Genomic DNA, 219,755 nt, shown 5'->3' with positions numbered 1-219,755 from the left:
TCTCTACTCAATTGTGATTTTCTTCACAAATGAGAGATCTATTTATAGGAAATCTTTACAAATAATCCAAAAATAAAATACATCATTACCTACATCATCACACACTAATTTTCAATATTTACAACTCTTATTTTCAACATTCAAATATTCAACATTCAAATATTCAATACTCACATTTTAAATATATTTTTCAACACTCCCCCTTGTGATGATGATCATAATGATTGTCTTCATTACGTGTTTTTATACTGCCTCGTTAAAAACCTTACTAGGAAAAACCCATTGGGATAAAAACCATAGTAAGGGAAAAAGAGTGCAGTCACGTAAACTCCCCCTCATGTTGACACGAACAATTCTTCACAAATTTCGTAGATTGCGCATCCCAATATTATATATGTGCTTTCTGAATATTGACGTAGGAAGTGCCTTTGTGAAGAGATCTGATGAGTTTTCACTTGATTGAATGTGACGAACATCAATACATCTATTCTTCTCAAGCTCCTTGGTGAATGCGAAGAACTTAGGAGGAATATGTTTAGTTCTGTCGCTTTTTATGTATCCTTCTTTCATTTGAGCAACACATGCAGCATTATCTTCATATAGTATCACAGGCTTCTCATCAGATGATAATCCGCATGAAATTTGGATATGTTGGGTCATTGATTTTAACCACACACATTCACGACTTGCTTCATGTAGTGCAATAATCTCGGCATGATTTGATGAAGTTGTTACGAGCGTTTGTTTCTGAGAACGCCAAGATATTGCAGTGCCTCCACGAGTAAATACATATCCAGTTTGGGAACGTGCCTTGTGTGGATCAGATAAGTATCCAGCATCAGCATAACCAATTATACTTGGATTAGCATCTTTTGAATACAAAAGTCCCAAGTCTGTCGTTCCTCGTAGATAACGGAATATATGTTTAATTCCGTTCCAGTGTCTCTTTGTTGGATATGTGCTAAATCTTGCCAACAGATTCACGGCAAAAGATATATCAGGCCTTGTACAATTTGTAAGGTACATAAGGGCACCGATGGCACTTAGATATGGTACTTCTGGACCAAGAATATCTTCATCATCTTCACATGGACGGAATGGATCCTTTTCTATGTTTAATGATCTAACAACCATTGGAGTACTTAAAGGATTTGCTTTATCCATATTAAAACGTTTAAGGATCTTTTCTGTATAATTTGTCTGGTGAACAAACATTCCACATTCTTTTTGTTCAATTTGTAAACCCAGACAATACTTGGTTTTTCCAAGATCCTTCATTTCAAATTCTTCCTTCAAGTATGACACAACTTCTTGAATTTCTTTATTCGTTCCAATGATGTTTAAATCATCAACATATACAGCAATAATTACGCATCCGGATGTTGTTTTCTTAATGAAAACACAAGGGCATATTGAATTATTTACATATCCCTTTTTCATCAAGTGATCACTTAGTCGATTATACCACATTCGACCTGATTGCTTTAACCCATATAATGATCTTTGTAATTTCACAGAATAACATTCCCTGGGTTTTGAACTTTGTGCTTCAGGCATCTTAAATCCTTCAGGGATTTTCATATATATATTACTATCAAGTGATCCATATAAGTAAGCTGTAACAACATCCATAAGACGCATTTCTAAATTTTCAGATACCGCCAAGCTAATCAAATACCGAAACGTAATTGCATCCATCACAGGAGAATACGTTTCTTCATAATCAATTCCAGGCCTTTGAGAAAAACCTTGTGCAACAAGTCGAGCTTTATATCTTACTATTTCATTTTTCTCATTTCGCTTTCGAATAAAAACCCATTTGTAACCAACAGGTTTTACACCTTCAGGTGTAAGGACTATAGGTCCAAAAACATTACGTTTATTTAGCGAATTTAATTCAACCTGGATGGCATCTTTCCATTTTATCCAATCCTGTTGATTTTTACATTCACCAAAAGATTTTGGCTCATGATCTTCGTTATCATTTATGATGTCGATTGCCACATTATAAGAAAATATATCATCAATTTCATCTATATCTTTTCGGTTCCATATTTTTCCAGTATTAATATAATTGATAGAGATTTCATGATTCTCGTCAGTTTGTGGTTCTGACAGAACATTTTCATCATCATGTGTTTCTTCAGGAACACCATTCTCTATTTTGTGATCATCATGTGTTTCTTCAGAAACGTCATTCTTTATTTTGTGATCATCGTGTTTCTCTATGAATTTTCTTTTTCGAGGATTTTTATCCTTGGAACCGACTGGTCTTCCACGCTTTAGGCGTTTAATGACATCATGAGTATCTTCCATTTGTTTCTTTGGAATTTCAATTCGAGCAGGGGCATTTGCAGCATGTATATATGATTTAGTTACCCCTTTTGTGTCTGCAAATGCATCTGGTATTTGATTTGCTATTCTTTGCAAGTGTACAATTTGTTGTACATCTTTTTCACATTGTTTTGTTCTTGGATCCAGATGTAACAATGATGATACATGCCATGTAATTTCCTTTTCGGTATGTTTCTGTTCTCCCCCTAACATTGGGAAGATTTCCTCATTAAAATGACAATCAGCAAAACGTGCTGTGAACACGTCGCCTGTCTGAGGTTCAAGATATCGAATGATTGATGGACTATCATAACCGATATAAATTCCAACCTTTCTTTGAGGTCCCATTTTCTTTCGTTGCGGTGGTGCAATAGGCACATACACCATACATCCAAAAATTCTCAGATGAGAAATGTCTGGTTCTTTACCAAATGCAAGCTGCAATGGGGAGTATTTATGATATGCACTTGGTCTGATGCGAATTAATGAAGCAGCGTGTAAAATTGCATGTCCCCATATAGAAATAGGGAGCTTTGTTTTAATAATCATTGGTCTAGCAATCATTTGCAGACGTTTAATCAATGATTCAGCCAATCCATTCTGTGTATGTACATGAGCAACAGGATGCTCAACAATGATTCCCATAGACATACAATAATCATTGAAAGTTTGGGAAGTAAATTCACCAGCATTATCAAGTCTAATTTTCTTGATTGTATAATCGGGAAATTGATTCCTCAATTTTATTATTTGAGCAAGTAATCTTGCAAATGCAACATTTCGAGTTGATAATAAACATACATGTGACCATCTGCTGGAGGCATCAATCAATACCATAAAGTATCTGAATGGTCCACATGGTGGATGGATTGGTCCACAAATATCACCCTGAATACGTTCAAGAAACATTGGTGATTCAGTTTGGATTTTGACTGGTGATGGTCTTATAATAAGTTTTCCAAGAGAACATGCTTTACATTGAAACTTATTATTCTGAAAGATCTTCTGGTCTTTCAGTGGATGACCATGTGTATTTTCTATAATTCTTCGCATCATTGTTGAACCAGGATGTCCCAATCGATCATGCCAATTGGTTAATATCGAAGAATTATCAACTACCATGTTTGATTCAATGGGACTTATATGTGTATAATGCAATCCAGTAGGGAGCATTGGTAGTTTTTCAATCACATATTTCTTTCCTGATTTATATGTGATAAGACACATATATTTCTCATTCCTTTCATTCATTGTTTGAGTATCATACCCATGGGAATATATATCATTAAAACTCAACAAATTTTTTTTCGATTGTGGTGAATATAAAGCATCATTGATCAAAAATTTTGTACCATTAGGTAACAAAAATTGTGCTTTACCACATCCTTTAATCAAGTCTACAGGACCTGATATTGTATTCACCGTTGTTTTTGTTGGTTTTAGTTCCAAGAAATATCTTTTATCTCGGAGGATAGTGTGCGTTGTACCACTATCGGGTATGCAAACTTCACCTTTGCTCATAGCATTTTCCATATTTCAATTTCAAAAAATATATGCAATGAAATAAAATTACTGACAATAAAATGCAAAAATATAGCACACAATAAAACATTATCATATGGGCACATAAAATATTTTACATATTTATTCCACCAGCAAATTGATCATTGTCTGAGAAATCAATCAGAAAATCTCCAGCATCAAAATGAGTTGAATCACTCAAAGATTCACTTTGTTCAGTGAAGTTGGTCTCCTTTTCTTTCCCCTTTAATGATTCTTTATAAAGTTTACAAAGATGCTCAGGGGCTCGACAAATACGGGACTAATGTCCTGAAGTACCACATCTGAAACAAGAACTTTCATATCTTTTTGAGTGATTCTCATTAACACTCATATTTTCATGATGCCTTTTCTGTGGATGGTTTGGGACGTTCTTTTGAGATGAGTTATAAAAGTAACTATCTCGATTATTTTCAAAACCACGGCCGCGTCCACGACCACAACCACGACCACTTCCACGTCCACATCCACGACCACGACCACGACCTCGATTTCGTCCACGACCAAAATCTTGTTTATAACTTTGATTTTGGTTTCCTGATTTAAATTCATTTTTGCTTACGACATTTACTTCAGGAAATGCCGTTGAACCAGTGGGTCGTGCCTGATGATTTCTCACTAAATTCATTTGTTCGAATCTTTCTTTTAATCCCTTCCACAAAGCCATGGGATGCCAACGCAAAAATATCATGGCTTTTGCCTTTTCTTGGGATGTCGATATGCCATTTTCTTTTATGGTCTCATTTAGACTCAATGACTCAAGATGCATTTATACATCGAGAGTCCATGGCATATAATTTTTTTCCGTGATATCAAGAGCAATGAATTCGAGTTTTGCCAAGTTTGACATGGTGGTACTAAAAAAATTACGATGCATTTTATTAGTTAATGAATATTGCAATACAAAGTAATGGATAAACAACAAGTACAAGTATTTGTAAAAATAAAAAAAACACACGAGGAGGATATTCTCCGATAAATAAAAGACTCGTGAATATGATAACCAAAATAATTAAAAATAACTTTGAGAAAGTCATCTTCTTTTTTCTTCGAAAAATTTGATGAAGAATAATTTTTAGAGAAGAAGAGAAAGTTGGAGTGATTGAATGTGTTTGTGAGATGATATTTATAGGGCAAAAACTAGCCGTTTTGTTACCGTTTATGACCGTTGGTGTACAAAAAATAAATGTATGTATTTGTATAATTTTATGGTAATAATATGGTGAATATAATATTAATCATGTTTAAATAATTATGTATATCACATTATTATAATGAGGTGTCGTAAGTTATTTTGTTTAAAAACCTTATAGGCTTTTATACTTGTCGTATCCCTTACCGGGAGTGTGGGATGTCGTCTTAACATCCTCCCAGGATTTATAACAAGTTTTTGAAAAATTTATTTTTATTATTTCTAATAATAACATTATATTATATATTAAATATATACACAATAAATAAATAACAGTAAAATAAATATTATTATTTTTGTTACCTTTTTCTTCTGTTTGGAGCTTGGAAAAATATGGAGGACTTTTAGAGCTTCGTGCTGATAACGTGTTGTGAAAAAGTAAAAATTTATGGTAAAAAGTAAAAATCTCAAACTCTCAAAATTTACCAAACTACACACTTTATAATATTTTTCTCTCTACTCAATTGTGATTTTCTTCACAAATGAGAGATCTATTTATAGGAAATCTTTACAAATAATCCAAAAATAAAATACATCATTACCTACATCATCACACACTAATTTTCAATATTTACAACTCTTATTTTCAACATTCAAATATTCAACATTCAAATATTCAATACTCACATTTTAAATATATTTTTCAACAGATTTTGATATATTTTTGACGCATTAGATATTCATATTAATACCATCTGTTCGGTTTCGGTTTCGGTTTCGGTTTCGGATTCGCCCCAATGTTCAAAGTGTTGGAAATCACTAAAAAAATTGATTATTTGTTTTTTAAATACTTTTTTCACTATTTATGTCTTGATTATTTGAAAGATTATATTAGTCGTGTGTCGGACATCACTCGAAAATGTTCTATTTATATGAAATATCCATGATATATTGTCCTAACATTAATAATTATATATGAAATAGTATTTTTTGCTTTACCAAAAGTTGTACTTAGTGATAATGATGCTACTCAAATCTTTTTAAATAGTATAGTAACTTAAGCACCACATTTCGATTTCTCTGCCTAGCAGAGACAATTATTGTATCAAACAATCTCTCACAATAATTACACTCATTGTAAATAATGAGAATCGAAGCTGTGACATTAGCTCTGATACCAATTGTACGGTCGAACATTTTCCGTCTCATCAAAAGCTATAGCCACTGGCAAGAGTGCAACTCCAAATTTTTTTAAAAACCGTACAACAACTCAAACATTATTTTTTATATTATTATTCTGCATGAACAAATTATTGTATCCAATAAATAATCAAGAGATAGAATAAATCAATTTCATATAAAAGTATGTATGTTAAATAGTTAAGAATAGATTTTAAAATATAAAGATGTGAATAGGTTCATAAGATTATACTAAATAATTTTAAATAAAAATATATAATTGATATATCTTAATCATCACGTTTGTATGATATGATGTAAAATTACATTTGGAACAAGTCTACCTTGATGATTTCTACGTTCACACTCTTTGACTTTTGACTTTCATCTCGCCTGTTTCGATCAATTTTCATTCCTTCCATTTATTACGAACTAGGACGTAGACCGATTCCAATAAAACTTGATCTGAAACAATCTTCCCAGACCCTCCATTTCTTCTCAAAATCCAAGAAATTTGATCAGTGGATGAATATACTTCTCCCATTGAATAAACAGGTCTCAAGTTCAGGATTGAATCGTATTGGTGTGGCGTGCACATGGGGATTTGTTTGAGCCGCAGTGGCAGTAGATCGGCCATTGTTAACAGCTACGCTAACCAGGGCCAGCCCTCCGCCACCAGCAGCCAATGGAGTTCAGGTTATCCGATAATGTTTTCCGATTAATCCGATATATATATTTATATATGTTCGCGTGTGTATATGTATGTATTATGTGTGAATTAATTTGTGAGTGGAAATTGATGATGATGGTGTGTGTGTGATGTGATGCAGTGGCGACTACAACGATGTCTACGTCGAGCAAGAGCGCTAATGTTTCTGGGAACAGCAGCATATTTTCCGGGAGCGATCATGATATGAGCTCCCCTGCTTCCGCCGCTGGACAGATGTTATCCCAACCTAACTTGAGAGTCTTCTCTTTCTCAGAGCTCAAGGCCGCCACCAGAAATTTCAGAAGTGATACGCTGCTGGGAGAAGGTGGATTCGGCAAAGTGTACAAGGGATGGCTCATGGGAACTAATGGGGAAAGAACAGTTATTGCTGTAAAGAAGTTGAATTCGGAAAGCACTCAGGGATTTCAAGAATGGCAGGTCTCTTCCAATCCTAGTTTAACCAGTGTTTTTTTAGTTTTATGGATTTCTGATCATTAAATCTAATCAATATGAATTCTTCAGTCCGAGATAAATTTCCTTGGAAGACTTTCTCATCCCAATCTGGTGAAGCTGCTGGGCTACTGTTGGGAGGGCGTAGAGCTATTGTTGGTCTATGAGTTCATGGCAAAAGGGAGCTTAGAGAACCATCTGTTCGGAAGTAAGTGTGTCGATGGTTTGAATTGGAGGACCGCTAATTTGTATATGGATTTTTGATGATTTAGATTCTTGGGTTTAGGGGGTTCCGCTGTTCAGCCACTTCCATGGGACGTTAGGCTTAAGATATTGATCGGAGCAGCTCGTGGTCTTGCATTCTTGCATGCTTCGGATAGAAAAGTTATCTACAGAGACTTCAAGGCGTCCAACATATTGCTTGATGGGGTAAGCTACTGTTTCACACTTCGTATCACTATAGCTCTCTTGTTTTGTAACATTTATATCTTTTCGTTAATGTTTTCAAGATATATATAATTATGATAGGCTTTCATTGCTGTTCTTTATATCATTTGTTCTGTGCCACATGCATTGTATATTTATTTATACATGGACAACCACTCTTGTTGTGGTGAATTTTCTTGCAAGAAATGAAATATTCCTATGGTTCAAATTTTTTTGATAATCTGATCTTTGTGACGTTGGTTTACTTTTTCGTCTGCTCTCAGTCATACCACGCCAAGTTATCAGATTTCGGTCTAGCGAAAATGGGTCCAACAGCAAGTAAATCCCATGTAACGACGCAGGTAATGGGGACCAACGGTTATGCTGCTCCTGAATATGTCGCCACAGGTAATCACTACGCTACTTCATATTCGTGAGCTAATTTCTTCCACAATAGCTCCGGAAAGCAAACAACAGAATAAAGAGTGCAAAATGTGGTTACACACATTAACGGCATTTCTATTTTCTTGTCTATGATCTACGTTCCTGGGGCAGGGCACTTGTACGTCAAGAGTGATGTATACGGTTTCGGTGTCGTCTTAGCAGAGATGCTAACAGGGTTACGGACACTTGACGGAAATCGTCCAAACGGGAAAGAAAAACTGGTTGAATGGATCAAGCCACATCTAACTGACAGGAGGAAGTTGAAGAACGTTATGGACTCTCGGTTGGAAGGAAAATATCCCTCGAGATGTGCATTGCAAATAGCTGAGCTTTCACTATATTGTCTCGAGAATGAACCAAAGAACAGACCATCAATGCAAGAAATTGTGGAGACCTTGGAAAGAATCGATGGCGCTACCGAGACATTACCTAGAGATCAGCTAAGGGTAAGATCTACTCATAAGCCAATCAATCTACGTGGTGGCGGCCAGCAATCTCTTCAGCTGCGGTCCCCACTTCATCCGAGGCAAGACGTAAATCAAACGTATCCACTGCCCCAACGTATGTAGCCACTGCTAGCGAGTGCAAGTTAAAAGAACCAAGTCTTCCTTTTCAGCTGCAACGAAGAGCTGCTGCTTCTTGTAATATTATACTCCATAGTTTTGATATTGTAATCCATATTTATTTAATTGTGAACTCATTGTAGTACAATATATGTTTTATATTTCTCAAGGGATGATATTTAAACTTAAAATGGAAAGAAATATATAGAATGAAAGGTGAAAAAAAAAATAAGAAAAAGAGAACTGTTTAAATAAAAATCAAACCACACTATACAGTTTGGTTCATTTGCATGCTTGGGTTGGCTCTAGTTTAGAAATTACATACATAAACCAAATTCACAACTTCTTTTCTCTAACTTGAAATCATGAAGTCTCCAGCTAACTAACACAGACCTCCACTGATTACAACTTAAGTTTCAACTATTAATCGTAAGTTCGTAACATAATCTATGGTCGCAACAAAAATTGATTCAACTCCTCATCAGGAACTAAGGACTCACGGATGATCCCTGAGAAAACAAGAGATGGAATAACAATGAAAATTTAAAAAATATGACGTTGATAACGACGATATCATATGCAATCTATAGAGCATGGAGGGACTCCTTGCACCTATAATTTCATTCAACACAAATATACAGAGAAAAGATGTAATGACACTTATAAAACATTGAGTGCCAATGTTTTTATTTGGCTTTTTTCCTACATATTGTCTCAGTCACACAAGTTTAATAGATCAATTAACACACTAGTTTTGTATCTCACCACCAATGGTCTAATAAAACTAAGACTCTATGGTTGTGGAACAATCCCCAAAGGCCAAATCCCACTGCTTGGAAAAAAGGATAGTTTGTGTAAAAGCCACTATTTATTGCTACCAAATGAACTTCCAAGACTTTGGTTATAAGCTTTATTAATGACTGTAATTTTTATGGTTCTGATATTGGATGATCTGTGTATGTCGACACATTCATCAAGATCAGCGTCGCATGTCAAAAGCACCCATTCAGCATCGTCATCCAGGTATTTTATATCAACTTTACCCACATTATTTTCTACATTGAAACGCCTGAAAACCTCTTCTTTTAAGTCATTGAAACTCCAGTGTGGATGCAGACTGAATCGTATCTTTTCTTCCCCGAAAGTGGCTTTTATCCTGTAAGGGACTATGTCGTCCTTTGCCCGCCTGCTGCTATTCTGTGGCAACGGTGGGGCCTCTAGGTGAAGCAATTCTGCATCACACCTTGCTCTCTTTAGCATCCCTTGATCAATCATTTGTTCCGGGGATAAAGCATCTCCGCTGAGAGTGAGAGATGAATGTTTCACCCCAGTAGACAGACAGTAACTTGAACTGGTGCTATGACTGCTGGAGGAAGAAGGTGACTTTGAAGCAGTCTGGATGTTCATGTTTGAAGTGTTTACGGGTAGTTTGGGAGTGGAATCGGGAGAGACAAATTCCGGGAAGTTTCTATAGAAAGAACCGAGTTTAATAGGACCCTCGGCACCCTGGACGGAATCCATCACAAGTTGGAGTTTCTTCAATGAATGGTCTACTTTTTTTATCTTCCTTGAAGGCCATCGGGTGATCCCATGCTGCCTGCATATTCTTTTCAGAGTAGTAGGACAAACTGCAAATAGAAATAAAGAAAACGGATTAGTAATTCTCAGAAACTAAAGCTATTGCCTCAAGTCTATCAGTCAGCCATACCCCCAATGCTCTTGGCAGCATCTTTTAGGCTCCCAGAAAAATGTTGCCTAAGTACTTGCAAACTAATTGCCTTCTCAGTCTTTGTCCGTCGCTTTTCATTTGCTTTCCCATCTAAGGAAAGATACCCACCGGAATGGGAAAAGTCTTCGGGATTATCCCACTGAGTTGTCACCCTGAACTCTCCTCCAGGTTCCTTGTTGATATCATCATCAAAAGAAACAGAAACTCCTTTACCTTTATGCTGGGAATCCGTTATATTCATGATCCAGGATGGAGCATTTTGAGAAGGTTCTTCTGAACGAGAAGCAATAAAGTTTGGCCAATTTTCCTCGTATGACCTGCCTGCTGAAGTGCTACCCGTTTCTTTGTCTGAAGTTTCTTGAGCCAACTCTTGGTGGGACAGAACCCTTAGACTCTGGCAAGTTTGTTGTAAAACAAACAATAAAGAGTACAATAAAGAGTCGAGCAACATCTTCTGATCATTGGAGTCTTTGCATTTTAGAGGCAAGAAGAACTCCAGAACAAAATCAGCCTTTCCCGTGTAGGTACTTCTGAGTCGTATCGCGACAGCAGCGCACAAGTTAAACACCCTAGCATGATGTGAGAGAGGATAATCTGTCTTGCTGAAAGACGTCACATCCTCAGAAAAACACGGTTTATTACTCATGAAGGCTTTCCCAGGAATACCTTCACCTTTGAGCAAGTGGTGTTCAGAGCACGCCTCATGAAAGCCAGAAACTTGGGGATCAGCAACAAAGCTGGCCGAGTCGATAGTCGAAACACAATGTGCATAGTTCTCATCAGAATGTCGGCACCCTTGTTTATTATGTTCAGTACAGGGCGCCCATGTCTGTGCCAAAGGCAGTTCATGCACACTGCACACATGTTTCACAATATTTCTGATCTCTGCCAGAGCAGACTGGTAAGATTCATCACAACCCTGAGATCAAATATTGTGTTTGTGCATCAAAATTTCTTTCCAATGATATCAAGCATGACAAGGAAACTTGAAAGTTTTTATTCAATACCTCTATACTGGGGGGACTTGGAACATCAAAAATCTTCAAATCAACAGCCTGTATGAAAAATCATTTTACATATATATCCTTTGATAATCTCTTAGGCTGTAATGGAAGTGAGTGAAAAGCAATTAAGGAAACTTAGACTTAGAGCAAGAGCTTATTTTAAGTTTCAAAGTTATGTGTGCAATTTTCAAATATTTCATTGACTAGAAACTTGTAAGCACTCAAAATGAGCTTTTGAAAATATTACGTAACGAGAGCGACGAGAAAACACGAGAAAACACCTGTAGAGCTCTGCAGATATTTTCAAGTTCAGGGCGGTAATTGAGTTTCTGAGTGGTTGTCACAATTTCAACCACCCCCAAGCAACGACGACTCCCCAGTTCAAAAACAGGAAGTGCGAGTGATCCTCTAACATTGTACTGCTGTGCGTAAATAACACGAGAATACTCCTCTCTTTTGAAAAACCGAACATCGGGAGTCCACTCCGGCAACTTCTTCAAGAAAACTCTGCCCGGCAGCCCAACAGTCTCTTTAGACTCCTCATCTGCTGCGAACTGATAGTTTTTAGATACATCTCTGTAATCCGCAAGATTTTTGCAGTTTAAATCCAGTGAAAATGGCTGGTTGTTTGTTATAAGCACTTGTCTGCCATCTTTCTTTACAGGAAACCAGATTTGGATAAGAACATTTTTATCTCTTACAGAGTCTTTAAGGAGTTTAATAGCCTCGTCTAATCTCTTCCTCACTGAAATCGGAGCACGAGCATTGATTGGGTTTCGGTTCATTCCAACACACAACCTCGTGTTCATTTCCATGTTGAGATTATCTGAAGAACCTGATGGAACAGTGGGTTCATTGCTATGAGAAAGATGATGGTCCATTTGCGGATTATTAAAAAACAAATCTGATGTTTGTGTTTGTTTTAAGATATAGTCCGGACTCGGATTCGTATTCCAGCTGCCTATGTTGTCTGAAGCAGGAAAAATAAATGAAGGAGAAGTTAAATGATGAGTTGAAATAGGCTGCCAAAAGTTGGATCCATCAGCAGTCTGAGTCTCTAACCAGAATCCATCATAAAAGAGTTGATCCATAAGATTGAAATCAACAGTGGTGAATCCAAAATCTTCCATTATCAATAACAGCACACGTGCTACTGCTTCAAATTTCCATTTCAGAATATATCATAAACCTGGATCATCATACAAACATAAATGCAAAGAAACTCAAATACACTCAAAACACACACACTGAGAGATACAAGGAATTGTATAAATATAAGCGTTTTAAGAATGCTTGACACTGAATTCAAACAGATCATTTTATAAAACAAACCAGCGGTTGATCAGCTCAGACATACCTGAAAAGACGGCACGATCTCTTCTTATGATACACTTATTCTACATGGAATTATCTGCACGCCTGAAATCTAGAAAAACACAAAGGGCTCAACATCATCGTACATAAAGGGAAAGGAAATATGATGCATGATATTATGATATGAAATCAAAATTTAAGAACACAAAGTGAAAAGAAGATCTCACTTGGACATGTAATTAATCAATTCTCATGAATCAACAATATATCTTCTCCACGCAGCTATCTGTAAAAGTAGAGATTTTCCAGTTTCCTGCCTGTTCCCTCTCGATTAACTCCAATCTGTAATCTTTCAAGCAAATTTTTGGTCCACGTTTATATATTCTCCTTCATGCATGTCCTCTTCTTCCCATAAAAATTTCAGGTTTCTTCTGGGCAGTGACTTATTCAGTTCTTTTTCTTTTGGTGGGCGTGTGTCACAGTGTGAAGAATCTATCAGTCTTGTTTATGCCACATTTTGGTGGCAGTGAATCGTATAAAAACCAAGAGAATCTTACCCTTTGATAAATATATACTTACATATATGCTGACTTTTTTATGTTTTATTCTTATCATGAAAAGCAGATCAAAATCTTGGTTGTCTGCCCAAAAAAAATAAAGTTTTAGGTAATTAACTGCTACTGATCATCATCATTTTCTTTAAATTATTTCTAGTTTAAATACTGCCCAATGGCGATGATATCCATTCCAATTATTCATTGTCAAGCCTCATTTCTATCATCTTTTAATTTATGTACACTAAAAATTTCGGAGTCGTTCTTATTACCACAAACTATATATTTTTCAGTAAAACGACGAGTCTATAAGAGATTGAGTTAAATAAATTAACTAATATTTTCATGTAATCGGTGTTTAAGAAATTAAAACTTAGCAATATAAAGATATACACACACATATGTGTATCTATTTATATATATAAATATAAATGGATGGCTCTCAAAATCCTCATAGGGACATGCATTTGCTGCCTCTATTTAATAATCAGCTTCGGCTCACCGCATCTCAACTATGTTGCCCCCTCTGACGTACAAAACGATAAATATATATATATATATATATATATATATATATATATATATATATATATATATATATATATATATATTATAAGTGTGTCGATAATTACTATATTATATACTTTAATCACTAGTGCTTACGCACAACCAACAAGCTTCTTTGCTTAATCCAAAGTTAGTTCACTTGTAATAAGCTACTAATTATCTAGAATTAAATTTATATTGAGTGGAAGAAGAATATCTCACGTAAGTTTTATTTTTTTTCCAAATACTCACAACTATTAGCACAATAAAAAATTTAAGGTCTTCTTTTCAAATTTTTTTTAAAAAAAATTGAATTTAGGTTGTACTAGAGGAGGTATTTAAAATTAAACATAGTATAATTATAATTCTGTTTTGAAAAAATTATTTATTAATTTACTATATGTACGCATATATATTGTTATTACTATTATATTTATGACGTCAGATTTTGGGCTATTTCAATAGGATTAATCCAGTTGGTGCATCCTTGTCAGTTATCAATGACTCCCAGCCAATGGGATTTGCTTCTGACGTCATAAATATAATAATAACAACAATACAAAGTTTGACTAAGTATTGTTTTTTTTTTATATTTATATTGGTAATTAATAATATGGGATTTGAATATACACACTACTACTGCTCCGTATTGGAAATCTGGAATCAGTTATCAACAAATATTTCCAGCCGCCTTACTTTCTTTTTGAGAATATTTTGAAAGGAAAAATAATTTTGAATTTTAAAATATAATGAATAGGTTTTTTGTGAGATCGTTTCATAAATTTTTATCTGTGGGACGGTCAACCTTATCGATATTCACAATAAAAAGTAATATTCATAGCATAAAAAGAATAATTTTTTCATGGATGACCCAAATAAGATATTCGTCTCACAAAATACGACTCGTGAGACCGTCTCACACAAGTTTTTGTCAGATATAATATATTCCTGAAAATAATATATTCCTTAAATTTATTTTCTTATTGATATGATTTTGGAATATTTAAATATTATTTTTTCTTTCTAGATATTGTGAAAATTATTAAGATATTTATGCTAAGATTTTTGTGATATGGTATCCTTGTTTAAAAAGAGTTTGTTCCTAATTAAACTCTTGCTTTCCTTTGTAATAATTTTTCTTCTTGCTTTTCTTGTGTAATAAGTTTTCTTATGAAGATAAACTCTTGGAGAGATGAAGACTATAAATAAGATAATTTATATCATGCAAAAGGGGACATAGATTTAAAAGTGGAAAAAGTTTTTTCGTGGAGGAGTTTTTCGTGTGAGAGTTTTCTTGGAGGTGATTTACGTGAGATGATTTTCGTGTGGGTTCGAGGATTGATCATACGCGCACTTTGTACGACACAAACGTTTCAGATAACAATAATTCACAACGTCGCTGCTGATCGAAGAAGTGCTGATACCGTGTGTTGCCTTGAGTGTTGGAGACATCTACAGACAACATATGTGACGAAGTTGGCTGAAGATCGTTTTTGTTGCTCCAGTTTTTGCATCACGTTTTTGTTTTCTTGAATAAGTTTTATTTTTGTTATTAGAAAGCATTTATTTTCTCAATGTGTTGAGAAAATTGATTTTAATAGTAATCATTATTGGTATTGTTTTCATGTAAACTCATTGATTTTATAGTGATTAATTTTTGTCCTGATGCACACTTGCGCAAATTTAATTTTGTCCATCTTATTTATATAAAGTCAATTTGTGTTACAAACTTTAATATTCCGCTGCATGTTGTCTTAAATGTTGTAACATTTAGCACAACACTTAATTCTGATAAAACACAAATTTACAATCTTACACTGCTATTATTATATAAACTCACATCTGTCAAGCAATAACCCCTACCATATTCCATTCATTTCTTGGTTATGGATAATGGACCGGGCTACAATCTTGTGTTGAAAGAAAAAATATAATTTTAGTCATATATGTATATTTTCCATAAGATTGCTAACATGACATATGCCCACGTCTCGTCTCGTGACAAAATAACAATAACAAAAATTGGAATTTTCCAAAATTACAATATATGTGTTTGTTTTTTTTTTCTTTTAATTGTTGCTGTTGTCATATGATGTATATTAAAATAAAGTACGAGGAGTCAAACCTCAATTATTGTTGTTTGATGACGCAGTTATGTGTCGGTTTCAGATAGATTATACAAGTAATATATTTGCGGCAGAAGCCAAATTTTCCGTATTACTAGAATGAAAGGGATCGAATGGAATATTCATTGTTTGGGAAAACTAATATATTGGGTTTAGCGTAGGTTAAAGATTCAAACTTGTCTGCCACAATCTTTATCTCTGATGATGAAATCAATAAATTATAATTTTGTGCCTGTATTTTAATGTTACTATATTGATTTAATCATGAATTTTCTAAGCATCTGATGTGGCGACAACTAATCATCCATCTTCTTCATTACAACTCTATCAATATAAATCAAATTTTATATAGATCCATTTGCACAAAAACTTACACAAATATACACACGTATTGTTGTACAATGAAAGTCAGATATCTCCACAACTCGATTCACTAGGCCTCGGGGAATGGTATGGGGTTGAGGTGGTTGACTTTCATTAAGATCGAAGGTTTTATATGCTATAATAATTTTTTAAATTATTAACGATAAAAAAGTGTTAATTGTGTGGAAAATGTACTCATTAAAGTCATTTGCACAAGTGAAATAAAATATCCCTTAAATTATAGAGTTCTATTAACAATTTAAATAGCATGCTATTGGTTATAAATATACAAACTAATGTAAATCATATTAGATAATGAAGAGGTATCTTATGAGATTTTACGTGTCAATCCTATTTATTTTTATAATAAAAAGTAATATTTTTTTTGCATAATTCTCATGGATGACCCAAATAAAATATATGTATCACAAATTGACTCGTGAAGCCATCTCACATGAGTTTTTGTGATGTATACTGTCGGGATATATGTGTGGGTGTTGATGTTATTTTATCCGCAAGTGTATATGGATCAGAATCTAATCTATACCATAAAATTTATTACTTATTTTGGAATCAATCTCTTCCAACCATATGCTTAGTTTGGTGTAGTATATCAAACATTAGTTGTGTACACTACACCAGGGTCTTTTCTCTTCCCACCAAATTGATGAAACATCAACTGTCCAGCCATGTACATACTGATAAGACAGATATGATGCATGCAGCTCATATAGAAGTTGTATAATGCAGAAACTAATGAAACCCGATAATCGCCTTGGATGACCATATATGGAACGAGATTATTAGTTTGTATTAACTATAACAATATAGTTTTGCATGTACATTACACTTGTATAATATATGAGTTGTGTGTGCAATACACTCATAAAATGAGTGAGTACTTTGATAATGGCGTTTGGTATAGGATGGTCTGAAATTTCTGTAGACACAAGTCCAAGAGCAACTAACAGAATTCAATAAAAGATAAAATTTTAAAAAATTCCTTCTGGCACCTGGATTCTATGAAGCTAAAAATTTAGAGATGTGTATAATCAGAAGCTGATTCTGCATGCATGATTTTACATATCATACAAACAGTGGGAAAAAGAAAAAGCTCTTTCCTTTTTCGCCCCCATGTCACCACACGGAGAGACATGAGGACGTAACAAAAGGGATCCTATCAACTTATTCCGACCTAGGATAATAAGCTTATAAGTTTGGTCTTACTTCACCGTCGAGAAACTAAAGAAGACTTCCATCATAAACTACACTAATTCACGAAGTTCTCCCGTATTTAGAGCAAATTTCCGGTGTTGTGATAGTACAGAAGGGACAATGATTTCCTGAATTCTTGAGGTTAAGTCATTTGCATCAGTTCTTCTGGTCTGCACAGCTGCATTGATTATTGTCTGCAGAATCTGCAAGGGATCTCCATGACTGACAACTAACACCGTGCACCTACAAAACAGAATGGACATCATCCTCATAAAAATCATCCAACGACATTGAACCAAGCACATGCATAAAACCACCGAATTATGTGAATGACAAAGTGTTATCAAAAACTAAATGGCATATGCATATCAACTGGTTTATAAGATGGCAAGTTGAATTAACTGCAGAGGAATTTGTTTGCTAATAGGATCTGTGTGATTAAGATTGTATATGCTTCCCCAAATGACTCAAATGTATGGTATGAAATATTTCCACTTGAATAGCACCAGCAAGGTAGAAAATTTGTTAGATTTTCACATGATATGTGAAACTTTATATTATTGGGTGGAACAAACACTCTGAAGGAAAACCCCCATTTCGTATAGCCTATTTAACTAGGAGAATAAACTTGTGATGGCTGCTTCAACGCTAAATATGTTTTCCCTGGTATTAAAAAAGGAAAAGAAGCAGAAATAAGATGCCAAAACAGGTAAGGATGCACTAACAATTTCTTAACTGATCCAACATCACTTGCTAAACATGTCACAAGCATTGAAAACAAAAGCGGAAAAAAGAATAATGTCAATTGTTACTCTTCAAATGCTGATTCCATTTTAGTCAAAGCCCTTGTCAGCCTTGCGACAACATCAGCAACACTTTCTCCTCCTTCAGGCCGTGTGAAGGGATCTTTCTCATCCATCGCCCAAATCTCAGGGTACTGTGAGAAGAAAACAAAATTACAATGAATTAATTGAGGATTAACTGTAAATAAATGTGAGCTTCTATACTCATAAGCTCCATGATAACCACAAAAGGAGACTTAAGGAGCATATTGATAATCAAATTGGATCTGAGATGATATCTGCTAGTATTTCCTCGAGCCATTTACTTTATCATGGGACATCAGCTCAAATGAACAGCCAAAGAACCGCTCCCGAAGATCCTCCATAGCCTGTTAAACAAATATTACTGGGATAAGAACAAAGCATCTATTAACCTCAAAATATAAAATGGAAACAATTATCACTCATCACTTCTCCACGAGACTATACTTTCACCATTAAGTACTGAGTTTTCAGGTGAGTGGTTGAAGACAAATAAATGCTCTCTTAAATCATAAATTATCACACATCCACGTATGGCCTGAGATGGACTATTACTAATATTTAATTCAACATAAGGAATAATTCTATAGTCAGAGTCCAACAGTTCAACAACAAAACGACATTCTTTTACCGGGTATCCGATAAACATGTAACACAAGCCTGGTTCTTTCTCAGATTTTGCATGTACACTCTCAAACATTATTGAACAGGTAGCTTCAATATGTAAAAATAAATTACCTTGCACTGTGGACCATTAAATGGAACATTTAGAACAGAAGAAACCACTTTTGCAGTATGACTGGTCCTTGAAAATGGTGAGAAACATATACGAATGTGCTCTATTCCAATGTTCCTTTTCTTTATTTCCTGCACGGAGAATTCAACGTTTGAAAACAAATAACTGATTGACCTTTGTGAAATTTCTGAAATTTAGGAGAATTAAATAAAAACACCAATGCTAGCTATAAAAAGTAGTACTGCTACTACTACAACAACTATGCCAAGTTCATTATATTAAAAACAATTCCTTTAACTCCTCAATTCTCAAAAGAGAAGGTTTTTAAGAATTTAAATTAATTCTCGACAAAAAAACATTGACTCCATGGTATATTTTTGTTCTTTTATCGTATAAATTATCAACAAAGTCGTTGATCTGAAACTTATAAGAAAGAGAGGAGCACCTAAACCCATCATCTAGCTTATTAGATGGGATGTCTCAAACTTGTTACTCCTTCCACAATAATTTGTCGAGCCCCTGACATATAGCAAATAAAGCAACTCACTTTCAGCTAATCTATAACCCAAGTGACGGCGTTTGGCTTGAAACTGGAAGTGGGTGCTGTAAATGTGCATGAGATCTCAATGCAACACTAGGAATAGCATTATCATCAAAATATGATCACGATTATTGTACACATAAGCCACGCAATTTTAATTCTACAACGAAACAAAATGAAAATTAGTATAATAATCGACGAATGGGAGTGAAGGGTGCCTCGAGGAAGGATTCTCCAGCCAAACGAGCCTGATGAACCCCATCAGGACACAAACGATATTCTTCAAGGATTCCATTTTCCTATCACAAAAAAAATTGGAAATTTAACAAGAAATGGCAGAAAACAGAGAGCATGGTGGTGTTCGTGGATAAATGGCGATTGAGGATATGATTACCAGAGATGAAACGATAATTCCCTTCTCGTTTGGGATGCTTCTTCCATGCCTGAGCACCCAGAATTTGTTCTTCAGAAACGACGAACACTCAACCGCCATCAAAACAAGTCAGCAGCCACTCTCAAACACACACGCACACACACTCAACCACAGCAAATGTTTTTATATCAGGTGAATGAAACTCATTTTCACTTTTTTTCCAAATTATTATTATTATTTAATTAAAAACAACTCATTATTTTTCCCACACAAAAATACAGCTAAATATTAATTTTTTGAACAAATATTAAAAATTTTAATTTATTAAATAAAATTTTGCTTATTTAAATTTTTACAATAAGTTACTTTTAATATATATATATATATAATTAGAATTTTCCTAATAAATAAATATTTATTTTCATTTTCTAAAATAACTTTTATAAATAAATAATAATTTTTGTTGTTATTTTATTTTTATTATTATAAATAAATTGATCTGATTTATATTTTTTAAAAAAATTTGTCAGCTACTGTATTATTATGGTAGCTGATCTGATGAGCCATCGCCCCCTTCGATTTCGTATTCCCTCTTTCTCAACCCTAAATTCATTGTTTCATTGAATTAATTTACGCAATACGAAACCCTAGTCACTTGAATTTCCTTTTCCTAACAAAGTAATAATATGTCCAGACGAATCCTCAGCCGCCTCCTCTCCATCCGATCAGTCACCTACATGCCCCGCCCCGGCGACGGGACCCCTCGGGCTGTCACCCTAATTCCCGGCGACGGGATTGGACCCCTCGTTACAGGCGCTGTAGAGCAGGTCATGGAGGCCATGCACGCTCCCGTCTACTTCGAGAAGTACGACATCCACGGCGACATGAAGAGTGCACCCCCGGAGGTGATCGAATCGATTAAGAAGAATAAGGTTTGCCTTAAGGGTGGACTTAGGACTCCGGTGGGCGGAGGAGTCAGCTCACTCAATATGCTCTTGAGGAAGGAGCTGGATCTCTACGCCTCACTCGTACATTGCTTCAATCTGCAGGGGCTTCCCACGCGCCACCATGGTGTAGATATTGTCGTCATTAGGGAGAATACTGAGGGTGAATACTCGGGCCTCGAGCATGAGGTTGTTCCTGGTGTTGTCGAAAGCCTCAAGGTGGTTTTGTACTGTATTTTTAGTGTACGGATACTTTTTATTATTTAATTTGGTTGAGCACATGGTAAACTCCGGATATTTAGTAGCATGTAAGTCACACTAAAACCTAAGAAGCTACAGACAAGCTTTAGCAGATATGGCTTTTATGTGATTCGAACTTGACCTCAAACTTCACATACTCGACCAAATAAACTATTCTGATGTAGTGCTGGCCAACTATTCTTGTATTATTAAGAGCTTTTGTCCCATTTATAAGAGACAATATACGAGACATAAATCAACATGAAAATTAGAGGTTGGGTTTAAACTGATTGTCGAATTTCCATGCTTTTTTCTTGTTTCCTTTTTTTATGGTTGTTTATAGAGGTTGGATAGAAAATTAGACTAATCTGCGTTTTCAACTTCTGATAATACCAATCAGGATCTAGTTCCACTCATAGTGTTGATAATTTTTCGGATTACTTATCCCATGATAAATTAAGGACAAAGTAGCAACGGAAATGGAAAAAAGGAATGAGAGGTTAAAGATAGCAAGAATTCAACTTGATTTGTTAAAAGCAAGGTGCCTTAACAAAGAAACAGAAGCTCTAACTGTTAACCTTCACGAAATGTACTGGATGAAGATTGGCTTGTCAGATCTCCGGCTTTAGAACTCAATTCAGACCGAATCTTTGGCTGAAATTGAATGAATAAAGATTTGCGCTTTTATTTGATAAAATATTCCTGATATATCAATACTTACCAACTTTGATGAATTAATTTTGCAACCTTCTAATTGTCGAAATTGGAGGATTTGGGAGAAGTTTGTTATGTTGACTTGTTTTATTATATTGATAAAGATAGAGGCTTTTTTCAATTGGCGAGATTCCTAAATGGCTTAATCTATAAGGTAACAAGTGGATCTAAAATTTGAACAAGGTTAAGAAGCTATTAATTGAGTCCAACTAAATGAGAACGATGTATTTATATTCCAGGGCTGTAAACAAAATTTATCCAAGATAGAAGTTCGATCTAAATCATAAACACGGACATCGATCAGTCAGTAGCTGCGCTTGAGATGGTTAACATGCCAACGTGGCTTTTTTTGTAATTTTTTGCAGACTTCTAGAAGCCTAGAAAGAATGAGAATTGAGGTTGAGCCTTAGAGTTATTATAATTCATATTCAATTTCATTGGGTTACTAGTGAATGTGTCTATGTGACTTGTTATTTGAAATTCTTATGTTTATTTGTGCATCATTGCATGGTTTTTCCTTTTTAACACTCGCCTTAACTCCATGCTGCCAATGGCATCTCTCCTTGTATTGATACTAAACGATAAGATAATGTTGCAGAACAGTCTCCATGCCACCTCCTGTTGGTTGTGTGTTTTAAATTTTACATGACTTGGAATTTGTGTGATTTGCTCCTCATTTTACTTTTAGAGTCCCTCTGTTTTTTCTTAGTTCATTGATGTTTAGTGTCATTATCCTGCTTCCATGGAACCTCTCTGTTCCCTTTTTAGTTGTCTCTGTGTAGCGTACTTATCCTGCTGGCCTGGAAAGGCTGCAGATGACCTTCTTGTAGATGTAGGTTTTGTTTTATGTATCTTTCTGATATATACCATGCTTTTAGAAATCAAAACATCCAATAACTTTTAAGAAGTTTTGATGGCTTTGTTGTAGAATGTAATATTTTCATATTTCTTTCTGGTATGTGTTTACCAACATGCTTTAGAACCTTTTAAAATTTTCATATAGTTTTGTTCCTCATTTAGCTCAAATGCTAGGTAATAACTAAGTTCTGCTCAGAGAGAATTGCTAAATATGCCTTTGAATATGCCTATCTCAACAACCGGAAGAAAGTGACCGCTGTGCACAAAGCAAATATTATGAAACTCGCAGATGGTTTATTTCTAGAATCCTGCCGTGAAATTGCTAGCAAGTACCCTAGCATTCAGTACAATGAGATGATAGTGGATAACTGCTCTATGCAACTTGTTTCCAAGCCGGAGCAATTTGATGTCATGGTAAGGGAATTACGATTTATTCATCCTGACAGTGTTCTTCTGTCGTTTTTAAATAATTAGCTGCATTATCAACCGGTTGAAGAGTTGCAACCATTTTATCGATTTATTGTTGAGCTCGCAAGTCGATCTGGCTCGAAGATTCTCTTGTTAATATGCCGTTCTGTTTTAATAAATTAAATTATGATTTGGATGAGGTCCCTAGTGGTATTTTATCATGTTGTCTCGCATCATCCAATTGTTAGTAATATTTTAGGAATGGTGAGAGGCAGGGGAAGGTGGTTATCGGGCCTTTTCTTCTTCATCTTCACCTACTCCTTCCCCTCATTCATGGGTGTCTTGTTTTTGTTCTTTGGTTTTTTGCATGCCTTGTAAGCGAGTAATGTTGCACTTTGCAGGTAACTCCTAATCTTTATGGGAATCTGGTAGCAAACATAGCTGCTGGAATTGCTGGAGGTACTGGTGTCATGCCCGGAGGTATGCATCATGAGTTCTTTTGAGAGCTTTACTTCCTTTCAACGTGGACAAGACGTATGTTACTTGATCCCAAGACAATGCATGATGCAGCTATTTTAAACTCAAGTTCATAATTTCCAGTTGCCCATATTTGTGAAATTGAGACCCTCTAGCACCGACCACCAAAAATCTAGAATTAAAGAACGTGGTTATACTCCACCTCATCTATTAAAACGATGTTTGCTTACGGATCTGCATCAGCTGTATTGTTTTGATTTAATATGAATGAATGATATCTTCTTGATTTAAAGAGAAATTCAATGGTTTGCTCTTTCAGGGAATGTCGGTGCCGATCATGCCATATTCGAGCAAGGTGCCTCTGCAGGAAATGTAGGAGATGAGAAAGCTGTAGAACAAAAAAAAGCAAACCCTGTAGCTTTACTGCTTTCGTCGGCTATGATGCTGAGACATCTGCAGTTTCCTTCATTTGCTGACAGACTAGAGACAGCTGTGAAGCGCGTAATATCTGAAGGTGAATACCGTACAAAAGATCTTGGCGGAAACAGTACCACTCAAGAAGTTGTCGACGCTGTCATAGCAAATCTCGACTGACTTGCTCCATGTTTTTACACTTCATTATTGTAAAATTTGATTATATATATATCAATTTTTGTGTTCTATCAAATAATGATGCGCAAATTGCAGAAATTTTTGAAATTGCAAACAAATGGAATTTGAACCATGGCGGATAGCAATTTATTGAGATTTTTCATGTTATGGTTTTAACATGATGTTTGAATTCATAATTTGTTGATAGTACACCATTATATCTTCTTATGTGGTGCAAATATAAATTACGATGAATGGTATTGTTCAGTCAAAATCTTAAAACATCAGGCTAACACTTGGTCTCTAAGTATTAACAAGTTAAGGTGATATCTTGTCCTACATCAAAATTTGATGTGAGGAAGATCCACATGACGCCAGTGACGGTGGTGGTTCAATATTATCCACATCTTAAACTAACTGCACATCTGTCTCAAATGAGAGAACCAAATACTCCATTTCTTCAGGTGCTGCAGACGGTCTTGAATCTAAAATTTTTTAAGTTCTCCACGGGCTACCTGCTTCCTAGCAAGTCTGTTTTTTTTTTTTTTATCAGTTGTTCCTAGAGCTTGGCTCATATGCATACATTCCTACATCTCAATTTCTCACCCGGTGACCTGAAAGACAAAACAATAGAAGATAAATAGTATTATTTTGATGAAGGTAATAAAAAAATCCATCCGATACGACTTGAACAACTCGGAATGAACCTTGGCTTCGTTAACGTGCAGGAACCACCACGGACCCCTACGTGACAATAACCTGAAAGTAGAAGAAATATAGTTTAGAAATGGTTGTGCCGAATTTTTTATCTTCTCTTCTTCAAGCCAATGAAGTTACTCGTATAAAGAAAAATTTACTACGCATGATTAACCTATTCACGTGACTGACAAAAACCAGTATAAAACTTAAAAGAACGAAAGAGCAGCATTTCAAGAACTTTAATAGATAATAAACGATGATACATTTCACCTGATAAATCCAGCAACCATTCTCAGTCCCATGAAAAGTGTCAAGCCTGACCAAACACCCTGAAGTCCGAAGATGGTTGGAGCACTTAGCAGATATGCAGAAGACACGGCCCCAATCACCATCTGCATTTTACAACCATGTATGTGTATGTGAGAGCTTTTTTCCATTTATCAAGCTTGATCACATAGTGTAAAGATTATCACCATTGAACGTGCTGCGTAAGGGAAATCCGAAACACCGTAATGGAGTCCATCAAAGATAAAAGCTAGAGCATTAATAGGTTGGCTGGCACTCACAAACTGCACCATTTGCAGCAATATCATGTTAGGAGAAGTTTCTGCCTTGACGGAATTCTTCCAGAAAGATATGGATTTATCACACTTACCAAAGCAACAGTTCTAACAATACCTAGTACTTGTGTCTCCTTTGTAAAAAATTCTCCCAAAGAACTAAAAGAAACACCCAGAACCAGAGCTAAGAAAACACCTACGGCAAAACCTATCTAGAAACACAAAAATAAAGCTTAATCAGCCAAAAAAAATGGAATCAGCAATACAAGGAAACTTAAGCTGACCTCAGAACCTACTGAATGACAAGACAAGTACCTTTAACGCAAATTGTGTGAGATCCCTCACAGTCCTGTAATCATCTCTTGATATATAACTAGCAATCAAGGCCTGGATAGATGGCTCAACTTAATGAGTCGGGAAAAGGATTAAAGCAATCTAGAAAAACAAAAGACGGAAAAGGGGGTAAAACCACAAAAATAACCTGAAGCGAAGTAGCAAGTGCATCTGTGAGAAGCGATACAGCAAGCCATACTTGTAAGCATATCTGATGAGCAGCCATCACTATAGGGCCCTGGCGTGCAGCCATCGATGTAGCAAGCGTCATAGTCAGCAGAACAGCAAGTGTTCTCCCAATAAGAAAACCACCTGATGTTCCCAGAAACATTCAAATAACATATATCCTTGATATTTGAATGAGCCAAATAAATCAAAACTAGATATAGGAGATTGTGTCTAGCAAATGAGATCTTTATTTGGCATTCCAAACACAGATAAACACAGTCAATACCAGATTGAAAGTCATGGTGGCGTCAAAATTATAGTAATTGAACGTGACCAGCATGCACGATGTGTTCAAAGCTGTCATATTCCTCATATCGGTGACTTGAACAGAATATCCAATTTCAAGACATGTCAGTTACGTATTATTATATTATTTCTTAAATATGCTTATTATTTCCAAAAGACAAACTAGCATACAAGGTATTTCAAATACACATACAATAACAAGAGAGTGAAAGAGAGACTAATATTCACAAGTAGTTAAAGTTTACGCACCTTACTACGACAATGCAGAAACTTGTAATATTGATATCTCAATTTTAACTGCAGTTCTATTCTAGTACCGGTATCTTGTTAACGTCTGCGTAGAATGGTCATACTGAGTCATAGAATTAGTCACGTGATTTTCTAATACATTCCAGCTACATGTGTTTAAAATCATATAATCACACTAAGTGGCAAATGAACTCAAATGGTAAAAACATTAAAGACGATGAACAAGTCTTGAGTGATTTACATTGAGTATTTCCAAGTGTGTAGGTCAGCCATTATTACAAAACTAACTAAAATTAAAAGGAAAGGACAAAATTATGGACCATGACCTTCATGGTAAGCTTTAAAAGTTTAGAACTTTTTAACTGAATAAAATTAGAGGAAACATCTGAGGCGGGGGGAAGACTTCAGTCGACCAACTTCTGATGAAGTATGTGTGGAAAGAGAATCTTAAAGTTTGAGAGTAGAGAAGTTTGTACAGAACACACAATTATATGATCCAATTTTAAGTATGTTAAGCAATCAGATGACAAGTGGTAATACAGGTCTAAAATGGTAGCATGCTACATTTTAGAGAATCAATACAATTAGAAACCTTAAAACAGATTATCTACGGTCGCTAGTTGGTATTATACAGCTAAGTTTGAGCATCAGTAGCTGCTTGGCCATAGGCACCCCCCTCCAGAAGGAAGTCAAAAGAACAACCTCACATCAACCAAATATAGCTTACATTTAAAAATTTAGTTAAAATTGCAGGAGAAAATGCTTACCTGATTTCAGATAATCACCAAACTGCAGCTCTCCAAGTTTTGGAGGCAACAAGACAGCTCTCTTATTCAGATTCCAAATCATCGAAAAAGAAACAAGGTATCTAGACACAAGCAACGTGAATATCAAATCTAGATATTCAAATGAAGCAAATACCGAGGGACTCAGAAATAACTTGAGTTAAAAAAACTGAGCCCAGAAATGGAAAATGACCACATACTGTGATATAACGGTAGAAATGGCAGCTCCATAAACACCCATCTGACAATAATAAATAAAAAATGGGAAGAGAAACACAGCTGTAAAATTTCCAAAACCTGCAGCAAAAGAGAAAGTCGTTTATGAAAAATAATTTTAAAAGATTGTCTTTGAAATGAATTTGCTAAATCATAACGACAATATAGTTGTCTAATCACAAAGCGTTTGATTTCCTAAGGCAAAGTTCACACCAAAGAACACAAGAATTGTTAAAAGCAAGTTTAACAAAGTCTTTTGCATATAAGTAAATGGAAAAAACTGATTTTTTTTTAAAATTGATGTAATAATTGTATACTCGGCATTATGGTTCTTAAACAATGTATTTCATATACATGTGACATATTAACTTTAGAAGTCGCTCAAAGTACCGATTAGGAAATTCATTACAAACATTTCACACTAACAATGGCGTCCTGAGATACTTTATCACGCAGCATTATAAACCTATTTAATCATTCATAGTAAGAAAATATTTTCATCACTTCTCATTTAAGAAAAAACTAGCTATAATATCTACCTGTTTGAATACAGTTAAACTAAAAAAGTAAAGGAACACTTGCCTAAACAAATCACAGGGGTTTTTGTATCCTTGAAACCACGAAAAATGCCTTGAAGAGCCAAAGAGACGACAAAAGCAGGAGCACCAAGAGCCCTGAGAAGAAGGAATCGTTGCGCTGGGATACGCATAGAAGAGACCTGAAATGGCAGTCAAACTAAAAAAAATTATTACATGTAAACTCAAATGCCAAATGTGGCTGATGTGTTCAGTGGAACATCACATGGTGATTAGTTAGAGCACAATGATGGCATGCCTTCCCTCCAAATAATCATTAATTTAATCAAATTCAAACTTTTGTAGCACAAGAACAAATTGATCATCGAGTCCTACTAAACATTATGCATAAAAAATAATGAATGGTAAATATGTTATCCTTCTTACGAGGATTCCTTCCTTCAAAGCCGCGAACCACTGTAGGTTTGGGAGTAATACAAAATGTAAATCAATATTACTAGTCTTTTGATATCCACGTCACCAATCATGATTTCAGATTAAAAACAGGATGATGTTAAAGTTATATTCAGCAAAGTTTAGAAGACTACATATTTTGACCTCCAGGGCTTAGCTACAAATAAATAGTGGAATGATCTCCCCCATTTCCAGGGGCAAAGGTAGAGAGATGAAATAGAAGCAAACAAATTAATACAATCAAACCTTATGTAGTTAGAATTTGGCCAATGACGACTACAAGACCAAAATAAGTCAACTTCTCAGGATAAGCAATGAAATGTAAGCAACAATTAGTCAAGATGGTCGAGTAAACATGAAAAATACAATACAGCCAGGAAAAAAGTTAACAAAAGGTGAAGACTTGAGAGCCATAGAATTTCTAGAACTTTAGAACAGGAAATGCATACCGGTGCTATGCCCATCAAACTTAACAAAGGTCCGGATCCCAGAGACAAGGCAACAGCTTCAAAGACGCCAATGCCAACAGCTAAAAGCAAAGCTGTCGACACAGAAGAAAGCTGAAGCTTTTTTCCTGCATCGATGAAGAAAAGAAAAGTTAAAGTTAAATTAGAAGAGCACTGTCATCAAGAGAAACTTACATTTGTTATTCAAAACAAAGGGTTTATCCAACAATTCCAAATCTACCGGATGTGTTAAATCTGCTTGCATTCTTAGAAATATCTTCAGCCACAAAAGAAGTAGCAACGCTGAGGAGAGGGATATTGAAAAGCTTTGAGACTATATTAAAGAGAGATATGGAGACACCAGCAGAGGCCAACTCCACGGAACCTAAATAAGAAACATGCTAGTAAAACATGAGAGCAATGAAATGCCATAACCTGATGGATAATAACCATGTGAGAAGTAGCAAGGCAAACTAAACCTTCAAGCAAACTCAAAATATTCAAAGTTATGCCATGTAAACAAAATAGAAAAATCGTAAAGATCATGTGAAAAAATTACATGATAATGCAACCCAGAAGTCAGGTTGAATACCTAAGCATCAACCTTACCCAAATTTCCTATGAATGCCGTCTCCATCAATTGTACCAGAGGTTCAATGGCCTGTCCCCCCATTGCTGGTAAAGACAGCATTACAAGCTCATGCTTAACATCTTTTGACAAAGATGTGCCGATGGGAAGTTCTCCCGAGTCATCCTCGGTGTTAATGATCCCAGAAGAAGCAGTGCCGTTCAACTCACTGGAAACAAAAAATGAGAATAAAGATTAACAGAAAGATATGTCATGCATATCGTCAATCATCTGGCTTATAGGTTCTTTTATTGACAAAATAATCAATGACATTTAGGTTACATATTTAGCCCAAAATCATCAATAGGTGCCACAGACTTCAGTCTTCGTAGGAACAAAGAAGTTCTGCATTATCTTCACAACAATAAATATCACAGCACCAAAAAATGGACTGAAGTTCAATCATGTGCTCACTTGCATCGGTTCCTACTTTTAGATGGACTTACAATGTTAGATTTGACTAAAGTTAGAAATTACCATCATCATATTTGATGTGTATTGAAAGCTACACAGGTAGAAGTTTCGGAGAAACTGAATTCTACCTTAAGCTCCATTTCAAAATGAATCCAGGTTTTTTAAACAATTTTTCCACTTTCGTCCACCCTAAAAGACTGCCGCGCCAGGTGCATCAAAATGATCTTTTTTTTACTTCTATGTGTTTTGCATGGTGCAAAGCTTGTAAAAGCATTAAAGATGGGGCCTTTTAGTTTGTAAGATGTGGTAGAGACTTTGTATCCGACTCTTAGAAGATACACGTTCGAGCAATTTCTCTATACACAATATGAGGATCCTTTGGTCCCAGAAGCATGTACCAGCCCATTAGACTGAGACTGGGACCAGCCTGAGGTAATGAAAAACACCGGGGATGCCTAGGGATGTAATCGAGTCGAGCCGAGCCGAACTCTTGAATGTTTGAGCTTGGTTCGTTTATAATCGAGCCGAGCTCGAGCTTTATTTAACGAATATATGCATGGCTCACGAGCTTATTCAAGTCTTTATTGAGCCTAACAAGCTTAATAAATATGAATTATACATTTAAATTTTCATTAAATTAATTAAAAAGTAAATTATATATTTAAAGAAAAATATATTATTCTTATTAAAATTTGTAAATTTATTAATAATAAATAAATTTAATAGATTTTTCTATATATTTCATAAATAATATGCAAAATCAATAAATCAAATATCAAAACTATTATTTTTTCATCTAAAAAATTACTAATGAACTTAACAACGAACATGTTCACGAGCTAACGAGCCGAATACTGTAAAACTTGAGTTTGGTTTGTTTATGTTAACGAACAACGAGCTCAAACGAGCTTTTATCGAATCGAGCTTCGAATAGCTTACAAACGGTTTGGTTCGTTTACATCCCAGGGATGCCTATATTTAAAACAAAAAAACACTTCGATGATCAGGGGACTTTTGTTCAAAATCATCCGAAGTAAAAGGTTATCATACTTGTGTCCTCCATTTGAATTAGAGAGAAAGTCTTCTTCTCGTATTGCAGAGCTTTCATCTACATCAGGAAACTGCACCCCACAATCGGAACTCCGGTGGTTACCGAACCTCGACAACAGGTGCCTCCTATGACGAACAAGCGGGTAACTCAGATACCCTTTTGCGTTGTCCAAAGACGGAGAACAAGCCTCAAAATGTCTACCATCGATAATTTTCTGTTTCCCCAAGTTCTCTCCACTAAGGTGAACTCGAAGCCCTGTTGACTGGTGTGATGAAATATCCCTTCTACGGTTCCAACATGTCAATCGACTCCACGCCGACGCACCAGCACTGAATTGTGCAGCCACCGCCATTTTTTTTGGTGATTCTCGAAATATGTATACGAAAATTTATCCTAACAGCAGAAAAAAAGGAAACCGCAAAATGAATATACCAAAATTCAGCCCCGAAATGAACTTAAAAGGGTACAAATTCCAGTTAAATTTTGAAGTAGTAGAGGAAGACGAAAGGATAATCTCCAAGTTTCTGAGCCTTTGGTCTTGATAGGAAATGTTCCAAACACAGAAACAACATAAGAACATCCAGAAGAGAAGAGAGTGGCTATGGAAGATGGCCGTTCACGTGAGTCGTGATTGAGGCGGTTAGGATTGTCCGTCGTTCATGCTACCAAATCCTTGGACATATATATATATACATATATATATATATATATATGTATATATTACACACACACGTTGAGTGTTTTTTTACTCTCAAACCGCGAACGCTTGTATAAAATATTGATTATTATATATATGAATGATGATCGTAAATATATTGAATTAATTTATAAAATTTTGTTAAAATTTTTATTTATTATATATGGATACTGATAATATAATTAAATTAAGGGGATGTATTCAATGTAGAGATTTAATGATTTTCAATTATTTTTTTTAAATCAAAGATTTCAGTGGATTTGATATATTTTTATTGACTGTTATGGAATCTTACAGATTTGTAAACAGAATTTCATGGACTTTTGTAGATTTTTTGCAAGGTTTTGATAGATGTTTGCAAAAATTTTGATTGATGATGCAAATTTTGTACTTTTATAAACTAATAAAATTATTTTTATTAATCAATACAATTTTAATTTATAAGCATATATAAAAATTTAATCAATATAGATAAATAACTAATCAAAACATTATAAAATTTGATAAATTTTAAGCAGTTTTTTTCTTCAGTGTCAAATATTTGATCAAAGTTATTATCCTCGTAAATTTGTTCTGATGAAGGTTGTGGAACCAGAAATATTTGAGTGTTTCTTTTCAATGGTTATTATTTTCACATATAAAATTAATGGTTATTCTTTTCACATATACATAAATTTCCATGAGTGTTTCTTTTTATTTTTCTAAACAAAGAATTTATTTGATTTACGAATTAATTATCCAAAAACGAAAATTTCAATCCGTCTTCATAAAAAAACAAATAAAATAAATAATAGAGTAAAAAATCAACAAATTTCAAGTTTTATTTTATTGAGTTGGGATTTGGGCATAGAGACGAGGGGAATTGGCTTTTTAAATTATGAATATAAATATATCGAGTTTATAGAATATATCAAACAAACTTTCGACAAAATTGAAAACAAACTACAATACAAATGTATCAAAATCTGTTTGAAAACAAATTTCAATATAAAAACAGATTTATAAATGTTTTTTCGAGAAAATTTGAAAACAAAACTCAATACAAAACAAATGCTTGTATTCATCTATACAAACTCAATACATCAGATTTTGAAAACAAACTTCAATACAAATGTATCTGATAAATTATGAAAACAACTGTGAATTTGGAACTATTATTTTTTTAGTCTTCTAACATTATAAGAACAATCTAGTAAAAAAATTATTTATCTATCACACATCGTTTGATTCAAACGATAAACATCTATGCAAAAATTTGGTGCACACACATAAACAGATATAAACAAACAACGAACGAAACACAGAAAGAAATACATATAAATCATAATATTTTTTTTATCAAATCAATAATGATTCAAGAGAGGAATCATACCTCTGAAATTCGAGGAACCCTCGACTTATCTTTAGAGAGGAGAAAAGCGTCGTATTTGAATGAAGAAGAGAGATATATGGGTGATAAAGATATTTTATTTGATTAAAAGTCTACCAAAATCTTTAGGGTGAATAGAAGACAATTTTTGAGTTTTTATAGTTGTACCTAGAGTTTTAAGGTTTGTACATAAAGAATTATATTAGAATCATTATGAATCTATGGAAATATTGGATACGTATAGATTTTTATAGATTTTAAAAAAGTTAAGATTGGATACCACTAGATTTTTTAAGACTCTAGAAAAATCTAATTTGAATACCACTAAACTTTTATAGAGTTTATAAAAGTCTATGTTCAATACCTCTATACTTTTAAACTCTATAAAAGTCAATAAAAGTAATTAAATTTCCAAGATTGAATATACCCAAATATGAAATTTGTAAAGAGAATGCATGAATTTTAGATTTTTAAAGTATATTAGATATTGTATTTATGAGTAAATTATATGAAAAAATTATTTGTGTAAATAGATAAAATATTTTGTAAAAATTAATTGGTTTTATAAAGTCACACTACCGCAAACATCAACATTTATATATTAGTAAAGATATAGATAAGCAAATATATATGCTTTCGTTGAAAATTTTATATATACACATTCAATCGTCGAAGTCTTAACGTTCGTCTGTCTGCGCCTTCTGGTGGTGGTGTAGAACTCTAAAATCCTTTATGCATTCTCCAAATGAAATTCGAAGGGACAAAGAAAATGCTCTGATGGCCAGCAGACAACTCCTGAGATGTGGAAAAGAGGAAGTTATTAAAGAATTTGAACACTTACATTTCATGAGGTTTTGTGGTTTACCTGCTGGTATTGTTATTTTTTGGCCTTAGGTTAGATGTTGATTTCAAATTTTGATTTCATAAGTTTGAATTGAAGGTGTTTTTTTATTCATCCATTTTTTTCCGTGGGTTTTGATTTTTTGATTTGATGTAATGGAACAACGTTATTTATTTCATTGCGACTTGTTTACAGATCGGACACATCCGATTTTATTATTTTATATTACAGTTTAGTCTATTTGTTTTTTATTCTATTTAAGTATAATAATTTCGAATTGCAACATATCACTTCATCATCTTTTATCATTACGATACTACAGTGATTTAAATATAAATCAAATAAGGGTCGACCCGATGGTTCAAACCCACCGAGTTGATCAGCGACCATTTGATCATGATCGTTGGAGAACGACCAATTGATATGATAATCATGGGCGTCCATTTTTTTAAAAAATAATAATCAAATATCGTCAACCGTCTGGATTCGATCTGTTCGAACCGGCAGGTCGTGGGATTTTAGTACCTAAAACCGTAGTTAGTGCCTTTGGTCGGTAAGTATTGATATTAATATAATTGTTACAATTTTATACCTCAAAATTTATCTTTTGTACCAGATCTAAAACAATTTGTTCCACAATATCATATATATGTTATAAATTTTCAACGTTCTGTACCGAATTTCATCCGAAAAATAATTATGACCCGAGAGTGCAAAAAAACATTTTTGTTGTAAATCAAAGACTGCAAAAAAACTTTTGATAGAATAGAGACTGAATACATGTTTAATTATGATATTGATCTCCCATGAAATAAAGAGTAGAAAGGGGTCACGTGAGGCCAATGAATAATTTTAAGTACTTTTTTAACAAAAATTATCCCGCAAAAAAGATACACACACACAGAGGAAAAGTAAATTTTAAAAGAAAAAAAGGAAACTCGAAGAGAGCCGGAAACTTCAGCATTAGGGCAAGAAAATTCATTTGCGTCTATCCTCCACACCAGAGCCTCCTCCTCTTCTGCCGAGTTTGAAACACAATACACTACACAAAACCCTAAGAATTTGGTTTCTTTCTGCATTTTTCTACATAACAATTTACGAGGGAAGAAGGAAAATCCCCGGGTGGGTCAGATGGCTAGCAGGAAACTCCTTAGAGATTTCTTGATCAACAAGCATATACTTCTTCGACCACAATTAATACCATCTAAGCAGGTACACGCTTCCTGGTCTCACCTACTCCTCTCTCCAAATGTGCGTGTGCGTGTGCGTGTGCGTGTGCGTGTGCGTGTGCTTTCTTGTTGGGGGGGTATGCATGAAATATGGCAACTTGATCTGGTGATAGCTTGTGCGGTTGTTTCTGTGTAGGCCTCGAGTAGACGGGGAAGGCCGCAGTTCGTTTATTCCAATGGGAATATGCTTAGACGTGAGTTCAGCGTGTTCAACGAGTTCTCTAAGAAGATCAAAGGTGAAGTCGACAGGTAATATTAAAAAAAAAACACTGGGCATCTTCTTTTCTTCTTGATTTAATGAATACATGCTATTCTCCTTGATGCTTCAATTTTATTGCAGTCTTTATGTTCAGTTATTTTGATTCTTTTCCATTCGTGTTTTATGCTGGAATAGGTTGGAATGCGAAATATAAGTTCAATTTTTGGTAAAGACTAGTCATCTTTTCTTTGCGTGCCTTACTTTACTTTATTTTAATCCTACTAATTCTACGAAGCCTTTTTTTTTTTTTTGGCATAAACTGAGAGAAAAAGGAGGTCAGTCAGCGATGGGTTTTTGTTTTTGCTTTCATGTATATTTTGTGTATATACATGACCACATAGTTTCGAGCTTATCACAACTTAAGTTGTGACTATTGATGCTCTATTACAGTTATCTTTTCATTTGGGCTCAAGCCTCCTTTGCTTAACTTGTGGCCATTGACAGACTTGCAATGTGCCCAATCAATACCATGCTCATTTTTTTTGTTTTTGTTTTCAATTGAGACGAGAGACTCGTTTGTTTGGTGTAGGAACCAGGAATTTCAACAGTCCATTAAGGATTTTAAGGAGAAGGCACATGAACTAAAGAGCGTGAAAGAGGATCTGAAAGCTAGGTAATATAATTACAATTTGTTTAGCGAGCACTTGTATCGTGGAGGCTGAGACATACTGTTGTATGTCAAGGCTGGCAGACACTTCCAATGGGAGCTCTGAGCTGGTGAAATGGCGAAATGCAGAACGAAGCAGACTACTGAGCAGCTCTACAAGAATGTCGATGGTGTTTGGACAGAGGCTGAAGCCAAGGCAAAAAAGGTATAAATTTCTCTTATTGGTTTTGTAATGGCGTTGAGAGGTGATCGGAAAGATATAGATGCGGAATTTTCACTATAAATGCATTTTGTTTTTCACTACTTCCTGCGGAATATTGGAAAATTTGGGGGTTTTTCTCTATCAAGGCTAGAGTACTGTTGCTAGCACTCCATTTCTTCAAATTTTTTGCTTGCCTTTCTGGTTGTATTTCCATGTTGGAAAGCTTTTTTACCTTGAGCACACAATACTTGAGACTCAACTTTGTTGTCTATTGTTTTGCTGTGATATAAAATTTGTTTGAATAGACTTTGCCGAACTTTTTGTGGCTGTGATGAATTTCTTGTTATGTGAAATCTGGATAATATTGCCATGAATGCAATTCTAATTTGCTAAGGAGCTTGCAAAGTCGATTGATGGGATGATGGCTGAATTAACAGAATTTAATTTAAGCTTGAACAAATGACTGATTAGGTGAAAAAATGGACTGGTTTTAGTTTTTATCTATCAATTTGCACATGTTACTGACTTTTGGGTTACTTTGTTTTCATGAAGGTTTATGCTGACATGGAAGAAAAGATTGCTGCTGCTAAAATTGAGGTGTGAAGTTTTGGTTCAAGATAGAACACATGTCTGTTCCATTTTGTGTGACATTATTCAGTTCTAGAAAACTTGCTAATCACGAACTGTCTAAATCTTTGTTCAGGTTAAAGAAAGTTTTGGTGCTGGAAAGCAAGAGCCAACAGGATCCAAAGGAACTTCATCAAGTCATTGCTCAAATGGCCACGGTGGAGACAAGTCTTCCTGTGGAGGAGAAAAGCAACAGGGGCAGCAACAGCGACCTGAATCTGATGATAATGTCAAAACTCTATTTGGCAAGTTGAAAGATGGTTTTTATTTTATTTCTCCCAAGGTGTCTTTAGCTTTCCACAAAGTGAAGGAAGTGAAGCCCATTGACTTGGTGAAGAAGAGCTATGGGATCGTGAAAGATGAGTTGAAAGGCAATCCGATAGGAGAAAGCGCCTCGAATATGATGCTTCATCTGGTCCATCATCCGTCAAACTTTGAAAGAAGCACCCGAACTGAGATTGTGGTGTTACCTTCAAAGCAATCCCCATGGAGTAAGAAATGGGAGGCATTCAAGAATAAGGTGATATGACATGAGAATCCATATCTGCTCTTTTGTATGCTGGATTAGTTATGTTTTGTGTTCCCTTTTTGACTTAACGTTTTTTTACTGATGTCTCAGATGCGAGGCCATCCTATGTTCAAGCGTGTTAGTGGAATAAGTGAACCCGTACTTGAAAAGAGCCAGGAGGTTTGAAACGTGAAATATGATATTTTAGTTTTCTCTGTTGTGCCCTCTGTTTACACTTTTATCCACACTACTGAAATCCACAATTTCTTCAGTCAGGTGTCTGCCCCTCGAGCATCGAAATAGGAGTTTATATATGAACACTACTTTTTGTGAATACTTATCAGTCATCTATCTTTAATCTTTAAATGAAGAAATTAGCACATATGACGTTAGAAAGGCCTGTTGTTTTTTCTGTTTTGCTTGTGTGATTAAATAATATATTGCTAGAGAGAAGCTAATTTGTTAATTTGTTTTGTTCTGTGTTTCTCTTAGATGCTACTGTTTAACGGATATTTATATTGTGAAATGGAATTGCAGCGTGTAATGTTTCTCCTAGATGCTACTGTGCAGTTTAACGGATATTATTGAGAGAACTTGGTCGCATTAAGTTGTCAAAATTGTTGATTACTAAGGTTATTTAATAGCTGTCACAGTAGTTGGATTTTCATGTGCCATTTAATTTTCTCCACTTTCTTATTATACACAACCATCCCCAAATTCATACCATGAATCACAAATACATAAACTGTTTATAGATGTGCATGGGAGAGAACAGATATGCGGTGACAGGTTAAAGCGAGGTGACTCTTTCTGCTTAAGTTTCTTGGTTTTATCTTGGACATGATTAAAGTGAGATGAATCTCAATTTATATATTTCGTGATTTTCCAGCATATTTCTGTTTCAGCATCAGTTTCTCATCCTCATTGATAAAATGCAGATTGCTGAAGATATGCGGGAGAGATGGGAGACTAGTGATCATCCAGTTGTTCACAAAATCCAAGAGTATTTTACCCACCTTTCTCCTAAATTTTAATTTTTACTTTCTAAAGCATTAACATGACTATAAATTGTTTATTTGTTTGCCAGTATTAGTGAGACTGTTCTGGGAGAATCAGATGCTGCCATGTCATTTAAAGAGATTCGCCGCAGAGACCCGTAGGATAACTTGTCCTTGTTTTAAGTTTTATTAAAAATAACTGCGCTATTCAGAAATATTATATCGCTCACTTGACTTTGTGGCAGGACTTTTTCTTTACCAGATTTTGTAGCTGAGGTTCAAGAAGTGGTCAAACCAGTTCTTAATGCTTATTTTAAAGTAAGTCTTCAAGTCCATTAGGGCATAGGGTTGAACTTGATATCTAATTTGGTGTTCCATGGGTCTGATATTGCTACGGAAATTGGATTATCTATGATATTCACTAGTTTGGACACAAAAGGCATAACTTTAAAAAGCACATTGTTGAGTTAACTTGATGGATGCTTTTATGTGCTTTGCTGTCTATAGGGGGATGCGGATGTTTTGAAGAAGTACTGTACTTCTCACGTCATTGAGCGGTGTGTAGCAGAGCGCAAAGCTTTTGAAAGCCAAGGGATCTTTTTTGATAACAAGGTGAGAATACATCATACCACGTTTTGTGCTTCTCATTCATAGCTTAGGGATGTCAACCATGTCCATATTTTTTTTTCTCTGTGTCTTCCTTGCAGATTTTGCACATATCAGAAGTTGAGATTCGAGAGACTAAAATGATGGGAGACACTCCCATTATAATTGTGGCAGTAAGAACTCACTTGTCTGCTCTCTCTTTGCCTTTATGAGGAGAATCATGGGAATACATCCTATATTCCTAGTGACATAAACACATCACCTCCTGAAAAAGGAGGAAAAATCATTGCATTTTTTATTCCTGGATTTAAATTGACATATTGCAGAATTTCAAGTGGGGTAAACTATATCTACTTCTTTAGTATATGTCCAAATTAGTAAATCATTTAACAGCCATAATTTCAACTATGTGCCTTGAAACCAACATCCATTAATAACCTATTGAATAATGTAAACTTGAAATAATCATGAATAATAACTCATTTTTTTAGTATATCAAAAAATAATTATAAAAATTACAAATTTCAAGTTTCAGCAAGTTTTGTGAAATTTACATTGAGGGAAAAAAATATATTGATCAAGGATTAAAATATAATACTAATGTTGCTAGAGTAGGAGTTGAAGTTTCTGTATGTTTTTGCAATATGATACAACAAGACAAATAATTTTAAAAAATGCCTAATTTTTAACTCGTATTTACTTGACAACAGTTCGCTGCATCTAGGCTTTCATTTATATCACTTTGCTTGTAATCAATTCTCCTTGGTATTTTTGGCTATGTTGGTGAGATAAATTTTGAAATAGTGTGTATAAATATGATTTTCTTTTATTATTCTGGAACATGATATCAATCACCCAAATTATAAAGTCCTTGAGTGTGTAAATGTAAAATTTCATAGACCTTTACGGAGGTGAACATGATCAAGATTTTCGGAAGGAATGATGTGGACAAGCATCATACAAGTGGATGTAATTTACCCTGTTGAGCAACTATTTCCCCTTCCCTATTTTGGTACTTGAGTTGAGATCAAAATAACCATGAAGGGTATTTGCTGGTCTCTGTTGAATCATCATTTTGATCTTCCATGAAGAACTCGTCTGTCATGATGCATACTTTTTCTATGTTCCATGCGGAAAAAGCTCAATAGTTGACATGTACTACTCTTTTGGTTCGACATTGTCACAGTTCCAAACGCAGCAAGTCTACTGTGTACGCGATGGACTGGGTTCAGTAACAGAAGGTAGTCAGGTAAAGCTGAGACCTTTATTGCATTGAACCTCTAAAAATAAATGAAGAAGCATTTATAAATGGTCTTGTTTTGTCTAGTTTGTGGGTTCTCTGCTCAGCTTCTCATTGTTGAAGTTATATTATACGAGCCATCAATTTAACTTCATGTGCTTGTGGATCATCAGATATCATATAACATATGGTGTATATATTCAAAAACAAGAAGTTTGGAGCCTTCCTAAATCAGGAAACTCGGATTCTGCTTTAGATAGTCACCAATATTTGCCTTTGGTGGAATGGTTGCCTAATAGTAGTTGACATGCACACGAACAACCTACGTGCACTCTATTCTGACAATATGATTGTTTGTTAATTTTCAGCAATATCATTGATGAATTCAAGTCTTATAATTGTTGGGCTCCGAGTTCCATTGAAATCAGAACATGTAGTGTGTTGATTTTTTTTGATTGAGGTGTATATTTGAAAAACAGGACACAATTCAGACGGTGTATTATGCATGGGCTATGCAGCAGTTGGATGCTGAACTTGGAGATGGCTATGCTGCTCCTTACTCTATTTGGAAGCTTAGAGAAATGCAGCAGCTTGGTGTTAGGGCCCTCATTTAAATCTCATTCATTTGATTATAAATAATGTTGGAGTGGATGAGGATCTTGTCGTCGCATCTCATTCAATCAAAATTTTGAGCCCCTTTTGATTTTGTTAGCAATTTCAACTGTGTAAAAGGTGAGTTGAGGCTAATTTAAACGAATTTACTCGAAGTAAGCGAAAAATAATGCCTTGAATTTATGATATAATTTCACTTTTTTTGAGTTAAATAATGGTGGTTAGTATAACATAACAAATTTAAGAATAAATATTTTAATTTCATAATGGGAGGAAAATGGTTGGGCCATAATATCTTTATGGAAGAATTTTAGATTGTTTAAATTTTAAAAATATTTTTTTATTATAATATTAATATTGAAGCTAAAATATTCATAATATCATCATATTTTTTTAAAAAAAAATTTATAACAGAGAATGCATTTATTCATATCATCAAATAACTAAGCAATTATTGATTTACAAGCTATTGTGTTATTTTGAGAATTTATGTTACGTGTAGGGATGTAAATGAACCAAACTGTTTGTGAGCTATTCGAAGCTCGGTTCGATAAGAAGCTCGTTTGAGTTCATTTGTTAATCATATCAGATCTAGCTCAAGCTCGATTTTGAGCTCGAAAATTTAATCAAACAAGCTCAAGCCTAAAAATATTCGGCTCGTGAGCTCGCATGCGTCAACTTTCGTTCAATGTTATTTGATCACATTAATCGTTATCATTTATGTAATCTTCCTAGATTTAAAAAGGAAAAAAAACAATCGCGCGCGTAAAACAGTAAAGCAACCTCTTTTTTCCCTCCCACCTCCCATATCCTAATACCATTGAAGTTTGAAGCAGCAGAGTTCATAATACATAAGATAGTAGCCACGTTCCAGAGAAGAATAAAGCAGAGGATACAAAAACCTATGTTTTGCTCGAGAATTCCAGCCCAGCCCCAAGAAAAAAACCATTTCTTTCCACTTAAGTAACATAAAAAAATCTATAAAAGCCAAACAACGAAGTAGTGAATTAACATATCAATAGAGAACATACCATAAATTTAACAATCAATCAGATTTTTTTCCTGAAACAATCTTTTTTTTCCTGAAACAATCAATCATACATTTCCATACTTTCAAAAGTCCCACTCAAATGCAAGTCGGAGCTCAAAACATCGAAAGGAAAAGAAAGAAAAAAAGATCCCAACTCTAAACGGAGTATGATTACCATACCATCCATTTAAAATTTCAATCTTTACGAAGATCACAGGCACATAATTTAACAAATAAAAAAGGCCCCATTCCTCAAATCTTACAACCCATCCAGATCTAATAAAACGGGGGGGGGGGGGGGGGGGGGGGGGGGGGGACACACACACAGAGAAAACACAAGGAAGTAGAAACCACGACTATCTTATGTGCATGGACCATTCATCAATCAAGTAGTAAAAAATATGAACCTCAAACGAACGAAACAAACCATCGACGGCCCGGAAAATGGATTCTTCACGAGAACAAAAGTAGCAAAGAAACAGAAGGAAAAAAAAAACCCACCAAAAATACCAAAGTACAAGACTCAATCATATGAGCAAATGATGATCGAACATAACAGATTAAGGCAGTTGAGTCTTAGACCATCTCCAACCCTACATTGCACTATATTCTACACTACAATAGTGTAACACTAAATTCATCTCCAACCTATCTACACTACATTCTACACTACAAAAGAATATTCTCAGAATATTCTTATAATATTAATTTTAATTCAATAATAACTATTTATAATTCCATTACACAATTATACATAATAGATATAATTATATTATTTCATTATTTATTACAAAATTGATTAATTATTTTATATAAATAAAATAATTATTTAATGATACAAATATTTTATTTCAATATAATCATTGAAAACGATATAAATATTTATTTCAAGAATAAAATACAATACAAGCATAACATTATATATAAGATAAAAAACATTGAAAATGATACAAATATTTATTTTAAGAAATAAATACGATACAAGCACAATATTAAATATTAGAATTACTATATTCTTCCCATAAGTGCTCAATTAACGCATTTCGTAGTTCATAGCGAGCATCTCTGTTTTTTATTTTCTTATACCGAGAGAGAAATTCTTCGAATCTTGTACTTTCGTCATTGACCACCATTTCCACATCGGCAAGCGGTGCTTCCCTTGCATCTTCAATTGGTGCACTGAGGTCACGTTCATCTTCAATAATCATGTTGTGCATGATAATGCATGCTGTCATTATATCATGCAAATTGTTTTTACGCCACGAACGTGCTGGATTTGCCACGATTGCAAATCGAGATTGTAGAACACCAAATGCTCGCTCCACATCTTTCCTACACGACTCTTGTTTCATAGCAAAATATCTTTTTTTCGGTCCAAGTGGGTTACTGATAGTTTGCACAATAGTTGACCACTTTGGGTAGATACCATCTGCTAGGTAATAGCCAGTATTATATTCTTTGCCATAAATAGTATAATTGGCAGGAGGAGCAATGCCTTGAGCCAAATTTGAAAATATATTGGATGCCTCTAAAACATTGATGTCATTATTTTTTCGATTCAATAATTGGACAACAATATAATCGCAGACAATTTAAACATACGTTGTCTAATGACTTATTACGTATATTTTTTACTCAATTCAATTCTTAATTAGGTATTTTTTTATTAATTTTTTTTTTCTATTTATTTTTTTAATCCATATATAAAAAATAGAGTGAAGTATCTCAATATTTCTTATAATTATATTTTGATCTTCATTTAAATATAAACCTAATAAATTATACAAATATTGTACAAACACGCAACGCGTGCGTCGATACACTAGTTATTATTATTATATTATTAGGTATGAGACTCTTAGACTAACTACCTTAGAGGATACCAAAATATATAACTCCATAATTATCATTCTTACTATACTAAAAACCTCATCAAGTCACTACATATTTTACATAAAAAAAATCAAAACAAAACTTCCATTTTAAATTGAAGAACTCTTCTAAATTGAAAATAATTTTGTGTTAATTGTTTAGTATATATATATATATATATATATATATATATATATATATAAAATTTGATTTATTTGATATTTAAACTTTTTTATATTTTGTGTTATATTCTGAATTTTTTGTTCTTATATTTATTGTTTTTTGGTGTCTTACATTTGATATAAATAATATACTCAATTAAAACTTATCGACACCTAAAACTCTTAAATTTATGTCACGATTTCAATGATTTGTATATATTGTTGATAACAGGCTCGCGAGCTCGCGCTCGACTCGTTTAGGTGCTCGTAAGCTTGAGCTTGACTCATTTGTTGAGTTGACAAATAAAAATATTCGTATTAATGTCAATGGAAAGAATTGAACACAAGACAAATTAAAATATTAGTATTAGTGTTATTATGAACTTTGTAAGATACTTGACTAGTTGTTATTGGAGATGATTTTATAATTCCTGATTTTAATGGATTATTTGACGTCATCCCTACTTTTTCACCAGACTTAATTGAAGTATTAAAGAGGTGAAATTATTTCATTGTTATTTATATGGTGATATCAGTGTATGATGAATATTCTAGATGTATTATTTTGGAATGTTCAATAATATATTGATTTATGTGTTTTTAGCTTTAATTATGTCGTTTTGGTTATTCACTGAATGAATTTACATTTTTATGTCTGATTTAAAATTAGTTTACAGATATATTTAATTTTTAACAAGCTCGAATCAAACTCAAACTCGAACTCAATTCTATGCTTTACGAGCTCAAGCCAAGTTTGTTAAACATGCTAAACGAGCTATTAATGAATCAAGATCGAGTCTGACTTGATTAACATGCTAAACGAGCTTTTAACAAGCCGAGCCCGAGCTTTTAACAAGCCTTGGTAATTTCAAGACAAACCAAGTTCGAGCCTGATAATAAAAACTCGAATCGAGCTCGAGCTCGAAGTCTCGAACAATCTTAAACGAATCAAAGCTCAAACATAATACTGTTTGGTTTAATTTGGATCCTTTACATCTACAGTTACGCGCATCAAAATATTGTTGTCGCGATTTCATTAGGATCAAAAAAATTAAATTTGTTGAATTTTAGTATTTTAAAATTTAATAATTAAAAAATGATGTGGTTCGTGGAGAGTAAAGTGGCCTAATCCAGAGGTTGCAGACGTGGCATCTTCCGCGTCTGTTGTTCCGCTCTCACGGACAGTAAAGGTCGCACAGTCCCTGCAAGCTGCTTGATTATTATTTATGGCCGCTTCAACTCTCCACCCCCAATTCCCCACCCTCACTCTCCGCCGTCCGCAGCCGGCCTCCCTTTCCTGGCGGCGTACTTTGGCACCGGACTCCGTTGCATCCACCTCCCCTCACTCCTCTTCCTCTGCTACGATTATTACTTCTAAGGGTGATCCTTTGACTTCTTTTGACGCGCCATTTTGTACCATTGCTCTTTATTGTTGATAGAGTTTGTGACTCTTTAGCTTTGATTTAGGCAGGGGCAATGCAGCTTTGATCAAATGCGCCGCTGTAAATTTGGCCCCGGGGACTCCTGTGAGGCCTACCAGCATACTGGTGGTAGGCGCCACGGGCACATTGGGCAGGCAGATTGTGAGGCGGGCGTTGGATGAAGGATATGACGTTAGGTGCCTTGTCAGGCCTCGCCCTGCTCCTGCTGATTTCCTACGTGACTGGGGCGCCACTGTTGTCAATGTAAAACTCACTGCTTAATATGTGAGCTTGATGTTAGTACAGTAATCATTGAGTGAAGTGAGTTGTGTGCAAATCACGGCCCTACTAAACTTGTCCTAGGCATTCATGTGTTTTTTAAGCGGTTTTTGGAATTTGGAGTGTCTGTTTTTTTCTTTTGCCTAAATGATGTCTATAACCCTGATGTTATAACTGTGATTTCTTGCACAGGGTAGATTTGGCGTTGCATACTTTCCCCAAAATGGAAGAATTTATGTCCTATACTTTTTATTGCTTTATTAAGGGTTAATTGTGTGTTTAGCTTGTCAGTGTACTCATTTTTAACGTATAATCTGAAATTTAGGCATCTATGAAAATAATTACTGTCACCGTACGATAATGTACTGAATCAAAGTGTTTCTGTGCAGGCAGACTTGAGCAAACCTGAGACGATACCGGCGACATTGGTTGGTATCCATACAGTTATTGACTGTGCTACAGGACGACCGGAGGAACCTATAAAAACTGTGAGGATACTTGCCAACAATCTCATTATATTACCAATTACACAGTAGGATTGATGTAGGAGGGTTTTTGAGTTTCTACAATAATTTCCATTTAATATTTTACATAAATCTGTCATACTTAGTTAAACTTCACTTTAGGTAGACTGGAAAGGAAAGGTTGCTCTCATTCAATGCGCAAAGGCCATGGGAATCCAAAAATTTGTCTTCTTTTCAATCCATAATTGTGATAAGCATCCTGAAGTTCCACTTATGGAGATCAAACACTGCACTGAGAAATTTATCCGCGATTCAGGCCTGAATCACATCACTATCCGGCTATGTGGTTTCATGCAGGTGAATGCCTTCTTTTTGTTTAATGTTTGGTGTTTTTTAATTTTTTTTCCAATTTCTTTGGTACTATTTCCTTCCACATTGACGTGAATGCAATTGATAAATATAAGGCCTGATCAACTGAACAACAATGAAAAATTACATCCAATCTGTTTGTTTACCCTAGAGTTTGTTACTACCTTGCTCTTTGACACGTTCTAGTTTGCGATTCTTCTCTCCGTACCACTTTTCTTCATCCTTTTGTTCTGTTTAATTACAACTCTTTGACATCTGAATTAGTTTTTTCATTTCCTTTTGGTGTTAATATTTCCAGGGTCTGATTGGACAGTATGCGGTGCCCATATTGGAAGAGAAATCTGTTTGGGGTACTGATGCTCCCACACGAATAGCATATATGGATACCCAAGTAAACTATTATAGCTTAATCTGCTAATTTAGCATGTAATTAAAGTCCTCAAACAACTACCCTATATTTCCAGGATATTGCTCGATTAACATTTATAGCTATACGAAATGAGAATATCAACGGAAAACTCCTTACTTTTGCCGGGCCTCGTGCATGGACAACTCAAGAGGTAAAGAAGAATGACATGCCCTAAATTTGAGAAAACGTTGTTTGTGGAGATGTGATAGTGGCTTTTTTCAACACTCTGTTCTTGTGGCTTGAGAATACATTATTCATTCTTTCTCGTCCCAGCCATGCCACCGTTCACTAACTGTAAAATCAACTTTATGATTTGAAATCATCCTGGTGTTTTACAGGTGATAACCTTGTGCGAGAGACTCGCTGGTCAAGATGCAAACGTTACCACAGTTCCTGTCTCAATTTTAAGATTCACACGCCAGTTGACTCGTTTGTTTGAGTGGACCAACGACGTCGCTGATAGATTGGCGTTTTCTGAGGTATTAATTGATTACTTGTTCCAGATTCTGCACTGCAACTACAAGTATCCATGCAGTTTCTTTATTAGTTTAACTGAGACTGAGGCATGCCAATTTCGATACTTGATCAAATTGGAATTATCGAATTTCCTGAATAATCGTTGATGGATTTGCTTCATAAACAGTGGACTGATGATATGTAGTTGAAATTTTGTTGGAATTGACACAAAACCCCAAATGATTTACTTTTTTTTTTGTAGGTTCTTAGTAGTGATACTGTTTTCTCCAACCCAATGGCTGAGACATACAATCTTCTTGGAGTTGATGCCAAAGATATTAGCACGCTAGAGAAATATCTGCAGGATTATTTCACAAACATATTGAAGAAGCTGAAAGGCCTCAAAGCACAGTCCAAGCAAACTGACATTTACTTTTGATCACAATTTCTTCATACGGCAAGGTTTTTATTCTTTCTTGCATCATATAAAATTGTGTATGTATTGGGTTATTATTGTTTTTTAAAAACTCTTTTGAGAATGGATTGTCGTTGTTATTACCAAATTTTCTTATATCACTGAGAACTTTGATAGTGAAGTTTGTATTACAAAATGTCTGTTTCTATTTAGCTATCAAATTCCACATTATTGCTACTTTAAAGTAAGCTGCCAAATGATTTTGAAATTGTGTTTTGATTTGTTTAATTATGGGAGTTATATGTTTTTTTTTTTAAACCTGAAGTTATTGAAAGTTAAATGCTATCAAAAGGGATTTTTATGATTAAAAAAAAAGAAGAAGAAATTATTCCCTCAAAATTGTGTGTGGTGGTCCCAGAGTTATGTGATCCTGCTCAATCAAATAAGACAATATTTGGACAGCGAATTCATAATTGCTGGCGTTACAAAATAATCTCTTTTTAACTTAGGAGTCTTGGACCACCAATCAATTCATCCACACAATGATGATGAAGTCTTTTAAAGCTTAGAATAAGAGATAATGTTACTAATCTTTATCCGTTTCTATCCGTGAAACGAGTTAACTTTATCGATATTTACAATAAAAAGTAATACTTTTAGTATAAAAAATAATATTTTTTAATGGATGAGTCAAATAAAAGATACGTCTCACAAAATATTATTCGTGAGATCGTTTCACACAAGTTTTTGTCATGTTATTATTTCGTATTTAATATAGCAGCTAACAATTTTTATGGGGTTTTATTAAAACTAATTAAGTTATTTATATATTATTTTTACCTAAAAAATTAAGTTTAATTCTGTATACGTGTATTCTAAAATAAATGCATGCAGGGAATTGTGCAAGAAAAATACCCACGATTAGATACTTGCTTGAGATGATGATGATTCCATGTTTACAGGGGACTGATTGGCAAGAAGGAATTAGTTCCACAATCATCTGTAATGATCCATCCATCCTTAGTCTGCCACGTGTCCTCTTGGGATAAGAACTTCTCCCAAACCCAATATGTTTGAGATATATATTATTATGAACATGACGACAAGAATTTAAGCAATATTATTAGATGGTGTAGTAGATGAACAATTGATCAATAATTAGGAAGTTCGATTTTTTATCAGTATTTTTTCCGGTGATTTTGTCACACAGTGCTTAGTATGGTTGGCTAGCGTGATTGCAAGTTATTAAGTGTTAAAATTGGAACTTGACCTAACTCAATCTCAAAAGCTAGCTCAAGAAGGAATGATTGTCCAAGCTAATATATACAACTCTCAGATTATTTATCCAACCGATATAGGACAATTAATATTAAGTTACTGTGAAGTTGTATCGATTATTAAAAAAATGTATGTATTCATATAAAAATAGCATACAATTCATTATAATAATTAACTCACTCAGAAGAAGAAAAGAATGGACTAATCACGTCACCGAGAATCCTTTGCCATTTATTTAATGTGTAAAGTTCGATATTCCACAGCTAAACCATCCTGAAACTCCTCCGAATCAAATCATCGATTCTTCCACAATTAATAAATACATACCGACAACCTTCAACATGTATGTATATATTAATAGATATATGATCCCTCGTACTGTTTGTTCGAGTGATTTAAGTTGACAACTGCGACAATGTACGCACGCGGCTCAACAATCCATTTAACTGCATGTAACAAAGTTAAATGTTGATGAAAAAGTGTGAAGATTAAGTTTTTGATCATTTGTTACCAAGTATTATACTACATTTCAAGAACAAACAGGGAAAGAAAGATACCTTTTTTATTTATATATATATAGCTGTTCCAAATTATTCTCAAAACTGTATGTATTGTTGGGCTCTTTTCTTTTATAATCATAGTCTTGAGACCTGAAAGGGAGAGGGCGATTGATTATACATCGAGCAGAGAAGTAGAAGAGGGTATTTGAATAGTGTTGCGGAGTGTTTGTGCAATGGGCTGCCTAGCTTCAAAGTTTTCTCAAGATGAGGCGCAGCTGGGGAACGATAAGGTCAAGGCGCACGGCCCAGCTCCAACTTCTACCGGTCCACACCAGCCCGCGGGACCCGACTCGGGGGTAGCTGCCACTGGGGTTCCATCCTTTTCCGAGTTCTCCTTTGCGGACCTCAAGTCTGCAACAAATAACTTCAGCCCCGATTTTATTGTCTCAGAAAGTGGTGAAAAAGCCCCGAATATTGTTTACAAAGGCCGCCTCCAGAACGGCCGGTTGATCGCCGTCAAGAAGTTTCCTAAGATGGCTTGGTTGGATCCGAAACAGTTTGCGGTATTGTGATTTTATGATACTCTGTGTGTGTATCTAATTTGGTGGAATTCTATGCGCTACTGTAACAACGGAGGGATGTTGAAATAGTTGAGTTATGCCATGGATTGTTTTGTGTTGTAGGAGGAAGCATGGAGAGTCGGCATATTGAGGAACCAAAGGCTGGCGAATTTAATAGGATATTGCTGTGATGGTGATGAGAGGTTGCTGGTTGCAGAATACATGCCCAATGATACACTTGCTAAGCATTTATTTCATTGTATGTTATCCTTGTTTCTTGCATTTCTGAGATTTTTGCTTTAAGCATCGCTAAATTTGTTATCATGCCCTCTCGATGAGTTCATATTATTCTACGCAATCTTGTCCTGAAGTGATAATTATCAATTGGGACCTAAAGTTGATATTTAGAAGAATATGATTTTTGGTAGGTGGTGGTTGTGATAATCGAGATTGCGGGCTAGCTGCATTACCTATAAATATATACCTATCCATCGTGACAATTTTGAGTCATGTTATTATCCCATTAAATTTTATAGGGGAGAGTCAGACCATTGAATGGACCATGCGCTTGAGAGTAGCACTCTATATAGCTGAAGCATTGGGATACTGTAGCAATGAAGGTCATCCGTTGTATCACGACCTCAATGCATACAGGGTTCTCTTCGATGGGGTATTGTCTTATCTCTGGTTTGTTATTATTGTTTGTACTAGTGTATTCTTGTGCTATCATTGTTTTCTTTAGACCTTGAAGGATGGAAATATGAGTGGACTTTGCAGGATGGTGATCCTAGGCTTTCATGTTTTGGCTTGATGAAAAACAGTCAGGATGGAAAAAGTTATAGCACAAATCTTGCCTACACTCCCCCGGAATACCTGAAAAATGGTAATTTCAGTTGCATAAATTTGTGCTTGATGTGCTATTGCGGGAAACTCTTAATTTTGTGTGGGAACATTTGTAGGTCTGAATCTATTAGTCCTTCTCGTACCACTTGAGCATCTTCCAACCTGTATTATATTATTGTGTTTGATCTTCCATTTCTTTAGCTCAATGATTTAATTTGGCACTTGAATCTATTAATCCTTCTCGTACCACTTGAGCATCTTCCGACCTGTATTATAACCGACGTAATAGCATATTTGATTCTAATGGACGTTGATTTATGTTTCCTGTTATATATAGCTTCTGCAATGACAACTTACTTTTTAAAACTCTATGAAAAGACATCATATATCCCAAAAGAGAGAGAAAATTAAAACTTGTGATATTTCCATTCTCATGACTCATTATTACTATGGTTTCGTTAATATTATTGTTGATGTGTCAGGCTGTTAGTCATGAGCAAGCAACTGCTAGCTTCCATTTTCCATGCATAACTCTATTTGTTTGTATCATAGGAAGGGTAACACCACAAAGTGTCATATACAGCTTTGGCACTGTACTCTTGGATCTGCTAAGTGGAAAGCACATTCCTCCAAGTCACGTGAGTAGCTTTTATTTTAAATGGGCGACATGGTACATTAAATTACTTTGTCACACATAAAAATCTAACTGAATCACATTATAAAAGGTGATGTTAATGGCTGGTCCCTCCATATGTATGAATTATGATATTTCTGGATTGGTTTGTTAAACACGAATTATGTGCAGGCTCTTGATATGATACGGGGTAAAAACATCATTCTACTGATGGATTCTCATTTGGAGGGAAGGTTTTCTACAGAAGAAGCTACGATAGTTGTTGGTCTTGCTTCTCGTTGTTTGCAATATGAACCTAGGGAAAGGCCTAATGTAAAGGATCTTGTTTCTACTCTTTCTCCACTACAGACAAAATCGGACGTATGAATCTTAATTCTATTCCTTATCTTTCCATTTGGTACTACTATTATTATTATACTTGAGGGAATCTTTTTTTATTTTTAAATTACGAATCAGGCACCTCTAAAATAAAAGACATCAAGAATCCGTCATATAGTTATCGCTTTGTAGCCTTTTGTATGCTGAAAAAATTTCTTCCTTTCAACCTCACAGAGTTTAGTACAATTTAAGTCATCTCAATGACTAGCCATCCTTGCTTAAGGTTTAAGAGCAATAAAATGTTTCTCGTATACAAATAGCATGCCTCTTTTCCCTATGAATACTTTGTTTCAGATGTTGCATGAAGCTACGCTCGTTAGACATTGTCTCAGAAATTTGAAAGTGACTTGATGCAATTTAATGGCTTCAGGTTCCCTCTTATGTCATGCTTGGAATTTCGAAGCACATAGAAGCACCCGCAACACCTCAACGACCTCTTTCACCAATGGGTGAGGCCTGTTCTCGGATGGACCTCACAGCAATACACCAGATACTGGTGACCACCCACTATCGGGATGATGAAGGAACAAACGAGGTATCATGTCTCATAATTGTTGATGCTCGTGCACATCCCTCTAATTTTAGTTTCTATGTTTAAATGCCATTTTTCCATAATCCTGCAGTTGTCTTTTCAAGAATGGACCCAGCAGATGAGAGATATGTTGGATGCTAGAAAGCACGGAGATTATGCATTCCGTGACAAGGACTTTAAGACTGCTATTGATTGTTATTCACAGGTTTGGGCTTTCATTATTTCCTGCTGTTATGGGATGTGAATGAGTAATTGCTTGCATATATAATTTAACTTAACGCAATTCATTTAACATCCCGGATTAATGGAGAGAAAATGTAAAGAAATGAAAACCATGTGGTGCTCCTTCTCATTTGTTGCTCAAGTCCCTCTTACTGCCTTAACTAGAGAGGCAAAGCAAAATTTGACAAGTGAAAACAAGTTTAAAAAGAAAAATTTCAGATGTCGCCCTCTTTTGCATCTATGATAAGAGAGGTTCCAGCATCTCAGAAATCAAGCAATTGATACTTTTCTGAGTGGTTTGTTCGAGGGTAAACAAAGTGTTGTTTCTTTACATCACATGCCCTCATCATGGTTTATTTTCTTATCGAATACGCAGTTTATCGTCGTAGGAACTATGGTTTCACCAACAGTGTATGCACGGCGTAGTTTATGTTATCTGATGTGTGATCAAGCTGATGTGGCCCTTCGAGATGCAATGCAAGCACAGATTGTGCATCCAGACTGGGCTACAGCTTTCTACATGCAGTCGGTTGCCCTTGCCAAACTGGATATGCACCAGGATGCTGCCGACATGTTAAAGGAGGCTGCTGGACTCGAAGAAAAGAGGCAAAAAGCAGGTGGTAGAGGATGATCATCATTCTTCCATTAAAGTATGTATATTTTTTGGGGGTTAGAAGGTAGCTTTTGTATTTTTGGCACAATTATAAAAGTACTTAAGTCGCCCCATATGTTGTTGCAGTAATTCTTCGCATATTTGAACTGCAGAGCACTTGCAAATGCCAGGAATTAGTTGTATATCTTGTGATAATGTATGTTTTTGTTTATGAATGGATTATTCATTTTATTTATGAACGAATTCTGCATATAGAGAGGACTTGTGGAGTGTTGCTAAGCGTTTAGTAAAGCTCAAGTTTCTTGGAGAATTGTAAGTTTTATAAGTTGAAAATTACTTTTTTTTAATACCATTTAATAACAAATTAATAGAATTGTTTTAGATATTAATTTCAAGTAATTAATTTATTGGAAAATAATTATTTTAATTAAGTTATCACACAAATAATTAAGTAAAGCAATTATTTCAATAATTATAAATTAATTAACCAAATTTTCTAAATTAAAATTTAAATACTAAATAAGACATTATGCCAACATTTTCTTATTATTATTATTTCAATGGGTCGGGTTTTGTTTTAATATGTATTTGAACTTTCATGTCTCTCTTTTATTGAGGGGTTTATGTACCGTTGTGTCTTTACGCCAATAATCTGGTGTTAGAAAGAAAAATTAAAAAAAAACTGGCACTTGAGCATTAATTTTTTCCTACAAAAAGTCAAAATAAATTGAATGACTCGTTGAATGAACTTCATCAGTTACAAGAACGAGATTAATTTGTTTAATGTGGGAACCATAAATCTAGATCATGTTTTATCTTTGCAGAGGCAAACCGGTGATCGGATTGGGCTCGGATTTGACGAAAACACCTCCGCCTCAAGGATATTATTCTTGAAAGAAAGCACCAAAGAGCAATCATTGACTCAAAAATTTGCAGCCAAGTGTACTAAATTATTCAAGAATGTAAATTTTCAAATATCTAGATCAACTCATAAAAATAGAAATTATCTGTGTCAGTCGATCATTTGAAAAATATGAGATAAAAAATATGATCTAAACGAGTATATGGCTAGTTCATCTTTAAAAGCTTATTCAACATTTGACTGGAAAAACGGTCGTTCTAGAGCATATCACGATAGAAAAGCAAATTGTTGATGTTTTCAGCAAGGCACTTGATTCTATAAGATTTGAAATACTTCGTGCCGTGTAAAAATTCTTTTTCTTGAGATAAAAATAATACATTTTAAATGTTTGAGCTTTGAAGTTTAGAAAATTGATTTCTGACTTTGTTGTGAGATGAATATATTCTGATGAGAATTTTGAATGCTCTTCCTTGACGTTGATAAATTATATGAATCTCTTGACTCAAGAATTAGTTTAGATAAGTCTTTTATGACAATATTTTATATTTAGTGGATTTATTTTATGATATCTGAATATGATCTGTTGATGTAAGTTTTTTGACTGAACAACACAAATCTTTGTGTTCTTTTTTATTATTATTCGCAACACACTTAATAAATAATGATAAAGAACGAGTCATTGACACTGCCAAAAAAAAAAAAACACAAATAACTCAAAGTACTCCCTCCACTATTATTTTGCATGTTAGCAGGTCATATATATTGTTCTTTACATCATGATAGTAAGGGCCTCTACTCAATATTCTCAGATTATAAAACACAAAAATCGTGCCGACATCCGAACTCGATTACTTACTGTCCAGACCCGAATTGAAGCCTAAGATATGAATATACACATAATATTATATATGTATTGATATATATACATATAATGGTAGTTTACGATTAGCACAGTGGCAAGAAATTTGCGAAGTTATCAAGCCAAGGACTTCTCAATTGTGCCCAGAAAGAGTCTTGAGTCCAGTCCATGTCCAGTTTAGGCAACTGCAGATCCACCAAATTCTCAAGCCCATTAGGTAAATTCAACTTGCTACAAGCTCTCCCTGATCCTGCTGTATAATCCATACTTGCCGCCTCCTCTACTAGAAATGTTGTGTCATGTCCATATTCTTTCTTGAATCCCATGTCAATACTTTGGTTCTTGACCTGCTCATCGATTTGGTCGCAGGACGAGATGGAGTCCATGGCTGGTTCTTCCATTGCAGCCATCTGCTCCAGCGCCTTCAGGGAGGTCGCCTTTCTGTATACTTTACACAATACTATGTCCTGCATTAGAAACATCGAGCAAGAAAACCAACTCAGAATATTAACCAAATTCATAAGATATAGCACTATTAATCAAGGAGAGAGATGTCTTTTCTTACCTTTTGTGGAAGTGGGGACTGATGAGAGAATGTATCCGGTAACCGATATTCGTTCATGATCCAATCAGTCTTTCTTCCTCGCGGAGCTCTGCCCTCATAGAACACCAGGGTTTTCCTGAATCCCAGTATCTTCTTGGGATCCGATAGGCTCAGTATTTTGCGGTCCGACCCGGTTGCCTTCCAGAAGCCAAACTCGGTGGTACGGTTAGGCCTGCCTCCACTCCCGTGTTTCTTGTCCCTAGGCACGAAGAAGTACCATTCTCTCTCACCAATTTTCGCTAGCCCTGTCCATATTTCATCGATCAAATAATTTCTTGTTCTTCTTCTGTGTTAAAACTTAAAAGAAACAGGTTGTTTAATTTATATACATATATAACCTGGCAACTCCCGGGGATGATGATTGTAGATGTTCAAGATTCCGATGATATCCCCCCGCAGTTTCTTGCCAATCACCCTGGTTTTGAGGTAAAAATTGAGCAACTCTTCCTCAGTGGGGTGAAACCTGAACCCCGGCAACTCCAGCTCGAATCTTGATTCATCCATTCTTATGTTTTCATGTATATATATATTGCTACTACTACTTGCGCAGGATATTTTTCTGTGAAGTATGGCTTCTTCCTAGTGTGTGTGTGTGTGTCTATATATATATATATAAATAACGATGAGTGTTGTGAAACCGAAAGAGACTCACGTGAAGACTAAATTCACGCGGTTTTTAGACTACTGTTCCTCGTTCTTGACCCCTAGCACTTTAGTTTCTGAATCAATAAAAGCTCTCAATTAAATTCGATATATCTGAACACATTTTTTTGTTAATGTGGGTCGTCTTTTCCTGGTTTTTTCGGTTCGGTTATATCGATTAATTCGATTCGGTTACCATTTTCAAAATTTTGAAATCGGTTAATTCGTTAAACGATATAATAAACACTATTATTTGATAAATTTTTATAATTTATCAATTTTTATATATATTTAAATTTTTAATTTTAAAATCAACCGTGATTCTAATCGTCTTAGTTTTTTTGTTCTAACTTCTCAATTCTCCACTCTTGAATTCATCCGCCGTCCACCCATATCTCGCCACCGGTAGAGACGATGTCCGCTCATGTTATGTTATTTAATAAAAAAAATATGTATTAATTGTATTCAAACAAAATTTATACATTTGTGATTTATGTTATTTTATATTTTTATGCATTTGTGTAGACTGTAGTGTTCAAGAAAAATTACATGTATTATTAAAGTTAAATCACAATTTTTTTAAAGCTAATCAGTTAATTCGGTCACCGACCGAATTAACCAATTTTAGTTCGGTTCGTTTTTCATCGGTTATTAAAATTAATTCGGTCGGTTCGGTTATGAATAAATATTTCGGTTCAGTTATGAATAATTCGATTCGGACGGTAACCGAACTGACCGAATGATCACCCCTAAGTGAAACAGGGGCATAAGCATTTCACCAATAATGATGAGTTTGATTATCTTTCAATACATTTTTGAACGAATTTGTTACAGACGTTTTAAAAAAACAAATATATATAATCAGTGAATGTAATTAGAAAGACCTGTGGATATTTCGGAACTGCGTCAATCTTTGAATTAGTCATGCAAGAAAATCCCTTGCTCTTATAATTATCACTTTCTTAATGGAAATTGAACTTTACATATGTCGAATGACTTGGAAACAACTTATTGAATTTCGTTATCACTCTTAATGAAAAATAGCCAAAAATAACAATACCCTTGGATTATTTTTCTGATAAGAAAATAGTGTGGAAAAATAATTAAAGTGGTAGATTTGTAAAATTCAACCCTAAACAATGGATGTCAAATTCATCTCCATTTTTTCTTGAATTGAATAATTTGATTCGAGCGAGAAATTTAAAAGAATAAATGCAAATGACTTCATTTCAAATCCACTTTAACAAAAAAAAAAAAAAAATCTCAAATACACAGACAGAGCGGTGGTATGAGGTGTTCATCTGGAAAGTTCCTAGTCAAAAAAGTTTGTGGTTTGAATTAAGGTGTAGAGGTGAGAAAGACAAGTTTCACAAGCAATCTTATATTTATAGTTATCACGGAACATGATTAGGGGTGGGTACCGTACCGAAAATATCGGTATGAAATTTTTCCATACCGATACCGAAAATTCGGTATACCTCTTGTGAAACGATCTCACGAATCATTATATGTGAGACGGGTCAACCATACCGATATTCACAATAAAAAGTAATATTCTTAGCATAAAAAGTAATATTTTTTCATGTATGACCACAATAAGATATCTGTCTCACAAAATACGACTCGTGAGACCGTTTCAGACAAGTTTTTGTCCCAAATATATGGAATATATCTATATAATATGCTCTTCTCACAATGATGTATCATATAAATGAATTATTAATTAATATTATTAAGAGATTTATAGTAATTAATTTTGGTGTCGGGTAAAGAAAATTATACATACAGATGGAAAATTAAAATTTAAAAAGGCATGTTTTATTTAATAATAATCAAATAAAAAGAATTAATTTTTTGTTCCTGGTTCAATGGTAAAACCGCGTATTCTGCGCATCATTGTGTTTGGAATTGGAATGAAAACAGCAGAGTCAGGAGAATTCGAGTGACTTGACTTGGAAGTCTTCCTTCTCCCACACAAAGTCCCACACACACACACCTGTTTCTTTCCTTTGAATTTCTTCACAGCTTCCCTTTTAGACATATTTCCAAAACTAATATTAAATTTTTATTTTATTTAGATTTACGATACTATAATATATTTTAGTTTCCCCTTACGTGCATGCATATTATAATTTTAATATAAATTTAATTAAATATTTTTTTCATGTATTTTATTCTCTGAGTTGATAAAACAATCATACGGTGTTCACTCATGTCTGTATCTTGTATGTAGCATGGAAGTAAAACTATAATTATGATCATGTAATTTACGTTTTTTGTGTTGTTGTCGAATAATTTACTGTCCTTATCTACTAATTTATGTTTTTTTTTTCTATTTTAGTCGTTTTTCATTAGATTGTTACCGTGACAGACATTGTTGACGTGTTCGATATCACGTTATCATTATGTTGAAACGGAATTAAAATTACAAGAAAAAAAAGTGCAATATAATACAATAAGATTATGAATTGATTGAGAACAAAATAAAAAATATTCATATTATATAATAAAATCATGATTTCGTTGTAACTTAACAATGAAAAAATCACACCAACTTAAAGTCAAATATCTAAAAGATTTCTTATTGGAAAAAAAAAATTATCTAAAAGATTTTTACGTAAGATTAATTTTCGAAGCATTTTCATATTATATTATAGGAAAAGTTAAGATTTTGATCATGTAACTTATTTGTTTTTTTCTTTATGCAACTTCTCAGTATTTGGTTTTCAACTAATAATTTAGATTGTATTTTGATTTCAATCATTTTATTGTTCGAAATCACTAACAAATATTATTTATCTCATATTGATTCTCTCTTATATAACTTATATGATCGAAATAAAATTCAGTTTACACACAAAAATAAAAGAAAAAAATATTACAAAACAACCCTCCAATTTTTTTTATTTTTCTTAAGTAGATTTTAATATATGCAACATACTTTTTATTATATTCATATGAGTCACATAAGAGAATATGGATGTCAAATAAGTAATAATAGTTGGCTTTATTGATTTCGAAAAAAAATATCAAAATCAAAAAACAACTTAAGATTATGGATAAAAACCAAACTCAGACAAATCATATAAATGAAAAAAAAATTCATAATCAAAACCTTATTTGTTTTCCTTATATTATATCTAAAGAAATCTAGAAATAACTACTCCATCAACTTATATCTATTTGCGTGATTTTCTAGTCTATTTAATTTTCTCTTTAGTGATGCCATCTATTTCAATTTTCTTTTACTTTGAAACTACGTGCCAGCGACCTTGAAATATACTTGGAAGTTGGATGGAAGATTCTAATTTTCAGATTTTTAGGAATTGGAATGACATATATTTCCTCGTGTTGGACTGGAACATTAAATGTAGCAAACCTCGTGTTTTTTTTTTTTTTTCCAATTTTTAAATATTTGCCAAAGTCTCATGTGTAATCATTAGGGATGTAAATGAACCAGACCGTTTGTGAGCTATTCGAAGCTCGATTCGATAAAAGCTCGTTTAATGAGGCTCGTTAAGATAAACGAACAAAGTTCAAGCTCTACAATATTCGGCTCGTTAGCTTGTGAACATGTTCGTTAGTAAATTCATAAGTAATATCTTATATGAAAAAAAAAATTTTGATATTTAATTTATTGATTTAACACATTAATTATGAAATATATTGAAAAATCTATTAAATTTATTTATTATAATAAATTGACAAATTTTAATAAAAATATTATATTTTTTTCTAAATGTATAAATTATTTTTTTAATGAATTTAGTGAATTGTTAAATGTACAATTCATATGTATTGAGTTTGTTTAAACTTGATAAAAACTTGAATAAGCTCGTGAACCATGAATATATTCATTAAATAAAACTCGCGTTCGGCTCGATTATAAACAAACCAAGCTCAAACATTTAAAAATTCGGTTCGACTCGATTACATCCCTAATAATAATCATTAGATTAATAACCCTGGATTATATCATATGTATGTGAAAATTTTAAATTTTAAAAGACATAAAACCTTGTGAAATATGTAAATAGGTTAATATATCCTCTATTTTTTTATATAAATCGCACACAAATATCCCCGATGTAAAAAAAATCATATTTGTCTCATTTTTACAAATCATTGTAATTAACATCTAATCTTTAATTTAATCAATTAAATCAAAAATATTGTTATTTTAAATATTTTAACAATCACAATATTTTTTTTATTTAAACAATCTTTTTTCAACCAAACTAAACAAAATCTAATAATCGTCGATCTCTATTTAGCCATTTCGCTGAATTTTTTTTTAATTTTAACAAGTTTTACATTATTTATTTATTTATTTTTTATTTCATTATTTAGATTCTAATAACTTGGAAGAATTCCTATTTCATTTAATTTGAAAAATTGCTTCAGTACTTGTAACATATCACACATACCATGAACAAAAGTCAAGGGGACACTATGGAAAATTGAAATAATGGATTTCAATTTGTATCGTTTCTTTAACAATTATGATGTTATACTACGCAATATTAACTAAAAACATGGTACTCAAAATAAATAAATGATTTATTTGGTTTTCAATATCCATTTTTAAATTCTGTTAAATCCTATTGCTGACATACACACAAATTTTAACAACGAATCTCGTAAAATATTCCATCAAAAACCTTTGTCAATATCGAATAAACAGTAGAAGACAGAACATATGAGAAACATTGCATAAACCAGGCCCATTCATCATATTTATTCATGCATGGAGTGTATTATATATACACCATGAGACCTGATATTCATATTCAACCAAGCCGCACAACTGGTGGGCTATGCGGCTATTCATGGTACATTGAATGTAATATGTATACGGATACGATGATACGACGAAACGACACGTGGAAAGGGTAGAATGGGTGTCATGAGATGTTGTCACTAGCATGTGAGTATGTTGACAAGTTTATACAATCAGTCGGGAGGTTAGGAACTAGCATGTGAGAGGAACATGTTAGGATGGGAAAACTGGAATTTTCCCATATCTCACCAAACTAAGTAAGGGAGATATACACCACAAACAATTAGTTACCTTGGAGAAATTGGCTGAAATCCAAGGCAAGCAAAGCCAGACAGACCTGGCAGATGATCATTCGCGTAGATAATCATGAATTTTAAAGGAAGTTGTATCCAATAATCAGGTAAAACATAATATTATATATTCAGAGGTAAAAACCACATTGAATACAACACAAAAGATGCAATAAGAAGCGATTCCTTCCGCTAAGAAAAACATGGTTGGATGAGTAATCATATAGAGTACGCAGCTGTATATATTTTTTTTCAGATAAAAAGAACATTAAAATTCTTAATTTTGCCCCCTTCTGGACTTCCGATATTTTTTCACACCAGAGAGATTCCAGGGTGTTGCAATGCAACGAGCCCCACTTGCGGTGACTGTTCGAGCTCCCAATTTAACCTCATCACCACTTCATCTTCAACAGCCACGTACTCCTACACACATGTCCATTCAGAAACAGCAATTTAAATTTCAAAACCCCTTTCTGATCTTTGCCTTGTTTGGTTGAAAAATTTAAGGTTCTGGTGCTGAAACTATTACATATTACAAGCATGTGAGCAAAGAAAAGCTAGAAGTAATTATCAACCGACCTCCAGTTTCTGAATGAGGCTTTTGGCGTCTGGTGCAGACACAAAGATGTGACGCTGAGAAGGCTTTATGAAGCCATCATCCACTGCTTTGTCGATGAAAGTGAGAAGATAGTTGTAGTAGCCATCAACATTAAGCAAACCCACCTGACCATGAAATTACCAAATTGTGTTTGATTAATAGCGTGATTTCACATTCCAAGAAAAAATCAAGAAATAAAACCTACAGGCTTATCATGGATGCCTAGCTGAGCCCATGTAATGACCTCCAACAACTCCTCCAAAGTCCCATAGCCACCTGCACACAGCAGGCCCACATGAGATTGGACTAAAAAAGAACCATTCCCAGGAGATCATTGAGGTGAAATCTTGCCAAATTCAGTCATCATGCATGTAAGGACAGTACAAGACAAATGAACGAGCTAATGTTGTTCACCAGAACCTGGCAAAGCAATAAAGCAATCAGAATGGCGGGCCATCTCGGCCTTCCTTTGGTGCATATCAGCCACCATTCTCACTTCCCCTACAGTCTCACCTGCTTTCTGCATCACCATAACCCAGGATATCTCAAAATTTCGCCCACCCTCAAAATATTATTTTGCATATAAATCATAACTACTAATTGACCAAAACTTATTTACCTCTTTGCCAACCAATGGTTTCGGTATAATCCTGCATTTTGGTAACAAACTCCCAAGATTAGGGAGGCACGATGGATAAACAGTTAAGAAATCAACTGAATAGTAAATGCATGAGCAAGTACCCAAGAACATGACCTCCACCGCGGTGAACAGCTTGGGAAACCAAACCCATTAGCCCAATACTTCCTCCGCCATACACAAGATCCAACCTTTTAGCCACCTTCACGCCAAAAAAAATTTAACTTTCTTGGTAATCACAATTCATCCAGAGATATATATCAGCAGCCAAGTATAGAGCTAAAAATAAACATGTGAAGTAATTATTCTAGTACCAGCTGTTGCCCTAGCTCCAGCGCTGCTTCGGTGTAGCACTCCCGCTTCCCGGAACTACTTCCACAAAATACACAAACCCTTTTGAATCGTGATTTTGCATGGTTCTCTTCCATCGCTTATTTCTTGTTTAGCGTTGAAAACGTTGTCTTTAGCTAATTTTTGTTTCTCCTCAGCGTTAATAATTGACTATATTTTTGACATTGAGCGTTGGGTTGAACATTTGGCCTAGTTCTTGTACGAACACACCAGCAACTATATATATATAGTCATTTCTTGGAAATAACATTTAGAAAACAAAATAGTTATAATTACAATTACAAATATGCATATATAGTATAATATAATTTATTAATAATAATAATAATAATAAAATAAAAATAATAATACGAAATGAAAAATAACAGCCCATTAGTATATATTCCCAAATTACTAATTCAAGCATCTTTTTCACTTCATAAATAATTAATAAGACGAAAAGACTTGGGAAAATTATATTTTTTTGGTTGGTGTCTGTTAATTTATGATTTCTGTCTATTGATTAATATTTCTTCTATTTTTGTTTTTCCTATAAGAATTTTGATAGTACATCATGACGTTTCATAAAAAAAATGGATAAAGTTGTGACGACAAATATTATTGACATAATCTTATGAAAAATATATTAAAATTTGAAAAAAATATATAATTAATAAAGTAAAACGGTAAATTAACCAGTAAATAAGATTACAAAATATGGTCAATGGTAATTTCTAAAATTATATTTTGTCATGTAAAAATACTAAAATGAACACAACTCGAGCTCAATCAAATTGTAAAATACTGTTTGCTCTGGTATTATTTTTGAAATTCAATTAGAAGAATAGACACCTTTAATTAATGGGATGAGACTTGAGAATGATATTATTTTTGAAATTCAATTAGAAGAATAGACACCTTTAATTAATGGGATGAGACTTGAGAATGACCGAAAAATTAAATATACATCTGTTCAGGAATATATAGTAATTGCCACAAAATCAGGAAAGTGGGACGAGATTGGCAAATGAATTAAAAAATATATATATTATATTAAAAAAGGTATAAAATTCTTCGTTTTATTTAAAATTATAACTAATAATAAGAATTCAATTTTAATAATTTAAACCTTATGTTACATATCTGATGCCATATTTTGATTGTTATTATTATACGATTGACGCTGCGCAAAATCATTTTTTTTTCTAAATTCCGATGTCGCTCTCAACCTCCATGCATACATCTGAATCAAAAGGAATAGTACATCCCCGCAACAGAGAAGATAAGACTAGAATCAAGTCTCGCATTTATATATATATATATATATATATATATATATATACAGGTACGGATCCAGGAATAAAAGTTGGGGGAGGCTTGAAGTCAATATGATAAGTTATATATTATTAAAAAAAATTACATTATATCGTTCAACGAAGTTGTGCCCTACGAGATTTTAAAACATAAAATTCATCAATAATAGAATTTAAATCAATATGTTTAGCTAAATCTCGTTCAATATAGAGTGTCAAACAATCGGCAAGAAAGTCATCCTCCATTTTATTGCGAAGTGCCGTCTTCACATGCTTCATTGCTGAAAAAGTCCGCTCAGTAGTGGCAGTAGACACAGGTAATGTCAAAACAAGATGAATCAATCTAGTCAACATAACATAAACACTTGACCGTCCACTCTCGGTCAATTGCTGACACAACTCAACAAGTGTAGAAACCTTTAAATTCTGCATCACATCAAGTTTATAATGTATCAATTCATACTCCAAAGCAACAATTTCTTGATCTATGAAATCTCCAGGATAAAACTTCTTCGCAAGCTTGCAAATATTATCACTGTTAAATGAGTCAAATGAATTTTTAGGATCTAAAGCTGTACTAAGAGAAAGAAGTTCCACCGATGACTCATTGAACCGAGTATTTAACTCCATCAAAATGAAATCTATTGCTGCATTAAAAACATTCAAAGTGGTAATGATGTGCTATTGTAGTTTGCCGACAGGAACGTCCAATCTTATATAGACAATCAAGGTCAGGTACATCAATTTCATTTCTTGAGCAAAAAACTTTAACTTCCTGGAGAAATTCATTCCACCCACATTCTCTAAATTCTTGAAGGAAAGTTTTGGTAGTAGTGACAAATGTGATAGCAGTCAAAATGTCTTGAGATTTTCTTTGAAGAATTTGACAAAGAGTATCTGTTGTTCTCATTATTTTATGCATTAAGTGCAAAATAAACATAAATTCAAAGCTTGCCATGTTTCTGTAAATCCTCCGAATTTCAGCCTTAACTCTTCCATTTCGAGAATAATCACTGAGAACTTCAAAAACTTTGCAAGTTGCAGTGTACATACCTATCAAGCTTTTTACCGAATCATAGTGAGAACTCCAACGAGTAGCTCCTGCTCGTTGCAAATTACCAATCTGGTTTGCACCACTTCCAGAATCACGTTCTCCAATTGACAACATATACTCAATTTCATTTCTCTGTGCAGTATGTAATTCAGCAATGCGCTTAGTAGAAGAAGTGACAATATTAACAATATTGTCCAAATGATAAAAGAATTCCCAAATAACACTAACATCCTTAGCTGCAGAAACCAATGTCAGTTGTAAACGATGTGCAAAACAGTGGACATGGTATGCATAGGGACAATCTTTGAGAAATAATGCTTGAAGTCCATTCCACGCTCCACGCATATTGCCAGCACCATCATATCCTTGGCCTCTGATTTTCTTAATATGGAGATCATGATGAACAAGAACATTTGATATCTCATTTTTCAAATTCATTGAGGTTGTGTCACTAACACTTTTGATGGCAAAAAATCTTTATGTCAAAATCCCATGATTGTTCACAAACCTCAATATAATGGCCATTTGCTCTCGTTTAGATATATCTCGGGCTTCATCAACAAGAATACAGAAGTATTTATCTCCAACTTCTTCACGAACCATCTGTCGTACTCTATTGGCCATAATATGTAAAATCTCTTTCTGAATTTCTGGAGCGATATATTGGGCATTTTTTGGAACATTCTCAAGCACAACTTCATCAATTTCTATATTTATTTTTGCCAAAGCCTTCACCAATTCAAGAAAATTTCCACGATTAGATGAAGATAGAGATTCATCGTTACCTCTAAAAGCACAACCTTGAAGTGCTAGCCAACGAACAGCTACAATTGATGTGCTCAAACGTAGACGATTTTTCTCTTTTTCCTCTTTAGATTGTGCATGCATCACTTTATCAATATGTTGTGAGGGCCTCATCAAATTTTCAGCCCTTCTCTCACACATAGTATGAGGTGAAGAAGCTGCAGAACCAATATGTGCAAGAAAAACACATGTTTTTCCTTGGTTTACCCTTTTCCAATTGTCAAATCCTTCACTGACCAATGCCGAGATATTAGATGAATTAACATCATTCATAAAAAAGAAAACAATAGAAACAATATGCCTTATTTGTTGAAGGCGAATACTCCAACCAATAAAATTTCTGAAACCATTTTTTCTGAAAACGACGATTCTGGCTTCCAAATTTTGTACCTGGATACTCCAACATATCTGGTTGATAAGGTCCCATATTTAGATATGAACGTCTTATCTCATCTCGTACATTAACATGATATTCACATATCTGTTTTCTTTTTCCTGGATCTCGTTCAATAAAAGTAGACGAAGAATGATGATCGTCTCTAGCAGAGGAACATGAAGGAATTTGGATATTGGGAAATAGAAGACTTTCACTGGATTGATGTTGCATTGTAAGGACCGTAGGAATTGAAGTATCTTCAGTAGCTTGACGATCTCTCTTCTTAAAGAAAGAGGATATCAATGTTTTTCCTTTCTTTGCAGCAGATTGATATTCCATTATGAAATAGTTCAATTTATTATCCTAAACAAGAATAAAATAATTACTAACCAAATAAACAAGTAATAGTCACTCAACAACTCAACAACAAACAATCAAGAAACCACAAATCACACACAGAGAAGCTATAAAAAACAAAATAAAAAATGTATAGCCGATTCTTACCTGGATTGTTGCCTTGCCGATGAGCAATTCGATTTCTTCGGGAGTCCGCAATTCTATTCTGTCGCTAAAGGGCTTGGGATTTGGGAGAGAAATTTTGTAGAATTGAGGTGGGGCGGATCAGAGGATAAATTTGGTCTCATCCTTGTAAATGGACGAGACTTGATTGGACTAAGACATTGATGTACGATGGTTTTTGAAACAATAGCGACGGTTTTTCAAAAAACAGTCGCTATTAGCGACTGTTTGAATAAACCGTCACTAGTAGCGACGGTGCAATTAAAACCGTCGCCGATCCAGATCAGCGGCGGTTTTACTAAAACCGTCGCAAATATTAGCGACGGTTCCGTCGCTAAATTATTAAAAAAGTGGGCTGGGCTACAGCCCAGTACAGCCCTAGAATACATCCGTCTCTGTATATATATATATACTCAAAAAAATTTGTGTGAAAAATTTTGTTTGAGACGGTCTCACGGATCGTATTTTATGAGACGAATCTCTTATTTGGATCGTCCATGAAAAAATATTAATTTTTGTACTAAGAGTATTATTTTTTATTGTGAATATCGGTATGGTCGACATGTCTCACAGATAAAAATTCGTGATATCATCTCACAAGATACCTATATATATATATATATATATATATATATATATATATAAATTAAAATGAAATCGTCTCATAAAAAATTTTTTGACAAAAAATTTCTATTTAACTTGATTTATTTATGACAAAATATTAATTTTTACGTAAAAATATTATTATCGGATGGACCTATATTATATTATATATAAAATTATATTTGATCGTGATCTACTAAAAAAACTACCTTACCCCAACATTCACATTAAATCGAAATCTAATACCCGATGCCTAATAAGAAAGTGTGAATTTTTTTTATTAACTTGTTTATTTTACAAATTTCACGTAATCATTTTTAAAATTTAATATTTATAAATTTCTTCAAATTTTATAAATGAAACGCGGAGGGAACGGCATGCAAAAAGTTTAAAATTTATTTAGGAGAGGCTATCGAATTATAATCTACGATTATTCGATGAACGTGTTACGTGTTTGAATCGTTTATTTTTTTTAAAAAAATAAAAGTTTGATAAATATTTACAATTATTTTGATTTATATTATGAAATCATTATTACAATTTATAAAGATAAATTTGGTATCGGTTTTTTTTAATATCTGTTTGACCGAATTATATACATTTTTTTAAAAAATACATAGATATAAAATAAATTAATTTAGAGGTGGAGAGTGAGTCAAATTTCAAACGCAGAGGCTCTGATACAAAATTTAATGCAAACGCAATCATTTTGATCATACGCCGACACTCCCCTCATCTACGTGTAACTTTATTCTTCACACAGTTTATTTATTTTTTTATTATATCAAACCATTCGGGTCGGTTTACTTTTACGGATGAATTGGTGATTTTATTGAAGTTTTTGTGCGGTTTGATTGTTTAAATTTAGATAAGATTGTATATTATAATTTTATTTTTAAAAAAATTAAAAACTTATTGAGAAAAGTATTTCATTGAATGATACGAGGTAAAAATAATTTATTTAGTTGATCTATGATAAATATGTATATATATATCTAAAAATTTGCCTAAAAACTTGTGTGATGATCTGTTATTTGGGTCATCCACGAAAAAATATTATTTTTATGCTAAGAGTATTACTTTTTATTGTGAATATCGGCATGGTTGACTAGTCTCACAGATAGAGATTCGCAAGACCGTCTCACAAAAGACCTAATTTAAAAACTTATGTGATACGATCTCATGAGTCAATTTTTTGAGACATATTTTATATTTGAGTCACTCATGAAAAAATATTAATTTTTATGTCAAAATTATTACTTTTTATTGTAAAAATAAACAAAATTGAATGTTGCTCCCATTTTTTGTATTTGTCTTCCTTGAATTTATTATATTTGACTATTACATATCTTATAAAATACAAAAATAATAACATACAGAAAAATTAAATTTCAATTTCATTAAATATAAGAAAATACGTATATATGCGAAACTCATTCTTCTCACTCATGTATGTGTGTATCTATTCTATCATACAAAAGATGTGATTCTCACTATTTTGGTCACACTAAAATATATTTTTTAATCAAGTGTCCTAATAAAAACTTTTTCTCAATTTACTTAATGTTTTATGTAGAAAAAAACTATTATTTTACATTGGATAAAACTCTTCTTAATTGAAAACTATTTTGTATTGAATTTTTTCTATCGTCGTATCAATTTAAAATATACTGTCAAATTCATATTCATATTATCATTTGATTTATATATATCGTGATTATTATTTCACAAACGATGTATCTTCTACTAGTATATATTATATTACTACATTTTTATAATCTAAACTATAATTTTCTTATTATTTTCTGAAACTTCATGTTTTAGACTAGATTTTATGTCAATATTATGCGATTACTGTCAAATAGTGAATCTATGTTATACAAAAATTTCATTATGTTTTTACAAGATAATCGATTACTTGAAAATAAAAAATACAAATTAATTTAAAAAGTATTAATAAATTTATATTTTTTTATTTTCAAGTAAATTAATGACTTACCTACTACTTGTCTACCACTCATGACGTTACATTTTCATGTGTGTGCATTTATTTATTATGAGAGTAGATTTTTTTTGAGACGGTTTCACGAATTTTTATTTATGAGACGATCAATCCTATCGATATTTACAATAAAAAAATAATACTATTAGCATAAAAATAATATTTTTTCATGGATAATCCAAATAAAAGATTCGTCTCATAAAATACTACTCATGAAATCATCTCACACATATTTTTTGTTTACTATTATTAATTATTTAAATGTGCATCACTTATCACATCGTCCAGCTACTTGCTATTACGTTTTTTAAGCTTAATATACATATATATTTTGTATATATAATATAATGATGATTTACATATCATATCATATCATAATAAATGCAGCAGACTTATTACATACTAGCACCTACAATAGGCATAATCATAAATAACTTCATTTAATTTCCATGCCATAAATTGAATAGATGCGTCCCACTTTTCCAATTTCCAATTTGTCACTTGGAACTCAGAGCATCTACGATAGAGTGTGAAACACTCCTTTTCCATTGTGAGTGGACGTGAAGAAGATGAGCGTTCAATTGTTTGAACGTCTCTCTGTCAGATTATTTTTTTAAAATAATTGGACAATTAGCGACGGTTTTGAAAAACCCATCGCTAAAAATCTGTCGCTGATTTGCTGACACGCGGGCTCCACTGGGGTATTTTGAATTATTTTAATTTTGTTTTCAAATTTTGAATTTTCGGTTTTTTTACAAAAAAAAAATTTAAAATTTCATTCAAATTTTGTTTTTAAATTTTGACTTTCCGATTTTTTTAAAAAAAATATTTTTTTTTGATTTTCATCTGTAAATCGTTGTATATATTTTATTTTTTTATTTTTTATTTTAAATATTTAATTAATGAATTTGAATGTTAAAAAAAATGTTGGTAAAAGAAATATGTTGTTATAATGAGTATGTGGCAGTGAGACCCATAAATAATGAGTTCGAATGTTAAAAGGAACGTGGGTAAAAGAGATATGTTGTTATAATGAGTATGTGGCAGTGGACCCCATGCTTTTTGATGAGTTGGTGAGTATTATAACACCCTTGCATTGTGGATGCTCTTATCAGGGATTTTTGTTCATGCTGTTGTGGAGGGTTTCAAAAAAATTTCAGTCGACTTTTGGAATGTTTGAGATTAATTTATATATAATTCAAGAGTAAGTTTTTTGTAATATGATTTCACGAATTTTTATTTGTGAGACAAATAAATCCTACTGATATTCACAATAAAAATTAATACTATTAACATAAAAAGTAATATTTTTTCATGAATGACCCAAATAAGATACTCGTATCACAAAATACGAACGGTAAGACCGTCTCTCATAAGATTTTGCCATGATTCAATTGAGCTTGAATTTTATCGGAGAGATGATTCATAATCCTGAAGATAAATATATTTACAAGCTAACGAACTAAATATTATAAAGTTTTAGCTTTTATCAAATCGATTTGATTAATTTACGATCTTATTTTTATGGTAGTCTAATCAACCTTAGTTAAGTTGTAAATATATAAAAAAAAAAAAAATTGGATGCAACGTAGTCAAATGTTATTACAAATTTGTCTGGATAAATAAATTAAATATACTTGCAATTATCAAGACTTGCAAATATATGATATGAAAAGAAAGTAGAATATGCAATGCTAGAAGATTAGAATTTTGGTAATGATATAAATCACATTTAAAGTGGATTTTTTGTTTAGGGGATGAATTTAGTGGCATTAAATTAATTAAATTAAATTAAATTAAATTTATTTATGAAAAAGAAGAAAGAGAGATGACTGAAGGTACAACAAATCATTGCGGTTCACGGCAAGGGGATACACGATTTGATGATTTTCTTTTTCCTCTTAACGCCGCCAGCCGTGTTTCGTGGCCGTTTCGACTCCTCCCTGTCCTCCAATTTACTGCACCTTTCATTAATTTCAGATGGCCAAAGACTAATTTTGTGATATGAACTGCGATTTGATTCGTAATAGATTTTGTAAATTTTCAAATTAAAACAAATCATGAATTATTTAAAATCAATTTAAATCTTGAATTTTGGTTTGATCTGATTTAGATTATCAATTTTATGTTTTGAATTTTTATAATGATTTTCTAAGGAAAATAAATAATCCAACTCCTTATAAAGATCAGTTAATGGAGATGAGTAAACATTTTATTTGATTGATAAATAATAAAAAGCCTACATGTTAACTATATATTAACATAAATATTCTCTTACAAATCATAATCTTCAGTTGTACGGTCGAGATTTGTGACATATGTCTCATATGAAGATAAAAATATTTTTTTAGAAAAAAATTATATAATACACTAGTTATAAATCTAAATCATATAACAAGATATGTTAAACGGTTTAGTAGATCTTTTGTGAAACGATCTCATGAATATTTATCTGTGAGACGGATCAACCCTACCTATATTCACAATAAAAAGTAATAATCTTAATATAAAAGTAATATTTTTTCATGAATTACCCAAATAAAATATACATATCACATAATACGACCAGTGAAACCGTCTCATACAAGTTTTTACTTAAACCATTTGCAAGTGCAGAAATTTTTCTGCTAGAACATGTGTTATTATCGAGGTCAGATTTAGATTGTTGGCATTCAATCCCGTTTTGTGAATTGTGTACAATCTGCTGTTTATTATGATTTTATAAAAATAATAATAATAAAAATTTCATTTCATCTTACTTCAGAATCTAATCGGTTGAGACAACATAAATGAAGTGTGATTTTTTTAAAGAAACTGTACATAAATTGAATTGATTGAATTAGTCAATTTAACTTGATGCCCAAAATATTAGACAATATTATGACAAATTTTTTTTCCTGAATTTGACATATATCTGGGAATCTGGTTGATAAGATATTACTTTTAGAATAGTACATCAACCATGTATTTAAGAGTTCATATCTCAGTACATGATAGATAATGTAACAACACTATAATCATCGGATCGACTGTCAAGATAATATCATTCCAACAGCTAAACTCAAACACCGCGACTCTCAAGAAAGACTAAATCATTCAGGCATCATACACAAAGTAAAACTCTATATATAATAAAGTCAAATGTAGAGTTCAACAACCATTATGATATATCCAAATAGAAATAGTTTAACATTTATGCGACTTACATAGGATGGACATTCTTATTTGAACTTACTAAAACCAAGCTAAACTGCACATCGCGCACTGAGGCTGATATTTCGCCGAATAAAGCATATTTTGCAAGTCTCGAGAAACTAACACGTTTCTCTGTCATCAGTCCCGCTCGGCAATCTATACATACAAATTAAAGAAAATATAATATCTCGGTTGAGAGTCCATCCCAAGAATGAATTTTGACCAAATGCAACCAGAAAACTCTCTGTGTAGCTAAAAGTATATCAAGCGTGAAAAAAATTGTAATGTAGAAGACAACAATAAACTCAAACCAGCCATCTTATTGAATTGTACTGCATTTTCTTTACTAATGATTAGGTGTTTGTTGTCAAACCAGGTCTTTTGCCCCCAATTACTTGGTAAATAATTAATCGCCGCTTCAGAGTCTCGAGTGCACCGGATCATTTAGGTTTGATACCATTCAAAAGCGTATGGTTCAGACACCTCTTGTTAAAGGTTTCCAAAAGTGACGGGCAGCATGCATACATTAGCGTGAAAAATATAGCAAACTCGGACTAATGGAAATGAAGTTTTTGTTTTTAATCGTTTAGTTGTCTCATTAGTTACAGATACATTATTCCATCAGATTTTATCACTGATGCTAAGTGTGTAACCTCTCAAACTCACCTCAAGATTTATCATTGAATCAGAACATTGATCTAACTGCTCTTTGTTTGAAAAAATGTTTTTTCTAATATGATGTTTCTTGGAGCTTAAAAGTCAAAGGGGATATTATCTCAAGTCAATAAACCATCTTTCACCTGGTTAAGGGGGTTGTCTGGAGACTTTTTCCATAGTTTCCAGATCATGTCTTTGTATTGAGTGTGTGTTAAACCCGGTTTCTCTTCCTTCAACCCTGGAAGCTCAGCTTCTTCAAAAGCCTAAAACCATAAAAATTCACAAAAGAATTATACATATATAAACATGTCAACAAGAAACGCCGAAGGATGAACGCTTATATTATTATGTAGAAAGAAATTATAAAAAAACAAAAGAAATCAGCAAAAAAGTAAATCAGGAATTGTTTGTGGAGTTAAACATACACGGTTACAACAAAAATAAAAAATAAGCCTCTGTTAAAATAAAACTTTCCCTTCCTTCCAAATTTCCAAATAACCTTTACCAATTGAAGGAAAATTTCAAAAAAAAAGAGGCAAAAGGAAAAACTTCCACATGAGAATGACTAAGACCACAATAGAAAAGAAAAGGAGGTTTTGAGTCAATCACTCCTTGCTCGAGGAAGGAATATCATATTCTCAAATCAGTTTAAACTAAATAAGTTGGTTTATATAAGTCACACATGATCTCCCATGAACTGGCAATTTGGAACTTTTCATTTCTAATATGATATGAGGAGCACCCAATTCCCTAGTGTACAATACCTTGTATGATCGGCCAATACTCAAATCAATTTGAACTCGTACATCTTGGACATTAATGCTAAATCTGGGCGTGTGAATCATAAAATTAACTCTTATCTTTTGGAAAAATTTGATTCTAACATCATGCAAATGAAAAATATTGCTATAGTTCCACATACAAAAAGGTCAAAAGGTGTCGCGAAACAATTCAAAATGAATTAACAGGTAGAGACACTATCCAACCCGTCTGAGTGGCTTCAGCATAGAAATCAATAGCTACTAAACTACATAAGACCTCAAATCAAGCAATTAAACCACCGAACAATCTTAATCGAAACCAACAAAGATTTTAAAATGGTACCTTAAAAGAAGCTTTGAGCCTCTTCTCAGGATGCTTATCCACAGGTAAGCTTTCCGCCAGAGTCATCTGGGCAATCGCATCTTCCACAGTCCTAGCCTCTATGATTGTATCATCACGATTGGTGTTGGCAACAAGTACCATCCTCTCGTACTCCTCCTCATCGGCTAAGCGGCTCTGCTTTTTCTTTTCCTCCTCTGCACGCCGCTGGATAGCCGCCTGCTCCTCTTCCCTACGCTTGCTCAACTCCAACTCCGTCACTTTAGGGACGGGGATGGAAACACGATTGGCCTTCTTATCCGGCTTCCTCAGGCTTTTATCGAGTTCCTTCTCCTCCTGCTCGGCCAATCGGCGAGCCTCCGCTTTCTTAGCGACTGCCTCCGCTTTCTTCTCGGCTTCCTCTTCACGCTTCTTAGCGGCTCGCGACTTGGCTCCCTCGGCTTCACGCCAGTACTGATCTTCTTTCTCACGGGTTTCACGATCTTTGCGTTCGGATTCGATTACGCTTTTTCGTGCCCTGGACGCCTCTGATTTGCTGTTAATTCCCATTTTCTTCGGCATTTTCCCCCCTTCCTTCCTTCGATCAAATCTTAGCTCGTGAAAAATCTGCTTTCGAGAAGCTCAAATGGGGGGTTTGGGAAATTGATTTGCAATGTATGTGCGAACCGATGGGATGCGTAGCGGAGAAAATAACTGGTAAAATTATTATTTTTTTGGTTTCTCTGTAGTTGGAATTTCAATTTGTATTTTATTTTAACAAAGTTTATATGAACTCGTCACGAGACTGATGCGTTGTACTATATCAATATTTTTCGATTAAAAAAATCTATTAAAATTATAAAAATAATTTAAAAATATAAAATTACAACTAAAATTTAATAACATAAAAAAACAAATATTAAAAATACATGCTATCCAAAAATTTAATTTTCTCTAAATTTCTTACCGCAATTTCACGGAACTCAAAAGTTAAATCAAATAGTGAAGATTGTCCAAATTAATGTATACAACTCTAAAAAACTTAAAGCAGTCGATTTAAAGCATCTAACGTACCTCTTCACTCTCAAAATTGAACAATTGAAGTATGAAGTTTAAAAGATTGTAGAAGTTGAGCCTCAAGGACATCCAAACTCATAACGATGAGTTTAAGCTCTGAGATCATTTTAAGTTCATAAACTTGAGTCTAACCACAAGTTCAAAACCTAACTCTAACATATAGCTATGTGTTTGGTATAAGATACCATAATCTTGGACCAAATATAGCAACAAAGTAATCTACCAAACATCATTTTATTTTAAAAAATAACTTACTGTAAAAAGCATGATCTTGAGCATAAAACATAGATTGTATCAATTAAGAAAAACTTTGTAGTTTCGAATGATTCATCACATTTTTATGAAAGACGAGCGCTGGCTGCGCAAGGCGCACCTGTTGCGCCTAGGTTATGACCTAGGCGAACGACATTAATCAAGCGCGCGTCTGAGGTGCGCCTCGGCCCAAGAGCACCGTTGCAGAAAGGCGAGCACCTGTGCGTTTTGGTATTACACGCTTCACTATATATAACTCAAGCCCGATAAAATTTAAAGCCCGATAACAAACAAAAGCCTTTTTTAATGTTTTAAAAAAAGCCTTACAATCTGCATGTGAGTTCTTTTTCTTACCATTCCTTGAAATTCTTTCTGGAGTAGTGCAGAGGCCTTTTTTCACGTTTGAAACTCTCTGGTTCTGTTCGTCTCTCTCTGTTCTAGTGTTTTTCATCTTCTATGCTAGTTTGCTTCTTCAAAAACTGTGAGTATTTAAGAGTTGGTTTTGTGCCATGTGAATTACGATATATCATTTATTGTATATGGATCAATGATCATCCGTCTGTGCTAGCCCTACAATCTGCATGGCTTTGCTTGGTGTCTTAATGTGTTGCTGAGGCCTGTGATTAGAAAAAGAATTCTTGTCTTATAATGTTGTTGCAGTTTATTTTTATTAGTAGGATTTAGAATCAAGTCTGTTATTATAATCTTGTTGTTTGATTATTATAATCTTGTTGCTTGATGATGAATTTGATGATTTAGATTTTTGAAGTTTTTTGGTTAATATATTATGATGCACTTACGATTTATTAATGAATTTTAGATGATTGGAGTTTTTTTTCATGATTTATGTTACATTATCTGCTAATGAATTTTTATTTATATTATTTTTTTTATATTTATGAAAGTATTTAATTTAAATCGTATAAAATATTTTATATATATTGAATTTTAAAATTTGTATCAAATGTGCTTTACTTCGATAAAGCGTTCACTTCGCCTCGCGCCTCATGCCCCAAGACACCCTCGCGCCCCAAATGACTATGATTCATCACAATAAAAAAAAAGTATCAATTGTTTGAACAATCTAGCGACGTTGTATCGATTGTTGTAATTGCATATATGCGTCTAGGATTAGATATGATACGATCGTCTAAGGCATAATAAGCTCGTATAATCACGACACACACAATACATGTGACACATGATATCGACATATAAGCGTTGTGTGTGTATGATAATTTTGTTTTTTAGTATTATTTTTGATAAAAATATACTAATAAATAGCTACTTCAATTTCATATATGGATTCATCATCCCAAGTTCTAAATAGCTAGCAAGTTGATTATTTTTAAGTTGAGAGTCTCTGATTTTAAGAAAATGAACATGAGTCATATTATATTTGCATCGTTGCAAACATCCAAAGAGATTAAGACAAGATGATTGAATATTATGTTTCAAGGTTATCAAATAAATTGCATCAACAAAGTTCAAGAGCACACTTTACAAATTACAACCTGCAATAATAATGTTACTAATATGCTAAATCTTACACAAAGAACCAACAATATTCATCTTTTGAATCATCAATTTTTTTTGACAAAAACTTGTGTGAGACGGTCTCACGGGTCGTATTTTGTGAGATATATATCTTATTTGGGCCATCAATGAAAAAGTATTAATTTTTATGCTAAGACTATTACTTTTTATTGTGAATATCGGTAGGATTGACCCGTCTCACAGATAAAGATTCGTGAGATCGTCTCACAAAAGACATACTCATTTTTTTTTACGGTTTTTGAAACAGTAAAATGCAGTGTAAGAGTATCCAACGACTATTCATTTAGTTCAAGACAAACCATAATCAAATTGAAAAGTATCAATCAAATTTTAGTAATATTTAATCCTACTCCTAAACAAATTTTTTGAAAGAAGTGAAGATTTATTTTTATTACATGTACTAAACTTTTGGTGATGAATTCCACAGTCATCTTTAATTTTCAATATTTCAGAGTTATTTAATGAATATATACACATTAACAAAAAAATTAACACATATAATCATTAAAAATCTCATAAAGTTGATGTATTAATATCATAGAAAAAGTAAAATAAATTAATTATCAAAATTATCGTACGAGAAAAAAAAAATCAAATCATCTTTAGAAATAATCTATATAAAAATAAACGAAATTAATGTAAACAAATTACTCCAAATCAAACTCAAAAAATTAGTACAAAAATTACTTTATGCTAAACTTTGCACAAATGTAGGATCATTGAATCATGGTACGTGTGAAATTAAAATGACCATAAGAATTGTTTTCATTTTTCTATTACTATTTATTTTTACTTTTTTTATATCTAAAATAATATTAATTTATTAAAAAATATATTACATTTTATATTTATTTGAAATCTAATTTATATAAACAGCCACAGTGTAATATAGGTTTTTACATTTGTACTATTTATTATAAACGTATTTTCCGTATATGATGAATTTAATTTCTAAATGAATTTTACTCCAAGGATTGATTTTAAAGAATAATATTATTAATATCAAATTAAAAGTATTTTCCATATATGATGAATTTAATTTCTAACTGAATTTTACTCCACGAATTGATGATTTTAAAGAATTATATTGATTATAAAAATAATAATATATAATTTTTTTCAATAAACTCGTAGGTAATAAAATGCAAATAAATCTTCGATAAATAATGAGCGATGACCATCGTGATCCTCGACTATCCACTCTCCCGGTTGAAAAGCAAACGTGGGTTGGGTAAGATAAAGAAGGGAAATGGCGAGCCCGACCCAGGATCCGGAATCAATGAATCCGGGTTTGGAACAACTGCCCTCTGCCCTTCTCGCCACCATCATGACGAAGCTCGACGTTCCATCGATCCAATCACTCGCCTCCACCTGCAACACCTTCCGGTCATGCGCCGCCCATATCCTGTCCTTCCTCCCCAACTTCCACCTTCTCGTATGACCATCAGATTTTGATTGCTCTCAAAGATTAGTTTTTTTTGGTTGGTGTCTAAATAAATATCTAATTTTTTTTGTTCTGATGTTTCAGGACATTGCTCCGTCGATGGATTTACTGAGCCCATTGCTGCGTCTCAACAATCCATACTTGAGGAGCCTGAAGGTGGACTGCACGCGCCTTGATGATTCTTCCCTGAACTTTTTGGCTCGCCCTTCTTTGCAAGAGCTGTGCCTCCGTAATTGCGCTGATTTCAGTGGAAAGCTTCTTTCTGAGCTTGGCCGGCATTGCAAAGACCTGAGGTTCGTATTTGACCGCCATTTCATCACCAGTTTTTTCTGTCCACGGAGGTTCACTTGTTGATTTCTAGTGATCCATTGGGTTCTTTGTTCTTGGTTTGGTATGCATTATTAGGTGTGAATACAATTTATTGTTAGCAGCGTAAATCTGAATTCATTCATTATTAAGATTTGTCCCACTCTTTTTTGGTAACTTTGTTTTTATGGTTCATGGTTTGTGCAGAGTGTTGGATTTGAAGTAGGTTTGGTTTTGTTAGCATCATTGTCTTAATTTGTGTTTCAGGTTTCTGTACTTGAGTTCTGTAGCAGAGAAAAGGGGTCGATCAGTCGATGTATCACATCTGGAGGAATTGCTGAGTGGTTGCGCTCAATTGGAAGTAAAAGTTCACTCCATGAGTTATCAGGATAAATATTTGCATTTAGTGTGGAATATTTTTATTCATAATATGGAAGACATGAGGATGTTCTTCATTTAAAGTTGGGTTTGCTGTATGAATGTTAATCATTTGAAGCGGTATAAGATAAGCATGCAAGCATGCCATACGTGTTTGAGGTTTCTGGTTATTTCGGAATTAGGTAGTGAGAAAGGTGCGTCATTTACTGACTAATCACACTTCAAAGGGTCTAAGTATTTACTGTTCTCTTGTTTCTGAATTTGGCGAATAAAATCTATCACAGCATGAGCTTATGTGCTTTTAATTTGCATTTCACTCAACACGATGGTGATGTTTATAAACGAGATTCACTATCATATGTGATTTTTGATAAACTATGATTACCCTTGAGTTTTATTCCTGCTTCCAGATAGATGCTAACATCGCCCCTAGTCCCCTACTCAATTTCGATGGAGATTTATGTTAATGTATGATATATCTTCTGTATACACATTTGCAACAGAAGTATCATATTTGTCTTCTGCTATGATGGTATGATTCTGTCTCATGGAACTTGGTAAGCTTCTGAAGGAGTTTGCATTGAAAAGTCTAGTTAATGTTTTTTATTTGAAATTTATTTATTTTATTTTTGCATTTCACTTATGAGATGCTATGTTGAAAAATCTATGAGAGGAAGGATGTGAAAACACTAGCATGCTGACACATTCAAGAATAGCTAAAAGTTGAGTTGTATTCTCATGCTTCAGATTTTAGTGTCTTCTCTTTTTAAAAGTAATTTAATTGTTTTTTCGATTAGGACGTGGTTATTATGAATGCTAATAAATTTTCTTTCTTGAATGAGTTATTATGATATCACTGGTTCTGATAGTGTTGTTCTTACTATTGTTTGCTGTCCCATTATAGCTTTGCGCTACTCACACGCCGCTAAAACCTCAATTCCAACTGATATCTGTCTCTCATTATTTTCTGAAGTCGACAATTTTCCCTATTTCATTCATAGTAGAGTTTGTTCAACATTATTCCATTGAAGATAGTCTGTATTGGCTTTGCATATTATATCTTTTCAGTAAATAATGCAGCCACAATTTTCATGTTGTCTTTGCATATAATAAATATTGACAAATTGGTGTTCTTTATGCAATATCCGCGAGGTATTTTATTAGGGGAGTAAAAAAGCACTTGGTTGCATATGGTGATGTTAATATTTGAATAATTATCATCGGGGCAGAAATATGAGCCTGGAGTTTTTTTTTATTTAGTTGCAAATTTGTTAGAGCGTTCAAATTTGGGATCAGAATGTAGTTATAGTTGGGATTTGTGTGCCAAATTTAATTATAAAGGTGAGAAACATGCTTGCCAATTGTTCCTAATTTAAGCTGATTCAATTAAATCTCAATATTCTATATCAATCATTTTGCTAATCCAAATTTGCTAATTGTTCTTTGTAGGCTCTGATCCTGATGTTCGATGTCTCTATATTTCTGCGTTATAATTTTGCTCGTGTCTGGATCCTAGCCTCTGAAAAGCTTATTTCGCTTGAAATTGGTTACATTTCTTCAGTAATGGTGACAGAACTGCTTAGCCCTACTGTGGGCCTCCATCAATCAGCTAATCAGATTCAGCCCTCCATATTGCCAAATGTACAGAAGCTATGTCTTGGTGTGGACTATATAACCGACACCATGATCAACACAATATCTAGATATCTTACTTCATTGACCTATCTAGACCTTCGAGATTCACCTATAATGGAACCAAGGATGGCGTTTGATCTTACAAACTCTGGCCTTCAACAAATTAATGAACGTGGAAGGTTGAAACACCTTTCTTTGGTAAGAAGCCAGGAGATTGCTCCTACATACTTCAAGCGAGTCAATGATCTTGGGATCCTTCTCATGGCTGACAAATGCTCGGCCATGGAAAGTATCTGTCTGGGTGGGTTCTGCCAGGTGACTGATTCAGGATATAAGACAATTTTACACTCGTGCTCTAAGTTATACAACCTCAAGGTTTTTCATGGGACCCATCTGACCGACCTGGTTTTTCATGACATAAGGGCAACTTCCCTTTCACTGAAGTATGTTAGCCTAAGGTGGTGTAATCTCATAACAAATTTGGCTGTTGCATGCTTGACTACTAATAAAGATCTCTGTGTGCTTGATATGAGAGATTGTAGAAACCTCGGAGATGAATCCCTTCGAGCTATCAATGAACTTCCTAAGTTGAAAACACTTCTGCTGGATGGCTGTAACATAAGTGACGTGGGAATTTCCCACCTAAGTAGGGGGGTGATTAATAGTCTCATCTCGTTGTCTGTAAGAGGTTGTAAGAAACTTACAGACCGATGTGTTTCGTACTTATTCGACAGTAATTCAAACCAGGAACTAAGAGAATTGGACCTTTCGAATCTTCCCAACCTGTCTGATACTGCTGTACTTATTCTGGCAAAATCTCGAATTCCAATATCCCAACTACGAATGAGACAATGCCCCCTCATTGGAGACACTTCTGTCATGGCATTAGCCTCAATGCAAGTTGATGAAAACGTGTGGCGTGGGAGTACCTTGAAGCTATTGGATCTCTATAACTGTGGGGGAATCACTCAACTCGCATTTCGTTGGTTTAAGAAACCATATTTTCCAAGATTAAGATGGTTGGGTGTGACTGGCTCTGTGAACAGGGATTTGGTGGATGCTCTAGCAAGAAGCAGACCATATCTGGCCATTTCTTGTCGTGGGGAGGAGCTAGGTGCGGACCAATGGGATGACTTGGACGACACATTTTTTCAAGACATGGAAGAAGTTGATGAACTGGAGCAGTGGCTTCTGGGAAGAGAAAACATGAGCGATGATGAGATGGAAGATGACGAGTTATTCGAGTGAGATTGGTGTATCAAATCTTGAGTGCTCATGTCATGTAAATGTATTTGATGTTCCTGACTCTGTTATGTGCATAATTATGTAAAAGTCAAAGACGAGTTCTCGATTTCGATTTCGTCGAGCCATGTAGCAAGTAGTATGATATGTAAGTGTGTCTGCTTAAGAGAAATTGCTTCTGTTGTTTGATTTATCAAAGGTTGTTTGTGCGTTATTTTGTTGCATGCATTAAATTAATTTTGCTTCATTGGCTTAATTTATCATTCGATAAATAAATCGTAAGTCGACCCATTCATTCCTTAACAGTAATACCTGGGATAGAATCATCAAACAAATTGCAATAGAACAATAATTCAAGTAAAGCTCAAGTCTCAGTCGGTTCCAATTTTGAGTTTGGAATAAATCAATTCAAAATAATTAATAACAAAAATATACATAAAAAACTAAAGATAATATTCAATTCTTCGATTTTATTCTCACATTCATATACTAGACAAAAACCTATACGAGACGGTCTCACGAGTCGTATTTTGTGAGACGAGTCTCTTATTTGGGTCATCCATGCAAAAGTATTATTTTTTATGCTAAGAGTATTACTTTTTATTGTGAATATCGGTGTGATTGACTCATCTCACAGATAAAGATTCGTGAAATCATCAGACCTACTTCATATACAAATAACGTTGTAACATCGATGATTTATAACTAATCTGACATGAATGAAAACAAATCAATCGGATAACGGGATGTGTTGTCGATGCCAGTCGCTCATTAGATTTCTATACTTATCCAAATACTTTAATTAATTACATTTATAATTTATTCAAATATCTTGATTAGTACATTAACCAGTACTCATGGACTAATTAATTAGCTATTAATGTAATTTAAATAACGAGACCTATATTTCTGTACTATATTACAATTTTCAATGTTTTGTGGATAAGATTTACACGACACGTACTTGCGTTACAAGGCATTGCATTTGCAGTACAATAATCGATTGTACATGTACTCGTCTTAAAAATGTATGTCTTAATTAACCATAATTTTCTCTTCAAAAAGACAATTAATAATTTAATCATTTAAAAAATTTTGATAAATTTTTAATAATTTATAAATAATAAAGGCAATAATTTATGTAAGACGGTCTCACGGGTCGTATTTTGTAAGACATATATCTTATTTAAGTCATCCATTAAAAAATATTATTTTTTATGCTAATAATATTACTTTTGATTGTGAATATCGGTAGGATTGACATGTCTCACAAATAAAGATTCGTGAGACCGTCTCACAAGTGACCTACTCAATAATAAAAGCTCTCGTTAGATTGTGCTTTATATTAATTTTATGAGACATATATCTAATTCGTTGTAATTCGTAATAAATATTAGATTTTATAATTAAAAGACTAATTTTTATTTTAAATATGATTCTTATAAATAAACTATGTTATATATGTTAGTAGAGATAGACAGAAGGTTGTAGAATTAATTATGCGAGTGTCCTTTAGAGATTCGAAAAGGCGTTTTCTAAAGTCTTTTGTCACTTTGCCACGTGGACGGTATCCAACTCATATTCCAAGATACGAGGATTTTTAAATGAAAAAGGATAAAGTCAAATGCCAATGAAGAATATCGTCGGTTTATCCATTTTTCCGCATGCGACTCGTTACATTTATTATTATTTATTATTTTTTTCAAACGTGCTAATTCTGTTTTAAAATATTAATGTTTCGCGATTTTTATTTTTTTCTATGAGACGAGAAAAGATAAAAATCGAAATATATGAATGATACAATCATTTAGATCATAAATGTTTTTAGTATTTGATTCAAGTTTTTACTGAAATAATTATGTTTTATATTATTTTTCATTTCAAATAGATATGTTTATACCGACATCAATCTTAATTTGTTTAGATTCATTCGAGGTGTGGGACCCTTCAAATACATTAAAGTTGGTAACTATAGGATTTTGGATCTTGTAAGATGTCCAGGTTCATACATACCTTTGGTAATGTTAGTACCAATTTATTTTTTACAAGTAAGTTTTGAATAGGGATTTGAAAATCAGACACGATGTATCAATCCGATATGATTTAATCCGGAAAAAAAAATCAAGTTTGGGTTTGGGATTTTAGGGTTCGGATCAGATCGGGTTGGACCCGATAGCTGACCCGAAAAAAATAATCAGATTGGGTTGGGTTCGGATCAACTTAATTTTATTTTTTTTAAAAAAATATAATTAATAAATATTACCAACGTTTTTATATATTGTATGTCTGAAAAAATATTTATTGTACATTTATATCATAAATTTTCATAATGTGATATTTATTTTGAATAAATTTTTTTTATTTTTAAACAATTGTTTATTTGATTTAGTAAAAATATTTTATTTTCTACCATTAAAGTTTCAAATTTAAATCATATATATGAAGGAGATTTTGTTATTAGGTGTTTAAATTAACATATTATTTTTTTGAATTTTATTTAATTTTCTTTAAAAAATTAAAAAAATTAAAAATCGAGTTGATCGGGTTGATTCATGTTCGGGTTCGAGCTGAGAGATTTTGGGTTGACTCGTGTCCGGTTTGAACAATTTTTGAATAGTACTATTGTTCAACCAGACCCAACCAATCTGAATTACACCCCTGGTTTTGACCATAAAATTTTATCTCAAATTTAAGATATGGATACGATATATTACAAGTTATCGATGCATATCAAATATTTCGTTATGGTTGTGTAAATTCTAAGATTTTTGTATAGGTGCTTGCAAAACTCGAGATCCCGAAAGAAAAAAAATTATTTTGAGATATTTATTTTTTAATTTATGATTAAAAACATTAAACTTGTTTTATGCTTCCACACACGAAATTATTTTAAGCTTTTAAAGACGAGATTTCATTCAAACTAGTAATCCACGAACGCAAATTTCAAATGCATAAATAATATATATTATAGCTAAATATAAATTAATATTTAATTATTTTAAAATTTATAAATTAATTTGAAAATGATAATAGTAAGTGGTAAATAATAAATACATTGAAATAAGAAAGAAGTAATATTTTTCGATAAATAGTAATTACTCTAAATAGTTGATGAATTATTATATAATAATATAGATTACTACTAATTTAACTTGTCATATATAATTTCCCAAAACAAAAATTGTATGTTTTTTTCCGGTTATTTTAAGGGACAATTTTGATTGTGTTCTTTTATGTTTGTCTCTTTATAATTTCTATCATCTATATTATCAAATTTCAGTCTTAATTCTATATCTTCTTGTTTTGTCAATTTTACGCAGAAGTTCTAATGTAAATGTAATGCTTGGTACCATTCGATGTCACATCAATGGCACGTGAAAAAATGAATAATTTTTTTAAAATAATAATAAATTAATATAGGAAAAAAAATCATAACATCATCCTGATCACTATTATTTCTTTATAATAAAATAATAATAATGTGATTTTCACATGCGGATTTACCAACAACCCATTCTATTTTATAATGAAAATTTGGTACGATAATTATATATATTTTTGTTTTTCTTTAAAAAAAATTTGATGGGTACAGGATTGTGCCATTCACCTGGCGGCCCCCATGAGACACGTGAAGACCACAAGCTAGTAGTTGAGTTACGTTTTCACGTACACTTGTACGCGCATATACGCAATATTATTAATTATTAATAAAAAAACATGATTGCTCTTGATTATGTTATCATATATAAATATAATTCATGTAAAATCTTACTAGTCGATTTTGTGAAATATAATTTTATTTGAGTCATACATGAAAAAATATTTTTTTATTTCAAAAATTTACTTATTATTGTAAATATCTTTGACTTGTCTTATAAAAGACATATTAAATATAGAGTTAAATCGGATTTTTAGAAACTAAACTTACGACATATATTGACTCGATTATGAGAACAAGTAACTATTTAGTGACATAGTTTACCGAATGTATACCTAAAAAATGTTATATATATATATATATATATATATATATATATATATATATATATATTATTTCATGAAAATCATCATAAGGAAAACTTTTAAATTATAGTTGAAATGATATTTGAAGGTATCACAACATTTGGGGAGGAGAGACAGCAAACATGTAGTATCTTGAAGCTAAATTTTTTTAATCCATTTTTTAGATTTAGACATGAGACGATGAACTCACTCGCCTCGACTTATATAAGATGTTAATAAAAAAGAAAATGATTATTTCAGTAATTGTTGAGATTGTCAATCTCGTTTTTAAGCTAGTCATTTTATTTAGTCGAAAACACCGATATGTATTGGTGATCTTTTGAGTCTATATTATGCTGCTTATGATTATGGATGAATAGATTTTTATGTTTACAAAAAGAGAGGATTAGCTCTATGATAATTTATATGGAATACTTGTGAAAAATGACAATTAAAATGATATATATTAAGTTAATATAATTATTCATTTGATTTTCTGTCTTTATGAACGTGAGTTTGTACGTCAATATATATTTTTATTAGATTGCTAAAAACTCACGTGGTTAGTAGCACCGTCCACATGCTTTGAAAAAACTATAAATAGTGAGCAACTTATATTATTGTTTTGATAATTTATTGCAAACTGTAATTATTTTAAAGCAAAAACTTGTGTGAGACAGTCTCACGAGACATATTTTGTGGGACAGATATCTTATTTGGGTCATCCACGAAAAATTATTATTTTTTATGCTAAGAGTATTACTTTTTATTGTGAATATCGGTAGAGTTGACCGTTTCACAGATGAAGATTCGTGAGACCGTCTCACGAGAGACTTACTCTTACTTTAATTATATATTAATATGATAAAAAAATTTGTTGGGCGTAGTTAATGTGTTTAATGATGAGGTAAATTGAAAAAAAAGAAGATAAAATTGTATTAAATATAAAAATTAGAATATATATTTTAGGACGGGTGGAAAAAGAAACGAGGAAAAACAGTATGAAGCATACATATATCTCTCGGTAATTAGTTAAAATGGAAAATTTTTAGTTAGTCGAATATTTGATAACTTTACATATTATTTAAGATCTCTGTGCTAAGATATTTACTATTCTAGTATCTAATTTCTCAATTTTTTAAAATGAATCAACCACAGCTATCATTCAATTTATACCGAGTAAATACTAGGTTAACACGATAATTACAAACCATGTTAGTCATGTAAAATATAAAAGAAAAACGACAGACTCGTACGAAAAAAATATAAATAAAAAATCGAAGTTTTAGTCATTAATCAAACATTCATCTAATCCACGACTTATATACCATTTGAAAAATTCTCACTCTTTTTTCTCTCCCTCGCCTTTTGGATTATGTACTGGATATGGCCCCAGCTAATTGATGACAACTCATCTGATCACAATTTCTCTTCCACTTATAGCAAAGAGAATTCATGTTCCCCTTGTGGAAATTGTAATAACTTTTTCTCTCTTTCAATCAACATTTCTATCATGAAATATGGTATTAAATTTATAATAAAATTTCGATAAATAAAATTTTTATATTGAAGTGAATCTGTCACATGACTCATGCTATAATGAACTATATTAGTACACACAGCTATACTGGACAATTAAATTGTTATTTTGTTATTATATGGAAACGAATTTAGGTGAAAAAACAAATAAATTTATATATTTGGGACGCTAAAAAATATTTTTATCTTATTATATAATCGAATATAAAACATTTCAACAAAAAAGTAAAATTTCGAAAACAATATTTTATTCCAGGGGACTTTGATATATTAAAGCAGCAAAAGCATACCTTTTCAATATAATATAATATAATATAATATATGAATGAAATGGATAGAGCAGAAAGAAATGGAAGGAAGGATGATTGAATGAATTCAAAAACCCAAGTCCAACTCCCCTTAAATCAACGCAGAAATCCCTTTCCGCCTCCCAATTATTCATTATTTAATTCATCTCCGCCATTAATATTTTATTTCACAACTTGTTGCGAATAATTCTGGGTATAAACCTCCTCAAATCTGCATCTGCTACGTGATTAACATGAAGATTTCACTGCACGTAACGCTGAGGTGAATTACGCCACCCTGGAGCGTGTTTCCTGAAGATTTGAGGATTGTTGTAACGGACACTTAAATGGTGATGGAACTTAACGACAGCTGCGGCAGTAAGGTGGTGGAATCGGCTCCAAGGAAGACCGGGCCACAGCAGAAGAAGTTGGAGGTGTACAATAATGTCCTGCGCCGGCTTAAAGAAGTCGACCACCCGGAGGCTCAGGAGCCAGCTTTCGATGATCATATATGGGAGCATTTCAACCGCCTTCCCGCCAGGTTAACTTTGCATTCCATATGATTCGCGTCGATCTTTTTGTAGGCAGAGATTTTCGAGTTATATCTTTCTCGTTACCGGGTTCTTGTGGACTCGCGGGTTCCGCTTCTAGAAATCGTTTCTGTTTATTTATATATTAAATCTCGATGATAAAGGCACTTCGCGATCTACTGTCGTTGTAGGTAGCGAATCCATTAAAGTGTCATGTTTTTTAAACCATGCAAGTTGAAAAGAACAGCTCTTTCTCTTTCTCTGTGCATAACACGTAATGACTGCTGATCGACGATTCCGATACTTGAAGGTATGCGATGGATGTGAATGTGGAAAGGGCAGAAGATGTTCTCACTCACAAGAGGTTACTGGATCTGGCTCGTGATCCTGCTAATAGGCCCGCATTTGAAGTACGACTTGTGCAGGTGAATAGTTGTTAATATTAGATGATACCCGGCCTCGAGCCTTAGTTAGACTAATTATTTGACCTTCCTCTTCTTATTTCTGGATTTATTCTGCGGTATATCTTGATATTTTTATGCGAAACCCTACATGATCTGGATGGGTTTACATGATAATTGATGGGTTTGGTGTCTCCTAGCTGTCACCAGCTTATAAAGGTACTGGTAGTTCAGACCTTTAGCGATAAGCCATTACAAATTAACGTAACAGCTGAGCTTGCTCGTATATAAGGCTACTTAGCCCTTAGGTCTCGGTAAGTATTACTTCAGCTGTAGGTGAGATGGGTTCTGGAAGGAAAAGGATACTCAGATTTTTCACATCTCTGATTTGCATTAATGTATGCAAAACACTAGCAACTTATTCTAATGACTAATGTGTTCTTTTCCTTTTTTTCAACCAAGATTCTAAGAAATCAGTTATCTTTTTCTGAAGCATTCAGATCAGTTGAAATTCTATTTTACTTCATTCAGTACGTTAAATTATGAATCTTCCTACAAATCATGTACTTATCTTGTTTCCTAATTGTTTGTCTGAAAAGAGCGTGTGACATTTTAATTCTTGCTTTTCACTTTCTCTTCCAGCGATCGGTCTACTGGTAAAACTTTATTTTGTTATTTGAAGGTTCATAAATGGATGTTATCAGGAGTATATCAATTGTAACTGTTATATCACTCTCATTAAATATCTCTCTCTTGGTTTTACTTTATTTTTATTGCCATAACTGATTGTCAATATAGGTTTTACCAGTCTCTGACGGGAATTCAGAAGATTCGATCCTTTCACGCCAGCCACAGTACGGAAGGTATTGAAGCACTTAACTATTCCAAGGTTACTAGTAAATTAATAGTTGCAACATTATGATGCTTTCCTTAAACATCTTGGCTCTTAATAATTTTGAAATTATCAAAATACCGGCGTTTGTATCCCCTAAATGTTTTGTTTTTCATTAGATATGATGAAACCTGTGCTCCATTTTTTTGTCAGCATCCATCCGCCACCTGCTTTTGGCTCTTGTCCTAATCTTGAATTACTTGCACTGGAAGCAAGCAGTTCAGAAGATCAAGATGGGAACAGAGCTGTAAATACTAGTGTGAAGTGTCTAAGGTATAATCTAATGGATGGTAAGCTTTTGATTTAGTTTTTTTGATATGCTCAACCCTTTAACTTCTTACAACAAAATGTTTCAAGTACTGGGACACCTGAACTTCTCATGTTTGTGCCACAAAAAATAATCAATTTTCTCAAATTCGTTCCAGTAAATTTAAGTCTCTGGAAATTATAGTCGATTTAAAGGGGATTCTTACCTCATTCTTTTGATGCATACTTTCTGTGTTTTAAAAGCGAAAAAGTTAACATTTTTCAAACCTCTGAAGTCTTCTGATACAATGATACATGAACCTATGTAATGTTCTTAACCTGACGATTATTGAATGGAAGAGGTTTTACGTACGGTTCTTTTTTTCTTTTTCTTTTTTTTTTTTGGTGGTGGGGGCAAGAGCTTTTACTGTTTCAATTAACTGTTGTGCATACTTTGCATTATGTGACATAATTCTCACATCTTCTGATAATTGATGATCATGCAGTTCCATGCATGATTTTCTGTTTCACAAAATTGTCATATACACTGTGCTTTATGTTATATAATCCTCACATCTTCTGATGATCGAATATTATGCAGGCCCATGCATGAAATTACTTTCTCAACAGTTGACAAGCCAAAACTCCTCAGTCAGGTTATTTATGTGCTGGCACACCGATACACCAGTCTCGTGAACACCTACTACTGATTTATTTCTTGCAGAATCCTGCTTCTCCGCTTGATTGTTATAGAATTATGGAAATCTTGCCTTCTATCTTCGTGGACAAATTTAGATGGATTTTGAAATGGATTTATTGGTGCATTTTTTTTAAATGAAAAATTCATGCGGTGGAAATTTTTCAACATCCCATTTCAGTCTATGAAGACATAAGCCTTATGATTTTCGGTAAACATGGTAGAAGGACAAGTTTTTGCTATGTACCGAACCTTTGAGATTTTACCTTGCAGTTGACTTCCTTATTAGCTGAAGTCGGGTTGAACATCCAGGAAGCACATGCTTTTTCAACCGTGGATGGCTACTCTCTAGATGTTTTTGTTGTCGATGGTTGGCCATTTGAGGTATATCAATCTTTTTTCTAAACTATCATTTGTGTTGTCTAGAGTGGCTTCATTTTTGGTGAATGTAACTTCAAGAATGACCTGAAGTTTTATGTCATGCCGCATCACAATACTGTCGTGCATTCTAGCAACTGTATGAAAATATATGAGGTTCTCGTTCTTCATTTAATTCCATTGGGATTAAATTATCTTTAAAAAAATTTCAGGAGGTTGAGCAACTCCAAACTGCACTGGAGGAAGAATTTCTGAAAATTGAGGTATTTTTTTTTATCTTCGGATGACCGACTTTCTTGAATTCACGTGGATTGCATTTTGCAAGGCTAAATCTGCATGATTTATTATTGGATTACTTTACTTGGTTATTCACTCACGCGTCATTTTTATTTGGGACTGTTATTCACAATTGTCACAATATAATGCTGAGGCAACTAGCTATAGCTTGTGGTTTTGAAAATATCACTGTCGTGTTCCTCATTTCTGACTATGGTTCCTTTGAAGACATCTGTTGATATTTTTGATTCAGAAATCAAGGTGTCACTATTGGGAAACAATTTTGATAATAGTTTGTCATGCAGAAAACTTCCCGGCCAAGTCCACATCCACGTTCTTTGTCTCCTCTTAGTGAGCATGAGCATGTAGACATAAAGTGCGAATCCGATCGTTTGGAAATACCCAGTGATGGCACTGATGTTTGGGAAATGGACCCAAATTTTTTGAAATTCGAGTACAAAGTAGCATCGGGATCATACGGTGATTTGTATGTGTAATGGATGATGCCTTGAAGTTTATGCTTGGTGTTAAGTGTTCTTTGTGTAAAAGAGTTCATTGTTTCAGATATAAAGGTACATACTGTAGTCAGGAAGTAGCAATCAAAATTCTCAAGGCAGAGCGCTTGAATGCAGAACTGCAGAAAGAGTTTGCCCAAGAAGTATACATAATGAGGTTTGTTGCATCACTTCTATGAATTCATTGATCATCCACCTATAGTGGGATAATTTTCTTTTTTCAGCTTTTATCCCCGCTGTTGACATCTGTTGAAGGGATTATTCTATCTAAAAACCTAATTGTATCTGTGCAAATGCAAAACCCTATGATCAGAAACGTGTTACTTGCAGAAAGGTTCGACACAAAAATGTTGTTCAGTTCCTAGGAGCGTGCACTAGACCTCCAAACCTCTGTATCGTGACAGGTATAACTCGTAGTGCCTATGCATTTTGAAATGCGCATCTCGGATTACTTTAGCACGTGAATAAATTTGAACTGCAGAATTTTTTCCCGGTCACTGTTTCAGTAAGCTTGGTTTTAAGTTTTGCACTTCTTGAATTGCAGAATTCATGTCTGGGGGAAGCGTGTATGATTATTTACACAAGCAAAAGGGTACCTTTAAGCTTCCATCTTTGCTCAAAGTGGCTGTTGATGTATCAAGGGGAATGAACTATTTGCATCAAAACAATATAATCCACAGGGACTTAAAGGCTGCCAATCTTTTGATGGATGAAAATGAGGTAAAAATTAAGTGCATCAAATGCATGAGTAGCTTCATGTTGTTAAATCTTTGTAGTTACTTCATCGCATTGCATGACATCTGATATTTCAAATTGCGGACTCATCCTAACTTGTGATAAACTTGCAGCTGACATCCCTCTCTTATATTAAGTATACGAATTTAGCATCTGTTTTCTGTTGATGTACTTACATTGATAAGCTAAAATAACTTAAACTTGATATTAGTTGCATGGATAAGAGTGCATATAAACGTTTTGCTTCTTTGGTTGGAACTACAAAGTTGTTTGGGTGTGCGGCATCTCATGGTGAATTTCTGGATATTTGGGTGTTCCGTATTTTCGAACAAGAAACCATGTGTGCATCATCATGCATTATCCAAATTATGAGTTTGCTTTGAAGGGTCTCAAGATGAACTTTGTTTGCAGGTAGTTAAGGTTGGTGATTTTGGCGTGGCCAGAGTGAAAGCAGAAACTGGTGTGATGACTGCTGAAACTGGGACATATCGGTGGATGGCTCCTGAGGTGTGCCCTTTTATAATCACTCAGAACTTGGGCTTCATACGGTTCTATTTGAAGATAGCGAGAGTCTTGCAGTTATCTCCACTTGAAGTGGATTTGATACTTTATAGTGGCGTAATTAATTTTCAATTGCTAGATCTTTATATGTAGGCTAGTGTTAAACTTGTAGTTATTCTTAAATGCGATTCATTTTTGGCTCATCATATGCCCTACTACTTATCGTGCTGGTTCTAATCGTGAACTTTTGCACTTTCTATTTGCACTTGCTCACCAAGTTGGTTCTCTTTGAAGGTCATAGAACACAAACCCTATGATCATAAAGTCGACGTCTTCAGTTTTGGGGTGGTTTTATGGGAGCTGCTGACAGGAAAGGTTTGGTTTTGCCATACATAATGTTGAAAGCAGCATTTCTTGCTTTTAGTTAAGCATATTCGTTGTTGACTTGTCAGCTTCCATACGAGCACTTGACCCCTTTGCAAGCGGCGGTTGGAGTGGTGCAAAAGGTATATCTTTTTACATCCTGTCTGATCTGAAGCTAGGGAGAATATTGTTGAGAATGTTTTTATTCTAAATCAAGCCTTTTCTCCCCCGTGATTTAAGTAACATGATCAATTCCATTCTTTTTCTAGGGTCTTCGTCCGACTATTCCTACACACACTCATCCAAAGCTTGCTGAACTGCTGGAGAGATGTTGGCAGCAAGACCCTACTTTGAGACCTGACTTTACTGAAATAACGGAAATCTTACGGAAAATTTCAGAGGAGGTATCATATATTTCATCGAATCCAATTGAATGATCTTGCTGCATGTACCTCTTTTTTTCCATCCTCAAATGATGCATGATTGGTATCCAGTACTTGACAAATCACGCTTTGAATTGCTTAAAGCATCATTTCGTCTGGTGCAACCGCTGATCTCTACTTAAACATTATGTTCATATTTTTACCAGAGGAAAATGATGTGCATGGTCGCCATTATCATGCATCATCACATTGCGCACCTCTTTTGTAAACTTTTTGACTGCCTTTAATCTTGGGGGTGCCCGATTTTCTGAGTTGATTGGTGTAGATGACGGCGATGTGTTTGGTGCAGGTTGGAGGCGATGGAACCGACAAACGTCGAGGATTTTTTTCCAGCTTGAGGCATGGACGACATCAATAGATTACGGAGAGAAATATCTGCATGCTTTGACATATAATACTCAACTCACTTCACTCCCAATTTTGAGCAATAATTCTTCTTCTTCTTCTTTTTTCAAGTTCATGTCATTTATTAATAATAATGGTGATTATTATTGTTATCTATACTATTTTATTAAGTCTGAGACACTTAGAGTAACTAACTTTGGTGTCATGGTCTGTTTTAATAATTATATATATTAATAAAATGTTAAAATTTTATTGCAAGTTATATGTAATTCAGCGGATAGAATCATTGTTTATTGAGGTTTAGATTATATGTTCAATTTTTATTGAGGTTATTTTTTTATTTTTTAATTTTTCAATTTATTTTATTTATATATCAAAATTACAGTTTAGTCCCTCATTATTTCTTATAATTATATTTTGACCCTCATTTAAATATAAATCAAATCAATTATAAAAAATATTATACAAGCACGCAACGCGTGCATCGATGTACTAGTTATTAATAATCAATAAATATAGAAGATACTTTTGTATTTTAATCAGGGCTGATTAATTGGCTAACCCATTTAAAAATGGTTAGTCCATAGAGGACGATTTTAGTGCTTAAATTAAATGATTAACTAATTTATCCAAATAAAAAAATTCATATATGCAAATATTACAATTATAATTCAAATAAATTATACAAAATAAAAGGAATTCTATCATTACTTTCTCTACTTTAGCTTAAACATATAATAGTGAAGAGATTAATACATTCTTACGGTCGAAAAGAAATCACGTCTCATGAATATTGACCGATGCCAAACAGTTTTTATTTATAAAAAATATTATTTATTTATGATTTTTATATTTAATCATAAAATATTATCAGTAAATAAATATAAATTGTAAACATTATTCAACCAAGGGAATACATATTGATACCAAATATAATGGAGCTTGGGAAAATTATGTGGTGGTTTAATGAGACAATGATTTGATATACTAATTTTTGTTTTGAATTTGTTTGGATTAATCAAGAAGTTGTTTTATTTTATTTGCAATATATCGGGAAGATTATTTAAGTTTTAATAATTATGTACATTTTTTGTTGTGCTCGTCAAAACTTAAAAATACTTATAATTTTCTTATCGATTTTTTCTAGGGTGAATCATCAATCCATGGTAAAAATTTGTATGAAAAGATCTCACGAATCATATTTTATGAGACATATATCTTATTTAGTCATATCTATATTATTCTATACTATATTATTAAGTGTGAGGACATGATAATAACTACCTAGCGATGAGACCATCTTTTTCATCCAATTTTACCCTTACATGATACTAATATTATACTTTTGTTTTTTGTTTTTTATTTCAATTTCAACACACAATCTTCCAATTTTACACTTCTATAATATTAATATTACACTTTTGTTTTAATTTTTTTCAATTTCAACGCACTATTATTTTTATTTTTTTATTTCAACAATTCAAATATCAATTTAATCTTTTCATGATTTGTCAAATTCCACTTTGTCCTTTCGACAACGATAATAAATTATATTCGCAGAGAATCCATAAAACACCTGCTCTCAATCCATTAATTAAAAAAATTGAAATATACAACAAAAAGTTTCACGACAAGGACATGGAAATGGGAGGGAAAACAGTTGCGAAACGCAGGAGTGTTTGAGTGTTTGTTCGGGGTGATGAATGGCGAATCTGTCAAGCCTCGTGCACGAGCTTCGAGAACGTATCGCTGCATCCTCTTCGGCTACTTCCACCACCCAGAACGATGACGTTTTGGAGTCCAGATTCCGGGCTGTTCTCCCCAATCTCCTCCAAGCTTACGTCGTCCCTTCCGCTTCTGGTCCGTGTATGCCTGTAATTGATTCTTTGCTTATCCTGTTGTTTTTTTAACTGATTAGATTTGCTGCAGCGAAAGAGAGAGAGGTGATTGCAGTGCTTAAACTCCTGGCGCACACTGCCAAGAACTTTCCCGGAGTTTTCTACCACGGAAAGGCCAGCACCGTGCTTCCTGTTATTGGTCGCATCATACCATTCTTTGCAGAACCTGCTTTTCTGTTAGTCACTTTGTTTTATATTTGTATGATATCCTGGGTGTGGTTGATCAATGTCCTTGCTTTTATAACCAATCGATTAAGTACCTGCTGTACATATTGTAATGTTTAGTCTGGCCAAATTGATTGCTTTTTAGCAAGTTCAAGGGGGATTTATTTGTTTCTTTGGGTGCATTTGCTGCTAGCGTTTCATAAATTTAAGTTTATGGGTTTAATAGACTTTTCTGTTAGTTGTTCTGTAAGATTTAATGTTCGAGTTACCCATGTTTTTGCTTCTATTCAGCTCTCGACATGGAACTATTGTTGAAACTGTTGGATCCCTGTTATCCTTGCTCCGTACTGGTGACCGAGACGCATTCCGCCAATTTTTTATGGACATAATGTTGTTGGTTAAAGGTATGCTTTCTTATAGAAATAATTAAATGTTATTTCTTGATCTGAAAAGTTTCTTATTTTCTTCCTTGCAATTTCTTGGTTTGAAAAGTGCCTATTTTCTTTCTTCTTGGATTGAGGAGCTTTATTACCATCACCTGCATAAACTTGTACATGTCTCAAATCCATGTTCCGATCATTGAAATGGGCTTATAAAATATCTTATAGATCTTGCGTACGTCGCCTCAATTTGCAATAAGACAAACTCTTCAGAAGGAAATAAAGTGTCCATGACTTCTTTTTGCGAATCTGTTGCGGCAATCAGCAATGAAACTGCTCTTCTCAGCGATATTCCGACATCTAACAGACCTGTCAATGGTTATGGAATATCAATAGATCTCACGGGGAAGGAAAGGTTTCTACCATTTGCCACTTCAGTCATCAAACTTCTTTATAAATCCTTAACCGAAGGAACTTTAAATGTCGAAGGACTAGTGGATGTGCCGTGTGTTTTGGCTGTCTGCAATCTTTTATGTTACGGAGACGATGATCTGCACATGGTGGGCACACTTAACTGCAAGTTGAATCTACTTCTTCAAACTTACTATAGCACTGTGGTTGGTTTTTTCTAACTGTTTGATACAGGTTGGCTAACTTTTCAAATTTCCTGAAGGCATGTTTTGACTTTGCACGCCTTGTTGGAGCAGGAAGAAATAGTGAGATTATTCCTTCTGAAATCTTCATACAGTCAATGACAATTATATTGAATGAAGATGTTGAAGGAGTTTCAGTTTTCAGGTATCTTTATTTACATCCACTCAATGTGACTAGTTGCTTGTAATTACGGATTATCCCATGTCATGTTTGATTGCTCATTGTTTATCAGTTTTGCTTTATGGTTACTCAAATGCCTTTTTTACATCATCGTCGAGCTTGAGCAATGTTATTATGCTTTCTGGATTGTGCACCAGTCACATCCCGGCTGCTGCATTTCTACCACCCATTCCAGCTTTGGTGATGTCTGCTACTTCATGCATTGCTTACCTCATAGTGTTGAATATGTTACTTATGACCAAGCACACTTGTTAGGAACACAACAATTTGAAAAACACTGTTTCCAATAATGCATCTATGAGCTAGATGCAAAGTAGGCAGGCCATCACAAGACAAGGTTGATAAAGATTTATCACTGGCTTTGAGTTTCAGAACATGATCCCATGTTGCTGAATCTTAAATTCATATCCAAAAATTATGCCACCCCATTTACTTAATTTTTAGGGTGGTTATTAGAAGTTGGTTGGTTTAAAACTGGCTTTGCTGTTTTTCTTTTCATTATCAACTTGGGATTTGATTACTTCTCTCAAACACTCTACTTTTGATGCAGAAGTGCAGTTTATGATTCTTCTCTGGGTGGATGTCTTCATGCATTGCACTCTGGTTCTCCTGATGAAATTGTAAGGTCTACAGCGGCTGATTTTGTACGCATATTTCCCGAGTCTCTGTTGAAGACTAGGAGCATGGAGCTCAAGGTTATAGTTGACAATGTTATTTTTATGGTTATATGTATGTAACAAATGTATACCTATCTGTGATTGCATTATATTTTAATATGTGGTTAAGGATATCCGTTGTTTTTTGTTTTTTTTTGCAATATGTCAGGCTGCCTTATGTAGTGCATATGTGAGGATTGCAAAAATGTGTCCCCCTCAATTTTGGAAGCCAGAGTGTCTTATTTATTTACTTTGCTCATCCGATCCCATGTTTCAATTGATAGACTGCTTCAAAGTGGCAGTTTCCAGGCTTTCTCCTTACCTTGTTGGCAGGATTATTACCGATGATCGCGATATCAGTATGTTGGCTTTTAGAGATACTGCTAATGAGATATCAACAATTGGGGGGAAGAGACGCAATCAGTGCACAGACACTTCAGAGACAAAGCGACAAAAGAGGGAATATAAATGTACGGATTCTGGTAACAAAAGAGAGGAAGCTTACAAACTATGTGGGTTTTCAGGAATTAGAGAAAAAGAATATGCTGATTTTCTGTTTAGTTCATTGACTCTATTGGTTGAATTTTTAAAACCTCCTGGGGAGAACTCTAATTCAATGAGTACAGAAACTGCCCTAACTGCTATTAGCATACTTTGTGTTGTTTTTTCTGAACATCCTCACACGGACCTTTCTATTTGCATATATCGTCAAATGTGCAAGTGGATTTTTTGGATGTTTGAGCAGGTTCGTCTTTTTTTATTCGCTTTTCCCCGTGAATTGGAATTATCCTTTAATAATGTTGAATAGCTCCAGCAGGCAAAGCTAGGACATCCATTTGCCATGGATATATCCATCTTTCTGGAAGCTGTTGACAGCCTGTTGTTCATGCAAGGTAATGGAACTGCTGTCATAAACTTTATTTATGATGCCTGCACAATATATGTGTGAGATCTCCCCCTTATTTTTTTTTTAATCATGTCTTGTGCTTTCTGGTTAAATGCTGCTTTTGAATAAAACATTGCCTCTCAATTGTATTTGAGCACCATGTAGTTGATTTCTGGCTGATAAATCTCTTAGCAATCTATCATGTCTTACATCAGGTACCTCACCAACCTGTGCATTTTCATTTTAGGGTCCCTTTCTGAAGAGAATAAGAATGAACTCTTTGAAAGCACGGGTGACATTGGAACTCTATTGCTCCCCGTGCTAAAGCTTTCATGGAATCATTCTTCTTCAATAATCGATTACTGCCCTCCTTGGAAGGCAAAGTGTCTGTCAATTCGAATTTTGTCTAAGATTGGGTTTATAGCTCAGAGTGGAGTGGATCTTGATGTTTTGGACTTGGGGCTTCGTGATGAAGCAGAAGAAGTTAGAATTAAAGCTGTTATTCTATGCCATTGATTCTTCGAAGCTGTGATGTTAATTTTCTGATGCATATGTTCAACAAACTGGAGTAAGTGAAGAATGCTGCTCTATATTCATGTTGAATTAATTGAATCACAGTTGTTTATTCCTTTGTTGATTTATCATTTTATGTGGGAGGATGATAACTTGAGCGTGATTCTTTGCTCTTATGGTTTATCCCTTGTTTGAAGGACTAAACTTTTTAAATGACAATTTATGCAGCAGCTATATTTGTCAGAATGTGTTTATAAAATCTTTCATGGCCACCAGTAACCTTTCAATATTGCCGCCAGTGCATCCATATTAGTGTGCATTATCTTTTCAATTCCTTTTTATCATATTATTTATATATATGTCATGCTCCATCCAAAACTTGTGTAGATCGAAATGGATATAAATTTCATTCATGAGTTCGCTAGCCTTTTTTCCCCTTCCAGTTTGATAGCTAATCTTGAAGAAGGGGTTCTCATTACTGAATTCATAGAATTAATGCAGTTTTATTCCTGCTAGCTCTTTTAGCGAAACCATTTTTAATGGCAGTGTATCAATATAGGCATGCATTTAATCATTAATCAAGTGCTAGTGCGTCAGAGTGTACGGTTTGCGTGCTTCTTAAACATATAATCATGTGATTAATGTGCCACCTATAACTCTGCTGCAGGATCCTGGTGAAAGAAAAAAATAAGCAAGTCAAGAAAATCATTCCCCTTTTTCTGGGTCATCTGGCATGTCTCTTTGGATGTTATGAGGAAGCATCACTTGGTGATAGTAGATACAAACTATACTTGATGAATGACCAGGAGAAACAGGAATCTAAATTTGATAATCTCTTAAAAGGATTTTGGTGTTCAAAGTGTGATGGTACTATAGCAGTCAATCACAGAGCATGCTCGAAAGTTCTGTGGCCTAATGTGCAGAACACTAAATTTCTTTTGAATTGTGATTACACAGATTTGCAGTCTCTCTTTTTTGACCTCCTTTATGATGAATCATCAGAAGAAGTTCAAGTTGCTTGTGTGAGAATGCTTAAGAGAATCCTTTTGCATGGACCTGTAGATATTTTGCTTAAAACAAAAACAAAATGGCTTCAGTGTCTTGATTTTTTACTACTACACAGGAATAAAATTGTGAGGGAAACATTTTGTTCACAGATTGGTTTCTTCCTCGAGGATTCTATTTTAAATTATTTATTTATCAGTGGGGATTCTGCTAAATATATCTAGGGAACAGGTGTTTATGGACAAGATAAAACATGCTTTTGCAGCTGCTGAAGATCCTCTTGTTTTGGAAACTCTAATAGAAACTGGAGCAACAATAATGCAGGCTGTTGATATTCATAGTCAACTGTTTCTCTTCTCCCTTATTCTGTTAATAGATCAGCTTGGCAATCCTTACGTGACAGTGAGGCTAACTGCATCAAAGTTCATAAACAGATCTTGCTGTTTCCATCATAGCGGGGGACTTGAACAACTCGTTTCTAAAGTTGTGCAGGTTCGAAATGAATTGTATTATTTTTTATCCACGAAGCTTGCCAATCAATCAAAATTGGTAGAAGAGTTCTCTGCAGCTGTTCTTGGTGTGGAAACTGAAGAACTTGTCAAGAGAATTATTCCCATTGTTCTTCCAAGGCTTGTTGTTCTCCAACACAATAACGACCAAGCAATATCCACTTTATGTGAGTTGGCCAAGTATTCGAACACAGATATGGTACAACTGATTGTTAATTGGCTGCCTAAGTGCTTGCCTTTGCTCTTCACCAAGCTGATGGGAAAGAACTAAAATCTGCTCTGCAGTTCTACCATGAATATACTGGGTCTGATAACAAAGAAATCTTTGCAGCTGCTTTACCTGCACTTTTAGATGAACTTATATGCTTTACAGACGTGGATGATCTAGAAGAAATAAGTAAAAGGTAATTACTCGAGACATTTTCACTGGGGTCCATTTGATGGCTTTGAAATGTGACTTGTAACTGCTAATACCCGTTACAAACATATAACCTGATGGAAAATTAATTAGCCTTCTCATTTTCGTGTGGAACTCTTTTGGAATTCATTATGATTTTGTTGATGTAATCAAACATTTTGTTGTTAAATTATTTAATTCTCATTAGCCTGCATGATACTTTAATAAGGAAGAGATATTTGACCATGTCCATCCTCTTTTCTACAGATTAGCCAGGGTTCCTCGAATGATAAAGGATGTGGCAGAAATTCTTACAGGAAGTGAAGATCTGTCAGGATTTTTGAGGAACCATTATGTTGGTCTGTTGAACAGCATTGACAGAAAGATGCTTCACGCAGAGGATATATCCTTGCAAAAACAAGCCGTCAGGCGGATAGAGATGCTGATTAAATTAATGGGCTCCCATCTTAGCACCTATGTACCAAAAATTATGGTCCTTCTCATGCATGCCATCAATAAGGATTGGCTCCAGGGTGAGGGTCTCTCGGTTTTGCATTTCTTCATAAAGCAATTAGCATTATTGTCACCATCTAGCATTAAACATGTGATTTCCCAAGTTTTTGCTGCTCTAGTCCCTTTTCTGGAGAGAGAGACTGAAAATTCATTTTCCCACTTGCAAAAAATTGTGGAGATATTGGAAGAGCTTGTGCTTCAGAATAAGGTAATCTTAAAGCAAAATATCCACGAGTTCCCTCCTGTACCCGACATTCCTGTTCTGATAAAAGTAAACAAAATGATTCAAGAAGCATGTGGATTGAAGACTCTGAAAGACCAGTTACGTGATGTTGTGGATGGGTTAAATCACGATAACTTAAATGTGAGATACATGGTAGCATCTAAGCTAAGGAAATTGCTGGACCTGAATAGGGAAGAATTTATAACTTTGCTCACTAAGGAGGGGGATCTAATGATGGATCTCGTGAGCTCTTTGATAACTTCACTGCTTAAAGGTTGTGCAGAGGAATCAAGAACTTCAGTTGGACAACGGCTGAAGTTGATATGTGCCGATTGCCTTGGAGCACTTGGTGCTGTTGATCCTGCCAAAGTCAAGGGATTTGCCATCACTCGTTTTAAGATTGCATGTGCTGATGATGATTTAATATTCGAGTTGATCCATAAACATCTGGCCAGGGCTTTCAGAGCTGCACCTGACACCATTGTTCAAGATTCGTCTGCATTGGCTATTCAGGAGCTGCTAAAGCTCGCTGGTTGCCAGGCATCACTTGATGAGAACATTTCAGAGCAAAGAAAAGACATACCCCGCAAGGTGGGAAAATCTTCTACCAAGGACATAAATGAGTGCACAGAAATGGTCGGTAGGGGCCAGAGATTGTGGGACCGTTTTTCTGATTATGTCAAAGAGATTATAGCCCCTTGCTTAACCTCAAGATTCCAGCTCCCTAATGTGTCAGATTCCGCTGCTTCTGGTCCAATTTACCGACCTTCAATGTCGTTCAGAAGATGGATTTATTTTTGGATTAAAAAATTAACTGTACATGCCACTGGCTCCCGGTTTACAATTTTTAATGCTTGCCGAGGTATAGTGCGTCACGATATGCAAATTGCAATGTATCTTCTGCCTTATTTAGTCTTGAATGCTGTATGTGATGGTACTCAGGAGGCACGCCGTGGAGTAACTGAGGAAATTCTATCAGTTCTTGATGCGGCAGCCTCCGATAATGGTAACTATTTCTGTGCATGGTAGTAATTCTGGACAAAGTGAAGTGTGCATTCAAGCTGTGTTTACCCTTCTTGATAATCTAGGCCAATGGGTGGATGATGTTGAGCAAGAACTTACCCTATCCCAACCTGTTCAGTTATGTATCTCCAAGGAACTAGCTGTCAAGTCCAAGGATAGGAACATATCACTTCCAAAGGAATCACAACAAGCATTTGTGCAATGTAAGCATGTATCCGAACTCCTGGACGCAATTCCCAAGGTATATCTTGCTAAGGCCTCTTTCAGGTGTCAGGCTTATGCCAGATCTTTATTATACTTTGAATCTTACGTGCGGGAGAAGTCAGGAGCTTTCAACCCTGCTTCTGAAAGGAGTGGTGTCTTTGACGATGAAGACATCTCTTATCTAATGGAAATATACAGTGGATTAGATGAGCCAGATGGGTTGTCTGGTCTGGCATCTTTGCGCAAGTCAAAGAGCTTGCAAGACCATCTCCTGATTAATAAAAAGGCAGGAAACTGGGCTGAAGCTCTGACTTCTTGTGAGCAAGCTTTGCAGATGGATCCCACTTCTGTTCAGAGACATTCTGATGTCCTTGACTGTTTGTTGAACATGTGTCATTTACAGGCCATGGTAACTCATGTCGATGGATTACTTTCTAGGGTTCCTCTATACAAGAAAACATGGTGTACACAAGGCGTTCAGGCTGCATGGAGGCTTGGGAGGTGGGACTTGATGAATGAATACCTTAGTGGAGCTGATGAAGAAGGTTTACTTTGTAGCAGCTCTGAGAGTAATGCTCTTTTTGACTTGGATGTTTCAAAAATTCTTCATGCAATGATGAAAAAGGATCAATTTTCTGTTGCTGAGAAAATTGCATTGTCTAAACAAGCTCTTATTGCTCCTCTTGCTGCTGCTGGGATGGATTCTTATGCACGAGCATACCCATTCGTCGTCAAGCTTCACTTGCTTCGGGAGCTGGAGGACTTTAATTCTCTTCTAAATGGTCAGTCTTTTTTGAATAGAAGATTCCATCTTGGTGAACCAGAGTTCTCAAGAGTTTTGGAAAACTGGGAGAGTCGATTAAAACTTACACAACCATCTCTTTGGACTAGAGAACCGCTTTTGGCATTTCGAAGACTTGTTTTTGGTGCCAGTGGTCTTGATTCTCAAGTTGGTAACTGCTGGTTACAGTATGCAAAGCTATGTCGGTCAGCTGGTCATTATGAAGTTGCAAATAGAGCAATTTTAGAAGCCAAGGCAGCAGGTGCTTCCAATTTTTATATTGAGAAAGCGAAGCTCTTGTGGAGCAATAAGCGGGCTGATGGTGCCATAGCTGAGTTGCAACAATCACTTCTCAACATGCCTGTGGAAGTTGTTGGCTCTGCTGCTATTTCGTCAATTACTAGCCTCTCTGTTGTTCCTCTTAACCCTCCGCCTTTACTGGTAGATACTCAATCTATGAATAAAAATGAAGATGTGGCGAAGACCCTCCTTTTATACTCAAGGTGGATTCACTACACTGGGCAGAAGCAGAAGGAAGATGTAATAAGTCTGTATTCTAGGGTGAAGGAACTCCAGCCCAAGTGGGAGAAAGGATACTTTTATATGGCAAAATATTGCGATGAATTGCTTGTTGATGCTAGAAAGCGCCAGGAGGACCATACCGAACAGTCTCCTAGACAGAGACCATCCAATTCAGCTATTGTCTCATCGACCAATGTGAATACTGAGAGAAGGTGGTGGACTTACCTTCCTGATGTTCTTTTGTTTTATGCAAAGGGACTACATAGGGGGCACAAGAATCTCTTTCAAGCCCTACCAAGGTTGTTAACATTATGGTTTGACTTTGGAAGTGTTTATCACAGAAATAATTTGTCATCCAATAAAGATTTGGCGAATGTTCACGGGAAGGTAATAATTTTACAGGTTCAAAAAAACTATGTTATTGTAATTTACTAGATGAAAAACTATCTCAATCTTGTCCAAGGTTAAATGGTCATATCTGTCCTCATCCAAACATTATTAAAACCATCATAAATTTTTATAAAAGATCTTATACAAAATGATCTATATATTTTTTAATTTTATTATAAACTTTAAACTTTGAACACAAAAATTACTTAAACCCAACAGAAATTTAATGTATGTCATTATTGCGTGTCAAAGGGTATTGGTATATATACACACACAAACACATATGTATATATGCTACCTTATGTTCTTAGTATCTTTCTCATTGCCAAGGTTATGAGCATCATGAGAGGGTGTTTAAAGGACTTGCCCACCTACCAGTGGTTAACTGTCTTGCCTCAGTTAGTTTCAAGAATTTGCCACCAAAATGAAGAAACTGTCCGCTTAGTGAAACACATTATTACTTCCGTGCTCCGTCAATATCCACAGCAAGCTCTGTGGACCATTGCAGCCGTTACAAAATCCACAGTTTCTTCAAGAAGGGAGGCTGCGGCTGAGATTATACAAGCTGCAAGAAGGGGATCCAATCAGGGAGGTTCTAACTCTATGTTTGTGCAGTTTGCCACCCTAGTTGATCATCTCATAAAGCTGTGTTTTCATCCAGGCCAAGCAAAGGCAAGGACAATTAACATTTTGACTGAATTTAGCGCCCTTAAGAGGCTGATGCCCGTGGATATCATAATGCCGACCCAGGAATCTCTTACTGTTAATTTACCTCCATGTGACATGAATCTGACTGATTCTGGTACATCTGATATCTTTTCGCATTCGGATCTTCCGACGATATCAGGAATAGCTGATGAGGCCGAGATTCTTTCCTCTCTTCAACGTCCAAAGAAAGTAAGATCTGAAGGATTTTTTTTTCGCCCTTAATTATGAGAGTTTTTTTTCCTTTTATTCCTTCTGGATGAGGCAGTGAAACACTTTCTGCATCCTCCCATTCAATCTGTTCCCCAAATCCAATTCTGTCGTGGCCAGTCTATTGGCTCCAAGTTGGATGTCTGAAGTTGAATTCTTTTGGTTGGTTGTGTCAATCTCTATATAGAGGTTTTTTAATCATGGCTACTAAAGGTAGAAGATATTTCTCATTTCATAGTACTATATTATAATAAATCTTATTTTTGCAGATAATTCTCATGGGCAGTGATGGAATTGAACGCCCATTTCTTTGCAAACCAAAAGATGACCTAAGAAAAGATGCACGCATGATGGAGTTCAATGCAATGATAAATCGTCTGCTATGCAAGTGTCCTGAAAGTCGTCGGAGGAAGCTTTATATTCGTACTTTTTCAGTGATTCCATTGACAGAAGATTGTGGTATGGTTGAGTGGGTCCCTTACACTCGTGGACTCCGACATATTCTCCAGGACATCTACATAAGCTGTGGAAAGTTTGACAGACAGAAAACAAATCCTCAAATTAAGCGTGTTTATGATCAATTCCAAGGTAAAATGCCAGAAGATGAAATGCTGAAGACCAAAGTTTTGCCAATGTTCCCTCCAGTCTTCCATAAATGGTTCCGGAACACATTTTCAGAACCAGCTGCATGGTTTAGGGCTCGGATAGCGTATGCACATACTGCAGCAGTTTGGTCTATGGTTGGTCATATCGTTGGCCTTGGGGATAGGCATGGTGAAAACATTCTCTTTGATTCTACCACAGGCGATTGTGTGCATGTGGACTTTAGTTGCTTGTTTGACAAAGGCCTTCAGTTGGAGAAACCAGAGTTGGTGCCTTTCAGATTGACACAGGTATGGCAAGGAAAAAAATTTAAATAGTCCAGGAATTAAACTAAGACTCTCTTTCATGTCTGGCCTAGGTTAGTCTTGGATAAAAATTGTATGCTCAAGCATACTGAAAAATTTCAAGTTCCACCAAAAACTTTATAATTTTTTGTATTTGTGCTATAGACCTTGGGATTTTCTGCTAATCCTGTCGGGAAAAGTTGAATCTAAAAAAGTTTTGCATTTTGCAAAAGAAAAAAAAATTATTTTTAATTATCAAAGAAGCCAAGGAAAGGTCATGCAGTTGCTTACGAGTTCTTATGTTCTACACTGAAGGTTGCTTTTGATAATTTTCAGTTGATGTAATATCATTTCCTAGAGGGAGATAATAATACACTATTCATCTGATTTTTTGTTTTTGTTTTTGTTTATGTATGTTTTTGTTTTTGGTTTAGAACATGATTGATGGGCTAGGGATAACTGGATATGAGGGCATTTACCTCCGTGTTTGCGAGATCACCCTTTCAACACTACGTGGTCACAAGGAGACGCTCATGAGCGTCTTGGAAACCTTCATCCACGATCCCCTTGTGGAATGGACAAAATCCCACAAGTCCAGTGGGGTAGAAGTTCAAAACCCCCACGCGCAGGTTCGAAAGTGCTATTTCCTTGTGCAATTTCAGTTTGTGATTGATTTTATGAATATGTGATGTCGTTTAGGGAAATGTGGGATAATTAACTCATGGTTTGGCAAAATGCTGATAGTATATAAAAGCTAATATAGCTGGTCTAAATTTGTAGCGAGCCATCAATAACATTGAAGCACGTCTGCAAGGAGTTGTAGTTGGTGTTGGCGCAGCGCCGTCTTTGCCTCTTGCAGTTGAAGGACAAGCTCGGCGTCTGATCGCAGAGGCGGTTTCACTTAAAAACCTGGGAAAGATGTACATATGGTGGATGCCTTGGTTTTAGGAGTTGCCATGTAAAGTAGGCAATTTGTCCAAATTTTACTTGTCATCTGGCAAGTTTATTCGGCATATATGGATGGCTTCCACAAGCAGAGGAGGAGCTACGACTTTTACATTGTAGAGCTAAATTGAATATTTATATAATTATATATATTAAAAAAATTAAAATATAAATATAATACTTAACAATAGAAACCAATAATTTTTTACTCATGTGGTAAATAAGGTTGTTTCTAATTAAAAAAAAAAGTTTGATTTCGGATAATGAAAATTTAAAAATTTATACATGTTTCAATTTAAATTACTTATAAATTAAAAGCAACTGTGTCAAATTTTTTTTACTATTTAGAATAATAAAATAAAACTTTAATGATTGCAAAGAAAATATTAACATAGAGAATTAAATTTTAAAAATATATGAATAAGACATTTTCATCTTATATATATTTACTACATTTAGATTAGATATTTTTATATTATACTGGAGTATTTTTTAATACAATTTCAATTAACTTATGAGACGAATTTCTTATTCGGGTCATCCATAAAAAAATATTAATTTTATGGTAAGAGTATTATTTTTTATTGTGAATATCAATAGGGTTGATCCGTCTCACAGATAAATATTCGTGAGACCATCTCACAAAAGACTCTCTCTTAAATCAATGCCAAAAGTTTGAACAAAATATGTATCAACGTCATTAAAAAATAACTATTGAAACATCAATCTTCTATTTTATTCCGTAATCTCGTATTTACAATTAAGGGTTAAAAATTAACGCTTTATCATTATAATGAACACCGAAATAATTAAATAAATCTAGTTAATATATCTATAACATAATAATTTATTATATTTCCATTTTTCTAGAAGAGTTGTTACAATTTTAATAGTTTTAATACATTCAAATTTTGATGATTGCGTGAATATCTATCTATTCAAAAACTCTAAATGATGCTTTATTAATAACTATTTTTTGTTAATAAAAAAATATTTGCAAATACAATTAATATCATGTGCGTTTATGTATAAAATTTATATTTACATCATTAATGATAAATATGCACCAATCTCATAAATATATTTAATGCTTATATTTTTAAATAAAATTAAGGGTTATATAATTTCTTTTTAAAAAAAATCAAAATCGAGAGGAGCTAAATTACATCAAAATTATATATATAGGAAAAATTGAGGGTATCCTCCTCCCCTCTATCTCCTTCTATCCAAAATAACGTGTCCGGGGCATACTTACAAGTTACACCAACATTGGCGTCATTTAGGTAAAGAAGATTATCCTTAATTCTAACAATTTATTTACCTCCAATTGTAGTTATCTTTTGTTTTTTGTTTTGTTCTTTTTATCCCCATATGTTTGCTATTATTTCATGTTTGCTTTTATTATATTAATTTCAACTTCCATATTCTCAAATTTCCTTTCTATTATTTTATTTTATGAAAGTGAAACGGATTTGTAATATGGAACTTAGGGGGGAGATTCCTCAAAATAATTTAAAACTTTTATTTGACACATAAATATTGTGGTGGAGGAGACTACCAGGTCGTTGTTGGAACATAGATCTAAAATTTGAGTTTATATGTAAATAATTATGGTATCGTGAATTGTCAAATAAAGTAAGTCCATTAATAATGATCCGACTAAGAGTTCAGTTTTTGAACTTTAATGTATCTAGTAGAATGCAAATTTTTAATGTGTAGACAATGGTAAACTTTCTATTTGTATCATGTTATTAAGTTAGAGAGTTCTCAAGGCCAAACAGTTCTCCAATGTGCATTCAACAATCCATATAAAAGAATAATGCTAAAATTACATTAATTATATCGCGATATTTATATTAAATATATCGTGATATTGTGATTAAAAGAATTATTTTTCTTTATTTTTCAATTTGAATAAAAGAATTTGATATTTCTTTTGAGAAAAAATAAAATCATAACCACGGACTTATCCTCTCGATGAATGATAACAACTTGGAAAGTCCGATGGAGGGTAGTTCGGTATAATCATCATATGACTACCCATCTGCATGTTTGGACATCTCTATGCCCTTACCAAGAAACGCGGTACACAACATCACAGATGCTAATCTCGAGCTCAAGCGACCTTAATCCATGTTTTAGGCGGCTGAATCGACTAGAAACGAATTTAGAATATGCAGTGTTTACAATAATCTCGAGCTCAAACGACCTTAATCCATGTTTTAGGCGGCTGAATCGACTAGAAACGAATTTAGAATATGCAGTGTTTACAAATGAATTTCAACATCGAATTACGATTCATTTGTATTAAAGCATAATCAATGACTTTATCTATGCTGATTGCATGTATATACAAATAAAGTAAAACAAAACCATAAAAAACTAAATTATATTAAAATAAAGATTGTTTATTTCACTTGAGTCAAAAACACAAAAAGTTATATAAATTATAACGGGAAGAAGCTGTCGGCCTTTATAAATATATCGACAACTATTGTTTGGTTCAACGAACAAAATCTATCATACATCTGAAATCCTCTTCCCAACCAATTTTCCATGTGTTATTTATACATGTCGTCTAGACATAATTTATTTTATTTACATCTTTAAAATGAACGTTAAATTTTATCGGCAACAGTAACGTTCTTGCCGACAAAATATCACCACGATCGGGTGATTTTATCGAGTAAATAAATTAGAAACAGTTTTCACTTAGAAATTATTACTATTGTTTGTTGCATTAGATTTGTAACAAATCGATTCCATTTTGTTCATGATCGACATCAGACCATCGAAGAATATTAATATCATCGGGCTACAATATTTTTTTAAATCGAATCATATGATTATTTGGTATTTATACGTGATTAATGTTATTTTTCCGTCGATAACAAACAAATCGCGTATGCCAGAATTCATCAAACTGAAATAAGTTTATTTTAAATTCTCACCAACGCGTTATCACTTCTCATATCCGCAAAAACTGGATTTGCATGTGACACCGTCTCTAAATCACATATTCTAGTCTAAATTTCATATATCAACCAACCCGCCGCACATAAAAATTGTCAATCCAAAATCAAACGCGACTCTCAGGAAGAAAATAAATAAAAAATCCATAAATAATATTTCGAAATGGAATTGATCAGAACTCATGAGGAGGAGAGATTGATATTCTCACCGACCATGCGATCGATACGGAGCAGAAATCAGAAGAAGACAACGGCAAACAACATACTGGAGACGATTGCCGCAGCCGGACAGGACGGGCGTACGGCGCGGCTTAAGTTCGTGGTGAGGAAAGACGATCTGAAGCAAGTGCTGGAGGCGATCGGAGATGGAAACAGCTCGTCTTCATCTGCCTCCGCGCTGCAGGCTGTGTCTCTGGACCAGCGGCTGAACTTGTTGCGGCACAGGCGGATGCTGAGAGGTGCGAGCAATGGGAGGGAATCATGGCGCCCGGCTCTTCAGAGCATTCCAGAGGAATAGCTTAATGTAATGAAGAGAGATTTTTAGTGTTATTATTAAACATAGACTATGAAATATCTTTGAATATTTCAAATTGAAGGTATTATTTCAATATAAGAAAATTAAACGATTTTCTAATTTCCAATTCCAAAATTTTGAAGCAAATTCGGCAAATTCATTTTCACTTCTGATGTAAATTTTTAGATGTTGGTACGAAATTAAGTTAATGTTAACAAGTTGATATTATGAATAAATATACAATAAGTCTCTTGCGAGATGTCACACGAATTTTTATCTGTGAGATGGATCAACCCTATCATATTCACAATAAAAAACAATACTGGATGACCTAAATAAAAAATCCGTCTCACAAAATACGATTCGTAAGACTGTCTCACACAAGATTTTTTCATAAATATATTGTTTTCATATTGACCAAAACTTAAAACAGCCCCATAGTGAAATGAAAGCCCAAACATCTGTTGGGCTTCGATATTCTAAATTTCTAATTCCAAACCATCAGGTCGGGTTGGCCCACAAAAGTTTCCGCTTTATATATGTCTGTGTATACGCCTGCCGGAATTTAAGAAATAAAGGAAGAAGAGACTGTTGTGCAAACAACTGATTTAACTGTATTAACGGTTATCTTTTCAGATGTTATTGTTAAACAATGGTCGCAGGGTTATATCTCCAGCTCTGCACGAATCCCATTATTTCACAAAATAAAATTTTTCCAGCAAAAATCCATGCTTCAAAAAATATCCAAAACCATGACCCCAATACAACGTATCGGAAACCAAAACCAGCTGCCACCTTACTTAGTCGAAGACATGTGGAAAGAGCAGAAAAATCACCCGATCGTGGTGATATTTTGTCGGCAAGAACGTTACTGGTCTGTCTAGATGAAGGTTGTTTGGAGAATGCACTCCAAATGTTTGAGACAATAACGAAGTCGAGCACGTTCATTTGGAATGCGATGATCCGGGAACTAACTGATTCTGGGTTGTTCCAGGAAGCCATTGTTTTTTATTACCGGATGCAAATTGAAGGGATTAAAGCCAATAAGTATACTTTCCCTTTTGTAATCAAAGCTTGTGCTGGCATTTTTTCTTTGAAGGAAGGGGGCAAAGTTCACTCCAGGATCGTGAAGCCTGGATTTGCTGCTGATGTTTATATATGTAATGCACTTATATTTATGTATGCAAAAGTTGGGTGTCTTGAGGATTCGGAGAAAGTGTTCGAATGGATGCCTGTTAAGGACTTGGTTTCTTGGAATTCAATGATCAATGGGTATGTTTTAGCTGGGGAAGGTAGGAACTCCTTGAAATGTCTTAGGAAAATGCAGGCTTCGGGAGTGAAACCTGACAGGTTTAGCATTATCAGTGCTTTAGGTGGTTGTGCTCTTGAGCGTAATTTGTTAAATGGAAAGGAAATTTTTTGTCATGTATTTAGAAATGGATTTGAACTAGATTTGATGATCCAGTGTTCGTTAATAGACATGTTTGGAAAATGCGGTCAAGTGGATTATGCCGAGAGATTTTTTGGTAGAATTTCTAATAAAAACGTGGTTATTTGGAATGCTATGATTGCAGCATATGCTCTGAATGATCGATCCTTAAAGTCAATTTCTTGTTTGGTGGGAATGCAAGAGGATTGCTGTGTCAGACCTGATGCTATCACGATGATAAACTTGCTCCCCTCCTGCTCGAAACTGCGAGCTCTGAGACATGGAAAAGCTATTCATGGTTATGCTATTAAGAATGTATTTCTGCCTCATTTAGTATTGGAGACTGCTCTAATCGACATGTATGGGAAGTGTGGGGGAGTAACGTTGGCGGAGTGGCTGTTTCTTCACATGGAGGAAAAGAATTTGATATCGTGGAATGCCATTGTGGCTGCATTCATGCAGAATGGTCTTTTCAGGAAAGCAGTAGAATTTTTGTTTAAATTGCGAACAGAACCTTTTTTCCCGGATCAGATGACATTTGCAAGTATCCTTCCCGCTTATGCAGAAGCAGCCTTGCTGAGAGAAGGGAAACAAATACACGGCCTTATTACGAAATTGGGTTTTTCTTCCAATACATTCATCTGCAATTCATTGATTCATATGTATGCAAAATGTGGTGATCTTATGTCATCACAAAATGTTTTTGATGGTATATGTTGTAAGGATGTGGTTTCATGGAACACAATCATTATGGCTTATGCAATCCATGGGTTTGGAGCAAACTCCATTAGGTTGTTTTCTGAAATGACGAAAGAAGGCTACAACAAACCCAATGGAAGCACATTTGTTTCTCTGTTAACAGCTTGCAGCATCGGAGGAAATGTGAATGAAGGCCAGAAGTATTTTGATTTAATGAAGAGAGATTATGATATTGATCCTGGAATAGAGCATTACGGGTGTGTTCTTGATCTTCTTGGTCGTCTGGGTAATCTTGATCTTGCTAAGCGTTTTATCGATGAAATGCCCTTGAAACCAACACCACGGATTTGGGGATCTCTATTGTCTGCAAGTAGACACCATCGTAACATTGAGATGGCTGAGCTATGTGCTGAGCACATACTGTCTTTGGATAACAATAATACCGGATGCTATGTCTTGCTTTCGAATATGTATGCTGACGTTGGAAAATGGGATGATGCCGAACGTGTTAGATGTTTGATGGAGAAAGAAGGACTGGAGAAAACCATCGGACGCAGCACAGTGGAGGTCCATGCTAAAGCTTACGTGTTCACGAATCATGATAGATCACAGGCTGAGAGTAACATTGTCTATAATGTTTTGGATATTCTCTTAAGAAGGATAGGCGAAGACTGTCATGTGTACGGTCCCTCTAAGTTCAAACCTCCAGAACTGATAAAAAGAAGAGCCGGTTCTCCGACCTTCCATGGTGTGAGATTAGCTATATGTTTTGGGTTGATTTCCTCATCAGTTGAGAATCCTGTGCTTGTTAGAAAGAACACAAGAATATGTGAAGATTGCCATAGAGCTGCAAAAAAGATGTCAGAGGTAACCAACAGAGAGATTGTGGTCGGAGATCCAAAAACATACCACCATTTCAAGAATGGACATTGCTCATGTGGAGATTATTGGTGACTTGTTTGCCAGTACAGCAGAAAATGTACTCGGTCAGAAAACAATTCAAAAGTTGTGACGCAAACAAGTTAAATGGAAAAATGTATTTTGACCCCCTGAGTGAGGAGATATTAATATTTGTAATCTGACTACCATAATACTCCAATATATGCATATATAGTGAGTTGTTATCTTTCGATATATATTCGATAAATTTTTGAATTAGTATAGTAATCTGTAAATCACGTTAAGTAAATCTTACTTGATAGGTTCGTCCAATCAAATCAAATGTTTGTAAGGAATCGAACCTTTGACCATTTATTAAGAGTTTGTATATTTTATCAACTCGGCCACCGTAAAATTTTGATGGGCAATTATGTACTCCTTTTCTTTTTTAATAGGGATGTTTTTTTTATTGATGTAGATTAGCGAATGGGTTTTTGCAAATTTAAAATTAATATCATTGTAAAAAACTTTTATCAGATTTTAACCTTGAAAATTTAGATACGGCTAGAGATAATTGGGTTGACAAAGTTGGGCTTCACGATTAAAGCCCGATGGAATGTTCGGCCCAATCGTGGAAATCGGTCCCTCAGACGGTGAAGAAGATCGTCACCTTAAACAAAGGGAGAAGGAAGACAGCAGATTTGGATGATGCTGCTGCACACTTGAATGAATGTTACGCCTTTGAATTCTGCAGGATTTCAAGAGACACTGAAAAGGCAATCCACTTTCAAATCTTGTGAATTTGTTTATGCTCATCCTTTCCGCTGTTCGATCCATGTAACGTCAGTCCGATGAAAAGCGAATACAGCCCATTTATACTGGACTGAAGCATTAATCAAGGCTCATGGATAATGATTTCCATCGTGCAGTTTCTTTGCGGGTTTCCCAGAAAAATCAGCCCCACCACCACACCAAAGGTACATTTAATATTATGTAGTGGGCTTTTGATTTGTCCGGGTTTGATATTGGTTGTTTTTTTCAAGAATGGTGTGGATACAGATGCTGGAGGAGATTCCTTGTATAGTGAGAAATTGTCGCAAGATTATACCACGATGAGGATTATTTGGAAAAGGGGTTTGATTCGATTAGTTCTTACAGCTGGGATTGTATGGATGATGTTGATTCTCGCCGTTTTGCTGTTTCATGTTTGGTCTTTCCACGATGAAGAAACCAGGAGTTTAGGATAGTCCTTTATGTCTAAAATTTATTTGTTTATTGTATTTTTACAGCTCTTTGTAACAAAGATAGCAAAGTCTTTGGCATGTCAAAGACAATGGGATTTGTGACGCCACAGCACTGTGAGACCAGGAAATTTTGCTTATTAAATTATTATTTATGAAAGGAATGATGTATAGGACCTGTTTCTTCTCATTAACAATCAGATTACCCAAATAAAATAGCTATTTCCAAATCGTATACAACCGACTATATAAACGAACCGTATTACAAAAAAACGAACCGAACCATGACAAAATGGTTTGATTTTGGACTATAATATTCAAAACCGAACCGTTGTACAGTAAAATCAGACCAAACCAACCGTGGTCACCCTAGCCAAGATTGCATGTTCCATTTGCATGCGCTGAGGTCAGCATAATTATTGGAGGGAGATTACAGAACCATAACATTTATGAATAACACAACCAAATTGGTTCTCTACCAAAAAAAACAAAACTTAAATGTTCTTCATGGCCAGAGAGCCTTGTTTTCCGCGGGGCCCGTTGAACATCTCACTCAACCCTTGTTTAAACAAGGTAAAGGTTTAAAAAAATGTACATATAATAACACATCACACAGTCAGGAAAGGCAAACAACGATCGACTCCGGCACAAGAATTCTCTTGCATTAGTTTGCTGCATCCCTGCTGTAGTATTGATCGAGTGTTTTAGCTGGGATACGGTGAAGAAGCTCCCGGGGAAAGATCCGGAGCAGTGTCCATGCCAGGTCCAGTGACTGGAATATATTACGGGTGTCGTATGCTCCTTGTGCGACAAACTTCCTCTCAAATTTATCGAGAAACTCAAGATATAGCTGTTTTAAATTAGGGGTCGGGCACAATTAGTTAATTATCTCACTTATTTTTGTATCTGGAAAATTTGATATGGCAAATTTGTATTCAGATAGTGACTGACCAGATCTTCCGAGGAAAGTGCTTCTTCTCCAACCACAGCTTTCATTGCCTGGACATCCTTTCCAATGGCATAGTTTGCATATAGCTGTGAATATTAAATGTAGAGTACATCGTTAATCCATACAATCAAGAAAGGCAGCTGTAGTTTGCCTGAGCTTGACCGTGGAGACCAGAATCGGTTTTGTACATTAGACAATATACCTGGTTAGATACATCGGAATGATCCCTACGGGTCATTCCCTCTCCAATGGCACTCTGCAATATAATGAGAGAAGGTATAACATATCACGTTACCCCCTCTCAGAGTACTCAACACCAGACCATATATATGCAGTCTACATACCTTCATCAGACGAGACAAGGATGGCAGCACATTTATAGGAGGGTATATCTGTCAGTTCAAAGCACGTAATTTGATAGTGTTAATTTTGCCTAACACAAAAGATAAATGCATTGATATCAAATCCCGGTCTCAAATTCGATCTGTAAATCGAAGAACTTAGACCCACATTTGAAAAGATTTTGTAATGGTTTGTACAGGTACTATCAAAAGCTAATTGGCATGCATCAATCTATCTATACCTGCCGGTTATGAAGTTGTCTGTCAATATATATTTGTCCCTCAGTAATATAACCAGTAAGATCTGGAGTTGGATGTGTGATGTCTGACCGATTGAAATAAAATTAAGAAATTAAAAAGAAATAAAATCCAGCTCGTTTAAAAAAACACAGCAAGTGAAACAGAATTTTTGGTAATTTTGCATTACCATCATTAGGCATAGTCAGAATAGGGATTTGTGTGATGGATCCCTTTCTTCCTTCAATACGTCCAGCTCGTTCATAGATAGTAGCAAGATCAGTGTACATGTAACCAGGATATCCACGCCTTCCAGGCACTTCTTCTCGAGCCGCAGATACCTATAAAGAATTCATACTGTAGTTGGCACACACAGCTATGATAAGAAATTCAAGAAAAAAATATCCTCTGATTGAAGTAGTAAATTGCAGCAAAGATGAAGATAGTACGTAGCTATAATATAGAGGCACATCACATCAGCTGTTACAATAATAGACATCTGTCTCCTAAATTCCTAATAACACTTGAAATAAGAGAGAAGAGGTTCTTTGTACTTCTAATGGCTGATAAAATAAGAGGATTCCCATTTCAAATAGACAGTAAAGAAGGGTATTGGTGGTGCTGCTACCTCACGGAGAGCATCAGCATAAGAACTCATATCTGTCAATATGACCAGAACATGCTTCCCACATTCGTATGCCAAGTATTCTGCAGTTGTCAGAGCAATACGTGGAGTAATGATGCGTTCTATTGTTGGGTCATTGGCCTACAGAGGACATCATAACCCAATGAAAACAGTACATCAACACGGTTTACAGGGTCCAACATAAATGGGCACAGTTACCAAGTTAAGAAAAAGGGTCACTCTCTCCATGGATCCATTTTCCTCAAAATCACGTTTAAAGAACTGGGCTGTCTCCATGTTGACTCCCATAGCTGCAAATACAATGGCAAAATTGTCTTCTCCATCATGCTGTAGCATAAAAGCAGATAATAAGAACCAACAAAAAAGTGACTTCTGGAGATATCAAAGGTAAGAAAATCAAGTACAACATATAGTAATAAATTATCCCATGCAGTAGAAAACCTTGCTAATGTCCGCAGGTCTAAATGAAGGCTCTCCGAACAAGAAAGAGAATTTTCTCTTTGAAGAACACCATGTTACATTTATATGGGCTTCAGCGATACACTCAACAATGCAACCAAAGCATAAAGCAACAAAAACTAAATGGATATCAAGCATAGTTAGAGAGTCCAAATCAACAACAGGACATAGGGATCAATAATAGTTGTTCTAGTGAAGAACTTTTTTAGAGGGATCACACACCTCAAGAAGATTATCAAATTTCTCCAACCGTTTGACCAAACCAGCCTGACGACAGATTTGGGCAGCAATTTCATTGTGAGGAAGACCAGCAGCAGAAAAAAGAGGAATCTTTTGCCCTCGGGCAATTGAGTTCATGACATCAATAGTAGAAATTCCAGTCTGTATCATTTCTTCAGGATACGTTCTTTCACTAGGATTAATGGAACTCCCTGAAGAAAACAGGGTAAAGAATACATCAAGTGTGCAGGCATGTATACACAAGGACATAAGCTAACTCATACTCTAATGTTACTTGCCAGAAATATCCAAATAAGCCTCCGGAAGAATAGGGGGCCCATTGTCAATGGGCTTCCCAGAACCATTAAAAATACGGCCAAGCATGTCCAACGAGACAGGTGTTTTTAAAACCTGGAAGCAAGTTACAGATACACAATCAGAAAATATGAAGAAAAAAAAAACTTGAGGATCATAAGAAATGAAAAATTTCATATATCATCACTGCAATCTTCCTATAAGAGAACATAATCATAAATTAATAGTTTAACTTCCCAGCATTCATCAACATTCGTAAACTAATGCCTGTTCATAGAAAGACTTTTGTGAATTTACTGCCTGGAGATTATAGACCATGAACTTTAATAAAGCACTACTACCAAAGCTGAACAGCAGTTCTCACCTAAATTTTAAACAGGTCGATCCCATAGGTCATAGATTCAACTATTTTTTTAAGGGCAACGTCAAAGTAAGAGGTGAAAGATAAATTCACTGTTTAAGAATGTGATTGTATTGTGATTCAGTAACCATACAAATTCCACTCCTGCAAAATTTGCAATTTCCAGGAAGACAAATAAAAAAACAACTTTATGATAAATGCAGCTGAAGAAATAGTACTGATAAATAAATTAAACAAGTTATTTTCTTTTGTTTTGATTGCAAGACGAAATATTTGGGTTTACAACAAACTCATGCAGCAATAAGTTCATACTGCTTCAGCAACAGTAATCCAACACATTGTGACTTTAAAAGAAAGAAAGCGTAAGGGAGAACTACTGCACGGCCGCACCTCTCCTGTAAACTGAACAGTTGTATATTTGTTATCGATTCCAGAAGTTCCTTCAAAAACCTGGTAAAAAAGTGGGAATCAGAAAACAATTATATTTATACTCAAGAGAAAAGGATCTCTTCGGTAGGAAGTTCAACTAAGTCCTCAATAAAACTCTAATAGATCCACATGAATTCTTTTTCTAAAAAAGTGGCATCCATCACTTGCCATAAAGGCTAGTGACAACATAATTCTGTGATTTATTGTACAAAGGGGAATTTAAAGGCAAGCCAATTGATCCAAGATCTCACAGCAAAATGCGGGAAATAAGAAGATGAACCCAACAAAAAACAAAGAGTATTAAACTTGGATGATATTCACCTGAACAACAGCCTTCTCCCCATCAACTTCCAAGACCTGCCCACGCCGGGTTGTTCCATCTCCTAGGCGAATATTGACAATTTCTTGGTACTTAGGTCCCTGAACATTTTTGAAGCAACACCCAATATTATACACTTCTCAGATATATCATAACAGTACTTGTAGAATTATATGTGAATATTGAGAGACACAAAATAGAACTGACTGATAGGGTACACTACAGCACCGCACTCACCTTGACTTTGTCAAGAATAACCAGAGGTCCAGCAACTCCCGAGACAGTTCTGTATTCTGCAAAAAAAAAAAAAAAATTCATGAAAGTGTTCGCTTGGTGAGCAATCAATGCTTGAAGGATATATTCTACAATAGTTACTCATAGAAATCCATCTGTGACAAACTAGATTATAAAAATCTCATCTATATAAATACATACATGGTCCTAATATGTGTTCCAAAACACACATTAGAAAAGAAACCTGTGTTGATATTGAGCCCCTGAAATGACACCTCGATAATGACAAAAGAACTGATATTTATAAATGTGTATTAACTCCATCTTTTTGGCATAGGTACAGTTATAGTAGATAAGAAAAGTAACAATGAGAACATACCCATTCCAATCTCCAAAGTTCCTTCCTCCATTTCAACGTTGTTTTGCGCCACGCCCATACTAAATCTGATCCACTGTTCACCAGTCCACACCAAATAATAAAGATTAACAAAAAAGGTACTTGAAGCAATCAAATTCAGTTGCAGTGAGTTTCATTTCATTTCACTTCACTTCAAAGCCGAAATAATGAACCAAATCCGCAGTACGCACTAGCACATATGCATAAAAGCAGCAGAGACAAATGAATATGACAATGATTGTGATTCCTATACATATAAACAAACGACGCAAAATTAAAAGAGAAGCAGAATACAGAAACTGGATCTGAATTGTGACATACCTAGCTCTGAATCAGATTGGGGAGAAGGAGGAGTTGCAGCGAACAGAATAATTATAATTATTGAAGCGAGATTTAAAGCTGGGGAAAGAAATCATCTCATATTTGAATTAAATTCAATAATGTCAAACAAATTTTTTTTAGCATTGATTATTGATAGTAACATAAGCTATATTTAAATACATATATATTTTTAATAAAAAGTATGGAAATAGTTTAAACTTGTGAAGTTACGCAAAAAAAAGATTTCACGAATCTTTATCTGTGAGACGGGTCAAACATATCGATATTCACAATAAAAAGTAACACTCTTAGCATCAAAAGTAATACTTTTTCATAGATAACCCAAATAAGAGATTCGTCTCACAAAATACGACTCGTGAGACCGTCTCACACAAATTTTTGCAATAAAAAAAAATAACTTTGTGTTTCATACAATTGTAGCATTTGGACTTCTATTTCACTGTCCCTTTAAATCATTTGAAAGACCAAAAATCTTGGTTGTTTCTTGACCCATGATTCTTGTATCCAAATTGGTCCATATGTTACTTTTCTTAAGCACACAACATATTTCAGAACCATGTAAAAAATTCATGTTGGTCCATTCCAGCATATTTTGTCATTCTCCACTTTGGAGTTGGATGCATCTTTTGGAAAAGTATATCAAAATATTCATGAAACGAAGTAAAGGGAAGAATTATTGGAAAGATTCATGTAAAATATTCAGGAATAGAGTAAAGAAAAGAGAGGTAATTGGGGAATGAAGGATCTATCCAAAAAGTACATGAAAATATTCAGCAACTAATTGGAAAGGAACATGAAGCTTTCCTCCTCCTTTTATCCAAACCAAGAATCATGAAAACCAAGAATGTTTACGTACAATATAACAAACTTTATATACTAAGATGTTAAAGTAGATGTCTTGTAAGCCAACTGTTGGCTAGGGAATTTATTGAATCAGTTGTAATAAACAATCTTTATTTTAATATAATTTAATGTTTCATGGTTTGTTATTTTTTTATCTGTATACCCATGTGAACAACATAGATAAAGACCATTGCATTTTCAAAGTCCTTAACACAGTTTGAGAACCAAAACATGACCTTTTCAACAATTTTGTCATCCTTCAGAGGTAACAAGTCATTGGCATGATACTGCACTAAATATCAACCATTAATATCAGACCAACAGTCTACACTGTATTTTTAAGTTATCATGTTTGTTTACAAAGCAGATGTAAAGAAAACTGAGGTATAAAGAGGATAAGACCTAAGAAACAAGATTTCTCACAAAATCAGTTCCAGTAACTGTCCATGTACTGCCTTTTAATTCATCATAATAGATGCTTAAGTCAAAAATGACCAAGCACGAGAACCATCGAATCCAGAAGATACATTCCTTGCATATGGAGAGTTAACATGTTCATTTGGATGCGTAGAAACTAGAAAGGATGAACAAAGTAAACTAACTGGTTTATAATGTGAAGCTAGAAAAACTTTTAATGTTTCTAGTGGCTATATGAAAAAAATAAAAAACTATTAAGCCCAGATACCTTCCTATCGAGCTGAATCTTCAGAGTAAGCAAATCTATGCTTTTCAAGTTCAGAATTTTCAGAAAGTCCTCTCTTGCTCATAATACCGCACTAAAGTAAACATAACAGTGTGAAAAAAACAAATAGCACAACAATGAATATCACAAGCGTCACTCTAAACCCACAGATGACAGGCCCATGTTGAACCTCAGCATTGGTTTAGTACATGGTAAAATTCCTGGTTAGCAAGAAGGAAATAATATGGCAATCCTAATGTTGCAGCTGCGCTAGATTACTCTGCAGGAGCATCCAGTCCAACGTGAATCAACGGAATAAACACATCTTGATAAAGCCTTTTCAAGCATCCGAACTGTTTGAGCATCTCCCTTGCCATAACTGAGCAGTTCAAGAACACAAACAAATTCACCAAATGTATTTACTCGACATAATCACAAGTTTCAATAGAAAAGAGTCCATGGAAAAGTCAAATCTCCTCACCAGGATCATATTTCCTCCAAGCAGCGTCTGTATTGTGAAAATCGATAGCTGCAAACGGAAGTTGTTAAAGGAAGAAAGGATTCTTAGATTTATTACGCGTTATTTTGAAAATCGGGTAAATCTGTGATTGAGCATACCTGCGGTCATTAGAGGAAGGGATGTCAACCGATCAAAGAATGGCAGTCGAACGAAGTATAACAGCAGGATAATTCAGTTAGTGATAATCAGAATGTTGTTTTGTTTCAAATAGTCTAACTGCTCCAGGAGAGACACACCTGAGTGTTGAATAATGTGCCAAATGGAGTTGGCAATTGCTGGACATCTTGAAATATAGGATATTCAACGTGAAGGAAAAAACCCGAGGAAGTGAATCCTTCAATATTTCAGATGCAATTTTGGTCACATCAAACAAAGATACAGACAGCGACCAAAAGATTAGGAATTTATCCATAGATGTTAAACGAGTCATGATTAAAAAAAGTGAAATAAGACTGAGCAAAACCCAATTAAGATTCCATTAGACGCGTAAGAAATACTGAAAGCTGCACAGCTTACCTTCAGTCCTTCTGAATACTGCGCAGACTTTGTCCAGCTTGTAAAGTGTTTGATGCCAAGCTCATCCACAAGATTAAATATATTTTTACATGTATAATAGAACCCTGAAACCATAGAAGTGCTAAATTATAGGCGTTGAGGGAAAAAATATGAATCTCCTGCGTGACTAATTGTTGTTCGTGTGCACAAGTTAAATGGATTCTTACCAGATTTACTCCCACGTTTAAACTTGCATGCTGATTCAAGCACAGGATACCATGCTGATTCAAGCACAGGATACTTTCTTGTTGCTCTTACGTTCAGTGAGAGATACAACTGGATCCCCTGCTCTGCAACAAAACCCACCTCTGAAACTGGCATTAGCAACACTCTTGGAAAAGCGGGGGCAAACCCTCCAGCAAGCAAACATCTTGGGATTATCCGTTCGTTGTGGCAGTGTTTTATTCTGCTAATCTATGGCAAAATATGCAGCCGTTCACAAAGGACATCCATAGGTTCCAAGGTATTTCATTACGAAGACTGAAGTTCCCATTTCCCAGCCACAGATTTGGCATACAATAAGCCAACTTTAGGCATTATTCGGCCATTATCGCACGGAGAGTGTGTTGGTTCTCAGGCTCCAGTTCTTTGATAGGCCTACTAATAGTAATAGCCACACACAAGCAAATTAATATTACATGATAGAAGTACTGAGTAAAGATATCATTGAATAAATGGCTCTAGAAAATTACTGCAATTTCAACAGATCAATAGAATCAGTCGTGAACTCTCATGTCTATTTAATCATCGATCTCGGTTACTGTTTCTGGCCATTCTTTTAATTGTGATCTTCATTGAGCCTATGCACCTATTGGACCACTGATTTTTACTTCTTTTATAAATAAAACATGTTGATTTAATATGGATAAATACTGCTTTCATTTTGTTGAACCAAATGTGGACATTCCAAGTGAAAACATAGAGCAAACTATATATGAGAAGAAGATCAAAAAAATTGGATCGGGCATGGAGCCTGGAGGGGATAAATTTGATAACAAATTTCAAAATTCATTTATTCTTGATTTTGAAGGTTTTATTATGTTTGATAAAAGTCATAATTTTTTTAAAAATGTCATCTTTGGAGATTAATAAGTAATTACAATAAACAAGATTTTATTCTATAATATTACATAATTATGATGATGTATACATACGAAGAATTACAACAGCTTACTTCCAAAACGGAGACATTCGTTCACTTCATCTCCCTCCCTCCTACACTATTCAACCATGAAAGCTCCCCAGTAATCTTGATTGCTTCTACCATTATACCCCTTTCATTCTTCATACAGCCACGAACAGAAATGGTTACAGCTCTATCGGTTAAGCTAAATCACTCACTTCTGGGCTGCGGTTCACACAGACCCAGACCCCCAACTCCTCGCCGGCCTCCCTCATCCCCCATAATCAAGGCGGTCAAGCCAGACCGCTGTGGTTCGTGGGGTACACGGTTGACCCGGCGCATGCTAGCTTTGCCGATCCAAGCTGGCTCACGAGCTGACGATTTGGCGTCTTTCGAGATGTCCGTGGAGAATGCCCTCCAACTCCTCGGTGTTCCAGAGGAAGCTTTGTTTGAGGATATTCTTCGAGCCAAGAATTCACTTGTTGCCGCTTGTAAAGATGACCATCAAGCAATTTCTCAGGTCTGTTGAAATTTCTTATAGATTTTTTTTGGGGGTCTTTAATATTTGCTAATAGCGATTACTCAAGTTTTTGTGGATACCTGAGTTTGGGGTTTGCTTATTACAGTACTTGTAGTGTTTATATTTGCATTTCTTAGTTTGAGAATTACGGGTTTCTGCTCAAGTTTGTGGCTTTATATATTTATGTGAAAATCTGTACTTTTGGTGTATATCAGTGTGTGGCTTGGATTGTAAGCTTGCATCTGGTAGGTTTAAGAATTTGAGAAACTGAGTAGAACAAGAGGTCTTGATTTTTCATGTGATTAACTAGATTTTTTGCTTATCTTGGTTTTAATTAGACGTTGAATAAAATTCTTCAGTTGTGTACAAGGATTGTCACCTAATTTTGTTTGAGACACCAAATTAGAATCAAATATCAAGTGCTTCAACTGAAAAGGGAGGGTGGGCTGCATGGAGGTGACCCCTTTCACGCACATTAAAGTTATTATTTTTTATGACTTCTACATTTTTTAAAAAAACTTATATTATTTGTTTTTTTCCCTGTGAATAACTAAGCTACATTTGATTCAATAACTAAGCTACATGCGATTCAATTTAGCAGAAGAGAAAACAGCTTTAACTTGAAAATTGGTGTGCACTGCCCATTTTTCCTAAAATGTGGAAAAATGAAGATGGATTTGAGCTTTGAAAATCGATATGCTGAGGGCACACGGAACTGTAGGTAGCAAACAACCATTCTGTTCATTCTAAAGAAACTAGACAATCTAGACTCTGCTAATCCACAATCGCGAAATGTACTCATTTGGGAATAGAAGATAAGAAAAAAACACGAGATAATGTGCCCATACTGCATGCCCCTGTGAATGCACTCATTTGGTGAAATACACAAGTTGAAGCACTTAGTTGTTGGACTATCACAAGCTTCCACGTAAGAGATGCATAGTATCTGGAGTTGTAGACCAGTTAACTTCTACCCTTTTTAAATGTATATCCTGCCGTATATGTCAGGACTTTACATAGAGTTATTTTATTCTTGCCAATACATTGTTTAATATGGCTTATCACCGTACAGGTAGAGGCTGCATACGACATGCTGCTGATGCAAAGCTTATCACAAAGGAGAGCGGGGAAAGTTGTGAATAGCAACATTCGTTATGCTGATGTTAAACCTGTAAATGCTCCTAAAATGGATTCAATGACTAAATGGCTACGGAGTACTGTAAAAAGTTCACCTCTTTCGATTGAAGCACCATCAACCAGTGAGTTGGGTGTGCAAGCCGGAGTTTATGGGGTTTTAATAGTCTTGACATATGTAAATGGAGTTTCAGCATCTTCAACGACGCCATATGCAGTGGCTGATGTGCCTGGCCTGATCTTAGCTACTAGTTTTGGGACATCCTTGTATTTCATGACCAAGAAAAATATAAAGTTGGGTAAGAAAAAATTATGACATTTTTTATAAGCAGTGTTTGATGCTATTTCTGGTTAAGCCCTTTTAAATTAACTATACTAGGTTGATTTAAATTATTGGTTTTGCAATTTTTGGATGTCAATTTTTATATAATTGTCTATAACAGTACTACTTTGGGCAAAGGTTTGACGTGTTTCTGCTCGGGAGCTCTTTTACCTATTTGCAGTTTATTCAAGTTCTTGGTTTTGCAATTCTCTGCACATTGAGGAAAAACCTATTTTTATATGATTGTCTATGGTAGCTCTTGTCAGACTTTACAGGTTTAGAAACTATTGAGCAGGCTGTTTGCCAGTATGGCCATTTCACTTTCTTCAAAGAACATACTGCTCTTAAATTCTTGATTTATGTTGAGCAAGTGGAGATGGATGGATACATGTAACAAGCAAGGATACTAAAGCTCCTTTACAGGTGTGCCTGTAGGCTGTAGTAGTTCTAGGTGAAAGGACTTGTGAAGAACGTTGAGGAATCTTTTTACTTGCTAGTGTAGATCATATCTTGTCTCCTTGATTTCTTTTTATGTTTCCTTTTCATTCACAGAAACTTGCGGGGGGATCTATAAGCAATGTATTTTGCTCCTTAGGTGAAAGAGAGACATGAAAGATCGTTGACCCATTCTTAACTCATGTGTTAGTTATTCTTGGCCTTGGGAACCTTAAGTTCAAGGTCTGCAAATGATGAAGTTAAAAACTTGAAACACTCGGCCCAATGAGCACATAAACAACACTGAATTTACTGATACTGCCAATTTTTTTTATCTGCCTCATGTCGTTCTTAAACATTCATTCCATAAATATGCCATTGTTTTCGTTGGATCTCGAGTTATATGTAACAAGTCTTGTTGTGCTACGAATGTGATTTTGTGTTGTGTGGCTTGATGAGATTCTCTAGGTGGCTTCCTGATACGACTCTTAGAAGATATTCCATCAGAATAGAACTATTTTTAAACATTAGATATATAGTGAATAGAGCATGCGCGCATACAAGATTTATGTAATTGGGCCACAATGTTTTACATGCTCTGTATCAGACCAGAACTATATTAATCTCTGTCAATTTAGTACACAATTACCACCCTCTTACATAGATGGTAATATATTGAGAGAAATATGGCAAGAACTCTACCCTAGAACTAATTACAATAATGAAAAAAAGAAAGATAAAAATCGCGTCTTAATTTGTAATTATATCAAATCTGGTTTTAGGATTTAATATTTGAATGTTAACATGAATAATGTCTATACAGGGAAGGCAATAGTGATTACTATTGGAGGGCTTGTGGCTGGTGCTGTAGTGGGTTCAGCAGTTGACAGTTGGTTGCAAGTCGATATTGTCCCGTTTATGGGCTTACACTCCCCCGTTACCGTCGTGAGTGAATTCATACTCTTCTCACAGCTTTTGGTCTCCTTATAACACAAATTGATGACATATACCATGTATGGGCGTGTATGCTATCGTGATATGGTTGTGCGTGTGTATGTAATTCCTCTCAAAAGCCAATCCATGCTGTCATTTGTCCATTGTAATTTGTACAAGCACAATGAGGTAGAGTGTATGTTAGTGAATATATGCTTCCATCTATATCTGGACAGCAGTTTTTTGTTTCTCCTGGATTAATCTCGAAAATAGTCATCTTTATTATACTCAGCTGGATGGCACCTGAGCTGTCATTATATTTTTCATGTATTTTGGACACAGACGACATCGTAGTTTCCTTTTTGACTTGCTAGTTACATGGAAAAAAATGGAAATTTGCCATTCTTGTCTGCAAATAATGATTCCGGTAGCGAGAATTTATAATAAACAGTCTTGCCAAATATGTCTAAAAACTGACTTGGAAGTACTAGCCTAGGTGGCCCTAGCGGACGAAAATTATTATTATTTTTTTTTGGGTTTTTATTTATTTTTATTTTTGAAATGTTTTTTGGATTTTCAATTTTAATTATAGTTCAATAAAAAAAATGAGAAGTAATTTTTTTTATGGACGTTGAATCAAAGTCCAACAAGAAATGTCAATGTTGCATCGCCCTAACTTGGTCTTATTTTATTGATATTGTGGAATCTGTCTAGCGGAGCCTAGACTCCGCCTAAGAGGCCTAGGCGTTGGTCTGACGCTCGACTAACGTCTAACGAATTTTAGAACCTTAGAATACATGAAAGTGTTGAAGGATGGTTTAAAATTTTCCAGAATATTACTTAATTTATAGAGACTGATTCTTCTCATATGATTACGGGAAATCAATCAAAGTCATGAAGATAACTCCTCAAGCTGTTTACCCGTTCAAGGCACAAGCATCACCAGTTTTCAAAAGAAAATAATTTGAGTCACGAACTCAAACCATTGAGAGTCATCGACTAGATCTAACAGGAAAGAAGCAAACCTGAAGCTGCATTGCTAAATTACGATCATCCAAACCACAATTTATGAGTACTATTTACTTTCCACTGCCAGCTGTATTCCTTGATCTTAGTAGCTTAAACTTATCTCAAAATAAGAGTCAATAAGGTCGTTCAGCCTCAGGCTTCACAAGTATCTACAAGGGATAAAAAGATAGAAAGAAAATACAGGAGAATGGCATAGGGATATAGAAGACAAATGCAGACTACAAGTCTGCTCCAAAACACAAACTACAGTCAATGTCACCTTAAGGTTGGGAGTCTTTCCTGTTTCTCTTTGGCACCAAAATGATAGGGAGTTTTAGTCTTCAATTTAAAATTACAGAGCATATAAAAGAATTCAAGGCTCTGCCACTCCCCTGTTTGCTGTTAGTTACCTGCCCTTATTCACATAGCATCAGAAACAGTTGACAGTCAGGTAGAGCCAGTTTCCGTGGGCACAGTTAATGGTGCAAGGGTGTTGGGAGGAAGATTGATGCCCCCTCCTTTGATGGATATTTTAGGAGTCCTGAAGGAACTAGCCCGGCACACCAGATTTGAGTCGAGAAATAACACCACAACTGTGATGTCATCATGGAAATGACGACGCACCCCGCGATCAATTTTCTTCAGGTCTGAGTACCTCATCTCCCTCTTTTTTGCGGCCTCTTGCAATGCCGTTTTCACTAATCTTCTTGCAATGCCCTGCACAATTGAGGTACAGAAGATTTGATAATTTTCTTGTCACTGGAAGGTAATTTTAATTTTATGAAAGGGTATGCAACTAAATACATGATCCCTTTTTATTGTCAGCACGTAAGACACTTTTTGTTTCCCGTTGTCCTACACAGCTTCTAATTCATATTTGCCACGTAAAGTCACATCATTAGTTTGTTTCGTACATTGGCAGACACACATTATCAAACACCATTTACAGTTATTCGATCAATCATGCCAAGAAACTTGTTATCAATAACCACAGCCACAGTTGGTCAGCGATCGGAACTAACGAGGACCAAAACTAAGATTCTAGGAGTCGCTATTCTTTTCAAGTTATGATTGACACTTGTGTATAACCTAGCTCTCATAAATTTATGAAAGAACGGAAGGGAAACAAGAGAAGACAACACTCCGATGTCATATATTAATTTCAATATGAGTAAGTATGTGGTGCACTATGTTACACTCCAAACAAGACAGGTAAAATCGTCTCCGTGGGTTAGACATCTTACATTGTGTGGATGATTTTGGACCAGATCAACGGCTTCTTGGTTGGTAAGATGCTCCCAAAGGCCGTCTGAGGCAAATATGATGAACTGATCATGAGGCAGCAACTGTTGCACAGTAATCGCTGGTTCTGCGCTTAAAATTGGTCTTTTAAAAGGTTCGCGGAGACGAAATTTTGCATACAACGGCTCCCTGTTATATTCAGCCTTTTTCAAATACACGTCTCCGATAGATCTTGAGATCTGTAAATTACACATTAAGGACAACTAAACACTGACCAAGGTCAAAAGCAACATTAGCAAGCCTAAGATAAGAAATTGCATGCACTGTGTAGAGGACACACATGTAGAATGAATATTTAGAGATGATTTGCTGACTTAAACGCAAATCCCACAATATATATAAATAAATAAATGGTACGAATAAATTTTGCAGGATTTCACAAAAAAAGAAGACGAATTAGTGAAAAACTGTCCAAAATTTTTGTCTGAATGGATGCGTCTCTATTGAACATCTTTTTAGATGCTAATAGTTTCAGCCATGGCCAAGTAGTTCCAAGTTCGAACTGAGGAAGAGCCGACAAATTGAAGATGTTTATGCATATGAAAATGTTTTATCAGAAACTGTTCTCCTTATTTTTTCATAATGATCAGTGCAAAATGATAAAACCAGTTGGCAGATATTGAACTAAAATTTCTAAGCCACAGCTAATTATGTAGAAATCATGCATGAGAAGTTGACAAAAATCATGTCACCACAGCTTCAGCCCTTTGCGTATAGGAAGGAACAGTATAAAAAGCAAATGTGGTCCCAAACTATTTCTACACAATAAAAATGTGCAACGGGAATCTAATTAAGATTTTCCCACTTCAAGGAGACAGTGGTTCCCATCGTGAATTGATAGCCAACGGAAAAAGACAGCAGCAGTGAATATATGTTTAAAGCAAAATGTGGCCAAATGAACCAACCTGTATGAGACCTTTCACACGCCATACGTTATGTCTTAGAACAACAATTTGTGAGTCATCAGGGTGTAGGGATTGAAGCTCCTTTCTCACAGACTCAAAACTCGCGTTGTGCTCCATCGAGAGTTGAATGGCGAGGACTTCGCCTGTAGCCTTGACAAGTCTCCCCAAAACAGCCCGAGAATCACCAAGACTGGCAATATAAAGAGTTTCACTGCATATGATTCCAACAAGACAGCAGGAGCCCACAGCTGCTATCTGAGGTCTCATGGGCCACTGCCTGCTGACGACTGAGAAAAAGCCATCTTCCGTGGCTTCAAATGCTTTCCTAATAACCTCTGCTGACATGGTTTGATGTTCTGCAGTGAACCCTGAAAAAAACGATACATACGATAGATAAAATATAGTTTCTCGACATCACCACTGATCTGATTTCTTAATTGAGCAATAATCACAGGACTTACTCTTCAGATGTTGGAAGAGGTGCTCGTTGATGAACCTAGAAGTCTCAGGACCGCCATGCCCGTCATAAATTCCCACAAAAGTACCATATGGCCCTGAATCATTCGAGCTGAGACAACCAGATTCAAGTTGGCTCTGATCCTCAAGTAAATTATTTGCTTGAACTACAGCCATCGAAAAATCTCCGCAAGAATGCTGCCCCGAGTCCTTATACCACAGAAGTCCATCTTGTCGACCACCGGAATCTGAACTTGTGTGAGCATATCGATCAGCCTTGGGCCGAAAACAGGCCCTCAATAATTTTAATAACCCAGAAAACATCCCTCATCTCATCTGAACCACCATCGAATTATCAGCATCCGATAAGCACCGAGGCTAACTTTTTTCCTGAGGTTAAACTCGATTGCACAACCATAAATCAATCCCTCACCAGCTCACCTACAAGCACAAAGTACGAGCACTTAGAGGCCAGCATAACACAAAACAAACAGATTTAAGATATGAACGAACATCAACAATCTAACAGAATGAAAATTAATATATATGCATTATGATCCCTACTTTACGCCCGATTCTGGTAAGTTGCCGCAAGGAAACTAATAAAAGTAAAAAATGACCTTCCAAGTAGACACAGATCGTATAATAATAACCCAAAAGACCCAGGAACCTACCTGAGGAGGGGAAGATTCGGGGGGAAAAAAACCAAAAAGTAGTTAAAATTAACTAATTTCTCGGACCATTTTTGGTCAGCTGGTTGAAATTCTAGAAGCTTCAACTTCCAAAAAGCATAGGGGGAAAACAATGTCTTGAAATCCTTTAAGCCGCCAACAGTATCAACTATATTTACAACTCTTTTTTGAATAGAACAATACACAAAATTAAGGTATGCAAAAGAAGTTACCTTTACAGTTGAATAGGAAAAAAGGATCTGAAAGTGAAAGAGGGATTAGATCCTTAGATCCATCGAATCAAAGGGAAAAGGAAGAAACTGAAGTGGGTTTTTTGTTCTTAGTTCTCTTTTTCAAGCAGAGTAAGATTTGTTGCTGCGAAGTGGCGATGAAATAGTAAAAAAAGCAAAAAAGAAGAAACCCAAAAGAATTATAGGGGGAGGGGAAGCAGAGTACTTGTAGAATTGAGTGCTTTGATTGAGGCAAGTGAAAGTGTGTTCTTTCTCAATGGACAAACCCCATTAAAGTTCCTCAATGGAATAGGTTCCAGGCTTCCAGCCAGCAAAGCAGAGGTCCCCGGCTCTGGGCTCCACACACACAATTTTAGATAGAGAAAATCTAGAGATAGAAACTGAATAAACATATTTAAAACGGGTTTTACATTAAAAAAATTTATATTTAGATAAATCTTTTTAAATGTTTGCAAATTTCTTTAAAAAAATAATGGGTTATTATAGAAAATTAAAAAACTAGAGGTCATATTTATCCATCAACTTCACATATAAAATTAGAAATGATCTGTATATCTGTACATACACTATCATATTTGATGTGATAAGATGAGACGATTAAACGATATATAAATAATAGAATGATGTATGAATCTAATTATTCGTAAATTTTGAGTCAAACGTGATATTAATATCAAGACGACTAATGTATATGTATTTCACATTAAAAAAAATTGCAAAAGCATAATGTTTGTCACATCTTGTGTAAAAAACGTGTTGGTTTGATGAACAGTCTAATCGACCAACAATTAAAGAATGTTTTGACTTCCGGTGGACTTCCGTTCTGTTGTCCTTCAGTATACTGTAAATTGAATAATAATACTAATTATAAAAATAGTTATCAATAAATTAATTATCTTCAAAGTTTAGGTTTGAAAAAAAGTAAGAGAGGAGATGGAAGGAAATATACACGTCGTGCATGTTTTGTTTTTAGTTTTGATTATTTATCCGAGAGTGCTAATATGATAATATACATGTCAGCGACATATTGATGTCACATCAGAAATAGCATACTGAAACTAAAATTCGGCAACATATATAATCAAAATCGCAAAAAATAAACATAGATGACCAAAAATACAATTTTCTCAATTATTTGCGTTACGTTGTGGGTGGAGATTTTTTTGGTCAACATTAATCGGATAGAATCAATTGAATAATATAAATGATTAAAACACGGGGTACTTGACTAATTGTATTAGAGTAGTGGCACGTACATGAACTTTTGTGTAGAGAATCAGCTCCTTCTCGAACGTAATATGGAAAATAAAATTAGGTTCCATATTTGAAAAATTCGTGATCAAGAAAATTATTGATCTACAAATTGCACAAGAAAAGTCCAATAGTTATTTCAAACCATTTTGAATTAACCCAGCAGTGGACGAATTTTCATGAAAGGGTGCAATGTTTGATGAAGAGTGCAATGTCTAATGAAGGGTGTAATGTTTGATGAAGAGTTGCTTCTGTTCTGAATTGAACATGTTTGGTTTGTTGGATTCTGATTTGAGTTAGTCACTTAAAAATACAAAATATCTTAATTCTATCCTGAGAGAAATATTTCACATCCCCGTGACTAAAGAGAAGGAGAAAACAATTTTTTTTAAAGAAAGCGTTGCAAACGTGTCTTGTAGTTCATTCACAAATTATTTATATTCGAAATAAATTTCTCAACAGAACGACCGTGGGTAATGACAGAGTGAAGGACGAACCACCCAAGCAGTGAACAAGGAGAGAATCATCGGAAGAAAGAATGAAACACACAACTGAATATCGTTCAAACAAATTGTAAACTCTGTGAAAAATTTTCATAGTTTTAATTTCAATCATATTTCAAATTTTCTTCCAGATTCTAGCGATTTTCATCTTTTTATTTTAGTTTCCAGCGATTCCATCGATTTTCATATATTTTTCACGTTTTATAAATTCCTACATTTTATTGTGTAGATAAAAAATATGGTGAGAATTTATTTCTTCAATTTCTATGTAAGTTTCTTTCGTTTACGTTTCTATACAAGTTGGTACGTGTGAAACAAAAATTTTAAACCCTTTGATATCCAATGACTCTCTAGGCTTGCCGATACTTTAGGATTAATCAGCCGACTCGTTCTTGAATGACATATGCAAAAGACTAGTCGCAGTAAAAATAATAGAAAATTTTCTGTGACAGGCTCGCTCGAGAAAATATTGAAATACAAGAATTTAAATGCTAATCATTGATCAAACGGTTCGGATACACTAAAGAGCCACTTGTCAGGATATTTGTGTCTATTTAATTAATTGCTCATGTTGGAATCACCTCAACTCTTTGATATCTCAGCCGGCCACCATTTTTGTGCCACTTCCATATGTTGGCAATATATGCAAACTAAGTTATTTAATCATCCAAAAAACTTGTCTTACTTTTTTGATAATCCAACAATTGTCTTTGTGTAAGATTTGAACCAGTACTAGTCTACTAAATGTTTTCTTAAATATCTTATCTAGTGTAAACGTCAAAAAAAAAATTTAATATCCGAATCGTTTTGTTAATGAAGATGTCTATATTTCCATGGATTTTGCAATGATTTAGTTTTCCAGTTTAGTAGCTTTTTACTATTCACGTTGTGTGGAATATGGGAAGATAAATGTAACCATCAAATATGAACTTCAAATCATAGGACCCTCATATTTCATTGTATTGACAAAATGGCAAAAACTTATGTGAGACGGTCTCACGGGTCGTATTTGTGAGACATATATCTTATTTAGATAATCCATGAAAAAATATTACTTTTTATGCTAAGATTATTACTTTTTATTGTGAATATCGGTAGGGTTGAGTCGTCTCACAGATAAAAATTCGTGAAACCGTCTCATAAGAGATCAACTCCAGCAATTAACAGTTCACGATTAAATGGCTCGTATACCTAAAAATTAGGTTGCCCAAAAAAAAATTTAGAAATAATTTTTTTCTAATTTTTTGAAATAAGTTTGAACTACTCTGAATTATTCAGAACCATTGCGCGCTATGCCATTGTCCTAATAAAAAGACGATATCTCGAGTTCGAGACCCCAAAATGATTGCTCAGTCATAAAGAATGAATTCAATCTATTCTTAGCAGTTGATAATACAGTACCCACAATTATTGAGCCGACCAGCCTTTTTATATTTTAGGTATTATGGATCATGGTTCTTTTCATATGTTGGAACACAACTGGTGTTTTCACCTGTCGGTTTGAGCTGTTAATAGAAGATTAATTGAAGAAATTATGGGGATATTGCTTATTTTAATTTCAATTACCGAGTAATATCAATAATTATAAGCCTAGATTGTGTGTAATTTTCATTCTTTCCTAGGAAACCTATTGTCAAAAATTGGTCGAACGTACCATAAAAAGTAGCGTTTTGTGTCGCCCTAATCTAAATATTACGAATGCGTGTGAAGTTATTTTCCGGGGTAGGACTTTACATGCAATGAATTCAAACAAATTCATAAACAAGTACTGATTATAATAGCAAGATCTTTAATTATAAGCTGGGATCAAAAGAAAGGAGCGACTATATGAGTAAGTTTACGCGCTCACGTGGCAGATGAGTCGACAGTCCTATCAGATTCTAAATAAAAAAATCAAGAAGAGATTCACGTTAACACTGTTGGGTGCAATAATTGTCCCTGTTTGGTAGAGCAATCGAACCGTGTTGCTTGAGTTGCTGTGCGGTTTAAAAGATTTGAGTTGCACCATTACCACCAGCTATAGCTTTTGGTAAAGCGGTAAACACTCGGTCCTACAATTGGTATCAGAGTCAATGTCATGGGTTCGATTCTCATTGTTTGCAAGGAGTGCAATTATTGGGAGAGAGATTGTTGGGTGCAATAATTGTCCCTATTAGGGGTATTCATCGGTCAGGTCGGTTCGTTTTTCGGTTTTTTATTTCGGTTTTCAGTTTTAGAAATATATAATCCGCTATCTGAACCATTTTTCTTCGGTTCGGTTTCGGTTTTCTACCAAAACGGTTCGGTTATTTCGGTCGGTTAATTCGGTTTTGGTATAATTATTTAAATTAATAATATAAATATATTGTAAAATATAATATGTTAACTTCTATATGTTTTCTTAGTAAAATATTTAAATATAAGGTCTAAATTAATTAAACAAACAACAATCAACTAAAAATTGTTCAAAATGGTTTTTCATTCACTAAATATCGTATCAAAATATATAAGATAAATAAAAATATAAAAAAATATTAATTTAATGAAATTTCGATTTTTTCGATTTGTTCGGTTTTGACATAAATAATTATAATCCGAAACCGAACCAAATAAACTTCGGTTTTAACATTTATATCCGAATTACAAAATTCGGTTTTTGGTTTGGTTCGCTGTTCGATTTTTTCGATTTGGATTTTCGGTTTTATCCGAAATTTGAACACCCCTAGGACTCTCTGTTTGGTAGAGCGATGGAACCGTGATGTTTGAGCTGTTGTGCAGTTTAAAAGATCTGAGTTGCATCATTACTACTATCTATAGTTTTTGGTAAAGCGGCAAACATTCGATCCTACCAACATCTCGAAAGAATTTAATATAGCAAATTTCTCAAGACTCGGAATGATATGTAAGAAGACACTCGATTTGACATTCAACAAGATGTTCACACCGATGAGATGTCAAACGAGAGGTGTGAAGCTTATCACAAACAATTAATTTTTAACTAATTGGTGGGTTATTGTTTTTAATGTTCAAACTTGGAATTTCGGAGGAAACTATTAAAGTCGATGGTTACTTCAAGCATCGAGTTGATATGTAGCCTTGAAATTAATTAAACCTACATATACTCGAATTTTTGATGTAGTCTACTTAGATTTTGTTTATTTTTTAATTTTTCCAAATTTCAACTATATTAATGACAATACGACTATATTGTTGGAATTTGAAAAATTCCTCCCTTGACCTTGAGTTAACTTCCCAATCATTTAATATTCTACATCCCAAATTTGTATAATTCATTTTTTATTTCTTTATTTGAAAAAAGACAAAAATTGGTATGAGACGGTCTCACGAGTCGTATTTTGTGAGACTGATCTCTTATTTGGAATATCCATGAAAAATTATTACTTTTATGCTAAAAGTATTAATTTTTATTGTGAATATCGGTAGGATTGATCCATCTCACAGATACAGATCCGTGAGACCGTCTCACAAGAGACCTACTCTTGAAAACATAGAGTGACCATAAATATCTATGGAATATCGTTTTTTATATTAAAAAATTGATTATATTTTATACTGTGGATATGAGATCGATAGATAATTAATAATTATTAAAATATGTAGCAACTTTATATTATGAGTAGTTCAATAATATTTAATTAATTAAATGAAACTTATCCAATGTGAAATAGAATATATGATTTTGCAATTAGAGCACTAATTACACCATTTCTCATATTAATTAATCATTGAATCTGAAGCATAAAGTCCTGCATGATTAATGCAAGTTTGTGTGTGGATTCTGCTACACACGGATCATTTTTGTGGGCCAAACTGTATCTTGACCATTTGATTTCCAAAGGCCCAATATATTCAAGCCCACTTCCATGAGCCCAACACGCTTACATTCATGAAGTATACCCCAAAAAAAATGTTTTAGATGACACAGTACGCATACGTAGTTATTATCTAATGTGTTGAATATGGTGAAAATTTCATATAAAAAGTTCGTTTCGAGCTTATGGCGAAGTTCGACCGCGCGGGCTTATGCCGGTTCCGATATATATCTTTATGTCGGATCCAATGGCTCCAATTCAGGTGTATCATTTGCGTAGGATTCGAATTTTCCTATCTCAATTATATATGCATGTTTATTTTTCACAAAGATTAAAGAATTCATTGGAAATATCAATTATACACAAAAATTTCAATTTTCCATTTTTTAACAAGTTAAGTTTTTATATGAGTGATTGATTAGTTATCTTTTCAATAGATGGTTAATTACATGACTCCAAATTCAAATTAAATAGGAATATATAAAAAATCTATATATTTAAGTTATTGAGGTTATAAGACAAAAACTTGTGTGAGACGGTCTCACGGGTCGTATTTTGTGAGACAAATCTCTTATTTGGTCATCCATGAAAAAATATTACTTGTTATGTTAAGAGTATTACTTTTTATTGTGAATATCGGTAGGGTTGACTCGTCTCACGGATAAAAATTAATGAGACCGTCTCACAAGAGATCTACTCTGTTTGTAATTGAAGCGAGAGATTATCGAAAGTGAAATGACTCAAGATTCACGCATTGAGAGGACAACCCTCGTGAAAGTCAGCACACACACAGGCAGTTTGCCAGCGCGTATTACATGAACATCGGTAAACACTCCCCACTCGGCCTGTGCGCAGTTTCCCCCAATTCCTCCCCTTTCATTTTGCTTCTTCGTTCTTTGGACTTTAGTCAAAAGTAGGCAAGCAATTCGCACCCCACCAAAATTTTTCAGGGAATATATCAGCTTTTGCATTGGAAAAATTGGAAAAATCGTACTTGGGTTATATTTTTTAAATTTTTTTTTACAAGTTTAATATTTTTCCGATGTGCATGGAATTGGCGTTGACGTGCATCAACTAAGACTGAAATTTGATGAGATAGATGACCAAAATTGTAACGAAACAAATATATATGAAAAAAATATAATTTTTGGTATGATTATATAAGCTCGCTCTCTATTTAGCTCAAGGAATTTGTAATTTAATATAATGATCGACATAAAAGCCTAAAATGGTAAATAGATAATTTCATTTCTATGTAAACTAAAGAACTCCGCTCATTGATGCTGTGCCATGGTATTTTTTTATTTTTTTAATTCTTTTTTTTTCTACTTTTTCCCTCTCTGTTTTTTTATTTTGTTTTCCCTCCATTTTCCTCATTTTTTCCTTTTCCACAAACATTATTCACACGGTTTTGTTTTATTCTCTGCTATTTCATTTCGTCTTCTTTTGTCTATTTTCTTCTTTTTCTCATTTTTTTCTCTCACTCAATTTTATTATTTTTTTATTTTTACAAAAAATACTATAACATACAAGGTTCGATTTTCTTGTTTCTTTAAATGTCTAATTCTTTTTCTAATTGTTTGACTATCGAATTTTTTATTTGATTTTGTTGATTTGTATTTTTATGGTGCTATTGATCTGAAATTTTCATTAATTGTGTATATTGCTAGGAGGGAAAACAAAAGAGAAAAAGGGATCCGCTCATTTAGCTGTTCTTAACGTATTTTTCTTAATAATTTCTCCATTGGTTACCTTAGTTTGAACTAAATTAAACTTTCTAGACCTCATTTTAACGGGACAAAGATAAGGATAACCGCAATTAGAAAATAAGGTTTCCATATCTGAATTGACGACCGCTGCTTTTAGTGTGCTCTGATTAAACTCAAAAAGTCATCGCCCGAATTGACGGTTTTTTTTTTTTTTTTCCAATGGAAGATAGATCGCTCTATAAGATTTTGATTTCGGCTCATGATTGTTATGATTCTGGTTTATATATGGTTCGAATAGATTTTGATTACACTAATTTCCTTCAAATTATAATGGTTGAGAAAAAAACATGTAGTAAGATTATATTATTATAGTTTTTTGAGTTTATATAAAAATAAAAAATAAAAGTAGGCTCGAAATAATTTGTTTATGTGGTCCAAATGATGTAAGTATATCTTGTACACCAAAAGTCGAGATTAATTCATGTTTGAAGTCACAAGTACGAAGGCAAATCTCTGTTGTTACGTTTACCACCACAAGTTGCATTCAAATTAATATTAATAATAATAAAAAGAAGAGAGAGCTTTCAAGATTCATACAAAATGAAATATAAATAGGGAAAAAAAGGTAAAATAAAGAACTCTTCTTGATTTCTTGACAAGGCAACGGAGAAGATTGATTTCAAAGCTGATCGATTAGTTTAGTTGGTGGGGTTGCTCCTGAAGGAGGATCCCAAAGCTTTAATGGCGGCGGCTCTAAGGATGTATTGGTGGTATACAGCTGCTGCTAAGGCTCCCACAAATGGTCCAACCCAGAAAATCCACTGCATCCATCCAAAACCAGTTCGTGATATTTTTTCAAAATTATATATCAGTAATGAAAGTCGATCGTGATTGATTTTGTGATATGTTTTGTGAGAGAGATTCACCTGGTCATCCCATATTTGTTTGTTGTTGTAAATGACAGCAGCGCCTAAGCTCCTAGCTGGGTTGATGCCGGTTCCGGTGATGGGTATGGTAGCCAAATGGACCATGAAAACTGCAAATCCGATGGGAAGAGGAGCCAAAACCTACAAATGAAGTATTATAATAAGATATTCAAAAATCTTGATAAAACATGTGATTAAACCACGGAAGAAGGTGGATGGAAACATGTTTCTTGTTCTTACGGGGACGTGGGAATCACGTGCACTCCTTTTGGGGTCTGTAGCGGAGAAAACAGTGTAAACAAGCACGAAGGTTCCGATTATCTCTGCACCCAGAGCAGTTCCCTTGTTGTAGCCATGCACAACAAAGTTAGCGCCACCGCCGAGTCTATTATAGTAGCTCTTCATAAAGGCTTTCACTAGCCCAACGCCAGAAATGGCGCCTAAACACTGCGCCACCATGTAGGCTACGGCTCTGATTAAGGACACCTTTCTTGCCAGAAACAGTCCGAATGTCACCGCTGGGTTAATGTGGCCACCTGGGAAAACAGTAGAGAGAAAAAATCAAGTGAAGTGGTGAAACAGTAGTACTACAGGAGCTGCTGGGAAAAACAAACCAAGCACGTAAGAATCTTGTAAAAACTCCTGCTGCGGGATTTACCTGATATGCCAGCGGTGCAGTACACGAGGATGAAGATCATGCCACCAAATGCCCATGCGATCCCAAGGATCCCAACGCCGTCGCATTGGTCGGCGGCGCTGAGCTTCTTGTGGCCGATCACAGTAGCAACAGTTACGTAGAGGAAGAGCAAGGTGGCGATGAACTCCGCGATGAGTGCCCTGTAAAAGGACCACAGCTTCAGCTCCGCCATGTCAAGCAGCGGCGCTGGCGGCGGGTCCACGTAATCCTTCCTTTGCACATGCCCTTCTTCACCCACTTCCTTCGTCATCCTTTCTTACTCTCCTACACCAAAAAAGGGAATTTGTGTAGTTAATCTCTTCCTTTTTCCAAATCGAATGCACGTAATTCTCAGGTTTTTGGGGTGAATACAGAATCCTTGAAATGGCCGTGAGTGTGGAACTAAATAGAGCAGGAGAAAATGGCAGCATAAAGGGAGGGTAGTTTGGGAAAAAGTGGGAAAAGTTTGTGGTGAAAGACAGCGAGACCATGTGAGAGCTAATAATCTTTGTTGTGTGCTGCGCTGTGGAAAGTAGGGCCTATAACCAACGGCTACATCTCTTCTTTTCAAAACATCCCTCCTTCAAATTATGAAATAAAATTTTTATTTATCGGTCGGCAATTTTAAGTTAATAAAGTAGGGGCTCACGTCGCAAGAACTAGTTATTCTGCACACGCGATATGTGTGTATATATATTTTTTATCATTATCGATGAACTAAAGTGAAATTTGACAAATTATGGAGGGACTAAATTGATATTTGAATTGTTGAAATAAAAATAAATAAATAAAAGTGTGTGTTGAAATTTAAAAAAAAAAACAAAAGTGTATATTAGTATCACGTAAGGGTAAAGTTGGAAGAAAAAGTTGGTGTTCCCTAGTTGGTTACTGTCATGTCCTCACTCTTAATAAAATAAAATAGATAAGTCTCTTGTGAAACGGTCTCACGAATTTTTATCTTTGAGACGGGTCAACCTTATCGATATTCACAATAAAAAGTAATAATTTTTCATGAATGATCCAAGTAAGAGATCCGTCTCACAAAATACGACCCGTGAGACCGTCTCATACAAGTTTTTGTTACGTAATAAAATATCATAACTTTGATTTTCTTTATAAATACTTTCTCATACAAGTTTGTTGTACCGAATTTGAGTATAAATATTTACTCAGAAGTCGTAGTTTTCATTTACTTTTTTATTCTAGGACATATCTAACACATGTAATGGGTATTTGTAACCATATATATATCAAATCCCACGATACCAATAAATTTAGTAGCTTTTTGTTAGCAATTTAGCAAACAATTTGAGAATCTCGCTTTTTCGTTTTTACTTTAACATTATTAATTTTTTTCCAAAAATAATTCAGTGCAATTATTCATTATTAAAAACATAAAGAAACTACAAAGATATCGGGTCCAACGTCTTTTATCATTGTCCTCATGCCATTATTATTATTATTATTATTGCATAGGTAAAATTAAAGTTGGATTCCTTGGATTGGATAGTACACTTTAAATTTCAAAGATATCGAAACAAGTGAAGGTTTCTCTACCTATATTTGCGTCATCTTCTAAAAGTTCAAACTTCGGAAACTCAAGTTTTCATTTTGTTTGTCTAATATTGGTATCAGACATACTATATTTTTGTTATAATTGGATTTCGAATTCGAGATTTCGTCTCATCTTGATCAAGATGGACTAAAAGCCAATGACAACTCTACTTTTGCTTTATGTATTGAGAAAATCCAAGTTGAGACAATTTTATTTAGACCTTCAAATTTGTGCATTCAAATGAAACTACGTCGTCAACTTTGAAAAACTGATTTGAAACATTAAACTTAAAAGATCACTCATTGTCTTTGACACGTTAAAAATAACTACTCAGAAGAGATCACGTTAACATATATACACACACACACACATATATACCTTGACTTATTCAAATAGTAGACATGAAGAGATTAGAAAATTGAACTAATAGGATTAGCCACAAGAAAATTTATTCTTAAAATCAATCCAAACGTCACAAAGAACTTCAATGTGTCTTTTGTCAAACAAGTAAAATGAAAAAGAAATCGGAGCTTCACAAGACTGCTTCATCCTCGAGCTCTTTAGTACTATTTTTTCGAAAAAAGAGATGATTTTTCCAATGAATCACGGGACTTCTCCTCCATCAGTGTTTGGCATCTTCTTCTTCACAAAACTTGGTGTAATTAACATGGCCCATTAGGTTGTTCACTTCATCGGCTTCGCTTATCTCTACCTTTATGATCCATCCTTTCTCGTAAGGGCTAGCATTGATCTTCAATGCAGAATTCAACACAGTTAGTGAGAATATTAATGGGGACAAGCACCATAAACGGGCACTAAAGTCCGTGTCAATGGTATCGTCTTGTTTTCCAAAGAGCGCAAGACAATCGAGTATAGATTGATCGGCATCAATCAGAACATAGCAAAGATAAAGGCCTTGACTTTTGAGCAGCAGATTTAGCTTATGATTCTCTTACTTACCTACTATAAATCTCTCTACCATCAGTTATATTCTACGAAATAAAATAATTTGATCCAACTATGAAACATAAACTAAAGACTCTGAAGACGAAACCATATAACAAAAAGAAGTCTTTTGGCACTGTCACTCGGCCCGAATAAGCAGCCTTTAAGCATTGCAAAACTCATCTATTCAAACAGCTTTTGTGCAATGAATTCTAGCTGACTAAACCTTTTGACAAGAACGAACACAAATAAATAACTGATGTGAAAAGAACAGGAAGTGCCATATTAGTTTTTGACTTTATTGGTAATAATTATTTGGATATGAATTATTGAAACTTGAGAAAATTATCAAAATTGAGTGGTTGAAATATTCTTGAGTCTGAGATTGTATCATTGTATCACTGATTCTCAAGATAACACCTTTCTGCACAATAAACATCATCGGAGGTGGTACTAAAATAATAGAAAGAAAGACGATTAAAAAAACACAATATATCAATCACATTGTCATATTGTTTGTGGTACACTCTGATTCTTGATTATTCACAACAGCCACAGCAACCAAATACATAAATACTTTATTTTGGACCACGGGGACTTCCAAGTTCAAAGCAAACTCAAACCCAAGCAACCAACAATGTAACACGATAAGGTCGGTGCTAACTCTACAAGGGCATCTTGCTTCTTAGTCCTTCCTCTTTTGTTAATATTACTTTTGTTGTTGTTTTTATTTTTTTCAGGACTTCTTTTGATGAATTTTCTTCTCCTGTCTCCATTTCTTTCACCCTTCCATAATATCGCAAGTTGAAGCATTGGACATACTATCGGTATAAACAAAATGACAAAAAGAACAAGAAATTACTTAAGGGTTGCGACCGCCACATACCAATTGATGGAAATGACAAAATCACAATTTGATGGCAGGAGCACTCACCAGACCAGGAGAATCATTGAGCTCTGTGTTAACTTCAACCACTTTCCCTGAAATAGGAGAGTTGATGTCGCTAGTTGCTTTGACGCTTTCAACTGCACCAAAACTTGCACCTTGCTTCACTTGAGCACCTGTTTCAGGTAGCTCGACATATACAACATCCCCCAAGTGATCTTGGGCATGATCAGTAATGCCTATGGTAGCAGAATTGCCTTCCACTTTCACCCATTCATGAGAATCGGCATACTTTAGATCCTTTATGACTGCAGAAGTCAAAGGAGAGATCTTGATGATAGATATCATATGAACAAAACCTTGACAAATTTCACGAACATGATAGATCAAATAAGATATATCCAGGATTCCAGATCAAGGAAAGTTAATATATTTCCAATATTTGCCTTCATGAATGAACAAAACAGGTTTATAAACAAATTCAACCATACTTCATCCAGTTTAAAAGTTAATATATTTCCAGTATATTGTGTCACTTTGCATTGTTTCCATTGATGTACTATGTAAGCAACAACAAAGGACCATATTGGTAACCATTGCTCCCGAACAATCAACTTTCGTTGTCGTGTGACTAATGCCGAGTGGTGCCAGTGTCCTAATATAGTAATATACATAGCAGATTGAGGCTATTTGGTAAAAGCTAACGTACAAGGACCATGTGCGCGAATCACAAATATTGGAGTAGGAAATTTATGATTCGGAAGAAGATGAAGCAATTTCCATAACGAGCATTGTCCTTTTCCACATCATACCACTCCATTCGTTTCACCATTTAAAATGGGTCAATTATACTCGTTTTAGCATTCAAACATATCAAAACTAGTCACAAATGTGTTAGCAGTGTAATAAATGTCTCAAATATTCGAAGGGTGAGTTTGTAACAACAAATTCCTTCATTTTTGTCACGTAAAAGGCAGATCACTTTCAAACCACGTTGACATGTTAAATAACAATGTAAAATCCCACCGCAACTATTTATCGTTCTCAAGAACGTTAACATAATTCCGTAAGATATTCGTTAATTCAAAATTGCACAAAGAAGAAGAGAAAACAAACGCAGACAACTCCTATCCGACAGATCAGATCTTCAAAACCAATAATCGCAGATCAAAAGGTGTGCTGGAATAGATAAAAACCCATTAAAAAGATCCATACTGCCGAAAAGACAGATCCAGAAACCAGCAAAAACAAGAAACCAAATATGGATAAACATACCAGTGGCAAAAGCTCTGTAGGAAACAGAGATCCTAAGGTACGAAGCAGCTCTCGTCGCCCACAACTTAGACGCCATGTTCAAACAAAACCCACCACCGTTCGTGTTTGCTTTCTCAGTGTAGGGGAACTACAAGTTGGTAAGCCGTGATCGATCGAAAGATGAAAAGGGTTGGTAGGGCAAGTGGCAATTGTTTGTCAAGCTCTCGAATTCGAGATTTAATTTTGATTTATATTTTATATTATTAATTAAATCAGTGGTAAAGTTGAAATATTCTATATGCATGGATGTTATTTAATCAGGACAAAAACTTGTTTGAGACAATCTCATCGATCGCATTTTGTAACAGATCTTTTATTTGGGTCATCTATAAAAAATGTATTATTTTTTATGCTAAACGTATTACTTTTTATTGTGAATATCGGTAAAATTGACATGTCTCACAGATAAAAATTTGTGAGACCGTCTAACACGAGATCTACTTTTAAACCATAGAAAACAATGGTTCGCCTAAATTTAGAAATGGTGCCATCTAGATTAGGTGGTGTAAAATAAATAAGTAATTTTCAATTTGATTTGAACATTACTTGTTTTATATTAATAAATAATGGAATCAAAGCAAGGTCCAATAAATTTGAATATATTATATATAAATTTGAAATCATAATATTTTATTCGATAACTCAAATTGTGGTAAGGATGTTTTTGGAGTAAAACCAATAAAAATTTGTACCGTTTTGGATTTTTTTGAAATAAAAGTTCATAGAAAGATTTTTAAGATGAACTATGAGCTGAAAAAACTTTGTTAATATGGTAGTGTTGAAAACAAATAAAGGATCGTCAAAGGCCCCCAAACATGCGACAAGTCATAGTTCCATTAGCTTTAAATTCAGCCCCGGCAATGGGTTTTAATAGAGGGTGTCGGCATAAATAAAATTGCACGTTGTAGGACCAAACACGTATCGATTTGAATAAATTTTGGGATTTTATAGATAGTAGATATAACGAGATCCAAAGAACGAATGTCAATCAAATATTTTATCAAAAAGAAATTATTGAATGAGACTGAACAAACAAATATTAAATAGAACCGAATCACAAATTCAACTTAAAGAAATTTCAAAGAACATAATCCCATATATTTTCTCGAGTCAATACTTCAAAAAAAAAAATAGTAATAAAGGCTTAGAAAAAAGACTAATAAAGTATGAATATCAAAGCGCAAAAGTCACTCGAATGCCCATGCGTTCTCCTTGCGAACTTCTTCTTCCTCCTCGGGGGTGTAGTCGTTTATGATGTTGAACAGCTTGCGGACTTCCTCCGGGGACTTCCCTTTGATCATGTCGGCAACAGTTTGGCATGTGAGATCAAGCAAGTTCCTAATGTTCAAGTAGTTGGCGGCCTGAAAATAAAGATAATTGAAATAACAAATAGGTAATTAGTACCAAAATATTCTAGCAACACCAATCACCAATCGAATGAGTAAAATCCAACTTCAAAAAGCAAAACACATGCCTACTTAATGAATTACAACAATATGTCACAAGCCTTTCCCCATCAGTAAACGTGAGAGGAAAAAAAAAGTGATTGTTAAAATAAAACAATTATGCGAGAATCAATCTCTTCCATAGACATTAATTCGCTACAACTTTCAAGGTCTTGTGAATGAATACATAATACTTTTCTTATGTTAAACGATACTTCAGATTCGAGAACTATTCTCATCGTATCAACACGAGTTTTTTCATCGCTCTTGTGTCATCACATCTCATAATTAGCATATAAAATGAGTACCGAACAACGAGGCTTAAGCCATCACCCAACACCACAAAACTTCAGAGCAATCAAGATTCCAATCAGATTTAATATCAAATCCATAATCCATCGTACACTGATTCCACAAACACTAGCAGTGCATACATAATATATTCATGTTAACCATAGCAGCATGTCCTTTAAACAATCATAAGTCGGCGCAATTGTAAATCAAGCAAAAAAAAAAAAATTTGGATGACAAAGGATGAACAGGGCAAGGTTTAAAAACCAAAGAGTGGAAAATCAATCACAGAGTGAAAGAGAGATTGGATTACCAATATGAGATCAAACTGCGTGTCCTGATCAACATCCACAAAGTCCGTATCGAACTTCTTCAACACATCGTCGGTCTCGGACTCAGCTTGCACGTGGCGCTTGCAGTACTCGATCACCTTCGTCAATATCTTGGAGGTGACGTTGGGAAGGGGGATGACGGCATCGGCACAGTCATCTTCAATAATATTCCGTATGGTCAGCGACTCCATTGCCACCAACTCCTCCACCTCGAACGTGTCCCCATCCGAACTCTTCAGCATGATCGTCTTCTTCGAGGCGTCCGCGGAAGACATGATTGTTTCGAATTTCCAAACTTTGGAACTAATAGAATCGAGGATATTTTACAGCAGAAGACGGAACCAACTCCTCTCCATGTGTATTCATAGAAAAACTGAGACGCCATTCTTTCGGATAAGTCGCGTTCCCAGTTTCAACAGGAAACGTTTGAAAATAAACAATATTATCCAACAGGAAGTACATTTGAAATTATTACAACATAAATTTTAAATTATAAAATTATCCAACGTGTCAGAATCTATCTAAAATCTTTGATTTTGCATATAATTTTACATTAAATCATAAATAATCAAACTCGTATTAATATATTGTTAGATCTAAACGTTGGTTGCATGTAAAAAAAGATTTTATTTTTAAATATGTATTATAATATAATTAACTTAAAATACAGATAAAATTTGAAAAATATTGAAGTTATATGTAATTTGATCCTTAGATTTGGATTTATCTTTTCCAACCTCAAACTTTTAATTTTTTATCCGAATCTTCAGGTCTTGACATTATTGTCCACGTTGTATATACTATTTACACAACCTTCTACTTTTTCTTAATTTTCTTTTTTTTTTATTTTCTATTTTTTTAGTAGATCTCTTGTGAGACGATCTTACGAATCTTTATCTGTGAGACGTGTTAACCTTACCGATATTCACGATAAAAAGTAATATTCTTAGCATAAAAAGTAATATTTTTCATGGATGACCCAAGTCTGAGATCCGTATCACAAAATACGATCCGTGAGATTGTCTCACACAAGTTTTTGTCATCATTATTTGTGGTATACTCTCATGCTCACGCAACAGTCTGCAAATTATGTAGGTTAGGTATACTACATTGGACATGACAAATCATGTCTGATAAGCTCATCCTAGAAAGTATTGACACGAGAAATCAAACTCATGATGAATTTTTTTAAAAAAATTGTGAAACTATGAATTTTGAAAAGAAGTGGTAGTTATAGATAAATTATAAATTTTAATGTAATATCGAAGTTTTTTATTAAGCATATTATTTTTTTGATTATATATGTTGTGAGACGGTCAATCCAACTCAAACCTAATATAAAAACAATAATATTTTTGACATAAAAAACAATAATTTGTCATGAGTTGAGTGAGTTGGAAATCCGTGTCAAAAAATGAATAGGGGAGACTTACTCATAAAGTTTGTGTATAATTTTTTAAGTTGAACTAAACAATTTTGTAAAATTCAATATTCAATAGTTTGCATTCCGCGCTCCAATTTCTATAATTCTTTTCTCAAATCAAAAGAACTGAAGTGTTAGCTGTAGTACAGTAAAAACTTGGAGCTTCCTCCATGTTTATGTGCTTTGTATGAGATACACAGTATTCTTGCGGGCTGCATATCAATGTTTACAGCTTCGAAATCGGTACGCCTGCGACCAGTTAACGAAGCCACGATTAGGAAAAGAAAGACCATCAAGAATTCTAGTGTGCTTCAACGGCAGATAATTTTACCTATAGCTTTTGAATTGACAATGCTCGGGCATGCAGCAGGCGGAGTTGATTTCTCGTCAAGAAACGCCTCCACGCTGTTGGGATTCGACCAAACTGGATATCCTTTTATTTTTCCCTGCGATGTGAACCAAGAAAAAAGATTGCCAAATAAAATTTTAGGCCTTGATAATGGCTGTGCTTTGATTTATGTCTGGAGTACCAGAACGTTTAGAGCAGCCAGCGTGGCCATTCCTTCGCGAGTCCACTGCACGTGAGAGTAGAAATTTAAGTAGTGATGGACGTGGTTTTCAAAGGGTTTCAGGTGGGGAAGAAAATCAAAGAAAATGTTACCTTAGAAGCAGAGGCTATGTGAGGAACAATAACTGCATTCTTCATTTCTGCAAGCCCAGGTTTCATGTATGGCTCATCCTATTGAATAAACAAAAATAAGTATATTTAAAAAAACGCGTTGTTTTATTGCAGATTTGTTGTTTTAATGTAGTGCTGTAAGGTCTCGGAAGATGGAGGAAGAAATATGCAGTCACCTCAAACACATCAAGACCAACTCGAAACATAGGATTAGCTTTCAAATGCTCCACTAGAGCTACCTCATCGATAACAGGCCCCCTGCTGCAGTTTATTAATATTGCTTCCTACATAAAGATTGGCATAAGTACGAGGCTATAGAAATCACAGCGAATGAAAAAATATTCAAATTTCATGTAATATCAGCCGTCCCTACAAAAAAATTTATGTTCACCATAGGCTATGGTATTTTATCAGTTAGAGGCATGTATTTTATATATATTACCTTCTTCATCTTTGAAAGCCTTTCTTTATTGACTAAATGATAAGTTGTTTTATCAAGGATCGGATGCAGACTTATCTGCAAAGTATCGAATGTTGAATCAAAGAACTTGAAGAATCAAAGGTCCAGTGAACTATTGAGAAATGAAATAAAAGTTGCACATGAATCAAAGTTTTACTAGGATAAAGTTTACCACATCAGCCTCTCGAAGAACCTCATCCATCGAAGTGGCCCTTTTCCAAGTTACAGGCTCTTCACCATTGGCTTTCAAGAAGTTCCCGTAAGCTGCAATTTCAAAGTAAATAAGTATCTGATAATGAATAGGACTGTAACTGCATCACTTGTATTGATGAGCACGTGCCTGTGACGAACTTTTCGAGACGAGTGGATTGGTAGAGGTCATAGTAAATCAGGTTCATTTTAAAGCCTTCAACCTATTACAGATGATCAGTTTGACGCAGTACCAATAGCACTTCAGTTTAGTTAAATAAAATACAAAATTTGTACATGATTACCATCATTCTAGCATAAGCAGATCCTATTCGACCTGCTCCAATAACTCCGACTGTCTGTCCTTTGAGTAAATTTCCTACAAATCTTTATAGAAAATGTCCGAATTATATTGCTGCTTTGGCCAAGAAGTATTAAAAGTTGATTGAATATCATACAGATGAGGAAGCCATCCCTCGTATAATCCTGCCCTCATGAACTCATCCGCTTCAACAATTCTTCTTGCAGCAGCTAATGAAAGTGAAGCAGCTAACTCAGCTGTGGTCTCTGTTAGTACTCCCTATAAGAACATGTCGACTACACATTTGTATTTTCTCACAGAAGAACAAATTTTCATTCGCATCAGATGAAATGTTCACACTGATAACCAGTCAACAGGCATATATTTATACAAGAAGTCACACACTCGAAGGAATTGTTCTTCCACATGTATACCGCTATACAAATCACGGTATACACAATCAAACAAACAAAACAAAAACTAAATAAACTTACAGGTGTATTTCCAACAGCAACACCATATTTAGTAGCAGCATTCACATCAACATTGTTGTACCCCACAGCCATGTTGCTAAATGCTTTTCCTCCTGCTCTGCTCAATGCTGAAAATAGTGTCTCCCCCCAGTCCTCAGTTAACTGTAAAAGACACACATAAAAATGTACTAAAGCAAGCACAACCAGGGGAAAAAAATTAAAGCTTTGGTTCCCAAAATCCATTGATTCAAATAGAGCAACGAAAGGATACATGTGTGTATCAACCTGCCCAATGACTCCATCACATTTGTCACCGATCAAAGCAAGGATGTCTTCAACAGACAATATGGTTTTCTTCTGTGTGCATATCTGTCGCACAGAATAAAAATACAAGAATCATTGCAGAAATCAATCCGAGGTTCCGAAAACTAAGTTTGAATGAAAGGTGACTGTTCTTGACAAAGAAAATTACTTCAAGACGACAATCTTGTTCAATCAAGAGATTGATCCATCGGGTTCCGGGCATGGGTTTGGTGCTGATAACTCTGTATTTTCCACTCGGATTGTGGACTTCAATTTGCAGAGGCTTTGACATTTGTTCAAAGATAATTTTCACACTAGAGTGTGTGCTTGCAGTGTTCAATGTTTATCAGTAATCTCATGGTGCAGCATTGGAGGAGGCAAATTTTAAAAAAATCTTGATTTGCTGCGGCGGGGTGCATCATAAGTCATTCCATATACAATTAAGAATGTGTTATAAGTTATAGAAGTTTGATTTTATTGGTGGGGGGACACATGGTCAAGGTAAGTGGTGCAACACTAGATTATTGTTGAATTGGAAGAATATTTGAACCTCTCATTTGGCAATAGATAATACATCCATTGGGTGGCCATAGAGGGATGGGAAGCTATCTTCTTGTTAAATGACAAATTTAGCACTCCTGCTCTTGAAACTTCTCAAGTATATATATATATATATATATATATAGCTCATGTCCGAATTGGTAGAGAAGTGAGTTTGATTCTCCTTATCAACACTTTTTTAGACGAAGGTGTCGCACAGAGTTTGGCCAATACGTTTAACCTGACTAGCATAATTTGTCTCTAAGATTGAGTTTTCCTTCAGCTTCATTTCCTCTGTTGCGGCGCCACGGGTCTGTCAGGGTCAGCTCCATATCTTGCAGTCTTCACGACCCGTCTTTTCTTTTGTCTAAATCCCGTGAAAATTTGTCATTATCTGTGGATTCAACTGATAGGTGGCTTATGAAGCCACGTTTTCTAAAGCCAATCTCTCGGAAGCTACAGCAGGAGGTGTCCATGTTGTGGAAGTTGTATTACATTCTATTTTCAGGTCTTTTGTTTCAGTGTCTTGATCATTTTGGCTTCTGTTCGAAGTTGATTCTGCTTTTAAGAGCTACAGAATGAAATATTTGTTTCCCAAATGAAGAAATTAAGTGCATACATTTTGTGTAACAACCAGATCTTCCATAGAGTTCAAATTCAACTACAAGATTTTAGTATCATATTCAAATACAGCCCACTCCAATTTTTGTAGTTTTAGTTTCAAAAGAGACATTTCAAGCTGCTGGTTTTGTTCTTGGATGATAGATATCTGCTGCCTTAATGTTACCTACTCTTTTACTTTCCATTTCTTCAGTTCTTCGTTGTTAAATTCTTGACTGCTCTGAAGTAAAATATAATTTCCATATCAAATTTATTTCCAAGATCAATTTTTTCTTGTTAATATGATTTTGAATATTTAAATATGGTTTTGACTTTCTAGATAATGAGATGATTATGCAAATATTATCATGATATGATATCAATGTTCAAAAAAAGTTTGTTCCTAATTAAACTTTTATTTTTCTTGTGGAATAGGTTTCCTTGTAGAGATAAACTCTAGGAGTGAGAAAGTCTATAAATAAGAAAAACAAGGACGTTGTTGTTATGGCTTCTTCGATCTATTGCTCTCGTGTTTTTCACTGTTCGCCTGAAAGTTTTCGTGGTTGCATATCGTGTGCACTTTGCACGTCGTGGTTTTCAGAGACAAATAATTCTCAAGGACATAGCTGTTTTGAAAAGTGCTGATTCCGCGTGTTGTCGTGATTGTTGGAGACATCTACAGACAACATTCGTGACGAAGTTGGCTGAAGATCGTTTTTGTTGCTCCAATTTTTGGCATCACGTTTTTGATTTCTTGAATGAGTTTTATTCTGATTATTTTTGTTTAGAAAGCATTTAATTTCTAAATTTGTTAAGAAAATTGATTTTAGTAGTAATCACTACTGATATTGTTTTTCGTGTAAACTCATTGTTTTTTGTAATGATTAATTTTTGTCCTCAGACACTGCAAATTTAATATTGTTCATCGTATTTATTTAAATTCAATTTGTGTTACAAACTTTAATATTCCACTGCATGTTATCTTAAATATTGTAACATTGAGCACAATATTTAATTATGATAAAACACAATTTTACAATCTTACATTGCTACTATTATATAAACTCACATCTGTCAAGCAATAACCTTTACATGCTCCACTCGAAAATGCTCACACCAAACCAGATCTTCAATAGAATTCAAATTCATCAACAAGATTTTAGAATCCTCTTCAAATATAGCCCATTCCAATTTTTGTCGTTTTAGTTTCAATACATTTTGTTCTTTTACTAGGATAAAGTTTACCACATCAGCCTCTCGAAGAACCTCATCCATCGAAGTGGCCCTTTTCCAAGTTACAGGCTCTTCACCATTGACTTTCAAGAAGTTCCCGTAAGCTGCAATTTCAAAGTAAATAAGTATCTGATAATGAATAGGGCTGTAACTGCATCACTTGCGTGCCTGTGACGAACTTTTCGAGACGAGTGGATTGGTAGAGGTCATAGTAAATCAGGTTCATTTTAAAGCCTTCAACCTATTACAGATAAGCAGTTTGACGCAGTACCAGTAGTACTTCAGTTTAGTTAAATAAAATACAAAATTTGTACATGATTACCATCATTCTAGCATAAGCAGATCCTATGCGACAGGATTTTCTTTACCTTAACTCGTCGAGTTTGACCTGGACCAACCCGTGGCCAGGTCTAACTAAATTGATGGTAAACTTTATAACACTAAAATTAGTTATCACATGATTATTTTGATTTTGAACTTTGTTATGAATATTATTTTGCATTGTTAGAGCTTATTTGGTATTTTAAAGAGTATATTATATTATAATTTTTATTATTATAATATTATGCTAAGATATATATTATTATTTTATATAATATAACAATGTTTTTATCTGACCGTCTCATTAAATCGGCGAACTAATTGAACCATTATTTTAAAAATGGCAAAAACTTGTGTGAAATGGTCTCATTGGTCGTATTTTGTAATACATATATCTTATTTTGGTCATCCATGAAAAAATATTACTTTTTATGGTAAGAGTATTACTTTTTATTGTGAATATCGGTAGGATTGACCCGTCTCACAAATAAAGATTCGTTGGAACTTCTTACAAAAATTACTTTTTTAAAAAATAGTTAGTTGTACGGCCCTACCGACGAGTCCTTTTTTTTTTTTTTACCAAAGCACACGGGCCCATGAGTTGGATGTCGCTTCATGCACCGTAAGTTTTTCAACAATTCCAATTTTTTATTTTTGTTTGGTTATTTTTTAAAAAATATCGTTGGCCCATTTATTATTCTTTTAAAATAGATCTGAATGTGAGAAAGTCGTACGTGATTTGAGAAAATGTGAACAACTTTGAAATTATATGCGGGTGATAGATAGCATAGGGGTGTCAATTATTGTACCTGATTTTGAGTAAAAACAAAAAAATGAAGAAACCAACACATGCAGCAAAGAGTGATGCTGAATGTCAATATAGTGAATGAATGAATTGAATACTCAAAACTGATATTTATAGAAGAGTACATAGGTATGTCATGGGCCATTTTTTCTCATTAATAATGGGTTAGAGGTCTAAAGTCTGATTTGAACGTGATCATGATAGGTCAATGAGGGGTATCAATTGCGATTCAACACCAAGTGATTGAGCCGGGTTTGGAGCGTGGCATTTGGAAAATGGGAAGGTTAGGTAAAAACAAAGGCATTAAATTCAAACAAGTGGACATCCATTCTTGTTCTTTAGTTTCTTCTCCAAGTCCCACTTCATCAATAACCAGCAGTTCTACACATAATTTTTATGTTTTTTTTTAAAAAAAGTTTTTTAACAACACACTCTACAACGGGGTATTTTGTTATCTCAACCATTATTTTTAAAAATTACCTTCTACGGTGTATTTGAACACACTCGAAGATGTTATTTTTTTTAAAAAAATAATTGACAAAGTCCATTTTCATAAATATCCCCTCTTCTCCAACGAAACTAAGAACAAGAAAAGCTTGCCCTACTTCACCTAAACTTACGTTACACCCCTAGTATTGCGGGAAAAAGAAAACGTGAAAGAGGAAGGTAAACCAAATTAAGCCCACACACAACCAAACTCGTGTTTTTCTCTTTTGTTATTTTTCCTTGTGCTCAACCTACTGATCTTCTAGAAGACCCTACTAAATAAAGTAACCGATAATTATGATTTTTCATATTCCGAATGAGAAAGATTTATATTTTTACAAAATATATAAACCCACAGTTTCATTTAGGTTGTGTTTGATTTCAAAATGTATTTTTATTCTTTATACAAGACAGACTGTAAACTTCAAATTTATCATCGTATGTTTATATAGTATCTCACGTTAATCATGATATACTTCAAATTACTTTATATTAATAATTTGATTCTTCAACTACCTTCTCACTAATAAACCATAACTAATGTCATTTGGACTTTACCCTAATCTCTTGGAAACACCACCTTTTCTATCTTCAATCTGCGTATTTTTTGTTATGCCTTTTGATTTTGATACCGTAGGGACCCGTTTTAAAGATGTTAGTTACATCCGATGATCCATATTTATTATCGTATTTTAGGTTAAACCTTATCAAACAAACACACAATTAATCTTTACTTGTATATCTGGTTCGTACAAAATACTATCCGGACCATATCATATTTAGTTACGTGCTGTTTTTGCGAGCCTAGATGTTGAGTTAATTTTCGCGGTTCGTAATAAGACATCTGTAGATTATTCAATCCAGACCATGCTGTATATTTTAAATATTCACTCTTTTAAGATTCCAACAAACGGGATGAGGCAAATGGCGGTCCCCAAATCATTTTCTGGTGCATATTTCGTCCATCTGCCGGATGAGGAAGATTTTCGGATGGTTAGGATGATAATATTTTAATTAATGAAGTTTATTCGAATCTTGGATGAGGAAAAAAGAGTCGAGATATATCACACCTTGTATATGTGCATGTTAGTGTTATTTCAAAATTTTTGATGTCAAATATTTAGTTTTTTTGTCTTGGTACAATTGTCACGCTCCGAGCCCGGGCCCGCGGCTGCGTGACTGCACAATGGGCTCCTATAGCAACTACTTCGTATTCGTCTTCGCTTTACGAAAATGATTAACCCAAGTTGCTGTAGAAGTCCATTGTAAGCCATTATAAACTCATTTTAAATTTTTCATTTTTCAGATGTGGGACAAGGGTATCACAATCACCCCTCCTTCAGAACGCGACGTCTTCGTCGCGGCCTGACCCCTCGATCCACCAGCACCGAAATATTTAATCTTCGCCAAAAAAACGTTGATTAAATGATTGTTAAAGCACATTTTGGTGTCACATTTATTGAATGGTTATGATGAAATACATAGAACTTGTAAAGTTTTTGATTTGTACGAATTTTTTTATGTTAGTTTACTATCAAATTAATTGTTTCCCTTCAAAATCAAGAAATCCGTAATTTTAGGCAATTTTAGCTTTAACCACTGTTTAGTCAGTGTTTTCCAACAAAAAAACATTCTGATGATAGATGAACCGAATAGCCAAAATTATGAATTTTTTGTGCTAAGACAAAAAAAATTGAAATGCCAGTGGACCTAAACCAACAAACGTACAAATTATTGAACCAAAAGTTATTTTTCCATAATTTTATTTGTGCACACATCTAACATATAATATATATGGCTTGGATTTTAAGTAATTAATTTTAGGTTCGAACTTTTAACATAAAAAAACTTGACTTCGGATTCTAAATTGCCAACACTTTGATCATAGATCCAGATAATATCGATTCACCTTACATAAATTAATAATATTTTAGGCGTTATGTTTTTAAAATCAACCATTAAAACCCTATAAAAAAAAAAGATAAATGTGTCTGAATTTTTATAACATAGGGTAAAATGTATTATTTTTAAAAAATAAATAAATAACGTATTAGCTTATTGATATCTTTAAGAGATTTTATGTCTTTTATAATTTTCACAAAGAGTTGATGCATTTAGACAAAAATTAATGATTAGAATAACAAATTTGTATTCAGTAAATTTTGAGGAATTTTATACATAGTTAATTTTTCCTCTCTCGATATATTTCTCAATATATTTCAATATCATTAGATAACGTAAATTTATCGTATGTTAATAAAAATTAATATAATCTATATTGATGATTTAAAAAGTAATTTTTTTATCTCAGCATAAAAGATAAATACCGAGATAGAAAAATAATTTTTGCAGATGCCACCACCCACTCTCCGGAGCCAGTCTTACCAACTCACGTCTAGAAGCAATTAGTACCCCTTTTCACCCTTTTCTTTACAGAGAAGACTTTTTTATGTGTATTATAATAATCTACATGAAATACTCAAGTGGCCACCCTTCATTCTCAAGCACAGCCAAACTTGCTTCACTTTTAATATATATACATATATATATACACATAAATACATGTGACACGATCTCGTAGATTTTTATTCATAAGACGAGTCAAACATTATCATATTTACAATAAAAATAATATTTTTTTATAAATGACCAAATATAATATGAGTGAGTCTCATGTGAGACCGTCTCACGGATCCTAATCTGTGAGACGAGTCAACCTTACCGATATTCACAATAAAAAATAATACTCTTAGCATAAAAAGTAATACTTTTTCATGGATGACTCAAATAAGAGATCTGTCTCACAAATACGACTCTCGAGACCGCCTCACACAATTTTTTGTCATATAATATTCATATATTAAAATTAGCTCGTGAAACTATCACAAAATAATTACATATATATATATATATATTAATTGGAGAATTTCTGACTTGTTTTAAACAAGAAGAACAAGCATGGGAAGGTCTCCTTGTTGTGACAAAGCTCACACGAACAAAGGCGCATGGACTAAAGAAGAAGATGATCGGCTCATAGCTTATATCAAGGCTCATGGCGAGGGCTGCTGGCGGTCCCTGCCCAAAGCCGCCGGGCTCCTTCGCTGCGGGAAGAGCTGCCGCCTGAGATGGATCAATTACTTGAGACCTGACCTTAAGCGAGGCAACTTCACAGACGAGGAAGATGAATTCATCATCAAACTCCATAGCCTTCTTGGTAACAAGTAAGTCGATCCATTTTTTTCTTTATTTTGTCGAATCTTCAGATTTCTTGATGACTTTTCGTAGTCAGGATAAATAAAACGAACCAAGAAGTATTTGTATTTTAAAACTAAATTTCACATTTCAATTTCTGTCATTTTCAATTGATTATTGACAGACGAATGGTTCGCGGCCTGCAGATCAAGAAGCAGCTTTAAGTCATCAAATTTGATAATTTTTCATTATTAGCGAATAAAGCCCACTTCTTTATTTTAAAAAAATCATTTATAGGCGTATTCTTGTTTTCAACAAAACTCAACGCGTTGTCCTTGCAACCAATCATTCAATTCAATTTTCCGACATGCATTTAATTCATTTTGCCGAAAATTTGAACATCAAGTTTTAAAAGATAAGAAATGTATAATTACGCTTGATTGATTCGTAGGAAGAATGAAATAATGTGATTTCTTGTATAGGTGGTCTCTTATTGCAGGGAAATTACCGGGAAGAACAGATAACGAGATAAAAAACTTACTGGAACACACACATAAGGAGAAGACTCATTGACCGAGGGATTGATCCCACGACACACAGATCATGCAACGATCCTGCACCAACTGCAGTACCTGAAACTACTAAAACCATCTCCTTTTGTGGTGCAAAAGATTATTATAAAGAAGATGGAAATGCTTGCGGCATTTTGTATAAACTGGAAGAAAATGACATTGTTGATCAAGAACAGCGCCCAGACTTGAATCTTGAGCTCCGGATAAGCACTCCATGCCCGTAATAACAGCGAGAATCATTGAAGACCGGAGGAAAGGTGATCGTGAGAGCAGAGATAATTCCGAAAGATACGATTTTTTTTGGATTGAAATGCGGGGTTTTAGATCACATAAGCTTGGAAATGAAATGAGATGTGAAATTGGATCCAGGAATTAAGGTTTTACTTGTTCATCCCACGTTCAGTAATTTGAGATAATAGATATGAAAATAAAAAATAAACTGGACACTGAGATTTACGTAAAAAAACCCCTAAAAATTATTAAGGTAAAAACAATAGGTAAGATGAAAAGATTTCCACTATAAAATTTTATGGTGTACAACTCACTCACTGTGTTTCTAAAAAGAACCTACTCTCTTAATATAATATAACAAAACACCTCATAAATATTAAAGAATTTAGTACTCAAATGTTATAAGATCAAAAGAAAACTAGAAAAATAAATGATTTAGAAGGAGGGTTCTTTTACGTGTTTTGCATTAATTAAATGCGTTTTCAATTATTTTTCCCAATTAATTGTCAACTTTCATTAATTGTGTTCGTCAACTTGCTCCGTCAACATTCCTGTCCTTTTCCAATTTTTCTATTGACATATTATAGATGAATACGAATTAATTCTAATAATAAATAATGAAAGTGATGTGTCTGGCTAGCTTCTCTCTCTCTCCCTTTGGTTCAATTCAGGAACAGTATCAGTCGCATTTACTAGCTTGCAGAAATTAATTTGGCGACTGTAAAAATTCATACCTTAAAAATTTCTTTATTTGTAGCACAATTTTGTTCAGCCCTCAATATTTCTGAATTGTATTGCATGTGCTGAAAGTCGTCATTTTTAAGGTCCTTTTGGGTTTGTTTAAACCTACCCCCGTGCAGGCAGTGCTGCACGGGCAATGAACGGCCCGGATCACTCCCGTGGAGTGATCCGGGCCCACCTCCCTGTAAAAAAAAAAAAAAAATTGGCTCGAAAAAATCCGAGCTGTTGGATCGACCCCTGCAGGCAGTGCCCGCAGGGGTAGGGTCGACCGAACCGTCATTTTGTTAAATATTCTCTTTTTTTTATGCTCACAATTTCAGGGGATCAACTTCCTAAAAAAATTAAATTCCGGGGATCACAATTTCTTAATTATTCTATTTTTTTTTTGTCATAAAAAAAAATTAAGTTGTTCTTATATTTTTTTGAGAATTTTTTTAAGTTGTTCTTGTGTTGTACATATTTGGCATAAACTCTTAGATTAATTATATTTTGTATATAAAATATATATGTTAAAAATAAAAATATTAATTGATATGTAGTATGAGAAGGAAAAAGATAGTGACTTGAAAATTATTTTAAATAATTTCATTTTTTGATTTGATTTTATAATGAGTTAAATAATTCAACAAGGAACATATGAAAATTATTATTATTATATTTGAATATACTTCGGTAAAAAAAATTATATAAAAATATAAAATTTATCGATGTGTTATAAATTTTGAATATTTTGAGTTCCAAATGAAATTCATCGATCCAAACCAGAAGCTAACTGCTTAGTATCAGAGATTGAAGAAAGTACCTTCAAATATATCAGATCTAAAAACATAATACACGGACCAGAAAACATACACGGGCAAACGAAAGCAGTGAACCTTAAACATCCGAAACACAGTCACCTTCATCCGTATGAGCAACCACCACATTATACTCGATAACACCGTGAATCTCATCTTCATAGTACGTACGCGCAACCGCGTACCCTCGAGCCATTCGAAAAACTCCGGTGCCCCCAACAATCGGCACCTCCCGCAGCTTATCATGCAAAGGATTCCTTCCAAGAAAGCAAAGACCACTACCCTTGTATTGGCCATCCGTGAATACAAGATTAAGCGGCATGAAAATCGCCTTCTCGCGGAAATCTGACAGGCCGATGATCCCCTGGATACGACCAACTTCCCCGGAATCCATCCCGGGCCCGGAAGTTACCAGGTTGTCGAGAATATTCACAAGGCCGAAAGCAGACGGAAGAATATCGGTGAGGTCGGTTTTAGCAATCTCCCAGACCGTACGGTTGTCCCCGCCAATCAAATCTTGGATGTAGAAACGAAGATTGGTTATTGTTTCTATGAACTGTTAATTGTCCTTGAAACCTCCTAACATTGGCTATCATTATCCGCCTTCTTTCTTCAACCTCAGGCGTCACATGATGAAGGACCATAGGAGAAGCACTTGGGCAAATCCCATATCACAAACTCGTAGGAGAGATGCTGGGCATCAGAGTTGAGGAAATGTCTACAAAGATTTGACTAGTATTATTTGTATAAAAAATGTGCTATCTTCTTTTCGAGAGCTCGTCATATCAGAGCTTCAAATTTGACTTGAGAAAATTTTGGAATGAGCGGCCCCTGAGAAGTTAACTGAGCTGTGTGTGAATAATGTCATAAATACGTTAGAAAAACTTGTGTTGGTATAATATGAACCGTCGTCGAATTTGAGAAGTTAAATAAACCATAGAAGTTTATTAATCTAAGATATATGTAACTACACATAAATAAAAGTAGGCGATAGAATAATGCAACCTACTAGATCGGTCATAGAATCTGTATTACGAGCTAAAACAGGATCAACTTGATTCGATGATCTAATCACAAAAACAAAGTTACAAAATTATATATCCACTGAAAAATAAGAGGCATTAGTAGTTAAAGCTTGGATAGTTAATAAATGTTCTCATTGAAAAATGATCGAGCATATATATATGTATATATACACACACATATATATATATATATATATATATGAGAACATTTATTAACTAATATATATATTACTGTCATATAATAATCTTATAATAAAATGAAATACTCTCCATTTTATAATTTCATCATGCAGATTTGGCAAAATATCAAACATCAATTTAGTTGAATTTGAGGCCACACAGCACTTAACTAGATTTAAGTATTTTGCATCAAATTGATTCTAAAAAATCGAATTCAAAATTTAAAACGAGACTTTGATGTTTTTGGTGATTCTGTGTTTTGTCTTACGACATGTATGTCTCATTCAATGAATCTACTTTTTAGATATAATTGTATTGACTTGCGTGAGTCTATGATATATCGAAAGTTCTCAGTGAATTCTCGGTGTATTTTGAATAAAATGATTGGTCGATCAACTAACTATAATTACGCGGGGTGAGTATCGTCTTACACAAAACAAAAATTGGGAGTAGATCTTCAAGTGTAGCATAGAATCAAGCTAATTTTCTTCATGTGCATACAGATTTTCTCTAGTAGTTAAATCAAAAACTGCATAAATCGGACAAATATTATGTTTTAAGCTAACTTATAATTCACTATCTAGATGAAGTATTAATGGGTTGGGCCGATTTTATGTTAAGATAAAAGCGGGCTAATAAACGTTTTAGCCGGTCCTTTTATTGGGTTGGATTGATTATTAAATTAGCCCAAATCAAGTTGGGTTTGAGTTAGTCCTATTTATTTTTTATACCTTTCAATTTCATATAAAAGGAGAGAAAACGTGAAAATGTGAAAATATTATTATTATATATTTAAATATATATAATAGGTATCTTGTGAGACGGTCTCACGAATCTTTATTTGTGAGACGGGTCAACCATATCAATAGTCACAATAAATAATAATAATCTTAGCATAAAAAATAATAATTTTTTCATAGATGACCTAAATAAGATATATGTCTCACAAAATACGACCCGTGAGACCGTCTCACACAAGCTTTTGCCATAAATATATATATTTTTTTCTTTCTTATTTAATAAAACAGAACCCTCTTTAAATATTTCATTGACTCTGCCAAATACCATCATTATATGTCTCTTTCAAATAAAATTTCATTTGAATTGTGATTTTAAATGTTATTGAAGGCTACTTTCCCGTCGTTGAACTTTTGTTTTGCTGGATAGCACAATAAATTTTTTTGGGGAGGAACATAAAAATAATTATTTTGCATAAATAAAAATAATAAGTATTCTTAATTTTATCACTTGTTCAATGTTGGTTGTCTCAAAAAACTTATTTCAATGTTGGTTGCTAAGTTTGTGTGCTGCAAATTATTGTTCTTTGGTTCGCTCAATATTTCCGTCATGTCTTCTAATATTTTCTTCTGAGCAAGTCTCGCACGATCTCACATATCTTTATTCGTGAGACGAGTCAACCATGTTTATATTTGACATAAAAAATAATATTTTTTCATGTGTGACACAAATAGAATACATGTCTCATTAAATTGACCCGTGAGAACGTTTCACATGAGTTTTTGTGTTTTTGTTTGCCTGTCTGATATTTGATCTCGATCTATTTTACCAGAGCTTTATTTGATTTTTTTGTAAAAGAGGATATCATATTTTAAGATTTAATATTGTATTATTTTATTGTTTAATAAAATCTCTTTTCGAAAGCCAGATTATATTTTCTTTTCATGATTAAAGATCACGATGATTGAAGATGAATTTATATCGATAAATGAAATTCCAACAGAAATAAAGAAAAAAAAAAGATAGTTATCGTCTATCGATCGGTAGACCATACATTCTTATTAAAATGGGGTTATAGAATTATTTCGATAATGGAAGGTACAACTAACGATTTCCCTCGTATGAAAGTAGTTGGCCAAATGTTGGATGATTAATCACTATCGCGTGTATTTATATATATAATTTTGATATTATGATGACCTTTCCACGGGTATCACAAACATGTGAACATCTTGTGATGTTTATAATATTTTTATCAACTGACGTCCACCATGAGCATCTATCTATATGAGAACAATCCAAGTGATGCTTTCAACTAATGAATGTATAGTTTCATTATATCTAATAGATGAACGACATCTCAAATATCCTTACATAAGTGTCTATAAGATCAATTATATATATAATGTAAGGATATTTATATATATATATATATATATATATGTTAATGTCTCTTGTGTGACATCTTTATATATTACATATAAGTCTCTTGTTAAAAAAATAGAATTAAATTTGGAGAAATCTAAAAAATAAATTTAAATTTTTATATTTTATAAAATTAATTTTTATCCCAGATATAAAGATCCTGAATCAACATAATGTTGGAATAAAGGCAAAAATTTGTGTGAGACGGTCTCACGGGTCGTCTTTGTGAGACGGATCTCTTATTTGGGTCATCCATGAAAAAGTATTACTTTTTATGCTAAGAGTACTACTTTTTGTTGTGAATATGGATATGGTTGATCCGTCTCACAAATTAAGATCCGTGAGACGGTCTCACATGAGACCCACTCATGGATAAAGATATGCTGTTTCAGGGTATTGTTATAAGAATATGAATAATTTAGGGATTTTAAAATTAAACCGATAATATGTGTGTATATATTTGGAGGAGGATGTTTTATTATAATTTTATTAAAAAAAATGGAAAGTATCAAAGTCATTAAAAAGCTTCAAAAGTAGAAAAGGGCCAAATCTAACAAAACATTATCGGAAAAGAATAAAAACACAAAATGTTGTCGCATCCAAAAGTTTTAAATATCAGAGAGAAATACCTCCTCCATCTAAATTGACAGAGATTATAAACATGACAAAAAGTTGTGTGAGAAAATCTCACGGGTCGTATTTTATTATACAGATCTCTTATTTGGGTCATGCATGAAAAAATATTACTTTTTATGCTAAGAGTATTACTTTTTATTGTGAATATCGACAGGGTTGACCCATCTCACAGATAAAGATTCGTGAGACCGTCTCACAAGAGACCTACTCATTAAACAAAATATAGCAAAATTCATTTAAAAGTTAAACTTAGGGTTCCAAAATAACATGCACAAGTCTATTTGTATACTATCAAACTCGAGCTTATAATAACATCATAAATATTATGTCTCATATGAGACAGTCGCACAAATCTAAATCAACGAGTTACATAACTGTCTCACACAATTGACTCACGAGAAGTCCAGTCTCATAAGAGTTTTTTCACCATAAAAAACCCGTGCATAAGCTCGTTGATTATCTAGCTGACAATTAATTTTATCGTTATTAGATTTCTTATTTAATTATAGATTGAAGAACAATCTACTTTATTTTCTAATCCGATCCTCCCAAAATTAAAACATGTATCGATCGCCACATCTTTTAAAAGGGATATAATATATCAACATTTCTCATATAATTATGTTATATTATTTAAATTAAAACTATATACGTTGTAATTACTAATTAGATAACAAGACTTGAAATATAATGGAAATTATTTAACTCGATCCTCAATCACATCGAATCCCATCTCGGTTGGATCAGTTGCTTGCACTTCGTAGTGTATGCCATCCAATGCTCTTCTCAATCCATCTTTCGACGTTGCATACAATATCTTGGCTCTAATTCTTGAAGCCGTCGGAGCCCTGAAACAATAATTAATCACAATCGGAATAAATCCAAATATTAATAAAATTAAGTTAATGACTTCGAGATCTAATTATAACAAATATATCGAAAAAATTACTAACAAGAATAGTGGTTAGTTAATTATTCATGCTGCTCCAATAATTAACCAATCATGTCAAGTAAATTATAATATATATTTTCTTGGCATATTCTAATCTTATCTTAAATAGTTAACCAATAAAAATGAAATAATGTTTGCTAAGATGGGACGACAGATTGTCCTTTCCCACTTTTTAAAAAGTTAGAGCAACTTGAAAAAAAAAATAATGTTATAAAAAGAGTTGTTTAGGATTATCTCGACGATGGACGTAGTTTTGCGCAACAAAACTAATTGATAGTACAAAAATATAATTATTTGAGATGGTCTAGAATCGACGGAATTAAGAAAATATAAAAAATGACCGTCTCGATTTTTAGAACCATTATGTCGTTGTCTAAAATGACCGTCTCGATTTTTAGAACCATTATGGTCTTGAGAACGTTGCAAAAAAAAAAATGATCCGAAAAAAAGATAGTATTATATCAGTTGCATTAATTCACTGAATAAATAAAGAGTACCAAGCAATGAAGAAGATTTTGCTCTTCCGGCACTTGTCAACGGTGACGAAATCGAAATCGAAGACGGCGTACCGACAGTCGTCGACCGGTAGCGCCGCCTTGAGATCTTCGTATCCTTCGGCAGGTCCGCCGACCTTGTCCACCGTCAGCACCTTAGCCGCCTCATCAATCTTGAACACGATGTATCTGTGGACTTTCTTCCACTTCATCGCCATGAATGATTTCTTGCATTCCTCTGTCACCCACATCCCTGTGGTGGCCTATACACACACACACATATATAAATTGTATATCTAAAAAAACAACATGACCAACGTGTAAGGGGCTATATACACAGAAAGCCCAGATTGAAGTATTTGTTTCAGAGAATTTGTGGACGAAATTTCCGACGACCATTTTGCGTTGGGCTGCATCGATGTGTGTGTGTGAATGTACATATACATACCATTTTGAAAGCCATCGCCATGGGGGATCAAATATTCTTCGTTGAGCTTGATGGTTGAAGTGTGTTGGAGACTCGAGAGAGTGTGCTACTGATATATTATTCTTACATGACTTAATTGGTCCACCACTAAAGTGCAATTTTACAAATCTGACCAAAATGTACATAAGCCCGAGGAGGACCACCAAGGCCACAAAGGGGAGGAAAAAAATGTTTTTTTTAATAAAAAATTTAAGAATTATAACAAATCTCTTACTCGACTCGACTTGCAAAAAAAAATGTGGATCGACGGCCAAGGCTTGATGACAAGATCTGCAACGATGGGCTCATGAGAAAGGGGTAGAAACATTTTATCTTTCCTCCCTTTGAGAACTTTCTTGTCGAGTCAATTCTTAAGATGAAAGTGATTTAACTTTTCTTTTCTCAGTGAATATATCAAAAAATGGATATTTTTTTCTATATTGTGCAATCAATTATTCACTTAATCTTTGAGACAAAGCGTGGAATCTAATAAAATATGAGGGTCAACAAGATCTAAGGTTATGGACTGTAACATGGTAGTAGCCATATGACTTGTATCTATTGTCGTCTATAAACTTGTCATTTTACCTACATAAAAAATATGGAACACCACCAAGTAAACCAAGAATTGCACGAAAGTGCCTCTTTGATGGAATGTGGAACTACAATGGAGGATCATACACCTAAATCCCCTTTAATCCTGTCTTCGAATTGCTCAAAAAGTCTTACCTTATCAGAAGCAAAGTGAAAAACGAAACTTGACCCCAAGAATGTAAGAGGATCATCCCTATACTAATGGTTATCTTTCTATAGAGTTGCAAGCAGGCATGATGCGATGATGAAATCAAGAAGATTTGATAATTCACGTACTCTGTAGAGTATAGTTATATAACCACGTCTATCCATTCAAATGAGCCAGATAGACTGGCACAAGCATACGGATAGAGGTAAATTGAGGAAGAATTAATTTTCCGGTTGGCTCAAGCAATAATTGATTCTCATTTAAGTAATCGAACTCAAGACGAACTCGTGTCATAAATCAAGCTTAGCTCAACCGAACTTGGTGTTAATCTAGAATACAACGAGTAGAGCTCCAATTCGGAAAACTGAGCCGAAGCATAATAATTCATTTTTTGAGTTTTTAGCCAAGCTAGCGCCGGCTCTGGAAAAATTGAACTCGGGTTCAAAACTGATAGTGGATGTGATGGAAATGGTTAGATTAAACCATGTGCAAGAGACGTGCTTTTTTACCTGATCGAAGTGACATCCGCCATTCTTGGTGCATATTATTCCCAGCTTATTTCGGATAAAATTAATGGATTTGGCTTCAAGTTTCATGCAGAATTCCAGAAAAAAAATTGCTATTTTCTGTCACCTCCTTTTACATATCATCTGCAGGCTTAACAAAGAAATCCTTTTACATATAACTGCTATTTAATCATTTAATTGAAACTTCCTCTCTACAAGAATAAAATGTTTTGTCCCTACAAAGTTAACTATATATCAGTTACAGCAAGTACAAAACAAATTTCACTTCAAAAACAAAAAAAATTTACGATCTTCCCAAGACTAGGTGCTAGATTCATCAATACAATCAATCAAACACGATTAACAAAGACGCACTCCAAAATTTTTAAACAAATTAAGTAAGTTAATTTCAATTATTTTTATAGTCTCTTCATTGAAGTTCGGGTATCCTCATCCCACTTGTTCTTGGGTATTTCCCCAGAATCGGTAATAATTACCTTCTTCCTTGGCTTCCCACTGTAGGTTCCCGCCCCTCCTTCGATGGCATACACAGTATCCATGCCTTCAATGACTTTGCCGAAAACAACATGCTCGCCGTCCAACCTGAGAAATTTTTATAGCCATGAAAAGAAATACTGGGGCACTACTCTTTGAACTATTAGACATCCAAAACAAAATCCCTTTTCATATCTTAACCAAGTGCTAGTTTTTAAGATGCCCCTTGGACATATTATCTCAATTTCCCTACAACCATGAGAAGTAAGCCATATGGCTCATTACAATATTACAATGATTAATGCCAAATATATACATTCTAAATATGTCATGATTAGAAAGAGATGGGCAACCATTCCCTCGGGCTATAACTTTGTGTAAATGTGAGTTTCTATATCGACCTTAGCACAAGAGCTCACCAGTATGCCTTGACCGTGGTAATAAAAAACTGCGAACCATTAGAATCAGGTCCTGAATTCACCATGGACACAGTGCCTGCAAAAACCACCACATGAGTGAGCAAGTGAGTGACTGTGCATGGTTGGGTCACGTTGAAAGTGAAAAAAAAAACATTTCTCTTGGCTTACAAGATGCGTTAACTTGCAAGATAGGATTAAAAACTTAAAATTCAACTAGTTGTTTTGTTCATTGCGACAAGCAAGATTAAAAAAACAGTACAACAACTGAAGACCTGCGTGTGAATGCTTCAACTTAAAATTTTCATCACGGAAGGTGCCACCATATATAGATTGATTTCCTCTACCATCTCCAGAGACAACATCTCCACCTTGTATCATGAATCCAGGTATAATACGATGAAATGGCGTTCCTTTATAATGAAGAACTATCCCATTTGCAGCTTTTCCCATCTCCCCTGATCCCAGAAAAAAAAAATCAAGGAAATAAATAGAGAACAGCCTCTAAATTAAAACATTCCACTTCAAGAGTGTTAAAAGGTTGACTTCGACAATCTTCAAATACCTGTACACAAGGCCCTAAAGTTCTCTGCAAATACAATTGCAAGTATAATCAGAAACAGCACATGAGGAACTCAACATTTGACAAAATAGTAAAACTAATATGCCCGAAATAAAGCAATTGAATCAGGCTGAAAATATTACCCACAGTCTTTGGCATGACATGACCATATAAACCAATAATGATTCTACCTGTAGGTCAATAGATGTCAGATGCAAAAATTGAATATAGAAAACAAAAGAGAAGCTTAATGCAGAATATACAGATCAAGTATCATCTTATTTGTCCAGACTCCAAAGTGTTTTCCGGGTGTGATCTAGCTACAGTTCTCATCTTCCTGTTTCTAACGCAAAGAAGAAAAAAAGTTTGAAGAGTCCATGACCAGGAGATATTGACCACTTAGCACAGGCACAAGACTACATTTATGTGTTAAACGACATGTTTCATTTTGTTGATCCCTTTATCTATTTCAATTTATTATTTGATATTTTTTTAATATTGTGTGGGATAATTTGCACAGTTATTTGCATAATTTGTTGCCCGATCTTGTGACTGAAAGGACATAGACTAAGAATTGCTACAAAAATATTAAGGCATACATGAATAGGTAAGTACATTTGTCGCTTGCTGATCCTAGTTTTCTCATTCATATAAAAAAGGGATATTTTGTTATTTAGACCCGGTCTATTTTTAGGTCTTCTTCCTCCCCAAGTGTGTTGAAATACACTAGAAGGTCATTTTTCAAATTGAAAAGTTGACCATGGTTAGATAACCAAAATTCCCCAATAAAATATTATGTACAATTCTTTTTCATTATATTTAGAGTTCACATTCTCAGATTTTTTGGATGAATTAATTAAAAAAAATCACCCTCCCAGTTTATTTTTTTTATCTATCTTAGGGTTTAGGTAAATTTGTAGTGTTTGAACATTAGTCTTTGCGACAATGCATTTTGAATTGGCACCCATTATGTTGCGGATTGGCATATAACACTTGCTCGTCCCATTGCAAATTGTCAATCAGCCACCACTTTTTTTTACCAAAATTTCACCACCCGACACTTTATTTAAGGTTAAGTTTAGATCATCACGTACCGGATTGATATGATGATATTATATAAAGCGACTGGTAGAATATGAAGGCTTTTACCTATTCGCTGCTTATCTATGTCAACATCCAAAAACACTCTGTGAGTGGTTTCATAGATTTCTTCTACCTTATCTTCCTCCTGAAAAATAAAATATATATGCATATGAGACGTTTTTCTAAAAAAGCCAATCACGAGAAAGGAAAATGTAATATGAGTTAGAAAATAAAGGAAGCAAGATGAGAAAGCATCCAAATAAATCTAAGAAAGGTATAAAGGAAAAAACTATTGCCTTCATGACTTTTTGGGATGATTTTGCGTGAAAAAAGGTATTGTTGTACCAGCAAAGAACTATCAAAGTTTTTGAAAATATACATAAAAATATAACTACATAAAGCATGCCTTAAAAATAATAATATTTTAGCCAACCTCACACCCTATATTATAAGGCATGTTAGTTCTTCCTTATAATTAAACTAGAAAAACGTAAACCAGCCTCCAACATGGCTTCAAGGTATCTAAGTACTAAATGAATCCATATGCATGCACTTAGATCTCCTAGATACATATTTGGACAAATATTGCTTAAAAAATAACTGATAGTAATTTAGAAAAATGAATGGAAAACTAGCACGTGCAAATGGAGTACTTAACGATGCCTATAATTACTTCTTTACTCATTGAACATTATATTTTCTGCAAACTTGGGTGCAACCTGGTAGTTATGCCTCCTATTTGTCCAAGGAGTACTACATGAACTCTGATTTGAAATGGGCATCCAATGCTGACTAGAATACGAAAAAAAAAGATTGAACAAGTTGTTCATGTCAAGTTGAACTCTAAAACCAACAGTTGTGCAAATGAAAAATTGCTCAAGTCCATTCGTCATATCAAAATTGCGAGGCATAACCGTAATTCCTAGTCAAGGAAGATAAACCACTTCTAGTGCAAAGAAGTTTCTTATACTTTGACCATAAGTAATCACTATGACACACCTACGGAACTAGACATGAAGCATACACACTAAAGAACACATCTTTCCAAACATGCACAGATATTGCTGAACAATAACATGAACTACTCACTACTAAACTCACTCCACAGTTAAATATTACCACTTGAACGTGCTTTAACCACCCAAAAAATCGAATGTCCATTGATTATACATGGATCACATTTTCTGCTGCAAATATTATCAGCACTCAGCTCTAATACTTTCGTGTATTTCATCAGTTCGATATCAGTTTTTCAAAATTTTGTTCTTTCACATAAAAACAATATCCAAATGACAACAGAAGCCCCTTAACTGCAACAGACTATCGTACTTTCACACTCACTAATCAGTCAAGTACACCAGAAGCAAATCAAAACCCATCAACCGCACCGTCACAAGGACCTTAAATCCCCATCAGATCCAAGTAAGCACACAATTACCAATTCAATCCAACTACCCGATAAAAATACATCTAACTTTTACCGAAACATAAAAACCAAAGAAGGAAAATATACCACTCGAGAGAAGGAAGAAACAAAGAAGATCAGCACAAAAGCCGCCAGGAAGATCAACAGACACCGCGGTTGAAACAGCACTGAGATATCTCGACTCATCTCCCCCTTTTCAAATCACTCATAATTTTCCCACTCCTCGACCAATCATCGATATGATACACAATTCCTGAGGCAGTTAATCTACAATCTTCTCGTTCCAGTGACAGATTTAATGGTGTTTGAGGGGAAATCTAATCAAACGACCCGAAACCATAGACTGTCAGTGGAAGACAGGAAATTTTCAGAGCAATTACTGCGATTTATTTATCAAATCCCACAGTAGCATCTGGTTCCGTTCTTTCCTTTCTTTTTTCACTCTGGATTTTTTATTTGCTTAATCGCTTTGGTCGGCCCAATAAAGGACAACTACTGATCTTGGGCCCAAACAACATGGGCTTTCTTCTTTAATTTCATAGTTGGGCTGAAACACAAGCTAATACAAAGTAGTTATAGGGAAAAACTCTTACCTACTTAAATTAATATTTTACACTTAATTTTTATCAATTTTAATATTCTTTCAACACACAGTTGACATGATATCGAATAATAATGATGTAATATTGAAAAATATCGAAAAAAAACATCTGACTTTGATTAGATCTTCAATGTCAAGTCAGTACTCTAATATAAAATGAGTAAAGTTGGAATAAAATGTAAATTAGTGAAATAATTCCATTAATTGATCAATTTAAAATGCAACATGTATTTAATTTAGTAATATGACAATGACATTTCGCTTCTTTAATAATTGTACAAATAATCAATGTTTTTATAACCGGACACGTGATCAAATCGGTCTACTTTTTTAAAAAATGGCTTATTCAATCGGATCGGTTTAACCGCTGAAACGATTTTTAAGAGTATATCGGACCGGACCAATGCCCAATTTCCAGTCGAACCGATCAGTCCTATCCGATTTCGAAAACACCTGTTAAAAATTTTCAAATGGTAAAGAAAACAAATATTGAAATACTTTTGTACGTTTTAAAATAATTTTTAAATTTATGAACTCTATACTTGCACAAAAACAATTTTGATATAATAGATCTTTCAAATAATGAAAAGATGATCTGTTACCAATATGATACTTTTAGCATTTTGTATCAAACTTACAAAGTAAAACTATATTAATTACTAAAATTAAGTGTAATATTCGTACTACAATGTATGATATGCATTAGTTCTTTGATTACCCATTACTCCATTTATTCAACTAATTCCCATTTATTCTCTCTATATCAAATTGGTCTTTAAGCGTTTAAGTTCCTACAATCAGTTAACAACTTACAAGTAGAAGCAAGCAGAATACTGACAGGCAGAGTTGGCGGGCAGAGGCCGCAACAAGAGCGGATTAATTCCTAACGTCTAACGGAGAAAAAAGATTCAAGGTTCTTGTATAAATTTTCTTAATTTACAAGTTCATCCATCAAAATAGCAAGTTTTAAACTCGGCTATAAATGTCCAATTGTCTATCTGTATATGTTGCACATTTTCTGGTAAATGATATGTTATCATTAGTTGATATCTTGAAGACTAGTGTACAATGTGTCAAGGCAGAAAATAACAAAAGCTATGTCTATGCTTGTAATTTCAGCAAAGGCCTACCACTTTTCTCAGACATAAACCAGCAATGTCACAATTCAAACCAGATTATGCGTGCCTCTCCTTTTCTTTATCGTTTTTATCAAATCTCACTTAGATTTATACAAGCTCCGAAGAAGAAAAACAAGATTTGGATCCATCCCTCGCGACAGATTCTTAAAATAGGCCAAGGAGACAGTATTACACACATTGTACATAATTTAAGGAAAAAAGTAACAATAATAGGCGGAAGGACAAATCTATCAGTTTAGTCCAGTAAGCAGATTTTAGAATTGAAAGATACGATTTACATTTATGTATAAAGGTAAACCTAACATATATTATATTACGCACATTAAGGTGTGAAAACCAATTAAAAAAGGAATTCATTTGCATTTTTTCCGACAAAAGCCAAAACCTTAATCCCTTCGAGATAGCCTTGCTTCGAGTTCAATTATGTCTTTTTGTCATTGGTACACTGCAGACAAAGGATGCCAAAGATAAAAGTCAAGAATATGATAGGTAATGTTGGCAGGCAATAAACCCTAGCTGAATCCCCCGTAGCCAAATCAGCAAGCCATGACCCATCTGTTATGAAGGCCTGGGACCCGGACACGGAATCTGGATCCGGTTCTGACCCAGTAATCCATAGACCGGATCCACTCATGCCCGTTGGATCTGACCCGGATAGGTACCCGTCTCCATTAGTTGTCACTGTTGGTGTTGGATCCTTTGCAGATTTTTGACTGCAACACACAAGTGCAATAATGGGTGAAGCTCATTCATTAGTGGTGTATTAGCATTCAATGTCTTCACCTAGAATTATTTGGTGAATCTGTAAATGATTTCTTCAATGTGACAAAAAATCCCCAAGAATGTAAAGTCGCCAACTTGCTTTCTATCCATTTCTGGTAAAATTATGAACTTTTTCTTTGAAAGCAGTAAAATTAATAAGTTAATGCTAATAATTTAGTTACTCTTTTGACTAAACGAATAAGTTGTCAAAATCATGAAAAACCATCAAGATTCAGGAGTACTGTTTTACCTAGGCACAGAGGGGCAAAACGTGACCGTATAATCGGCGCCGGAGCACGTAAAAGTGCTTGTGGGATCATCGTACGCGTAGCTATATGATCTGGGGCAAGCAGACTTGAACATCTGCGCGTAAACGGACGGCCTGCAGGCGGCGGGTGAGTTAAACGCGCCGCTGCAACAGTACTCCGGGCTCCCGAACGCCTCACACGCACTCTTACACGCACCCCCGCCTTCAACCCGGAGTTCCGATGGGCATACCCGGTTCAGGTCCGTCACACATCCTGTGGAAGCACACATACCCGACCCGCCAGTGGTCTCCACGATCATGGGTAGATTATACCCGTCAACCAGGCTGACATCATAGAAGTCCAAACCGCCGGTGCCGAGGGAAAACTCCGCCAGAGTGACCGGTGGGGCAGCTCCGAAACCGTTGCATTCGAGTTCACCCGACCCGCAATCAGCAGTTCTGCAGGAACCGGGGTCCGACCACGGGAATGCGCATTCCGTTCGGCCCCAAAACCGGCCGGACCAGCCGGCGGGAGCAATGATGGTACGGTAGGAACCTTGTGGAAGCTCGAATCCAGTGGTTTCAAGCTTTGGACTGCCCGCATTTGCTAGTATACCGGGCCATACAGTTTCCTCGCATCTGTTAACAAACGTAAACGTTTCCCCAAATGCACCTGCGTCACATAGGGATTCAAGAACGAAAACCCAGTCAAAAATCAAGAACTAAGCTCCCAATACAGTACGTACGTGTAGAACAACTGTAGCTTCAGAAGGCAAAAAAACATGTTCATGCTTGAAAACGTAAAGAGAACGAATGTCGGGAAAAAATATACTTCACCTCTAGCGAAGAGTAGAAGAGTAACGAGGAAGCTTGAAATGAAGGATGAAGAAGAAGGAGAAGAGGCGGCGGCATCCATGACTGCGACGTTTCCTACTTTCAAGCAAACTTTTGAAGACATAAACATATGATTCTCTAACAGTTGGGCATAGCAATGGAGATGTAGGGAAGATGATAAAAGATAAGAGGGTAGAGAAACAATGGCCTCTTGTGTTCTCGGGAGGGTTGCAGTCCTGGATGGAAGCTGAGGTTTTTGTCGAGACTTCTTGATGAAAACATCTGAAACAGCTATAAAAACTGATAAAAAAGGGAAAGGGGTTTTTTAATTATAAAAAATATTAAATTGTTTTTTTTTAATGCAAGTCCTATTTATCATAAAATTTTATTTTTAAAATACATTATTATAATATTTAAATAAAATAATAATAATAATAAATCATTTAAAAACCTAATATTAATGATTTTTTAAAATGAACATTATTAATGAAATTAAGAAGAACAATAAAAAATTATTATATTACGCTTTAAAAAAACAAACTATTATATTATCAAAATTAAGAATAGACAAAATTTCAATTAAACCAAAAAAAAAAAAATGAATTTTATAACCCACAAAAAAAACTGGTTTAACTCTTTTCACGTACGTCTATATAATTTTACACCCCAAGACCATTTCGAGAGACCAGCGACTGCTTCGGATTCCTCATTCTCGTCTTTTAATATATATATTTTCTGAACAATATATTAATTTTTTTTATGAAATACAAAAATTCAATGTAAAAGAACAAACTGAAAGAATGAATTAATTGCACACTCTTTCTTTTAGCAGTGGATATTTGATTGTTTCTTCAAAAGTCCCTTTATTTTGTAACATCCACAAAAACTTGTGTGAGACGATCTCACGCGTCGTATTTTGTGAGACACATCTATTATTTGGGTCATCCATGAAAAATATTACTTTTTATGCTAAAAATATTTTTTAATTTTGAATATCGGTAGGGTTGACTCGTCTCACAGATAAAAATTTGTGAGACCGTCTCACAAAAAACCTACTCTATAACATTTTCATCATAACCAAGCCAGCATTGCATGACTAGTTTCAAATAAAGTAAAATAGATATGCCTTTTACAATTAAAAAAATAAAAAATGTTATAGAATCATATACATACTCGGACAATAATCAAAAGTATTTTTTTCATGTATGCATTTTAAATTATTCTGATAAAAAAAACAAATAATACCATAAATTACCAAGAACACTAGTCAATGTCAAAAGTTTTAACCATGCTGAGACATTGAGAACGAGACTCTGTTTATTGTTACGACTTATTGGGACCCATGGTGTGACCCAAGAATCCATTCAGGATAATTTAAAGAAAAAAAATAATCATCGAGTCCAGTCGAGTCGAGTCGAGATCATGTATGATTGAAAAAATTGACTAATTTTTTCATTTGTTCACAAAAGTCCGCATAAAAAGAATGCAACAAGGGACAAGATAATTGAATAATTAATAATTAATTAAATGCAGTAGCTTGCAACTTACAAATCAGGTTGGGTTTGTTATTTCTATTTGAAAACGATCGTTGTTGATACAACGAGGGCAACCATTCTGAAAAGTTCAATTCGGGTGGCGGACCAGCAGTGAGAAAATTTAGGTCCCATTTAATTTGCATGTAGTATCCAAAATTCTAAGCTTAAATATTTTAAAATCAAGTGGGAATACTATTTTCTTGTTTGGCATGACTATATTATATTATGTAACAGTGGATTCAAGTCTGATAAATGATCAAGATTTGTCCACTGTTTTTGATTTTTTTTTTGGATATTTCACCGTGTGGGTCATCCAACGTTCATTGTGTGGGGCTGAGGTTCTAAGCTTCAGATCTGTACTGCTTTCTATCCTCAATCAGAAAGAAATATCTGGATTTATTTCGAGTGTCACTAACTGTGCTGCTCGGGGCTGGGGCACGTATCTCCACTGTTATTCTAATAGAATGAATGGTTCTAAATGCAAGATGGATGGCAAATTTTTCAGATTTATCAAGATTCTGTTGATGCTGATTTTCTTTATTTTTATTTTGCATGAAATCCCTTTCCGAGGTAAATGAGCCCAATCCATTGGCAATTTAGACTTTTTACAAGGAAACTTGAGGGGTCTATGATTTCGGCCTGTTTCCCTGTCCACTTTCATGTTTTAATCTAAGTAGAAGAAAAATTACAGACAACGTTTCCCTCCACCAACTATTTTAGACAAGAAAGGGAGTTGGAACTACTCGAACACTCCAATACAAATTTAATCTAAATATGCGCAGCAGTAACATGTGGTGGAGCAATTGATTTCACGAGACTCAGGTCATAAATGTTTGAGTTTGACAATGCGCGACCAAGAAAACAAGCTAGCGAACAACAAACGAAAAAGTAGGACAGAATGAACACCTCAAAGATACGATAGAGTAACAGCATGTAAGCCCTTTGACATCCTCATGTTGTAGACTTCTTATAATCAAATCCAAGAAACCATGGAGAAAACAGGGGCCTTAACGGTATCATGGAATTCACAACAAAATGATCATGCTTCGGCTACAATGACTGGTAATCAGCCTGAAAGAATTCGACTGCAGTTAGTAACATGCACGTTAGTGCAAAACAGCACGAGGTGAAATCTAGTTGCCGGGTGGATCAGCCCCTCAAATAAAATGTTCCGAATTTTTATGTATAATTTTCTAAGACTACAATTTTTGCATTCCCAACCCGCCCTACATCTATTGAAGTCGAACCTTGGGATGATAAACTCGTGTGATGCCGCCCAATGTACATCATGGTTTTGTTAACCAGTGGCAACTTCGCTTCGTCCGTGCGTGCTCCCAGCATCTTCATGCTGAAAAAATGGAGCAGAGAAACTCTACCGAATAATATAACGAATACACAGAAAATGTATCAACATAGAATATGGAGTGATACAATTTTCGTTCAATCTTTTCCCATCACATACCTTTACAACCACAGTGGAAACACTACCAAAGCATTTTTTGTGGTTTTCTTAGTTAATTCGAATGGAAAAAAAGAAGTAATACAATCTCACAACAAGATTACAAGACCAATATAACTCAAACTCGAATTCAAAGTTTAAAAATCATTACCGGAGGCTAAATTGGCAGGGAAAATTATATAATGTAAAGCTTGTAAATGTCTCCTTCCCAAGCCATTTTGGTTCTGATTCTTGCTCATCCGTGTCATAATATAGCATATATTCACACTTTACTTTTTTCTCAGCAATTAACTTTTTATTTTTAGTGGCATTGCTTGCGTGAATACAATTTCGAAATTCATGTATAATTTTCATAAATTAACAATATCGAAGTGTATGGTACACACGATGGTTATACCTGGTGTAAGGCAATGGGCAGAAGATTATAATGTAGTCGGCGGAAGCACAGGTGAAGGTGCTCGTCGTGTCGTCGTAGGCGTAGCTGTAGGCGCGTGGGCAAGCATGCTTGAAGAACTCCGAGTACACCGACGGGTGACACGTGTCCGGCGTGTTGAAGGCCTCGCTGCAGCAGTACATAGGATCCCCGAACGCCTCGCAGGCGCTCTTGCACGCCACGCTTTCACTCCGGCTGCCGTTCCCACGGGCCACCGTCAGCTCCCTCGGGCAAGCGCCGTTCAAATCAACCAGACACCCGGTTGAGCTGCAACCACCTCTTGTACCTCCTCTGGTCACGATCAGCATTGGGAGGTTGTACCCATCAACCAAGCTGACATCATAGAAGTCAAGGCCCTGGTCGCCGTTGAGGGTGAACTCGGCCAACGTTGCGGGGGGTATAGCGCCGCTCCCGGCGCATTGTAACTTTCCGGAACCGCAGTCCGCGGTGCCGCAGGTGAATTTCCCGGTGGATGGGTCGTTGGAGCAGTGAGTCCGAGCCCAGATCCGACCCGACCACGAGTCGGGCACCGTGAGAGTCTTTGATTTCCCTCTCTTCAATACAAAGCCCGTGGGATAAAGAATCGGCCTATCGGCGCCGGTAAGTATGCCGGGCCATATGGTGCGGCGGCACTTGTTGACTATCTTGAACGTCGTCGACTCCACCTCTGATTTCAAGAACCATCAGGACAAAACCCACGAAACCGAAAATTTTAAAGCAAAAATTAAAATAAATAAATTGAAATTGAAGAACTAGTCAACCGAAGCAAACCTGAGCTGAAAGATAGGGCGAAAACGATGATCGACAGAAAGAGAAGACGGTCCATCGAATAATTTGCAAACTTACTGAAAAATTTACCGGGCAGTTCACTTGGATTCCCTTATTTTTCCGCCATTTTTCCTTTTTGTCGTTGAGGAAGCAGAAGAAAAGGTGGCAACGGCGATACAGAAAGGAAACAAAAGTGGAAAGGAAAATATTTGACGGGTGCCACTTGAAGAGGCATCCCTTTCGGCAAAATCTTATTCTTGATTTAGGTTTATCACCTCAGCTATTCGTAGATTGCACCATTTTAATTCAAGATTATTAATTTGGTGTTTTTATTTTAAACTTTTATCAATGACACCGAGATGTTAAAAGTAATGAGAGTGTTTTTTGTCACTGTCGTAGACTCAATTCTCGTCTCGATCAAATATTGAGTTTTTCTAACCACTCCAATCTCATACACGAGTACACGACAAGTGTTAGAACTCGAATATTCGAGATTTTCCCGGAGAAGAGGAATACATCTTGATGATGGTCGGATAGATTGGGTGAGTTTTGGGTGGACAATCTACGGAACAAAAAATAGTATTTTCTCTGTCAAGATTTTGACATGATGAGATGAGTATAACCTGGCCTGATGGGATGATTTTCGGTGGTCTGTCCTAGTCTCTCGTCCTGGTCTGTCTGGGTGGTCTGTCCTGGTCTGCCCGGGTGGTCTGTCCTGGTCTCTCAGGTGCTCTGTCTTGGTTTGCCTGCCAGGGTGATCTAGCCTGGTCGGCTCGCTTTGGTGGAATGACCTCGAGTTGTATGGCCTGTCCTGGTGGGGTGACCCTGGGTCAAACAATATGCACACATTCAACAAGATAATGTCAGTGGGGCGTCGGAAGGGTTTCCGGCGTAACCACTCCGACGCTCAAATTAGTACAAGATTCACCAAGTAGATAAATAATTTATTGAATGCAGTAGATTGCAATATTTCTCAAATGAGCAAACCTGGGTATTTATAAAGGAGAAGATGATCTTGATTACAGTGCATGTATATTGTTCTTGATTAGACATATGCCGATGCCATGTCTTCTGACAACTGCTCATGCCCTGTCATCTATGCCCTGTATTCTGACAACTGCACATGCCATGTCATCTGTCAGTAGGCATGGCGACCCATATTGTTCAGGTCATGTCGTAGGCACTGATTATCATGCTAATGATGCATTGTGACCCATACTGGTCGAGTGACCTGAACCCTGTCCGGACGAGAAAACCATGGTCAGGTGAGATGATCTTGGTCGGGTTGGAGGACCCTGGTCGTGCTAAAATACCATGGTCGAACAAGAAAACCCTAGTCGAGCTAAAGTACCTTAGTCAGGCGAGATAACCATGTCTAAATTTTACTCATGCTCTATTCTTTACAGCAAATTGAAATTTGACTCATTTAAGTTTTCTCTTTCCGTCCGAGACTAAGAATGACTAGAGCCTTTTCCAAAATATCACAATTGATAAATAGTTTTTTTTAATCCATGGAGACTCTTCAAACACATATTTACTCTGGATAAGGCACACCAATTTTTCAAGATAAAAATCAATAAGTTTTAGACATTTGAAAACAAATCAAGAAAAAAAAGACATTTTTGTCTTAGGCAAACTAGTCGAGATGCATGTTTACTGGCTAGTAAAAATATGTTGTACATGACTTAGGATACAAATAGGTCTTGAGACAATATAGAATACAAATATTCGAGCAGTAGTTAGCATAATAAATTTGGTTACCCATGGATATTGTCATTTTTTAAAAAATAAAATTTGACTAAACTTATTCCCCAAATATCTCAATACTCGATTCCATTATTTTTAAAATTTGTTGTACATAATGACCTCAGGTAGTTAGGTTGAGTAAATGGAATCTATTTTGTTTTGTTTAAAAAAACAAAAAACCTCAGTCATATGAAAACACTCAAATTTATTCAAGTTGGTAATTTATATTCACGAGAAATTTTGTTATACGGTTTCAAATGTCAATTTTGTGAAATAGATATCTTATTTGGATCACAAAAGAATAAAATTACTTTTTGTGTCAAAAATATTATTTATTATTGTAAATTTGTGCATGATTGACCCGTTTTACGGATAAAAATATGTGAGACCATATCACAAAAACTTACTAATATATATATATATATATATATATATATATATATATATATATATAACCCAAATTCTGATACGGAGGACTATAATAAATATAAAACAAAAAAATTTTAATGTGATCGAATCAATCGATAAAAATAACAAGTAAAAAACATACTAAATTTGCATATCAAAATGTATAATATCTCAACAAAAAAAAAATTACCAAGTACGGCTTTGATAATATTACCATATTATAATTCCAATTTCGATCATGAGTCAAGCAATAAACGTAATCTCTTGACATCAAACCAAATACAGGAAAACAAAATAAAAATAAAATAGTTGTGTGTTACCCATAGATAACTTGTTTTGACTTTAGAAGATTCAAAATTAGAATGTTAAAGTTTAGAGTACTGTTCATGCGAAATGTTATTTTTATAAGAATTATTCAATAAAACACAAAAATTGTTATGATATCATCTCACGAGTCAATTTTATAATATGCATATCTAATTAGACTCAATTCATAAAAAATCTAATTCGTCTCGTGAATATATAAATTCACGAGATCGTATCACAAGATATATAGAATTTAAATGCTTAAGTGTGGATTTGATTAGCCGGTTTAAAAGAAAATGAGTGCAGTAAAAGAAATAAATATGTATTAGGTAAAACTTAAAGAGTGGGTTTCATGTGAGACCGTCTCACGGATCATAATCTGTGAGACGGGTCAACCCTACCCATATTCACAATAAAAAATAATACTCTTAGCATAAAAAGTAATACTTTTTCATGGATTACCCAAATAAGATATTCGTCTCACAAATACGACTCATAAGACTGTCTCATACAAGTTTTTGTCAAACTTAAAAGACCCAAGGCCAAAAGATGGGCGAATAAAGTAATATTATATCGGGCTAAATTAAATGGAGCCCATATAAACTTTAAGGGGTGGACAACACCTGATTTTTAAAAAGTCTATGTACATTAATAAATAAGCACATCTAATGGAGCAAAAATATTTTACATTTCGTAAAAATTTAAAAAAAAACACTTAACCTCTATATAAAATTAATGATATTTCAAAGCTTATGTCTAACATCCCGTAAAAAAATAATTAATACTATTTTAAAATTCATGGAAAAATACAAATTTTTTTATTTAAATAGTAAACTATCGCCTTCTGAATTTAAATAAAATAATCGACTAAATTCTTGAAAATAATCCAAGTACAAAATATTTTTATGGCATAAAAAAATATCATTCATCACTACTGTAAAAGCGTTATCCAAAACGAGCATTTGAAAATATTTTTTTGCCATCAAAATTTTGAATAAATAAAAATCAGTTTCATAACAATAGCGATCATCAGGTTTGCACTGCACACAGTCTGAGCAAGCTCACTAGTCAGCATCTCCTATCTCCTCAAAAGCATCAACATCTGTATCGATCAAGTCTATTGATCATAAAGACTCAACACGCATAAATCACGAATGACAAATAGTACTTAATAAAAGCACATGTATTTGAAAGTAACGTGTACGAAATAACAACTGAACATACATAAACATAAATGCGTCATGACTACATACACATTTTCATAAAAGTGTTTCCATTATAACATACAAATCATACTTAATTTTGCGTAGAAATATGTTCCAAGCAAATGGCCCTAACATAAATCTCCTGATCAGACTAGACCACAATACTGGGCTGGTAGGGATCACCACAGCCTTTCGACCGGATGTTCACTCCCAAATAAATAAATATCTGGTCATACCTTATCGGGGACCTGGTGGAGAGGTCACTGGTCATACTTTACCGCTTTCCAACATCGTGAGTTTCGTTGGAACGCTCTGGACATGTTGCCCAACCACAGCAGCAAAAATCAAGGAGATCCCAACGAAGCCTGCAACCAAAAACTTGAGAAAACGTGAAGAACATGCACAAATTTTCACAGCTTGAGCAATTTTATGATAAAAATCATATCTATCCCATTTCTTTTCAAAAAAATTACAAATTTGCTATTGAATCGAAGGTAACATAGAGTATTACAAATCATATGTTGAAAATGTTTCCGTAAAACCAACCTATAAGTCGCAGAATTCGAAATAATTGAGGGTGACGAGTTTTGTGAAACAGAAATTTCACTGTTTGAACGGTTTTACGATAAAAATCAAATCTACCTCGTTTCCTATCAGAAAATTACGAATTTGCTATCAAATTAAAGGTAACACAGAGTGCTACAAATAATACGTTGAACATTTTCCAAAAAACTAACTCATAAGTCGCAGAATTCGAAATAACAAAGGGTGACAGGTTTTGTAACACAAAAATTTCACAGCTTGTGTGGTTTTACGATAAAAATCATATTTCCCTCGTTTATTATCATAAAATTATGAATTTGTTATAGAATCAAATATAACACAGAGTGATACAAATCATTTGTCGAAAACGTTTCCAGAAAACTGATGGATAAATCGCAGGAATTGAAATGATATAAAATGGCGAGTTTTGTGACTCAAAATTTTTCCGAAATCGTTTAAACCATAATCCATAAAAATTTGCATATAAAGCACAATATACATCAAAATAAAATATGACGAAAACAATGCGTACATGAAAATTTTATACATGTTTTTGCGTCTAAACGCTCGAATAAATGAATACCGACGCGAGGGTACGTACAGAATGAACGGAGGATGATTCCTTGACGTTTTTCTAGACAAAAACTCACAAAAATCTATAGAATATTGCTAGGATGAGTGCTCAAGAGGCTGTTGCTCAAGGGAGACACAACTCTAGCTTTTTCCTCCAAAATAACGTGAATATGTGTGTGTTTAGGTGTAGGTGTGTGTGATTAGTATAAGTAATTAGGATTAGAAAAAGTCTAATAAAATAAATTAATAGGCTAAACAGTAAGCCCATACTAATTTATTTATTTAGATTCAAAATTTTAGTAATAAAAAAATACTCAGCACATTTTTATATTAAAATCTCCCAATATCGAAATAGCTAAATATAGCACGTAAAATCCTAAATTAATTTAAATACTAATTAAATAATTCAAGTAAGGCATAAAATTCATTATAAAAATATTTTACACCCAATTTAAGGAATAAATCCTCAAATTCCAAATTACGTTTAAAGCGCCTAAAATATTATAAATCGTCTAATAATTTAAACTGAACTTTAAAATGCTAAAGGAAGAGGAAATGTTTTTAAATCTCATAAAAATATTTGTTTGAAAAACTCAAACATCGAATATTAGTCTGAAAAACTTAAACTCGAGCATCAAATATTCGTCTGAAAGGAAGAGGAAATGTTTTTAAATCTCATAAAAATATTCGTCTGAAAAACTCAAACATCGAATATTCGTCTGGAAAACTCAAACTCAAGCATAAATCCGTTCTCCTATATCCGGACAAGCATCAAATATTCGTTTGAAAAACTCAAACTCAAGAAATGTATTTAAATCTCATAAAAATAAACATATAAATATTTAAAATAAATTAAACATGTTGAATTCGTCATTTAATTCTTTTAAATCAATTAAATTAATTAACCTATTGAATTATGCATGTAATTTACATGTACTGATTTTTGGGCACTACATTATGTTTTAAAAAATCGAGCATAAAATATACTACTTATAAAACAAATGTGCTTAATTTCCAACAACATAGAAGTTTAAAAGACATTTAATTATTAATAATACCGGTGTTATAATCGAGCAAGTTTCATACGAGACGAGCTCAGGAGTTTATAATCATTAGACATGTTGATCTGATTTATAATTGAAAGGAATTTTATTCCTTGATATATTTTCCTTTTTTATCTTTAATATTTTGCCTTTCTAGACATGAGGATAATCTCGAAATTGATGATATGATCTCTTATAAATTCAATATGTGATATAAGACTATATTTTGATATGACTCGTAATATCTTTAAGATATGATATCACAATATCTTTAAGATATGATATCACAATATCTTTATGATATTATCCTTATTTTAAAAAGAGTTTGTTTCCTAATGAAATTGGTTTTTCTATGTTAAATAGGACTCAAAGGAGAAGAAACAATAGTGTGAGAGAGTGACGATACAGAGCAAAAACTTTCGGAGAGACAGAGATGCATTTGTACGAAGAAAAGGTTTTCTGATTGAAGCCATCTCGTGATTGATAACTTGTTGCTGTGAAGTGCTGCCAACATCCGAAGACAACACCTAATCACCGTGTTGATTAGTGTGTGGAGTTTTGAAGATTTTTTTCACTTCTCAGTTGATGCATCCTATGTATTTTGGTTATACGGTTTGTTAGAGGTTTAGGATGCAATTTGTTACTCGCCTTAATAAAGGAGTTGTTTTATTCTTTCACTAGTATTGGTTTTTGTAAACTTACAAGTTTTTCTAGTGAATTATTTTGCCCTGAGGCACCGCACAAGTATTTTATACTTGTGCATAATTTACATCTCGTATCTCGTATTATTATCATTATTCCAGCTACGTGTAGGTGTGTTAAAATCATAATTTCCGCTGCATGTTGTCGTGGGTGTTACAACACCTACGCACAACACCTACATTCTGATACACACAACACTCACTCTCAACTCACACATACACTGTGGAAACAGAACTTTCATTTGGTATCAGAGCTTCCACTTGACGCTACTAAGTGAGATCCTGTTTTGTTTTGTTTTCAGAGTGAAAAGGAATTATGGAAGGATCAACAAATACTGTTTTTAGGCCTCCCGTGTTGGATGGATCAAACTATGCATTGTGGAAAGTAAAGATGAGGGTTTTTATTAAATCCATTGAAGAAAGAGCTTGGCAACGTGTACTTGATGGTTGGAGTCCACCAAAACTCGAGGATGCTGATGGAGACACACGGCTCAAACCTGAAAGTACATGGACTGTCGATGAAGTGCAAACTTCAAACTTTAATTCCAAGGCTCTCAATGCTATATTTTCATCTGTTGACACAAGGATGTTTAATTTAATCACCACTTGTGTATGCGCCAAAGATGCTTGGGAGATACTCCAGAAGCACTGTGAAGGATCCGCAAGTGTGCGTAAAACTAAGCTAAGGATGGTGACATCAAAGTTCGAAATTTTGAGAATGGAGGAAAAGGAGTCTATTCTTGAGTATGACTGCCGGTTGAGACAACTCTCAAATGAATCACATGGCCTAGGAGATCCCATACCAAATGAAAGATTGGTGAACAAGGTTCTAAGATCTCTTCCTGAGAGATTCAATGTCAAAGTTTACGCTATTGAAGAATCTAAAGACACTTCAACGATCAACTTGGATGAACTAATGAGTTCTCTCAGAACTTTTGAGATGAATCTTGATCTACAAAGGAAGGATAAAGGGAAGACAATAGCCTTTGAAGCCTCAACCGAATCTTATGATGAAATCCTTCAAATATCTAAAGAGGTGGATAAGTTTGATTTAGGTGAAGAATCGATCTCTCTGTTTACTAAGAAATTTGGTGATTACTTGAAGACTATGAGAGAAAAGAAGAAAATTGGACAAAAATCTGAACTGCCCAATAACACCACTTTTGCAAAAGCTCAAAAGTTTACTCCTATGAAAGGACAGTTTCGACCAAAAACCGAAGTGCAAATCCAATCTAATGTCAGAAACCTGGACTCGGTGCAATGCAGAGAGTGTTCTGAATTTGGACACTATGCCAATGAGTGTGCCAATCGACTTCGAAGAAACAAAGGCATGGCTGTCACTTTGAGTGATGAAGAGTCTGATGATGATCAAGGATCAAGTGAATCTGAAAATCACACATCGTTATCTTCTGTGATCAAGGAAAAACGCTCAATGCAAATCAATCCTTTGGGTGTTGCCACAGGTGTTGCAATACCTGGCCGCAACACCTTTTCGAATTCAGTATGTCTTAAATCTACAACCCTTGCGGAGGCAAGTCAGTCTGAAACTCAAGAGGTAGATGATGATGAAGTCACTCTAGAAAGTGTGCAGACGATGTACGAAGAATTATATGAAGACTGGATCAAAAGAACTAAAGGAAATGCAATTCTCTCCAAAGAGAATGCTGAGTTAAAGTCACAAATTTCACGACTTGAAGTAATCTTAAGTAAGAAAGATTTGGAATTATGCAAAGTCAAAGAGGAACTTGGAAAAGCAACTCAGATTCTTGCCAAGATGAATTCAAGTTCATCCAAACTTGATTCACTTTTGATGATTGGACAAAATGACAAAGCTGGACTTGGTTATCCGAACAGTCTGTTCGAAATTGGAGAATCTTCCAATACTGAGAGAAAACCAACTGTTTTTGTCAAAGGAAGTGTTGAAACCTCAAATGCTACACAAACTGAAAAAGGTGCTCCATCTAAAAGGCAAATATCTACCAAGAAGTCCAAATCCAGAAAACGCCACTTTATCTGCCACTATTGTTTTAGACCTGGTCATATCAAACCCTACTGCTTTAAACTGAGAGATGATTACAAGAGATGGGAATCAGAACAGGTGTTGCCACAGGTGTTGTATAACACCCGACGCAACACTGCCAACAGAAAACCGACGGTAAAAAGGGTTTGGGTACCAAAGGCTAAGATTCAATGTTCCGTTATTTATACTTCATTAAAGACTAACATTGCAGGAATATGGTACTTTGACAGTGGTTGTTCGCGCCACATGACAGGTTCTAAAGACCATTTGATTGACTATGTTGAACTGAGGAGTGGTCATGTGACGTATGGTGGTGGTGCTAAAGGAAGAATTGCTGGCAAAGGAACCTTGAATGTTGATGGACTGCCTAATCTACACAATGTGCTTTATGTCGAAGGGCTTAACTCAAACTTAATAAGCATAAGTAAACTTTGTGATGACGGTTTGCATGTTAAGTTTGATAAAGACAATTGTGAAGTGTTTGATAATTCTAATACTCGTATTTTGACAGGTACAAGGTCTGCTGAGCATGGTAGGAGAATTAAGTTTCTTTATTGGATTGCAAATTAAACAAATGCATGATGATATCTTTCTATGTCAATCCAAGTATGCCAAGAATTTGGTGAAGAAATTCTCTACTGAGAACACTAAGCACATGAAAACACCAATGGGGTCGACTGAAAAATTGTCCAAAGACGATGTTGCGGCAGGTGTTGACAACACCCAGTATCGCAGCATCATAGGCAGTCTTCTTTACTTAAGTGCAAGTCGTCCCGACATCATGTTTAGTGTTTGTTTGTGTGCTAGGTACCAGGCTGATCCTAAAGTCACTCATCTAAAGGTTGTCAAAAGAATTTTGCGATATATATCTGGAACAGTTGACTTAGGTTTATGGTACACCAAAGAAACAAACACCAATTTAGTGGGCTTTAGTGATGCTGACTGGGCTGGAAACTTAGATGATAGAAAAAGTACCACGGGTGAGTGTTTTTATCTTGGTAACAATTTGGTGTCATGGTATAGTAAAAAGCAAAATTGTGTATCTCTGTCCACTGCTGAATCTGAATATGTTGCAGCTGCTAGCTGTTGTTCACAACTTTTGTGGATGAATCAAATGATTAAAGACTATGGTTTCAACAGTGACACCTTAATTGTATACTGTGACAATTCAAGTGCAATTGATATTTCAAAAAATCCAGTACAACACTCTCGAACGAAACACATAGACATTAGACATCATTTTATTCGAGATTTGGTTGATAAGGGTACAATTCGAATGGAATTTGTTGGAACTGAGAACCAACTGGCTAATATCTTTACAAAACCATTGGATTTTGAGAGATTTTCCAATCTTAGGAAGTCTCTCAGCTTGTGTACACAATGATCACTCATGGATGTTGTCCTCGGTGTTACAACACCTGTGGACAACACCCAGCATGCATGTGCATTTTATTTTTAGGATGCTAGACATATTGCATACATCCTGCTTTGTGTGAAGCCTGTACAAGTGTAGGATACTGAATGGCGTGCTCTCAGTTGTGAATCAAACTTTCCATCAATATTCTCCAAACAATGGTGTGTGCTCAATCTAAGTCATAAAGCAGTTGAGGATGATCGTGTACCACATGATCTTGTCCAATGTAGATAATGACTTAGAAAATTCTTGAGCAATATGGTGAAAAATAGAAAAGAGAATAAAATAGAACAAAAAAAATGTTTAGAAGAAAATGGAAAAAGCTACCTAGAGGAGTCCAATGAAGACCGTTCTTCTAGTGTGGGAGCTACCACTTCTAAGTCAAAATACAGATGGGAAAAGCTACCTAGAGAAGTCCTATGAAGACCGTTCTTCTAGAGTGGGAGCTACCATGTCTGAATTAAAAATGTTCAAGAAAGTTTAAGTCCAACTTGTGAGTGTTGCCAAGAGGTGTTGCCAACACCTAAGTACAGACTGATCACAGTTTGATCACATGCGTGTGCATTTCATTTTTGATCATACTTTAGGCATAAATTTAAGTCATTCATACTGCTGTTATGTGAATTCATCATGACCAGTGGGCTATCAGTTTTTAATTCATGAAATACGAAGAAAACCCTAACCGACTTAATTTTGAAATTTCTTGATTTCTAACTGTTTGTGGGGTTAATTCGACGTGGTGTTTTATCCTGCCTGATTTCTTGAAATAATGATGGCACTGTTTCAGAAAGTTACTGTTGGATGAGAGTAAAAATTTAGTTGAAAAGGTGCTGAAGTTGCGGCTCAACAGAATGTTACCGTTGGAGAGGTGTGCTTAAATATTTAGGGATAAATAAAGAACAACTTTACGGCTTACTATTTTCCCTCATATTCTAAAATCTCTCCTACCCTAACTATTTGTTTTCTTTTTCGCGCAAAAGTATCTGTGTTCTTCGTAAATTTCTGTCTTCTTCGAACTTCCCTACTTTGCTATTCTCTATTTCGCAGATGGCTGGCTTTGATCCTCAAGACATTAGGAGTGAAATGGCTGCGAGCATGGGCGACAAATCACCTGACACAACACCCACAGCCGCTACCGATGTTGTGGGCATGGAAATTGTGGGTGTACCAGAAGAACCAATCCCGCTGGAAATGATCGCTCCTGGTGAACCTGGGAACGAAATCACTGTCGAGAATCCCCCAAATTTTGAGGCCGTGAATAGAGCCTTTCCCCCTGCTCCTATGCGCCGTAAGTCAAAGAGACAAGCAGGGTTCGATCCTGACTTTGTCCATACCAAGAAACCAAGGGCATCCACCGTCCCATTTATTATGGACCCTGATTTCTCATCTGGAGACGACTCCAATGATGATGATTTTGAGTTGGTGGCTCGCCCCAAACCAACTGTTGCTGCTAAGGAATCTGGTTCTACTTCTGGTAGTCAAAAGCCAAACCCATTCACGGATTCTCATGAAGCTGCAGAAGAACAATCTCCTGGTGAACCTGAAGATGATGAACAATCTTTGGCAGAGTTTCTTGCTCAGCTCAAAGAAGATAAGGCCGCCCGAAAACAAATGGCTAAGGAGAATGAACCTGACTCAGAAATGATGAAGGAATTCGAGCAAAACCGGCCTGGTGCCTCTGATGACTCCTCCTCATCGTCTGTATCTGACTTTGAATAAGAGGAACAAGGTGATGATGCATCTGAGGACATTGACTCTGAATCTAGCGAGTCTTCTGAAGATGATGCTATTGATGTTGCTGCCGGTGTTGAGGTGGATGTTGACAACACCGAGCATAACATTGACTCTGCTGACTATGATGTGAGTAAGTCTTTTTCCCCCAAATTTTATTCTGAGGATGCCTTGGCATTATGGCCGCTGTTTGTTCAGAGAGAGTTGGTTGAGGAGAAAAATATTGATGTCACTGCCTATGGGAAATACAACCTGGTTGAGTTTCTCAAAAACAGAAAGTTGCTATCCACAGTCACCACTGTTATGCCCTACTGTCGCCGTGTGGTGTTAGAATTCTACTGTAATCTTCTGCGCAGTGTTGGACATGAGGAATCGGTGAAGTATGGGAGAGTGTTTGTTCGGGATCATATCTACAAGTTCTCCCCGTCGGTGATCAATGAATTCTACAACACTCCGGATCTTGAGGAAGCTGACGAGGATCTTGACATACATGCTGTCACCTCTGTGCTCACTGGAGGTGTGATCCAAGTATTCCCCGACTATCCCAAGAAGCTGAGCGCTGCTAATCTCACGTCCTTCTACTCTGTCCTACATAAGACCTCCATTTGGAATTGGACCCCGTCAACAAATTCCACCACTGTGACCAGATCTCAAGCCCTGATTTTGTTTAATATTGGCACTGGAAGGGGCTTTAATTTTGGGAGGTTGGTGTTCAGGACAGCATTACAATATGCTGAAGGGGACTTCAAGAAGACTAAGCTACCATATCCCTCACTGATCTATGGGATCTTGGAGTCTCAAGGGTTCATTAGGGACATTGATGAAGATCTCTGCCTTGTTAGAGACTCCCTGAAGATTTCTCCTGTGTATTTTAAAGGCAACAGACAGATTGATCTGCCGTGGGTGACTTCCACTGTTGCTCCGGATGTTGGCAACACTGATGATACAACATCTGAACATGTGCCTGAGACAGCTGAACAGCCACCTACAGATGTTCCTCCTACTGGTTATGTCACACTGTCTATCTCCTACATTCAAGCTCAGATTGCCTATGGTCGACAACAGATTGAAAATGCCAAGAAAATCATTGAACATTATGAAAATCAAGTGGCTGACTATGAGCTTCTGCTGGGTGAAAGTGTCCATTCTGGACAAAAAGGGGGAGTAGATACAGATATAGCTGGAACCAGTGGAGCAAAAATGGCTGATGATGATGGCAGTAATGAAGGATAATGAGATTTTGAGTTTTTTTTTTTCTCTCTTGATGGTTTTAGTGTTTTAGTTGTCCTTTTATTCTCTCTGATCTTTGTCCCTCCTGATTAATGAACTATTTCGGTGTTATGATCTGAATGTTGCAACATCTAACATACAACACCTGTGTGAACTGTGTTTTTCATCAGGGGAAGGCTTAATGGTAGAATTCAGGGGGAGTCAACTAAAGTTGGCTGAGTCACTGATTTGCTAATTCAGGGGGAGTCAACTAAAGTTGGCTGAGTCACTGATTTGCTAACTCAGGGGGAGCTGAGATGTACAACCATTTTTGGGTTGTTTTGTCCAGAAAGGCAAAAAGGGGGAGATTGAAAGGAATTTTATTCCTTGATATATTTTCCTTTTTTATCTTTAATATTTTGCCTTTCTAGACATGAGGATAATCTCGAAATTGATGATATGATCTCTTATAAATTCAATATGTGATATAAGACTATATTTTGATATGACTCGTAATATCTTTAAGATATGATATCACAATATCTTTAAGATATTATCCTTGTTTTAAAAAGAGTTTGTTTCCTAATGAAATTGGTTTTTCTATGTTAAATAGGACTCAAAGGAGAAGAAACAATAGTGTGAGAGAGTGACGATACAGAGCAAAAACTTTCGGAGAGACAGAGATGCATTTGTACGAAGAAAAGATTTTCTGATTGAAGCCATCTCGTGATTGATAACTTATTGCTGTGAAGTGCTGCCAACATCCGAAGACAACACCTAATCACCGTGTTGATTAGTGTGTGGAGTTTTGAAGATTTTTTTCACTTCTCAGTTGATGCATCCTATGTATTTTGGTTATACGGTTTGTTAGAGGTTTAGGATGCAATTTGTTACTCGCCTTAATAAGGGAGTTGTTTTATTCTTTCACTAGTATTGGTTTTTGTAAACTTACAAGTTTTTCTAGTGAATTATTTTGCCCTGAGGCACCGCACAAGTATTTTGTACTTGTGCATAATTTACATCTCGTATCTCGTATTATTATCATTATTCCAGCTACGTGTAGGTGTGTTAAAATCATAATTTCCGCTGCATGTTGTCGTGGGTGTTACAACACCTACATTCTGATACACACAACACTCACTCTCAACTCACACATACACTGTGGAAACATAACTTTCAATAATTATCACGAATAATAATATTTTTCATGAGTTAAGTCGGAACGAAGATATATCTGACAAAACTGATGTGTAAGATCGTCTCACTTGAGTATTTGTTATTATAATATACGAGGCGGTATATAAATATTTTTGAGATTACAAAATCATTTCGATGAACAAAAAACACCCTTATAAGATTTTAAAAACATTAAGTATAGCATAAAATTTTGTTTTAATAAATTTATACTTTAAGTATAATTAACATATCTCAATAAACATTAATTTATATAATATTAAATTTCAAATGATCATTTCATCTTTTAAACATAAAAAATATTTTTAATTTTAATAATCAATATCATTTATAGGTGTTTCGTGTCAATATTATTTAAAACCAAAAACTTTTAATATTAATATATATATATATATATATATATATATATATATTCATCATCATCATTATCATCATTATCATCATCATCATTTTATATTACATGAGGATAAGTGCAATTTACCGCTATCAATTTATTGCATTCCAATTAAATAGAATTGGAATAAAGCAAAAAATAAATAATAGGAGAAAATAATTCGGAATTGAATTGAGAAATTAAAATCAGTGTATACCGAGAAATAAAATCCGCCTGTGTTTAACCCTAACTGCTACTATAAAAAAGCACCGAAATCGCCTCTTTCACCACTGAGAAGGGAGCAAGAGAGGCAAGCTAGGGTTTAGAGATGGCTGATTTGAAAACGGGCACAGTCAAGTGGTTCAATGACCAAAAGGGTTTTGGTTTCATCACTCCAGATGATGGGAGTGAAGATCTGTTCGTCCACCAATCAGCTATCAAGTCCGAGGGTTTCCGCAGCCTCGGAGACGGCGAGTCCGTCGAGTTCGTCGTGGAGTACGGCAGCGATGGCAGGGCCAAGGCGGCCAACGTGACGGGTCCCGATGGCAGCTCTGTCCAAGGAACCACCCGTGGGGGTGGTTCCTACGGGGGTAGAGATGGCGGCGGTTACAACGGCGGTGGCGGTGGATACGGGGGCAGAGATGGAGGCGGGTACAACGGGGGTAGTAGAGATGGCGGCGGGTACGGGGGTAGAGATAGCGGCGGGTACGGAGGAAGCCGAGGCGGGAGTCGTGGCGGGGGCGGAGGAGGAGGCGGAGGCAGTGGTTGCTACAAATGTGGTGAGAATGGGCATATGGCGAGAGACTGCTCGCAGGGAGGCGGTGGTGGAGGCGGTGGGGGTAGGTATGGAGGTAGTGGAGGAGGTGGAAGATATGGAGGAGGAGGCGGCGGCGGCGGCGGCGGTGGAGGAGGAGGCGGCTGCTATACCTGTGGTGAAGAGGGACATTTTTCTCGTGAATGCCCCAACACCAACCGTTGATCTCACTCCTTGTCTCTGTTCTACCCACCATGGTTTAATTAGCTAGATTTATGGTTAGGGATCTTTACTATTTGTCATCTTTTTATTTTGCCAAAAGCTTTAAATCAGATAATATATACATCTGGTGACCTACATCTTTTATGTTATCGTTTTATTTCATTTTTGGTTTGGAATTCTGTCTGTTTTTGTTCCCATATGAATACACATGGTGTTTGATTCAAATTATCAGTGTCTGGTTCTTTTATTTTCAGCTATAATCCTCCATTTTGTTATCTCTTTGGAAAACTCAAATCTTTCACTTCATCATGTGGCCTCTGTGATTGATGTAGAGGAAGGAGAGAAATCTGGTATCTGGGACCAAATCGTGTTGTTTGATTTGGATGTGGAACACGATTTAATCTATTAAATTGAAGAATTTCTTGAATTGAACAAGGAAAGAGTCTCCAAATCTTGATTCCGTATTAGATAAATACCAGGATGAACAACAAAAATCAAATATCTTCTCTCAAAAAAATAAAAAAAATTAAATATTTAGTTTAGAAAAAGGTCCAGACGATGTGTTTTTTAGAATAACGTTCATCATATAAGCATTCTGCTACATGTATCCACACTATATTAATAATTTTATAAAATGAGTATGTATCATTATTATTAGGGATGTAATTAACTTTTTTATAATCGAATCGGTCTCAATTTTATTTAATAAATATATTCATGATTGAGAAACTAATTCAATTGTTACTGTGGCGTATATATATTTTTAATCTACTTTCTTTTTAGGTCCACTTGCATGGCTGTCCAATGCCATATACCACATGTGACACGGTTTCTTTAAAAACTATTTAATATTTACAAAATAGATTGACATCATATATATTTTAGTGTAGCAAATTATTTTCTTTTGAAAATACGAATGAGAAAATGAAATTAATAGGGAAAAATCACATTACAAAGAGATATTTTCGAACTTATGTCCCCTACCAAAGTAAAATACAATAGCAATTTCAATGGAGTCTCTTATTGCACCAATAACATTTTTTTCTCTACAATGGTTTTCTTCATCTTCAACTTTATAATTTATGCATCGGAGTGATTACGTCGGACACCATTCCGGTGTCCATTCACACGTTCGTTTTCTTGTGTTCAGGACATCATACTGCTCAAATTTCTTTCATCATCTTGACATCAGGATCCGGTGGATTGCCCGATCTCACTCACCCTATTCACCCAGATCACATCAATAATGATTTTTTTTTTTTCGAATAATGCATTAGATTGATAAACAAATCAATGAAGATAGATGCAAGCACATAGATAGATCTTTGTTTGTTTATTATTATTATTACTATTATTATTATAGTAAACATTTAGCAAGAGTGCAGAAATTCTGTGTCCAAAACGAATAATAAAATTTGGATTTTGTTAAAAAATGTAGTTACCAAGTGTACACGGAAAACGCTACAACACATGATACGGAATGCGAATCAGGGATGTGTAAATGATAAAAAAAATACCAAGAAAATGTAATACCGTGTAATTAAGATTGGATGATTTCCTTTCCCTTCCCTTTCCTTCCCTTCCTGTCATCTTGAATCGTTAAAGAAAAAAGAATGCATCAGAAAAATCACCGCTCGAAGTTATATACCGAGGTCTCATCATCTAACAGTTCCGAAACCGAGGTTCTTTCTTTCTCACAAGGATGCAAATTATCAGTTATGCTATCTAAATGCATTTTTCTATCAATTTCTATCCAACCTAACAGCTGCGTCCTTTTCGATGTTTCCCCTGTTCATAAGCCGTCTAACTTCCTCGGCTGATTCCCATCTCCCGATAGCATAATACATACTACACAATAATAGGTATGCTACTGGGGACCGCGGCTCTAATTGCACAAGGTGTTTTGCAGCTATTTTTCCCAACTCTACATTTCCATGAATTCTACATACACCAAGCAAAGCATTCCAAACCCGATCATCGGGCATACATGGCATCTTCTTTAGCTGATTCATCAATTCATCAAAACATCCTGATCGACCCAAAAGATCAATTACACAAGCATAATGCTCTTGATTGGGATTAACATTGTATTCTTGAGTCATGGACTCGAACAAAAAAAGTCCTTCTTGGACAAGCCCCGAGTGACTGCAAGCATTCAAAAGGGCAAGTAATGTGACGCTGTCTGGTTTAACAGACATTCTCGCCATATCTGCGAACATTTTTATTGCTTGTTTACCACAACCATGGCGTGCTAGTGCAGATATCATAGTGTTCCACAACACAACATTTTGCTTGTTTTTCGTGGAGTCAAAAACCCTTTTTGCGACTTCTAAGTTTCCACATTTCCAATACATGTTAATGAGAGAACTCACAACTACAACATTAAGTCTCAGGCCCGAGGTTATCATATGTGAATGAATTTGTCTACCACGCTCTGGTGAAATTATGCTAGCACAAGCTAACAAGCAACTGCTAAAAGTGAATTGATCAGATTCGACATGATGCTTAATCATATCCACGAACACCTTGAGGGCTTCATTTCCCATTCCATTTTGGGCATACCCTGCGATCAAAGTAGTCCAAGAAACAGAATTTTTTTCTGGCATTCTGGCAAAGATATCCCGAGCAGAATCCATATCACCGCATTGAGCATAAGCAGATACCAAAGTGGTCCAAGCAAGAACGTCCCTCTTTATCATCTCATCAAACAACCTCCTAGCATCCCCTAGCTCGCCACATTTTGCATATGCATCGATAATAGAACTTGAAAGAACCAAATTTGACAAGAACCCGACAACAAGAACTTGACTGTGCAATTGCTTAGTAAGACACAACTCCCTTAACTTAACACATATTGTTACAACACCAGCAAAACTATACTCATTAAAGCCAATATCCAACCTCCTCAACTGCAAATAAAGCTTTATAGCCTCATCAAACTGCCGATTCTGCACATATGCTATCACCACTGTATTCCAACTGACAAAATCCTTAACAGGCATTTTGTCGAACAATCTTCTCGCTGGCTTCAACATCCCCAACTTCGCATACCCGGAAAGCATATTGTTCCAAGAATACAAATTTTTCATACTCATTTTATCAAACACCTCACGAGCCATCTCATGATCACCGTATTTCGAGTACATGTTAATCAAATGGTTGGACAAAAAAGTGCCGGGATGCTTTGAACCCGTCATCTTCAAATGAAGGTGAACCCATCTGCCCTCTCTACCGAATTTCGAATTGGCGCATTGTTGAATGAGATTGGAAATAATCTTGGAGTTCAAACGGAATCCTTTGCGAGCTAAGAGAGGCAATGAATGAACTGCTTCTCGGATTTGACCCTGTGAGGTCAGATTGAGAAATTTCTGGAGAATACAAGGATGCTTGCGAGTTTTTTTGCGGGATTTTCCGAATGAAGGTGTTAGTGTGCGTGGTGAATGGGAAAGATAGGGCATTGCAGTAAGGGCAACATGTGAGCTCCGGCGAGCAGCGTCGCCTGAGATTGGTCGCGGCTGTGCGGTGTTTTAAAATACAACACCAGCACTTGTGGTTTATTAAATAAATTTATTTATTTAATTCTCAAGTTATTAGAATAAATGATAATTAATTTAATTTTTATCAAATCAAATGTTTGTGGGTCAACGTTTACTAGCTGATTTTTTTTGGTAAAAACTTGTACAATACGATCACACGTGTCGTATTTTGTGAGACTTATATCTTATTTGGGTCAACCATGAAAAATTATTACTTTTTATGCTAAGAGTATTACTTTTTATTGTAAATATTGGTAGGGTTGACACGTCTTACAGATAAATATTCGTGAGATCGTCTCACAAAGACCTACTCTTTATATTTAGTATTTGATTATTTTTTAGTTTGTTAGGAGTTTGTTAACAGAATAAGAATCATTACCTCTTCTTGTATGTTTATGAAAGACAGATTGCTTCCCCCTATTGAATTATCCCAAATAAATTATAATATTTTAATTTGTATTACATCTTGTTTTTTCAACATTGTAGTATCAGAGCGACATAATTTAAATATTTTTCTCCTCTTATTAGCAATATGGGCTATCTTCAAGTTGTTGGTGGAGTGAAGAAGCTCAAAAATAAAAATTACAATACTTGGTCTACATGCATGGTCTTATATACAAGGTCAACACTCGTGGGAGGTTGTCAATGGAAGCAAAGTTATGCAACCGAAGATGGTACACTGGCAAGACAATGTTTTGTCTTAAAGGCTACAGTCGAATCAAAGATGTGTTAGAGTATATAAAAGGATTCCAAAACTCCAAAGAAGCTTGAGATACATTCGCGATGCTATTCTCAAAGAAAAATGGCACGAGGCTTCGACCTCTGGAGAGTGAACTTTTGTCGTTAGCACAACGCGGCATGATGATCTCTCAGCACTTCCCACAAGGTGAAATTATGCCGTTTAGATGCGAAAATATTTATCACATCTGTGTAATCCAATAGTCAGACCATTTCTTTTTCAATCGACAACATAGTTAGCTCATTTAGTTTATCTTACGACATTGTTGATCGAAGAAAATTCTTGTAGAAACTACACTTTTAATCTCTATAATTGTAGAAACTACAAAATCAAAAAATTCTTTGAATCGAAATAACAAACTACAAAATCAAAGGACAAAGAAATCCCAAAAACAATGAGTTTCATCTTTTAACGGTCCGCACATTCCATCTCTATTCACAATTTATTTTATTTTCTTAGACTATTCACTTATTAATTACACAAGTCGCACATAATATTTATATAAATTCATAATTCAATTATAAATCATTAAAGAATTTAAATCATGTGATGCGTACTTTAGTTATATATTTGATTAACTTGATCTCTAAGCACATTACAGTGCCCATATCGCAAGTAAATTTCATTTTCAGTGAGAATCTTTTGATAGATTAATTTACAAATATAAATATAAATGTTTATTTATAAAGAATATTTGAAATGGAAATAAAGTATAATTCATAAATAAAATTGCTTAACTTTAGTCTTAAGAGAAGTAGGGGACCGTAATCTTTATTTGTTGAATGAGAGCAAAAATTAGGGTTGATATTTGGACTGGGTTAGATAACAAATAACATATATATATATATATATATATATTTGGGCCCCTTATTGAGCCGGGCCCTGAGGCAACCGCTTGGTTGGCCTCATAAGAGGTCCGGCTCTGGTTATCGTGTTTGAAAATTTGCTTGTTGCACAAGACGCACTAGCTAAGCAAATGGGAAAAGTTTCTTTAAGGGTGAGGATGAAGCATTCTACACGAGTAAAAACAAAGGGAACTCCAAGCAACACACAACTAATTAGTCTTAAAAGAATAATGACAAGGCAAAAGATCATCAAGGCAGATAAAGTACTTGTTTAGGGGGGGGTGGGGGGTGGGGTTAAAAAATATCATAAGTTTGTGGGAGAAGTGTTACAATTGCGATGAGAAATGTCATATGGCTAAAGTTGTCTTTTGAAGAAAAAATTGGTGGAGAACTATGTTGTTGCTTCCAAAAATAAAGATGAATGGGATGATGAGGCATTATATGCTGGGGAAGAAGATGAGCTAGCTCTCACATCAACAACTTTGGAATAGATTGATTATGAAAAAGATTGGATTGTTTACTCAGGATGTTCAAATCACATGACATGTGATAAAAGAAAAGTTTCAAAACTTGTCAGAATATAATGGAAGTCGAGTGGTGTTGATAGGCAACAATTCAAAATTACCGATAGCCCATATCGGCAATACCACAGTCTCTCCCAAAAATAATGCAAATGAGGTGCCACTTCAAAATCTATCACATCCTGGGCATGAAAAATCTCATTCCAATATCACAAGCAACATTTTTTATGTCATTGTGTTCCGTTTGGTCCGCAAGATATAAAGGTTTATCATAATCTTGAGATTATGGAAGAGTCAACGATGATTGGATTCAGCTTATGTGATGTATGCAGAAACTGCATATGTTGACAAAACTAGAAAAAACAAGCCAACAGTTTATGGCATACGCAGCTAAGTCTTGTTAGTTATTCCAAGCTAAATGAGATTACGAAAAGATCGATGGCGATGGGGCTGCCCGAAAGTGAAGTAAAAACAAACACAATATGTGTCAGATGTCAACATGTAAAAGTACATCAATTGACATATGAAGAATCGAATTTAAAGCAAAAGATCCATAAGAATTAATCACTCGGATGTGTTTGGATCCATCTAGCAAGCCTCTATTGGTGAGATGAAATTCATGGTAACTTTCGTTGATTTTTTTTTCCAGTTACTCATGTGTGTATTTCAGAAAATAGAAGTGCTAAAACCTTATCAAAGTTTAAGATGATCAAGAAAGATCAAGAAACAGAAATTGATAAAAGAATTCGCTGTCTTTGCAGCGACAATGGAGGCGAATTTACCTCAAACGAGTTCTCCATTTTCCTTCGAGAACACTCCACAACAAAGCTGGATAGCAGTGATGAAGAATATACATCTAGCTGAAATATGTCGAAGCATTCTTCATACAAGAAATGTTGCTAGATGATTTTGGGCAGAAGCAATGAGAACCGCAGCCTTCATAATCAATCGGATTCCTCAACAAAGATTATATTTTAGTTGCCTTTTGAATTATTGTAGAATATGAAGCCTACGATTAGCTGTTTTTGAGTTTTGGTTGTCTTTATGTTTTATACCTTATCATTTACGTAGCAAAATGGACAAGAAGGTTGTCAAGTGTATTTATGTAGGATACGTTGATCAAAGAAAGAGATGGAGGTGTAGTGATCCTACAACTGGAAAGTACTGTACACCTCAAAATGTGGTGTTTGATGAAGCATCTTCATGGTGGTTTTTAGAAAATGACATACAAACAGATTAAAATGTCATTAAATAAGAACTGCCACCTTCTCAAAACGATACATATTTTGGTGATGATATCCAAAAAAGCATATCACAAAGTTCTTGGAGGACATATGTGCATTAACAAGCAAGCATTGAAGGAGAATCTAGTGGAGTAGAAGAATCAACTTCTCTCAAAGATCAACAAGTCAGAAAACCAAATGCTAAATATGTCAATGTTGCAATAATATAGAAGCAAATGAAAAAGAACCGGAGACATTTGAATAAGCATCACAAAATCCGGCATGGAAAGCAACACTGGACGAGGAGATTGTTTCATTAAGACATGAATCAAACTTGGGAGCTTGTACCATAGGCTAAGTATGTGAAGATTATTTCTTGAAAATGAGTGTATAAAATAAAGTATCGCTCAAATGGTTCAATTCACTACAAAAAAAATGGTTGGATTAGCGACGGTCATATGATAAACCGTCGCTAGTATAGCGACGTTTTTTGAACAACAGTCGCCTATTAAAGGTAGCGACAGTTTATCAAAAATCGTCGCTACACTAGCGATGGTTTATCAAAATACCGTCGCTGATATTGCGACTGTTCGAAGAAACCCGTCGCCATTTTTTGCGTCGGGTTTTTTCACCGTAGCCATGTGCGACGAAAGATTGCAAGACCGTCGCAATATTAGGCGACGGTTTTCAGAAACCGTCGCTATTAGCGACGGTAGTCGAAAACCGTCGCTACTAGCGACGATTATGCACAAACCGTCGCCGATCTAGACGATTTAACTCAAAACCGTCGCTAATGGCGACGTTTTTGCAAAAACCGTCGCTATTATTCTTATATACTTCCGATTATAAATTATCGACATATCATTAAAAATTCTTACGTAGATTAGAAAAATGTTGACCAAAATACGTAGTCCAAAACCGTCGCTCATAGTTTGTTGCTCCTAGATGAGCAAACATCAAAGAGATATTGATATCAGAAACATTAGTTAATTATTGATATTTACAATTCATGATTTTATATTTACATAATCATGCATGTTTTTTGGTATATATTGTAGTTCAATATATATAAATTTTAAGGATTCGGCAACTATGATCATTTTCATAGTCGTTTTTCTACTTGAATATGTCTATCACGCACATTTAGTATATATATATATATATATATATATATATATATGAAAGAGATTGATACATAGTGTTTGGGCTATCATATGATTTAAAATACTTAAGTTGAACAGTGATCCATTAAATATAATTTTGAAAAAAGGGTAAAAATCTGGTCCTAAAATAATAAATTATTGTTCACATCACTACATCAAAACTGTTAATTTAGCGACGGTTAAAGGATAAACCGACGGTTTTTGTTAAACCGTTGCCCATAGCGATGGTAAATATCAAAACCGTCGCTAGTGACGACATCTTTCAAATACTGTCGCCCATAGCGACGGTTATGCCCAAACCGTAGATTTTTTCGTTTTAATTTCGTAGATTTGCTCGTCGGTGTGATCTTCCAGTGTTACGTGGATCTGCATATTTTCGCGCACGTCAGGTTTTTAAAGCGTTTTCTTTATAGAAAATTTAATATTTAATTTTTGCATAATATTTTATTTATGAATTTTAGTGTAGTAGATTATTAATTTTGTAAATCATTGATTTTACTAGATAGATTAAAAACCGTTGCTTCATTAAGCTAGGGTTTTTTGAAATACCGTCGGTTAATAAAGCGACGGTTTTGTAAATAAACGTCGCTAAATATAGCGACGGTTTTTATATAACCGTCACTTAATTGAGCGACGATCTCTATGTAATTGTCGCTAATAGAAGCGATAGTGTATCTGAACCGTCGCTAAATAGCGACGGGCTATTTATCGAAATCGTCGCTATATTGCGCCGTTGTTGTTCACAAAAGCGTCGCTATTTGTAACGATTATCGAGAAACCGTCGCTATGTGAAGGCGACGCGACCTCCGGTTACGGACCACCAAATCGTCGCTACAACCGTCGCCTCACCGTTTTAGCGACGGTTTAAACCAGTCGCTAACCACCTTTTTTTGTAGTGATTTAAAGTCACACAGATCGTCTTGTTGCTCGAGGGTTTTCTCAACAATATGGATTAGACTAAGATGAAACATTTAGTCTAGTCACAAAGCTTCCACTGTTCGAGTTTTACTTACATTAGTAACCAGTAAAGTTTGGAACTTGTGACAAATGGATGTAAAGAATATATTCTTACATGATGAGTTGGATCGAGATATCTACATGAATCAACCTTCGAGTTTTTAGAGTCAAGTTCATCCCGAATATGTGTGTAAGTTACGAAAGACACTTTATAGGTTAAAGCAAGCACCGATGGATTAGTATAGTAAGATTGTATAATTTCTATTTCATAATGGTTATTCAATGACATCTGGAGATTCTAGTTTGTTTGTCAAATATGATGGAAAACGCCTAGCTATTGTGCTAGTATATGTGGATGATTTTAACATGAAAACGTGAAGACGAAATTCTTCAAACAAATAAAAACTTGTCTGTTTATTCGAAATGAAAGAACTTGGACATCTCTAACATTTTACTGACATTTTACTGGTCTAGAAATTGATCATATTCAAGAGAGAATATCTCTTTGTCAATTAAAATATTCAATAGACTTCTTGAAGAAATTTGAGATGCTTGAGTGCAAATCAATTTCGTCTTCGATGGAATCAAATACTAAAATGTGTGCTGATCATGAAGAGATAGATTTGGAAGACGTGACAATGTAGCAATCGGTAGGTAGTTTGATTTATTTAAATATAACGAGACTTGAAATTTTTTAAGCAATTGGAGTGAGGAGCCGATACATACAAGTTCCAAAGAAGCCTCAATTGGATGTAGTTCGACTAATTTTGAGATATGTGAAGAATACACTCGGTTAAGATGTATCGCATAAGAAATATTGAAATTACAAATTAGTTGGTTATTGTGACGTCGACTATGGAGGTGACCATGACACTCGACGTTCAACTACATGGTTTGTTTTTATGCTTGGAGAATGACCAATTTCTTGACGTAACAAAAGAAAATCGCATCTTTGTGTGATTTGGGATCAATCAAAAATCATTTATATTTTTTGATAAAACCATATCATACATATATATGAAATGATAAAATCTTTAGATCATAAATCTCCCAATATATTCCCCATGTGAGCACCTTATCCATTCTCAAGCCAAGAGATATGAATTTCTGTTTGGATAAGCTAGAAATAATTAGTATAATGACTCAGAGAGAGATTAAAAGCCAAATAAATCCAAGTACAAAAAAAAAAACATCAACTAAAACAAATCTTTTTAAATCCAGATGTCTCTTTTTTGGTGTACAAGATTTGACATTTTGGCTTAGTGGAAATCACTATCATTTTACATGGTTTTCTTTTTTCTTTACCATCTTGCTATTGTCTTTATTAATATGTTCCAGTTCATTATTATTAGGGAAAAATAAAAAGAAAAAGAAATGATAAAAAAGTACATTAACCAAAAAAAAAAAAGAGAAATACTTATCTATACTATATTATCACTAAAAAAAAAATCTTTCTGATTTTGTCCCCAGACGTTCTCTAAGAATAGAGATTTCATTTTATGTATTTAATTGTACTTTTAACACATCTCAACAATTTTTTCTCTACATTTCTATCCACTAATTTCTAAATATTTAGTAAATCATTTTAAATTAAAACATATATTTTTTTAAAAAATAAAATCTAATTAACCAACATATAATATTTATGTGTATTAAATTATATACACGTCGCTAGTATGAAATTACAAACGCAAGTGAGATGAAATTTTTTACTTTACTATTATATCCTATGAATTATTGTGAAAAATGCTAAGATTGGGTTTTATTGACAATATAGTATCTCTAGTTTATTGTTAATTTTTTATGACGATAGAATTTGTTACAATGATTATCATTCGATGCACATTGAATAAATCATCGAATTAAGACAGTAGTACTCAGACCATATTGATTAGAGTAGGTCTCTTATGAGACAGTATCACGGATCTTTATCTGTGAGATGAGTCAATTCTACAAATATTGACAATAAAAAGTAATACTAGTATAAAAAGTAATATTTTTCATAGATGATCCAAATAAGAGATCTGTCTCACAAAATACGACCCGTGAGACCGTCTCACATAAGCTTTTATCAATTGATCAAATAAATCACATTTAACAAAAATATCTTTTGTTTTATTTATATATTGTAAATGATTGATGTTCTTTATGATGTAACAATATTTTGTAAAAACAAATAAAAAAAGATATTTTTTTTGCTATCATAAAAAAATATTATTAAACCAAATGGGTATAGACGTACTCAGCATCCTATAAAAGCTAAGAAAGCGATGGATGAAGACAGAGATAAAAATTTGGTTTAATAATTTGAAAAAAAATTATGATATTTTAACTTAATAATATAAAATATTATAAAATTTTAAAAATAATCCATGCTAATAGAAAATATTAATTATTCAAATATTTTTATATATAATATGATATATATCTAAATTAAATAACTTCCACCCGAAAACCAAGAATAAAAACGTGAAAATTTCCAATTTACTTCTAAAAAAATATTTTCAAATACTTTTAAAATAAAAAAAATAAAACGAAACTACAGTAGTATACACCAAGAAATTGCGTGGGATTTCCCAATCGAAATGTTCACGCGCTAGGCTATAGTATTAAAGCACGTGACAATTGATTGGTAATTTCCACATTATGCTGTTCCGCATCACACTTGATCCCCTCCCACCCTCTTAAGTCGACGTCACCATGTACATGGAGCAGAAATTTTCACGATGGAACCGAGGGGCACCTTCTCCGCCGTCAGATCAAAATTGAAATCTCGTTTCAGTCGTCGATCTAGTCTTATCATCAGCTTCGGCAGCCAAAGTTAGTTTCCCTGCTATAAATTCAAATGGTCGGTAGGTGAAAAAGCTCTTCCCCTTCTCCCTTGCGGAGCCATACTCGAATTCTCATTCTCTACGAATCTCAAATCGTGTTTCCTGCGTCTGAAAGTTTCTATTTTTACAGTACTGAATCGAAGATATCACCTGGTGAGTTTATTTTTTCTTTTTTTTTATGGCTCGGAATTGTTTGATTATTTGGGCATTTGGTTTACTTCCTCTTGAGTGATGAAAAACCCTAATTGAGACTTGGTCTTAAGATCTGATTTGGAATGCTCCTTTGTGTGCTTATGTACGGATAGAGTGATTATGGTTGAGCTGATGTGCAGAAGGGTTATTATGTTGATATTTTACTCATTTGGAGTACATAATAATCGGGTTTTGATGCTTGTGGTTTTTGGTATTTCGGGCAGATATCTGTATAAAAAAAATTCAACCTTTTGTTACGTGTATGTGTGTGTTTTTATTTTTATTTTTATGGTGCTATCGATAATTAGGTTTTATGGTTTTCTCTGTTTTGTTGCCTTTGATTTCTTGTCGACGATCTTTGTGAGTGTGAGCACAACATGCTTTATATATATGCCTGCATTATGATGGAAAATTACACAAGCTGATCTCTATCTTGTGCAAAACAAGTACATATCCGCGTTTATCAAGTTATATGATCATATAGCCATTTTTGGTACATCAAATGTAAAGTTTCAAAAACTATTTCATTTCAATGGTAAAGCAAAAAAAGATTTGTGTGGTAAACTTGACTCTATTTCATATTAATATTTGACTTAAGGAACTCAATATTCTAATGGTATAGATGAATATGCGCAAAAAGTAATAAATTTATCTAGTGAAAAACTGGTGCCTGCCTGCATTCATCTTGTGTCAAAAAATTATAAAAAGATATATTTTTATTGAAAGTCACCTAACGTTACACACGTGTATCAGATTTTACTCAGTGACTAGTGTTGCCTACGACATTAGTGGTAGGTTGGAATATGTACTATGGCTATGACTGATTGTCACATTCCTTTTAAAAAAATTTCTCCAGCATTTTGGAGTTTTGAGTTATACTTTCTCACCATTATAAATCTTCTCTTTGCACTAGGCATTGGAAATTGATTTGTGATGGAAAATCATAATGCTGTTGTCGATGCTGCTAAACTAGAGGAGACACAGGGCGGCGAGAGTGAAATATTTGAACTAACAGTAAAGAACAGTGTTGCCTTTAGTATGGATGGATCAAAGGAATCAGATGAGGATGAAGTGTTTGAAGAGGCAGTCGAGGTGGAACCCACCATGGTTGATTCAGATAATAGTGTTATAACTGAAGATGAAAAAATTGAATCAAGTGGAATCATGGAGAGCAGTAAGGAAAATACTAATTTAGTCAGTGATGCCGAGGAGGCTGAACATTTGATGCACAAGAATAATGGAACCATTGATGATGGCGTGGTTGAGGATGCGGAAGATGACCCAATGGAAATTGCTGATTCAACTACTTCTGTTACTAAATCTGACAGTTCGTTGCCTGAATCCCCACGAAGTGCTGGGGATGCGGTACCAGATATTGCAATATTTGTCAAAACTTTGACTTCTGTTGATGCAGAAGACATTGTGGATGCTAGTGCTAGAAAAGAGGGGATATGTCAAATGTCAGAACCTCCAGAAGCTAAAGAGTTACAAGGAGCTGAGACTGATCCAGAGAAGCCTGACATGAAAGGAAACATTCACGAGATTTCTGAAATCCGAGATGCTAATGAAGTAAAAGGAGGTGATACTAGTTTTCAGGTTGCTGATAATGGTATAAAGAGTGATGCCAATTTGGTCGGCACTTTGAATCATAAAGGCATAGAGATTCCCGATACTGATTCAGTTAAAGGACAGAGTAATGATACATCAGCAGAAACTATAGATGCCAATGGATCTATACGAAATGACAAACAAAATCTAATCGTAAATGAGCCAGTTATTGTTCCAGGTTCAGATTATCAGGGTCAACAGATTGCAAGGACTCCAACTAACTCGCTTAGTGAAAGTGAGGAGGATCATGCTGGAGAACAAGAAAATGGACAGATATTAATAGATTCTCCAAGTGTGGAAGTTTCAAACTCTGATATTCTGGATGTTGTCCCGGAGGAAAGCAAAGGTATTTGTACTGTGGATGTAAGTCCTGGGGTCTCCTCAGCTGTTGCTGAAGGCTCAGAAAAGGAAGGAGAAGGAGCGAAGGATGGGAAAATGGAAGAATCTATCTCAGGGAGTAGAGTACAGGAAGTTGGACCCAGTACTGGTATTCCATCATCATCTGGTAACACCTCCACTCCAAGGCCTTCTCCAGCTCTTCCTGCAGTCACTGAGCCACATGCTCTGGTGCAAGAACCTGTTTTCCAGGATAATTCAGTCAAGAGAGCGCAGGAAAACAGACCTGAAGCAGCCTTTTCTCCTTCATATTCCATAAGCCCCCAATCTACCAGTCTTGGTCAAACTGCCTCACCGGTAGAACCTGCTTCTAGCAATTCTAGAAATAAAGAACACTTGTCTCGGTCTGCATCTGATATTCCACCAGCCAACAGTAACTTATCTTCAACTCGTCCTGCTGGCCTTGGGCGTGCTGCACCTCTACTAGAGCCCACTTCGAGGGTTGTCCAGCAGCCTAGAGTGAATGGTGCGGTTTCCCCAATACAGAACCAGCTTATTGAGGATCCTGCAAATGGAGAGGCTGAGGAATATGATGAGACCCGTGAAAAGCTCCAGATGATTCGGGTTAAATTTCTGCGTCTTGCCCATAGGCTTGGTCAAACTCCACATAATGTAGTCGTGGCTCAAGTTTTGTATAGATTGGGTTTGGCCGAACAGCTACAAGGAGAAGTGGTGGTCGTGTGGCTGCATTCAGCTTTGATCGTGCAAGTGCAGTGGCAGAGCAGCTTGAGGCAGCTGGACAAGAACCCTTAGATTTCACGTGCACCATCATGGTTATTGGAAAAACTGGGGTTGGTAAAAGTGCAACTATAAATTCCATATTTGATGAAGTTATGTTTGGCACTGATGCTTTTCAGTTTGGGACCAAAAAGGTTCAGGATATTGTTGGAACTGTGCAGGGAATAAGGGTACGAGTGATTGACACGCCCGGGCTTTTACCATCTTGGTCAGACCAGTGCCAGAATGAAAAAATACTTCGTTCTGTCAAAAAGTTTATAAAGAAAACACCTCCTGATATTGTTTTGTATCTTGATAGATTGGACATGCAGAACAGAGATTTTGGAGATATGCCATTGCTGCGGACGATCACTGAAATCTTTGGACCGTCGATATGGTTCAATGCTATTGTCGTTCTGACTCATGCTGCATCTGCCCCACCGGAAGGTCCTAACGGCACAGCTACTAGTTATGATACCTTTGTGACCCAAAGGTCCCATGTCGTCCAGCAAGCAATTCGGCAGGCTGCTGGAGATATGCGGCTAATGAATCCCGTTTCATTGGTGGAGAACCACTCAGCATGCAGGACAAATAGAGCTGGACAGAGAGTATTACCAAATGGTCAGGTTTGGAAGCCACACTTGTTGCTTCTGTCCTTCGCTTCGAAAATCTTGGCTGAAGCAAATACACTATTGAAGTTGCAAGATGGCCCTCCTGGAAAATCCTTTGCTCCTAGAACAAGATCACCTCCTTTACCTTTCCTTCTTTCATCTCTTCTTCAATCAAGGCCTGAAGTGAAGCTTCCGTCGGAGCAATTTGGTGATGACGATGATATCATAGATGATCTGGATGATTCCTCAGACTCGGACTCAGACTCATCAGAATATGATGAGTTACCGCCTTTCAAGTCAATGACTAAAGCACAGCTGGAAATGCTGAATAAAGCGCAAAGGAAGGCATACTATGATGAACTTGAATATAGGGAAAGACTTTTCATGAAGAAGCAGCTGAAGGAAGAGAAGCAGCGGCGGAAGATGGCAAAGAAAATTCAAGAGGAGGCTAAGAATTTACCTGCTGAATATGGTGAAAATGCAGAAGAAGAGGCCAGTGCTGCTGCATCAGTGCCAGTTCCCATGCCAGATATGGCTCTGCCAGCTTCTTTTGATTCTGATAATCCTACCCATCGATATCGCTCTCTTGATTCCTCCAACCCATGGCTTGTAAGAGCTGTCCTAGAACCCAATGGTTGGGACCATGACATTGGTTATGATGGCATAAATGTTGAAAGATTGTTTGTGGTAACAGACAAGGTACCGGTGTCTTTCTCTGGTCACCTTTCAAAGGACAAAAAGGATGGAAACCTTCAAATGGAAGTTGCTAGCTCGGTGAAGCATGGTAAACGGAAAGCAACCTCGATAGGCTTTGACATGCAATCAGTTGGAAAGGACTTTGCTTACACTCTACGAACAGAGACGAGATTTAGTAATCACAGATTGAATAAGGCTGCTGCAGGTCTTTCAGCAACTTTGTTGGGTGATGTTTTGACTGGTGGACTAAAATTAGAGGATAAGGTACTCTTTGGCAAACGGGGTCAGTTAGTTGTTTCTGGTGGTGCCATGTATGGTCGCGGGGATGTGGCTTATGGTGGTAGCCTTGAAGCAACTCTGAGAGACAAAGACCACCCTTTAGGGCGTTTTTTGTCTACTTTGGGGATCTCTGTCATGGATTGGCATGGAGATCTTGCCATTGGTTGCAACTTTCAGACCCAAATCCCCATCGGACGACACGAAAATTTGGTTGGCCGAATCAATCTTAATAACAAGGGGTCTGGTCAAATGAGTCTCAGACTCAATAGCTCAGAGCAACTTCAAATAGTATTGATTGGATTAATTCCTCTAGTCAAGAAAATTCTTAGTTTTTCTCAACCTGTGCAGTATGGATAATGATGAAAGTGGTGGATAGTATCAACAGACCTTATATATTCCAAATTTTTTCTTTGCCATCAATCCTTCGCAATTTCAGCAACCAACATAGGTATTTATGCCCTTTTTTCACAGTTAACATTCTTAATAATTTCACTTTCCTCTATGGTTTAGTAAATGCTAGGAATGGTTATATTTTCTTCTATCAGAGTTTACAAGCAAGTGGTTGATAATTTGTCAGATGCTTTTGACGGATGATTGAATGCAATTAATATCCCACTTGAATATGCCTCGTATCAGCCTTAAAAATGCCCTCGTGAATGCTTCTGGCATGTCTTACTCCATCGTTCTTTTTTAGATTAAGGCTTTTTTTTTTTAATCATGCCCGTATTTGCTTCAGTTTTGTTATGATATTTCTTTTTCATGTTCCAGATACTTCCTTCTTGTTTGTTGCATAGGTAGAAGCTACTAGAATTGGCTTCTTCAGGGACAATGGTCGTATAGCTGGTCTTGGGAAGATTGGGACATTCAGATTGTAAAAATCATTGATCCTGTTCTTTGGGGGTACTTTCAAGGACAGTCTCTTTCTTATTTTTCTTCCTTGTAGCTGGTTTTGAGTACGTAAGGTTTTTTTACATGTGTTGTTGGACAAACTTTTGGAGGTTGTAGTTTTTGCTTAGTTATGTTCATTTCATATTTTTTTTTTATATTTAGACAAACAATGAGTCTCCTTTAGTAATTTCTACATCTATTTTAGTCGTTGGTCTACTTTCATGAAATCGGAGATATATTATGCCGTCTGCCAGGTGAAATAGAAATTTGAATTTGATATATCTATGGCGGATTAGTTGATCGGACCTGAATCAATTTTTGTTTCCACAACAGATTCGACATTTTTATACCTTACATTTTATTCTCCGTCTCCGATGTTGCTTGCTTTTGTATTATTATCCTAGAAAAGTACAAGTTGATTTATTAATTCTTTTGTATAATAATATCACAGTCACTCAAATTTTCACATGATTTCTAACATATTATTGGTCTCACGTGCGGAATTTGAGATAATAAAACCCGAAAATAAAGAATAAACTGGACACCGAGATTTACGTGGAAAACCCCTAAAAATTATTAGGGTAAAAACCAGGGGCAAGATTAAGAGAATTCTACTATAATATTTTGTGTTGTACAACTCACTCACTGTGTTTTCAAAGAGATCACACTCTCTCTTAATACAGGAGAACAAAACACCTCACAAATATTATAGAACTAAGCACTCAAATGCTTATAAGATGAAGAAAACTCGAAAAAGGGATGATTTCAGAATGAAGGGGGAAGCTCTATTTATAGAGCCCCTTGACCGTGTGAATACGCGTTAAAAACGCGTATTCATATTTCCACGAAATTGCCAACCCACGTTTTGCTGCCTACTGCCTTTCTTGACTGGCCCCACCTTCTTTGAAAACTCTTGTCGACATTTCTCCCACTTGGAGATTTGATTGAGAATCAAAGACATCTCCACACATCTTTTCAATCTTGTCATTCCCTGCTGCTTACGTTTTCGCTAGACCACTTGAGGATCTACACCACTCAAACTTATCAGTGTTTACTGGTTTGATCAGAAAATCAGCTATGTTATCCTTCGTATGGATATTCTGCATATCCACGCTTCCTTCTTCTACTACTTCCCGCACAAAGTGAAATTGTACTCCAATGTGTTTCATCCTGGAATGAAAGGCTGGATTCCTGGCAATGTGCAAGGCACTCTGATTGTCACAAAACAAAGGAACATTTTCTTGTTTGTGCCCGATCTCCTCCAATAACCTTTTGATCCATATTGCCTCCTTGCAATCTTGAGTAGCTGCCATGTATTCTGCCTCTGTTGTAGATAACGCCACAACTGTCTGCAGTTTTGAAACCCAGCTTACTGCTCCTTTCGCAAGTGTAGTAAACACATAACCAGTAGTAGATTTCCTCTTATCAGGATCACCTGCATAATCTGAATCGACATAGCCCCTGAGCGTAAAATCTGATCCTCCATAACATAATGCAGCATTCGAGGTACCCTTAATGTATCTAAGGATCCTCTTAACAGTGCTCCAATGTTCTCGTCCAGGATTCGCCATATACCGACTAACAGCTCCCACTGCTTGAGCAATGTCCGGTCTTGTACAGATCATAGCGAACATCAAACTTCCCACTGCTGATGCATACGGTACTCGAGACATCTCCATCCTCTCTTCTTCACTGCTAGGATACATTTCGGAGGATAACTTGAAGTTAACAGGAAGATGGGTCGAAATCGGCTTACTATCTTGCATGTTGAAGCGTTGCGAGACTTTTTTCAAATAATTTTTCTGGGAAAGCCAAATCTTTCTGTTACTTCTGTATCGATGAACTTGCATCCCTAGAATCTTGTTTGCTGGTCCCAATTCCTTAATATCAAATTCTCTAGCCAACTGTGCCTTCAATCCTTGGACCTGATCTTTGTTGGGGCCTGCTACCAACATGTTGTCCACATACAACAGCAAAATAATATAATCATTACCGGACCTCTTGAAATATGTACAGGGGTCTGCACTTAGTATGTTGTATCCAAGGCTCATGATATAGGAAACAAATCTCTTGTACCAACACATCGGCGCCTGTTTGAGACTGTACAGAGATTTGTTCAACCTGACAAACCAAGTTCTCTTTGCCTTTTTCCGCAAAACCTTCTGGCTGGAGCATATAAATTTTTTCTTCAAGATCTCCATGAAGAAATGCCGTTTTTACATCTAGCTGTTCTAGATGTAGGTCAAACACCGCACACAATGCCAACACTACTCTAACTGTTGTAAGCTGAACCACAGGAGAAAATATCTCATTGAAGTCGATGTCCTTCTTTATGAGCATATCCTTTTACCACCAATCTAGCACGATACCACTCCACTTGGTTATTGCCATCGCGCTTGATCTTATAGACCCATCTGTTTCCAATGGCTTTCCTCCCTCGTGGTAGTGTAACAAGATCCCAAGTTTTATTCTTTTCCAATGCCTCCAATTCTTCTTGCATTGCTATCATCCACAAGGATAAATCCGAGCTTTGAGTAGCCTCGTGAAAACTCGATGGCTCACCATCCTCTGATAATAGACAATATGCAATGTTGTTTTCAGTGACATAATCTGAAAGCCAACATGGTGGTCTTCTGTCTCGAGTTGACTGCCTCACATTGGAAACATCAGACTCAACATGTTCTTGTTCTTCGTGCTCTGGTACTACTTCACAAGAAACTTGATATTCCTCCGTCTTATTTTCCACCTGAAAAAATAGTAGTTTCTGAATTCGGTGTGCCTTTGTCTCCCTTTACTTTATCTTCCTCGAAGATAACATCCCTGCCGATGACAAGCTTGTGAACAGTAGGATCCCACAAGCGAAACCCCTTTACTCCATCAGCATAACCCAAAAAGATACATTTTCTGGATTTCGAATCCAACTTTGATCTTTCTTGCTCATTGTACAGAACGTACACAGGACATCCAAATGTATGCAAATGAGAATAATCTGTCGGCTTCCCAGTCCACATCTCCATCGGAGTCTTCAGATCAATCGCTACTAAAGGAGAACGATTGATAATATAACAAGCGGTTTTGACTGCTTCCGCCCAAAATGACTTGTCTAGACCCGCAGTCCTCAACATAGCTCTTGTTCTCTCTAACAAAGTTCTGTTCATCCGCTCCGCCACTCCATTCTGTTGAGGTGTGTAAGCCGTCGTGAATTGTTTTTTGATGCCCTCATGTTGACAAAATGCATCAAACTCGTCACTGGTATATTCTCCTCCATTGTCAGTCCTCAGACACTTGATTTTATTTTCAGAATCAAGTTCAACTCGCGCTTTGAAATCTTTGAAGACTTGGAAAACATCTGATTTTTTCTTGATTGGATACATCCAACATCTCCTATAGAAATCATCAATGAACGAGACAAAGTATCTCGCTCCTCCTAGGGATACAACCGGTGCTTGCCAAACATCCGAATGAAGTAGAAGTGCCAAACTTTAATCTGTGTTTTTAACTGGTAACACAGTGCTCATAAAAGGGTAGTGACACTTTTGTAAGTCCCGACAGCAGCTTCCGTTCTGAGAGAATTTTCAACCCCCGTTCTGACATATGCCCGAGCTTTCTATGCCATAACACTGTTAATTCTTCTCCTGAACCATTTGATGCAACAGCTAATTCTGCCTCTTTGTGTGTTTCTCCCAAAAGTACACAGATTTGCAGCAACTTTTTCCGCATTTATAACCACAAGCGCTCCATTCACAATTTTCATGATCCCGTTCTCGATACGAGTTTTGCACCCGATATCATCCAATTTCCGCAAGGACAAAAGATTCTTTGTCGGTCCTTTCACATGTCGTACCTCCTGTATGGTGCGAATGATGCCATCAAACATTTTAATTTTGATAGTATCGACCCCAACGATTTCCAAGGCATGATCATTTCCCATGAATACAGATCCTCCTGAGACTGGTTCATAATGATCAAACCATTCTCTCCGAGACGTCATGTGCCACGTCGCTCCTGAATCCATTATCCATGTGTCACAAAATTTGTGTCTGCCTTCTGCAACAGTTGCTGCTTCGCTGAATAATATTTCAGCACTGCCTGAAGTACTGACCATATTTCCTTGAGAGCTTTTATCGATACTCGTACACTCTTTCTTGAAGTGCCCTTTACCGTCACATTTAAAGCAGTAAATATTTTTCTTCTTACTTCTCGACTTTGATCTACCTCGTCTTTGGCTCCCACTGGAGTCACGGTCCATAAATCTTTCTCTTATCATCGGTAAAGCCTATGCCTGCTTCGAAGTTACTAACCTGTCTTCCTTATTCTTGCGCCGGCTTTCTTCTCCAAGAACCGCAGTTAAGACATCGTCGAATTTTAGAAAGCCCATAAGAATATTGTTGGTTATGTTGATAATAAGTTGATCATATGAATCTGGTAGACTTTGAAGTAGAAGCTCCGCACGTTCATTTTCCCCTATTTTATGTCCCATGGAAGTGAGTTGGGCAAATAGAGTATTTAGTGTATTGATATGGTCGGTCATCGATGAGGATTCCGCAATCTGAAGAGTATAAAGCCTTCTCTTTAGGAAAATCATGTTGTGTAGCGACTTGACCTCGTACATCTTTGTCAGAGTATCCCAGATAACTTTGGCTGTTTTTATCTCAGAGATACTTGACAAAACTTCGTCTGCTATAGCCAAATGTAAATTGGCAACAGCATTATCATTCATCTCGTTCCACTTTTCATCATCTGTAATTTCCATCGGTCTATCTCCAATAGCCGCCAAGCAATTTTTCTTTCTTAAAACTGCTTGTATCTTTATTTTCCACAGCATAAAATTGCTTCTTGAATTTTGCTATTGCTATCTCGTACCTTCCCGCCATTATGTTTACAACAATTTAGTAGACTGAACAAAATAATCCCGCCTTAATAAAAAAAATCTCAAAAAATCTTTTCTGATGTGGAAGATCAATCTAGGCTGCAACCACAGAGCATACTCAGAATTTTAAAAAATTTTAAAACAAGGCTCTGATACCACTTGTTGGTCCCACGTGCGGAATTTGAGATAATAAAACCCGAAAATAAATAATAAACTGGACACCGAAATTTACGTGGAAAACCCCTAAAAATTATTTGGGTAAAAACCACGGGCAAGATGAAAAGAATTCCACTATAATATTTTGTGGTGTACAATCCACTCACTATGTTTTCAAAGAGATCACACACTCTCTTAATACAGGATAACAAAACACCTCACAAATATTATAGAACTAGGCACTCAAATGCTTACAAGATGAGAGAAAACTCGAAGAAGGGATGATTTCAGAATGAAGAGAGGAGCTCTATTTATAGAGCCTCTTGACCGTGTGAATACGCGCTAAAAACGGGTATTCATATTTCCACGAAATTGCCAACCCACGTTTTGCTGCCTGCTGCCTTTCTTGACTGGCCCATGTTCGATTAATAACGAGCATCGCCTGAACTGTAAGACGACACGGTGTGGATCTTGTGCCAACAAAAGCACGCCAGTACCACCAATTACCGGCACTCGGCGTAATTCTTGAAGGTCAAGCGTTGTATTTTCCGCTGGCGAGCACAAGAGTTTGGGTCGTGTGGAGGCTTATCTTCTCTAAAGAGGAGAATACTATGACGTAACACCTTGGAACCAGACCCCGGCCCAACGGTACAAGCCCGAAAAGTGTAGGTGATTTGAGAGTAGAGCTGGCATTAGTCACCACTACATCTGTTTTAGCAGTATCTCGAACCTAGAACTTAAGTTTGGTGAAATTTTGTATGGATAAACAAAACACAAATTTTATTATTATTTTTTTAATTTTAACCAAACGTGCAAACCGGATTGGAATAACAAGTCCTTAGAATTTCCGACTTCACATCAAAATTTTAAAATTTTAAAAGGAAAATTATCTTTTTAGTATATGTCTCTTTATGATTTTGTTCATATATGTTATTAAATTATATTCTAATTTAAAAATAAAATTACATGTAATTAAAACTTAAAACACAATTAAAAAACTATACATAATCAAACAAACATAATTAAAAATTACACAGACGAATTCCTCTATCCAATTTAGGTACAAACCCCAAATAGATACAATCAAGTCTTTTTATAATTAATTAATATTCTTGTTTTGAATTTTTTAAAATGTAAAATACTTTTTAAAAAATCATAAAATTAATAACAAACAGATTTTTCTGACCATGCACAATTTTAAAAAAAT

The 219,755-nt window shown here is 34.9% G+C and overlaps 33 protein-coding genes and 2 long non-coding RNA genes across 50 annotated transcripts; 14 read left to right on the top strand and 21 right to left on the bottom strand.

The window, feature by feature from the left end:
• Nucleotides 1-6,626: 6,626 nt before the first annotated feature.
• Nucleotides 6,627-8,966, top strand: LOC142505191 (putative serine/threonine-protein kinase PIX13). Its single transcript, XM_075618057.1, has 6 exons — nucleotides 6,627-6,901; nucleotides 7,036-7,352; nucleotides 7,437-7,572; nucleotides 7,651-7,793; nucleotides 8,075-8,198; nucleotides 8,346-8,966. Exons 1-6 carry the CDS (start codon nucleotides 6,802-6,804, stop codon nucleotides 8,801-8,803), a joined length of 1,278 nt encoding a protein of 425 aa, XP_075474172.1. The 5' UTR covers nucleotides 6,627-6,801; the 3' UTR covers nucleotides 8,804-8,966.
• A 114-nt stretch (nucleotides 8,967-9,080) lies between these two features.
• LOC142505190 (protein NLP2-like) lies at nucleotides 9,081-13,371 on the bottom strand. Of its 3 annotated transcripts, XM_075618056.1 has the most exons (7): nucleotides 13,072-13,371; nucleotides 12,888-12,956; nucleotides 12,593-12,719; nucleotides 11,812-12,500; nucleotides 11,534-11,581; nucleotides 10,506-11,445; nucleotides 9,081-10,425 (listed from the first exon to the last, which is right to left on the bottom strand). In XM_075618056.1, exons 3-7 carry the CDS (start codon nucleotides 12,603-12,605, stop codon nucleotides 9,662-9,664), a joined length of 2,454 nt encoding a protein of 817 aa, XP_075474171.1. In that variant the 5' UTR covers nucleotides 12,606-12,719; nucleotides 12,888-12,956; nucleotides 13,072-13,371; the 3' UTR covers nucleotides 9,081-9,661. The 3 variants fall into 3 exon arrangements, with proteins under 3 accessions (XP_075474171.1, XP_075474169.1, XP_075474170.1); XM_075618054.1 differs by having other exon boundaries at nucleotides 11,812-12,719; XM_075618055.1 differs by having other exon boundaries at nucleotides 11,812-12,719; nucleotides 12,888-12,949.
• Nucleotides 13,372-17,390: 4,019 nt separating this feature from the next.
• LOC142506222 (fructose-2,6-bisphosphatase-like) lies at nucleotides 17,391-20,301 on the bottom strand. The gene is made up of 6 exons (XM_075619406.1): nucleotides 20,144-20,301; nucleotides 19,968-20,048; nucleotides 19,211-19,339; nucleotides 18,757-18,819; nucleotides 18,461-18,585; nucleotides 17,391-17,891 (listed from the first exon to the last, which is right to left on the bottom strand). The coding sequence occupies exons 1-6, from the start codon at nucleotides 20,240-20,242 to the stop codon at nucleotides 17,699-17,701; spliced, it is 690 nt and encodes a 229-aa protein (XP_075475521.1). The 5' UTR covers nucleotides 20,243-20,301; the 3' UTR covers nucleotides 17,391-17,698.
• A 361-nt stretch (nucleotides 20,302-20,662) lies between these two features.
• Nucleotides 20,663-24,564, top strand: LOC142504801 (isocitrate dehydrogenase [NAD] regulatory subunit 1, mitochondrial). The gene is made up of 4 exons (XM_075617608.1): nucleotides 20,663-21,285; nucleotides 23,053-23,292; nucleotides 23,688-23,766; nucleotides 24,083-24,564. The coding sequence occupies exons 1-4, from the start codon at nucleotides 20,809-20,811 to the stop codon at nucleotides 24,355-24,357; spliced, it is 1,071 nt and encodes a 356-aa protein (XP_075473723.1). The 5' UTR covers nucleotides 20,663-20,808; the 3' UTR covers nucleotides 24,358-24,564.
• Nucleotides 24,565-24,595: 31 nt separating this feature from the next.
• On the bottom strand, nucleotides 24,596-31,868 carry LOC142504800 (protein DETOXIFICATION 45, chloroplastic-like). Of its 5 annotated transcripts, XM_075617605.1 has the most exons (15): nucleotides 31,198-31,868; nucleotides 30,546-30,602; nucleotides 29,715-29,902; nucleotides 29,347-29,490; nucleotides 29,109-29,233; nucleotides 28,253-28,388; nucleotides 27,655-27,751; nucleotides 27,437-27,537; nucleotides 26,095-26,258; nucleotides 25,929-26,000; nucleotides 25,709-25,825; nucleotides 25,527-25,622; nucleotides 25,324-25,445; nucleotides 25,062-25,113; nucleotides 24,597-24,968 (listed from the first exon to the last, which is right to left on the bottom strand). In XM_075617605.1, the coding sequence occupies exons 1-15, from the start codon at nucleotides 31,548-31,550 to the stop codon at nucleotides 24,957-24,959; spliced, it is 1,836 nt and encodes a 611-aa protein (XP_075473720.1). In that variant the 5' UTR covers nucleotides 31,551-31,868; the 3' UTR covers nucleotides 24,597-24,956. The 5 variants fall into 5 exon arrangements, 4 of the variants coding, with proteins under 4 accessions (XP_075473718.1, XP_075473720.1, XP_075473719.1 ...); XM_075617603.1 differs by having other exon boundaries at nucleotides 24,596-25,113; XM_075617604.1 differs by lacking the exon at nucleotides 30,546-30,602 and having other exon boundaries at nucleotides 24,599-25,113.
• Nucleotides 31,869-35,027: 3,159 nt separating this feature from the next.
• LOC142505223 (mitochondrial import inner membrane translocase subunit TIM44-2-like) lies at nucleotides 35,028-41,148 on the top strand. Its single transcript, XM_075618111.1, is given in 16 exon segments — nucleotides 35,028-35,317; nucleotides 35,471-35,583; nucleotides 36,123-36,206; nucleotides 36,330-36,405; nucleotides 36,955-36,999; nucleotides 37,106-37,406; nucleotides 37,409-37,455; nucleotides 37,457-37,549; nucleotides 37,649-37,717; nucleotides 38,476-38,540; nucleotides 38,625-38,693; nucleotides 38,781-38,853; nucleotides 39,043-39,147; nucleotides 39,243-39,314; nucleotides 40,328-40,390; nucleotides 40,861-41,148. Coding segments are annotated over 16 exon segments (1,491 nt in total). The 5' UTR covers nucleotides 35,028-35,236; the 3' UTR covers nucleotides 40,996-41,148.
• Nucleotides 41,149-43,015: 1,867 nt separating this feature from the next.
• LOC142506049 (uncharacterized) lies at nucleotides 43,016-43,375 on the bottom strand. The gene has a single exon (XM_075619186.1). The coding sequence runs from the start codon at nucleotides 43,373-43,375 to the stop codon at nucleotides 43,016-43,018; it is 360 nt and encodes a 119-aa protein (XP_075475301.1).
• Nucleotides 43,376-45,199: 1,824 nt separating this feature from the next.
• Nucleotides 45,200-48,081, top strand: LOC142505911 (protein HIGH CHLOROPHYLL FLUORESCENCE PHENOTYPE 244, chloroplastic-like). The gene is made up of 8 exons (XM_075619055.1): nucleotides 45,200-45,436; nucleotides 45,524-45,741; nucleotides 46,146-46,244; nucleotides 46,383-46,577; nucleotides 46,888-46,980; nucleotides 47,054-47,149; nucleotides 47,337-47,477; nucleotides 47,717-48,081. Exons 1-8 carry the CDS (start codon nucleotides 45,283-45,285, stop codon nucleotides 47,891-47,893), a joined length of 1,173 nt encoding a protein of 390 aa, XP_075475170.1. The 5' UTR covers nucleotides 45,200-45,282; the 3' UTR covers nucleotides 47,894-48,081.
• Nucleotides 48,082-49,545: 1,464 nt separating this feature from the next.
• On the top strand, nucleotides 49,546-53,664 carry LOC142505561 (serine/threonine-protein kinase BSK1-like). 3 transcript variants are annotated; one of them, XR_012804452.1, is made up of 10 exons: nucleotides 49,553-50,210; nucleotides 50,331-50,466; nucleotides 50,744-50,877; nucleotides 50,985-51,090; nucleotides 51,603-51,688; nucleotides 51,856-52,044; nucleotides 52,433-52,597; nucleotides 52,686-52,799; nucleotides 53,193-53,533; nucleotides 53,582-53,664. XR_012804452.1 is itself a non-coding variant. In XM_075618598.1 (9 exons), the coding sequence occupies exons 1-9, from the start codon at nucleotides 49,881-49,883 to the stop codon at nucleotides 53,254-53,256; spliced, it is 1,311 nt and encodes a 436-aa protein (XP_075474713.1). In that variant the 5' UTR covers nucleotides 49,546-49,880; the 3' UTR covers nucleotides 53,257-53,664. The 3 variants fall into 3 exon arrangements, 2 of the variants coding, with proteins under 2 accessions (XP_075474713.1, XP_075474712.1); XM_075618598.1 differs by having other exon boundaries at nucleotides 49,546-50,210; nucleotides 53,206-53,664; XM_075618597.1 differs by having other exon boundaries at nucleotides 49,554-50,210; nucleotides 53,193-53,664.
• Nucleotides 53,665-55,000: 1,336 nt separating this feature from the next.
• On the bottom strand, nucleotides 55,001-56,332 carry LOC142505870 (NAC domain-containing protein 6-like). Its single transcript, XM_075619001.1, has 3 exons — nucleotides 56,093-56,332; nucleotides 55,716-55,999; nucleotides 55,001-55,617 (listed from the first exon to the last, which is right to left on the bottom strand). The coding sequence occupies exons 1-3, from the start codon at nucleotides 56,256-56,258 to the stop codon at nucleotides 55,237-55,239; spliced, it is 831 nt and encodes a 276-aa protein (XP_075475116.1). The 5' UTR covers nucleotides 56,259-56,332; the 3' UTR covers nucleotides 55,001-55,236.
• Nucleotides 56,333-61,585: 5,253 nt separating this feature from the next.
• LOC142505871 (cytokinin riboside 5'-monophosphate phosphoribohydrolase LOG5-like) lies at nucleotides 61,586-63,203 on the bottom strand. The gene is made up of 7 exons (XM_075619002.1): nucleotides 63,016-63,203; nucleotides 62,806-62,903; nucleotides 62,684-62,714; nucleotides 62,485-62,584; nucleotides 62,270-62,340; nucleotides 62,046-62,189; nucleotides 61,586-61,889 (listed from the first exon to the last, which is right to left on the bottom strand). Exons 1-7 carry the CDS (start codon nucleotides 63,127-63,129, stop codon nucleotides 61,779-61,781), a joined length of 669 nt encoding a protein of 222 aa, XP_075475117.1. The 5' UTR covers nucleotides 63,130-63,203; the 3' UTR covers nucleotides 61,586-61,778.
• A 1,033-nt stretch (nucleotides 63,204-64,236) lies between these two features.
• LOC142506047 (uncharacterized) lies at nucleotides 64,237-65,836 on the bottom strand. Its single transcript, XM_075619184.1, has 3 exons — nucleotides 65,044-65,836; nucleotides 64,566-64,991; nucleotides 64,237-64,274 (listed from the first exon to the last, which is right to left on the bottom strand). The coding sequence occupies exons 1-3, from the start codon at nucleotides 65,834-65,836 to the stop codon at nucleotides 64,237-64,239; spliced, it is 1,257 nt and encodes a 418-aa protein (XP_075475299.1).
• A 39-nt stretch (nucleotides 65,837-65,875) lies between these two features.
• On the bottom strand, nucleotides 65,876-66,475 carry LOC142506046 (uncharacterized). Its single transcript, XM_075619183.1, has one exon. It carries the CDS (start codon nucleotides 66,473-66,475, stop codon nucleotides 65,876-65,878), a length of 600 nt encoding a protein of 199 aa, XP_075475298.1.
• Nucleotides 66,476-72,808: 6,333 nt separating this feature from the next.
• Nucleotides 72,809-75,366, bottom strand: LOC142505757 (uncharacterized). Its single transcript, XM_075618865.1, has 3 exons — nucleotides 74,659-75,366; nucleotides 73,698-73,817; nucleotides 72,809-73,053 (listed from the first exon to the last, which is right to left on the bottom strand). Exons 1-3 carry the CDS (start codon nucleotides 75,214-75,216, stop codon nucleotides 73,036-73,038), a joined length of 696 nt encoding a protein of 231 aa, XP_075474980.1. The 5' UTR covers nucleotides 75,217-75,366; the 3' UTR covers nucleotides 72,809-73,035.
• A 3,319-nt stretch (nucleotides 75,367-78,685) lies between these two features.
• LOC142504784 (F-box/LRR-repeat protein 10) lies at nucleotides 78,686-82,739 on the top strand. 2 transcript variants are annotated; one of them, XM_075617590.1, is made up of 4 exons: nucleotides 78,686-78,955; nucleotides 79,049-79,257; nucleotides 79,538-79,631; nucleotides 81,098-82,739. In XM_075617590.1, exons 1-4 carry the CDS (start codon nucleotides 78,770-78,772, stop codon nucleotides 82,529-82,531), a joined length of 1,923 nt encoding a protein of 640 aa, XP_075473705.1. In that variant the 5' UTR covers nucleotides 78,686-78,769; the 3' UTR covers nucleotides 82,532-82,739. The 2 variants fall into 2 exon arrangements, with proteins under 2 accessions (XP_075473705.1, XP_075473706.1); XM_075617591.1 differs by lacking the exons at nucleotides 78,686-78,955; nucleotides 79,538-79,631.
• Nucleotides 82,740-88,385: 5,646 nt separating this feature from the next.
• LOC142505193 (serine/threonine-protein kinase STY46-like) lies at nucleotides 88,386-94,805 on the top strand. Of its 5 annotated transcripts, none has more exons than XM_075618061.1 (16): nucleotides 88,386-88,894; nucleotides 89,194-89,308; nucleotides 90,083-90,147; nucleotides 90,330-90,449; nucleotides 91,024-91,078; nucleotides 91,432-91,503; nucleotides 91,710-91,760; nucleotides 92,067-92,260; nucleotides 92,338-92,445; nucleotides 92,619-92,692; nucleotides 92,833-93,008; nucleotides 93,435-93,530; nucleotides 93,819-93,899; nucleotides 93,977-94,030; nucleotides 94,157-94,291; nucleotides 94,620-94,805. In XM_075618061.1, exons 1-16 carry the CDS (start codon nucleotides 88,701-88,703, stop codon nucleotides 94,686-94,688), a joined length of 1,659 nt encoding a protein of 552 aa, XP_075474176.1. In that variant the 5' UTR covers nucleotides 88,386-88,700; the 3' UTR covers nucleotides 94,689-94,805. The 5 variants fall into 5 exon arrangements, with proteins under 5 accessions (XP_075474176.1, XP_075474177.1, XP_075474174.1 ...); XM_075618062.1 differs by having other exon boundaries at nucleotides 92,079-92,260; nucleotides 94,620-94,804; XM_075618059.1 differs by having other exon boundaries at nucleotides 91,393-91,503; nucleotides 94,620-94,804.
• A 1,492-nt stretch (nucleotides 94,806-96,297) lies between these two features.
• Nucleotides 96,298-108,466, top strand: LOC142505192 (serine/threonine-protein kinase ATR). Its single transcript, XM_075618058.1, is given in 19 exon segments — nucleotides 96,298-96,535; nucleotides 96,605-96,749; nucleotides 97,030-97,142; nucleotides 97,347-97,678; nucleotides 97,792-97,916; nucleotides 98,503-98,647; nucleotides 98,778-99,353; nucleotides 99,417-99,501; nucleotides 99,742-99,993; nucleotides 99,996-100,062; nucleotides 100,675-101,224; nucleotides 101,226-101,748; nucleotides 101,751-101,925; nucleotides 102,186-103,662; nucleotides 103,664-105,571; nucleotides 105,905-106,471; nucleotides 106,759-107,382; nucleotides 107,811-108,005; nucleotides 108,157-108,466. Coding segments are annotated over 19 exon segments (8,184 nt in total). The 5' UTR covers nucleotides 96,298-96,378; the 3' UTR covers nucleotides 108,325-108,466.
• Nucleotides 108,467-112,364: 3,898 nt separating this feature from the next.
• Nucleotides 112,365-115,059, top strand: LOC142505880 (pentatricopeptide repeat-containing protein At4g35130, chloroplastic). Its single transcript, XM_075619011.1, has one exon. It carries the CDS (start codon nucleotides 112,460-112,462, stop codon nucleotides 114,887-114,889), a length of 2,430 nt encoding a protein of 809 aa, XP_075475126.1. The 5' UTR covers nucleotides 112,365-112,459; the 3' UTR covers nucleotides 114,890-115,059.
• Nucleotides 115,060-115,408: 349 nt separating this feature from the next.
• On the top strand, nucleotides 115,409-116,548 carry LOC142505221 (uncharacterized). The gene is made up of 2 exons (XR_012804391.1): nucleotides 115,409-115,791; nucleotides 115,858-116,548. It is a non-coding gene; the product is annotated as an uncharacterized LOC142505221 (long non-coding RNA).
• LOC142505220 (V-type proton ATPase subunit B2-like) lies at nucleotides 116,472-121,419 on the bottom strand. 2 transcript variants are annotated; one of them, XM_075618108.1, is made up of 15 exons: nucleotides 121,283-121,419; nucleotides 120,944-121,016; nucleotides 120,568-120,623; nucleotides 120,333-120,431; nucleotides 119,973-120,032; nucleotides 119,202-119,317; nucleotides 118,910-119,114; nucleotides 118,427-118,555; nucleotides 118,211-118,348; nucleotides 117,773-117,923; nucleotides 117,588-117,670; nucleotides 117,349-117,396; nucleotides 117,207-117,260; nucleotides 117,007-117,090; nucleotides 116,472-116,905 (listed from the first exon to the last, which is right to left on the bottom strand). In XM_075618108.1, the coding sequence occupies exons 2-15, from the start codon at nucleotides 120,999-121,001 to the stop codon at nucleotides 116,720-116,722; spliced, it is 1,467 nt and encodes a 488-aa protein (XP_075474223.1). In that variant the 5' UTR covers nucleotides 121,002-121,016; nucleotides 121,283-121,419; the 3' UTR covers nucleotides 116,472-116,719. The 2 variants fall into 2 exon arrangements, with proteins under 2 accessions (XP_075474223.1, XP_075474224.1); XM_075618109.1 differs by having other exon boundaries at nucleotides 120,944-121,008; nucleotides 121,283-121,379.
• A 3,638-nt stretch (nucleotides 121,420-125,057) lies between these two features.
• Nucleotides 125,058-128,661, top strand: LOC142505951 (protein CHAPERONE-LIKE PROTEIN OF POR1, chloroplastic-like). Its single transcript, XM_075619094.1, has 3 exons — nucleotides 125,058-125,546; nucleotides 126,619-126,979; nucleotides 128,261-128,661. Exons 1-3 carry the CDS (start codon nucleotides 125,208-125,210, stop codon nucleotides 128,425-128,427), a joined length of 867 nt encoding a protein of 288 aa, XP_075475209.1. The 5' UTR covers nucleotides 125,058-125,207; the 3' UTR covers nucleotides 128,428-128,661.
• A 722-nt stretch (nucleotides 128,662-129,383) lies between these two features.
• Nucleotides 129,384-133,269, bottom strand: LOC142505287 (putative protein phosphatase 2C 60). Its single transcript, XM_075618208.1, has 5 exons — nucleotides 132,946-133,269; nucleotides 132,047-132,482; nucleotides 131,586-131,953; nucleotides 130,623-130,859; nucleotides 129,384-130,095 (listed from the first exon to the last, which is right to left on the bottom strand). The coding sequence occupies exons 2-5, from the start codon at nucleotides 132,363-132,365 to the stop codon at nucleotides 129,826-129,828; spliced, it is 1,194 nt and encodes a 397-aa protein (XP_075474323.1). The 5' UTR covers nucleotides 132,366-132,482; nucleotides 132,946-133,269; the 3' UTR covers nucleotides 129,384-129,825.
• Nucleotides 133,270-140,776: 7,507 nt separating this feature from the next.
• Nucleotides 140,777-142,267, bottom strand: LOC142505813 (aquaporin PIP2-7-like). The gene is made up of 4 exons (XM_075618923.1): nucleotides 141,823-142,267; nucleotides 141,405-141,700; nucleotides 141,165-141,305; nucleotides 140,777-141,059 (listed from the first exon to the last, which is right to left on the bottom strand). The coding sequence occupies exons 1-4, from the start codon at nucleotides 142,109-142,111 to the stop codon at nucleotides 140,937-140,939; spliced, it is 849 nt and encodes a 282-aa protein (XP_075475038.1). The 5' UTR covers nucleotides 142,112-142,267; the 3' UTR covers nucleotides 140,777-140,936.
• Nucleotides 142,268-143,805: 1,538 nt separating this feature from the next.
• Nucleotides 143,806-146,700, bottom strand: LOC142506146 (glycine cleavage system H protein 2, mitochondrial-like). Its single transcript, XM_075619302.1, has 3 exons — nucleotides 146,502-146,700; nucleotides 145,275-145,534; nucleotides 143,806-144,146 (listed from the first exon to the last, which is right to left on the bottom strand). The coding sequence occupies exons 1-3, from the start codon at nucleotides 146,575-146,577 to the stop codon at nucleotides 144,018-144,020; spliced, it is 465 nt and encodes a 154-aa protein (XP_075475417.1). The 5' UTR covers nucleotides 146,578-146,700; the 3' UTR covers nucleotides 143,806-144,017.
• An 870-nt stretch (nucleotides 146,701-147,570) lies between these two features.
• Nucleotides 147,571-149,044, bottom strand: LOC142505395 (SKP1-like protein 1A). The gene is made up of 2 exons (XM_075618371.1): nucleotides 148,590-149,044; nucleotides 147,571-147,901 (listed from the first exon to the last, which is right to left on the bottom strand). The coding sequence occupies exons 1-2, from the start codon at nucleotides 148,881-148,883 to the stop codon at nucleotides 147,728-147,730; spliced, it is 468 nt and encodes a 155-aa protein (XP_075474486.1). The 5' UTR covers nucleotides 148,884-149,044; the 3' UTR covers nucleotides 147,571-147,727.
• A 1,005-nt stretch (nucleotides 149,045-150,049) lies between these two features.
• On the bottom strand, nucleotides 150,050-152,907 carry LOC142505690 (glycerate dehydrogenase-like). The gene is made up of 13 exons (XM_075618771.1): nucleotides 152,606-152,907; nucleotides 152,419-152,502; nucleotides 152,155-152,295; nucleotides 151,818-151,939; nucleotides 151,665-151,746; nucleotides 151,511-151,583; nucleotides 151,343-151,434; nucleotides 151,153-151,227; nucleotides 150,887-150,994; nucleotides 150,693-150,770; nucleotides 150,562-150,606; nucleotides 150,363-150,477; nucleotides 150,050-150,280 (listed from the first exon to the last, which is right to left on the bottom strand). The coding sequence occupies exons 1-13, from the start codon at nucleotides 152,726-152,728 to the stop codon at nucleotides 150,258-150,260; spliced, it is 1,161 nt and encodes a 386-aa protein (XP_075474886.1). The 5' UTR covers nucleotides 152,729-152,907; the 3' UTR covers nucleotides 150,050-150,257.
• Nucleotides 152,908-154,657: 1,750 nt separating this feature from the next.
• LOC142504734 (uncharacterized) lies at nucleotides 154,658-155,163 on the bottom strand. Its single transcript, XR_012804336.1, has 3 exons — nucleotides 155,132-155,163; nucleotides 154,978-155,050; nucleotides 154,658-154,913 (listed from the first exon to the last, which is right to left on the bottom strand). It is a non-coding gene; the product is annotated as an uncharacterized LOC142504734 (long non-coding RNA).
• Nucleotides 155,164-159,322: 4,159 nt separating this feature from the next.
• Nucleotides 159,323-160,564, top strand: LOC142505397 (myb-related protein 308-like). The gene is given in 3 exon segments (XM_075618372.1): nucleotides 159,323-159,642; nucleotides 160,096-160,150; nucleotides 160,152-160,564. Coding segments are annotated over 3 exon segments (576 nt in total). The 5' UTR covers nucleotides 159,323-159,379; the 3' UTR covers nucleotides 160,410-160,564.
• A 5,972-nt stretch (nucleotides 160,565-166,536) lies between these two features.
• On the bottom strand, nucleotides 166,537-168,010 carry LOC142505377 (actin-depolymerizing factor 5-like). Its single transcript, XM_075618344.1, has 3 exons — nucleotides 167,853-168,010; nucleotides 167,408-167,667; nucleotides 166,537-166,806 (listed from the first exon to the last, which is right to left on the bottom strand). Exons 1-3 carry the CDS (start codon nucleotides 167,871-167,873, stop codon nucleotides 166,656-166,658), a joined length of 432 nt encoding a protein of 143 aa, XP_075474459.1. The 5' UTR covers nucleotides 167,874-168,010; the 3' UTR covers nucleotides 166,537-166,655.
• A 1,336-nt stretch (nucleotides 168,011-169,346) lies between these two features.
• Nucleotides 169,347-173,524, bottom strand: LOC142505375 (peptidyl-prolyl cis-trans isomerase CYP21-1-like). Its single transcript, XM_075618341.1, has 7 exons — nucleotides 173,188-173,524; nucleotides 171,741-171,819; nucleotides 170,735-170,782; nucleotides 170,595-170,618; nucleotides 170,305-170,487; nucleotides 170,033-170,108; nucleotides 169,347-169,721 (listed from the first exon to the last, which is right to left on the bottom strand). Exons 1-7 carry the CDS (start codon nucleotides 173,284-173,286, stop codon nucleotides 169,538-169,540), a joined length of 693 nt encoding a protein of 230 aa, XP_075474456.1. The 5' UTR covers nucleotides 173,287-173,524; the 3' UTR covers nucleotides 169,347-169,537.
• Nucleotides 173,525-175,170: 1,646 nt separating this feature from the next.
• On the bottom strand, nucleotides 175,171-176,986 carry LOC142505376 (thaumatin-like protein 1). The gene is made up of 3 exons (XM_075618342.1): nucleotides 176,687-176,986; nucleotides 175,853-176,522; nucleotides 175,171-175,553 (listed from the first exon to the last, which is right to left on the bottom strand). The coding sequence occupies exons 1-3, from the start codon at nucleotides 176,811-176,813 to the stop codon at nucleotides 175,262-175,264; spliced, it is 1,089 nt and encodes a 362-aa protein (XP_075474457.1). The 5' UTR covers nucleotides 176,814-176,986; the 3' UTR covers nucleotides 175,171-175,261.
• A 1,851-nt stretch (nucleotides 176,987-178,837) lies between these two features.
• LOC142505373 (thaumatin-like protein 1b) lies at nucleotides 178,838-181,156 on the bottom strand. Of its 2 annotated transcripts, XM_075618339.1 has the most exons (4): nucleotides 180,882-181,151; nucleotides 180,075-180,777; nucleotides 179,466-179,566; nucleotides 178,843-179,289 (listed from the first exon to the last, which is right to left on the bottom strand). In XM_075618339.1, exons 1-4 carry the CDS (start codon nucleotides 180,934-180,936, stop codon nucleotides 179,285-179,287), a joined length of 864 nt encoding a protein of 287 aa, XP_075474454.1. In that variant the 5' UTR covers nucleotides 180,937-181,151; the 3' UTR covers nucleotides 178,843-179,284. The 2 variants fall into 2 exon arrangements, with proteins under 2 accessions (XP_075474455.1, XP_075474454.1); XM_075618340.1 differs by lacking the exon at nucleotides 179,466-179,566 and having other exon boundaries at nucleotides 178,838-179,289; nucleotides 180,882-181,156.
• A 14,458-nt stretch (nucleotides 181,157-195,614) lies between these two features.
• LOC142505776 (cold shock protein 2-like) lies at nucleotides 195,615-196,545 on the top strand. Its single transcript, XM_075618887.1, has one exon. It carries the CDS (start codon nucleotides 195,673-195,675, stop codon nucleotides 196,321-196,323), a length of 651 nt encoding a protein of 216 aa, XP_075475002.1. The 5' UTR covers nucleotides 195,615-195,672; the 3' UTR covers nucleotides 196,324-196,545.
• Nucleotides 196,546-197,263: 718 nt separating this feature from the next.
• LOC142505950 (pentatricopeptide repeat-containing protein At2g21090-like) lies at nucleotides 197,264-199,861 on the bottom strand. The gene is given in 3 exon segments (XM_075619092.1): nucleotides 197,264-197,542; nucleotides 197,854-198,079; nucleotides 198,081-199,861. Coding segments are annotated over 2 exon segments (1,830 nt in total). The 5' UTR covers nucleotides 199,779-199,861; the 3' UTR covers nucleotides 197,264-197,542; nucleotides 197,854-197,947.
• An 8,140-nt stretch (nucleotides 199,862-208,001) lies between these two features.
• Nucleotides 208,002-213,726, top strand: LOC142505788 (translocase of chloroplast 120, chloroplastic-like). Its single transcript, XM_075618897.1, is given in 5 exon segments — nucleotides 208,002-208,288; nucleotides 209,241-210,995; nucleotides 210,998-213,082; nucleotides 213,180-213,299; nucleotides 213,403-213,726. Coding segments are annotated over 2 exon segments (3,729 nt in total). The 5' UTR covers nucleotides 208,002-208,288; nucleotides 209,241-209,260; the 3' UTR covers nucleotides 212,992-213,082; nucleotides 213,180-213,299; nucleotides 213,403-213,726.
• The last annotated feature ends 6,029 nt before the right edge of the window (nucleotides 213,727-219,755 follow it).

Source organism: Primulina tabacum, chromosome 10 (assembly GCF_025594145.1).
Source record: "Primulina tabacum isolate GXHZ01 chromosome 10, ASM2559414v2, whole genome shotgun sequence".
Taxonomy (NCBI): Eukaryota; Viridiplantae; Streptophyta; class Magnoliopsida; order Lamiales; family Gesneriaceae; genus Primulina; species Primulina tabacum.
The sequence above is the reverse complement of the archived record's forward strand: the minus strand, read 5'-3'. Positions and strand labels throughout refer to the sequence as shown.

Excerpts from the sequence above, each read along its gene's own strand:
- LOC142505191 (XM_075618057.1), top strand. The coding sequence starts at position 6,802 with ATGGGGATTTGTTTGAGCCGCAGTGGCAGTAGATCGGCCATTGTTAAC. Across the intron at positions 6,902-7,035 it reads CAGCAGCCAATGGAGTTCAG|TGGCGACTACAACGATGTCT; the intron begins GTTATCCGATAA and ends GATGTGATGCAG. Across the intron at positions 7,353-7,436 it reads AGGGATTTCAAGAATGGCAG|TCCGAGATAAATTTCCTTGG; the intron begins GTCTCTTCCAAT and ends TGAATTCTTCAG.
- LOC142505190 (XM_075618054.1), bottom strand. The coding sequence starts at position 12,660 with ATGGAAGATTTTGGATTCACCACTGTTGATTTCAATCTTATGGATCAA. Across the intron at positions 11,582-11,811 it reads ATATCTGCAGAGCTCTACAG|GCTGTTGATTTGAAGATTTT; the intron begins GTGTTTTCTCGT and ends TTTTTCATACAG. Across the intron at positions 11,446-11,533 it reads CAAGTCCCCCCAGTATAGAG|GGTTGTGATGAATCTTACCA; the intron begins GTATTGAATAAA and ends ATTTGATCTCAG.
- LOC142506222 (XM_075619406.1), bottom strand. The coding sequence starts at position 20,242 with ATGGCGGTTGAGTGTTCGTCGTTTCTGAAGAACAAATTCTGGGTGCTC. Across the intron at positions 20,049-20,143 it reads GAATTATCGTTTCATCTCTG|GAAAATGGAATCCTTGAAGA; the intron begins GTAATCATATCC and ends TTTTTGTGATAG. Across the intron at positions 18,586-18,756 it reads AGCTGATGTCCCATGATAAA|TACCCTGAGATTTGGGCGAT; the intron begins GTAAATGGCTCG and ends TTCTTCTCACAG.
- LOC142504801 (XM_075617608.1), top strand. The coding sequence starts at position 20,809 with ATGTCCAGACGAATCCTCAGCCGCCTCCTCTCCATCCGATCAGTCACC. Across the intron at positions 23,293-23,687 it reads CGGAGCAATTTGATGTCATG|GTAACTCCTAATCTTTATGG; the intron begins GTAAGGGAATTA and ends TGCACTTTGCAG. Across the intron at positions 23,767-24,082 it reads TACTGGTGTCATGCCCGGAG|GGAATGTCGGTGCCGATCAT; the intron begins GTATGCATCATG and ends TTGCTCTTTCAG.
- LOC142504800 (XM_075617603.1), bottom strand. The coding sequence starts at position 31,550 with ATGGCGGTGGCTGCACAATTCAGTGCTGGTGCGTCGGCGTGGAGTCGA. Across the intron at positions 29,903-30,545 it reads AGTCTCAGTCTAATGGGCTG|TGAGTTGAACGGCACTGCTT; the intron begins GTACATGCTTCT and ends TTTTGTTTCCAG. Across the intron at positions 27,538-27,654 it reads ATTTCTACCGTTATATCACA|ATACCTTGTTTCTTTTTCGA; the intron begins GTATGTGGTCAT and ends GCTTGTGTCTAG.
- LOC142506049 (XM_075619186.1), bottom strand. The coding sequence starts at position 43,375 with ATGAAACAAGAGTCGTGTAGGAAAGATGTGGAGCGAGCATTTGGTGTT.
- LOC142505911 (XM_075619055.1), top strand. The coding sequence starts at position 45,283 with ATGGCCGCTTCAACTCTCCACCCCCAATTCCCCACCCTCACTCTCCGC. Across the intron at positions 46,245-46,382 it reads CGGAGGAACCTATAAAAACT|GTAGACTGGAAAGGAAAGGT; the intron begins GTGAGGATACTT and ends ACTTCACTTTAG. Across the intron at positions 47,150-47,336 it reads GTGCATGGACAACTCAAGAG|GTGATAACCTTGTGCGAGAG; the intron begins GTAAAGAAGAAT and ends GGTGTTTTACAG.
- LOC142505561 (XM_075618597.1), top strand. The coding sequence starts at position 49,881 with ATGGGCTGCCTAGCTTCAAAGTTTTCTCAAGATGAGGCGCAGCTGGGG. Across the intron at positions 50,211-50,330 it reads TGGATCCGAAACAGTTTGCG|GAGGAAGCATGGAGAGTCGG; the intron begins GTATTGTGATTT and ends TTTGTGTTGTAG. Across the intron at positions 52,045-52,432 it reads CACTACAGACAAAATCGGAC|GTTCCCTCTTATGTCATGCT; the intron begins GTATGAATCTTA and ends TAATGGCTTCAG.
- LOC142505870 (XM_075619001.1), bottom strand. The coding sequence starts at position 56,258 with ATGGATGAATCAAGATTCGAGCTGGAGTTGCCGGGGTTCAGGTTTCAC. Across the intron at positions 56,000-56,092 it reads TCATCCCCGGGAGTTGCCAG|GGCTAGCGAAAATTGGTGAG; the intron begins GTTATATATGTA and ends AAATATGGACAG. Across the intron at positions 55,618-55,715 it reads AGTCCCCACTTCCACAAAAG|GACATAGTATTGTGTAAAGT; the intron begins GTAAGAAAAGAC and ends TTTCTAATGCAG.
- LOC142505871 (XM_075619002.1), bottom strand. The coding sequence starts at position 63,129 with ATGGAAGAGAACCATGCAAAATCACGATTCAAAAGGGTTTGTGTATTT. Across the intron at positions 62,904-63,015 it reads TGGAGCTAGGGCAACAGCTG|GTGGCTAAAAGGTTGGATCT; the intron begins GTACTAGAATAA and ends TTTGGCGTGAAG. Across the intron at positions 62,341-62,484 it reads TTGCTTTATTGCTTTGCCAG|GTGGCTATGGGACTTTGGAG; the intron begins GTTCTGGTGAAC and ends TGCTGTGTGCAG.
- LOC142506047 (XM_075619184.1), bottom strand. The coding sequence starts at position 65,836 with ATGAATTTGAAAAATGAGATATCAAATGTTCTTGTTCATCATGATCTC. Across the intron at positions 64,992-65,043 it reads ATATAAGATTGGACGTTCCT|CAATAGATTTCATTTTGATG; the intron begins GTCGGCAAACTA and ends TTTTTAATGCAG. Across the intron at positions 64,275-64,565 it reads GGATGACTTTCTTGCCGATT|ATGTATGCATGGAGGTTGAG; the intron begins GTTTGACACTCT and ends CTTTTGATTCAG.
- LOC142506046 (XM_075619183.1), bottom strand. The coding sequence starts at position 66,475 with ATGAATGATGTTAATTCATCTAATATCTCGGCATTGGTCAGTGAAGGA.
- LOC142505757 (XM_075618865.1), bottom strand. The coding sequence starts at position 75,216 with ATGCCGAAGAAAATGGGAATTAACAGCAAATCAGAGGCGTCCAGGGCA. Across the intron at positions 73,818-74,658 it reads GGCTCAAAGCTTCTTTTAAG|GCTTTTGAAGAAGCTGAGCT; the intron begins GTACCATTTTAA and ends TTATGGTTTTAG.
- LOC142504784 (XM_075617590.1), top strand. The coding sequence starts at position 78,770 with ATGGCGAGCCCGACCCAGGATCCGGAATCAATGAATCCGGGTTTGGAA. Across the intron at positions 78,956-79,048 it reads TCCCCAACTTCCACCTTCTC|GACATTGCTCCGTCGATGGA; the intron begins GTATGACCATCA and ends CTGATGTTTCAG. Across the intron at positions 79,258-79,537 it reads CGGCATTGCAAAGACCTGAG|GTTTCTGTACTTGAGTTCTG; the intron begins GTTCGTATTTGA and ends TTTGTGTTTCAG.
- LOC142505193 (XM_075618059.1), top strand. The coding sequence starts at position 88,701 with ATGGTGATGGAACTTAACGACAGCTGCGGCAGTAAGGTGGTGGAATCG. Across the intron at positions 89,309-90,082 it reads TTGAAGTACGACTTGTGCAG|GTTTTACCAGTCTCTGACGG; the intron begins GTGAATAGTTGT and ends TTGTCAATATAG. Across the intron at positions 92,446-92,618 it reads CAAGAAGTATACATAATGAG|AAAGGTTCGACACAAAAATG; the intron begins GTTTGTTGCATC and ends TGTTACTTGCAG.
- LOC142505880 (XM_075619011.1), top strand. The coding sequence starts at position 112,460 with ATGGTCGCAGGGTTATATCTCCAGCTCTGCACGAATCCCATTATTTCA.
- LOC142505220 (XM_075618108.1), bottom strand. The coding sequence starts at position 121,001 with ATGGGCGTGGCGCAAAACAACGTTGAAATGGAGGAAGGAACTTTGGAG. Across the intron at positions 118,349-118,426 it reads TGACCCTTTTTCTTAACTTG|GCCAATGACCCAACAATAGA; the intron begins GTAACTGTGCCC and ends TGTCCTCTGTAG. Across the intron at positions 117,924-118,210 it reads ATGCTGATGCTCTCCGTGAG|GTATCTGCGGCTCGAGAAGA; the intron begins GTAGCAGCACCA and ends AATTCTTTATAG.
- LOC142505951 (XM_075619094.1), top strand. The coding sequence starts at position 125,208 with ATGGTTACAGCTCTATCGGTTAAGCTAAATCACTCACTTCTGGGCTGC. Across the intron at positions 125,547-126,618 it reads ACCATCAAGCAATTTCTCAG|GTAGAGGCTGCATACGACAT; the intron begins GTCTGTTGAAAT and ends ATCACCGTACAG. Across the intron at positions 126,980-128,260 it reads CAAGAAAAATATAAAGTTGG|GGAAGGCAATAGTGATTACT; the intron begins GTAAGAAAAAAT and ends ATGTCTATACAG.
- LOC142505287 (XM_075618208.1), bottom strand. The coding sequence starts at position 132,365 with ATGTTTTCTGGGTTATTAAAATTATTGAGGGCCTGTTTTCGGCCCAAG. Across the intron at positions 131,954-132,046 it reads CCTCTTCCAACATCTGAAGA|GGTTCACTGCAGAACATCAA; the intron begins GTAAGTCCTGTG and ends CGTTTTTTTCAG. Across the intron at positions 130,860-131,585 it reads GTGTGAAAGGTCTCATACAG|ATCTCAAGATCTATCGGAGA; the intron begins GTTGGTTCATTT and ends TGTAATTTACAG.
- LOC142505813 (XM_075618923.1), bottom strand. The coding sequence starts at position 142,111 with ATGACGAAGGAAGTGGGTGAAGAAGGGCATGTGCAAAGGAAGGATTAC. Across the intron at positions 141,701-141,822 it reads CTGCACCGCTGGCATATCAG|GTGGCCACATTAACCCAGCG; the intron begins GTAAATCCCGCA and ends CTGTTTTCCCAG. Across the intron at positions 141,060-141,164 it reads AACAAATATGGGATGACCAG|TGGATTTTCTGGGTTGGACC; the intron begins GTGAATCTCTCT and ends GGATGGATGCAG.
- LOC142506146 (XM_075619302.1), bottom strand. The coding sequence starts at position 146,577 with ATGGCGTCTAAGTTGTGGGCGACGAGAGCTGCTTCGTACCTTAGGATC. Across the intron at positions 145,535-146,501 it reads CTACAGAGCTTTTGCCACTG|TCATAAAGGATCTAAAGTAT; the intron begins GTATGTTTATCC and ends TGACTTCTGCAG. Across the intron at positions 144,147-145,274 it reads TCAATGATTCTCCTGGTCTG|ATCAATGCTAGCCCTTACGA; the intron begins GTGAGTGCTCCT and ends TCTGCATTGAAG.
- LOC142505395 (XM_075618371.1), bottom strand. The coding sequence starts at position 148,883 with ATGTCTTCCGCGGACGCCTCGAAGAAGACGATCATGCTGAAGAGTTCG. Across the intron at positions 147,902-148,589 it reads CGCAGTTTGATCTCATATTG|GCCGCCAACTACTTGAACAT; the intron begins GTAATCCAATCT and ends CTTTATTTTCAG.
- LOC142505690 (XM_075618771.1), bottom strand. The coding sequence starts at position 152,728 with ATGTCAAAGCCTCTGCAAATTGAAGTCCACAATCCGAGTGGAAAATAC. Across the intron at positions 150,771-150,886 it reads TTGGTCTTGATGTGTTTGAG|GATGAGCCATACATGAAACC; the intron begins GTGACTGCATAT and ends TTTATTCAATAG. Across the intron at positions 150,281-150,362 it reads TGTCAATTCAAAAGCTATAG|GCGTACCGATTTCGAAGCTG; the intron begins GTAAAATTATCT and ends AACTGGTCGCAG.
- LOC142505377 (XM_075618344.1), bottom strand. The coding sequence starts at position 167,873 with ATGGCGATGGCTTTCAAAATG. Across the intron at positions 167,668-167,852 it reads TGGCGATGGCTTTCAAAATG|GCCACCACAGGGATGTGGGT; the intron begins GTATGTATATGT and ends GTGTGTGTATAG. Across the intron at positions 166,807-167,407 it reads AAAATCTTCTTCATTGCTTG|GGCTCCGACGGCTTCAAGAA; the intron begins GTACTCTTTATT and ends TTATTGTTTCAG.
- LOC142505375 (XM_075618341.1), bottom strand. The coding sequence starts at position 173,286 with ATGAGTCGAGATATCTCAGTGCTGTTTCAACCGCGGTGTCTGTTGATC. Across the intron at positions 171,820-173,187 it reads TTTCTTCCTTCTCTCGAGTG|GAGGAAGATAAGGTAGAAGA; the intron begins GTATATTTTCCT and ends TTTATTTTTCAG. Across the intron at positions 169,722-170,032 it reads ACCACGGTCAAGGCATACTG|GTTGGACGGCGAGCATGTTG; the intron begins GTGAGCTCTTGT and ends AAAATTTCTCAG.
- LOC142505376 (XM_075618342.1), bottom strand. The coding sequence starts at position 176,813 with ATGTTTATGTCTTCAAAAGTTTGCTTGAAAGTAGGAAACGTCGCAGTC. Across the intron at positions 176,523-176,686 it reads TCTTCTACTCTTCGCTAGAG|GTGCATTTGGGGAAACGTTT; the intron begins GTGAAGTATATT and ends TATGTGACGCAG. Across the intron at positions 175,554-175,852 it reads TTTTGCCCCTCTGTGCCTAG|TCAAAAATCTGCAAAGGATC; the intron begins GTAAAACAGTAC and ends TGTGTGTTGCAG.
- LOC142505373 (XM_075618339.1), bottom strand. The coding sequence starts at position 180,936 with ATGGACCGTCTTCTCTTTCTGTCGATCATCGTTTTCGCCCTATCTTTC. Across the intron at positions 180,778-180,881 it reads CGCCCTATCTTTCAGCTCAG|AGGTGGAGTCGACGACGTTC; the intron begins GTTTGCTTCGGT and ends TCTTGAAATCAG. Across the intron at positions 179,567-180,074 it reads TGCCCATTGCCTTACACCAG|CATGAAGATGCTGGGAGCAC; the intron begins GTATAACCATCG and ends CCATTTTTTCAG.
- LOC142505776 (XM_075618887.1), top strand. The coding sequence starts at position 195,673 with ATGGCTGATTTGAAAACGGGCACAGTCAAGTGGTTCAATGACCAAAAG.